General features: G+C 40.3%; 1 protein-coding gene across 12 annotated transcripts; it reads right to left on the bottom strand.

Moving 5' to 3' along the window:
* Positions 1–117928: 117928 nt before the first annotated feature.
* ERCC6L2 (ERCC excision repair 6 like 2) lies at positions 117929–226374 on the bottom strand. 12 transcript variants are annotated; one of them, XM_030565669.1, is made up of 22 exons: positions 226290–226324; positions 224326–224353; positions 223501–223615; positions 220097–220183; positions 218273–218697; positions 210479–210598; positions 207226–207419; positions 202946–203107; positions 201471–201678; positions 199789–199929; positions 196474–196587; positions 192210–192329; positions 180378–180449; positions 178630–178775; positions 171109–171204; positions 169769–169868; positions 165149–165301; positions 163208–163288; positions 157375–158605; positions 155614–155768; positions 128116–128300; positions 117929–119333 (listed from the first exon to the last, which is right to left on the bottom strand). In XM_030565669.1, exons 3-22 carry the CDS (start codon positions 223517–223519, stop codon positions 118367–118369), a joined length of 4776 nt encoding a protein of 1591 aa, XP_030421529.1. In that variant the 5' UTR covers positions 223520–223615; positions 224326–224353; positions 226290–226324; the 3' UTR covers positions 117929–118366. The 12 variants fall into 12 exon arrangements, with proteins under 12 accessions (XP_030421529.1, XP_030421530.1, XP_030421532.1 ...); XM_030565670.1 differs by lacking the exon at positions 224326–224353 and having other exon boundaries at positions 226290–226357; XM_030565675.1 differs by lacking the exons at positions 117929–119333; positions 226290–226324 and adding an exon at positions 138684–138903 and having other exon boundaries at positions 128220–128300; positions 224326–224409.
* Between the last annotated feature and the right edge of the window lie 31723 nt (positions 226375–258097).

Genomic DNA, 258097 nt, shown 5'->3' with positions numbered 1-258097 from the left:
TGTGCGCGCACGCACGCACGCACACACGCAGAGAATTGCTTAGAAATAATAAAAGTGTCATACAACTTTATAAAATTCTTCACCTGCCAGAGGGTTTTTAGTGTTTGCCAGACACCTGGCAACGCTTCAGTTCTGTCAGTTTGTTGATGTTTGGCCTCAGTGACTGAGCAGTTGAAACCTTCAGGATTGCAGCAAGGTGTGCATCAGATAGTTGTGTTCTGTATTTTGGCTTGTTTAAATTAATTGTGAAAAAAAGTGACGCTGCCTCAATGGATGACTCTGCCCAGCAACTAATGATGCTGCCTTCATGGCTGACTCTGCCCAGCAACTAATGATGCTGCCTTCATGGCTGACTGTGCCCAGTGATTAGTGATGGTATCTCTGTCGCTCTCACCCAGCCAGTGGGAGCTGTGAAGGGGTGACGCCTGCAGCAGACACTGGGCAGCATGTCTGCATGCGTCTCTTCTGCACGGGCCACGGTGGGGAGGTTCTCGGGCTGCAGATGGCCTGTGTGCATAGGCACCAACTTCCTTTCTTTGTGGTAGGTGCTCGACCCTGGCCACGCCCCTGTACCACCCTCACCCTGCCCCCATTCCACCCCTTCCCAAAGTCTCCACTCCCTGCACACCCTCATTCCACCTCCTTCTCTGCCCTGGCCCCGCCTCTTCTCCGCCTCCTACCCTGAGCATGCCGCGTCCCCGCTCCTCCCCCCTCCCTCTTGGAAAATCTTAAATGCTGCCAAACAATTGTTTGGCATCAGGAAGCACTGGGAGAGAGGGTGAGGAGCGGGGACGTGGTGCATGGGGGAAGGGGAGAAGGAGGTGAGGAGGGGGGAGCTTGGTTGCTGGTGGGTGCAGAGCATTCACTAATTTTTCCCCGTGGGTGCTCCAGCCCTGTATTTGATTTACCCAGTGGATTACATCCTGGAGCACCCACAGAGTCGGCGCCTATGCCTGTGGGCTGGGACTTTGAGATCCCTGGTCTACACGCACTGCAAATAAAACCCTGCAGTAAGTCTTGCAGCCCAGGTCAACTGACTTGTGCTTATACTACAGGGCTAAAAGTAGGCATGTAGACCTTTGGGCCTGGGCTGGAGCCCAGGCTCTGAGACCCTGGGAAAGTCAACACTCCATTATCACTCAGGCCTTCAGTTTTCTCTAGTGATGATGGTGTTTTTTGCTTGCTGGGTAAATCAAATACTACCTTATTAAGCAACACAAGGACCACCTCCCCCACACTCTGCTGGAAAAGGTGGGACAATGGATATTTTGGGAAATTGAGTGACCTGTTCAGGAAGTGACTAGAGCATCAATAAAATTAAACATACCAAGTTCTCCAGGCATGTATAATGCAAGAGAAAATATTTGCTTCTAGAAGACAGGATTTAAATTAGAAAAATGTGCATATTTGGCAAATTCCCTATTGCGTTTCAAAAGTGAAAATGATCAATCTAGTTTTGTTATCAAAGCAGAGTGAAAATACAAAGCTAGATAAGATGAGTATATGACAAGGAGAAAATAAGGTTTAAAAAACATGATAGTTTTAAGAAACATAGGTAAACAAGAATGTGTATTTGTATGCACAGACAGGAAGTCCTTAGTGATCTTGGGTGCCATAAAATTCTGGCTGTCCAAATTGAGGCATTTTAAAGGACCCTGACTTTCACAGGGTGGGTGCTCAGCACTTGCTGAGAATCAGACCCATTAAAGTGTCTCAATTTGGACAAAAGCAGTCATTTTTGAAAGGCTAGGCCATAATATTTTATCTGGACAGACTTTCCTTGCTGTTAAGATTGTGGTCTTTGATAGCTCCTGCTCTCAGTTAATGAGTGAAATGTTGACTGTCTCTACTGAGTCTGCTCTACTGACCTAAAAATGTTCTGCACAGTCTTGAAAATGTGAACAATCCTTACTTACAGAACATTTCAATTATTGCACTAGCCTCATGCATGTTTGTACAGGCAAAGGGGACATTGTTTCAGTAAAAAAAACAAAAAAAAAAAAACAGTGCAGCCAGTCACCAAGAGTACTACATTAAGGGAAAAAGAAGCAGTTCAGGGAAAGATTGCTTTTAGCAATAACGATGTAATCCACTGATTGAGTATACAAGTGGCATAGCACTAAGTCAAAGTCTTACTTTTAAAGAGATTGAAACTGCAAATCTGTCTAGACAAGCAATTTAGAGCATAGTAAAAAAAAATCTAAACCATTGAATCCCAATGTTGTAAACACTATTATCAAGCCTGGTAATACTGACAGGACCCTACTGTTCTCGAGGACCACCCACAACAGAAAGAATTGGATGTGGCAGCTTGCCCAAAATATTTATTTGAGATATATTGCTATGTGGCAACAGCCTAAAGGAGCTGTAGGAATGAGGAGCACTTACTGAGTGAGCAGTCGATGGGTTTGGCCTTGACAATGGCTGCAGTACATATTTCAGAAAGTGTTACAGTCCTCCTAAAAGAGCAACATGGCAAACACACTCTCTCAGGCTATTCTGACACATTAGGTCATCTTCCCATCCCAGCAGAAGGACAAGGGTAACATACTGATGGAGAAAATGCAGGCAAGGGTCAGTTATGCAAATCTTACTGTGAGGAACATCTTTTGTTATAAACACCCTTGCATGTTCTAGTCTTAGGCTTTAAATTCTTGCATCACATACCCTTACACTTTTGGGGTGCTGGGAGGGAGGGCAGGCTAAGAATTCAATATCATGTTCAGGAGTTTCCAAAAATGCAAATGTCAGTGGCAGCTGATGGAGCAGAAGTGAGAAACTGGACTGCAGCATGATGTGTTCATCAATACCCTTCTCCCTTCTCTATGGGGTGTGGAGGGACAATGAGATCTGTCTAAGACCAGTTTTCAATCTTGGATGCCTAAAGATATGTACCTAATTCTGTATTTAGAAACCTACATTCTCATTTTATAAATATAGAGGCAATTTAGGATCAAGTTTTTGGCCTGCTTGCACAGTGGCACAAGGGATTAAGGGGGCTGCAAGGCATCCTTCCACCCCTCCCCCCCCGCCCACATGCACTGCATGGCCAGAGACAACTGGAGGCTTGTGGGGGCTTTAGGATTTAGGGATTGTATTAATAAATAAAGGAAGCACTGAGTTTGGAACAAATACTCATTTATCACACTTTAGTAAAATGGAGATTTAGTTATGGTACCAAACTGCTCATTACAGTGATAGCCAACAGCTTGTGTGTTTATACATAGTTTAAACTTTAGTCTCACAAATGAAAAAAACTGTCAAGGCCCTTGCACTAGCTACTCACGTCCTAGGGCTCAGAAGAGAAAGCAGGTTCTGCAGAGCTGGTACATTCCATCCCTTCCTTCACAGGGTGGGGAGCAGGAGAAGAGGTGGAACCTGGATTTAAACATCCATGTGCCCAGCAGCGTAGCTGTGCCAATGTGCTGAGGAGCATCTGGTGTACTGGATATAGCCCCAATGTAGTTTACTCCTTCTCCAGAGCAGGAGGCAGATGGTTATTTGCCACAAACCTGTTGATTTCATCCACATTAAAATTAGGCAATTATCTAAGACGATAATATGAAAACTGTTTCAGTGCAAGCAGATACTCTAGTGTAAGGCTCTCTCCTTGAAGAAGACACTTCTGATGCAAAACACCTTTGCTACATTGCCAGCACTCATTAGAGTTTTATTGGCCATTCATTGCAAACCAAATAAACTAACATCAGAATACCTTTCACTGCCAATAAGCAGATGGATGCCACAGGAGATGTTATACAAAGTAAGTTGTAGCAATGGCTAATGGTAAGAGGATATTAATGCAGTAATAGTTAGCAAGGAAAGGGAGAAGTCAAAAGGAAGAATTATGTTGGAACAGAATAAATACTTGAGGTAGAGAGAGAGAGAGACTCTGCTGTCTTAGAGGCCTGGAAGTCAGGCGGCCTGGGCTATATTTAACTCTAGCAATGATTGATGGTCTTACCTTTGGTGCGTCCCTTCAGCCTCTTTGGACCTGGGTTTCCCCAGTTTCTCTGTATTACATCTACCTCATAGGTAAGCGATAACCCCTTCTTCTCCCCAGTTGGGAGGCTTTTATTAATGTGTGTCAAGAATTATGATCCTTGTATAAAAGGTGCTATGTCATAATGAAGCCATATTATTATTATTGCTATTTGATTAAGGGTACATCTACAGCACAAAATTATTTCAAAATTATTCTATTCGAATTTTCGGAAGCAATTTTATACATTAGGTCTTGTGTGTCCCCACTGAAGTGCATGAATTCGGTGGGGTGCATCCACAGTACCCAGGCTAGCATCAAATGCCAGAGTGGTGCACTGTAGATAGCTATCCCACAGTTCCTGCAGTCCCCGCCACCCACTGGAATTCTGGGTTTAGCTCCCAGTGCATAATGGGGCAAAAACATTCTCGCTGGTGTTTCTGGGTGTGTGTAGTCAGTCGCTCCTCTCTCTGTGAAAGCTACGGCAGACAATCGTTTCGTACCTTTTTGGCATGCAGACGCCATACTGCTTTCAGCAGATGGTGCAGTATGGTGCACCACTTGTCCCCTGGTACTATGAATCCAACTCACATTTCCTCTCATCTTTCTATGTAATTTCTGTAAGAATCTACTCTTTCTCATCGACCGCTTCCATTGCCAGCTCTGCTCAGCCATCGTGAACCAAGCAGCACAGCTTCCACCACCAACTCTGCTCTCCCACTCTTGCTGCACTACCAATCTTCTCCATGTTGTCTGTCCTGGGATCCCGCCTCTGTGAAAGCTACAGAAGACAACCATTTCCCGCCTTTTTTCAGCTAGTGTGAACCAAACAGCACCTCTTCCACTGCCACTCTGCTCTCCTACGTTTCACGCCCTTTTTCCAGAATTACCCATGCAGGCACCAGCGCGGCAAGCATGGAGCCTGCTCAGATCTCAGCTGCAGTTTTGGTCATTGTAAATACCTCACACATTATCCAACAGTATGTGCAATACCTGCAAAACCGGGCGAGGAAGTGACGACAGTGCCATTACTATACTGATGGACCCAGATGTTCCTAGAAGCACAGCATGTGGCGATTAGGAAATCATGGTGGCATTGGGCCAGGTTCATGCCGTGGAATGCCGATTCTGGGCCTGGGAAACAAGCACAGACTGGTGGGACCGTGTAGTGTTGCAGGTATGGGATGATTTCCAGTGGCTGCGAAACTTTCGTATGCGTAGGGCCACTTTCATGGAATTTTGTGACTTGGTATCCCCTGCCCTGAAGTGCAAAGACACCAAAATGAGAGCAGCCCTCACAGTTGAGACGTGAGTGGCCATAGTACTGTGGAAATTTGCAACGCTGGACAACTACTGGTCAGTCAGGAATCAGTTTGGAGTGGGCAGATCTACTGTGGGGGCTGCTGTGCTGCAAGTAGCCAAGGCAATCTTTGACAAGCTGCTATCAAGGGTAGTGACTTTGGGAAAAGTGCACACCATTGTGGATGGCTTTAATGCACTGGGGTTCCCTGACTGCGGCAGGGAAACAGAAGGAACGCATATACCTATCTTGGCCCCAGCACACCAGGGCGACCAGTACATAAACCTCAAGGAGTACTTTTCCATGGTGCTGCAAGCACTGGTGGATCACAAGGAACATTTCACGGACACCAACGTGGGATGGCCAGGAAAGGTGCATGACGCTCACATCTTCAGGAACTCTGGTCTGTTTGAACAGCTGCAGAAAGGGACTTACTTCCCAGACCAGAAAATTACTGTTGGGAATGTTGAAATGCCTATAGTTATCCTCGGGGACCCAGCCTACCCCTTAATGCCCTGGCTCATGAAGCCATACACAGGCACCCTGGACAGTAGTAAGGATCAGTTCAACTATGGGCTAAGCAAGTGCAGAATGGTGGTAGAATGTGCTTTTGGACGTTTGAAAGCACACTGGCACAGTTTACTAACTCAGTGAGAACTCAGCACAACCAGTATTCCAATTGTTATTGCTGCTTGTTGTGTGCTCCACAATCTCTGTGAGAGTAAGGGGAGACATTTATGGTGGGGTGGGAGGTTGAGGCAACTCGCCTGGCAGCCAATTTCGCATAGCCAGACAACAGGGTGATTAGAAGAGTGCAGAAAGGTGTGCTGCGCATCAGAGAAGCTTTGAAAGCCAGTTTCATGACTGGCCAGGGTACGGTGTGACAAAGTTGTGTTTGTTTCTCTTGAAGTTACCAGCCCCCCCCCCCCCGAAGGAAATAAAGTCACAGTTGTTTAAAAACCGTTCTTAATTATTTTTTGCCCAACACATTGAGAGAAATCTGAAGGTAGAGTGGGGGAGGGTATTGGGTTAGGGGGCTGGAGGAGGAGGGAAGGACAAGTCCAAAAACCGAATCAAAAATTTCAGAAATGCCAACTTTCTGCTGCTTGTGCGATCCTCTGGAGTTGAATGTGTGCGTCCCGTAGCCTCCCCCATGTTCCTTGGTGTCTGGGTGAGGAGGCTATGGAACTTGGAGGAGGGAGGGCGGTTATACAGGGGCTGCAGCAGCAGTCTGTGGTTTGCTGCCTTGCCCGCATTAGATCCACCATACTGTGGAGCGTGTCAGTTTGCTCCCCCATGAGCTTGACCATAGCATCCTGCCTGCTCTCATTGCACGGGTCCCTTCTCTCTTCGTGTTCATTTAACGCTTTACAGGACTCCGCAATTGTTTGCCTCCATGCATTCAGCTGGGCCCTATCAGTGTGGGAGGACTGCATGAGCTCGGCAAACATGTCGTCCCGCTTTCGTTTTTTCTGCCTTCTAATCTGGATCAGCCTCTGGGACGGAGTAGATAGGGGCCGCGTTGAAACATTTGCATCTATGGGAGGAGAAAAGGGGTGGGTAGAATTTTAAGAGATACATTTTAGAGAACAAAGAGGACACTCTTTCTCAGTTAAACAGGCAATTCATAGTACACAGCACACGTTTTTTCTGTATAAGGTCACATTTTGCCTCATACTGAAGTGCCTGCCACTTTGGTGTGAGTAAGCCATCACACGTGGCCGGGCACACAGAGTTCTGCTTCTTCCGCTTTCATTTCAATGCTTTCAAACTGCCAGGCCCCCTTTCCCATAGCAAGCAATGCCTGGTGGGTTTTCCATATAAAAGGAGGGCCTGCGGGCAGTCTGGGATGATTGCTTCACACAAACCCCCCCCCCGCCCACTGCCCACACTGCGTGGCTCCAATGAGGCTCTGAGCAGGGATGAGCCCTTTAAACTAAACGTGAATAGCCCAGCATGGCTGGGTTCCCCCCCCCCCCCGCCCACCCCAGACTGCGTGGCTCCAATCAGGCTTTCACTCACCAGAAGTGCCTTCTCCAGGGTCATGGTCCGCGAGCCCACCTTGGGAGTAGGCGGAGGCTATTGGCACCAGCATTAAGAATAGTTCCTGACTGGGAGAAAAACAGATTCCCCACTTGCCACCTGTGCACTGTCCTCCTCCGCTTCATCCTCCAATAACTCATCCTCCTCACTCTGTGCCACTCCCCCCTTGCAGGTGTCCATGGACAGTGATGGGGTAGTGGTGCTGTCACCCTCCATAATTGCATGCAGCTCACGGTAGAAGCAGTATATATGGGGCTATGACCCAGAGCACCCGTTCGTCTCTCTGGCTATTTAGTACACTTGCCTGAGCACCTTGATTTTTGTATGGCACTGCTCTGTGTCCCTGGAGTACCCTCTTTCCATCATGGCCCTGGAGACTTTAGCGTATGTATTTGCTTTTCTTTTTTTGGAACGTAGTTCTGCCATAACAGATTCGTCTCCCCAACATGTGATGAGATCCAGTACCTCCTGTTTGGACCATGCTGGAGCTCGTCTGCAAATCCGGGACTGCGTGGTCTCTTGTGATGGTGGACTCTGCATGGCCGCCTGTCATGGTGGACTGTGCTGATGATGACCAAACAGGAAATGAAATTCAAAAGTTCTCGGAGCTTTTACTGCCTACCTGGCTAGTGCATCAGAATTGAGAGTGTTGTCCAGAGTGGTCACAAGGGAGCATACTGGGATAGCTCCTGGAGGCCAATAACGTCAAATTGCGTCCACAGTACCTGTAACCCGCATCTGCATTCTCGATTTTAGTGCTACTCCACTTGCCGAGGTGGAGTACAGAAATTGGATTAAAGAGCCCATTAAATTAAAAAAAAAAATGGTTTGGTTGCATGGATGGAATCAGTTTTATTTTGAATTAACTCGGCTAATTCCGAAATAACCACGTACTGTAGACCAGGCCTTAGATTGCAGTAGCACCAGGAGCGGCGCCAGGGTTTCTGGTGCCCTAGGCAGAATTCAGGGGGGCGGCATTTTGTGCGCTCCCCACGGGGTGCGCGGAAGCTTCCGGTTCCGCTCCCGTCATGCCGCCAAAGAAGGACCCTCCACCGAAATGCCACAGGCAACAGCGGCAGTCATTGAGCTGCTCAATTGCCTGCTGCTGTTTTCCGCGGCATGTCGGTGGAGGTCCTTCTTTGGTGGCACGACGGGAGTGGAACCGGAAGCTCCCGCGCACCCTGTGGGGACCGCACAAAATGCCACCCCCTGAATCCTGGCACCCTAGGCGACCGCCTAGGGTTGCCTAATGGAAGCGCCGGCCCTGAGTAGTACCCCAAAGGCGTGGCACTTTCTAAACAGAAAAGCATACCTGAAGAATGCACAATCTAAAAAATAGTACCTACCAATATTCTAACTTGCTTCCATTCAAGTTAGCAGGCCCTACTGAGAGACCCAACAGTGCTACAGGAATTAGTATCAAAACCATTGGCAACTATTTCTGAGGGTATGGCTACACTTGAAACTTCAAAGCGCTGCCGTGGTGCAAGTGTGGTCGCAGCGCCAGTGCTGGGAGAGAGCTCTCCCAGCGCTGCACGTACTCCACATCCTCTACGGGTGTAGCTTGCAGCGCTGGGAGCCGCGCTCCTAGCGCTACGGCACTGTTTACACTGAGACTTTACAGCGCTGTATCTTACAGCACTCGGGTGTTTTTTTTCCACACCCCTGAGCGTGAAAGTTGCAGAGCTGTAAAGCGCCAGTGTAGCCATGGCCTAAGACCTCAGAACAAGTGAGGTCCTAAAGAGCAAACTATGTTACCTGTATTTAGAAAGGAACTAGAGCCTGATCCAAAGCCCGCTGAAGTCAGTGGAAAGATTTCCATTGACTGCAGTGTGCTTTGCACTGGTCCCATAGTGACCAAGGGACTACATGTAGAAGAAGGTACTACTCAAGGGGAATATAGCTGGCAGAATCTGACCCTTGATTTCTATTTATAACAGATTGCAAAGCCTATTCAGTGGTTCTCAGTGTTAACAGTGTATTTGAGATGGTTCCACATAACTTGCTCAGAGGGAGCAGGTAAAGGTAGATTCAATGGAACTGCTCTATGATTCAGACCTGTAAAGGTGGTCAAAAGGCAACTGCTTAAAGACAAACAAAACAATGCCTCAGTTTCAAGAGAAAGTCAGGGCCACTGGACCATTTCTCTCACACACAGTTTGGATATTATCCCTGCCGCCTTCTGTTGACCTACAAATAGCTACAATAATTAAATTTCCTAGATCGGGGGATCTCAACCTTTCTTTTTGACCCTCCCGCCATGCTATAAAAACTCCATGGTTCAGCTGAGCCACAATAATTGTTTTTCTGCATATAAAAGCCAGAGCCGGCATTACGGGATAGCAGCAATTGAGAATCATGTTTAGGAGATTGTATAAATATGTCCATTGTGTTTAGACTCTTGAGTAGCTCCTACACTGCAAATAAAGAGTTTTCTTCTGTTTGATCGTGGGATTATTTCTCAGGTGCCAAAGCACAGCAATTCCAATGAGACCGAAGTTTTATGTTCAGGAAGTCAGGATTTTCTTATTTTAGCATATTTATTATTTACATGCTGCATAGGCAGCTATGTAGGTTAACTCTCTCCCCTAAAAGAAAAAGTTATTCTATTCGTTTCAAAGAACATGTCAGACTTACTCTTACAGCTATCCCAATGAAGGAAAAGCAGTATAGATACTGTTTTATCTTAAAGTGCTGTTCGGGATGTTACAGCAGCATTAGTGTGCTTAGATATACTGCAGCCAAGGTTGTTGTAAGAACCTGAAACTACAGTCGTATAGTCTTGTAGAATAGGCACAGGATTAGCAGTCATGAACTGAGTTCTGCTCTAAGGCCTTAGGCTAATAACCTAAACTCTGTAAAATAGGGATAATACTTACCTACTTGGATGGATGCATTGCTTAATAGCTATATAGTGCTTTGAAGGTGTCAACTACTATTTAAAGGTAAGTATGTTATAGTGTGTCCAGTAAGACCATTGCCTGAACTAAAGTGAATGTTAGGTTCCTATTTTTGAAAATCTTGGCCCTTTTTTTTTTCCATTTGTGGTTTATTAGTTAAACATTTGCCCAGTGGAATGGACGCTGCAGACATATAATGTTTTAAGGTTTCCTTTGCCTGACATTATGAATATAGGTAGATACACTCCATTCATTCTATACCAGTATGCCTAAATTGGCATGCAGTTACTGCAAGTGGTGTACAAATGGAAGTTTGCATGCACAATCACAGTAAATCCATATAATTCTGTATATATTTTCCATACAGACATTGGGCCTCTGAGAATTTTACCCTAGGAGTGCAAATATCAGCTTCTAATGGCAAGGTTTTTAATATTTATCCCTATTAGCTTTAAAACCCAGGGGGGAAACCATGCTTCAATAAACAACAACTGTGTATAATTCCTTTAACAGATATTTTTATATTTCTCCAAACATTACCAGAAGAGGGCACTATTGCTTCATTCTAACAAATTCCACATGCCACCACCAGCCATCCCTTCCAGTATGCCATGCTAACTTTTGTAACTTCATCTAGCTTATCTTTCTGAGACAAAATACAGTGTCCAATAGTAGATAAAGTCAAATCTTGACTTCAGTAAGTGTTTTGCTTGTATAAGGACAGAGTAGAGACATGGGGATTTGAAATCCAGATTCTAGGTCCCACCCTGTGCAGAACTCAGACATCAGCACTTTCTGGTACTTTTCAACTCAATGCTACAGCAGAGCATTAAGTCCTAGCATTAATATACCTATCAATAGAATTTAGTCCACCCTAATTTACTCAGAATGAGCCAACTGAGCATCCTCAGACAGAAAGACCACTGAGAGCAACACAATATTGAGGAACGACCAACACTGCAGGAACTCCATCTGTAGAGAAACACATGGTTCTGGTTTATGTCTGTTCTGCTAGCAGGATCTGGGTTAACCCCCTTGTCAGACTTGCTCCTATCTGTGGACTACCATGGCTGACTATGCACTTATCTTTCACTATGTTTCACACAAGCTGAAGTACTTAAAGATCTGGGAAAACAAACAAAGGTGTAAATGGCATTAGATAAATACTGTATCTCTGTCTTTGAACAACATGAAGAAATGCTAAAGACCTGGGTGGTGATCAAATACAGTTATGTTGCCCCTTCTACTGTAGATGTTTTATTATTTACAGTATGTAGTGCTGCTTAAATCCATCTTTTTTCTGGCTATGGTTAAGGCAGAGGCTGCTTTGATGTGTGGCTAGTAACATATCATGTGAATGCTTAGCTGAATGTTCACCACCCTGATATAGTCTAGTCAAAGGCTGATATGTTCTCATATGCAACTCCTTTCTCTATATTATGAATGCATTACTAGTGACTTCCATAGTTAAGGTTAATTAAACTTTGTGGGATTTCCTTCTCACTTTAAAGACATATGAGCAGAGTGGTGTTCCTGTGGTGAACGTGGCCAGGTGCATGGCAGTGTAGGTGAGGGGCCAGCTGCTGATTGACAGGAGCATCCAGAAGACAGTGCCCAAGCAGCCCATCAGTTGCGGAGCACTATGACAGCTCAGCTAGGCAAGGATAAGGAGGCAGGATGTCAAAGGCTTGGGAGCATGGCTTCATGCTGCCCTCTCACCCCGCCTCACACCAGCATAGCTTTGAAGGCATGGACAGACCTCAGGGCTCATTTTAAAAATGCCTGGTCCTAAATATTCATAATTAAAACTACTGGGCTGACCATCTACGAATGAGACTAGAGTTCCGAGTTTCCGTGAGATCTATAAAACAGGCAAAGTTTGAAGCTTATCACTTAAGCCAATTCTGACTCATTTAATGGCAAGGTTTCTATTCTGAACATTATGGGGGCTGATTCCCCAGTATGCTGGTGCAAAGAAGCCCTGAGGTCAGCTTCACCAGACACAGGAGCATTCCTCCAGTGTAAGGACACAGTAGATATTGGGATTGTGTGACCCTAGAAACATCCCAGTATAAGCAGGCAAGGGGCTCACTGCTACCTGGGAGTAAGTTTCATCTGGCCTGACCAGTTCACTGTACCCCAACTTATTGATGTTCCATATGTAAAAGGTGAGGTAAGATATTATTGGAAAACTAGTAACTCACTGATCATGTATAACTATGCATGATCATGCATAGACTGTGTACAAGAAAGAAAAAAAAAGTGGTGCTATAAAAGTGTTTGACAAGCAATGCATAAGCCCAGTATGCCCTAGCCAAAAGGGCCATGTATTGAGTTTGTTTATCCAGCCTGGTTGTCAGGCAGAAACAATGAAGGTCTATTTACTTATAAAGTAAACAAAGCCATCAAGTAGAGAGGAAGATAGAATGGTGTCCTCACCTCAGCAAGAGAAACGTTATCTGAACTATAAAGGCAGCAGGTCTGAACCTCAAGTAATTGATTCAACTGATTGTATACGATATTACTGTATTAGAAATGTTTATCAAGTGAGGTCTTTTCTGAAAGTTAATGGCACACTGCTGATTAATATCATTGTGAATGTTTTTATTAACACTATATGAGGAAATATGAATACTTAATGATATAATGCTTTAAAGGCTGTGACCAAACGCAGGGAGAAATGGGTCCCCCCCAAACAAGAGGAAATGCAGCTACCTATGTGTCTCCAATGAAATTAAGTCAAGTGTGACCAAAAAATAAACAATGGAAACTCAATTTACATACAAATCAGGAGGGGGATTGGAAGGAAGAAAAGTATGAGGTCATCCTCAGAAAGTTTGTGAAGATATAAGGAGAAAGGTGAAGCCATCTTGTTATCCATCACTGGGCAGACAAAAGGTCAGAGAGGTGAAAGTGGGCTGCTACGGTGTACTGGTAAGAAGTAGCCCATATACAACCGACGTTAAAGCGCTTTAACGTCGCTGCCCCTTGCCCTTCCTTATCATGGGGCTTTTTTGCCTTTTTTCCTTCACGTTCAAATAACTTAAGTGGTTCAAGCTTGCTCTGAAGAGACCACTCTAGGGACGACAGTGTAGTTCAGATCATACATAGTTCATCCTTGGTCTTGTGGCTTTGCCAACCAGATTTCCACTTAGTGCCAGTTGCAACACTGGCATGTGTGATGTAGACAATGGTCTACTATTTACCCATTCTAGAAAGACCACCAAACGGTAATGGTCAATACTGACCTGGGCTGTATTTGAAGTAAAGATCTGTAAGTGTAAGATTTCTGAACCATCCATTCTCCCTCCATTAGCATTGTCAGTGTGTGACCTCACAATGCATGTCTATTACATAACATGAATGGCTAGAACTTATCAGTTCTAAAGACAATGGCATTTTTAACTTCTCCATCCACAGAAGCAGAAAACAGAGCACAATGGTTATGTATTATTAACATTAGAGCTGGTTGAAAGTGGTAAGTATTTTCTGCTAAAGATTTCAAGAAAAGAAATTAAAGTATTCTCCTTCCCCCAGATTTTTACAAAAATGTTTCAGCTTTTGGTTTTCATGTTCTATAAACCTTTAAAAAGTTTTGTATTTTGAAAAACTTGTTTCATTAAAAACAAAAATTTGAAAAGAGTTTGCATGAAGATTTTTTACTTTAAAAAAAAGGCCATTTTTCGTCCAAGATGTTGTTTTGAATGAAAAATTATAACCAACCTTGTTCAAGATGGTTTAATGAACAGTCTGGATAGTCTGTGGCAAATCAAAGTCAGGGCTAAGCTTAGGATCATGATAGCCATCGTGCATCCTATCTGGGAGTGCGTCTGTGCCACCTTTTCCTGTGTTCAAACAGGAGCTACTCCCACCAGAAAAACCCAGCCCTCTAAAGTGACAGACTGTCACACAGAATGTGCTGAATGGAGATTGCAAGGGCAGGGATTCCTCTTGAACTCTCCATCTCCTGACTTGTAATGGTTTATGCTAAACCCTTCTCACTATGAAATGTACCTTTTCATGTGATTCCAGTGCTGGTGCCATTTTTAACTATGATTAGAACACATCCACAGGTTTTAATTAAAAACTGTCATTTTTTGGTAAGGAAGTTATTCAGACTCTGGTGATTGAAACATAAAAACCTTCAGAAGTTATCACTGTTAATCACTTGCAGCCAAATCCAATATGTGATCTGTTCTGAAGGGGTAAGCAAGGCATTCCACTTAATTTCCAAAGGAAGTGACAAAAGTTTTGAAAGGGATGTTTAATGACATTCTGTATAAAGAAATATCAGAAACCAAGGACTGCTGCTCTAAGTGTTCACAGAGCAGCCTCTAACTATCATCATATGTTGATTATATACATATAGGCTTTAGAAGACAGTTTTCTTCCAAAAAGCCCACCCACTTCATAAATCAATACATAGATCAATAATGTGACAAAATGTCTCTGCTGCTGCTGCACAGTAGATGCCAATTCTGCTTCATGTTCCATTTGGCAGATCCAAATGAATGGCACTGTGTGGGTGGCCTGTATGATAACACCTTGATTTCCAGAGCTGCCTGCCTTACTAAACCATGTCACCCATCCCATCTGGATCACAGAAACCAAAGTGTACTGATGAAATCACAGAGGATGTCAGTAAGAGTTGAATAATATTCTTTTAATACTGAATAACCATGTAGACCTGGCAGGACTTACAACATATCCATATGGCAAGCACATGATCAACATATTGTACTCTGAATCAATTGCTTTAGTTTGTTTTCAGCACAATTTCAGTCTGAGCAAATCCACTGCCAGTAAGTGATTTATGACGGTTTGTTGGAAGAAAGATATCACAGTAGAAAGAAGAGCTGTATCAAGTCAATATTAAATAGAGGCTGTGCTTTTACATAAACAGTTTATAATTAAAAGAGGGCATTTGCATGACAAAACTGAAAATGCATAATGAATTCAAGTGCCTGTAGGACAGTTTGTTAGAGCTGGTTGAAAAAATTAGCAGCGATTCTCTTTTGGACAGGGACACATTTTCACTGACAATTTTTTTTGTCAGAAAAGTGTCCCTTTTTTCAAGCTAGCCCATACCTTTTACACTGCTCACAACAGAGGTAGGAGTTTTACAATAAAAATTAAATAATGTTCATACCCTGGAGTGGTTACATTCTGCCATGGTAGATAAATTGCACATGCACACATCAGGAGAGCTGTGCTAAGACTCTGGTCATTCACTACCAAAACCATTAGCTGCCTCTTGAGAAACTGGTCTCTCCCATAATGGAGCAGACCCCTTATCCTCTCTCTGGAGCAGTCATTAGACTACATCACACACCCCACCCCCCAAAATGTTTTTGATTATACAGAGCTATTGCCTGGTTGTATGAAATTGGACCCCAGCACAGCTAGATGCTGAGGTTTACCCATCCTACTTTTTCACTTTGGTATTGTGAGGCTTAACAGCCCCACCTCTTTTACCACCACTCACCAGAAAACCTGCCAGTGGGAAATTAAAAAAGCAGGTCATAAGACATCCTGTCTTCTACATAATTTCCAAACCTTTGGGGAGGTTTGGGAGGGGAGATTGTTGAGGCATCCTCAGACACAATACACACAAGCAGTTAAGTTGGTTAAAGAAAAATATGTACTTATGTTTTATGCTTCTCTCTCTCCATTTCCATCAAATTAATTACACACTAATGCATCAGTCCCATGACACACCTCTCTCCTCCCACCAACTCTTCACTAGGACGGCCATGAGTACAGAAAGCTAGAAATGATTGACCTGGTATCTGAACAGGCACCTTCATTGGCTTCTGCTTTCTCTCCATGAAAATAGCAGTGGGATTACGGGAGACAATAGGGAAACTGTACAGTATGGGCTCAAGTTCTTTAGGCTGCTACCGCAGGTCAGTCTGGGGGATTCTTGGCTTTCCTCTCTCAGGTATAGCCCTGTGTCAGCAGTCAGTGCTGACTCCTTTGTCTAGAGAAGAACATTCCGGGGGTTGCAGCAAATTATCTAATTGGGGCTTAAGATGGTTTAAGGAGGCTAAGGGCTTGGCTACACTCGAAACTCCAAAGCGCTGCCGTGGGAGTGCTGCCGCGGCAGCGCTTTGAAGTGTGAGTGTAGTCGCGGCACCAGTGCTGGGAGAGAGCTCTCCCAGCGCTGCAGGTACTCCACCTCCCTGTGGGGATTAGCTTGCAGCGCTGGGAGCCGTGCTCCCAGTGCTGGGGCACTGTTTACACTGGCGTTTTGCAGCTGTAACTTGCTGCTCTCAGGGGGGTGTTTTTTCACACCCCTGAGCGAGAAAGTTGTAGCACTGTAAAGCACCAGTGTAGCCAAGGCCTAAATCTTGTTTAGTTCAATTTGTACATTCTTTGCTTCACTTAAGAGTTTAGGGACACAAACTGCTGAATCTAGGCTAATCTAGACAAGGCCTCTTTCTATTTCAGAGTCCTCTAAATACCTCTGAAGCCATCACTTCCAGCACAAAATGGTCCCTCCATCCCCAGTCAAGCAATCCCAATAGGGCTTTCCATTCCCAGCCTGGCTACAGTGATTTTTAGCATGGTTCAGTCATCCAGCATGGACCCAGCCACAAAGACTGGCTAAACAGTGTCAGTCATGTCCACTTCAAGACATACTTGCCTTACAAATAAGAGAAAGGCCTTTAGAAGCTCCGTCTATCTGCATCTTAGCTAGTGGTCTGCCTCTCCAGAGGAAGGCCCATTTCAGCTACCTGCTTGGGAGATTAGGCTAGAGTTAACTTGGAAGAGAGCAAATATGTGCCTATGTTTTACCTGGGATGAAAAAGTCTCATAAAAGCATTTTTAAAGAGGGCCTCAGGCACACGTACCTAAGGAGTGAGCTAAGGATTAGAGATGCAGTCCAGATAAGCTCTCACAAGTCTAGATCTGAGCCAAAGCTTTCTACGTGCTACAAACCTCATCATGGGTCCATAAAACCCCGGATAACATTCACAACACCTGCACTAAGCCCTTGCAACCAGTATGTTGATAAAGCATAGGATGCTGGGAATCGAAATTCACCTCCCCAACCCAGATCCAGGCTGTGGAGATCCAACTCATTCCTTTGGAGCCACTACTGCCAACTACGGGCTGGAGAAGTGGTTACTGCCCCTTCATACATTTGCACACTGTGCAAGGGCCACTAGAGCTATGTAAACATGGAGCCCATAGCCCATCTCCTGGCTATGGAGGAAGGCCATTCTCCATGCTGGTACAGAGGCCCACTCTGCCATGAGCACATACCTGTGTGCAACTGCTTCACCTATGACTCCTTCCTTCCCTACAGCCCCAATATGGTGCCTAAGTAGAGGGTATAGAGGGTCTTGTTCTGGCTCTGCATGCACCTAAGTGAATTTCACCCACTCTCAAAACAGATTCTCTTGTAGTACAGCACTCTATCCCTTCTACTTCAGGGGTGAACCTGGATGTGCAGACACATGTAGACATGACACATTGAAGGGCATAGAATCATAGACTATCAGGGTTGGAAGGGAGCTCAGGAGGTCATCTAGTCCAACCCCCTGCTCACAGCAGGACCAATCCCCAGACAGATTTTTGCCCCAGATCCCTAAAGGGCCCCCCTCAAGGATTAGGCTCACAACCCTGGGTTTAGCAGGCCAATGCTCAAACTACTGAGCATTCCCCCCCCCCCCCCGAGAAACATATCAGACTCACTGTCCTCCCGCTAGCTACAAACAGAACAAGCAACTGTGACTGAACCAACTGTGTTAGTGAAAGAGTAATTCAGCCTCCATGCCCCTTCAGACACTGCTATCTGCTGAGGTTGCTAATTGTGGTAGTGTATTGTAATGCTCAATTACAGGATCAGTGATTTATTGGAACACTGCAAGGACCAATTCCAGCATGCATAGGAAGTATTCAACTTCCTGCTAAAACCCCAGATCAGACAACATATAAGATACCACTAAGGGCTTCTCTGCATGAACATTTTAGCTTATAGCAAGCTGGGGGTGAATCTACCTCATACTGGTGTGGAAGTGGAGAAAGAGATGAAGGGAATTTGAACATAGAGATCTTAGTTGGTCTCTAGGAATAGAGCAAGAGTCAGGCTAACAAAGTCAGGCTGACACTGACTCTAATAATGTGAGACTTGAAGGCAGGGCCTAGGTGGGTAGAAAGTGAGAAAGCAAATGGGAACAGACAGTAAGAGATACTGTTTTGACCTTGTTTTAGATAAGAATGGAATGTAGACTGTGGCAGAAATTAATGAAAAAAGTGAGATATCAGGAAGAAAGACATGACAAAATGAAGCTGTTGCTCATTATTATATGTAACAAAGAGGTATAAAAGCTTGCTCTAATTGTTTATGTATCAGAGACCTGCCTGGACAGGGTGAATCCCTGCCGGTGTGCTCTCTCTCCTCTTCGCAATTGCTTGAGAGGAAAGACTGTCTCTGACTTGCTGCATCCAACCCAAGCATGAAGGCCTGTTTTCTTCTTCACTAGCCTACCAGGGACTAACTGTCTGTGTGGACTCTGCTGACGAGCATTAACAATTTAATTTGCTTAGAGCTAGTCCTCTTTGCTTTGATCTAGTTCTTTCAAACTAATGAACAGTTAATTCATGGCAAGCTAGTGAAGGGCAGATTCATACCTCAGCTGGCCATGCATTAAATGTTCATGTAGACAAGCCCTAAGATAAAGGCACAGCATCATATAGTGGTGCAGGTGTCATCTGCACTATTGATTACATATTTTGTGATGTAGAGACATATCCACCAGACAGCTGATCTGTCTAATTTGAGACAGCTAAGTCATTTAATGTATTGAACAGTCATCATCTGGTAATGATGGTTGGTTACTACATGTGGCAGACCTGCATTCACAGGAATGAGCCAAAGATAGTCTTATGCCACCTTTCTTTCTTCAGTTCTGGCATAAGTTAGAGCAGTCCCCTGGCTGTGTTACTCTTTCCTCTTCTGAAAGTACACACACACGTGTTGTTGGGGGAGTAAATCTCTTAGCGTTCACAGGAATAAAGGTGTGAATACGTATTGTCCTCCCCACTTCCCCCTTCCACCTCCCTTACTCCATCCACACACATTCAGGATACAATATCCAGAATAAAAGTGCATACTCTGAGGCAGTTTTCTCATGGTGTCAAGTCATTTACAATGTCTTTCGGTATTTATTACTAAACATACACAAAATAATTCTGTACATATTTTGCATGCTCATAAATGACTTTCATCTGCTTTAAGGAAATAAAATAGTTCCATGCACCTGGTCACAATTACAGTGCAGTTCATACTCCATTCGCCTTCCTCCTATCATTTTCTTTAAAAATACAGTGTTGTAAACTTCTAAACATTGGAAACCAATATCTAAACAAGCAAGTCCCCCGCCCCCACCCAGAAAATAAAGACTTAGCTGGAGAAAACTATAAACTCACTTAACACATCCCACAAACAGCTATCACTTATTAAAGAATGCTTTAGACTGCTAAGCTATGGGACTCAACTTTTTTCTCTCCTGTCAGAACTGTCTTATCTCCTTGATTTGATTGTTAGCTACATGAGCCATCCACACTTATGGCACACCATAATCAATACAATAATACCTATTGCTAGTAATGCTATCAGAAATAAAGACTATAATGCTATAGAATATTTGGAGAAAAAAGTCTTTTGAAAGAAGAGACATTGTCTGATGAAATAAAGGAAGCGCTATCAAAAGAGTTTAAAAAGATGAGTGACAAACCCTGATGATCTTACAGGAGTAAGATTGTGACATAACAAAACAAATCTGTAGTCTTGAAATTTTTGTTTAAAGTATCATGCTTGCACAAGAAAAATTTCAGTATAAACATCCTTTCTTTAGGACCACACATACTGTAGCATTTTATCAAATCCAGAATTCAAAATTGCATTGGAATCTGACTTGCAGCTGCAGTACCTGGAGTGATTATGTACTGCCACTGTTTATCATTTAGTAGCCCAATGGATGCTTCTCTGCAAAGTAGTGTCAGTGAAATACAGGTACCTTTGTTTGAAGCTTCATTTCTACTAGTACGCACGTGATTTTTAATGCTTTTCATTAGCTCTTCCTGGAAAGAAAACTCCTCATGTTATTCTAACTAAATGTTTTCCATTGTGGCTACTCCAAGAGATGCATGAAGTTTTCAGACAAAAATGAAGTGGCCCTACTGTAGTACCAATACAAGGTAACATATTGTATTCATGACTGTTCAATACTGTACAGTAATTTACAAATGCAGTGCATGTTAAAACTGCCATTTCTCACAGGGGTTTGTTCCTAACCTCTCATCCACTGTGGATTGCATCCTGCATTGTGCACTGAAGTTACCTGGGAATTGTGGGTATTCAGCGCTGCACAGGAGGCATTCATCACCTTGCGGGATTGAGCCACGCATGTCAGACATGTAGCCTTTTCCAGTGTCTGGAAAATTCTGATGTCAAAAAAAAAAAATGGAGAGAAAACATCTTACACAGATACAATTACTAGAGAGTGAAGTATTATGATCTACTGAAAAAGTTCAAGACATTTCATCTCCCCCATGTCCTTTGCTTTGACTTTAATTACTCTTATTGGTGTGAACTTTCTTCCTTTTTGGATGAAACAGTGAGTCTGAAACTTAATGCACACATGACCTGCATAACAGTTATCCGCAAACAGGAAAGCAGGACAATGCTGTGGAGAGTATGAATTGTACTCTGAGCTATCAATAGCAAACATTTACTCTGGCAGGAAAGGGAAATTTACTTAGCCTTCAACACAGTTAGTCAAAGATATATTAAAACTGTCAAACTGATTGATATCAAACCTTGTCCCATGTGGGTTAGTCAAGGAGAACAATATTTTAGAAGTGGTATTTGTAAGCTAATATGAAGTGAAGACACAAATCCCTCAATTTATGAGCCTGGCTATGAAGGCCAAGAATGACCTTTTGGCAGTAACCTAATAGCAAGGAGGATTATGGTGGATTAGAATAAGAGCTACAATACCAGTAAGGGTACTTTTGTCACCTGCTTTCCTGTCAAGGCCACATCATCCCATTTGCCAGGATGGATGTTGTAGCATTAGAAACACTGAACGGCTGTTACTGTTCCACCATTGCCATAGTAGGATATTCTAGAAATGGTTCTTGTAGAAGCCATGGGCCATCCCCTCATAGGCAGGTGTAGTACTGTCTGTATACCTCACCCCAATTTATTCCAACTATGTGGCAACAGCTGGTCTTGCTCAGATCAGGGCAATAAGAAACCAAACACACTAATTAACATAAGTACATTTCCCTTTAACAAAGCCCCATAAAAGGAGCACTTGGAAAACCATTCAAAAGGCCTCACCTCAGGATCCAGGTTCAGAACTCCCACAACTTAAAAGTCCAAAACAAAAGTCTTTGCATCTGGGCAGAACAGCCATCAGAGAGCTGAAGAGCATTCACCATCCCTTGACAGCTTCCTCTTCCTGTTTAAATAGGTCAGTCCCAGGGTGAAGCAGGGAGCCTCCTTGATTCTATGCAGGTGGTTCTGATTGTGGCTTTTGGCTGGCTCCTAAAGTGGTAATACACTCCATCACAGTCCTTCTGGAAAGTAACAGCACAGTGTGACTATCCTATTTGTTTGAAAATATGATGATACCTTGGAGTGCTCATGCAGCAAGTTATGATGCATCTCTAGTAAAATTATTATGGACAGAAGTTGATGGCATGAGGCCCAAATATAAAAGATACCCAGTGTATTGAACACAAGAAATGAGATGAAGAAAATCCATATGAAAAGACCTAGCTGGAAAAATAAGAATGATCAAGAGACTACAAAAGCTGGTAAATGAGAGGAGGTGATGTTACTGACAGGTCAATAGATGTCAATGGTAAATTTACTTAAAACCCCAACTGACTGATCACCATGATATACAGAAAGGAAAATGCAGAGATTTGATGAGTTCTGCCATAGTGCTTTGCAACACAAATTTACCAAGGGAATGATAAAGTCTTAAGGAGGATGAAGACCAAGGACTGAATGGGAATGGATACTGAACTACCTTCTCTCCATTAGAAATGGTCTCTACAGAACAGTTCTGAAGCATGTTGTGGAGAAGCTGAACTACAGCTGCTGTTACTGTCCTTGTCATGTGGATGGAGGATCTCAGGCTCTGTTACTCTCTGTAATCTCACACCTTTTTGCCAATACGAATTTGAAAACTGTTGTAAAGAACAGCAACAAAAGCCAAAGTAAAATGACTAAGGCCTTCTAGTTTGCACTGTTAGCTTTCCACATGCTGTGCTCCCAATAATGGCTGTGCTGTTCAATCAGTGAATTTCTGGATTACTCACAACTTTTGAATATGAACTAACAACCAGTGATCTGGTTAGGAGGATTATTTATCACCCATGGTGATACTCAGGAGATGACCAGTGGTGTCTCTGCTCTTACAAAACTCAACTGCAAGAGTTTGTGTCCTCCTGCCACAAAGCCACTAATGGAAACCCAATCCTGAATGGAATGTAGCCTTCTGGCAAGTGATGGCATGAGTGGAGCAACCTAGGAAGGACAGCAAAAGGCAGGAGAAAAGGAATAAAAACTGAAAGCACATTAAGAGAAAAAAAAATCAGATAAGGGGGAAAGGAATGGAGATAGGAAAGAGACATGATGGTAAGAGAGAATGAAGAGAGACAAGTAGAGAGATGGCAACTATGCAGGAACAAGGTGTAAGATGAGTATGTGTGAGGGGGACCCATTTACCAACATATTGCAGGAAGGGCTTCATAAAAAAAATTAGCAACCACATCTCTTGCACTGCCCAATTCCTCTATGTCTCTCATAGCCACCTAGAAAACCATACTTCCTGGAATGTCATCTTGGGGCAATGGCAAGACTCAGTGGTAATGCATACGTAATTTATGCTTACTCAGCATGGTTCCATCCCCCTTTAGTATTGAATGGACCACTTAGAAGTTTATGAGTCTGCTACAGCCTTTGAGCTAACAGAATGGGATATTACCACAGCAAGAATCATTAGCAAATACTTTATGACATTATATTATTTCCAGAGGACATGTCTTCTAGAATCTATGAGCTGCACATCTATAATCCAGCAAAATGACTCACTGTGGCTTTTGTGGGAGTCTACTGTTTCAGAAGAGTCACATGCAAAACTCTTCAGTCTTTGCATTACACAGCAGTACGTGGTTAACTGCATGTAAGTATTCAGAGTATATTCACCTGCATTTCACAGCTGTGTATGCTCCAAATACTGGGGACTGATGTTTATGCAAGATATTCTAACCACCACGTGTGCTACAAATGCCTTTTAAATAGCTTCTTCAAATACATTCCCAGCTTCATCTCAGAAGAAAGAAACAAATAAAAAACCCCCTGTATCAGCTGTAGATAGGAGATGAAGATCTTAAAAATACTCTTTCATTCCAGTCTCACTTTTCTGTAAACACAAGAGGATTTCTAGCTGTTGTATGGACATGCTCTCAGATACTACGGTGATGAGGGTGATGAAAGAACCCGTGTAGACTGGGCTAGAGTAGAATGCCAGGACGAGATTAGTGTGATGTCATTCAAATAAATTCTTGCTGGTTGACTTTAGGAGGGGATGAGACAAATTCTACTGTTACATCAGCTTAATCTGGACCAATTCCTCCTAGACTGATGGAGTTGGTCCAGCTTTGCACGTGTGTAACTAGGAGCAGATTTTGGACCCCTGGAGCAACTGCCAACCACCCAAGGCCAGGCTGTGGTTGTCCTTTGTGTGACAAGTCTTCCCCATATAGATGCTGATCATAATACTTAGTCCTGCCTTGAGTGCAGGGGACTAGACTAGAAGACCTGGACTGTCTAGTCCTATGATTGTTACAGCAGCAGCAGGAGAGAGTCCTAACATCTTACTCTGGGGAGAGCCCCACCTGCAGAAGTGAGCAGGCACTGACTTATGTATATGTGGGAGCAAATTCAGCCATGGTGTAACTTAACTGGAGCTCAATGGAGTACACATGAATTGAGAAGTTCCCTGGTTTCCCAAAATTAGATTATGACCATGGGACATGGGTCATGTCTCTCCATCACTCGAGAGCATGGCACTACATACGCAAACAGTATGCACACTCCTAAATTTGCCAATACATTACTGTCCTTGTATTAACAAATTTATATATTTCCTTCTGTGGCTAAATACTTGGTGTTGAAATGTTTAAATAATCCTGACTGCTCCTTGTTGAAAGAGTCTGATGATTTGGAAGACTGGCTAATATTAATAGTCTTTTAAAACGTCTCTTTACTAAGTTTTTCAAATTAATTAAAACAAAATCAACTGCAAGAAAGCTCAGTGTCTGTATCAACTGTTTTACTTCTAAAAGACCTTTACAATGGGCCAAATCCTATGGGCTGCGCAGGCCTCTTAACCCTATGGTTATGAGCTCTGGGGCAGGCCACACCAATCCTGAGGAGGTCAGGCTGGCCCAGCTGGGTGCAGAGAAGCCGCTCCATGTTCAAGCTCCATGAAGGCTTAACATGAGTTTCCTATGTTCACCATTCTGTCCCCTCTCTCTCTCTTCTGCTCAGGATACATCAGTCCATGGCAACCTTACTGCGATACACAGAGGCAGCAGGTCACATACTTCATCTGTGGGAGAAGGATCAGTGCTGTACAGCTGCCAGCACCTCCGAAGCAGTTGCTGAGAGTGGAGGTGACCCTTTTCCATCAAAATTCCATTGGTTCAGTGCCATTCCAGGCTGCAGAACTCTGGCTGGTCTACATGCTTCTCATCAGGAGAGTCAGGATTTGGTCAAATAGTAGTATAAAATATGTTAACATGGAACCTAACCTTGTTTATCCAAACAAACTCTCAGTTGCACCTGGGGCTTGATTTCAGCACATGACATTTCCAGTGCTCTGATGACCACTTAATACTGCACAGTATATTACACACAAAATACCTTTTCCTGAAAACTTTTATAAACTCTGGATCCTTTTCTTCTGAAGAGCTTATGATTCATCAGGCTGTTATGGTATAATTCCCCAATCTGAACCTTAGAGTCCAAAAAATGGGTTACCAGCATGAATTCCTCTAAGCTTAATTACCAGCTTAGATCTGATAAGCTGCCACTACCCAAAAATACATAGTGTTTTGAGGCACTCTGGTCCTCCCAAAAAACCTTCCCTGGGAAACCTGAGACCCAAATTCCTTGAGTCTTACAACAAAGGGGAATAAACCATTTCCCCCCCTTCTCTCCTCCTCCCAGGCATTCCCTTCCTGGGCTATCCTGGAGAGAGAGACAGATTCAAGCTCCGTGAATCTAAACAAAGGGATTCCTCCTTTCCCCCCTCCCTTCTCTTTCCCTGTCTACCACCAATTCCCTGGTAAGTACAAACTCAATTCCCTTGAGCCTCAACAAGGGGAAAAAATCAGACAGGTCTTAAAAGCAAAACTTTTAATAAAAAGAAAGAAAAAAAGTAAAAGTTGTCTCTGTAATTTAGCTGGTAAAAGTTACAGGGTCTTTCAGCTTATAGACACTAGAGAGAAGCCTCCCCCCAGCAAAATACAATTTAAAATACTCCCAGCAAACTACACATTTGCAAATACAGAAAACAATCAAAAGACTAAACTCGCCTTTTTCTGGTACTTACTAAAATTAGACCAGAAGAGATGTTTTCAGAAATATTGGAGGAATCTGCTTACATGTCTGGTCCCTCTCAGAATCCAGAGAGAACAAAGCAAAACCCAAAAAACACAAACAAAGGCTTCCCTCCACCGAGATTTTAAAGTATCTTGTTTCCTGATTGGTCCTCTGGTCAGGTATTTTTTGGTTTACTGTTTGTTAACCCTTTACAGGTAAAAGAGACATTAACCCTTAACTATCTGTTTATGACACAGGCTCCTGATGCCAAAAAGATCATTGTTATATTAACGTGATTATCTACAGTAATTTCATCATCAAGTTTGTTCTGTATTCTCACAAGTCAAAGGAGTCAGTTTAGAATATGTAGTCTGAGAAGCAGAGGAAAAAGAGGATAAATCTTTAAGTCCTATTTCCATGGAAGGAGTCTCATTGATCAAAATTTCATTTCCGCTTTAAGTCGTATCTGTGTCTTGGTAGAAGCAATAGCAGGAGCTCCAGTGCAGACAAGGTACTGGCATTTATATCACTGTATTATCTAACCCTGCTCAAAACAAGACTCGATGATATCGTGGTGAAAACATGGATGGTCACTGTTGCCATGTCTACACTAGCGCTTCCACGGCTGTTGCTACCTTTAGCGGAATTGCAGCTGTAATAGTGCAATGGTAGGAAATTTTAAGTAAAAGTTCATCGTAGACAGGGCTACTGTTTCTGGAGAATGTCCAGACCTACTGAGATGAAATTCTTGATAATGCAACTACTGACAAAGTAGAAGACATCCTCTCACCGCCAGCAGCTTCTATAAAGTACATACAAAAGTTAATCAAACTGAGAATTTCTTCCTTTATTTTTTTCCCCTTTTTAGAACAGCTAAATCCCTGCCACGCCTTTTGTTTTTCCAGTACCTGAGAAAGACGAGAAAGCTTCTCAGAGCACAGCTTAATCTGCGGAGAAATGGGAAACTCAGCTCACCCACTTCATAAAGAAACCTCGAAGGAAACGTTCCTTGTTAAAATTCCTCTTGTTAAAAAGCTGTGAAGTCATAAAATTTTACCGAACAATGGCTTCCCATACAAAAGGGCTCTTCAGTCAATAGTTTCCCTCTAAGCTGTTCCAAATCACCCTGGCTTCAATAAACTCAGCTCCTTGAACAATCAATGCAGGAAACAGTGTGGCTTCTATAGGTTTAGCAGCTGTTCAACATGCTCTGTTGTGGGTCCGTCTGTCTCTGTGCAATTTTGCCATGTTTTTCCACAGCCTTTTATTATCTTGCTTATTAGAAAGACAGGAAAAATGAATTTTAAAAATAGTTTTTTGGGACCATCTTAGATTCTCTTTCCTTCTCTATGTATGTAGTATGTTACTTAAGTTGGAAGTGGTTGATCAGGAGTATGGTGATTTTAAAAAAAGTTTAAGCACTGAACTGAAGCAGAGAAGTGATTTGCAATCCAATAGCACTATTTAGATCAGTGTTATTTGTTTGTTTCTTGAACACCCCTGTGAATTCCAAAAATGCAGCACAGGATGTTCTATAGAACCTGCCTGTGCCTGATATCTTTCAACAGGAAAAAAAATCCAGTGGCTACATTCTTTATCGTGTGTGTGTGTGTGTCAGTGAAGTAGAAATATAGTGAGGTTGATATGTATTTCCACTGCAAAACGCAAGTGCAGTAGATCTGACTAGCATTCTGGCAATCTTTGAAATAGATTATTATTTTTTGCTTTGAGTGTAGTCTGACATACTACTTCATTTGCAGTTTTATTTCCTAGGGCAACATCCCTTCTATTACACAGGTAGGATTTTTGTTGTTGCAGTTCAGATGTTTTATTAACATGCAGCATATGTCATTGCACTCCCATTTTAGATCCCTACAGACTCACATGTTTTTAAGGCCAGAAGGGACCATTCTGTGTAACACAGGCAACATAATTCTTCACAGTAATTCCAGCATCAGTTCCAATATGTTCCCCGGGCTTGAGAATCTTCACTTATATGGAAAAAAATCTGTAAATTACAGCTTAACTATAAGAAGATTCTAGTATAGTGAGTTAATGATTCTCCACTATTGCTTAAAGATTCACACCACAGAATAACGAAGTAGCTATGGTGAAATGGCTGTCTGAGCCTACACCAGTTGCATATAAATAGTAGAGGTAGGTGGGCTTTATCTCTGACTGTAGGGGCTTGGAAAAAATGTAATACATTTTGCAGCAATTTTTCATGTACTGTGGGTCCTTAATATATATGCTGTCCATGTGGTAATGTTGTACCGGTATACCTGGGTTATCCAAATGCTGATTAACCAAATTTCAGGGTATCCAAATTCAGATATGTCCTATGACTCTAAAATTCACGTGGAGATCAGTTTCATTTAGCTGAAATTTGACCATTGAATTGTTTTGAAAATTTCCTGAGCTATTTGGATAGTTGGGATTTACTTGCATTCTAACTATTCCCATTGCTGGTTCCTATAAACATTTTTTTCTCATGACTAGGTGAGAAATTACATATTAACTTTTGTAGCTGTTTTGCTCTAAACATGTTAGGATTTAAGCACTTTCTCCTACTTTTCATTGCACAGGGAAGGATATGGCTCTTTTTCATGGGTCTGTATCTGTGATAGTATTTTTCTTCAGATTTCCCACTGTTGTACAGGTGCATCTCCAGTCTGTTATCTAACTCAGTTCAGAGCAAATGTAGAAAACATGGGGTTAAAACATCAGAAGATTGTCTACACTGGTTCTCCCACAATTTTTTCTACCAATGGAGCTGTACCAATAGTAATTTACACTGTAAATAAAATCTGTAATTTACAGATACAATGATGAGAAATTTGAAGGAAAATGCTAAGGTAGACAAGGCTACGCTGCCTTTAGTGGTCTATCCATCTTGGAAGATGTGGGCATATAGAAATCAATAGTCAAGCTTTTGTGTATACAGATTTCCAAGTGCTACTGACCTCACCATTCCTTGATAACAGGTATTCACAACACCACTGCAGTGTCTCATGCACTAGGCCTTGAAATTAGCTATGCTAATTTGGAGGCTCATTTTTCACTTGAAGTTTGTGAACAGGATTTCAATTGTTTCTCATATGATCACTCTGCGATTGGCCAAAGTTCATCGAGTAAAACATGAGACAATTGGTAATTGTTTGGACTCAGTCATTATTTGTCTAATATGAGCTTCTTCCCACTGATGCAACGTGCAGGAGAAATGTCTATTTAAAAACGTGAACTAGTTTCCTCTTTCCCCAGGGATAATCTGATACTCTGATTATAATCCTACCAGGGGAATGATTGTGCTAAAATTTATTAATGAATCCTAGAAGAGCTTATTTGGCACAGTTCAAATATCTGACCACTTTAAGGTGCCTGCATGGTAAGTGCTCAGAGCAAATGTTTTAGGGGGGGACAAAGCAAGGTAATGAGGGTTTATAAATGCCTTTTACTCATGCATTTTGAAGTGAGCATTTAGCAGTTTCCTGATGCATCATTGATGCTGTGTAGGAGAGGGTAACCATTGCACAACAAACAGTAGCAGTTATGAGAGAAGCTGTAGCAGCAGCATAACCAAAATGCTGTCTGCCTGCTGCAGGTGGGAGTTAGGATTACATCTCTCAGGCAGACATCTTGGTAATGTATATAAAGTTCTCTGCATGGAGAGAGCAGGAGAGATTTATTAACACAACTGATATTGTAGAAGGAGGGGAAGACAGCGGCTGCAATGCCAGCTATCATCCCATTTACTGGCTTCAGTAAGCAAACCAATGAAAATTGGCTGGCATTAAAAATCATGCACCATTCTTAAAAAACAACCAGCTCTAGGGTGGAAGCAAACCATGAGTGTTCAGTACACTGTGAAACATTGTAGCCTGCAGATATTTTGTCCAGGGTTTTGAAGCAAACTTCTGTGCTTACAAAAAGAACAAAGGGATCTTTGATATCCATGAATAGAGGGGACCTTGTTGTTCAAGGTCTCATTTGAAAGTCCCATATATACTAAACTGTAGGGTACCGCATTCTGTCCAGCATCATCGGACAAGAATAATCTTGTGAATAAACATATATGTGTCTGTATGAATATTATTATTATTTTATTTAACATATATATTACAATAGCAACTAAAGCCCTCTACCCATTTGGGCTCCCATTATGCTAGGCACTGTAGATTGATATTGACAAGGGGTTCCTCATACACACGAAGGACTCCCTTTTTACATCATACTCTAAAGTCTTTGAAAATGGTTTATCCTCAGCTGAACAGTAATATTTAGTACTTGGCCACTGTAGTACCACTCCGCTTTGAATGGCCCCTCTTAGAATATGTGCTAACTACCTATGCTAAACAATCTGTTCTACCTTAAATTTAGCTGTGCTGCTCAGAGTAACTTTCTCAGACCTGAAGAAGAGCTCTGTGTAGCTTGAAGGCTTGTCTTCACATCAACAGAAATTGATCCAATAAAAGATATTACCTCACCCACCTTGTCCCTCTAATATCCTGGGACCAACACACCTATAACAACACTGTATACACATAGATAAATACACGGATGGCCTACTGACCTAACCACAGTGCTGAAAGTCAGCTCCTATGGGTCTGTTCCAAGTTCTGCCACTCACTGTCACTTTTCTCTTTGCAGGTATATTTATGTGCACAATCGACCAATTTGCACACACAGTTGTGGTAATGACACATACACACATAAGTACAGAAGAGTGTTTATGTATGTGTGCACAGATATTAGATCTTCCTTCCTAAAAATGTGCTGTCTGTAACTCAGATTCACTATCGGTAAAATTATGTAGAAATATTTACCTACATTTACAAGGGTCTTGTGAGAATAAGATGGTTAATCTCTGAAGGTATAAAGCACTACAGAAGTGCTAATTATTTGGGCTGGTCTCCACTTACCGTGCATCTACACTGCAGCAATTGATCCACCGGGGGTCAATTTAGCGGGTCTAGTGAAGACCTGCTATCTCAGGGTTTCTCAAACAGGGGTGGCTGCTTGTATAGGGAAAGCCCCTGGTGGGCCGGGCCGGTGTGTTTACCTGCCCCGTCTGCAGGTGCGGCCGATCGGGCTCCCACTGTCTGCGGATCGCTGCTCTGGGCCAATGGGGGCTGCAGGAAGGGCGGCCAGTAAGTCCCTCAGCCCGCACCGCTTCCAGCAGCTCAGTGCTCTTCTGAAGGCCCAGTAGCCAGCCAGGAGCTCTTCCTTGCTCCCTCAGTCCCTACTAGCACTAGGCTGTCCATTGTGCTGTGGTTCCCTGAGCCATCCACACTCCTCCAGCACTAGCAAGGCGCTGAACTGTCACTGACACTGTAGCTCCTTTTTATAAGGCCCTCCTCAGCCCTGATTGGCTGCTTCCCCTGCAGTGACTTTAGCCTGCTTAGAGGACCTTTCCACTGCTCCTTACCTGGGATGAGTGTGGCAGCACACTGAGGCCTCCGGGCCTAGTCCACTCTATCATACAACTCTATCCCAATGTCACATACAAGGGGTTACTTTCATGGCTCACCCACAAAAATTAAGCATAAATGTGGGCCAGAGCTGGTCTAACAGCTTTCTCAAGAATTGCCTCTGTGGGGGGAAGGGGAAGTAATACTAATTTATCAGCACCTCAGCCCCCTGAGAATCTATTATCACACCAATGAAGAATGGATTGCGTCTTTGCTTGTGTTCAAATTGCCTGGGCCTATCACTAGCTGTCAGGTGGGTCAGAAGGTTTGTGTCTTGGAGAGTTTTAGGGCAGAAAAAGAATGAAAGAGAGCATTAGAGAACTATCAAAAATGTCCTGGAAAAGGAGCAGCATGGTGGAAAGTTGTTCTGTTTAAAAGGGTGAGGGAAAAATAAAGTCACTGTGATGCTTGTTAAGTATACATAGTTCCCTTTGGTTAAAACTCCAGAGGGAAAAGGTGTTATGCTCTCTACTCTTTGTCTGTCTTGTTTATTTAGATAAGTTCTTCAGAGTAATGACTGTTTCTTGCTATATACTTCTACAGTGCCTAGCATAGTCAGGCCCTGATCTCAGTTGATGCCTCTACATGCTACAGTTATGCAAAAGTCACAGAAATAACCCTTCCACCCTCACTGCCTGCTAGTGGCACAGATTTATCATATACTGCATTTTTTTAGATGAAGCTCTCCAAAAATATAGGCTTGATTTTTCAAAGGAATCTAAGGAAGTGAGGCGCCAAAATCCTATTGAAATTCACAAGGAGCTGAGTGCCTCATTCCTATAGATGTTTTAGAAAATCCAAGGCATAGAAGTGAAAGAAAGGTCCCTTCTGCCAGAGACACTAGTGGAATTGAGAAATGGTGGGAACTTAGCCATCCCAGCTAAGATGAAGTTTAAAAGACACAGGGCATGATTCAGTCCTGTTGGTGCAGAGACAAGGAGTCTGCACTTCCTGTCCTCTCGCACTGTTAGGGACAGTTTCACCAGAGCGGGAAATCACTGCTGGTAATGGGCAGGTAGTGGATCTGCCTGCACCATCCCAACATGTTTCTGACAGGAGTGCACGGCTTTAACTTATGGCTGCTTTTCTATAGGAGGCCCACTGGTGGAGGTGGCCTAGGGGATCCTCCCTGACAGCACATCTACTGATGCCCTCTCTGGTCCACTCCCTTAGTTGGTCCTATTCCTTTTCTGGGTGATGTCAGGCAGCTCCAAGACCCAGGCAGAATGGAAGCTTGCATTACTGTGTCACCTCCAGGCAGACACAGCATGCCCCAGAGGTCAAGAGACCAGAGGTATTTTAAACTGGGAAGCGGGAAGCAGATTATTCCACAGACCAGGCCTTTCACAGAAAAAGCTCTTCCACCAGCCACCTTTCTTTTAAACTGAGACAGACCTGTCTGGAGCACCTTTGCTGGTATGAGGAGAAAGTCTTTCAAGTAGGAAAGTCGCAAGTCATTTAGGCTTTGTAGGTCAAAACCAACACCTTAAATTCAATGTGGAAAGCCAGCAGGCAGCCAGTGCTGATCCTGGAGCACTGGTGTCATGCTTTGCCACTCTGAGGAGCTGTCAGTAGAAATCCAAAATCCAGAGCTCACTAGAAAAACAGTGGAAAATTACCGTTATTTTGCTTCAACTAAAGCTGAGTTTGGAGGTTACCAGCTTTTGCACAGTGAGAATGATGACAGTTGTATACATTTTTATAGTCCAGCAGAGTTCACAGCCCTGGTAAAAATCAAGGCCCCGCATGGTCAGCTCACACAGACACAATAGTTCAAAGGTTACTGTTTATCCCCCTCTCATTTCATTTAGTTTCCCAAAAGCCTTTGTTAATTTTTGTCATTAAGACAAAAGGTCAGTTTTGATGTTGCTCCTAGAAATGTTCTTGCTGCTTTGTTTGTTTTGTTTATATACTCCCCCCCACCTTCTTTCAAGGAGGAATGCTAGACTCCCCTCTGCTGCTTAGTGCCAGCTGCAAGCAGGATGGTGAGAAGAATGAGAGCTCTAAAGAAGTGGGTGGGAGGAAAGAGGGAGGAGGAAGAGAAATAAAGGAAAATAAGGAGCAGTGTTTTGCCTCTGGCCATTTGCAAACAGCTTGTGGGATCCTCACATCACATACATTGTTGGGCAGCCTGTGACGTTTCTGAACACACAAGCTGTCATTTCCTTGCAAGAAGTCAGCTCTGTTAAACCCTTCAGTCTACGTGGGTGGGCGCCTGCGAAGACACACTGTCTCATCCCATTCAGGAACTGCCCTCTGTCACTGCACTCATGGCAGGCTAGATGTTTGTTGTTTAAGTAAATAAACTGGTCAGTGTCTCAGGCTAGCTGTGAATGTGCTGTCCTCCCACCCACCACCGCTTCCCGGCCACTCTGGGGGAAAAAAGCAATAACAAGATGAAAAAGTTCACAGAGAGATCCAATGCCACCCACTAAGCCCTAACCTTCAAATAATCACTGACCAAATGGTGTCAGTGTAGGCCCCTGCATCCTGTCAGCACTCAGCTTTCCATTGAGGAGTATATCATAGAGGTGACTTTTAAAGCATCTTTCCTCAAAAGAGAGATTGGGAAAGTGCAGTCCCAGGACACTTTGATTTCCCTTGTTCCTGTAAAGCCTCCAGGTTTGGATCTGGAGCTGAACTTCCCAAAGTTCAGAGGTTTAGTTCAGGCCTCTTTCTACGCTTGGCCCATGGTCAGTCTGTCTCTCTTCTAAACTAGAGGCCAAATTCAGTCCTGGTGTAAGATGGTGCAAAACCATGAATCTGCACTTGTTAACACAAGCCTGTACTTGACCATCAGTGCATATGTGAGATTTTAAGCCAATTTATTTTCCATTTATTCTGTTGCATCCAACAAGCCTTTGTTTCCCAACCATGTGCCATTCCACAACAGGGAGAAGAGATTTGTACCACAGGAAAGACTACCAAAAACTGCTAAGAGGATCACTTTCAAAAGCATCCAGAATGGCTCAGGTCTACATATCGTCAAGTATCTCTTACTGAAGTGGGGAATCAAAATGAAATTTTTGTCTCGCTGGTGCCTGTGACCAGAGTTTCTCAATTAAAACATTATTTTGGGGGAAATGCCTGACAATTCATGGTTAAAGCCAAAGTTAATAAGGGTGAGAAACTAAGCATAAGGACACAAGTACCACAAGATTCAGCCCTATGTACATCCAGATCCTGTCACTTTGCCTACCAATAAAATGCAGTCACCTGTTTTACTGAGAACACGCTACAGGCACTGTGAGCTTCAGCTCCAAAGGAGGTAGAGGCAGAGGTGAACTGTACCACCAGAAACAATGAGGAGTCCTTGTGGCACCTTAGAAACTAACACATTTATTTGGGCATAAGCTTTCGTGGGCTATAACCCACTTCATCAGATGTGTGGAGCGAAAAATTCAGGAAGCAATATAAATATACAGCACATGAAAAGACAGGAGTTGCCTTACCAAGTAGGGGGTCAGTGCTACCAAGGCCAATTCAGTTAGGATGGATGTGGCCCATTCCCAACAGTTGACAAGAAGGGGTGAGTATCAGAGGGGAAATTGTTTTTTGTAGTGGCCCAGCCACTCCCAGTCTTTATTCAGGCCTAATTTGATGGTATCCAGTATCAGAGGGGAAATTGTTTTTTGTAGTGGCCCAGCCACTCCCAGTCTTTATTCAGGCCTAATTTGATGGTATCCAGTTCGCAAATTAATTCCAGTTCTGCAATTTCTTGTTGAAGTCTGTTTTTGACACTTTTTTGTTGAAGAATGGCCACTTTACAGACTAACACGGTTATCCCTCTGAAACCTGTACTACCAGAGGCATTATACATGTCGGGGAACACAATCACCCAGACTACCCCACACTCCACACTTGGGAAAGTACAGTGTTAACGCCCCCATGTTGACCGCTGTCCTCTGCCATGGGGGGGCGGAATCTATGATTTAATACAATTGTTTACAAGTAATCTGATCTAGAACACAGACTTTTCTACAGCCCCCCACACAAACCAATTACCATTTGAGTAATCTTTCCAATCTTTCTTTACCAAGAATTACCTCGTGTTCAATGCGACCATCAGTCCGTGCCTGGATGTCTGGGAGATTAACCTGAAAAATACGTCATGTCTTTTCAAAGCTCAGATATCCATTCCTGTTAGTAATGACACAGCAGCTGGCTTTAGGATAATAACAAGTGGTGTGAATTAAGACATTCCATAAAGTGCACATTCTATTTAGAGGCAGGCCTGCTGTCCGAATGATTTATTTCCCCACATTCCTTAGTTGCGGCTTTCCTGCCCATTTAGGTATATTTCTGTGTCCCATCTTCAGAGAAGCAACATAAAAAAATATCAGTTTATCCCCAGATTTAGGACACAGTGTAGGAAAGCACACATAGTGACAACAGAGATTTGGCTGCTCGGTAGCAGTCTCTCTGATGGTTTCACTAAGGCTGCGCAAATCGTCCATGATGAGATTAGTTTAGTTTCATTATGATATCAAAATTTGACCTGTGTTCACCAAAAGGTTCACAAGAGACCCGTAGCTAAATTCCAGGCAAGTTTTGGGTAATGGGGCAAGACGGGAAGAGGAAGTTTTCAGGGCAGAAATGGTACATTTTTATATGGGATTTTGACTTGCGCAAAACAGGCAAAGCTTAATATTTCAGTTGAGATCACCTTAACTGAACCAAATTACAAAGCAAAAATGGATCCACACCAAAAGGTGTTTCGCCAAATGTCCTGTGAACCAAAACTTCCAAGGTACCTGAACAACTATAGTAGGGCCCAAAGCAAAACTCAGCTCTAGGATTCCCTTTCTCTAAGCCACCATTACAGCCCCTATGCACTAATGGAGCAGTAAAAATAAGCAACAGCAGACCAAAGACTCTGGACCAATATAGTTTAAAGTGCTTAGAAATAGCACGGGCTGTAGGAATCAGGATTCTACAGTTGTGGTTATGAATAGCTGAAATAGGCTGCCCCTTCCTTTGAAACAGGAGTCCACTTTGTTTGGTTTTAAGACAGTTTTTATCCTTTATTTTAAGAAATCTATGTGAAATGAACTGAAATTGACTGTTCAAATGTTTTCTGTTATTTTAGACTGAGCAGCCTACATTACATAGTGTTGTACTGAAGTATTCTTGCCTAGTGGTTCACTGATTGGAGTCTCCTGAGGATCCCCACAAAAAGAAGATGCATAGCTCATGACGCTCTTCCAGACAGCAACATTTTAAATCAACCAAGGGAAACCTTCCATAGGACAATTCAGGCTTGCCCGAAGAGAGGAGTTTATGGAAAGATGGGTGGCAGATCACTCATATCTCAAATTCAGGGGTTTGTTTCAAGCCATGGCTGAATCCTGACAAGAGAGAGAACATAAAAGGAATATTAGGTTCCTGTCTGAGCACCTCAGGATGATTGCCAGCATAGGAAGGGCCTGGAAGAAATGAAGAGGTCCCAGTCAATGGGTACATAACCTGGAGTGGTGGGAACATTATGAACAAGCTGAGATATCTGGTGCTTCTCTGATAACACTACTAATCCCACAAGAAGAGACTGAAGCTAAAGCTGCTTGAAAATCTCAAAAATTTTAGGAGGTAGCTGCCAGATCCAAATCCAATGCATTTGTTTACCAGATACTGAATGCACAACTGGTTGCAAGTGGCTGGTGATTCTGCTCACAACAGGACAGATGATTCATTCTGTGATGGCTTGTTGAGAGCAATCTAAGGGTATGACTACACTGTACAGCCCAGTCTTGGATGCAGATTTGCACCCAGACTCCCTTCTGTCCACATACAAATCAGGCTGACTCGGGTCAGCAAGCACGTAGGACCTGGGTCCAAGATCCTCTGGCGGTGCATCAGAGCCCAAGTCCTGCTCTGACTCAGATCCAAGCCCTGTTACTTTGCAGTTTGGAAGCAGCTCAAGCCACAGACCTGAGTCAGAAGTTCTGTGTAGTGCAGTATGGATGTGTTAACACAGCTGTGAGACCCAGGTCCAGCAACTGTAAACCCAGGTTTACAGTACAGTGTGGATGCTCAAGCACAGGTTTGGACACACGGAGTCCACAAGACCTGGGTTTACAAAGCAGTGTAGACATACCCTTAAAGTTCCCTGCTCTAATCACTCAGTAACAGACTCTACAGAGTAGAAGGATGTTTTAATAAATATAACGCTGCTAGTCATGGCACAGTTATTCAGATTCTCTTTTTTCTCCTTAGTTTAGTTAAGAAACAACATGCTTCTTTCTATATGTGTTACAAGGGAGGTGGTTTTCACTTGAGGTACATCTCTGCTTTGAGAAATGACTGTGAAAATGGCATGGTGGATGTGCATGTCCAGATCAAATTTGCATCATCTTTATTGGTGCTAGGGTGACCAGATGTCCCGATTTTATAGGGACAGTTCCAATTTTGGGGTCTTTTCTTATATAGGCTCCTATTACCCCCCATTCCCATCCCAATTTTTCACATTTGCTGTCTGGTCACCCTAATTGGTGCTGTCCTGATGTCCTGTGAGAAGATCCCTCTGCCCCCAAAGATTGGGTTGGCCAAGCAGGCATTTAGGAAAATGATTCTATTTATGTGTAAATTGAATAAACTTGATCTGGAATAGTTTCAAAACATGGAGTCCCCACAATGCCATGTTCACAGACTCCCTTTTCAGACTAGAACTTCTTTGAAGGCAGCGGTAGTGATGTTGAACACTGATGAGACAATGTTTGGTCCATCCCAGATCGGTGTTTGGGCTATTCGTCATCTAAACCATAATATTTCAATAATAAAATGTCAGGTTACACTCTAACCCATGGTTCACAGACAATTGGACTATTTTACTTGTGGTAAATTTCTAATGAAAAAGCAAAATTGCACATAGGACTATTACAAAATATTTTACCGGGTGTGTTATCTTTTTGTGATGTGCTCCAAGCACAATGGTGGTGTTCATCTAATAAGGAATAGCATTTAAATTGTGACATGAAAAATAAAATGAAATGATCCCCTCCAAAACTCAGCTTTATAGAAAAACCAAACCAGGGCAGAAAGTATGTCTGCGAAATTATTTCAATGTAATTAACATTACACTAGTTACAAATGCAAACAGGTTCCCAAGCATGCTGTTTGGCTACCCTCCACTCTGTGGACTCAAGTTTGACTCCTTGTTTTCTTCTAAGGGAACAAAGACGGCAAAGAACAATGTGACCCTGACCCTTCTTTACCCCCTCACAGACAAATGAGCCGTTTTAATATGCAGACAAGCTGTGACATGAAGAGAGCCCATGAGAACAAACACCTGTCATTTCTCTGGATAGCACTTTGATCAGACGTTGCCTATATAGTTTTTAAACAACTTTTATATTCCTGTGGCTGTGTTGAAAAGAAGATGCCAATATTTTCTTTCTCAGGACATGGTCTGTAACTCAACACAGACATGCACAAATGCACGTTCCCTTCCCAGCACACCACACACAAATATCCTACACCCGCAAAATCAATAGCATTGTTTTTCTGCTTGATGAACTCAATGTCAAACATGAATATAGATGGCCTCAACACTGATGCCCCCAAATCCTAACACATGTATCCACATACATTTTGGGGGTGTTTGCATGTAGGTTAACATAGCCAGTCTGTGCTCTGCAGTTTTGAATTCCACCCAGATCCAAAAACTCACTGCTGCTTCCCTTTCCCTCTGCTTATGGGGTTCAGGCTATAGTAGGGCTGTGGCAGAGGGAACATGGCTTTCAGCTTCGGAGGCTAAGAGGGTGTCTCAGAGGCATGGATCTGAATGGGAGAGAGGGTCCTGAGGGAATTTATCACAGGTGCAGGGCAGGGTAGGAGGGAGGGTGCGGGGAGATAGAGGCTTCATTGATAGAAAGTCACTTGTTACCTTCTTTCATGCTCCTGGAGAAAACACAATAGAGACTTTGCCAAAGCCAAAACTCTGTTGCCTAATTCCATCTCTGCTCTGATGTGGTTTCCTCAAGGTTCACAAGGAGCGTTTTCTGCAGCTCTTCAATCTAGTGTAAGCATTTGTTTTCCTTCAAGGTTTTTCTCCCAAAAAAGTATCTTTGTTGCCACATTTTACTGGCTGGAGGAGCTGGGAACAGAAGGCCCAAGATGAATCCTGACAAAATACTGTAGGGTTAGAATTCATTTCCTGCCTGTCAACAGGAGACGAAGTCTTGGGGATTTTGAGTATGAAGCCCTGAGTGGAATGGATTTCTTCTGAGTCCATTAGTTGAGCAGAGCGCAGTTGTCCATGTTCAACAATAACCAAACCAAATATTTTATATGATGGTTAATTTTTGCTGAGCGCAGCAAGTTTCAGCGCTGTAAAGCATCAGTGTAGACAGTGGACCAGCGCTGGGAGCCGTGCCGATAGCTGTGCCCCTTGTGGAGGTGTGTTTTTAAGAGCACTCTCCCAGTGCTCTGCCACAACTACACAAGCCACATTAAAGTGCTGCCATGGCAGCACTCTAATGTTGCCAGTATAGACTAGCCCCTGAATCCGATATATTTTTAGCTGGGTAGGAATGTAGCGAGGACCTGTATTCAGGTGTTCAGTATAAGTGAGGGGGCCAGATAGGCACAAGTAATCAGAATGCTGCACACAGACTCAACTGCTTGCTATCTCCTGTTGCTATTAACAATTGCTGCTTCTTCAGGCATGGTTCTCAGCAGGTGATGCAGAAGTCTCCAGGCCAGGTGGCAGGACCAGCAAACACTTATGAGTTGCAAAAGCAATAATCAGACTGCCTGCATTGCCATGAGAACAAGGTTCTCACTTAAGGGTGGAATGTCTGGAGTCTTGTTTAAAGGGGCAGCTCATCCACTGCCCTAAAGTGAATGAGCAGATTAACTGTTCACCCCAAAAAAGACTGCAGCCATGTCTTCTTGTGAGCTGCCCAGCTAATCAGTTCCAAAGTCCCTCAATCCTGGATGCAGAGCAGCTGTCAGACATTCCATCCAAGAAGACCTGCCACCAGGTAAGACATGTGCATGGGATGAAGGCGGGAATAGGGACGGTGAACATGCTAAGAAATTATATGGACCAATTCCTTCTTCTTAGTGGGGAAGCTCAACCAAACATTTCATAATGTTTGAGAAATAGCGTCTGTGGCCTGACTTTGGTTCTTTTGTATCACTCCAGTGGCCAAAAGGGAGAAGTAAGTCTCACATCTGCCCAGCTGGGACGGGTGTCACTCTTGCAATCTGCTTCTAGCGTGAATACTTATGCTTACAAAATCAGAATGTGGTCACCATGAATAGTTGGGGAATTTTTTTAATAAAAATTGTTGCTTCCACGAAAATTCCCACCAATAAACTCATTCTCCAGAATATTTATAGCAAGTTGCTATACAAGGGCTGCAAACACATTTGAAACAAATTTATTTAAAAATTCAAAGGACTAGAAGTGGAATTTTTTTGTCACTATTCATCCGGGTCTGTTTTTGCCTGGTATTTTCTGCTCCCATGTCTGGCTGAAATTAGCAACTGTGTCAGAGCGCTTAATACATTTTACTGACTTTTTAAAACCACAACATTAATGACATTAAGAGTTTTAAATCACTTTATATATTCAAAATACTGTATTATCGTTACCTAATTTGTTCTCCTACTTCTCATAGCACCCGTGGATGGTAGGTCTGTACTATTGTCTTCATTTTACAGATCAGGAAGCTGTGGTGAAGTGAAGTAACTGGCTGAAAAAAAATCTACATTGGAGACAGGATTAAGACTAAGGAGTTCTTGCCTCTCATTCCTCTAGACAATGCTGTCTCTCAACAAAGGTTCAGGGTCAGCTTCATTCTGAGATTTAGATAGAGTTTTGGGCTGGTATCATAAATGATTTACTTTTCTGTAGTGGGAGTGTCCTGCTGAGCATCTGAAGATGTGCATCAGTGGGGCATCAAGGAGTTTTGAACTCAGTATATGTCTCAGATGCTTAAATCCTGGTCTGTGTTCTCAAATGTCCACTAAAGTTTGGTTGGGCTACACTCATTCTTTGTGGGGATAATCTGCACCAGACCCTGGGTGATGTTACAGGCAGTATATACATTCCTTCAGAAATCTAAAACATGTAAACACACTGACAGAAATCGTCAAAGGGATGTGAGAAACTTGTAAATTAACAACAAATGCAGGGAGAGAAAGGCCAGAACAAACACACTGATGTTTTCCACAATGATGGAGGAGTTTAATCCACTGTCTTCAAAAACATGTGGTGCACTAAACACTAGATGGGTAAAAGGTTGAGAGATACTTGGCAGTGAACCATGGAAATATAAACGCATCACATTTTGTTTCATTATGTTTTTTTCTTTAAATATTTATGTTTTGTTTTTTGCCAGGATACAGTTTTCCATCGCATATGCATGACAGGCAATCTTTTTAAACGGGATTTGGGAGCAGGACTGGATGCTCAGGGGTTTGGCAATGGGACCTGGAACCTTCACCTCTATGTTGCCAGTTTGACTCCAGCCTGGTTTGCGGATGATACTGGCTGAAGGCTCTTTGGTGACCTATCTGAATTAACTTGAAGGTTCCCAGTAGAGAGGTATCTACACCCTAATAACCACCACCACAATTGACAGCTTTGTTGGCAAGTCAGAAAGAGGCCACAGACTGGACAGGCATGGAGTCTAACAGCTGCATGTTCCCCTCTTTTTTTCTTTTTTCTTTTTCACAAGGCATGGTGGGAAACTGAAAGGCCTAAATCCTGTGGCGGAGTGCTGAGGAGAGCGCTGTATGGAGTGGAAAGGTAATACTTGTTATGTCCTCTCTCTACCATAGAGAGCTGCTTCTCTGATCTCTGCAGCTGCTACGATGGAGCTCAGTTTCATAGCTGGAATGTTACAGGGGACAGGAGGTGTCAAAGGTACTGGCACTTTAAGACAGCATGTTCTTCAATCCCATGATGTATAACGCATTATAAATTATAAGTTAACAGTGGTAAGTCCAGATCCCTGCGTTTTTAATACTTTAGAAGAGGCCTGGGTGTGCTATGTGGCAATGCTATTGGAGTCAGGTGGGGATGTCAGGACAGTCGTGGAAGCATGTTACTGTTACAAAGAAAGCCAGCAAGCCATAGAGTTTTCTTCTATAATTCCAGGCCTCCACAATTTTTGATTGCCATTCCCCTTCCTAGACATGCTCTATGCCAGTGGTTCTCAAACTTTTGTACTGGTGACCTCTTTCACATAGCAAGCCTCTGAGTGTAAACCCCCTCCCCACCTTCTAAATTAATACACTTTATTATATATTTAACACCTTTATAAATGCTGGATGCAAACCGGAGTTTGGGGTGGAGGCTGACAGCTCATGACCCCCCAAGTAATAACCTTGTGACCCCCTGGGGCATCCCAACCCCCAGTTTGAGAACCCTTGCTCTATGCAGACCTGGGGCTGAATTCACTTTCAGTGTATGAGTACAGTTTCAACTGAGTCAACTGAGTTGTACCTGCCTACGGTAGTAGTGAATTTGGCATCACATCTCCAAAAGGAAATGGTGCAATGGAGCAGCAGCAGCTGCTCGGGAGCTCCAGATCTCCCCTCTCTATGTACACCTTCAAAGCTGTGAATTGGAGGACTTAACACTTTATGAATATCTCACTTCTAGGTTGGTCTCTTCAGGCCACAGATGAGACAATTTTTTTTTTGTTGCGGGGCAGGGAGCATTCCACTGCTGCCTTTGCCCTACTTTTTCCTGTGAAAAGTAAAGGACTTCAATCTCCAGGGCTTTCAGCCATCCACATTAAGGAAATACCATATAACTACACTGATGTAATTATACTAGGGTAGCAGTGCTCAACCAGGGGTCCAAGGCCCCTTTTGGGGGCCAAAGCAGGTATCGGGGGTCTGCCAAGCAGAGCCAGCATTAGACTTACTGGGGCCCATGGCAGAAAGCCAAAGGGCTGAAGCCAAAGCCTAAGCCTGAGAAACTGCTGTAGGGTCACAGGCAACTGCCCTGCCTGCTACTCCCTAATGCCAGCCCTGGCTTTTATATGCAGGAAAACAGTTGTTGCGGCACAGGAGGTCTGTGGAGTTTTTATAGCATGTTGTGGGGAAGGGGCTCAGAAAGAAAAAGGTTGGAAGCCACTGTACTAGGGCAAACTCCCAAAGCAGATACACTGTTCTGACCCAAAGTGGGGCTTACACCAGTGCAGTGGTGGGGGGACAGGAAGTGAGACTACTGACAGGCCAATTATATGTGGGTGGGTGGGTGGGTGGGTGGGCGGTTATAATAGAATTAATTTAAAAAAAATCCTCAGGAACTGGCAATGCGTTGTGCTTGACCCAAAGTATAAACACACCAATCTACTTTCTCTTATTAACGTACAGTTCCAAACACTTTTCCAAGCAGAAAATTAAGTGTTTACAATAATTGGATATGACCAAGGCACAGTGCACTTCACTTACAGTAAACACACTGTTACAATGGACAATCAGTTTTAGCAGAGAAATGCAGATGTCCCAAATCAAGGGCCAGCTCCCCAGTGTGCAATCAGCATAGCTCCATAGACTTCAATGGAATTATATCAGTTTACATCAGCTGAGGATCTGGCCTTTGTTGGAAAAGTGTAAAATTCAAGACATTTGAGGCTGATTATAATGGAGAGCAATTGTGAATATAACAGACAGTCCGAAGACATTTCTGCAGTTTCCCTATTGCTCTGTGTGAGCAAGTGTTGCAGTTAGATGGAGGAACTTCATTCATTTTCTCCACCAAATGATTCTGTAAGTATTGTGCAAACCTTCATTAGTTAACTACATTCTTTTAAAGGACTAGTTGACATTTTTCAGTGCAACATAGTTTCCTTTGTTTTGTACTATCCAGGAGGCTCAAACAATTAATATTTACATGTTACCTCTTGTTTCTGCAATAAAATACAACCTGTGCTGTGACTGGGAAGTAAACGGAAGATAAACAAACACAGAAGAAACTGATTTATTAACACTTGCTCCAGCCCTCCTTTAGTCCCCCATCTCATCTATTGCAAGGGTGGGTGAGAAAGTTAATCTAAAAAACTTGTAGAAAATGTTTGCTCTGCTGGGGAGGATTTATTCACTCTTATTCCACATTTCAGCTCTATCTCATTAAAAAAAGCGCAAGATACTCTAGGCTCTCTTTTAATTAAATTTAGGGACTATTGCAGGGAGAAAAGCAAGAGCAGCTATGCTGGTGGAGGGTCAAAAACTGTATTGTTCAGAAGTTGGAGGGAGGAGCTGGAAGAAACCTACATCCAAGTGACATGCATGAGCACTTACGTATGGGGACATTAAGAGCTCCCTCCTTATTATTCTTGACTCATCTTCATCCCAGTTCTTCTCCTCACTCACAAAGCATGCCTGCATTCATCATGAATATTTGTGGTAGGATGAACTAACTGATGCACTGATACATTGCATCATTCTGCCTTTAAAATCTCATATGAACTAATAAAACAAACTGACATTTAATAAAACTTTTTAATTCAAACATTTGAAGGGGCCTCTTTCCAAGGATTTGCATCTGTCTTTTGTTAAGAAAAGGAAAATAACTTGGAAACAGGTATATTTAGTTATATAAATAACAGTAACTGTGGTATTGGACCACAACTTGCACATCTACTGTTCTCTGGTGTGAAGATGGAGTGGGCTTTTACATCCTCACTTCTGTCTAATAGGGCCCCAAATCATGGGCAGAAACATAGCAGGAAAAACCCCACACACTTGGCTATTATGAAAAAAATAATTTAACCTCTCTAGGAGCCTGCTCTTTCACAATTCACTATATATATATATATGTATAGAGGACAAAACTCTCATTGATATATATAAAGTAGATATACCTTCCATGAAAACCATGTAAAGGGAATGGTTGGTTGAAGAGATATGTACAGGGATTAGAGCCTTCCATTGGTAAATTGCCTATTGGTATGACTTTGCAGCAGGCAGTAGTTGTCATCTGAAGGCTGCTTGGCTGTGTAAGTGAAATAAGTTGATTGTCTCAGTCTAATACATACAGGGACTGAAGTGCATATCACCACAACTGACAGCATTTTGACACCCCTACTGCTCACAGTCTCAGCAGAAGCCAGTGACTTAGTATGCGTGGAACTAAATTACCCTCTCATCTCTTGAGGTGATCTTTACAAGTCAGGGTTGAGACATTCTGGTGGGGTGGGGTGGATAAACTCTCTTATAGGCTCACTTGGGTTACCACCCATCTTGAAATTCACAGGTTCATCATTTGCACAATTGGTATGATTGCACTGGGGAAACCCTATGTCCTATAAGCACTGCTTGAGGAATACTAACGAGTCTAAAATTCACTTTCCATGCCCATGGAACATCCTCGTGCTACAACATAATACCATTTTGTCTCAGCATCATTACACTATCTCAGTAGAAAGATGTTGGATCATAATCTCGCAACATGGACAATATGAAAGCACAGTGGAGGTGTCTGTCCCACTGGGATAAACTCAAAACATGGCAGCTGTTTGTGAAAGACAAGGTGGGTGAGGTAATAGCTTTTATTGGACCAACTGCTATTGCTCTGCTGTTAGTGACAGTCCAGCTGCTTTAAAAAAATACTAAATTCACTTTGAAAGTGTAAACTCTTTAAACAAAGCTACATTCTTAGTATCTTTAAAAACAATTCCACATGGCTTAATTGAATCATTATTTGCTCTTACATAAATGACGGAGGTGTAAATTCAAACCATAAAAAGTTGTACTTAATATGCAAATAATGCAACTTTTAGCACAAATTAAATGCCATTTTTTTCTTTGATCAGCTTCATTGCTGGAGCTCATTGGGATCATATACAGAAAGCCTAAATATAAACCCCTCAGAGAGATTAACACAATATAAATTGTCAAACGGGGGAAAATTGAAGAATGTGCCAATAAGGATGAGATGACTAACCACTGTCATAAGGGCAAGGAATGACTGAAGCATTTACAGAACCAGGCTCATACAGTTTTTTCCCATAATAAATTGATTCTGTCCCCCAGACTGCCATCAACTTCCATCTTTCTTCATGAGAAACGGTCTCTGGGAAGGGGCCTTTCTTAAAGAAACGTATAAAAGACAGCAAAAAATAATTCCACTCCTAGACATCATTGACTGGCAGACGCATTCTGTGGGGAACTCATGCAGTACTTATAGAAGCTCTTCGCAAGCTGCTATTGCCAATCCATCTGCATTCTGATAAGGGCAGCTTGTGAATGTCAGCCTAATTAGCCAAGGGTAATGTCTGGTTTCCTGTAGAGAGCTTTTGTGGAGTAATTACCTTCCTCGAGGTCAAACTGCTGTAATTATAGGTCTTTAACTAATCGAGATAAACAGCCTTTGAATTCTTGTAATAATTAAGCCAATCACAGTGAGGCACTTTCATCTAGACCTACAACACTACAGGATATTATGACAGGTGATAGCAATGGCATGCATTTCTATACATTTTTGGCTGTGGTCTAGATGTTAACATCTCTTGCTAAAACCTTACAAATTATTAACATATATTAAACTCAGTGCCCAGGCTAATAGAGTCATTTTTATGCATTTGTCACAGGGGATATTATTTTTGATAAACAAAAAGTATATGTTTGAATAGAATTATACAATATGGAGACCTTAAAGATAGAAGAGACCTATTAGGAAGGCTAGCTGCTTACTCCCCATCAACCCCCTATTTCCCTCCTCTCCACAAAAGTTGGATTGATCCTGGCAGTATAATATCCTGTTCAGTTTAATTAATGAGGCTTCCCTTTGAAGGCTGTTTCTCATTCTAATAGATCTCTCTTCAAATATTTTTTTCCCTGTATTTTACGTATTTGGTGGGCTACCAAGCCGACTTCTAACATTCATGTTCAATAATCTACAGGAATCCTGGAATGTGGTCAAGTGTTGAGTCACCGTCACACCTATTACCAGGCTTGTTGAGTCTACAAGATGTTATTTCCCCTTCTACAGTGGCTCAGGCTAAAGGGAGCTCCACTATAAAATCCTTGTTTTATAGTAGTTGTTCTTTGGGATAAGTAAATTTTCATTCATATCAGAAGACCACAAGGAAACAGAAAACATATATGGAAAAAAATGCCTTGTACACAGTACATGCACACATATTGTATATAGTGTGTGAAATGTATTGTAGGAAACATGCTAACAGCTCATTTAGAGGAAAGGAAGTGAGTGGACACTTGATATTCATTGACTTCAATGGACTTTAGATCAGGGCTGTAGAATGTGAATCATGTTCGGGTGACTTAACTCTTCTAGTCTATATTCTACTAAACAATAGCAAAATCATGTAGATCAAGCATGGATTTGCCTATTACAGATCAAAACTGACATTTAGACCTAACCATTATCATACTGTAATCTATCAGATAATGCCATTGCAGGACAAAGAACAATCCAGAGCTTCCAGGATCTCATACAGCTATTGAGATCTGATTTTTGAGAAACGATCAATAGAAGTTTGCACTAACTCAGAATTGGCATTTGGCTTTTACTGTGAATGTCTGGAATTGTGAGCTGAAAATGGCTTGCTTGATAATCATTCATTTCTTTCAAAGTTATTCCATTACGAAGTGAGTTTGACTTACTTAGCTTTCAAATTCCTCATTTAGGTAGGAAGCTTCTTGGGGAAGGAACCAGATCCTCCTCTCCGACTTGCTTTTAACATTGTCAGATCTTTTCTCAGATTTTAAACTCTTCAGAGCAGGGACTGTGTCATTATATGTGCTTGTAAAGCACTGAGCACAATGCGGTCTGCGGTCTGATTGGGGCCTCAGGATGTTGTAATATAAATCTGAAATAATAATATAACAACCATAGTAAGAGCATTTGAAGAGCTCTGAATGAAAGACTTTTGAATGCAAAGTTCTTAAATAAATAATAATCATATGGGTTATTTGTATTATCATAGTAGTTCATAGCCCTACTCATGGACCAGAACCTCATTGCACTAGGTGCTTTGTATGTTCTTATAAGCTGCACTGTCTAGCCCTAGTGGGTAAATTCTCCTCTCTGTTACATACGGCAGATCTCGTGCATATTCTGAACCACTAACAACTCAATCTAAATACACTATGTTTTTTATGTCAAATGGATTTCCATGTTAGGAATTATAATATTTAGCAGCAAAGAATCCTGTGGCACCTTATAGACTAACAGATGTTTTGGAGTATGAGCTTTTGTGGCTGAATACTCACTTTGTCAGATGCATGTAGTGGAAATTTCCAGGGGCAGGTATATATATCCAGGCAAGCTAGAGATAATGAGGTTAGTTCAATCAGGGAGGATGAGGCCTTGTTCTAGCAGTTGAGGTGTGAAAACCAAGGGAGGAGAAACTGGTTTTGTAGTTGGCAAGCCATTCACAGTCTTTGTTTAATCCTGAGCTTATGGTGTCAAATTTGCAGATGAACTGAAGCTCAGCAGTTTCTCTTTGAAGTCTGGTCCTGAAGTTTTTTTGCTGCAGGATGGCCACCTTAAGGTTTGCTATAGTGTGGCCAGGGAGGTTGAAGTGTTCTCCTACAGGTTTTTGTATATTGCCATTCCTAATATCTGATTTGTGTCCGTTTCTCCTTTTCCGTAGCGACTGTCCAGTTTGGCCGATGTATATAGCAGAGGGGCATTGCTGGCATATATTACATTGATGGACATGCAGGTGAATGAACCTGTGACGGTATGGCTGATCTGGTTAGGTCCTGTGATGGTGTCGCTGGTGTAGATATGTGGGCAGAGTTGGCATCGAGGTTTGTTGCATGGTTTGGTTCCTGAGCTAGAGTTACTATGGTGCGGTGTGCAGTTACTGGTGAGAATATATAATATGTGAGAAGAGCCTGAAAACTTTGTCAGCCTGTTTCGATGAGATTTACAGAGTGATGTTTTAGACACAAATATTAATTTAATAAGATCTGGATAAACAACTGAACCATTGGGTACTTATCTGAGCAGAACCTGGGGAGCTTTTGCAGATCTCCCATTTTGACTTAGTGTGTTTTGTTATATATAAAGTTCTGGTTCAATTTTGATTAGACAAAATCCCGGGAAACTAGGTGAACTGAGACTAGTAGGTAGTACCTTCCATATTTAGGCCCTATTTTTAATGTTGCTGTTTTGGGGAGGGGAGAGTGGCATCAATTTATCTAATAGAGAATTAGGATGGCAGAATCAGGCAGAGTCTGCAAGATCAGTTGCATCGACGGGAACATCATTTCAAGATGCTCCTCAGTTGTCTGCCAGCTGGAGTCCCTCTTGCATTTGAAGAGGGGCAAGAAGTTCCAGTAGAACCATTTTCCTTCAACCAAGAAAAGATCCAGGTCATAATCCATAAACTGAAGTGTGGGAAGGCAGGAGGGGTTTCTAACATGACATCTGAGTTGCTGAAGACAGGTAACAGCACTCTTGTACTGCATCTGCATAGGCTTTTCCAGACCATCTGGTGCACTAATATCATCCACGATGACTGGAAGACGGGAGTTATTCTGTTCAAAACAGGTGAGAAGACCAAAATGTAGCAATTATAGAGGTATTATGATGTTGTCAGTCCAAGGGCAAACCTTTGTCTCCATATCAATATCTCAAATCAACTATATACTTCATAGCAAAGGTCAGGATATTGACTGTGGCATTAGACCTGGTTGTTCTACTGTTGACCAGATCTTTACATTGGGACAGCTTTTTTGACAAGGTAGCTAAATTTAATAAGCCATGCACACCACTTTTTGTAGACTTCCCTCAGGCCTTTCATTCAGTGCAATGAGGAAGCTTGTGAGGTCTGATGAGATGACTCAGCATCTCTAGGAAGAGAGTGTCATTGACAAAAGAGCTCTATTCAAGTCATGATAGATTCACAGCGTGGTTGCTCCACGGGAGTTCAGCAAAGCTGTCTTCTGTCACCATTGTCGTTCAATATAGTCATCGATTGGTTGATGGATAAGATAGAAGAGGCAGCTGCTGGTGGTGTTAAGCTGCTTTGAGTTCTCAGATCCACTGATTATATTGTCTTGTTGGTTCAGTTTGGTGAATCACTGCAGCTGATGGCAGACATGGTCAGGCAAGAAGCAGTGTGTATTAGTCTGCTTATTAATCTGGATAAAACTAAGCTCTTCACCATCACCATCAAGCAGCCTTCAGCTCCATACAATCAGATCAGTATTAACCTGTCCACACAGGGCCATCAAGCAGGTGGCAATGGTACAGTATTTTGGTAGTGTAAAAGACAGTTCTGAAGGGGACTCAAAAGATGGGGACACTTGTACAGCAGCAACTATTGTCATGTTTTGGTCTCTTCAGTGGCCTCCATAAGGAAGTTGTGCCATCAAGCTTGATAGGAAGCTGCAGATCTATTGAACAAGAGTTATACCAAGTATTGTACAGAAGTGAAATGTGGCTGCTGAAGCAGGCTGAAGAATACCAGATGGATGTTTTTGATTTTCATAATTTTCAGCAGCTGCTCCACATCAAGTAGCAGAGTTAAACCAGAAATGAGGATATTCGAAGCTGAACCCAGAAACCACCTCAATCAGCATTAGTTTGGTTTTGATGTTTCTTGGTTTGGACACATTATTAGACTGAACAACCCATGAATTCTGAAACATGTTTACCAAGGTATGCAGCTACACAGCCAGTGATCACATGGTTGCCAAAAACTTTGGTGGTGCTATAAAATAGCCATTGACGGACGTAAACTGAATATCTAGCCAGAGCATCTTAAGGACCTAGCCAGAGTTTGACCCAGGAGGCGCTTGATCTATAAGAAGGCCACATCCCTTTGGGGTTTGCCATGATGATGATGATGAACAAGTGTTGCAATCATTCAGTCCTCTGGGTCATTTAGTGTTTTTTTTTCTTCTTTTGTCTGCCTTTTATACATTTTATACTCCTTCAGGCAGAGACTGTGAGCTTTATTTTCATTTATACTAAGCCCCCTTAACACTATTCTGGCAGAGTAAAGGAGCTTTAAAGTGGAAGCAAATTATATTTACACTCTCTTTAAAGACCTTTTATGCCTCCAGAGCAGTGTAAACAAGAATCAGTTGTGTCCATATTTTGTGTTTATGCCTCACGTCGTGATGCTCACACATTCCTGCTGCCCATGCTGTACCTGCTGTGTTCTTAAATAAAGTTCAGTCCTCAGCACTATCAGTCATTAGAGCAACTATCCATACAAAAATGTTAAATTAAATCCTCAAGGCCAAAAGCCCAACATAAACCAAACCTTAAATTGCCTTTATATAACTGCAGGTTTTAATTTACAGGATGATATCATATGAGAGATAGTAGACTTAGGCGTATGTACAATGTTCCAATTTGCTTAGTTTATAAAGTGCTTAATGTAACAGCCTATGGCACAGGCAGGAGCTGGGCACTTATAACAGTTGACAAGTTCTCTTAAAGAGACAGGAAATCCACAAGAGACAGCTACATAGGGCACCAATGAAATACAGAAGATCAAAGATTACATTTCCCAACTGCGTATATGAACAGTAGTAATTGGAAATGGGTTTGATTACCAAGTGCCAAACACAAGATTTTTGTGCATGACAAATACGACTCGTCCACATAACAAATGTGCTCCTGTTCTTTGTAGATTATGAGTGACAGAGGATGAAGTACTGACCATAGTCAGTGTGACTGCAAGAGCAGAAATTGTTCTAGCATTTTCCAGAGCCTGGAAATGCGGGAAATTATTTCACCAGGATGACACCAAAAAGCTCTAAATGGTGATGCAGTGCATTCCCTGAATTTACCAATTTGAGCAGATGGGAAGGCAATATCTCACAGTATTTTGGGATTCCAGGTCCCCCCCCATCTGACTGTGCTAGGTCTAAAAAATTCTGTAAATCTGTTCTCCTTCAGAGAGCTCTGGGAACTATAGTAAAAACATATTCAACAAATAGATCCATTAGATGTGCAGATAGCATTAATGCACCCAAGACTCTGATCAGAGGGAGCACTTTTAACATGGGAAAGAATGAAAATTAGTGGTTTCAGCAGCAAACTGGAAGTGAGGTGAACTAGGTTTTATTCTTCATGTCTCCAACTGTCTGTCCTTGGGAATGTAACAGCCTACTTGTGTCTCAGTTTACCATGTATAACACTTACTTACCTCCCCTAGGGGTGTTGAGAGACTTCATTCTCCAGTGACTACTAAGTGCTTTGAGCTTCTCAGATGAAAGGTGGCATATATGCAAAATATTATAATTGGAAGAAACAAAATTGGTGACTCACTTGCTTTTAGCAGCAAGAAGTGCTACTGTTTAACACTGAAACAGTGTCTGTGCCACATTGTGATAGAGAAGAAAGCTTGGAGAAACTTGCCCTCCTAATTAAACAGAAGTCAAGGGCTGCAATACAATTTAAAAAATACATATAGTTGCCTTATCCTATTCATACACAGTACTTGGACTTGTTAATTTGAAACTTTTTGCATCTGGCTTTAGTGTTCCCCCAAAATATTTACCTTTTACAACCATGTTTGTTTATGTAAAGAGGGTGGATTTGATGATTTTTTTTTAAAGCCATCAACACTAAGTTTTTTTCCCTTCTCATTGGCAAGACTTATCTGTATCATCCGCTTCTTTCTAGCAAGAAATCAATGTCTGATGACATTTTGCAGTTAAGAGGATATTTTGCTACCCATAATGTTAAAGTATTGATTGTACATTTCTTTTCTTTTAAAATTACAAAGTAAAAATGTATACCCACAATGTTATCTGTGGAACACATATCATACATACAAGTGCTAAATAAACAACACTAACATGCATGGTGCTAGTATTTTGAGATGATGTAGCAGCCCAAGATGGAATGTGTGGGGAATGCTTCTGTTACCTCTAACTGATTCCACAGACCAGCCTCCTCTGAGCCACTTCCTACCTGTCCTTCCCCTGTGTTCTCTTCCATTTGGGGTATGGTGGCAGCCCTCTGCTTCGTTTGCAGAGGGGTTGTTCATGCAGTTTCAGTGATTCAGATAGTCCACTGGGGCTTCCCAGCTCCCTTCACAGTGATTTCTTCCTTGTCAGGGAGAAGGAAAGAGAAACAGAGTTCAGGCCTTTGGCTGCCTGTTGAGCCTTACCCACAGTCTAGGCCCTTTCCTCATGGATTCCTCTGTCCCAGAAGATACTAACTGGCTTCCTTCCTGTAGACGGCCTCTCCTTCACTCTCCTCCCACTTGATTGCCAGACTGCTATTTTAAGCAGGTCCTCCCTTTGGAGCATGCTTTGCAGCTGCTGAGGGATGGACCTTCTTGGCTCAGCACTGCTCCCTCACTCCTTTAGTCTTGGTGAGGTATGAACCCTATCATAGATGAGCAAACCAATCTGGGTGAAGTCAGGACCTCCCAGAACCACCTTGTGAATTCAAATTGAATCTGTCTGAAAGCCTGATAATATTTGGTTAAGTGACAATACTCTTGGACAGAATAATTGATTATCCTGCCTCGTCCATCTGGTGGCAAAACCTGGTCCCAGATTAACATAGTATCAGAGGGGTAGCCCTGTTAGTCTGGATCTGTAAAAGAGCAAAGACGTCTGTTAGTCTATAAGGTGCCACAGGACTCTTTGCTGCTTTTAGAGATTAAGATATCATACCATAGTGAACAATCCTGCACTGATCCCTGGGAATAGTCCAGTTGACCTAACCGGTCTTTTTCATCTCTAATTTCTGTGATAAGGTAGCAATTAAAGTAATGGTCAGTGAATCAACCACCAGAAGCATGGAATCATTTTTCAATAATTACAACTCAAACACAGCATACAGTTAGAAGTGTATTTATATATGACATATCAGACTATGATGTTCCTAGTCCACCTTCAATGGGTAGTTGGGAGTGGGAGTGGGTTGGGAAGAAAACGGTATTGACACAAAGATGGCTATTACCATCACATTTTAACAGTGGCTTATCATGGAGAAGTGCAGGATAGTGCCCAAGAAGTATCCAGCTCTCTGGGTGGGCTGCCCAGCAATGCACACAGCTTTACTGTGTAGGACGGCAAAGTTCAAAGAAAGCTCTGGGTTCAGAGAACTGTGAATCTCAGTGTTGTGCCCAATATGCTGCACCACACATGGCTAAAGTACACACTATCAGTAGAAGGACCTCCCTGGAAGCACAAATGGTGCTGGAGTTACCTTTCTATAAATATCCTTGGAAACAGCAACGTTTCTCTTTCAGTTGTAGGAGTGATTCCACCTCCTATGATAGCTTGCAAGTGTTCCCTTAGTTTTAATAGTCCCCATCATCATGTGCATTATATAGCAAAAAGGATTAATGTAAAAAGAGTAAAACACATGCGGGCAGATCCTCAGCTATGATTGAACTGCTCATAGCCCTCACTGCAGCTGTATGCAGAGCCAGTTCTCCTACTGCTGCTAACAATCCCAAGGGGTTAAAATTACAGCTAGAGATTCACATGGTATGGGGGAATCCTGACATAGCCCCCTTTCTTCTGGCTCTGCAACCTTTTCCATCTATGCAGACATCAGGGAAAAGAAATAATGGAAGAGCCTGTAGGATTTCCCAGAGGATTTTCATTGCACTGGAATGATCTTTGGGCTGGATGTGGCCCTTTTGGTTGATGATGTAGCATAAAATGATCATGCTACATAGAATAATCTGGCCCAATATCTCACCAGTAATTTGTAGAATGAGCTCAGTAAAACTATATCAGAACTCAATAGCAACCTGTGATCTGAAACTAATTTTAAACAATGCAAAGCACCAACAGAGCATGAAATATGAAACAGGTTTGCCTACAGATATACATGGTTTCTCTCAAATAGAGAGGAAGCCCAGCATCTTTGTTTTTCAATTTCCTTAAAGAGAGGAAAATTCAGTATCCATTTTGCATCTGCAGGAACAAATATAAATCAGATGGTTAACATGTTAGGACACCCTGAAACAAAGAACAACAAATACTTTGTGGTCTATAAACACACCAATTTATGATCTGTTTCTTGAATCAGCGACAAGTTAGGAGACCCACCACTACACATTTTCATTTGTAATTTCTACCTGTGTATGACTCAGATGTGTTCTTTACCAGTGAATCAACTTTAGCTAACTCCTGAGCTGCACCATGGATAAGGCTTCAGAGAATGAAGAGATCCAAGTTCTGTTCCTGGTTCAGTCACTAACATGCTGTGTGACTTGTGGCAGGTCACTTAACCTCTCCATGAGTCAGTTTCCACATCTGTAAAATGAGGATATTGATACTTACAGAACGTTTTATAGTGCTTTGAGATCTATGGAGAAACTCTGATATGTAAGGGCACTCACTACTAACCAGGATCAGATATAAACAAAAGCTCTATATTCTGCATACATGTATGCAGAGCATCTGACCCATCCTCTCTATTTATGAAATGTTAGGTTATTATTAGATGTGGGCTAAAACTACAAGCCTGAATATGCACCCTATTGAATGTCATCTTGGGAAGGGAGTGGAAAAAACATGCCCTAGTGGAAAAGGTGTCTAGAAAGTAATAGAATATTTTAAAATCATCCTATAAAACTTAATATTGAATGGTATCCCTGCCACAGAATAGAATGGTTCAAAACACTATAGAAGGAGATCAAACTTTCCCATTGTACTATATCAAATTGACACAGAACCCTAGTGCTTTCATTCCTACTGAAATCTATAGGACTTTTCCATAAGAGTTGGATTGGTCTGAGGGGTAGAGAGAGTGGGATAAATCCCTAGATCTGAATCTGACTCATGGTTCTGGGTCACATCCAAAATCTGAAGGGGCCTATTTTTTTTCTTTGGGGTTAGGATATAGAGAACATTCCCTGATGATGGCTATACTTGTGATAGTCTGGCCCAAGGCAATGGAAATCTCACAAGAACAACTATCTTGCATGAGATTTCCACCATTAGAAGTTGCAGAAATCTTGCAAGATCAGCAATCTCAAGCATTCTACACTGCTGTGCAGTGAGAGAGATTTCACTGTGACCTTGAATCTGAACATGAATCCAGACTCTGATTTTGCCTTGAACACAATCCTAACCCTAATCAAAAATCTGTACACTATCTCTTCAGTCCACCCTACCTCTTTAGGCTCCAATTCACGTGCTTAATTTTACGCAACAGGAATAATCCTGTTGAACTCAATGGAACTAGTTACAATGTGTAAAGTTAAGCATGTGTGTAAGTCTTTGTAGGATTGCGGGCTTATACATTAAAGATATGCCCCTTGCATAGGCTTTGGGTGCATTTACCCTTTTAAAACACCGTGGGCCAAAGTCATGTATGATATACCACCTTTTGACCCACAGCCTTGTAAATAACACTGTAATGCACTGAAACTCTGTAATCATTTCCCCCTGCTTTTATAACAGTTTAGTACTTTAAAAAGATAGAGTTGATAAAGACATCGAGGCCCTCTAAGATTTCCGGCAGACATACTTTACAGGTTTGATCATGATGTATTTTTCAGGTATGATTACCCTTTTCCTCCATGACCCTGATGTTATCTTCACCCTGCTATGGACTCCTATTGTTGCAAGATGAAATATCAGTTTAGCTTCCTGCAAGAATTACATGCTCTGTCTTCTCTCAAAGAAGGAACCTGGCTATGACTTATTCTTTATGAATAACTTTCTAACATGGAAACAGCATGTGGTGAGCAAATAGAATTAAATGGGTTACCTTCAGTTCATGCTGATAAAAGAAAATAAAGGTAGCATTAGCTATATCCATCAATGTGTTTTGGATTTTTCTTTTAGAATTCCACTATGCTGGACAAGAAAGAGAATTTTAACCCTAGCTTTACCATTTATTACAGTTTTCCTGAAGAAGGCCTCATAATTCTGAATTCACTTTGGAATAAAAGTCTGAATTTCTAGGGACAATTAGCCTCAAAATTGAGGTTAATCTTAAAACAAATTGAATAAAATCAAATCAGATCATTGAAACATTTCTCATTTTGGGTTTGGATTTAAATATTCTTTTGTAATATTACAGTTCAATCACAGAATAACATTCGCTAGTAAAAACTAAAGCTGACTGGACTATTTTCATTTACCAGATGTAGTGAAATGAATAAATACATGAACAGAGTGAACAGTAAATTTGATTTTTAAAATTCCTTTCATTTTTACTATCTTTGGTATATTAGTCATTCAGTAAAGAAAATATTTTTCTTTTAACTTGCATATAGGTTTTTAAACTGACATTTTCCCTTCAATGCAAATTCTCTTGTTCCATTTGCAATGTCACTTGATAGGTAAAGTACCAAGCAGCTGTAGTTCTAACAACAATAATAAGCATCCAGCTCAAAATGCACTATTATGTGAGTTCTTCCTCGAACTGGATGCATGTGAGGACACTGATCTGATTTAGGGCTTAGGCCCCCTTAAACTATTAGCTAGTTGTGTAATAGACAGCCACCCTGGACTGACTTGTGCATATACTATATGCTTCATTTTGCTCACTTAGCACTGGACTCACGATCCACTAAAGTCAATGAGAGTCTTTTCATTGATTTAAATGGGCTTTACAGCAGGCCCAGATCCTCAAAGATTTTTAGGTCCTTAACTATTAACCTTTGCGGGTCTGGTCTTTAGTGCCTCCTTTTCGTGCAGAGATTTCATTGGATGGCTGTGTTTTAATGCTATCTTGTTTTAGGGAAAAAAGAACATAAGAACAGCCATACTGGGTCAGACCAAAGATCCATCAAGCCCAGTATCCTGTCCTCTGACAGTGGCCAATGGCAGGTGCCCCAAAGTGAATGAACAGATAGGTTATCATCAACTGATCCATGCCGTCACCCAATCCCAGCTTCTGGCAAACAGAGGATAGGGACACCATTCCTGCCCATCCTGGCTAATAGCCATTGATGGACCTATTTTCCATGAATCAGTCTAGCTCCTTTTTGAATCCCGTTATAGTACTGGCCTTCACAATATCCTCTGACAAGGATTTCCAGAGGTTGACAGTGCGTTGCATAAAAAAAAATACTTTGTGTTTGTTTTAAACCTGCTACCTATTAATTGCATTTGGTGGCCCCTTGTTCCTGTATTATGAGAAGGAGTAAATAACACTTCCTTATTTACTTTCTCGATACCACTCATGATTTTATAGACCACTATCACATCCCCCCTTAGGCGCCTCTTTTCCAAGCTGAAAAGTCCCAGTCTTATTAATTGCTCCTCATACGGAAGCTGTTCATACCCCTAATCATTTTTGTTGCTCTTTTCTGAACCTTTTCCAATTCCAAATATAAAAGAAATTTACCAAGGGAAGCAGTGGATTCTCCATTTCTTGAAGTCTTCATACCAAGATGGGATGCCTTGCAGGAAGAAGTGTTAGTCAAGCCCTCCAGCAGCAATACTACCTACTTGGTCCTGCATCAGGGAGCTATTTTCAGCTTAAACATTTCTTGACGGACATATTTGGTCTTGAGGTACTGGGAGCACCAGAGACTCCAGGATTGTTGTAGATGTGGAAGGAGCTCTACAGGGCACCCAACTAACTGTAGGCTGTTACAACTTCCTGGCCCAAATCCCTAATTAGATTGCCTGCCTCTGGCTTGGAACAAAGATTTGTCTAGATCCTTTAACCCAAGCCAATGAGAAAATGCCTTGCGAAATATTAAAAAAACTCTACTGTTGACCTATGATTAAGGCTAATCCATCAGAAAAATCTCTTTTATCCAGAATGGTCCTCACGTAGATTACAGTCCATAGGCCTTGCCAAAGACTTGAGGCTGCAGATAAGGGTCACCCACATGTTTTGGGACTGTCCCAGGAAACAAACCTTTTGGCTAAAACAGGGGTAGGCACCCTATGGCATGTGTGAGGAACGCGGCACATGAGCTGCTTTTCAGTGGCACTCACACTGCCAAGGTCCTGGCCACCAGTCCGGAGGGATCTGCATTTTAATTTAATTTTAAATGAAACTTCTTAAACATTTTAAAAACCCTTATTTATTTTACATACAACAATAGTTTAGTTGTATATTATAGACTTATAGAAAAAGACCATCTAAAACATTAAAATGTATTACTGGCACACGAAACCTTTAATTAGAGTGAATAAATGAAGACTCAGCACACGACTTCTGAAAGGTTGCCAACCCCCCGGCTAAAACTAGGTAGGAGAGATAATATATGAATGGATACAGCCTTAAAAATGACTTCCCAGAACTGTGTTTGGAAACTCATGGAAAGCTGGGTTCTAGAGCAATGCTTGTAACCAAATGACTCACGTTGCATCAAAGGGAGAGCAGTTTGCCTCCAGGGACAGAAATTTGCACAGCATCTTATATCAGAAGGGTCGCCGTGTTAGGCTGTATCCACAAAAACAACAAGGAGTCCAGAGGCACCTTAAAGACTAACAGATTTATTTAGGCATAAGCTTTTGTGAGTAAAAAACCCACTTCTTCAGAAGCGTGGAGTGAAAAATTACAGATACAAGCATAAATATATATTGGCACATGAAGCATCTTGGCTGATCTGGCAGCTAAGGAGTGGGTAACAATTTGGAGAAGAGGGAACTCAGACAAATTTGAAGAGATTTGGTTTGACTTTTTAGAAATCTTAGTTTCCATCCCCAAGGAATTAATCAAAAATGTCTCTCTCCTTTCCCCTCTCTGCCCCCTCTTTCCTTTCCTTCCCATTCTTCTGTTTAGTTTTCTGTTCTCCCCTTATTTTGGGGGAGGAAAATTTCAACAAAAGAAAAAAAAAGGAAAAGGAGAAAAGAAAAGCATGCTTTAGTCAAACACACATTATTAGGCTCAATACTGGATTAACTGGATGAAATTCTCTGGTTTGTGTTAATCAGGTCATACTATGACCAAAAGGCCCATCCTGGCTTTAAAAATCTATGTATTAAATGGTGGTTAGCACTTCATTATAATTTTAGTTTAAGCAAGCACTGTCTCTGTAACTCAGTTCCCCCTTCAGTGACATAGGGGTACTTAAAAATGGTACTTTCTTCAGAAAATGCTTTGTGATCCTTAGAGGAAATATTCTATATAAGCACCAATTACTGTTACTATCATGGACACAAAAGCTGTGGCTGCAGTGGATATTATCCTCTTCTGGGGTTTGCACCTCAGATATTCCAGTAAAGTCATTACTTTCAAATCTTCACATTGCCAGTGCATTTTAAAATATCTTAAGCATATAGGCCCTGATTCAAGAAGCATCTCCATTCAGGAAGGGCACACCAGCGTGTGCTTAATGCTAAGCATGAGCTTAGTTTGCTGTAGGTACTTTTAAAGTTTGCCAAGTATACAACTTGTCATAACAGAGCTTATTATTCGTAGTGAGTCATCAGAAAGAAATCTGTTTGAAAACAAACAAAAACATCCCCCAGTGTGTTCACGCAAGCTTAGTTTTACTTCCATCATCACCAACAATTATTATTTTTCTTTTATTATGAAGAACATGATTTCTGTGAGTACAATCAAGAGATTTGCTGCAGCTGTACCACCTTGGGCTATAATTTTCTCAAATCTCACAAACAAAGCAGAGTGAGACCTGCTCAGCACTTAGAGGAGAGACTTTTAAGAAAGATACAGAGTGTAACTTGGAAGTAGATTATTCATTTGATTCCTCCCTTCCCTTCTGCACAGAATCAGGGGCCACCATGCTGGAGGTTTGGTTTTTCTGAAGAAGTCATAAAATTGATGTCTTGACAGCATGCTAAAATTAAAGGGCCCTTTGGCACTTTTTGCAAGAGTTGGGGTGTTGCCCAGGTCAGATTACTATTTGAATAATTACATTCTGCCTAATTAAAGTCCCTCTGTAGTTTCAATTGGATACAGTGTTCTTCACTTTCCACTTTAAAATGCAATGTTGTATGCTTTTAAACAGCTGCTGTGCTCCACTCCACAGGTGGCTGCACTTCTCTGATGGGTAAAGGCATTTCTGTATGCAGAAAAGGCAGCTTTTATAGACTGCAAATGGGTTTAGGATCCTTTGGGAGGAAAGGCATGGCATAAAAATGTAAGCTATTTTAATTATTGTTATAGAGATGGACAAAAAAGCCATTGGAACAAAATCAAAACTGAAATCCTATAAACATATCCAGGTGTAAAATCTCTAAGTGTAAATACAGAGCACTAATAAATTAGCAGTTGTGATTTTTAAGTTAGTTTTGTAGCTTTAAAATGCTAAAAGGTGGCAGCAAATGAACTCAAATGAGATTTTTGGTAACCAGAAAGGCTCACCTTCAAGTATTTACATGAAAGCAAGAAACTCTCTGAAGTGTTGACAACTTGGCTGGGAATGTTCCTGTGTTACAATCTCGGGTCATTTCTCCTCAAGACCATTTGGACAGAACTATATACACAACATGTCCTCGAGGACTGAAGTGGTATTCATCAAATTGTGATCCACTGGGATTTGTTGCCCTGAAGATGATAATTGAGGTCTCATTTACCATGCAAGGCAAACACAGACAGCCCCGTTGGCTGTTGGTGTTGGGCCTTACTCTTAGACTAGCACCCTTGGCAAGCTCTGAATTCTGTCAGCAGAGCTGTGAAGAGGTCTGTCTGAGAGACAGCCTGAAGGCAAGCAGAGCATGCTACCAAGTGGGAACTAGACTGTCTTTTTAGTACAGAATGCTTTTTTTTTCCAATTAAAAAAGCAATCTGGTATTTGAATAAACTTGTTAGATTTTGATTTGTGGGCTTACATCATTTTTTCCATACTTTCCCTTGGAGCAACTGATTCCACAATTTAAATAACAAAGTTCCAGATACTTGTAAAAACATTTACATTGAGACCATATCCCAGAATCCTCTCATTTACCCTTAAGTGCTTTGTGTGTCACAACAACCACTCTGATAGTGGGCTAGGTATGGCTCCCTCTGTCATCTGCCAACACCATTCTCAGTGTTGGTCACAGTAACTGATCTTGGGTCTTTCAGTGGGGGAGTTGGATGGGTGGACTCACATACAATTCAGTACGCAAGCCAGTTATATATTTATGAAGGGCAGTGAATTGCATGATGTTTAATGTTTCTGGAAACAATATGCTTTGCAAACCTGGCTCCTCTCCGCCCCCCTTCTTAAAAATTATGTTGTTCATGTCTTATGTAAGTTCTAAATGAATAAACATTTGGATAATCAGGGTTCACCTGTGCTCCATGTAATTGTTCCAGGAAAGCTTACTGGTGAAGTCTGTAAAGAATGTAAGCTTCTGTTGTGTAGCAACCAGGATATTTATGAATGAATTATTATTTTTAATATGACTTTTACCCATACACTGATTTCTGTCTGGCTGAAATGCACCAGCACTCTGTTCTCTAAAGCTATGTCTTCACTGCAGTGTTAGCTCAAGTTATCCACACTTGCATTAACTCTTCTTGTGTCAGCCTCGTTTGAGTGAGAGCAGTCACACTGCAAAATAACACTGAGGCCTGGTATACACTAGAAAATTATATTGATTTACCTATGTCAGTCAAGGGTGTGAAAAATCCACACTCCTGAACTGTGTAAGTAACCAAGTGCTCATGTAGAAGAATTCTTCCATCAACCTAGCTACCATCTCTTGGGGAGATGGCTTACTTACAGTGATGGGAGAACCCCTCCCATTGGCAGAGCTAGTGTCTACAGTGAAGCTGTGCCACTGTAGTGTTTTAAATGTAGACATACCCCGAGCTGATTGGATTACTGCACAGGGTGATTGTGGTAGTCACTGATCACTTGTGCTAACTGGAGCTGGAACTTTAACCCCCCCCCCCCCCCGATAGCTCAGCCAACTTGAGTTAAAAGCACCACCACTCTCAAGTTAAGGGGTTTTATGTATTGGTGGGACTTGAGTTATAACTCCACTCTGCAGAGAAGACAAGCCTTAACCTGGAAGCAGCTTTCTGGTATTGTTCAGAGTGAATTTGAATAAAAATGTGATACAGATGAAATTTGGCAATTTTGGATTCAGGCAGACAATTATGTATTTGAAAAGAAAAAATATTGCTCATCTAGTTGGATAATTAGCAGTAGTGTATTTATCAAAGGCACAAAGCCAGATCCTGGGTGCAGCAAAGAGGGAAAAGCTGGCTCCCTGATTCCCTTCTTTAGATCTGGCACAGAATAGAACAGCCTGGGGGTTACTCTATTTTATCCAGCTGGCAATGGTCCTTTGCTTTGCTCTAGCAGCAGTAAACATTCTTCTGAGGACTTTTATCCACTACTCTTTCTCTCCACCCTCCCCTTGTGAATGTGTGAAAAAATTGGGAGGTTGTTCTAAATTCCTGTTTTGTCCACCTTCGAAAGTTTCTGCAAACCCACCTAAATTGTGGAAACGCTGCAGCTACAGTGACAACATAATGATCTCTGTTTATCTACATGATACCAGGCCATACTGTTGTGTGCACTGGTCCCACTTGTGCCTTTAAAGTGTAATCTCTTTGGGCAGGCATTGTATCCTTTACTTCTCACAGGAACGGGAGAATGATTTTGTGGTTAAGGCTATTGGCTTGGGACTTAGGAGATATGGGTTCCATCCTGACTTTTGCTGTGACCCAGGGCAAGTCCCATAGGGCTAAATTATGCACCCCTTCTTCATGTTGATGACTTCATTAAGACACTGTATGTAAGTGCTCACCAATTTGAGCACTTGATGCACAATCTAATCCTTAATCTTTCCAAGCCTTTCCAAGCCTGATGTGTAAAATGAGGATAATATTTCCCTACTGCACAGAAGTTTTGGGAGGGTAAATTAATAATATTTGTGAAGGAGCCATATGCATACTTAGACATTTTACTTATTGTGACATGCCTCGTACATTTAGAGTGCTATATAAATAATGAAAACTACTATCAGCAAGTTGGTAATAAATTAAGCAAACTATATAAAATAGACTTCATATTGCAGGGAAAAATAGTAAATTATTAGGTGTTAGAGTTGCAAACATTTTGTTTTATATGCTATTTCCAAGAACAAAAATATTATGGCCAAAAGAAAAAAAGGTGTCAGCCAGTTGGGTGTCTGGATGGCTGTCCCTTCTTTTAGTAGTAATAGTACTGTCATGCTGTTTTACAAGGCAGTAATCCAGTCACCAAATGGAGAAACTATGAGACCAAAGCCCTCATGGGTTATGCCAGCCAGGGGACTGAATTATGGCCTTGTAAAACAGTGTGTCAATGTTATTGTTTTTCTTCTGCTACAATTGTTTAAAAAATAGAATTTTAAATAATTAAAAATATATATTCACAGTAATTTGTCAAGTGAAAGAGCCATCTAAACCTGTGATATGGAGCAAAGTACGGCAGCATTTCTCCAGAACAACAGTACAACCAGGAACAGATTCCAATAAAATGGCTCTCCACTGATCTGACTCCTGTGACCTGAGACAAACTCTAGCCTGTTAGCCTTTTTCATTATATTTTCAGCTTTACTCATATCTGTAACTCATGGTTGCAGGCAAAACAGGAAAAAGAAGAGCCACTAGGCTACTTTCATAATGTTTCAACCCCTGTTCTAAGGGATAAAATGGTTTGGATAGATCAGGGAAGGCTTAAATAAGCATCTTCAAGTCCTGCTTCAAACTAAAAAGTGTAGTACCCAGCTTTCTGTAGTCTGCCCATCATCTTTCAGTACAGCAAATATGAAGAGGAGTCATTTTGTTTGAATTTGAAATACATTAAGATAATAACAAGGGCTTGAGTTGCAGAGCTCAGATCTGAACTTACCCTAAATTCATGGTTTCTCAGATCAAATGTTAGTCATGACTCTGATGCTTATTAGGAGAAAGAGACACAATGTTTTTGGGTAGGACTGACTGAAAATTTTCTGTTGAAATTCAAGTATCAGAGGGGTAGCCGTGTTAGTCTGGATCTGTAAAAGCAGCAAAGAATCCTGTGGCACCTTATAGACTAACAGACGTTTTGGAGCATGAGCTTTCGTGGGTGCATCTGAGGAAGTGGGTATTCACGCACGAAAGCTCATGCTCCAAAACGTCTGTTAGTCTATAAGGTGCCACAGTATTCTTTGCTGCTTCTGTTGAAATTGTTTTTGGATAAAAAATTGGGTTTTTGACTAAACAATCTTTTCCCACAGAAAGTGTCTGCTTTCCATGGAAAACTTTGACCTTTCACTAAAAAGCTGAACACCTACAAAACCAAAACATTTAAGTCAAAAACTAAAATATTTCAAATTGGAAATGCTGCTCTGGTGCTACATGGGAGTTGTTGTTTGGCTGCCTCATGCCTCCATTCTCCTCTATGCGCTGGGTTCCCCAGCCAGACTATATCTCCCACAATGCTGCAGCCAGGGATTCTCATGAAGCACTGTTCAATGCTCAGCAAGAGGAGAAACTCTAATGCATCAGGGAAGCTATAGTTCATCCAGGGAGCCTGGCTCATAGAGGAGAATGGGAGCATGAGGCACCTGAACTACAACTTCAGTGAGGGTCAGTGAAGTATTTCCAAATTGAAAATTTCAGTTTTAACCTAAAGATTGTGGCCAAATTCCCACCCCACTCCCATCATATTTTTTTTAAAACAGAAAAGTAAAAATATTCTGCAGGAAGAAAAGTATTTTCCACTCAACTCAGTTTTGGGGCACTGTTAATATATCATAATCATTTCATTTGTAAGGACAGATCATGTTCAGCAACATGTCATCTAACCAGAATTGAGCCTTCCTGGGACCAGGTCTTAAACTGAATAGCAGATAGATTTAATCTCTCAGTGGTGGCACTGCACCATTGAGAGCTGCTGAAGTCAGTGTGTTTATCCATCCATCTACCCAAGCATTTATATCACACCCATCACAGTGGTACCTGACTGCATCAAACAGTGCAATGCTCTAGGAGTACCAAGCAGAGTGGCCCTGTCACATCTTTGAAAAGTGGTGCATGCACTTCCTTCTTTGCTGGCCCTCTTCTATTGACTTGATAGAGTTGTAGGATTGGACCCTTAACTTGAAAACCATTTAAAGTTCAACCACCACTAACCTGTGGATTTACTTCTGTCCATCACTAGACACTATGGATTCTTTTCAATAAGGGGTACTGATTACCAGTGCATCAGTTTACAATATGAAGACTGCTTCAGACATTCAAAAGAACTAAGAAACTAACAAACTGTATAGGGTATAAGTCAGCACAGAATTTATTCATTAACCATTTAAAAAAAACCGAATGCTTCAGTTCTGAAAAAAGCAACAGTAATTGCAAAATCCACATTTAAGTCACACCCTGATTTTCTGCTCTTCTAAGCAATAAGGAACAAATTGGCAACAGGCTGGCATTGAAGGGGATTGGAAGGCAGATTTAACATCTAATATTTGTAAATATTCAGGAGAGGAAATCTAATCACATTTAATTCTGGGTTCATCTTGTTTGCTGCATCCACTAAATTGAATTTCCAAATAAAATTGCCAATGTGCTTATGTGAGATCTTTTAAATACATCATTAGGTAAGGAACTTGGCAGAGTGTCAACTAAAATAAACAATATGCAGTGAATTGTGTTCATTTTAATAGCTTGAACATATCCATAGATGATGATAGGGAAAGCAAAGTCCAGATGTACAGGCCCAGCAATTCTCTTTAAAAACAAGGCATAATTAAGGTTTACTCACACTGTCCAAAAAGGGTAAGAGTGAACTAAGAATCATGATTTTGTTCAAGGCCTCAGAGTAATTATATATTTTACATCTCTTTCAACGCAATGCTTTCCTTAAGCATGGGAATGCTCTAGCAGACTTGTAACAATATTTCCATACTGTACATTTATTGCAGCTACTCATTAAGTCAAATTGCTAGCACATGAGGTCATGTGGAAAAAAGTAGTATTTAAGACATAACATTTGCAGGATGCAAACATGAGAAGTGAAGATTTTTTCATCAACTTTTGGTTCCCAGTCAAAGCAAAATTCCAGTGAACACGCAAAAGGGAGTGAGAGGGGGAAGATTAATATTAATTTGAAAATGATTTTGAATTCAATTTCTCAGCAAATTACAGTTCTCCACTATGCCATTGTTCATCCAGGGACAGATACAGTTGCTTCAAAGCATATGAAATGAAAATGATAAAGACCCATTAGTAACTGAAGCTGTGTTTAAAAAAAAATACTCCTACAATCAATCTTTTAACACTCACTATTATTCGTTACCTCAATAACGATGCTTTTAGAGACTCAATATCATAATTTGACATAGTTTGCTACAAACTTGTATTTTATAAGTTTTTAAAGATAATTTATTTTATCTGATGTGTAAAGAAAAAAACCTTACAAATGCTTTTTCCGTTCTAAGCCAGGCTTGCTTTTACAACAGCAAATGATTAAACTTTCCACACTGTTACACCTTTTTTACAGTAGCATAGGTCCACTGATACCAATGGAGTTACACTGATATATAACCAGAGCAATACCGTGGTGAATAAGACCCTATATCTGGAAAGAGTCATATACAAGAAATGTCACAAAAATAATTTACAACCTGTAGAGAAAACATCAGATAAAGTGCTATTAAAATTACTGGTGCCTTAAATGACAAAAATAATGGAACCATCCAAACACACACACATATATATGCATCCATATTGAGTAACTGTTTTGGCATAAGCTGGTCCCTTTATTACTTTAATTAATTTGGAAGAGAAGTGAGATGACTGGGGAAATATTAGGAGACAGAGTACAGAAGAGAAGAAAATTAAAGAAATGATCAGGGTGGGGAAGTTTGGGGAGGTTGCTAGTGTGACCATGAGGTATTTGTTAATTGAACCAGTCCCTGGGCCCTGTAAATGAGAATCACAGCTTTTTTGGGGTATTTTTTAATAAAGTACCTCTCCAGACCATTTTCTTGAGGAGATAGCCTTGAACATGCAAACTGATTGCCAAAACTGAAAGGAATATGCATCTGAGCTCCTGTTCTGGTCTTCAGCAGGAAGGCCCTTAAATTTCCTACCTGCCTCTGTACAAACGTACTCACACAATCCTTAAGTAAAATGAATATGTTAAATTCTGGGTGTATCCCAAAGTATCATGGTGTTAGCGATCCTTGAATCTTTAGGCTAAGCCTATTCATGGTGGTGTGACCATGGCAGTCTAGAATCCCTTACATTCAGGACGGAGATGGCAAAAACTGTTTGGCAACCTACTCCAAAATGACTGTGGCCAGCTCTGCCTATTAAAAATATTAACCCTCTCTTCTTGCATTTTTCACCAGTGCCTCCTGGTGTGCCTGGGGAAGCAACCAAGTAGTTCCAGCGGCCCCCATCCTTCTCCAGTACTATCTGAGGAAAGAAGGGGCCAAGCTACAGCTGAGAAAACAGATGGACCTTGCAGCATGTCCTGAAAGTTAACAGATTCAAGACATTTTGGACCATCTTTGTTATTCACTGACTGCAATCCCAATGAATTGGGATATCAGCCCATTCACTATCCAAAATACTTGCACTCTCTGTTTGCCTGCCTTCCTCCCCCACCCCCTTTAATTTATCTGCTTTTCTTCCCAATGGCTTTTTTCATGTTAGCACCAACTTCCCTTATGCTGCTTTTGAGCCTTATTGTTTGCCTATCCACAACTTTCATGGCATCTCGGTGACTTTTCTCTGTGCTAAGACATATAAAAGCTTGAGATGTCTATTAGTCACATCTTCGTTCTTGGTTTCTTTCATCCCCCACTTCCAGACAGATAAGCATGATGCAGCCTGGCTGTCTTTCAGACAGTGCCTCTCTGTCTAGCCTCAGCTTGGAATATGAAGAAACAGTACTAAGAGGGAGCTTAAGGTCCAGTTGCCTCACTAACCACCAGCTAGTGGAGAACTACCTAACCAATTTGGTGTGCTGTGCTCCCTCTTTCCTTTCCAGAGCAGTTGAGGGAGACCTTAAACAGTCAGGGAAGACTTGCCTTTTTCAGGAACCAAACGAGACCCCTTCCTCAACTGACTGCATAAGCCCATCGCCAGAGGTGACCTGCTTCACAACCAACCAAGCAGCCAGCCAGAAAACTGCCTGCCACCACCGCTGCTGCTGCTGTGAGGAACGCCTGACACCTAAAAGAGCCTTAATGAGATAATGAAGACAGTGGAAATAGGTGGGTGAAGAGGTAAGGTTTAGGTGTGAGAGTGGTAGCTGGATTGATGGAATTGGGGGGATGGAGGGAAGAAGGGAAGAGTATGGAAACAATGGATTTTTTGCAGAGGAGCAGAGAAGCATGGAACTGATGGAGTTAAAATGTTGGCAGTATAATACCAGTGAGGAACAACAGCTATAGCAGGACCAAAAGGAACAACCATCACCCATATGACCGGCACCTGACGTGGGCATTCAAATGTCTCCCTGTTCATCACATAGCAATCTGACTAAAACAGAGACCTGAAAGAAGGAGCCCTTCCGCTTCCTAATGGATATTATTTAGTGCATAGTACTACCACAGGAGAAGGGGGTGGGGAAGGGCAACAGCAGCTGCAGTAGCACCTGAAGTAACAGTAATGTGGGAGGGTGAACCACAGACCCTGGGACAATAAGTGCCCCTCTTCTGTATTTTATGAAGTGCCTTCTGCAGGGGCAAAGAAGAGACCACACACAGAAAAGAAATCATCATACTGTGATGACAGAAGTTAACACACAAAAAAACAGCCATTGCCCTAAGAGTCAGGACAGGATCCAGTGCATTGAATCAGTGACAACAGCTGGAAAACTAAGTACATTACAACAAAGAAGAAACAGCAATGTACAGAAAAATAAGGTTGTTCTCTACATCCATCTGAACCAAACGGCAGCAAAATAAACTGGCACCTGACATTTTAGGCAGCTCAGAGCTTTCAAATGGAAATGGGAGGAGACACAAAATTAATCTACATTTTCAGAAATTCCTATAATACAGGGAAAGGCAGAGCAATATTCTGCTCCCTCATCACGCAGAGCTCAACAGCCACTTCAGTAAAGTCACACACTAAAAGATTTATGACTCAAAAAAGTTAAGATATTATTTTCCACACACATGCAGTTCCCCCCATTTTGAAAATCAAATGTCTAATTTTATTTAATTTAGTGTGGGAGTCAATGTGACCTAGTGGACTGGGACTCAGGAGACCTGAGTTATGGTCCCAGGTGTGTCCCTGGCAGCTGGGTGACCATAAGCAAGTCACTTCACAACCCTGTGTCTCAGTTTCCACACCTGTAAATTGGGGATAATGACACTGACCCTCCTTTGTAAAGCACTTAGATAACTACTGACAAAAAGCTCTATATAAAAGCTAGATATTATCACGGCTACTTTTTTTTCAGGAGTAAATACTCCATGTTAGACAGCATTGCTTCACAGCAGCTATGTAGCTATTATCCCTGTAATTCACAAGCACTGTGGATTTCAAATAAAAAATATTCTACAGTACTTTTTACTAGCTATTGAAGTGCATTAGTGTTCCTGCATCTTTGAACTATGTATAAGATTACAACTGTTCCTGTGAATTACTGGATGTCTTTATCTAAAGTGAGTTTTAATAACCGTTGCATATTTTTAGCTTTAGGATTTAGTGATGGCCCAGAATAGCTCTTTCAGAGTCCCTGTCCCACTGCATTATTTGTGGAAAGGACAATACATGTGTCCCACTTTCTGATCTGAGCACCTTCATAAATCAGATTCCATATTAGACAGTGATGGTGAGCCAGATGGCAGCTGTTGTTAGAGGCGCTCAACAAGAATGAAAGCCTGTGATCTTTCCCGTCACTTAACAAGCCTAATTTTTATGGCTGTCATCATACTTGGAATGTCTGAGAGGAGACACTAAGAGACACTAGAAGTGAGGGATGCAACAAGGAGAGGGAGCACAAGTGACTTTGTGAGCTTTTCTTACTTCTGCAAAGATACCATTTCTCCATAAGGACACTCACTCTCTCACAAGCACACACACATACACGCACTCTTCTTCCCCCACCACTCCCCACAAGGAAATTAGGTCTAGTGTTCTAAATATGACATTTATGAAGAGCAAATTGATTTCCAAGAGCTTCATGTATAAACCACTCTAGAATCGATCTTATAAGATGATGAATGGCCTCAACTTCTATGTACTTCACTGTGAATTGAAGGCATTCTGTGCCTCTGAGGAGTAAGTTTCTCATCAGGCAAACACCACAGAATTATGTATAAACTCTCATTCTTCAGGGAAAAAGCCACCCATTAAATGCCTAGGGCTAGGAAGAAACACCTGATATAGGCAAGAAGTTCAATAAATGCCCCCTGTGACCCTGGTAGATAAGGTGCCAGCTCATGCCAAGGCCCAGGGCCTCACTGAACACCAACAAATGCACAACTGGAAACCATTCTGTCTTGTCTGCGTGTTGGCACAGTTAAAATAGACATTGTTATAAGAATATATTTAGACTTTATGGAATGCTTTTAGGATGCTGCGTGTAGTAATCCTACTTATAATATCTGTATCCCATGGTATAAAGTTAAATTGAGTGTTTGCATTGTAAACTGCTGTGATTATATAACTCACCAAACAGGAAAAGAAACAATAATTAAGGTAAAGTGCTCGTTCTGCACACAAGATGGCCCACTGAAGGTAAATGAGGCATTGTGTAGCATCAAAAGGACAGAGATCTTATTGACTATGTTCCTCACTCCCCCCCAGGAAGGGGAGGCCTTCTTATGAACTCATCGCTTCATCTTGGGTTCTGGGGTGAAGGGGATAAAAATGCCTGACCAAAAGGAATTGAGATCTCTTTATGCTGTCTGGATTCTGAGGGGCAAAGATTGTGCAGTATTCCCAGAGACCCAAAGAAGGCAATCACAGTATCTAAGCTACTACACCGTAAATGATACTTTATAGGAAGATACCAGAAGCAGCAAAATATTTAAAAATAAATAAATCAAGAGCTAACGTAAAGCTTGAAATAAGAATCAAGTTTGCTTGTAATGAATGAAAAGATGAAGGTCTTGGAACTGGCCAATAATTATATTCTCTGTTATAATTTCTCAGCCAGTAATCAATAAGAATGATAATGAGCATCAGATTAACTTTTGCCTTCTGGGTGTGACTGAAGAATTAATGTGAAAAATAACTTCTACAGGGAAACAGGGAACAATTCTCTCTCTAGTTTTAGCTAATGAGCAAAAAACAAAATAAAAACAAAAACCAGGCCTCATACCACTTTACATTACATTATTTGAGTACCAGATGTGGTTTCGTCTCTACTGGTGTGGTAGAAACAAAGACTGCAGAGGCACATTTCTCCAAATAGAATATCATCATCTGAAAAGCAGAACACAAAATATTGCAGTTATCCCATCTCATCCCATATCTTGATCTGACAGTCTTGCAATAGAATTCTGATGGTATATGAAATAGTCAGATTTCTTTGACTCCAAAACAACCTGGTTCCAAAGTCTTGATGTGGTGCTGGTAGTAGTGGTGGGCTGATCTCCTGGTTGGGGAAGAAGGGGAATGCTTTATTCTTTTAGAGTTATCAGGTGCCTCTTTATATCTTTTCTCTCAAGTGGCTCCTCTCCTTTCTCTGTGAGAAGTCCCAGCAAGTGCTCTTCTACCCCCAAAGGCTTGTAGGATACCCCGGGGTTCTCTGTTTCAGTCCTTCAGGTGCAAGTCAGACCAGTGAGAGGTTGTGTCACTGCCTGTCCTGTAATCCTGCGTGCATTAAATGCTGTGCAGTTATGGCTCACAGCGCGGCCACCAACACCCAGCAGCCAAGCATGCAGTTCCTGGAGTATATGTGCGCTGTGCAGCCTGGGTTCAGCACTCTCTCCTCAGAAGCCTGCCAACTATACAACAACCCCACGTTGGTCTCCACAAGCCTGGGTTACTACTCGAATGGTGACTAACACACTCCCAACCCCAAATGTCACCACAAGCATCTACTGTGAGGTGTCCAGCCCTCTACCAGAACATGCAGAGAAGTAAATAAGGTTTCTTGCTCCTTTGAAGAGAGAAAAGCACACCGTATTAATTTTACTAGTGTTCATCACTTCAATACAAACAAAGCACTGGGTTGGTTTAGATTAAATGTAAAACAAATTTATTTATTCAAAAAGAGGTAGGATAAAAACAGAAGTGGTTACAAGCAAATGAAAGTAAAATATGCCTTCTAGTGGCTAAGACTTAACAAGCTACTGTCTGTGTTCATGGAAGATTTCTTGCCAATCTTTCTTCTTTATAGCCATGGCTGACATTCTTTCAGTCAAGAAGTCAGAAGGTCAAAGTACTGACTTCCCTTGTCTTCCTAGGTGAAATATCTTTGTCTAAGCAGGTTTCTCACTATATTCAGTTCCCAGAGACTTCAACCCCCTTGATTGGAGAACCCATCTTTCTCAGCTTGCAAGAGCTCTGGCCCCTTTTGTCTGTTCAGTGATGGATGCCATGACAGCTTCTTCTCTCTCCTTATATCTTCCCAAACTCACTATTTTGTCCCCAGACTCAGATGACTTCATGCTATTCTTCCCTGCCTGTGGGTGTCTGATCCCTCTGCTGATATGTATGTAAATGGGGTTTCCATTGTTTTGAGCCAAATTTTGCTTAATTTCATCGGTGGCATTTGCTAGTGATAGTTGAGTCATTACCTCCTTCCATTGTTAGCTTGATGGCTCTGTTTACCTCTCATGTAAATACACCTTCATTGTTTCTGCCTGATGACCAAGTACACATTCCATTGTCTAGGGCCAGCAGGGCTTATACATTGCTTGCTTTTAAGAGCATAATTCTAGCATGTCTTTAATTCTTTGCACTCACATTGTATATGCGTCACACAGGAATATTAATGATTAGTGAGTTATTAGTTTTCCAATGATATTTTACATACCAGCTTTGAGTATATATCATATCATATAACAACGTCGTGTTGGGTATGGTGAATTCATCAGGCCTCCCAAGAGCTGCTGACAGAGTAGAAGACCACCCATGGAACTCTGTGTTGCACAAATGCAAAGCTGTTAGGATAGTTAGTGAGGAGACACGGGTTATGGTACCTTCAGTAGTCAGATCATACTCCGTCTTCTTCTCACATGACTGGCTGCTGGAGTGTGAGAGCCTGAATGCGACTGGGTCTTCAATGTTGACTAACTGATTGAGGCCCATCCCAGACAAGACTGAAGTGATAATGTTTGTTTGGGGAAGCACCTGTCAGAGCTGGTGATTCTATCCCTTTCTGAAGGAGTGTGTCTGCCACCTGTTAAACCTGTCTGCAATATGAGGATGCTTTTACAAGATCCCTCAGGTTGTAGCTGTGGCATACAATGCTTTAGTGCTTTTCCAAGGGGAATACACAGTGTAACTGAGAATTCAAATATAAAATTCGTAATTCATGCTGTATTGGTTAATATGAATTTTGAAATGCAAATTTTACAAACTGCATTTTTTTCAGTGAATATTCAAACACTGAATAAAAGTTTTTCCTAAGTATTTACTGTAGCTAAGCTTGAGCATTCAATGTTTGCAGAAAGCAAAATGCAAAAGGATTACAAGACACTCAGACAGAAACTCAATTGGAATCTGAATAGATAGTAATGGGGAAAAAATCTACCCCCTATTCTATCAGTTCTAATTAGTGTGTATTTTAAAAAAATAAATGTTCAAATCTTAAAATAAGGAAGTCCAGACATTAAAATATATACACACACACATAACCACATTTATGCATGCAGTTACCACTCTTGAAAGTGAAAATTGGTCTCTATCTAGCACCTAAATATCATTGTTACATGCAGCTGCCTAATTTGCTAGGTAATTAGTGTAATTGTACATGCAAAAAATGCAGAAAGAAAGGAGAGAGTCATACAAAAGATGCAAGAATATAAGATTTTATTAATATCCATTAGTACTGACTGTTGAAATCAGCTAGGACAGGTGTGAGGAAAGTGTGATCAATAGCTGCAAGTTAGATCACAAGTAGGGTGACCAGACAGCAAATCTGAAAAATGGGGATAGGGGTGGGGGGTAACAGGAGCCTATATAAGAAAAAGACCTCAAAATCAGGACTGTCCCTATGATCACTCTAATCACTAGCCAGAGTTCACAGGACACGCTGAAAAATAAATTCTCTTTGAGATCTGTTCAGCACAACTAGCGTACCTAGAAAGTTGACAGAACTGGTTATAGACACTAAAACCATGGTTAACTGAACCTCTCTGTAATTCAAAGGTTGATTATATCCTCAGTGGTTTACTGAGATTTGGGTTCGTGGAATTCAGAATGCACTCAAAATAAAGACAAACTGCTTTGCAAACCCAGCCAGCTAGAGAGGACCTGCCCAGAGCTGCCCATTAGTTTGGCTTCCCCAAGGCCGTGTGGCGAAAAAAAAGAGCACATTTAAGTGAGGTTGTAGGCGTCTGGTTTCCCTGGGCTAGAAACTGCTAGTGTGCCTAACTGTGTTTTAGTATTTGTGATGTACACCAAAATATTAGCATGTGGTGTAAGATCAACCTCTTTTTACTTGAACTCAGGAATCCAGAATTGTAAGGCCTCATGTGCCTTCACCCTACCTTTTTTTTTTTTTAAATAATCCAGGATATATATTACTGAGTTCTCTCTGTAAATCCTCATTCAAGGCCTGATCTGAAGCCACTGCAGTCATTCCATTGTTTTTCCACAGGCTTTGGAACATGCCTAAAGTGGCAGGATCAGAGGCCACAGAACTGACCAGTTCATATCAATGGAGATTTTGAAGCATTTTTAGGTATTTTAAGAGGCTGCTTTGTAATTTCAGTGTTGCCATTCTCATGATTTTATTGGGAGCTTCATGATATTTGGTGTCTTTCTTGAGGCCGCAGTTCCTGGAATCATGACATTTCATGAGGATCTCAATTTTCGTTGAAAAGCTCCACATGATTGTGGAGAAAAGTTTAAAAATGTGACCTGAAAGGCTCACACAGTGACACCAGAAGTCAAATAGAAAGAACCCAACATTTATGATGTGTTTTTGAACCCCACCCCTTGCTTTTAAGCTAGTCCCATGGTTTTTTTGAAGCATGACCCATGATTTCTTAATGCCTATGGTTGGTAGTACTATAATTTCCTCATTTAATTTACATTCTTTATAGCCACTTATAGTAATAATTACAGCAGTTTTTCATTAAATACTGAGGGTATTGGGCCTAAACTTGGATGACGCTTATTGCTTCTGTGATGTAGTGTGCACCTTCAGCTCTTGTTGATGTCTTCTCAGATCTGCTCAGCATCTCTCAGGAAGCACTTGTTACTCTAGGGCTCATTACTGTGACCCGTATTTGCTGTATAGGTGACACGAAATATAGGAATCAAAAAGCTGTGAAAAATGGTATCTCAAAGTGCATCTGTTTTAGTAACGGATTTCAAACTGATATAGTGCAAAAAGAAAAGAAAACTAGAAAATGGTTTGGAAATGTAATAAACTCCAGTAGCTGCCTTGCAGCTGTAAATTTTTTTTTTATATACTTTAGATTTGTAAAAGACAAAAGTTATTTTAAGTGTCTTTGTGTGTTGTCAGAATCTCAATGCAGTATGGGGTATCTAAAGATTAGGATCAGAGGGGTAGCTGTGCTAGTCTGGATCTGTAAAAGCAGCAGAGAGTCCTGGGGCACCTTATAGACTAACAGATGTATTGGAGCAGGAGCTTTCATGGGTGAATACCCACCTTGTCGGATGCATGTGATTAAAGATTAGGAGGAGCTGATAGGGGAGTGTTACTGTTGTTACCGGGGTGTATTATATTGTCACAGAAAATCTATCAAAGATACACAGGAAAAAGCAAAGTCTATTCTCTAGTTCAATGGATAGATCACATTTTCAAGGGGGATAAAGAATTCAGGTCTTGTGCCTATTTCAAAATTGTGTGTCAGTATATGTTCAGAGTTCCTTATTCCCCAGTAACATAATGGGTCCAGTTCTGATCTTAGTTACACTGATATAAAGTAAGAGTAGCTCCTCTTAAAGTCCCCAAGTGTAAATCAAATCAAAATTAAGCCCTTTCTCTCAGACAATAATAGGGCCAAAGTGGAAAAACAAGCTTACATTTATTCATAGAAACATCATCAAAATACATAGGATTGCTCTGTGGGTCATTTAATAAATGACATTTGATTTTGGTGCATTGCTGGGGTGCACTAATCTTCTTAAGAAGGCACACGCGATTTTCACTTCTACCTGAGCAGTTGTTGGAAAGGACATCTGTTTCATGTTCCACCCTAGGATGTCACCTTCAAAGGAAAAATACTGTATGCAACTGTGCTTCAATATCAGTATAGGTAGATCTCAAGTCCTAATGTGGAATTTGAACCCAATAACCAGGTGTCCCAGAAATGAGAATGTTACCACCTGAACACACACACATGTTTAATGGGATGTTTTCTTTTTTTTGCTGCATAAGTGATACATTAACTAATTATCTGGCCATTTTGATCTATGAGTTTAGAACAGCCTCGCAGGGACAAACATAGCAGGAAGCTCTTTCAGTGAGTACCTTAAAAATATGGGGATATGTCTGAGTATGTAATGAAGAGACAGCACATCTGGCATGTGACATGTTACGCACTGTCATAATAATGTAAGTTAAGATTCTCTGGAATAAAACAAGGTAACCTAACCTTTCCACACTCTTGCACCAGTTAAGAGGATTTCAGAGCTGTGGAGCATAAAATGTGCATACAATGGAGCAAGGAGACAAGGGAACTATGTTTCAAGATATTAACTAATTAGAAAAATATCAGAAGCAAAGACACACATGAATATAATTATTGAAAAGAGGATTTTGCTAAAGAATTTTTATAAATGGAAACTGCTTCAAGTTTAAGCCATGCTTAAAAACAACCATATGGGACAAGAGAGCAACAGCTGTGCTCAAATATTTTCTTGAGATGAACATTCATACTCATTCATTGCTGTATCAAAATAATATCTACGTACATCAGTTCACAATTGCTTTTGAAGGGTCATTGTTAGCACTTTCTGAAGCCATTGTTAGTTGCAATTGTCATTGTTCGCTCTTCCATGGTGGCACAGTATACCCCACTGAGTATGGGAAAATATACCTTTTCTGCCAGAAGAGAGGTCATTGGTCCCTCAATACTGCCTAACGAAGCAAAAAGAGGATCTGGGGTTTCCAAAAACTGTTCCAATATTTCAACATCTTGGAAATAAACATTTGAGAAAAAACATGTTAAAATGAAATGTACAAGCACATGGTCATAAGTACTGTATTTATGACTTGGAAAGCCAATTTGAAACATGTCCTTGTAATGGGGTTCCACTTACCATGCTAGCACCTCCTGCTGGTCATCTTGGGGATCAACTCTGCAGGTCGGTATGTCATCTCCAGGTGATGTCTTGGCTGCTGTCACTTCTTCTCCCAGACCCACGTCTACAGCATCCTCTTTGTGACACAGCCTTCCATCCGTGCCACAACCTGTGCTCCCTCCTTCCGGGTACCAGTACTGCAGATCAACTGTCCATCCACTTCCTCAGGGGCGAGTGGCTGGAGGGAACCTGGGTCTGGCCTATTTTGCGTCCTGGCCCAGGGACCCTGTAGATGAAAGCCACATGCTATGTCCCCTCTAACTTCTCAGTACATTTTCCTGGGCTACTTCCCCACAGCCCCAGCACCGTCTTTCATCCTTACCTCAGGGTTTCAGCAAGCCAGTCTTGGCAGCCAGCCAGGAGCTCTCTCTCTCACTCCCCTGTTCCTGCCCAGGGGACAGGACTCTGTCCAGGATGCTCTGTCCAGGATGCTAGCTTTCTACCATCTGCAAGGCAACCAGTGCTCCCTCCTCGAGCTGCAGGGACCAACTGACCCTGCTCGACCCTACAGCTCTTATATGGGGCTGCCAGGCCAATTGGCTGCTCCTCACAGCCCCCCACCTATTCACACAGCCTCCCTAGGGCTTCATTAACCCCTTTTAGGCCAATGTGGGGTGGGTGCCCCCTCACAGTCCTGCACTTACATTCATAAAATCATACAGCACTATACATTGACATGCCATTTATAAACAAAGATATTTTACCTGTCTTGAAGTCTAAATAAGACATACTAAACAGAAGATATGATGCAGGACCACAGTTCAGGAGAGGAATGGTGTTAAGAGGAATGATTATTAATGATAAGAAGGGAGTGGGCATTGCTTGAAGTGATGGATTTTAAGGAGGGATATAAAAGTGTCTCCCTGTAGATGAAGACAGGGAGATCATTCCAAATATAAGCTCCAAGCAAGGCCAGGAGACTTAGAGCTGGAATTCTTTGCTCAAATTGTAGAGAAAAAGGGGAAAATCCAGCTTTGGCCAGCTTCATTTACATGAATTATGTTGTTGCTTATCCATAATTCCACCTACTGAGCTTTGTTGCTTTTGCTGGAACTTGTTTATGTTTTGATTGTTAATAGACTATAATTAAGGCTCCCATGTTTGTCATGGAAGTCACGGAACTCACATATTCCATGACTTTTCATGAGAATGACTGAGAATATATTATTACCATTACATAAATCGATGGTATGCCCACATCTCGAATACCACGTACAGATGTCTCTGTCATAAACAGATAGCTAAGGGTTAATGTCTCTTTCACCTGAAGCACCTGACCAGAGGACCAATCAGGAAACCGGATTTTTTCAACTTTGGGTGGAGGGAATTTTGTGTCTGGGGTCTTTGTTTTCTGGCTGCCTGCTGTCTCTGAGCTTTGGAGAAGTAGTTCTGTTTTCTAATCTTCTGTTTCTAAGTGTAAGGACAAAGAGATCAGATAGTAAGTTATATGGTTTCTTTTTTTTTGGTATTTGCATGAATATAAGTGCTGGAGTGCTTTGATTCTTTTTGAATAAGGCTGTTTATTCAATATTCTTTTAAGCAATTGACCCTGTATTGTATCATCTTAATACAGAGAGACCATTTGTATTTTTTCTTTCTTTTTTATATAAAGCTTTCTTTTAAGACCTGTTGGAGTTTTTCTTTACTTCAGGGAAATTGAGTCTGTACTCACCAGGGAATTGGTGGGAGGAAGAAATCAGGGGAGATCTGTGTGTGTTGAAGTGGCTAGCCTGATTTTGCATTCCCTCTGGGTGAAGAGGAAAGTACTTTTTGTTCCAGGACTGGGAACAGAGAGGGGGAGTCACTCTGTTTGGATTCACAGAGCTTGTGTCTGTGTATCTCTCCAGGAGCACCTGGAGGGGGGAAGGGAAAAAGGATTATTTCCCTTTGTTGTGAGACTCAAGGGATTTGGGTCTTGGGGTCCCCAGGGAAGGTTTTTCAGGGCGACCAGAGTGCCCCAAAACACTCTAATTTTTTGGGTGGTGGCAGCAAGTACCAGGTCCAAGCTGGTAGCTAAGCTTGGAGGTTTTCATGCTAATCCCCATATTTTGGACGCTAAGGTCCAGATCTGGGACTAAGGTTATGATATGGTGTAGCAGTGGTGGGATATAGACAGAATCCAGAAGCCAGTAGGAATATTATATTTTTCTTTTCTCTGCTAAGGGCTTTTTAGCAGAGAGAAACAGTTGGTTTTAAAAGAGAACCAGAGAGAATTTTTTTTTCTGCTCTCTCTGGCAGTTTGTGGCTTGCATGTTAAGCAAGAAGCCATTACCAGACTATTAACAGTCTTTTGTCACACAATAGCACTCCCATTGAGAGTCATACCAGCACTATATAAATGCAAATAAAGTGGTTTTTCAGGTTTACTTAACATTGAAAATTAGCTAAAGGCACTGTTGCTAGGCAGACTTCAGGAGGCAACAGAGAGCCTGCAGTTCAGAAGAGAAACACCGGAGGGCACCCCAACACAAGAAAACAGGAACCATGTCTACCAAGACAAAAATGGAGGCTGAAGAGCACTTCAAAGAAGCTGAACACAGGCGAGAGATGGAAAAACACAAACAGGAACTAGAAATAAAACAAAAAGAGATGGAGCTGAAAGAAAAGGAAGAAAGCATCAAACTGGCAGCCTTCCAAAGAGAACAGGCGGCCAAAGAGGCAGCACACAAAAGAAAACTAGAAGAAGAAGAGGTGGCCTACCGAAGGAAACAAGCAGAAGAAGAGTTGGCCCACCGCCGAGAAATGGAAAAACAACAAAAAGAAATGGAAAAACAACAAAAAGAGAATGAAGAGAAGGAAAAACAGAGAAAACATGAACTGGACTTGGCAAAAGCTGGGCTGCATGTGCCAGCCAACCCTAACAACCCGGCGCCAATTATTGCTCCACAGCACAGGAAATTTCCCACCTACAAGGCAGGTGATGACACCGAGGCCTTCTTGGAAAATTTTGAAAGAGCCTGTCTTGGGTACAGCATCCCCGAAGACCAGTACATGGTAGAATGAAGGCCACAACTCAGTGGACCTTTAGCAGAGGTGGCAGCCGAAATGCTTAAGCAGCAAATGAAAGACTATAAACTTTTTCAAACCAAGGCCAGATACAGGATGGGGATAACCCCAGATCATGCCCGTCGGCGCTTTAGAACCCAAAAGTGGAAACCAGAGGTGTCATTTCCCAAACACGCCTACTACATTGCAAAAAACTATGAGGCCTGGATAACAGGAAACAACATTCAAACCTTGGAAGAACTGAACCTCCTCATACAAATGGAGCAGTTCTTGGATGGTGTTCCTGAAGACATCATACGGTACATACAAGATGGAAAACCCAAAGATATCGCTGAGGTGGGGGAGATTGGAGCCAAATGGATGGAACTGGCAGAAAGCAAGAAAGCTACTGTCAAGGGGAACGATTACCCCAGGGGGCACACAGACCATAAACCCTACAACCGAGGACAGCCAAAGACCCCACATACCACCCAAGTAAAGCCACAGACACCCTACCCTTCCACCTCACCAGTCTCCAGTAACTCACCTCGGCCCAGTGACCCATCAGATGGAAGATGCTTTAAGTGTAATGAACTGGGACATATCAAGGCCAACTGTCCCAAGAACACCATGCAAGTGCAATTCATTACACCACCATCACCCCAAAGATCCCCAGGCCCGGATGCCTCTCAAATACCCTTGGAGCGAAGGGAAAATTTGAGAGTGGGCGGAAAGAAGGTTACTGCGTGGAGAGACACAGGGGCACAAGTGTCAGCTATCCACCAATCCTTCGTTGACCCCAAATTCATCAACCTAAAGGCCAAAGTTACAATTTACCCCTTCATGTCACAAGCTGTAGACTTGCCTACAGCTCAACTGCCTGTCCAGTACAAAGGCTGGTCAGGAATGTGGACTTTTGCAGTCTATGACAATTATCCTATCCCCATGCTACTGGGGGAAGACTTGGCCAACCAGGTGAGGCGGGCCAAGAGAGTGGGAATGGTTACACGTAGCCAAACCAGGCAAGCTTCCAGACCCATTCCTGTTCCTGAGCCGTCCACAGAGGCCCCGTCTGTGTTACCAGAGACCCAGACAGAGGTAGTGGACCCGGATTCCATGCCAACCACTGAAACAGCCACAACACCTCCAGTCCCAGGCCCGGAACTGGAACAGCAACCAGCACCAGCAAGTGCAACCACATCTTCAAACTCAACGCCAGAGGGCGCCAGCGAGCCAGAACTGGCAGAAGCACAAGACAGCCATACCCAAAAGGCTCAGCCAGAGCCTGAAATACCCTCAGGTGCACCAGCGGAGAGCGGTTCACCAGCAACGGAAACAACCCCATCACCTACATCGCTTCCAGAGGGACCAAGCCCAAGTCCACAGTCTGAGGAAGAACTGGTGACCCCAGCCTCAAGGGAACAGTTCCAGACTAAGCAGGAAGCAGATGACAGCCTTCAGAAAGCGTGGGCGGCGGCACGGAGCGCCCCACCGCCTCTCAGCTCTTCTAATCGATCCCGGTTTGTTATAGACCAAGGACTTTTATACAAGGAAATTCTTTCTGGTGGACACCGGGAAGAATGGCAGCCACAAAAACAGTTGGTGGTTCCAACTAAGTACCGGGGGAAGCTCTTAAGCTTAGCCCATGATCATCCCAGTGGCCATGCTGGGGTGAACAGAACCAAGGACCGGTTGGGGAAGTCCTTCCACTGGGAGGAGATGGGCAAGGATGTTGCCAAGTATGTCCGGTCTTGTGAGGTATGCCAAAGAGTGGGAAAGCCTCAAGACCAGGTCAAGGCCCCTCTCCAGCCACTCCCCATAATTGAGGTCCCATTTCAGCGAGTAGCTGTGGATATTCTGGGCCCTTTCCCAAAAAAGACGCCCAGAGGAAAGCAGTACGTACTGACTTTAGTGGACTTTGCTACCTGATGGCCAGAAGCAGTCGCTCTAGGCAACACCAGGGCTAACACTGTGTGCCTGGCCCTAACAGACATCTTTGCCAGGGTAGGTTGGCCCTCTGACATCCTTACAGATTCAGGATCTAATTTCCTGGCAGGGACCATGGAAAAACTGTGGGAAACTCATGGGGTGAATCACTTGGTTGCCACCCCGTACCACCATCAAACCAATGGCCTGGTGGAAAGGTTCAATGGAACTTTGGGGGCCATGATACGAAAATTCATCAACGAATTCTCCAATAATTGGGACCTAGTGTTGCAGCAGTTGCTGTTTGCCTACAGGGCTGTACCACATCCCAGTTTAGGGTTTTCACCGTTTGAACTTGTGTATGGTCACGAGGTTAAGGGGCCATTACAGTTGGTGAAGCAGCAATGGGAGGGGTTTACGCCTTCTCCAGGAACTAACATTCTGGACTTTATAAGCAACCTACAAAGCACCCTCCAACACTCTTTAGCCCTTGCTAGAGAGAACCTAAAGGATGCTCAAGAAGAGCAAAAGGCCTGGTATGACAGACATGCCAAAGAACGTTCTTTCAGGGTAGGAGACCAGGTTATGGTCTTGAAGGCGCAACAGGCCCATAAGATGGAAGCATCATGGGAAGGGCCATTCACGGTCCAAGAGCGCCTGGGAACTGTAAACTACCTCATAGCATTTCCCAATTCCTCACTAAAGCCTAAAGTGTACCATGTTAATTCTCTCAAGCCTTTCGATTCAAGAGATTTACAGGTTTGTCAGTTTACAGTCCAGAGAGATGATGCAGAGTGGCCTGACGGTGTCTACTACGACGGGAAAAAAGACGGTGGCGTGGAAGAGGTGAACCTCTCAACCACCCTGGAACGTCTGCAGCGGCAACAAATCAAGGAGCTGTGCACTAGCTTCGCCCCATTGTTCTCAGCCACCCCAGGACGGACTGAACGGGCATATCACTCTATTGATACAGGTAATGCTCACCCAATCAGAACCCCACCCTACCGGGTGTCTCCTCATGCCCAAGCTGCTATAGAACGGGAGATCCAGAACATGCTACAGATGGGTATAATCCGCTCATCTACCAGTGCATGGGCATCTCCAGTGGTTCTGGTACCCAAACCGGATGGGGAAATATGCTTTTGCGTGGACTACCGTAAGCTAAATGCTGTAACTCGTCCGGACAACTATCCAATGCCACGCACCGATGAGCTATTGGAGAAGTTGGGACGTGCCCAGTTCATCTCTACAATAGACTTAACCAAGGGGTACTGGCAAGTACCGCTAGATGAACCTGCCAAGGAGAGGTCAGCATTCGTCACCCATGCGGGGGTGTATGAATTCAATGTCCTTCCTTTCGGCCTTCGAAATGCACTCGCCACCTTCCAGAGGTTGGTAGATGGTCTACTAGCTGGACTGGGAGAATTTGCAGTTGCCTACCTCGATGATGTAGCCATTTTTTCAGACTCCTGGCCCGAACACCTACTACACCTGGAAAAGGTCTTTGAGCGCATCAGGCAGGCAGGACTAACTGTTAAGGCCAAAAAGTGTCAAATAGGCCAAAACAGAGTGACTTACCTGGGGCACCAGGTGGGTCGAGGAACCATCAACCCCCTACAGGCCAAAGTGGATGCTATCCAAAAGTGGCCTGTCCCAAGGTCAAAGAAACAGGTCCAATCCTTCTTAGGCTTGGCCGGATACTACAGGCGATTTGTACCACACTACAGCCAAATCGCTGCCCCATTGACTGACCTGACAAAAAAAACCCAGCCAAATGCAGTTAAGTGGACTGATGAGTGTCAAAAGGCCTTTACCCAACTTAAGGCAACGCTCATGTCTGACCCTGTGCTCAGGGCCCCGGACTTTGACAAGCCATTCCTAGTAACCACGGATGCATCTGAGCCTGGTATAGGAGCAGTGCTCATGCAGGAAGCAACAGATCACAACTTCCATCCTGTCGTGTTCCTCAGCAAGAACCTATCTGAGAGGGAAAGTCACTGATCAGTCAGTGAAAAGGAATGCTATGCCATTGTGTACGCCCTGGAAAAGCTACGCCCATATGTTTGGGGATGGCGGTTCCAACTACAAACTGACCATGCTGCGCTAAAGTGGCTTCATACTGCCAAGGGGAACAACAAGAAACTTCTTCGTTGGAGTTTAGCTCTCTAAGATTTTGATTTTGAAATTCAACACATCACAGGAGCTTCTAACAAAGTAGCTGATGCACTCTCCCGTGAGAGTTTCCCAGAATCCAGTAGTTAAAAAGTGTTCTTAAAATGTAAAAGTCTGTTGGTTATATACTTAGTAGTATATGTAAAGGTGCATGTGTTGTATTAATCTGTTTATTTTCAAGTTCTAGAAGGAAATCGCCGCCAGTGAGCTTCCCCACTGTCTGCAATTTGGGGGGCGTGTCATAAACAGATAGCTAAGGGTTAATGTCTCTTTCACCTGAAGCACCTGACCAGAGGACCAATCAGGAAACCGGATTTTTTCAACTTTGGGTGGAGGGAATTTTGTGTCTGGGGTCTTTGTTTTCTGGCTGCCTGCTGTCTCTGAGCTTTGGAGAAGTAGTTCTGTTTTCTAATCTTCTGTTTCTAAGTGTAAGGACAAAGAGATCAGATAGTAAGTTATATGGTTTCTTTTTTTTTGGTATTTGCATGAATATAAGTGCTGGAGTGCTTTGATTTGTATTCTTTTTGAATAAGGCTGTTTATTCAATATTCTTTTAAGCAATTGACCCTGTATTGTATCATCTTAATACAGAGAGACCATTTGTATTTTTTCTTTCTTTTTTATATAAAGCTTTCTTTTAAGACCTGTTGGAGTTTTTCTTTACTTCAGGGAAATTGAGTCTGTACTCACCAGGGAATTGGTGGGAGGAAGAAATCAGGGGAGATCTGTGTGTGTTGAAGTGGCTAGCCTGATTTTGCATTCCCTCTGGGTGAAGAGGAAAGTACTTTTTGTTCCAGGACTGGGAACAGAGAGGGGGAGTCACTCTGTTTTGATTCACAGAGCTTGTGTCTGTGTATCTCTCCAGGAGCACCTGGAGGGGGGAAGGGAAAAAGGATTATTTCCCTTTGTTGTGAGACTCAAGGGATTTGGGTCTTGGGGTCCCCAGGGAAGGTTTTTCAGGGGGACCAGAGTGCCCCAAAACACTCTAATTTTTTGGGTGGTGGCAGCAAGTACCAGGTCCAAGCTGGTAGCTAAGCTTGGAGGTTTTCATGCTAACCCCCATATTTTGGACGCTAAGGTCCAGATCTGGGACTAAGGTTATGATACTCCTCATCTCAAAAAAGATATACTGGCACTAGAAAAGGTTCAGAAAAGGGCAACCAAAATGTTTAGGGGTTTGGAGAGGGTCCCATATGAGGAAAGATTAAAGAGGCTAGGACTCTTCAGCTTGGAAAAGAGGAGACTAAGGGGGGATATGATAGAGGTATATAAAAGCATGAGTGATGTGGAGAAAGTAAATAAGGAAGAGTTATTTACTTGTTCCCATAATACAAGAACTAGGGGTCACCAAATGAAATTAATAGGCAGCAGGTTTAAAACAAATAAAAGGAAGTTCTTCACGCAGCGCACAGTCAACTTGTGGAACTCCTTACCTGAAGAGTCTGTGAAGGCTAGGACTATAACAGCGTTTAAAAGGGAACTGGATAAATTCATGGTGGTTAAGTCCATAAATGGCTATTAGCCAGGATGGGTAAGGAATGGTGTCCCTATCTTCTGTTTGTCAGAGGATGGAGATGGATGGCAGGAGAGAGATCACTTGATCATTGCCTGTTAGGTTCACTCCCTCTGGGGACCTGGCATTGGCCACTGTCGGTAGACAGGATACTGGGCTAGATGGACCTTTGGTCTGAGCCGGTATGGCCGTTCTTATGTTCTTATACATTCTTATGACCTCCGTGACTTCTGCAGCAACCCATGTGGCTGGCCCGGTAAGTTGCCTGAGCAGCTTGGGCAGACCCTGGGCCAGTCACATGGGCTGCTGCTGGAGCAGTTTCGGGTTCCCCTGCCCCACAGCAGCAGGAGATTGGGTGTGAGAGGGGCTCAGGTCTGGGGATTAGGATGCAGGATGGTGCTTACGTGCGGGGGAGGGGAGGCTCCCTGGAAGGGCAACAGGAACTCTTCCCTCTCTCAGCTCGTAGCTCCACGTGCTGCCTCCACCCACAGGCACCGCCCCCACAACTCCTTGCCTGCAGTTCCCAGCTAATGGGAGCTGCAGAACTGGGGCTTGGGGTGAAGTGGAGGCAGCATATGGAACTAGGAGCTGGAGGTCGCCACTTCCCAGGAACCGGGTAGGTATAGGGAACCTGCCACCGCCCTGCCAACCCTCTCTGACCAGCACCTGCAGCATCTACTGGGCCACTATCCCCCCCGAGCACCCACAGTGCCCCCAGGATCACCCCACTGAGCTGCCTCCACAAGTTTTAGTCACAGGTATTTTTAGTAAAAGTCATGGACAGGTCATGGGCCATGAATTTTTTTTTTTTTACTGCCCATGGCCTGTCCATGACTTTTACTAAAAATATCTGTGACTAAAACATAGCCTTAATTATTATACTTGTACTCATGAAAAGACACAGGAATTGTGTCCTCATGCCCTAGAGTAAATAGGTCATCCTGAGCATACGAGTTCATGAAAATGTAATTTAATTGAAAACCCATTTTTTTGCTGAAAAACATTTCAGTAGAAGCCTTTCCACCAGTCCTACTGGGAGGACTGTAGGGAGCATATCAAATTTGGGGCTGTGACTGACACTGGAATTGATGAAGAATTGCCAATATCTCTTCAAACGTCTATTCAGTTTTGATTGCGTAGTAAATGTTTCTGTTCATATCTATATGTCTGGGTTCCTTTCTCCAGCCTATCACCATAGTATCCAGCCACCTACCAAAACTAAACAGACCAAGAACCTTGCTAAATTTTCCCCTTGTACCAAGAAAATTACTGGAATGTGTGTGAGAGAGCTTCTCTTCCTCCATTTATCTTCTTTTCCTTACTTGAAATTCCAGTTGCTGTAGCAAGGCTAAAGAACTGAGTTTTGCACTTTGTTCTGAAGGTGATGAGGTCTGTGGTCATACTCACCTCTTACAAGATCCACAATATTGGCTAGCTACCAAGAAAGTTCTGTCCCCAACTCTCACAAGCTTGATCCTTGAGTTTGACGATACTATTGCTCCTGTGGAATGTAACCATTGAGAGAGGTCCAAGGGAAAGAGTCTTAATCCAGAGCCACGGATGGCTTTAAAGATGAAGATGAGTACCTTGAAAACTTGCTCAGTGTTTGTTTGGTTTTTTTGCAGGGAACCAGCATAGCATGTGGAGCACTGGGATGGTAAGGCTATCAAGCAGCTGATGTTGCTCTGGACGAAGGCTGCTGCACGCTGGATCAGCTAGAAATTTTTGGAACAGTCTTTGTTAAGTACTTTGATTCACAGCAATCCAGCCTAAAAGTCAATAAGACATGGATCATTCTGGCTAGTACATCAACCGGAAGTAAAAGGGGGTAGGCAAAGATTTCTTTCCCAGTCACAAGGTGGAAAGCAGTAATTTTTTCCTCTCAGTTATTGCTATTTGGCTATCAAGAAATAGTGACAATTCCAACAGAATTCCAAGGCTATGAAATGAGTTAACTATTTGCCGCTGAACGCCTTCAGTAGCTGTTCAAAATGCCTCCCTCTTCCCACCAACTTTGCTTCTGGCCTTTCTCAAGAATTATTTTCAGCCATCTGCCTTATATCCAACTTACTGATCTCAGAACTCTGCACGCTCATTGGAGGCTTACCTCAAACCTCCAAAATTGTGAGTATGCAGACATGAGATGGAAATTTTATGAGACTAGCTCACTCATTAGAATTCAATTAAGCCAGAAATGTCATGAAAACAGCATTTCTTGTGGTGTTTCAGCATTTCCACTACCAAAACTGGAACTGTGATTGTAATGTAGAGATATGCTAAATCCTGACCCCAACCTCAGTAAGTGAGCTTGATGCAGCAGTGTTTTGTGGGGTGGTGGAAAAGGAATACTCCTCTCAGACCATGCCACAGTGGCAGCATTGATGCTCTGGGGCCACGCCTGTAACAAGAAGATTGCTATAGTTCCCATTCAGAACTGGTCAACAAATACAGTTTTGCTGAAATTAAAACCTTTATGGGAATGTGTTAATTTTGATAACGTTTTCTTTGGCATAAAGTAAAAAACTTACTTTGACTATCATTTTGAGTAATTTGCTTTTGACCTTTATATTACATACAATTTTTATTACATTAATATATATTATATTTTATGTATATATAATACAATATATTTACTATTTCAATATAATATAAAACAAAATTAATCAATACAAAAATTGAAACTTAACATTTCAGCACTATCAAAGCAATGGCTCCAATTCAAAGTTTTTATGAACTGTTTCCTGGGAAATTTTGAGATTGTCTTTTTTGTTCCAATTCAAAATGAAATGTTGGAAATTCCTGTGGAATGGAAATTCTGATTCCTGACCAGCCCTATCCTCTTTGTTTCTGTACACTAGCTCCAGGGATCCTAAGTACGTAGCTCCATGGGCCAACCAAGCTCCTGTCCCACTGCATGTCTCTGTTCCACCTCTATGAGCCCTTCTGTGAAGGTCTGCCTAGGAAGCTGTTGTAGAGCAGCAGGCCATGTGCTCAGACAATACAAAGCCTGACTTCCATGCATAGCAGAACTGCACTGCACTGGATTCACTGTGCCTGGAGCTCACTACAGCAGGATCTGCCCTAGAACATTATAAATGCCATTTAGTACTATTTCTGATGAAGTTAGTGGAGATTATATATGCATATGGCAAAGAATAGGGTCAAAAGTGGAATGTGGACAAGACAAAAACTATGGTGTGATGCAAGGATCCTGGGAAAACATGCAAGATTCCACTGAATGGACATAGTTGTACAGCATGTGAGAAATTATTGCTACTTAGGAAGCATCATTACAGAAGATAGAAGATCAGATACTGAAGTCAGCACCAGAATAGCAAGACTGAAAGACAATCTGGAAGAATAAATATCTGATGAGAAGGGACATAAAGCTGAAGACTGAATTCTGACTCTTAAAAACTTACATTTGGTCTGCGTGAAATTACATCTGTGAAACACAGACATTCAAACAATTGAAACTACAGTCCTTTGAATGATGCTATTATAGAAGACATGGCTAGAACAGGTAACCAATAACAAAGTATTGGACATGATTGGAACTCAGCTAACACTAGTCAAGATCTTATGAAAAGGAAGAATCAATTTCCAGGGCACATTTTCAGAGTTTCAGCAAGCAATGGATGTTTATGAGCATTGGAAGGGAAAGTTGACGGCAGAAGAACTCAAGGCCGAAAAAGAAGATCTTAGATGGATAATGTGGTATTCTGGGTGGATCAAAAGGACTATTCATCCACAGAGAAGTTAGCCAAAGATCACACAGAATGGGATGCCATGTTTGTAAACCTTCATAAATGGAGATGCCAGATAAGGAGGAGGTGATCTGTTGGACTACACTAACCAGAATCTTTAACAGGAAATTAGGTGTGAGTCTGGTGAGTGAAAAATAAAGCATACCTGATCATTATCAACACACTCTGAAGCCTATGTCTTTCCTTATAAAAAAGCTAGAGGCCCATGTGAACAAAGTATATTGCAATAGGGGTATGCAAAAATGAAAACAATAAAAATAGATTGGGTTCAGATTTATCTGACTTCTGAATGAAAATTCAGTTGGTTCTTCTTTGTTCAGACTGGCTTGCCCAGTAATTACTGAGAAACACTTTTCTTTTGCTGCCTTTATTTTTTTTTTTAAATCCATACTTGGTGTAAAAAATTAAACAAATATAAATAAAATACATAAAAAAGATGAAATGGAAGATTGTAAAAAAGATAGAGGGATACAGTGGTTAAACACAGACTGTATCCCACAGACTGTTAAACACCCTTAGTTATTTCATAACAGCGCAGCTAGAGAAGCGCCAAACTATGTAACTATAACTGAAGCAGGTGACAGTGAACCACTGCTTCTTCATTACAGTACCCACACCTCAGACAGTTTGGCATTTGTGCCCTCTGCTCTGGGTCCTTAAGATCAGAGAGCTGCTGCTATCAACACTGACAGCAGGCATCCAGTTTCAGAGATGGATAGCTACGTTAAAAAAAGGGTTCTTTAAAGTTTACGATGGTGAGTATGTCACATAACATTTGGCTTTTGATGTGATCCAACGTAAATGCAGTAATCATATTTACAAGATGTAATGGATAACATATTGCCTGTCATGAACTTCTCCTTTAAACTTTTCCATAAAATGTATTCTTCCCCCCTTTCCCGATACCAGGCTGAAATGAATCCATGTCAACAATCTTCAATAGGTCCGACTTAGGCAGGGATTTAAAAAAAATGCTGTTTAGTAAACTTCAGCTCTAAATTAGAGCTGATTGAAACTCAACACTTTTGCTTGGCTAGAGTTTATGCAAATAATTTGTTTCCATTTCAGTTAAAGGTTCATACCATATGACTCACCTCTTAAATTTAACATTTGAGTGTACTCAAAAATCAAATTATGGACCACATACCCATCACATTTACCCCCGCTTTTCATTGATATAATTCCAATAACTTCAATTGAGATAATCCTGATTTACACCAATTTGAGATCAAAGTCAAGTCCCATGTCAAAAGTGAGGAGTTTAAATTTAGGTCCTGAATACACAGACAAAAGAGGTAGATTTTGCAATCGATTTAGCACTAACAAGTTAAATTGACTGAAAACCACCTTTAACTTCAGTGTAGATACAATTTAGCACCTGTTAGATGAGTATGGGTAAGACTACAACACAACTAGTTCAAATGCTCAGAAAGCATTGGCTGTGATTAAATTATTAAACTACTTATACTACATGATGTGCAAGTAAATCACAATGAAAAGCAGAGCGTGATGTTTCTGAGACTCTCAGGTTATGGAGGAAGGAAAATAAATTAGGCTGATTGGGATGGAAGACCCTTATCGATACATGCCCTATATACCACTTTTAAATGGTTCTGGGCCTTATAGTGCTGAGGTGCCCACTGACTTCAGTTACATCTCTGAAGGCTCAGTACTTCTGCAAATCAGATTCCAGGGTCTTTAGTCAGACACAGACACACAATCAGTGACCACCTGTGAAAAGTTTGGTTTAAGTGACTTGCATTTGTAACTTTTTAAATATCCTTTTCATAGATTCAGAGATTTTTAAGGCCAGAAAGGACGATTATACCAGATTGTCTGATCTCTTGTATAACAAAGGCCAGAAACTTTTACCATTTAACCCATATTGCATTTTACATTAGAGGGGTGGGAATATCAAGGCTGGCGCTTCCATTTAGGTGACCTAGGCGGTCGCCTAGGGCACTAGGATTTGGGGGGGCGGCATTTTGCCACCCTCTGCAGCAATTCGGCAGTGGGCGGTCCTTCTGCACTCCGGGTCTTTGGCGGCAATTCTGCGGCGGGTTCTTCACTCGCTCCGGGACCCGCCACCAACGTGCCCCGAAGACCGGGAGCCACGGAAGGACTCCCCCACTGCAGAATTGCCACCAACGACCAGGAGCGCGGAAGGACGCCCGCCTAGGGCGCCAAAAACCCTGGCACCGCTCCTGGGGAATATGCGGCATATAGGAATTGGATAGCATCTCTTTAAACAGTTTCAGAGACCTTTTAGTGTTTTTGACTGTGTACTGTGTTTTAGAAACCAGCCACAGCAATATGTATATAGTTAAACCTTAAATGTTTGTTTATCATTAGTAAACATAATTATTTGATAACCTACTGTGCCAGTGTAATTTCTCCGTATTTTGTGGCATAGCAAGCACACCACATTACAGGTGAAACTTGGCCTATTACTAGTCAAGCCACCCCCATGGTTAGTCAAAAATGGTCTCTAATAGATCAACAGCAAAACTGTTGATTGGGAGCAGGCATATGTATAATCATTTTGCCTAATTTTGTGCCCTCTCTAACACTGTAGGTTTGAAATCTGGGGTGAAACCCTGCCTCACTGAAGTCAGTGAAGCCAGGATTTCACCCTTTCACATGACTGGGCTCAGATTACACTTTGATAATTTATTTTTTAGAAAGAATTCAAAAAAAGAAAGAAATCCACTGAAATGGTCAGGTGAAGAAGTGTTCAAAGAGCAGAAGAGCATTGCCTCATTCAGTGCACATAATGAAGGAGGCTGTTGTCTGTACGACCCTTGCCTCATTTGCTGCAATAGTTGGAAGGTGTGTAATGAATGAGGCAGGGGGATTGCAGGTAAGAAAAGGATGGTCTCGTGGTTAGAGCAACTGGATGCTGCCTGTAAGAACTGGATTCTAACCCTTCTGGAGTGGGGAGCAAGGTCCAGGGAGTTCCAGCACTTCCAAAATGTGGGTGTAAATTGGTTAAAAAACAAATAATGGATTTTGTAAAACCCTGGAATTTTTCTGTTTAAAAAAAATTGGTAAAAACTGAAAACACAGGGCCTTAGAGATCTAAAGGGCAAAGGTCATAGGCCTTTCAAAATGATCTTCCATCACATGTGAAATTATTGCTCCTATTCTATATGGGGGAATGTCACAAGCTAACTTTTCAGGCAGAGATGCACTGTAGTGTGTGAGAACCTGTTCAGATGCTAGAAGCTTCTTGGGCTCACCAAATGTCTTGATCCAATGTGGGGACCAATACCCTGTCTGTCCATTATGTATCGTTTTCTTTAGATGATGTTACACTGCCATGTCCAAAAGTGCAGCATATTTTTAAATTTAGGCCAGAGTTGATAATTTTTTAAAATCTGCAGCCAGTCCTGCTGAGTCTCTCTTAGCCACTCTCTATCAAACAATACCCTCTTACTTCACAACATAGAGTTTTAACATATGCAGTTTATAGTAATATATGTTACCTCCATTGTAACACCACCAACGGGAATGAGGATTTCCCCTGTATATATATATATCTTTAGTAGCACTGAGGTTTTCCGCAACTTCACTTCTTTAAGTGGTCTTTGATAATCCTGCTGTGAAAGTGCAGAAACAGCAGCATCTATAGCAAGCTTCATTTAAGTTCTACATCTTCCACTTGTAAAGAAATCTAAACAACACTGCAGTCATTGTTTTCTAAATTAAACTGTTGTAGAGATGCTCTAACATTCTCAGTGGACACTATGTCACCTGCATGCTGATGAATTGGAAATTCTCTGGTTTTGCCCTCAATAAGTAGTTCTACTCACCTAGATATTTTTTGTGTGCCCCAGTTTCTTGCTGTTTCTACAGGGTTTGTCCTTGAACCAATAATCATTTGCATTGTGAGATTGTTTCCCACAAGGAGAGCACACAGCCTTTGAGCATTGCTCTCGCTGTACTTTCTATTTGGCCCCAGTTTATTTATTGCACAGATTAAATGATGCAGTTGCAGCTCCCTGGCATCTTTTGCTGCTGCCTCCATTAACAGAGCAATTTATAGGGCACATTTTAGGACCAAATCAGCCTCAGTCAATAGATGATTTTGAATTGCTTCATTTTGCATACCACACATAACCAATCCCTTAATGTACAATTTAAACTCCCCAATGCTCTGTAAATTTTTTTTTAATTCAGCCACATAATTCAGAAATTCCTCTATTTTCTTTTAAATTGGGATTATAAAAGCAGAAATACTCTGCAGTCACTGGTGACTTTGAGGATAGGCAATTTTGCAGGATTTCCACAATCTGCACAATGTTTTGTCTGCTGGTTTAATAGGAGCTATTAGACTATGCAGAAGGTTATAAATTTTAGCTCCCACTACACATAGTAAAACCATCAACCTTTTCTCATCAGTTATACTAGGAGCAGTTATATACCTGTTATATAGGCTGTTGATATAGGCAGGCCAGTCCTCACTGAGCTATCAACTAGTTAGCTCTACTGAGCTATCATTTCCCCCAGATATTTGTAACCCTTTTCCCCTTAAATGAGTTTAGTCACAGTACAAGCTAGACCTGGAGTCATTCTCCATCTCATCCTTGTCACCAACTGCTGTCTTTTCCTCTCAAAACAACAAAATAATGTGTTTACTAAATATACACAAACATACAAAGCTTAGCTACCTCTATATATGCTGCTCTGAGTGGTTTCTAAAACAGAAAACACACTGAGCACAACTAGAGGGCTCACAAACTATTTAAAGGGATACTACCCAATTCCTTTATACTGTAGTTTATGTTGCACCTCTCCCTCACTCCCTTCCCCCCCCCCCGGAATTTCTTCTACGTACTGTGGAGTACCAGTAAGTTTTCTCACTCTAAGTATATCATTACATTAAGATTCAGTATTCATTTGTTTTTAATATTTTGATAAAATATTTGCAGACAATACCTCTCAACATTTCAGTTGGCTAAAGTGGGATGCAGCATCTCTCAGGTTTGGCCCATCCACCTCCCCATAGATGGAGATGGAGGGTTGGATGGGTCTGTAGACAGAGACTTGAGTGATGCTGTGACCCTGTGTGCCAAGTTAAAACACAATTTAGTTTGGAAGTCTTCTCAAATTGGGGGCCAGAGCAAACTGCTTTTCCTCCAGAGTAAGGGATTATTAGGGCCAAAGCAGGACAGTCCCATGAAACCTGGGACAGTTGGGAGGAATGGCAGAATAATGGTACAGAAGTGTAATGCGAGGAAAATCCTTCCCTAAGAGACAGGGCAAGGGAACAGTGCTGGCTTGTCTGGTTTTCCATGCAAGATTGGGATCTTAATCCTGATCCTGTTGTAGTCAATGTGAGTTGTGACATTAACTTCAAATAGAACCTTAGCTTATCATAGTGATTGACTTAAATTGGAGTTCTGCTTGAGGAAGGATTGCAGGATTGGGTTCAGAGGCCTACCCCAAGCTTTCTGGCACCATGTAATTTTTGCCATAAGAGCTTAAGTAGTGCATAGGGCCTTGCTTGAGTCTTTTGCACACTGGTGACGATTGCCCTACGAGATGGGAGAGGTATTAGCAGGGATTCTCGCTAACATAATGAAAGCTTTTGACAATTGCTTCACTTCAAAGGAAGAAAGAGAGGCCAATACAAGCATACCCTGTGTTTATCATATCAGTAGGCAGAGGAATTACTAATTAGTTTGGTTTGGGGCCAAACAATTGGGAACAGAGGACCTCACTTGAAGTGGAAGGGAACTGGCAAGTAGGAACAGAGTGGGAATGGAGATATCATCAGGAGACATGAACATTTCATTTGGGAGGGAATTGGCAGGCGGGAGTGGAGACAAGGGGGAAGGAAAGGAGCTGGGGAACTGGAGGATGTGTGCTGTTGGTTTTGGAAGAACAACAACTAGGGCCTTAAAAAATGTGCCAAGACACATGGCTATGTCATGAAATTTCAGAAAGGTACATTGACATTTTAGGAGTATGTACATTTAATATTAAACAAACCCATGAAGTTCCCAAGGCCCACTACTCAGGGCATTATTCTCTGCTACGGGCAGCAAATTTAAAACATGTAAAAAAGGTTTTTCTGGAGAAAAGGAGAAAGTGGGAGCCAAGGAGTGGGGTGACGGAATGTAGCAAACTAGTTCAGCAAGCAGTGAAGCAGACAGTAGGAAGAGAAAGGGGAGGCATACTGCTTGCTGAGAGATTTAAAACCACTGCTCCTTTTCAGTGTAGTAATGCTTTTCACTGAGAATAAGAGTATTCAGTAGTGGTGTTCTAAGCTTTAAAAGTTAAAAATGATCTGAATAAACATTATACATAAAATACATTGTTCTCTTTTCTGCACTTCTATTCAAAGGCGTTCCCCTGTCTCCCAGTAGGAGCCTAGAGAATCTCTCTCTGTCTCTCACACTCTTCCTTTCCACTACTCTGTCAGCAGAACTTCTTCCATTTTCTGACTAAGGGGTGGCACTGATGGGATCCCAAGGAACTCCTATCCAGTCTTCTTCAACCAGAAGGATGGTGTCCTCAACATAAGGCCAATAAAGAAAGGGATATATACAAATAAAGAAAATTATTCTCAAGGATCTACAAAGCATCCCTCTTTCACAGAATTCACTAGCATTATAGGTAGAAAAGAGATGCCTGGGGAGAGGGATGTAAGAACAGAATGTGGTACTTAAAGTTTATTTCCAGTTTGTACTCCAGAGTATATACAGCTTGTCCCTCTAGAGGCCAGCAAAGCATCAGAAAACAGCTACAGTGAAATAGGACTTGATGCAGCCATAGGACCAACTCTTACAGTACTATTATGATTAAAGTTTTCTTCCAGCTTTCCAGCGGCTGCCATACTATTATATTCAGGCTGACTTGTATTGCAATTAGAGTGGAAAAAAACAACAACAAAAAAAAACCACCCCATGCCACAACATTACCTTTATCATAGGTTTACATTCCTTGAGTAGGTAGGCTCAGATGTTAGAAGTAGACAGGACTAATTAAATCAGATATACTACTTCTTTCCTGTAGGAGGGATCTGCTGGTTTATGGTTAAGATTAGTATATATTTACGAGAGACAGTGTTGTCTAATGGTTACAGCAGGAGACTACATTTCTGGGTTGTATTCCTGTGGCATTAATAAGTTGTCACTAAACTTCTCTGTGCCTCAGTTTCCCCATTTGTAAAATAGACATACTTACTTGCCTGACAAAAGGGATGGGAAGCTTAGCTAATAGAATTAATAGGTTGAGAACCTTAAATAAAGGATGTTATAAAAGTACAAAGTAATTAGTGATTTGGCACACAGTATATATATATATATATATATTCATTTAACTGATCAATTAATTTTTAGGGAGCTATATTTTCTTTTCCTTTCTATCTTGTAATGCGCTGGACTTAAGTTTTTAATAGGTTTTACTCTATGGGTCATATCCTCAGAAGTTTGCCTGAATAAAGATCTCAGGATTTGCCCCTGTGTGTTTTGGTTTAGTACCAGAAAATATTATCCTTTTAATTAGCAGGTTATTTCACTGATAGTATCCAAGTGCCTCCATTATAGTTTCATTTATTCAATTTTAGTACAGTGCCACAGAATCAAGGATAAAGTGAACAAACAAATGGAAGTAGAATTTTCCACAGTTTCTAAGGAGGAATATTTCTGAGACACTGTGATTGTGTGGGTGGGCAGAGAGATGGATAGAAAGACAGACAGACGGAAAAGGGAGTTTACTTCATAGGATTCCAATAATTGGTATGTGGTTTACATTCCATTCATCTGAAGGACTCTGATGTTAATCAGAAACATGCTTGGGTTACTAAACTACCACCAATGTTCAAAAACATGCTCTACCTTCAGCCAATGCATTTTTCTCACATGCATCTTTCCTCTGACACCCAGAGCCCCCAAGGAATACTGTGGTCATTTACCACTCTTAGCTCAGCTGCAGCCTTTATAATAGGAATTGCTTACTGGGAAAGGTTTTGTAATTGCTGGTTTCAGAAGGTGAACCATTTTATATTGTGGTATTTGAAACTGGCTTTGATTTTATTAAGAGACTTTATTTGGGGCCATCCAACTCTGGAAAAGCCTTGTCTGGATAGAGTCATGGTGGTCTGGCAGTTGAGTCTGGCTCCTAGTAGCCAGACATTAAAGTGGACACCCATGAGTGAAGTTCCATATTCGGCCTCTGGACTTGCTGTGTGTTGAGTATGTGCACAATTGAACCTGGAGAAAAAAACACCTCATACAGAGCCTGTGACAGTGACAAATAACCCTTCAATCTCACCCCTCGTGAGAGTGTGGACCACTCGGCAATCAACTCCGATAGTCCATGGGATGGGAAAACAGATAATGAGGAATGCATAGCATGGATATTGTGCTAATTGGAATTCTGTTCTAGAACATCAATGTCAGATATATTTGGGTTCCGATTATTTTGCCTACCTCTGTAAATCCTACATGCCCCTCTTAGTTCCCCAGCTCTGCAATTCACTTCCCATTTCCAGAGTCTTTTACACTTAAAATGACTGAATTGCACAACCCAGTATGACTTATCTTTTCTGGGCCTGAGCTGACTGATCTGTCCAAGCTCCACTTTTTGTGCTTCCCCACTGCAACCAAAGTGCAAAACATTCCTGATTACAGAGGCCCACAAGTACTCACCATTTGAACTCCTCCACCAACCAGGCCCAACAGAGAGGAGGAGAGTTGCTAGGATCCATACCAGAATTCCAGAGGCTCCCCAGAAAGGAAGTCTGGTCTTGTGGTTAAAGTAAAAGGCAAGGACTCAGGAGAGCCGAGTTCAAGTTGAGGCTGGGCCAAGGACTTCCTGTGTGATCTGAAACACACCATTTAATCTCTCTGAATCTCAGTCTATGTCTTTAACAGAGGAAAATAATATCTCCCTTCTCTCAGTGTTTGTCTGACTATCTGGTCTATTTAGAGGGTAAGATCTTTGGGGGAGGAATTATTTCCTTGTATAGATTGGCTCAGCATCTAGAACAACAGAGCTCTGATTGTGGAGGTGTCGCTTAGCAGCTACTGTAGTACAAAGAATAAACGTAAGAATATAGCAGTGTGGGAGCTGGGCAGGGTCCAAGTTCATTGTAAAGGGTTTGGGTAGAGGTTGAACTTACCCCTCCCCTGAAATGCAATTTTTTTGTCCTATGTACCTCTATAGGACAACATCCAATACTCAAACAAAAGCTTTTGTGGTCTAGAGCCATCAGGTCTAAATGGAGTCTTCCCTCTGGTCAAGTCCATCAGAACTGTACTAAGGCAAAACATAACATTCTCCAAGATTACCTATTTTATACAGTCCAGCTCAAGGAGAGACTGACCAGGTACCCAGGCACTCTCTTGTTCATGTGTATATTAATAAACTTTGTACTGGACTATCTTGCACAGGGAAATTCAGTTCTGATCCATCAAACTCTGATTCATCTTGAATGAGCTTTTTGCAAGTCTGTTCATCTCAGGGAGATAAAGGAGATAGTCTGCTTCACTTATGTGTATTTTCAGCTCATACCATATGGACTAAATTCTGTTCAGTTAAACCACCTCAAACCCTACTTTATTGAGTTCAGTGACATTATGTTGGATTTACACCCATGCTATTGAAAGCAGAATTTCATCTACATGACTTTATTCTGGCCTAAACCCATTTCCAGCTGTTTTCATGCAAATTTTGTTCAAAGCTTTCTTGTGCCATCCTGTCCATTGAGGTTTCTACCCCCACACAGCAGCTGGTTTGGTCTATTAGCATCCTGACTGAATTCTGGTTTTTGCTTCTATTAAGTATGTTATGATTTATTTTCAGTGCTGGGATTTAGCACACAGTCAGTATTTACTATACCTGCTCTTTGCCATTAAACACCCACAGTTTTTCAGGACAGCACCATTTAATTATATTGAACATCAAAACATTTTTGATATAAGGAGTGCTTGGATATATCTTTTTTTGGACTGTAATTGCTTTCCACCACATCTGATTAAAGGAAGGTGAATTCCTGAATAAACTACAGCTAGAGCACCACAGGGGCTCACAGTACAGTCAGTTCATTTAATCATTCTCCCTGCTTTTTCCCCCTGAGCTATGATCAGACAGCACCTTTATACGGCAAGAACTATAATGTGGCCTTTAAAGTTTAAGCAGTCATACCTTAATTAACATTAGGGTTTTCCCCCCTCTTCTTTCTCAGCCAGCCAAAACTGTTCTAGTGTCAGTGAAGGTTATTATGTTTAAGTATTAAAAAATGCCTAGCTAAATAAGTTGGCTTATTTGGTTTTGCTGATAGTAGCAGTCCACCCACAGAGCCCTTTCAAATCTCTTCAGTGTTTTGGAAAGTGGATAAGGGACTTATTCACTGACGCACAAGTTTTGCTTGAGCCAGGAATGAAGCGTGCATTTCATGAAATGAGAAATAACCTCAGACCACACACAGTGTAATAGCTGAACTCCAGCTCTCTCTGTCAGAGACAGACAGACAGACACACACACACACACACACACACCCTCCTCCTAAAAAACAAGATGAAGACTGACATCTTTAAATCCTTTAAGCATTCTTCTATAACTAACAGCAGAGGGAGGTTTTCAGAGCTTAGGTGGCTCATTGTTAGCAACAAGCCGATGAAAAAATGGATTACTACAGTATGTACATACCATGCTGAAGAGAAATCACAAAAGGCCTTCACCATCTAAACACATCTTTTAAGAGGAGAAACTGCTAGTCCAAATGCAATTGTTAAAGCTTCCTTTAGTGTAGGGGTAATGAGGGGAGACAATTTTTTTCCCCTCTGACAATAATGTTGGTTCTGTTGCAATTTGTTTAGTTAAAATAAAATCAAATGAATACTTCAAAATTTATTTTCCAGAGTAATACAATGAAATAAAACAGAATGATCATAAGTATATTACACACAAAACTCACATCCCTTTCTCTCCAAAGCAAGTGGTGTGATTGGTGAAGATAGATTACACCCCCCCCCCAACCTTTTCTATAGCTGCTATTCCACATCTATAATTCCAGCTCCAGGATTTAACACCTGTGATTCCTTACTTAGGGGTCTGTGGCCAATGTATGCCACTTCTTTGTTGAGCAGGTCAAGTCCTTGCTCCTGTCTTAGCTCACCCCCAACATATTCTTTGTGCTGGCCTATGCAAAGTGCTAACGTCATAGTGTTCAGCAGGGGAGGAAGGCTCATGCATCAGAATTGTCTGTCATGGATCAGTAATAAGACCATCCCAAACTCAGCAAATGATATGTACGCTACCACATGGCACCATATATAATTATGCATACATATAGAAGTGTATATAAAAATATACACACACAAACCTAGATAATGAGTGCCAGGACCTCCAGCTATAGTTAAGGTTGCTTAACACTTTCCATGATAAGACCCTGCCTTCTGTTGCTTATAACTTTGATAAACTCCAATCGTCAACACTGAAATTTTCCATGCTTGGTTGAATTTTTCTGGGAACTTTCAGTGAAAACAGGCCAGCTGTTGCCAAATATGAAGTTAAAGTAGAGCTACCTTGTTCTTGCCTCGATAAAATTTCATTCAACCATTTCACTGAGGACCTATAGTGCCTCTATGTTCAGAGCAGGATTTGAAAATTGGCAAGTGGGTACCCTCCTCTCAAGGAATGTGCCTTTTGCTATCCTGGTGAAAAGTTGCCCAAATTTGGCCAAGTTATAAACCTCTAATAATTTCAGGCTGCACATGCTTAGCAGAGGGTTGTTAGAGGCTGGCAGCTAAATTCTCTGAAAATTCCATCTGCACTGATTGTGCTCTATCTCCACACAACTCTGCCGAGCTAACCAAACTGCACATAAACCATTCCCGCAGAGCAAATGAGCATACTCCTCCAATCCAGGGGCTGTGAAGGACTTTTCCAGAAATTTTTCCTCTTGGCAGTCAAGAGTTGCTGAGACACCAGAATTGAAAGCAGGGAAACTCTCTGTTCTACATCCCCAGTGCTCAGAGATCTTTGGGCAACACAGAAAGAAGGCAGAAGAAATGGAGAAAGCCACCTGACTAGCTTGAATACAAAAGGGTGAGACAGAGGCAGGATAGAGACTACAGTTTGAGGCCAAGAGAAGCAAAGGAAGAGTGGGACAGACTGGGGGTTAAGAGCAGAGGGGGACAAACACAGGCTGGCAGAAACAAGGCAGAATGGTCGGTAGCCACTGGAGCACATGCTTCTAGGACTTGGACTAGAACTCAGGATTCCTGTATCTTAGGATCCTAGGTCTTCATCCAACTGTGATTTAAAAATATCCAGTGATGGAGAATCCACAACAGTCCATGGGTAAATTGGTCCAATGGGTAATTACCCTTACAGTAAAAAATGTGCTTATTTCTAGCCTGACTTCTGCTTCCAGCCATTGGATCTTGTTATACCGCTCTCTGCCAGACTGACAAACATTCTATTATCAGTTTTCTCTAGGGATTCAGTGTGTATTATAAACATAAGTCATCCATTAACTTTCTCTTTGATAAGCTAAATAGAGCTCCTTGAATCTTTGACTATACAACATGTTTTCCAGTCCTTCAATCATTTTCATGGCCCTTCTCTGAAACCTCTTAAATTTCTGAACATCCTTCTTGAATTGTGTACATCAGTACATCACAACTGGTTACAGTTTTCCACAGTAGCAGTCACACCAGTACCTATACAGAGGAAATATAGCCTCTACTAGTACTTGATATTCCTTTGTTTATACATCCAAAGGTACAGTCCCCCACTGTGTAAGTATGGACCACATTCTTGGCTCCTCGATTAATGACTCTACATTTGGCCTTATTGAAACACATGTTGTTTGCATACATCCAGCTTACCAAGTAATCTACATTGCTCAGGAGCAGTGATCTGTCCTTTTCATTATTTACCATTCCCCAGTCTCCTAGATAGTTGCAAACTTTGTCAATAATGATTTTGTTTTCTCTTCCAAGTCATTGATAAAAATGTTAAATGGTGTAGGACCAAGAACCGATTCCTGTGGTTCCCCCACTAGAAATACACCTCTCTTGATGATTCTCTGTTTATAATTAAACTTTGAAACTTATCATTAGAAAGTTTTTAATCTATTTAATTTATGCTGCAAAGATTTGTATCATTGTAGTTTCTGAATCAGGATATCATGTGGCATCAAGTCAAATGCCTTACAGAAGTTTATTACATAAACACTAATACCTTTACCAATCAAATTTGTAAACTCATCAAAAACACATTAAGTTAGTTTTACAGGACCTACTTTTCATAAACCCATGCTGATTGGCATCAGTCAGATTATCCTCCTTTAATTCTTTGAGTCCTACATCAGCTCTTCTAGAACGTGGGATCAGTATCAGGTCAAGCCTATAACTACCCAAAGTCATCTCATTTACCCTTTTAAAATATTAACACAACATTCACTTTCCTGCAGTCCTCGCGAACTTGCCCAGCATTCCAAGATTTATCAGCACTAACAGTACAAAGAGTGCATCAGCCTGTTCTTTTAAAACTCTTGGCTACAAGTTATCCAGATCTACTGGTTTAAAAATGTCTGTAGCTCCTATTTAACATCCTCCTGAGTGACTGTTGGAATGGAAAATACTTCATCGTCACTTGGCTTTTACCTACAGACAGAACAGAAGTATTTATTGAACACTTCTGCCCTTTCTGCATTACTAATGACAATTCTATCATTTCCAACCATCAGGAGTGACAGAAAGCACAAGTCCTATCTGCAGTAAAGCTTCCCTACTGGTTTTCCCCTTTCCCTTTCTTTTAACCACATATAAGAATACTCAAAGAATCTGCTTACAACATGGTTGCTCCCAAATCTGTTTACAAGAATGGGTTCAGTTTGCAAAACATGGTTAAGATCCAGTCTACACTACAAATCAAGCTTAGAGCATCATCAGATTTACACACATTATATTTGTTAGGTAATAAAGCAAGTCCTCACTCACCTCTCCAGCACCCGAGTTCGTGCGGAGTTGGTATGGGCACACAATTCTGTCAGAGACCAGACACCAATGCGTTGATCAACGGGCTCACACTATCCTTAGCTCTCAAAGCTTTAGATTAAGTGTGGCCCCTTTATTAGGGGTGAGCATCAATATTTATACACAGAAGTAAACAAAGTGATTAACAAAAGATAATGGTCATGCATAATCAATCAAGATTTTACAGGAAAAGCAAGTTTAACAAGTAAATGCATAGAGATAAAGGCTAATGGCTACTTGAGAAAGGGGGTGTCATGAGTAGTTTGCAGGTCAGTGCTTTGTTCAATAAAGGGTTCAGAAAGGATTATGCAGAGACGGCCAGTCTGGGTGTGTTTTGGCTCCCCAAAGTTCACCAAAAGTTTAGACCCAACATATTCATAAGAGAGGTCAGTGACAACATGGCTGTAAACAGGTTCCCTGCACAGCTGTATTTGTAGTGTAGGCAGGGTCAGATTTTTTATTAGTTCACCAGAGTCCTATTCTTCCCAATCAGGATACAACTATATATCGATGGGGATTATTGGTATCTTCTGAAGGGGGGAGGGGAGAGAACTTGCACACCCCTGCTGACCAAATTAGTTGAGAAATAAGTAACTGTGAAAACTTTTCACCTGAAAGCAATGATGAAAAGAGCCATCCTCCTCCTCGCAGTTGATCTGCATTAAGGAGATGAGGTGATAGCCACCACGAAACCATTTCCTTTTACAGTGATGTTATTACAGATTCCACATAACCAATACCTCAATTGCAATCATGCAGGAACGTACCAGTGGAAGCTGCCCACATTCCACTCTGCCATAATCCTGTAAACACTAAATCCCCAAATTGCTCTTTACTTCACAGATTTCCAAGACGACAAAGGGTACCTATTTGTAATATTTGAAGGTTATAAATAGTAGTAGTTTCTGTGACAATCAAGCTCTTTCTTTTCAGCCAGTTTAGATTCCAGCTTTTATATATACACAAATCTTATTCATGACAAAAAATATGTATATACATATCCTCAGTGCACTGGAACTAATATTATTTACAGCTTTATATAATACCCCTTGTTATAATATGTCATACTCTAAAAGGAAAATACATACAGGGATAATCCTACTTTAAGACATTTTCTTGTGGTGTAAGTTAACAGACAACTAATGCGCTTCTACAAATAAATGCTAATCAGTGTATCAGTGAATAAATTATTTACATACACCTATGGAAGTTTGGATTCATTTATGTATATGACCACCTACAAAAACAAATGGCTCTGCACCCTCATTCTGATTGCTTCAGACAGCTCTGCTCATTAAAACAAGATCTGGTTTGTGCCAATGAAGTCTCCCTATTTGGGCCCTGATCATGTAATTGACTGCATGCAGATACACCCTTGCACCCACATGGAGTAATAAGAACAATCTAAAAGGAATAAGGTGAGCTACCATGTACCAAGTCCATCTGCTCCTATCAGCAAGTACCTTATGTTTAACGGTATCTGTCTCTGTCAAATCTAATGGTGTTTCTGTGGACGTCGATCTCAATTGCCCTGATGCTATCAGAAACCAACGAGACCAACACCATCTCCACACCACATCCTGGTCTGATGTCCAATTGATTTATGTCTGAGCAATGAAGAATGCCAAATGCTACTTGAGTTGGCTTGCTATCATTTGATCAAAAAAACTCCCTACCTCCAGAAAGGGCTGTAAGTAACAAGGTTGTTAAAGTCAAACACTTTTTTGAGTAAGGACCACATCATTTTTAAGATTTGCCAGTAGCTTGCTTGCCATTAGGGAAATGATGACAAATCCTATCAATAAAGGACCCAGGCACTATGAAGGGGGGGGGTGGAAGAAAAAAATAATCACTGATGAGACATAAACTGAGGGAGTGGTAAATAATGAAGAGGACAGTATTGGAGTATTGTGTCCAGTTTTGGCCTCCCCTCCCCACTACAGAAAGGATGTGGACAAACTGGAGAGAGTTCAGCTGAGGACAACAAAAATGATTAGGGGATTGGGGCATATGATTTAAGAGGAGAGGCTGAGGGAACTGGGCTTATTTAATCTGCAGAAGAGTGAGTGTGGATTTGATAGCAGCCTTCAACTACCTGAAGGGGAGTTCCAAAGAGAATGGAGCTAGGCTGTTCTCAGTGGTGGCAGATTACACAACACGGAGCAGTGGTCTCAAGTTGCAGCGGGGGAGGTCTAGGTTGGATATTAGGAAACACTATTTGCTAGGAGGGTGGTGAAGCACTGGAATGGGTTACCTAGGGAGGTTGTGAAATCGCCATCCTTCGAGGTTTTTAAGGCCCAGCTTGACTAAGCCCTGGCTGGGATGATTTAGTTGGGGCTGGTCCTGCTTAGAGCAGTGGATTGGACTAGATGAGCTCCTGAGGTCTCTTCCAACTCTAATTTTCTGTGATTCTATGATAGGTCACTGATTCAGAGTGATCTGGATCGTCTGGTAAGCGAGGTGCAAGCGAACAATATGTGTTTTAGTACGGCTAAAAGTAAATGTATTCATCTAGAAGCAAAGAATGCAGACCACACTTACAGGATGCAGACTCTACCCAAGGAAGCAGTGACTGAAAAAGATTCAGGGATCATAGTGGATAATCAGCTGAACACAAACTCCCAGTGTGATGCTGTACGCCAGGAGTCAGCAACCTACGGCACGCATGCCAAAGGCAGTATGTGAGCCGATTTTTACTGACACACTGCTGCCAACTGGGGTCCTGGCTGCCTGCCTGCCTGAGTGAATGGAAACCTAGACCAGAAGTGGGCTGAGGGGTCCGACGGCCAGGACCCCCGCTGCAGTTCTGGGGTTCCGTCCACCGGCCCCTTGCCAGCTGGGGTCCTGGCCCCGCTCAGCCCGCTGCCAGCCTGAATGGACGGAACCCCCAGCCGGCAGCGGGCTAGGCGAGGCCAGCAGCCAGGACCCCAGCTGGCAGGGGCTGGGGGATCGAACCCCAGACTGGCAGTGGGCTGTGGCTTGGTGAGCTACTGGTCTGGGGATCCTGGATGCCAGCGCTGCTCATCCCGCTGCCGGCCTGGGTGAATGGAACTCCAGGCCGACAGCGGGCTGAGCAGGGCCAATGGCCAGGACCCCAGCTGGCAGAAGCCGGTGGACAGAACCCCAGACTGGCGGCCCAGCTCAGCTCGCTGCTGGTCTGGGGTTCTGGATGCCGGCCCCTTGCCAGCCGGGGTCTCGGCTCCGCTCATCCCGCTGCCGGCCTGGATGGACAGAACCCGGGCTGGCAGAGGGCTGAGCGAGGTCGGCGGATGGAACCCCAGACTGGCGGCAGAGTGAGTGGCTTAGTGCGCTACCAATCTGGGATTGGGTCCTGGCCGCTGGCTTCGCTCCCCCCGCTGCCAGCCTGGATGGACGGAACCCTGGGCCAGCTGCAGGCTGAGCGAGGCTGGCGGCTGGGACCCCAGCTGGCAGGGGCCGGCCGACAGAAGAACCCCAGACTGGCAGCGCGGGTGGCAGACAGAACCCGACTGGCAGCGCGCTGAGCCACTCAGCGCACTGCGGGTCTGGGGTTCTGTCCGCCGGCCCATGCCAGCCAGGGTCCATGCTACTGGCCCCACTCAGCCAGATGCCAGTTTGGGGTTCTGTCGGGGCGGGGGGGTCTCTGTAAATGTAAAATTTATCACCAGCATGCGAAATCTTAAATTACTGAAGACTTGGCATGCCACTTCTCAAAGGTTGCTGCCCCTTGTTATAGCCAAAAGAGCCAATGTGATCCTAGGATGCATAAATAGGTGACTCTATTCTTACTTGAGAGAGAGGTTATTTTACGTCTGTATTTGGCACTGCCGTCAGTGCTGTTGGCCTGCTGTGCCTGGTTCTGGTGCCCACAATTCAAGAAAGATGTTGATAAATTGTTAAGAGAAGAGCCACGAGAATGATTAAAGGATTAGAAAACCTGCCTCACATTGATAAGCTAAATAGAGTGAGCTCCTAATCTAACAAAGAGAAAGAAAAGGGCTGACTTGATTACAGTGTATAAATATCTACATGGGGAACAAATATTTAATAATAGGCTCTTCAATTTAAGTAGAGGAAGGTTAACACGATTGAATGGCTGGCAGCTGAATCTAGGCATATTCAGACTGCAAATAAGGTATAATTTTTTAATGCTGACAAAAATTAAACTTGGGAGCAATTTATCAAGAGTCGTAGAGGATTTTCCATCACTGACAATTTTTAAATCAATATTAGATATTTTCTTAAAAAATATGCTCTAGGAATTATTTTGGGGAAGCTCTATGGCTTGTGTTATGCAGGATGTCAGACTAGATGATCACAATGATCCCTTCTGGGCTTGGAATTTATGACTATGAAAGGAGAAATAGGGGGCCTGGGTCCCTCTCACAGATGAATATTGCTTCCCATAAACCTGCATAAGTCAAAATCACAGGATATTCAAGTTTTCTTATATCCCTCTGTTGAGGCTACTTTTGTTTTCCTGTGTAAGGGAATCCTCCTTCTTCAAGTGTCCCAATTGGCTATCATAATTCTAAGCAACTCAAAGCCTTCAAGATTGCATCTAAAACACCAGGGGATAGAATAAAAATGGTAACAGCATGCAGTTTCAGAAAGGTGATAGAAATACATCAGACACTTATGCCTATTTCTTGTAAAGCCTAAACATGTTACTATTTCATCATATTTGTTAAGTACAGCAGCTTCCTTGCTCCAGGTACTTAAGTCAGATTTCCCATTTTAGTTTTCAGATGGCATCCAGTAACAGTAAGTGCATAATGGCTAACACAGAGACAAAGTGAAGCCTATAACAGCTTCCCATGACCTAAAGTGGAATCTGCTCCAGATCAAATTTAAGCTTATTTTCCAGTGGGCACTCATCCAGACCACAAAAACCACCACAGTTCACAGACTGCTGCTGTGTAGCTTCAGTGTCCAAGGTTTTACAATTTCATAACATTTACTCTTCACATAAAACAATTTATACACTATATTCAAAGCAAAAGCCTGGTATTATTAAAACAGTGTTAATTTTGAGATTTCAAAGCCTACAAGTGTCAGAAAATTCAGGGTTAAGGTTCCCTTGACAGCCTTATACCTTGGCCTCCTGTAGCTACATGTTATGATAAAGTCTTCCATTACATGACCCCATAGCACTGGGTTCTGAGACACATGCTTATCATACAGCAATTTTTCTACTCTCGGAGAAATAATTTTTCACTAGATTTAATTCCAGTCAATATGTTTCCGAGTGTAAGATGATTACTTGTGGGAAAGAAAGAATTCCCCCACCCCATATGTAGTGTATTGAAATCTTTTCTGCAACATGGGCAGGGGACTACGCATGGACCAATGGTCAGATCCAGTACTTATTTATTTACATTCATTACACACAAAGATATGCATTGCATACAGTCATAAGCATACATGCATATTTGTTTTACATGCAAAAAACCCAGCAAGGAATCTTATATCATGTTTTCCATCTCCAATGTATTTGGTTCTATTAGGTAATATTAGCTTAGGTGCAGAGGCTCTAGTACAGAATAGTAAGGCAGGGTACTTAGAATATGTATTTCAGATATGACTAAATAAGAAATTACAGTTTATATGACCTCCCATGGTATTTAACAATATAAGTGATCTAAAACATAGCCTGTGTGTGTGATACATGCACAAAGGTGCAGAGTTATGGTTAAACACTATCTTAATTATACATTCCTTGATTTTGACAGCTTGATTTTGCAGCCTTAGTATGGCATTAATGTAGAAGGCCATAGCTACCTGTTGTGGGACATTTGTATTCAGATCCTGTATTTGCTACTTCTTTTGGCTGAAACACCTGTGGGGCAGATTCTCACAAGCATACAGCCATCCTTTCTAGCATAAAGGTAGGGGGAGCGCACAAGGACCCTCCGCCCCAGCACAGGGACCTGTCAGAATGCAGGTTGGGGACTGCAGGGACTTGTCTCAATGCACTCCAGGCAGTTCACATGGCCCCAAACTCCTTTCTCACTGGCCCACATAGTGGGACAAACATGCAATAGGGCTTACACTGTACTAGGAGTATGATGTCCTCACGTGCATTAGAGAGCTCCCGAAGGTATTCTACATCCATAGACTAGTAGCTATTCATCATCGTGAAGGCAAAATGCTTGCCAGAGTCCCTCCAGGGCTGGTCCTGTTGTACCCTGCTCCCCTCAATGGAGGCCAGTGTGCAATAAGCATCATAGATACCTTTATGTGTTACCTAGAATCTAATGAATGTGCCTCCCTGGGTAATGGAGCCATTAGTGCAAAGATTCACATATCTTCTTTGGGAACTAACAGGAATATAAATGAAAGAATAATTTTTCATTTTCTGTTTCTCATGATTTTAAGTGTACACCTGGAATACATGTATATTAGTAACATCTCAAAATGTTCTTACATTAGAACTACTGGCCAATCAAAAAGTTCATCTACAATCATGTCAATACTTTAGATCTAATTTATTTCAAGAACTATGTTACTAACATTCAGAAGATATTTAAAACATACATTTTGAGTTTTTCTTTAAATGAAAACAAAATTTGGGGTACCACTATGTCCCTAGTGTGGTATAATATATATATGAAAGATGGTCATACACATTTTTCTTTAGATTGTGAAGCATCACATTCTGACATTTAATCATAATTCCCTGCAGTCATCTGCTCTGAATCATTTAAGCATGGATTATTAAGAAGGTAATTTGAGTATTAGGGATTTGAAGCTATTTTGCATGTAAAGTGATAATCACTGAAGTCACAGAAACTGGATGTAATGATTTTATAAAAAGTTGCCAGGAAATTTATAAGGCTTTGTTCTGACTAGATCTATTTAAATTCACAGCCCTCTAAGATGGATCTGAACTGTGTATAATATTCGGCCTGTGGCATATCAGAAAGGCATATGGGTATATACTGCCATAAATGAGAATCTGGACAGGCTCAGATTGCAAGAGACAAACTGCATATCCTACTCCAATGCAGGCACCTGCCCCAGATAGAGAGGATTTATTCTTAGGCAGCAGGTGGCAGTACCACATTACTCTCCCCCCAACTATTGCACTTTATCCAGAGCTCCAGAGAAACCCTGCTGATGGAGACTGAATGTTGTATGTATTGAATAAGTTTGTTTCACAACTGTCTTGACCAACCTACTTCCTCGGCAGTGCCAGCTGGCTACAGCTCAGCTAGCTGAGCTGAAGTTGTAGGTGGCTTGTGCACTGTACTTTCCCACCAAACAGATTTTCCACTGCCACAGCTTGATCTTGCTGGTTTATGCCATACTTAACATTCGTAGCATATTATAACAGCTCACAATGTGTTATGGGACTCACCAGTTGAGAAGTTCCTGAGGTGAAGGACAAAACCCCTTACTGCTAACATTTAATAAACTTCTGAAGTAAAACAGAACCCTGCAGTAGTTATGACACAGCTAAGTGTGAGGAAACTAGAACAGCAATATCCAAACCCAAAACCCTATGACAGTACAAAACAGTTAAACCCATTGCAAGGGGAAGAGAATATTAAATTCCAAACAGAAAAGAGCTGGGAATATGCCACAGCAACAGCTATACCATTCTCACCAAGGTCACGTGCCATAACTGTCACAGTTCGGGGCAACTGCACTTGTATTCCCCCTCTATGGTCCCTCAAGGACAGACCTCTTGGTTCCTGGCTCTTAAGCCATCACCTCTTTTGGGTGGAGAGCCGTCTTTCCCTCTCCCTTCTGGGGATTTTCCACACTGTACAGTTCCTTGCCTACACTTATCTCCAGCAAACCAGGCTGCCTAAATAAGCCAGTATGTGCTTTGTTTTCTCTGTAAAGGCTATGAACAACATAATTGCCAGCAGTTATGAGCTACCTCATAGCTCTTTATAAGCAAGAACATTTATTCTGAAGATGAAAGCATTACAGAGAAAACATATAAAACTAAAGTTTCCTATACACATGCTAAAAGATGACCAGAGGTCACTCATCAGTCTTATGGAGGGCCAAAGTCCTTCCAACCCTTCCCAGGAAGGATTGGGGACTCCCTTGGACAGACGGTCCTGTCCACTTACTGGATCAGACAGAGGGCCCTGAGTCTTTAAACATAGGTGATCTATCCAAAAGTCCTTCATCTGTTGGTCTCTGGAGAACCCAGTTTGAACCAGCACATGTGAGCCTCTCCAGGTGGCAGCCCTTCTTTGAACGTGTTACAGCCAGAGTGAATTTTCCCAATCATCCCACACTGTTCTTAGTTCCTGGAGTAGCTGTCGTCATCCTCTCCCATGGAATTACACATTATCCCTGGCCTACAATGATACATACACTTAATATAGGAAGATCTCCCAAAGATATTGCAGGAAATTACTATATCTATCCATATCTGGGGGTCAGTCCAACAGAAGGAACAGAGACAGCCAAACAAAATAATACCACTGTCTAGCTCTTACATAGCACTTTTCATAAGTAGATTGCAAAGGAGAACACTGGCTCAGTTTCTTGATAACATCCAAAATACTGTTGACAGTGCTTGTGCACAGAAGAAACACAAGTCTGCTTTGTGAGCAATAATGACAACTATGAGGAGCAGCAAACACGCCACCATATAAGTAACTGTTTTCAGAAGTAGCAGCTTTACAATCAGAAAGCTACAGTCATTCAGAAATAATAGCTATCAATAGATACTAGTGTTGTTGATTAATTGCAGCTAACTCACGCGATTAACTCAAAAATTAATTGCAATTAGATTAATCGCACTGTTAAACAATAGAATACCAACTGAAGTTTATTAAATATTTTGGATGTTTTCTACATTTTCAAATGTATCTATTTCAATTACAACACAGAATATGAAGTGTACAGTGCTCACATTATTTTTTTTACAAATACTTGCACCATAAAAATGATAAACAAAAGAAATAGTATTTTTCAACTCACTTCATACAAGTACTGAAGTGCAATCTCTATCATGAAAGCAGAACTTATAAATGTAGGCTTTTTATGAAGTAACTGCACTCAAAAACAAAACAATGTAAAACTTTAGAGCCTACAAGTCCACTCAGTCTATTATTTCTTGTTCAGCCAATCGCTAAGAGAAATAAGTTTGTTTACTTTTACTGGAGATAATGCTTCCCACTTCTTCATTACAATGTCACCTGAAAGTGAGAACAGGCATTCACATGGCACTGTTGTACTTGATGTTGCAAGATATTTATGTGCCAGATGCGCTAAAGATTCATACAGCTCTTCATGCTTTAGCCATCGTTCCAGAGGACATGCTGCTATGCTGATGACGCTTGTTAAAAAAATAATGTGTTAATCAAATTTGTGACTGAACTCCTTGGGAGAGACTTGTATGTCTCCTGCTGTTTCATTCGCATTCTGGCCATATATTTCATGCTATAGCAGTCTCAGATGATGACCCAGCACATGCTGTTTATTTTAAGAACACTTCCACTGCAAATTTGACAAAATGCAAAGAAGATAACAATGTGAAACTTCTAATGATAGCTACAGCACTCAACTCAAGATTTAAGAATCTAAAGTGCCTTCCAAAATTTGAGGGGAATGAGGTGTGGAGCATGCTTTCAGAAGTCTTAAAAGAGCAACACTCTGATGCGAAAACTACAGAACCCAAACCACCAAAAAGTAAATCAACTTTCTGCTGCTGGCATCTAACTCATGATGATGAAAACGAACATGCGTCGGTCTACACTGCTTTAGATGGTTATCAAGCAGAACCTGTCACCAGCATGGACGCACGTCCCCTGAAATGGTGGTTGAAGTATGAAGGGACATATGAATCTTTAGTGCATCTGGCATGTAAATATCTTGCAACCCCATGCACAACAGTGCCATGCAAATGCTTGTTTTCACTTTCAGATGACGCTGTAAACAAGAAGCAAGCAGCATTTTCTTCTGCAAATGTAAACAAACTTGTTTGTCTGAGTGACAGGCTGAACAAGAAATAGGACTGATTGAACTAGTTGGCTTTAAAGATTTACATTGTTTTATTTTTGAATGCAGGGTTTTTTGGTACATAATTCTATATTTGTAAGTTCAACTTTCATGATAAAGAGATCACACTACAGTATCTGTATGAGGTGAATTGAAAAATACTATTTCTTTTGTTTATCATTTTTACAGTGCAAATATTTGTAATAAATAATAAAGTGAGCACCGTACATTTTGTATTCTGTGTTGTAATTGAAATCAATATATTTGAAAATGTAGAAAACATCCAAAATACTTTAAAAAATGAATCGCACAATTTAAAAAATGAACTGTGCTTGATCACAGTGTTAAACAATACTAGAATACCATTTATTTAATTGCTTGACAGCCCCAATAGATACCACTAAAAGGCAAAATAATTCCAACTTTTGTCATCTACCTTGATCTCCATACAAGACATTGTTTTGTTTTTCTTATAATTGGTTGTATTAGTTGATAGGTTTTTTTCTAGTTGGTATCATGTTTTATTAGCATTAGATTTTCAAAATAAGAGAAGGTGTAACAACAGCGACTCCGATCCATATTACTGACCCGTGTGACGGACTTAGTAAGCTTTTGTAATTCTTATCCACATGAGGTGGTTGAGTGAGGAAACAAAGACCTGCATGCCCACGTAACACAATTTATTACACAGGTAGATCTCTGTTTTAGAGATGTGAAAAGTGAAGTGCAGAGATTCAGTGACTTGCTCAAGTTGTCACAGAATGTGTGGCAGACATGAAAACAGAAATCACATCTGAATCCCACTCCGGTGTCTCTACTACAATACCATAATTCTTTCCAGGAGCCTCTAGACTAGGTAATTATCCAGCTCACTTATTTAGGCTTGAGTGCAATTAAACAGCTTTGTTAACAGCCATTTTGGATCAAGCTATTGTACTATAGGCAGTGACTTCATTTCAATAACCGAACTACTTCAACAGAAATGTAAGTTCTACAGTAAAAGTAAACACAACTGTGTTTTAAGTGTGAATATTGATATCAGTTTTTAGGGCCACATTTTTATAAACAGGTACAGGCAATTGCACATGCTGCAATACGCATACACTCATTACGAGTGCAATCACAGTAACTGCACATGCAAGTAACAAAGTACACCTCTAACAAGCCAGCTGCACATATAATTGCATGTCCCCTTTTCTAAATATCTTATTCATGTTATACATGTTATAAATGTGTACAACTTAGTATTGTATATAAAACACTTATTCTTTTCAGAGCACAATTCTTACAAAAATGTAAACCAAATTATTTTCTGGATGGAAAGAACTATCTTCCCCCCACCCCCCACATTATAAAATACTCACATTTGATCTAAGTTATTTTTCTGTCAATTTATTTTCATATTAGACACTCAAATGTTAGAATAAACTAAGAGACAACACTAAACCTGGGATATTGAAAATAACTGGATTTGTCTTGAACTTCATTATGAAATGGGCTGAAAAAGACTTGAGTGAATAAAAAAAAAGAAGCATCCCTGCCTGTGATATTAGCTGACTATCTTAACTACCTGGAGACCATGGTGATGAAGAAAATTTGTGTGATATGGGTACTTGCCCATTAGAGAAATATGAGGAATCATAAGCAAGGCCTCCAACTTATTTTGCACAGGTGAGTGACTAGTTTCAATAAATGACATGCAAGAGTGAAAGGCTCCAAATTCCATTATGAGTTATTCAGTCCTCAAAAATTCTCTAATTATAATTTAATACATATATGTGAAGCTCTGATTAAAAAGATACATATTCTCCGATTAAAAACAACTTTGTTTAATAGCAGTCTTATTGGAGATTGCTGGGATCCACCCACGCAGCATTAGAGGGACTGCTGGTGAAGTGACAGCCTGAGCCTCCCATATTTCAACAAGACGGAAAAATACCCAGAGCTACATTTAACTTTAGGCACATCTGAATCCAAAAGAAAACAACTTAAGTGATTAAAAAAGGTGTAATTTAAAATTAGCATGAGTTAAATCACAGTAGGATGTGACAGAGCTAATGTGTACCTATAATCATGGATTGCAGTAGCTGTGAAGACAGCATTTGACTTAAAGACATGGATTAGTAAACCGTAAGTGTCATGGTATAAACCCCCAATTTGAACCTTAGCGTCCAAAAGATGGGGTACCAGCATGAATTCCTCTAAGCTCAATTACCAGCTTAGTACTTGTAGCATTGCCACCAACCAGGAATTCCAGTGCCTGGTACACTCTGGTCCCCCCAAAACCTTGCCCAGGGACCCCCAAGACCCAGTCCCTCTGGATCTTAACACAAGGAAAGTAAACCCTTTCCCTCACCGTTGCCTCTCCCAGGCTTCCCCTCCCTGGGTTACCCTGGAAGATTACTGTGATTCAAACTCCTTGAATCTTAAAACAGAGAGGAAAATTCACCTTCCCCTCTCCTTCTCTCTCCCCCTCCCAGACTCTCCCTGAGAGAGGAAGTAATCCTAACACAGAGAGAAAATTAACCTCTCTCTCCCTCTTCCCTCCTTTTCTCCCCACCAATTCCCTGGTGGATCCAGACCCAGTCCCCTGGGGTCTCACCAGAATAAAAAAACAATCAGGTTCTTAAACAAGAAAAGCTTTTAATTAAAGAAAGAAAAACAGTAAAAATTATCTTTGTAAATTTAAGATGGAATATGTTACAGGGTCTTTCAGCTATAGACACTGGGAATACCCTCCCCTCCCAGCCTAAGTATACAAGTACAAATTAAAATCCTTTCAGCAAAATGCAAATTTGAACTCCTTCCAGCCAAATACACATTTGAACTCCTCCCAGCCAAATACACATTTGCAAATAAAGAAAACAAACATAAGCTTAACTCACCTTATCTACCTAGTACTCACTATTCTGAACTTATAAGAACCTGTATCAGGCAGATTGGAGAGAAACCTGGTTGCACGTCTGGCCCCTCTCAGAACCCAGAGAGAACAACCACCAAAATCTAACAGCACACACAAAAACTTCCCTCCCTCAAGATTTGAAAGTATCCTGTCCCCTGATTGGTCCTCTGGTCAGCTGACAGCCAGGCTCACTGATCTTGTTAACCCTTTACAGGAAAAAGAGATATGAAGTACTTCTGTTCTATTAACTCTTACTTATCTGTTTATGACAGTAAGTCATACCCTGCAGTGTTGTACTATTGAAGTAACACATATCTTATTTGGTTTTATGCCTCTATGATCACAGCAGAATCCCTAGTATGAGTCCACTGAAGTCACAACAAATATGGGCCCCCTTATGATTACAAACAAGGCCAGGGTTTAAATTACACTAAGATCCTACATTTACGTCACCACTATACAGAAACGTAGGTTAGAATATCTTACAGTATGCCCCAAGGCCAATGGTCACAATAAGATATAATGGAATGCTGTCCCATAATGTATACTACTAACACCAGTAAATTTTCCTAAGCTGTATTTGTGCAACTGATAAATTTATTACCTGATCTTTAAGATCAGTCTTTCATATCTAGACATCAAAAGGTGTGTGCGCCAGATGAAGACTCATCTGAATCACTTAGATTATATTTTTTCCACAAAAAATCATCATTTTGTTTCCAAAGAGAACTTTCATGAACTTCTCTCTTTTTTGTCAAAGCAACAGGCGGTGCTCTTTCACACAGCTCCTCTATGACTGCCACGTCTGTGAGCTTTCTGAGACTCTCATCATTCTGCTCATTCAGCACATCCCAGAAGTCTTTTGGTCGTTCTTTTGCTTTTTCTGCAGGCCCTGAAAGAGATCTTCTTGGCAGCTCTGTAGGCCTGTTTCCATTACTTTTGAAGAGGTCATTGAGAACAGAGGTGTCTCCTAGTAAGTCTACAAAAGAGTTTTTCTTGTAAGTCTGAGTTTCTCTCTCTCTCTTTTCTGACCGAGACAGGGATCTTTTTCTTGGAGATTCTGTCCCCTCTGAGTCCTGCTGTCCTTTAGTGATATTTACAGAGCACACTTCAATTATTTCTGATTTACTGCTTATTGAGTCAGTTGCCATAAAATCTTTGAATGGTTGACTGTTTCTCCCACTGATGCTATTTTGGGTATTGACAGTGGACAATTGTTTATCTTTTGAATTAAGGCACACAGCATCTTGTATGCAGAAATCATTGTGAAACTGTTTTGCTTCTCCTTTGTGTCTTTTTTGGCTACATATTTCTGCAGTCATGAAGAGAGGATCTTTAGCTGAAGGACCAGACCTTGATTGACCACATTTTATCATGACTCTTCTCTTTCTACAACGACTTGTATACACCCCTTCTTCCTCACACCCACCTGAAACATGTACTGGAACTTTGACTGGAAATAGGTCCTCTAATTCTGGATACTTTCCAGCATAAAAATCTCTCAACATTTTCTGTCGTGCTTCTGAAGTGGCTTTTGCAATATATTCTGCAAGTTCTTCAACTGAAGCCATGTTAAAGTGGGATACCATTTCTTCAAACTGTTTCCTATAGCCAACAATAAAGAAAAACAATTATCTTGTCTTAAATTTTTTTAAAAAGGCACAGAGTATAAAATAAAGATACAATCAATTCATTCAGTTTAATTGGCTTATATAACACAAACCTAGAAGAGAACTGAAAGTCATACCCTTATTGGTAACAGTACTAGTTCTGATTTCAATTGCAAGGAAAAGATCAAGAGCAAAATATTCAAAGCTGCCAAAGTGACACAGGTCTTGTCTACATCATGGTGGGGTAATAAGCTCTTCCAAAGTGCACTAACGTGTTGCTGATTAATAGGTCCCTGTAGACCCTGCTGGTGTGCCTTAACTCAGCACTGTTTGAAACAGCTCTAGGTGAAACTGCACTATAGAAACTTTAGCATGCACCAGCACGCTACAGGGTCTACAGGGACCACTTAATGCACAATACATTAGGGCACTTTAGAAATCACAACGCTGGAGAGAACATTTCCCCCACGTGCAGACAAGCCCTTAGCAGTCCAATTTTCAAAAGTGACTTAGGCACTCAGGAGCCTAAACTTTATTGAAAGGCAATGGGACTGAGGCCCGGTCCTATATCTAAAATGTAGGTAGACCTAACTAAATAATTCAGGGGTATGAAAAATGCACACCCTTGAGAGATGTTGTTAAGCCAGCCTAAGACCCAGTGTACACATCATGAGGTCGCCAGAAGAATCCTTCTGTCAACCTAGCTACTGCCTCTCAAGGGGGTGAATTTATTACACAGCTGGAAAAACTCCTTCTGCCACTGTAGCAAGTGTCCACACCACACTGCTGCAGCTACGTCACTGTAGTGCTTGTAGCATAGACTTACTTTTAGGCACGTAAGGGCCAGTTTTTTAAAGGTATTTAGACACTGAAGATTCAAAAAGGCACCTAGTGGGATTTTCAAAAGTGCCTAACACCCAGTGAATCAAAATCATTTAAAAAAATAATCTCACTTGAAAAGCTGAAGGCATAATTTATGGCATACCACCACGTGTCACATTAAACTTGGGAGTAAAATGTTCCTGGCAGGCTCTTAACATGTACAGATGAGAGTTCTAATACCACACGGCCACTGGCTCAGATATCAAGTGCTACGGTCTTCCGCCCAATTCCAGAACAGAGAGTAACTTAAAATCTCGAATATTAAAAAGGTCTCTGACTTAACTGGACACATGCAATACATTTTCTATAGATATGATCCTTGGAACTAAAGCTTGAAATTAGCTCAACTCCTTTGGGTGCAGATGGTAAGCATCCATTTTTGCAGGCTTCTGAGAGAGTTCAGCTCTGGGAACAGAGAGCAAACTCAGATACAGAGGCCCATTAGTAACTTCTCACAACTCTTAAAATATTGGGCTGCAGCTCATGGAGAATCATTGGGCTACCCAGAAATTATTGAAATGTTCGTTTAGCAATGAGTTCCTTGCAATGCTTGGATTTTAACATTCACAGTCAATTTGGGAGAGGAAGTGGTATAAAATTTTGCTGCATACTGGTAAAGGTATAAATAGCTTATGGTTTGATATCTACCTTAAATTCCTCCCCTCATGAGAGGGAAAAAGAGAGAACTAAACTAGATTATAATTTGATAAAATATACTGTATGGTGATAAGGTAGGAGACATACATATAGTTCTAAAAACAAAACACTAAGTCCAATGTCTGGGCAATTCATTAACAGAGCTCTAAAAGTGAAAAGTATCCTAAAGTGGATATTTATTTTTACTCATTTAAAGAACAATAGAAAGAGATAAACCCATTTGTGCACTCAGTAATTCATACTGAAATGCTATCTGATCTGATGGAGGGGAGCTTGGGTGAAAGATCTTACCAAATTAGAACAAAAAACATCCATGCTATTAAAAGTATGTTTTGAGAATAAGACTAAATCTTTATACTGAATTTTCAGACATAAAAATTGATGTTATAAACAAAATCTTTTTTAAAAATTAAGTTATCTTAGAACATTGTGAACCTTTAAGGCCAGCCTGTTTGTTTTGGATACAATACTTTAAACAATTTGACTTATATGAACCCATAAGTATCAAAGGCCATGGAAATCCTAAATCATGGTAATAATGAACACATTGCAAAGAATTAATCTAGTATTTATGGACTGCTGAACTCTGAGCTTACCTGGCTACAGTAACAACTTGGCTATTAATGTCTTGTAGAAAAAAGAAAAAAAAAAGTACTTTTTGTTTGGTAAGGAACTTCCTATTCTCATCAACACTTTATACTTTCCAATAGTTTTTACCACCTTAGACAGTGGAGGAATACAGAAACTTTAAAATCTTGTATTTACAGAAACCATAAGGAAAACCATGGGATTCAATCTCTTCTGCAATCTAAGCGGCTGCTGATGACCAAGTTGTGTGCAACAGGAACATTAATTAAAAAATATAACACTTTTCAAGACAACAAGCTATTTTGGAAGGCAAGCTACATATAAAATATTTTAAGCTAAATATCCTGCAGTAAAGTTAAAAGATGTTATGAATTCAACAGAAAACTTCAGGCGAGCAGGTACTGACATGCTTTACATAATTTGTGAGGCACAACAAAAAGCTGGGTGTATTCTATCTAGAAAGTTATATCTGCCATGACTTATTGTTCTTACATGCTTTTTTATTTTATTGCTAAAACTACAGTAGGGATTCTGAGGTAAGAAACACTTACTGATAAAATAGTTCTCCCGATGTACTATAGTGCAAAGTAGCAACAAGGATTTTTCTAGGCTTATCTAGTAATCTTGTTTGCTGATGCCTATGAAAAATTCTCAGGCATAATTGATGTCATACTCATTTTCTTCCTTCTATCCCTCTATTGTTAGACAATAGACAGCTCAGGCTTGAGGTAGGAATAGTGAAAATGGTTTGACTGGTAGCATACACACAAAGTATAGAGGTGTTTACATGTACTTTCTAAGGTTTATACTTAGCCTGGTTGAACACGTAATATTTTCCACAGACAGCAACATTGTGTGCTTTCCACAGGCTGCTCAAACAATGTGTATCAACCTTAAACTGGAGGGACCATCTTTACGAATGACAAATAGTACAGTACCCATACCCACCATTCAATCTTCGACCTATCCACTGAGACTGCCCACAAGGGTGCCAATCAGAGTATTTCTGGGACATGAATACTTGTCTTTTTTAGCACTGCAAGGAGATCATTAGTTCATTTTGTGTAGATAGTATAATAGAAAGTAACTTTCTGTCAATACCGCTCTGCACTGAACTTGAAGCAAAAGGATGAGGTGAAAAACTCCATTATTCTACTTCCAATCCCCTATCCATTCAGTCCCCTAAGTATAATTTAGAAATCCAAAGCATCAGACATCTTGAATATTTTTATTCACTAATATAGCCATATTTTAGTCAATTCAGCTTTAAATTCTGATATCCACTCTTCCAATGTACTTTAAAGCCCATGGGACTCAACCTTTTTTTTCCTCCTGAAAAACATTCCTTCTTCCCCCCCGCCCCTGCCCCCACCTAAACTATTTTGCCTTGGGGACTTCCTAAGATTCTCCATGCCATTAAATCTTCCTCATCTTCATTTTCTAAAATGAGGCTCAGAAAAGGGAGGGTTAAACCTTAAACTAGCATACTTAATACTGTAGCTGCAGTGTGGTCAGGCCTGCTGACGGCAATTCCAGGCTGCAGAGCAGAACAGTCAATGGGCCCTCACCCATGCACAAGCCGCACCCGCATGCATGGATACGGTCCATCTGACATTTAGGCAGTGCTGCACCTGTGCTGGCTGGTGCCCAGCAATCTGCAGGCTGTGCTGCTGTTGCATTCTTCTGGCATGGCCAGGGCTTCCACATGCCCGCCCAGTAGGATTGGGTGAGTTTGTGTGTAGTGGTGGTGGGGGGGAGGGTTTGAGGGTTTGGGCTCTGGGAGGGAGTGTGGGTGAGGGAGGGGGTGCAGAGTGCAGGCTCTGGGAAGGAGTTTAGGTGAGGGAGGGAGTGCAGGCTCTGGGAAGTAGTTTGGGTGCAGAAGGGGGTGTGGGGTGCAGGCTCTAGGCTGGGGCAGGGGTGCATGAAGGAGTCAAGGGGTCAGTGCTTACCTTGGGTAGCTCCTGAAAGCGGCCGGCACACCTCTCTAGCAGCGGTTCCTAGGCAGGAAGCCCAGGAGGTCTCCGTGTGCAGCTGCCTGCAAGCACCGCCCCCACAGCTCCCATTGGCTGCAGTTCCCGGCCAATGGGAGCTGTGGAGTCAGCTCTCAGGCCGGGGACAGTGCACGGAGACCCTCCTCCCAAGGCGCTGCATGGACGTGCCACTGGCCACTTCCAGGAGCAGTGCGGAGCAAGGGCGGGCAGGAAGCCTGCCTTAGCTTTTTTGCGCTGGCAGGGCGGTGCCTGGGGGCCCCAGGGCCTTTTAAACCACCCGGGCCCCTGGGCAATTGCCCTCTCTTCTCTCCCCCTCCCCATCCGTCAGCTGGTCAGAGCATGCTTCTAGCAAAGTGCAGAACTATCAAGATCGCCATCCTTCAGAATACATATTAAGCTCCCTTTGCCCTGTCTTTGATGGCTATTCATGTTGAAGTCAGGGGTCCTGTGGGCCATTTTAAAAGAAAGATAGCACTTAACCCTGACTTCTTATGGCCTAGATTGTGAGGGAGTCATAAATGAGCATATGTCCACTGCATTACCTATATCTAACTCATTGGCAAGTCAGTCACTTTGGTGTATACCTTTAGAAAGTTGAAAGTTCCCGACATTTAAAACTGAAAACCATCTTCAAGAATATGATTGTACCAGACTAGACCTTGAGTCTCAAATATATTGCTGTTGGTTCTTTTAGACTAGACACTTTCTATAAAATGCAGCAGGTTTGTAAAGAGGTCATCTTTTCTCCTAGCTGAGTACTAAATGCAGCCAACACTCCTGTTTTCCCTTCCCCATCCCCACAGTTTGGGCCTCTTTTCAATAAAAGCTTGAGAGTATCCAGCATGTAGCTGCAGCATCTCACACAAAAGTCTGTTTGCAACCAGCTACTGTTTTCCCTAAGATTATTTCCAGCCATTCTCAGCTTTGGTTGAATATCTGGCTGCAAAATTTCATATTCTCAGATTTCTGTCCACAGATATTGGCACCATTCTAAATGGAAGGTTAAAACACAGGAACTAACAAGCCATAAGAGGTCCTGGCTCTAATTTTACATGAAATAAGGCTGTTTTGCTTACTAAATCATTTCTAAATCCATTTTCAAGGCTTTTAAATATCTGAAGATGTAGTATCACTATCAAACGAGACTATATAAGTGATACTCTCTGACACTTCACTTTAACTCTCTAAAAAAAGATAGAGCTTTCCCAATCTAAATAGTTTATCCAAATATTCAGCTGCTCCACTTTTTCCTCTCCCCTCTCACATCCATAAAAACAATCAATTTTTAGAAGTACAAAACTAATACGAAGAGATTTAGTGAAAAAAAGTCTGCATTAAAATATTCTTAAGAGTTACATACACTGCACATTTTGCATATAACTGCAAAGAATCCCATGGGTAGGGTGTATTTAAAAATTCACTATTACATTTATCAAATATATTTTAAAAATGTTAATCCACGTAGGCTCATTTTCAAATTATTGGGAAAGACCTTTAAATAATTCAGAACAAGCTTCCAATTTCAGGTCAGCAGGGTGTTTTTGTTTTGTTTTAACCACTATGTAGATAATCTACTATTCAGTGTGGACAGTGAACCAGTCTGTTTCTGTTAAAAACAGAATTCAGAAGTTAACATATTTTGAACATCTACAACAGCATCTCTGTTTTAATATCATTAGGTATATGCCATGGGCCTCTCCCAGTAGCAGCTATCCAGACTCCAACGTTTACAGAAGGATGCTGCATCTCTTCTTCCATGGAGAAAGCAGTTTGATTACAAGTACATCCTCAAACAATTTTACTGGTTCCCAACTTATTTCAGTATCCAATCTGATATTGACCTTCTTGTTTCTAAAATGCACTTGCTTCAGTTGATTTCATTAAATCTCTCTCTCAGCGTCTTGCTTAGTTAGCAGTGGCCTATTCCTTTCGATTCCTGAATGCTCTTTGACCATTGTTACTATGAGAACTTTCTCCTCTGCAGTTCTTGCCATCTGCTACAATGTTCCTCTTTCTCTGCACTATTATAATTTAAATGTTGCTAATTAGTATTAAATAGTGAGGAGGGACAGGGTGGAGTGGAGTGGGGGATGGAAGGGGAGGGGAAGAGAGAGACAGAATGAACAAGAATGAGTCTTTTTCCAAACTGGGGGTTTGCGGGGGAGCAAGATATGAGAGGATGGAGAAGAAGCAGTAAACAAAAATATCCTGTTTTGAAAACTTGAATCTGTGTTTTAAAAAAAACAAAAAACCAAACTTTTTAGTCCCTGTACAATCCCTCAGGTGAAAGAGAGTAAATCTGGATAATACCAGTAGCGAGTCTTCAATCCACGCTATAAAATATCATTGTATACAATTTAATAAAATAAGCTGCAGTACTGTACAGTGCACATACCATGAATCCTGCTAGGATGACATCTGCAGAGATATGTAATGCATGACATGTTGATTCAACATGTTGAAATGGTTTGTGGGTGGTTCCATCTGAGCTCAGCCTCAAGACTGATGGCTGTAAACTCCCATTTAAGTTGCAACAAGAATTGGAATATCAGATTTGTTTAAGAGTCCAAAATTCTGATTTTCAGCAAGTCATTTATTTTATACATCCTGATTGGCAGCGAAATAGACTACTATCTGGGTACATTCTCAAATTAGCAGGAAAAGAGAAATCTTTCAAAGCCTAACCCCCTCAAGGAGAAGACTACACCTTCCTTCCCTCCCACACACTGGCACCTGCTGTTAAACACATTATAGATTCATCACTTGCCAAAATTCCATTTGTAAAATAAACACTATTCAGATTTAAATAAAAAATTTAAAAAGAACTTCCTGTATCTGATTAAAAAAACGGAATTAATTTTTCCTTAAGTACATTTTCACAGACAAGTCATCAACTACACCTGACAGACAGCAAATCACAACACTTTGCACATTTTTGAATGGTTTTAAATATTCACTTCCCTAAAATAGGTAACACTGCATTTTCCAAAAATTAGAACTTCAATCTCTTGTCAACACGACTGTTTGTTCCATAATGAATTTTTAAAAAATAAGTGTTTACTTATTTAAAGAGTTATAGTCCTAGCTAGGGCACTGTAATAAGTAAAATCTTTAAACATTTCATTTCTATTTTGGAATAAGTGTAATTCAGGCTTTTCAAAGTTAAAGGACTGCTAAAACAATCATTTCAATACAATTTTTGCTAGTAAAGACCAACTTTTCACATGTCAACAAGTTACTACCCTCTTTGTCGATTTAAAAGCAGAGACAAACTGTGTGTTTTTTAAGTAAACAACTTGTATAAAACCTACTGTCTAAGATTTCAAACTACTTCACAAATTCTGGATGCACTAGGAGTGTTTCCATAGTTAAGGAAAAGATGAGCTTCACACTTTACGCAGGGATTTAACTTTTTTGTAACTTAAGAAGAATATATCGCATCCTCTTGAAGCACTTAGTCTGAGTTAAAAAGTTCAGAGAATCTAAATGAGTAGAAGTACCCAAACAATCTTAACTCTATCTAGTAGTGACAGCATTAAAAATATGAAAAAAAAATCAAATACATTTTAAAAGTCAGTTTCTTCTAATCTGAGACACCAGGCACAAAATATGTATCAATCTTAATTGCATAGATATTGCTTTCCCATTCTTTAACAATGTTTGGATTTCTTTTAAATCTAACCTTAACTCTTAATTTCATGGGTTTATAATGTTTGTTTTGAGATTAATTAAATGCAGGAATTTTTAAAATGTTAAATTTACTAATAAGCACTTTCATTCTCAACTCCACATTAATAGTTTTTATCTGAGAATATTCACTGAATCTTAACACCCTTGTGAGGAAGGTAGGAGGGTATTGATCTGCTTTTTTCAGATTAAGGAAAATAATACAGTTGTGTATCGCCACATGACTTGAGGGGCCACATCTGTAGTCCTTAATCAGGCAAAACTCCCATTTAAATTGCTGAGAATTGTAACAACTGCACAATTGGACCCATAAAAAACAAGATTCTAATTGCACATACTGCAATGTGTCTAAACTGTGGTTCTCAACCTATTTACCACGGTAGGCCGCATATGCTGCTCACTATATGTTACGTGGGCCACATCCACATAATATATGTAATATCTGTATGGCCCTGAGGATGTCACATGGGCTGCAACTGTGTGCTGATTGGGCCACAAGCAGCCTGCTGGCTTCAGATTGAGAACCACTGCTCTAAACCAATGCAAAATGGACCAAAATTCTTTCCTGATGTAAAGCTATTGACTTTACACAAGTTACACTGGAATTATTTTGGCCCTATAAATCCAGTTGGAGGTCTTCAAACTACCTCAATTTGAAATTTATCAAAATTGCCAACTTCCACAAAATTAACTGAAACACAAAAACATCATGTGTGCTGTTTTATGTAATTCACGTCTATATTTTAATTCAGCAAGTATGGCAAAAGTGTTGTGCTGTATAAGCTACAGTATAAAGGCAAAGTTTCCAATTACTTCTGCTCTTGTCACAGAAATCACCAATAACCCAGCCCTGCCTTTTGCCCACCTGTCTGACAAGTTTACTTGATAAAACAAAAAAATTACACAACTTCCTAAAGTAAAGTTCTCTGTAATCTCTACTTCTTCCTCATCCTCCCACCTTACGAGTCTCACCTGCGAATGCTTTTGGGGGTCTCTCCAATCAAGAAGGTGGTTGCACCTATTGTGTGTACCTTTTTTTTCTTCTGAATTGCAGGATGTACAATACAAAGGTGAGACTGCTTACTGTTGTCACTTATTTGCTGTTCTCTCTTAATGTTATCTTTTGCTGATATGGCTTCTTGGGTTTTCGTCTCTCTCTTAACAAAAAGAGAAATAGAAAACATTATTTGTCCATATTTCACAGGGCTTTTTTTCAATATGTAGTAATTCTGTTCTGATCACTCTAATTTCACAATTAGCCATGGTGCAGCAGTTAGTCTGCTAGCCTGGGACTCAGGAGATCCAACATCAATTCCCTGACATGTCACAAACTTCCTGTGTGACTTTGAGCAAGTCACCGTGTCTCAGTTCACCACCCGTAAAACTGGGATAATAGCACCTCCCTACCTCACAAGGGTGTAGTGAGGATAACTACATTGAATCTTTCACTAAATGCTAGTACAATGCCTGGCAAAACGGGGCTCCAATCTTAGTTGGAACCTGCATCATAATACAAACAACCTATTCACATATTAAAATTATTGCAGTGACTCAAATACATTCTCATTTCTTCCTTGCTTCATTTAGCAAGATTACATGGGCCATCTAAATTTCCATTTAGTTTCTGTTTATTAATGGTTTTGTTACATGTATACTTGCCCTGTGCAGAATTTTCAGTTACTTAATATCCAAGTTTGATTTTCTATCTATGATATTTTCCTCAATCAATTTTTATTTGATGCATGCCCATTTCCTAACTTCCATGGGACTGTTTGCAATGTTCTCAGACCCTAGGACCTCACATCTGTTCTCATTACATTACTCTGGCAAAATACAGACCCAACTTGCATGGATGGGGAGGCTCTGACAATGAAAACAAACAAATTAAGAGACCAAAGATTTAAACTTTTACTTTGGCAAGGTAAGTGCACAACTCCAATCATCAATGCTGCAGTGAACTCTTACATAGACTACCAAAACTGAAGTCAAGGCTCTAACTAAGTTAAAAAAAACGAAGTCTTCAGTTCTCCAAAGGAATTTTATAATGATATTACTCAGCAAACAGTCAAGCTATAAATAACACCTCATATATTCTAAATATTTTAAAAATATTACTGTGTATATTTTTAAATATTTACATATTGTATAATTATTGTTTGAATACAAATGGATATAGAATTTTAATTTAAAATGTGTAATACATTTTAAGAGAAAGCCTAAAAGTTGGCTTCAAAATAATTTATTTTGATGGGTCAGATATTTAAATGCAAAATATTTGCAGTAGAAAGAATGCTTTCAGAAAATGTCTAGTATTCATCTTTCTTCCTCAGCGAATCAGGAGTTATATTAAAATTATATAATTTAATTAAAGCAAACAAACATAACCGGTGTACAGTACTAGTCTAGTCATGTCAATGTCTTCCTTAAAAGTACTTTATAACTCTCTAATTTTTCATCCATTTATTTCCTTTCATTAGAGAACATGGAATAGATGAGGCAGCAAAGCTTTGGTTTACACATCTGTTCAAACACAGAAGATTAAAAATCTCTCTCTTTGGGAAAAAGCCAAATCTTGTAAACACACTAAAAGTCATAAACTTGCTAGTCTTTGCAAAGAACCAGAATTACTGTAAAAACATACTGCTTACTGTAAATAAACTCTCACAAATGCATCTGTAATTCTAAAAGGACAAAAACTTTTAATTATGTTTACAAAAGTCTGTGAAACTCGTATCCTTCCCAAATTAACTGGTCATGGTTTCTGCCTGGAGGTAGAAAAAATTACTGTAAACACCATTTCCCAAGCGCTAATGCTAGTGGAAGCCTAAAGCAACTATGAATTACCTTTGAATGTCTTAATTCAGTCTTCTGGACAAAAGCCAACTGGTAAAATGGACCCACCACCAACTTATGTTGATATAGAACTACAGGCATTATTTGAATTTGTGAAAATGTTCATAATTTTATCAAATTCCAATCCAAGTCTAAGCCCAAATAACACTTTTCAAAAATGACAAACACGAACTTTTAGGCAAGAATAGAGGGTTATAGCGTAGCTTCTCTTAAGAAATCTTCAAACTCTCTCAGGGCCTTATCCAAAGACCATTGACTTCAATTATAGCTGGGATAAAGGCCTAAATGCAGCAATATGTTTTACATGTAGGTAAATGAAAATATTCCATGAATCATTTGACACAATATGAAAAAAAAAATTTGTTGTTTACTTTCAAATATCAATTTTTCAGATTATAATTACTGTTAAAATAACCAAAAACTTCACGGGAATATTTTGGCTGCTCCTTTCCTTTCTTGTTTTGTGTGTGCTTTGAATTGGATTTCTATGTATTACTCTCAACAAGCCTACTCTCATTTCTTCCTTTTCACTCTCACATTGCTGATGTTCTTTCCAGTCCCCTCTCTTCATGGCTGCTTGGCTTCTTCTCTTACCCTCTGCTTCAAGCCTATTTCATGCCAGCAACTTCCTTTCAACAGCTACCCTTTTCTTGTTCCTCAAGGGCCTTTCCGCTCCACCTTCAAACCCACATCATTTGTTATAAGCCCTCCTGCACCAAATTCCATGCTGACATTACATCATTGGCCTCTTTCATTTGTATTATCTCATATATTGTATACATCTGAATTAGGCACCATTTTTGCAAAGACCGATTGAACTGCATGGGACTTGATACAATCATATCCTTTTATAGGATTGGACCTTAAGATTGCAAACTCCTTGTTACAGAGACCATCATGTTTGTAAAATGCCATGCTCACTTACAAGCATTTCATAGAATACTCTGACTTTGGAATAAGATTTAAGTTTAAAAAAAAATCAGTAAGAGGATCAAAAAATGCTGCCATGGCTAAACAGAGTAAAAGGCAGCTAGAGACAAAAAGACATACTTTAAAATTTGAAGTCAAATCGTAGTGAGGAAGATAGAAAGGAGCATTAACTCTGGCAAGTCAGATGTCAAAGTATAACATCTGAAGAGCAAGTAGCAAAATAAAAAAGTAAGTAATTTTTTCAAAAAATACATCAAAGCAGGAAGCCTGACAAATAGTCTGTGGAGCCACTGGATGATGGAGGTGCTAAAGGAGCACTCAAGGAAGACAAGGCTGTTGCGGAGAAGGTATATGAATCTGTTGCATCTGTCTTCACTGCAGGGGATGAGAAGGAGATTCCCACACCTAAACCATTCTTTTTCAGACACATATCTGAGGAACTGTCTCAGATTGAGGGGTCAATAGAAGAGATTTTGGAACAAATTTATAAATTAAACAGTAATAAGTCACCATGACCAGATGTTCCGAAGGAACTCAAATATGAAATTACAGCCCTACTAACTGTGCCATGTAATCTATCACTTAAATCAGCATCGGCACCAGCTGACTGGAAGATAGCTAATGCAATGATCATTTTAAAAAAAGGCTCCAGAGGTGAGCCTGACAATTATAGGCCAGTAAGTCTAACTTCAGTATCAGGGAAATTGGTTGAAACTATAACAACAAAAAGAATTAATCAGATACCTAGATGAATACAAGATGTTGGGGAAGAGTCAACATGGCTTTTGTAAAGGGAAATCACACCTCACAAAATCTATTAGAATTCTTTAAGAGGGTCAACAAGCCTGTGGACCAAGATGATATGGAGTACTTGGACTTTCAGAAAACCTTTGACACGATCCCTCACCAAAGGCTCTTATAAGCAAAGTAAGCAGTCATGGGATAAAGAGGTTACATAATAAGAGGGAAGGTCCTCTCATGGATCAGTAACTGGTTAAAAGATAGGAAACAGAAGGTAGAAATAAAGGGTCCGTTTCCACATTGGAGAGAAAGGTAAATAGTGTCATCCCCCAAGGATCTGTACTGGGACTAGTGCAGTTCAACATAGTCATAAATCATTTGGAAAAGGGGGTGGCAACGTTTGCAGATGATACATTATTCAAGACAGTTAAGCCCAAAGCTGACTGAGAAGAATTACAAAGGGATCTCACAAAAAATCAGCCACAAAATGGCAGATGAAATTCAATGATATGATAAATGCAAAATAACGCACAATGGAAAACATCATCCCAATCATACATACAAAATGACAGGGTCTAAATTAGCTGTCACCACTCAAGAATGAGATCTTGGAGTCATCGTGGACAGTTCTCTGAAGATAACTGCTCAATGTGCAGAAGTAAAAAAAAAACAACAAAAAAAACCTAACAATGTTAGGAACCATTAGGAAAGTGACAGATGCTAAGACAGAAAATACAGTGCCACATACAAGATCTTATCTCAGAAGCAGAGAGATTAGAATTGAAAAAGTACAGAGAAAGGCAACAAAAATGATTAGGGGTATGTAAGTTTCCATATGAGGAGAGATTAAAAAGACAGACTGTTCAGCTTGGAAAAGAGACAAAAAAGGAGGGATATTATAAAGGTCTATAAAATCATGAATGGTGTGGAGAACGTGAACAGGGAAGGGTTATTTATTTCACATTACACAAGAAGCATGGGTCACTCAGTGAAATTAATAGGCAGCAGCTTTAAAACAAACATGAGGAGGTACTTCTTCATACAATGCACAGTCAACCGGTGAAACTTATTGCCAGAGGATGTTGTGAAGTCCAAAAGTATAAGTGGGTTAAAAAAAGAATTACATACATTCCTATTAGCTAAGATAGTCAGGGACGCAATTCCATGCTCTGGGTGTCCCTAAAACCTCTGACTGCTAGAAGCTAGGAGTGGATGACAAGGGATGGATCACTTGATAAATTGCCTTGTTCTGTTGACTCCCTCTGAAGCATATGGCACTGGCCACTGTCAGATGACAGGATATTGGTCTAGATGGACCATTGGTTTGTTCCAGTACAGCCATTCTTATGGAAGCCCACAAGAGAAAAGTCTTTTAAATGGGCTAGCAGATTCTTATATAAGAAAGCATAATTTATAACACTATATTAAAAGCTTATAAAAACCAGTAAAACTGTACCAATTCACATTAGTGAATGGGAGACCCATTATGCATTACTGAATTCTGTGACCAAGTGAAGAAATGAACAAAACAGTAAAAAAGCCAGAATCCTGTATCACAAGTCATATTTTGTGCATGTAGTTTAGTTCTGATTTTTAAAATACTACTGTATAATAAAACTAGTAAATATACTGCTGGATATTTTGAAAGAGTAACAAAATTTTAGTGATAAAATCCTCACTTCCCAATCTTTTAGATCTTTGCTGAAAAGTGGGAAGAGTACTGCTGACTTGTGCATGTGAATTTTGCGTAGTGTTGCATAATGAAATGTGAAGTGGCATTCTATTGCATTAAACCAGAAGCAAGAGTTAATATAAATCTACACATTTTCAAATGTGTTGCCAAACACAGCCTGAGTTCTTTTCCCCAGGATTAAGATTCCAGACAACACCTGGATATGAAGTAATGTATTCAACCATTTTCTCCCAATTTAATTGAAAGAAAATGCATATGCTTAAAAATTCCAAATATATGATGATGTGCAAAATATTTTGAAACACATCTGAAGACAGAATGAGGAAACCCATGAGGACTCTGGTCAATCAATACACTATCATTCAGAGATATGATACTTCCATGGTAAAAAGTTTCCCCATGTAGTTTACCACATTTTCTAATTAGACTGCTTAAATGTATTTACTTTGTCTTTGGCTCTCAATCTAATACATATTTTTGAAAAAGAAAGCAACCAGTAGAGTGGCAAATTGACACTATTCTGATGAGGTCAATAAGTTTGGGGTTGCTGCAACATGTATTTGCAGGGCATTTAACTACATTACCATCCAAGAAGTTAAAGCCTCCCCTAAATAACTGACCACAGGCTTATTCGTCCTCCAACAAATTCATTGCACTCGTGCTAAATGATTTGAAACTCTCTCTTTTTATTACATTTCTCACAGCTTCCTTCCTCTCAAACCAATATATAAGGGGAAAGGTCCAGTGCCATAGCAAAGTAACGTTCCCTGTGTAGCACTGAAAGCAAGAAATTATTTACATGCAATTGATTAGATTCAATCTAGTCCATCACAATTGTCCACATTCTGTCAGAGGAAAATCTGCCAAATGTAGTCTAAACTGAATCACTAAAGATTGACAATATATTTTCAAACAAAACCCTACAGGGTAAAGTCAGTGTCAGAGATGAAAGCCCTTCATCTACCAATTCAAGTATCACTCAATATTTTTGCATCCTATAAAGTTAACTTAATGAAATAAATCTTAAGGAACTGGACAGTATCAGCCATGTGTGGAAAAATGTGAGGGTTAAGGATAAGAAACTGAGTTTAGACAGACACCTCAAACTGAGAGCTGCTGTATGCCCAATTAAATGAGATTGCGAGGCCCCAGTTAAATGTGGGGAAAGGTGCATGTGACAACTCAGTCATTCTCCCCTCCTCACCTTCATCTTGTTTCACTATCTCTTCCATGACTGTGCAACAGTACCTGCTGTAAAGAGACTTCCCTGTGTTGCAACAGCAAAGACAGACTGGGGAAGGTCAGGGAGAATTATGTTAAGTGCTTTACAACCTTTAGACTACGTCATTGATTAAAAATACTTCCTGAGAAAGCAGTTATTTTGACCTCTTCATATTCCACTTCTTCGGCACAGAGTATTCAAAACATACATCAGTTTTCCAAAGACCAAATCCCTGCTTATAAGTTTGAGAAGAAGAGACATACATAGTAAATGAAGAATGAATAGAGAAAACTGTCTTCTGTGATAGGAAGATATAAGTAGATGTGTGTGTGTATATGTATGTTTTGAAAACTCTCAAAAGGTCCAGTAAAAATGGCAGCATCTGCATATTTCAAGTCCCACAGCCTTCACTCAATCCTTACGTTCACATGTACTTTCAGAACTGAAGGTAAGAATGAGTGAAACTGGGGCATGTCCAAAGGGGGTGACTTGACAGTCATTGCTTCCAGCTTGACATTCTATCTTCAATTCTCAATGAAACTCAGACATCTTTTAGCAATGTGTGATAATCTAAATACCCTCTCACTCCAAAGTGAGAGGGATCTTTTAAAATGTATAACAGGCCTATGTAAATACAATTATTTTCTGTGACCATATCCATGTCCACTTTTGATGGTATACAACTTTCATACACTTGCTTCCTACAAGGGGCATGCTACTGTACACCAAGGAGGGGTGGCATTACATGTTATGGAACCTCAGGCAAATAAGTGTGGGGGCCCATTCAGCTCCCTCCTCACCTACGACTGAGTCAATCTGGCTGCAAAATGAATTGCTGCTATGGATTTTTGCTAGCGCTGGAGTCAGAACAGACTACAAATGGGGGCATCAGGGATGGTACTCTACATGAGCATGTGTCGCATTCAGCTACATGGGTGATTGTGCAATGGGAATTTTTTCCTAGATAGTTCCGAACCCTGTGGCAATTCCTCATTTCTCCAGGCTGCTTCAATGACAATGAATTTCCTTCAAAAAACTGTGGGACTTCACATGTTAAAATATTTCAGCATAAATATACTGTCTGGGACTGACTCTCTCTCTTATTGCCTGTTCACCCACTCAAACTATCACCCTGCAGCAGTTTTCTTGCAACATACAGGCTTCCAGCCATCATTTCCCCTGTGCATCCTTTCGCCCATCATGGCCAGAGCAGTATTAACTAGCTTCTCCCTTCAAGGATACATGAAATCACCGCCAGATATGTAGGATAGACTCATAGACTTTAAGGTCAGAAGGGACCATTATGATCATCCAGTCTGACCTCCTGCACAATGCAGGCCACACAATCTCACCCATCCACTTCTATAACAAACCCCTAACCTATGTCTGAGTTATTGAAGTCCTCAGATTGAGGTTTGAAGACCTCAAGTTGCAGAGAATCCTCCAGCAAGTGACCCGTGCCCCATGCTGCAGAGGAAGGCGAAAAACCTCCAGGGCCTCTGCCAATCTGCCCTGGAGGAAAATTCCTTCCCGACCCCAAATATGACTATCAGTTAAACCCTGAGCATGTGGGCAAGACTCACCAGCCAGCACCTAGGAAAGAATTCTCTGTAGTAACTCAGATCCCATCCCATCTAACATCCCATCACAGACCACTGGGCATACTTACCTGCTGATATTAAAAGGGATGCCTTTCCTTGTGCAGTTTCATTATCTAATTTTCATTTCTAAAAACAAACAAATCTAACAATTCAAATTTCTAGATGCCCTGCCATCAGTCATACAAATTACAAAATGGGGGGAGGGATAGCTCAGTGGTTTGAGCATTAGCCTGCTAAACCCAGGGTTGTGAGTTCAATCCTTGAGGGGGCCATTTGGGGATTGGTCCTGTTTTGAGCAGAGGGTTGGACTAGATCTCCTGAGGTCCCTTCCAATCCTAATAATCTATGATTCTATAGTAGAGAAATCCAGTTGGACTGTCTCCTTAACATCTACTCACAATAAAACAACAAGCAAATACCCATTCTGCCTCATGCCTAACCCCAATCCCTTCAAAAGCTGAGAGAACAGATGGAGTCTGCACCATGTCCTGAAGGTCCACAGACTTTGGACGACTGAATTTCCCATTGGGGCTCATTCACAGTCCCAAATAGTCTGTTTACTTCCTTTCCCTCCCCCCCCCTCCTTAAAATCTTCCTCTGCTTTTCTTTCCAATGGCTTTTCTCATATTACATATGAGTTGTTGCCACCGTTCATTATACTTCTTTAGAAACTTTCTTATCCAGTTTTCATTGTATCTGGGTATGTTTTCTGTATTTGCTAGAGCATATAAAATCTGCAGCTTGAGATTACTCTTGTTCACTTCATTTTTGGTCTCTTCTACCATCCACTTCCAGACAGATAAGCATGGAGCAAGGCTCTCTCTCTCTACTACTCTGCAAGCAAGAATAATGTAGTCAGCATCACTCTTCCTTAGGGATCATATACATTATCTAGTCCCTCTTCAATATGATTCATACATCCAAGATCACAAAATAGCTAGCTTCATCAATAAACATGGGACAGCTACTGTTATACCATAATACATAATTGCCTCATCTGTCTGAAAGCAGAATTGTTCTTTTATCTATAGCTCATCAAATAATGAAGATAATTACAAGTGTTACTGTCTATCTAATCTAAGGTGTCTGTCACCACAATATTTAAGATACAAACTGTAAGGATTATGTTTTAAAATGGCTCCTGAAGTTAACATTGCCTTTAAGCAAGGGGGACTAAAATTACAAGCAAAAATAAAGCTGCTAAAATTGTTCTGATCTGTTGTACTTGTAATACAGAATATTAGGAAGGTTCTTAATGTAATTACAAACCCCAATATTCAATTCCTCAACTTAACTTCTTCCAAAAGGAAATCAGCTCCCTGCAATTTCACATCTATTATCAGTCCTAATTCTGTGGTACACTTTTTGAAGTCAATTAGAGTACCTGCTCACTAGTATGAGCAAGGGGTTCTGAGTCTGTCCCTATATAATTAATATTTCATAACACTATACAGTTCAATCATTGGAATTCTTTTAATAGAAGTATATTCTGCACACAGTGAAGAAACCAACAGAACTCTAAATTACAATGAACTGGGGGACTAAATTACTTCCATGACTTCCTTAAAGATTTAATGATAAAAAAAAAAAATAATATAACAGTAAGGACCTGACCCTGGCATTATTTCAACCCTTCTGGGGTGCAAAGCAGTCAGAAAGCTGCCCTTACTGAGCCGATAAGGATTCCTCAGATGTCAAAGAGCTAGTATAGCTAGCTTTACGTCCCTACCACTTGCCCCACACTGTAGAAGACATTTCAGGAAAATGGTTGAGGGTGTGGATGGGGCTGGAATGCTTTGTTGCTCAAGTGATCCCCCAGCTAGTGTAACAGCCCCTTGGGAGCAATTCTCAAATGGCGCATATTACAGCATCGCTGAGGCTACTCTAACTTGCGCTGGAACTTGAGCCAGCCTCTGGTTGCTTCAGGGACCAGTGGGGCACAATGGTGATAAATAGTCACCTTTGCAGCCTTCTAACTGATTGGGGAGATAGTGAGCGATGCAGAAATTTTGGTTGTAAACCGAAGTCCTCTGAAACGTTCATATTTAACTCTCTGTTTGGGAACACCTCTGGAAAACCCAATGAAAGCAAGTAGCTCTCCGTGAAGGGACTGGGTTTGATTCCATTTAAAATATTAGTCGCAGTTCCTTTTTATATGGCTACAGTCAAGATATCAACAGATTCTGCCAACATCAAAGGCAGACATCATGATACCAGTCTGTATTCAGCTATACGTTTCATTTTCACCAGACCAGTTTATACAGGGGCCAGCATTCAACTACTTTGCATTTTCATCTGTTAAAAAAAGAATCACTACTCCTTAATTAGACTTACCTGTAACTGTCCAACAAGAATGTTCCCATTAACTACAGAGATGAAACATTCTTTAGTCCGGACAGGAAACAGCCCAAACTAGTCCAGATGAGGCAGAAATCCTCAGAGCACAGCTTTTCTATTTCCTCCCCTTCCATGCAACACCTCAACAGTCTGCCTTTCTTACCTGCTCAACTTCAGATCAGCCACAGATTGAGACACCATTCCCGAAATTGTGATCTCGAGCTTGGAATGGGAAAGTGCTGATAATAGGCTACCAGGTCAACCACGGACAGATGTCTCTTTGCTCTGCACAATCTTCTACTTCTCACTGCCTCTTCTCCAGTTAGATGGAGAGAAGATATTTCCAGGGGCAGCAGCAGCAGCAATTTCTTTTCCGTTTTTAGCTAGTTAACAGGATTAATTCATTCAAGTGACATATAGCCTTAGTGCATCAAGAAACCTAACCACAAATCAATCATCATCATTATTGTTGCTGAAAAGGGGAAAGAACCACTAGCTTGTCTCACAACTTAAGACCAGTTGGTAACTGCTTATTCTATTAGAAATCAGAAGACCTCAACAACTCCCATCTCCCGATTACTGCAGATAGCTCAGAACAACATATGACCAACAGCTATAAGCTTTATAAAGTTTTGTGCATAGTACATTAAAAATTACATTGAAAGGGTTAATTCCATAATATGCTGAAATAGTAACCTTAATGAAACAACATTACAGGCCAATCATTTGGGAACAATTATTTTAAAGCAGAATAACCTTCTCTATTCTGAAAGAGCAGGACAATGGAATGTTATCTCCCCAAAGTCTACTCACTGTAAACAACTTATCTTTCCTGGCTGGATAAAAAAGCTGTATAAACACACTGCAATCAAATCTACTATAACTGCTGGAAATCCTTTGTTTAAGTAATCTAAAAAATGCCAATATAATACAAATACGATAAAGAGGAGTTCTTAATAACACAGCTTTTGTATTTACAGTATTCTGAGCAGCACGTAAACCTGCACTGGGTATACAAAGGGCACATTTTTTTCTAGACTGACAGCATGTTTAGTTCTCTCATTTACACCACACTGCAATAACATAAAGAGGGGTTTACCATTAATCCAGGTTTTACTACAAAGCATCCAGTTATTTCTCTGTCAAACACAGGCAAGAGTGCCAAGTGTCTGTCATCCAATTCAGGGGATTAAGTCTTCTTTTATAGTGTGATACTTGTACCAATTTATAAAAATACAGATATAGTTTCTTAGGGCTGGTCACACTCTATATTTTGGCCAGGATTCATGCCGCAGAGGTTGAATATGACAGCTGGCAGGAAGCTGAGGGGAGAATACATCCTCCCCCTTTTCAGTCACCACATTTCAGTTACCATAGTAATTAATCCTCAATTGAATGGCTGTCTTTGTACATTTCTTTTCAGTAAAACTTTAAGTAAACTTAAGTTGAAAACATGCAGTTGCCTGGAAAAAAAAAATACACACAACCCGAAGGCTCCATATAACTCACAGGTACAGTACAAGTTTTGTGACTAAAGCATTTCCATTTATTGAGAGTAAATTAGCTCCAATGCAGGATAGTATCAGTTTTTCAAAATACTTAAATGTACCCTGTCCCTGTTTTTATAATTGTTTTGTGAAGTACATTTTCCCCCTTCTTCAAATTCTTCCCCCCTGCTTTAAAAAAAACCCCTTCAGAAAAAATAATACAAAATCAGCTTTAAAAGAGCTAAAGAAAGGCCATCCCAGACCCCTGTACTTTTGAATTTTCATGTAGACTGTTTTTGCCAATTAACACAGAAATTAATTAGGGAATTAATTATGGAATCCAGACATTCAGTTCAGAATAAACTGGAAACAGTAGAAGAGGATATTTCATCTTGGCTCTGGGAGGCTTTTATGTTTAACTAAAAAAAAAAAAAAAAAAAAAGTTTACTAATAAGAGTGCAAGTTACCGAAAAAAGCAAAAGAATATTAAGGGAAATAAATCATGAACATCCACCACTGAAAATCCACCAGGTTGCTACAGTCTTTAGTCACCCTGTGCATAAGAGGAATGGAAATGCAAACTGTGCAAATATTTAGTGGGAATGTCAGCTCTGAAGAAAAATGTGAACACCTATATTTTCTTCCTACTATTTACCTCACTCCAGGAGGAATGTGTAAAAGCTTGGTTTCGTTATTTGCATAGCTGTCATGACTTTTGGTCCTTGTCTTTAGTAAGGCTGAAATCAGCAAGGGTAAATGATGGTCTAACTTGGGTTCTTCATCTTTACTAAAATGATGGCTACAGAAGACTACATCATTCAATCTACTGCTTCTTTGCACTGAATATTCTTCCCCCTTCGGAAACTTTTTCCATTTGAATATACTTCCTTTCCATCTGATTTCACCCCCTGGCAGAGAATATGAACATAGGTTTTCTTTGTAATGTATGGCGACACATTGTTAATGGAGATAAATTCCCCTTGTAATAATCTCAGTATTTTAAGCAAGTTTGTGGTTGTTTGTGCACTGACAATAGAAGTAGGAATCATTTTTATGTAAACAAATGCTGAAGACGATGGGCCCTCTGGATCTCATTAAATTAGTTGAGGATGGGCAAAGCACAGTAAGGTGTGGAAAAATTAACAAGGACTATTTACTTCAAGAGCACCCTTCTTCAGTCAGGCTGGTTCTATGGACAGGGAAACCCTCCTACCTTAAATTGCATCTATTGTTAAATGACAGCTTATTTTGCGAAGATGTGAACACTGGGGCAAGGGGCAGCTCATAGACTCATAGACTCCAGGATTGGAAGGGACCTCGAGAGGTCATCGAGTCCAGTCCCCTGCCCTCATGGCAGGACCAAATACTGTCTAGACCATCCCTGATAGACATTTATCTAACCTACTCCTAAATATCTCCAGAGATGGAGATTCCACAACTTCCCTAGGCAATCTATTCCAGTGTTTAACTACCCTGACAGTTAGGAACTTTTCCTAATGTCCAACCTAAATCTCCCTTGCTGCAGTTTAAGCCCATTGCTTCTTGTTCTATAACTGGAGGCTAAGGTGAACAAGTTTTCTCCCTCCTCCTGATGACACCCTTTTAGATACCTGAAAACTGCTATCATGTCCCCTCTCAGTCTTCTCTTTTCCAAACTAAACAAACCCAATTCCTTCAGCCTTCCTTGATAGGTCATGTTCTCAAGACCTTTATTCATTCTTGTTGCTCTTCTCTGGACCCTCTCCAATTTCTCCACATCTTTCTTGAAATGTGGTGCCAGAACTGGACACAATACTCCAGCTGAGGCCTGACCAGCGCAGAGTAAAGCGGAAGAATGACTTCTCGTGTCTTGTTTACAACACACCTGTTAATGCATCCCAGAATCACATTTGCTTTTTTTGCAACAGTATCACACTGTTGACTCATATTAAGCTTGTGGTCTACTATGACCCCTAGATCTCTTTCTGCCATACTCCTTCCTAGACAGTCTCTTCCCATTCTGTATGTGTGAAACTGATTGTTCCTTCCTAAGTGGAGCACTTTGCATTTATCTTTATTGAACTTCATCCTGTTTACCTCAGACCATTTCTCCAATTTGTCCAGATCATTTTGAATTTTGACCCTGTCCTCCAAAGCAGTTGCAATCCCTCCCAGTTTGGTATCGTCCGCAAACTTAATAAGAGCAGCAGAGAATCCTGTGGCACCTTATAGACTAACAGACGTTTTGGAGCATGAGCTTTCGTGGGTGAATACCCACTTCCTCAGATGCATGTAATGGAAATATCCAGGGGCAGGTATATATATGTGTGCTAGCAAGCAAGCTAGAGATAACGAGGTCAGTTCAATCAGGGAGGATGAGGCCCTGTTCTAGCAGTTGAGGTGTGAAAACCAAGAGAGGAGAAACTGGTTCTGTAATTGGCAAGCCATTCACAGTCTTTGTTCAATCCTGAACTGATGGTGTCAAATTTGCAGATGAACTGAAGCTCAGCAGTTTCTCTTTGAAGTCTGGTCCTGAAGTTTTTTTGCTGCAGGATGGCCACCTTAAGGTCTGCTATAGTGTGGCCAGGGAGGTTGAAGTGCTCTCCTACAGGTTTTTATATATTGCCATTCCTAATGTCTGATTTGTGTCCATTTATCCTTTTCCGTAGAGACTGTCCAGTTTGGCCGATGTACATAGCAGAGGGGCATTGCTGGCATATGATGGCGTATATTACATTGGTGGATGTGCAGGTGAATGAACCAGTGATGGTGTGGCTGATCTGGTTAGGTCCTGTGATGGTGTCGCTGGTGTAGATATGTGGGCAGAGTTGGCATCGAGGTTTGTTGCATGGATTGGTTCCTGAGCTAGAGTTATTATGGTGTGGTGTGCAGTTACTGGTGAGAATATGTTTCAGGTTGGCGGGTTGTCTGTGGGCAAGGATTGGCCTGCCACCCAAGGCCTGTGAAAGCGTGGGATCGTTGTCCAGGATGGGTTGTAGATCCTTGATGATGCGTTGGAGGGGTTTTAGCTGGGGGCTGTATGTGATGGCCAGTGGAGTCCTGTTGGTTTCTTTCTTGGGTTTGTCTTGCAGTAGGAGGCTTCTGGGTACACGTCTGGCTCTGTTGATCTGTTTCCTTATTTCCTCGTGCGGGTATTGTAGTTTTGAGAATGCTTGGTGGAGATTTTGTAGGTGTTGGTCTCTGTCTGAGGGGTTAGAGCAGATGCGGTTGTACCTCAGTGCTTGGCTGTAGACAATGGATCGTGTGATGTGCCCGGGATGGAAGCTGGAGGCATGAAGGTAGGCATAGCGGTCGGTGGGTTTTCGATATAGGGTGGTGTTAATGTGACCATCACTTATTTTACACGGTGCAAATAAGTGATGGTCACATTAACACCACCCTATATCGAAAACCCACCGACCGCTATGCCTACCTTCATGCCTCCAGCTTCCATCCCGGGCACATCACACGATCCATTGTCTACAGCCAAGCACTGAGGTACAACCGCATCTGCTCTAACCCCTCAGACAGAGACCAACACCTACAAAATCTCCACCAAGCATTCTCAAAACTACAATACCCGCACGAGGAAATAAGGAAACAGATCAACAGAGCCAGACGTGTACCCAGAAGCCTCCTACTGCAAGACAAACCCAAGAAAGAAACCAACAGGACTCCACTGGCCATCACATACAGCCCCCAGCTAAAACCCCTCCAACGCATCATCAAGGATCTACAACCCATCCTGGACAACGATCCCACGCTTTCACAGGCCTTGGGTGGCAGGCCAATCCTTGCCCACAGACAACCCGCCAACCTGAAACATATTCTCACCAGTAACTGCACACCACACCATAATAACTCTAGCTCAGGAACCAATCCATGCAACAAACCTCGATGCCAACTCTGCCCACATATCTACACCAGCGACACCATCACAAGACCTAACCAGATCAGCCACACCATCACTGGTTCATTCACCTGCACATCCACCAATGTAATATACGCCATCATATGCCAGCAATGCCCCTCTGCTATGTACATCGGCCAAACTGGACAGTCTCTACGGAAAAGGATAAATGGACACAAATCAGACATTAGGAATGGCAATATATAAAAACCTGTAGGAGAGCACTTCAACCTCCCTGGCCACACTATAGCAGACCTTAAGGTGGCCATCCTGCAGCAAAAAAACTTCAGGACCAGACTTCAAAGAGAAACTGCTGAGCTTCAGTTCATCTGCAAATTTGACACCATCAGTTCAGGATTGAACAAAGACTGTGAATGGCTTGCCAATTACAGAACCAGTTTCTCCTCTCTTGGTTTTCACACCTCAACTGCTAGAACAGGGCCTCATCCTCCCTGATTGAACTGACCTCGTTATCTCTAGCTTGCTTGCTAGCACACATATATATACCTGCCCCTGGATATTTCCATTACATGCATCTGAGGAAGTGGGTATTCACCCACGAAAGCTCATGCTCCAAAACGTCTGTTAGTCTATAAGGTGCCACAGGATTCTTTGCTGCTTTTACAGATCCAGACTAACACGGCTACCCTCTGAAACTTAATAAGCGTACTTTCTATGTCAACATCTAAATCGTTGATGAAGATATTGAACAGAACCGGTCCCAAAACAGACCCCTGCGGAACCCCACTTGTTATACCTTTCCAGCAGGATTGGGAGCCATTAACAACTACTCTCTGAGTATGGTTATCCAGCCAGTTATGCACCCACCTTATAGTAGCCCCATCTAAATTGTACTTTCCTAGTTTATCTATAAGAATATCATGCGAGACCGTATCAAATGCCTTACATCCACCGCTTCTCCCTTATCCACAAGGCTCGTTATCCTATCAAAGAACGCTATGAGATTAGTTTGACACGATTTGTTCTTTACAAATCCATGCTGGCTATTCCCTATCACCTTACCACCTTCCAAGTGTTTGCAGATGATTTCTTTAATTACCTGCTCCATTATCTTCCCTGGCACAGAAGTCAAACTAAACTGGTCTGTAGTTTCCTGGGTTGTTTTTATTTCCCTTTTTATAGATGGGCACTATATTTGCCCCCTTCCAGTCTTCTGGAATCTCCCCCGTCTCCCATGATTTCCCAAAGATAATAGCTAGAGGCTCAGATACCTCTTCTATTAACTCCTTGAGTATTCTAGGATGCATTTCATCAGGCCCTGGTGACTTGCAGGCATCTAACTTTTCTAAGTGCTTTTTTACTTGCTCTTTTTTTATTTTATCTTTTAAACCTACCCTCTTCCCGTAAGCATTCACTATATTAGACATTCCTTCAGACTTCTCAGTGAAGACCGAAACAAAGAAGTCATTAAGCATCTCTGCCATTTCCAAGTCTCCCGTTACTGTTTCTCCCTCCTCACTGAGCAGTGGGCCTACCCTGTCCTTGGTCTTCCTCTTGCTTCTAATGTATTGATATAAAGTCTTCTTGTTTCCCTTTATTCCCATAGCTAGTTTGAGCTCATTTTGTGCCTTTGCCTTTCTAATCTTGCCTTTGCATTCCTGTGTTATTTGCCTATATTCATCCTTTGTAATCTGACCTAGTTTCCATTTTTTATATGACGCCTTTTTATTTTGTAGGTCACGCAAGATCTCGTGGTTAAGCCAAGGTGGTCTTTTGCCACATTTTCTATCTTTCCTAACCATCGGAATAACTTGCTTTTGGGCCCTTAATAGCGTCCCTTTGAAAAACTGCCAACTCTCCTCAGTTGTTTTTCCCCTCAGTCTTGATTCCCATGGGACCTTACCTATCAGCTCTCTGAGCTTACCAAAATCTGCCTTCCTGAAATCCATTGTCTCTATTCTGCTGTACTCCCTTCTACCCTTCCTTAGAATTGCAAATTCTATGATTTCATGATCACTTTCACCCAAGCTTCCTTCTACTTTCAAATTCTCAACTAGTTCCTCCCTATTTGTTAAAATCAAGTCTAGAACAGCTTCCCCCCTAGTAGCTTTTTCAACTTTCTGAAATAAAAAATTGTCTGCAATGCAGTTCAGGAACTTATTGGATAGTCTGTGCCCCGCGGTGTTATTTTCCCAACATATATCTGGATAGTTGAAGTCCCCCATCACCACCAAATCTTGGGCTTTGGATGATTTTGTTAGTTGTTTGAAAAAAGCCTCATCCACCTCTTCCACCTGATTAGGTGGCCTGTAGTAGACTCCCAGCACAACATCACCCATGTTTTTTACCCCTTTTAGCCTAACCCAGAGACTCTCAACACTTCCGTCTCCTATGTTCATCTCCACCTCAGTCCAAGTGTGTACATTTTTAATATATAAGGCAACACCTCCTCCCTTTTTCCCCTGTCTATCCTTCCTGAGCAAACTATACCCATCCACACCAACATTCCAGTCGTGTGTATTATCCCACCAAGTTTCAGTAATGCCAACAATGTCATAGTTGTATTTATTTATTAGCACTTCCAGTTCTTCCTGCTTATTACACATACTTCTTGCATTTGTATATAGGCATCTAAGATACTGGTTTGATCTTGCCTCCCAGCTTTGCCCTGACCCTCCTTCCTCCCTGCCATTATAGCCCGTGCTCCCTCCTGTTTCCAACCCATCTCCCAGGTCTTGTTCCCCACTTACCACTTATCTGTGGGGTTTGCTCACATTTTTCTTTTGCCAGATGACTTTTGAACCCAGGAGACTGTGGATCAAGTGATTAGAATCCTGAAGCCTGGTGAGATTTTCCCATCTATGCCTTAATCGCTGTCCTATCAGAGTGCTGGGAACATTTTTGTCTCCACTACTGGGGAGGAAGGAAGGGGGCAAAGCCAAAGCCTTTCCATAAACCTTAGTGATCTCTATATTTTTAAAGCGCTTTGCTCAGGGGCATGGAACACTGAAGTTTTGGGAAGTACACAGCATAACAAGCTGTTGACATTTGTGGAAGTGGTTTTTAACATAAAGTTATCTTTTTGAAAGATGCAAGGGGTAACGTTTTCTATTGACAGAGCATCAAATTCTACTGTTTGTTAATATGGACAATCAAAAGACAACCTGGTTGGACATGAAAAAGAACCTCCTAAGTTGAGTTTCTATATGAACAACTTCAGATATAAGGTGTTTTTATCAGTATGTGTGGGACAGAAAATGATTTGTTTGTCCAGTGAGTCCAATATGCTGGCTACAAACAATGAGATTTCAGGATATTTAACCACTGCCCCTGAAGAGCAGTTTATAGCACATCCCAATCACAAGTTACCTTAACCTTCAGGACACCCAGGCTTGCCTGTAATATGGGGAAGCTTGATTCATCTCTTCAAGTAAGCTAGTGTGGTGGAAGGTGTCTAAAGGAAAGGATCATTGAGGTGACTGTCAGAGTAATACTTTTTCCTTCAACTTCATCCTTCAAATACTTACGCTTTTAAGTTTAACAGGCTGCGCTTGACATGCATCACTAGTTCATATTATACCATCAACAGTATCTTTTGATCTCCAGCATGATCCCCTGCACTACTGCCATCTCCACGTAGGAGAATCATGCCCTCCTTTGCTAATTTGGAGTTATTAATGCCTAAACTGAAATTTCCCCTTGATCAAGGTCATCCAGATTAGCTGAATCCATAGGAACAGTTAATATTTGTTTTGCCCACTTTATGAGAAGGCACCTCTGCTGTCCGTAAGTCTTTTCTCTTTGAGATGTACATCCTTCTTTTGACATTCTGGTTTGCTGTTAATAGATACACTGTAGATTATCTCAGGCTGCTGAGTTTCCTCTGTTATACAGAGAGACGCATTTTAATTGCCAACAAATCTTAAGTAAATACTTTTATTTCCGTATGTATTTTATACTAGATACTACTTGTAGCAGATATAAAGCAGTTTAAGCAAAACTATAAATATTCGTGTAACCATATTATTTAAAGCAAAACTGCAGTTTTTAAGGGAGACCACTGTACCTCCTTGATTACATTTCAAGGGTGAGCTGCTATATGCTTAAGTAGTTTATTTATGATGGTTCCCTGGTGTACAAAAGTCATAAACAACAAAAAAACAACAACAACAAAACAGTCTCTATCTATTGGAAACACCACACAACCTCCTATATAGCTGCAGATTTCTGGTCCAATCTTATTTGTTTCTGTAGGCTACTGTTACTTCAACTGAGATTACTGGAAGATATTTTCAGATGGTAGCATGTGCTAATACAGATCCTCATCACCTTGAGCTTCAATGTCTGTTTACACTAAACTCCTTTTCCTACCTTGACAGGTCCCCATAACTACTGTGAGATGATGTGTACTTCTCCCAATCTTCTCAGACTTGCATCAGAGTGTGAGGGATGGTAAAAGCTGGCTAACAGAATCTTTAGTAATGCCTAGGGTGTAATCCACCTACTTACTGTTGTTTTCTTGCAGTAATCAAAAAATTAACATAATTTTGTACCACATCAGGGAGCACTGAGGGCATCTAGTTCATTTCCAAGGGTTGCAGGACTGATTACCATCATCTTGCCTCCTGCTTCTTCTACCTATTTTGACTCATGCTCCGATTCCGGAGTACCTGCTCTCTTCTAGGCTTTCAATTTTGGAATGGTCAACAAGAGATCCACTCTGTGTTACATAGTCCAAAGTCCTTCTTGCCTGTATCTGATTACTAGAATTTTGTTGGACTCTACTATTACTCTGTCCAAAAGACCTTCAAAATAGTATGCCTTCTCTGACCTTAGTTTCCAAGAGACAGGATTTAGTTTGGCTTTAAAGATTTATATTTATACAAAGAAACGTTGGATAAAGTATATTCATTGCAAATCTGCATAGAGTTTATTCTCTATTTCTTGTTTAGGATAGTTAGAACTAATACAATAAAATATACACTATTACTTTACAGCTTCCACCCCACCATCAACCTCAACCAATCTACATGAAAGGTCCACTTCCTAGACACCACGGTGCAAATAAGTGATGGTCACATTAACACCACCCTATACCGAAAACCTACCGACCACTATGCCTACCTTCATGCCTCCAGCTTCCATCCCGGGCACATCACACGATCCATTGTCTACAGCCAAGCACTAAGGTACAACCGCATCTGCTCTAACCCCACAGACAGAGATCAACACCTACAAAATCTCCACCAAGCATTCTCAAAACCACAATACCCGCACGAGGAAATAAGGAAATAGATCAACAGAGCCAGAGGTGTACCCAGAAGCCTCCTACTGCAAGACAAACCCAAGAAAGAAACCAACAGGACTCCACTGGCCATCACATACAGTCCCCAGCTAAAACCCCTCCAACACATCATCAGGGATCTACAACCCATCCTGGACAATGACCCCACACTTTCACAGGCCTTGGGTGGCAGGCCAGTCCCCGCCCACAGACAACCTGCCAACCTGAAACACATTCTCTCCAGTAACTGCACACCGCACCATAGTAACTCTAGCTCAGGAACCAATCCATGCAACAAACCGTGATGCCAACTCTGCCCACATATCTACACCAGCGATACCATCACAGGACCTAACCAGATCAGCCACACCATCACCGGTTCATTCACCTGCACCTCCACCAATGTAATATATGCCATCATATGCCAGCAATGCCCCTCTGCTATGTACATCGGCCAAACTGGACAGTCACTATGGAAAAGGATAAATGGACATAAATCAGATATTAGGAATGGCAATATACAAAAATCTGTAGGAGAACACTTCAACCTCCCTGGCCACACTATAGCAGACCTTAAGGTGGCCATCCTGCAGCAAAAAAACTTCAGGACCAGACTTCAAAGAGAAACTGCTGAGCTTCAGTTCATCTGCAAATTTGACACCATCCGCTCAGGATTAAACAAAGACTGTGAATAGCTTGCCAACTACAGAACCAGTTTCTCCTCCCTTGGTTTTCACACCTCAACTGCTAGAACAGGGCCTCATCCTCCCCGATTGAACTAACCTCATTATCTCTAGCTTGCTTGCATATATATACCTGCCCCTGGAAATTTCCACTACATGCATCTGACGAAGTGGGTATTCACCCACAAAAGCTCATGCTCCAAAACGTCTGTTAGTCTATAAGGTGCCACAGGATTCTTTGCTGCTTTTACAGATCCAGACTAACACAGCTACCCTTCTGATGCTTGACATGTGTTTGCCATTCATTATTCTAAATGCTGAGTACAGTTGCTCACTGTAAAAGGCTAAATCAAGCCCTTTCAGATTAAATGTTGGTTTAAAAAAAACAAGACAAAACAAAGAACAGCTTGGTGTATCACAAACAAATAATAAGACTCAAGCTTGCTACAACCAAGCCCTTTCAAATCTATTTACTATTCAGGAACTCATCTTCCTGAGCAGGTGAGATAGCCCATAAGCCCATCCAGCTGCTCATGGCACAGCTCCTTCTCCCAAGCTAAGGGAACAGCCTTCATGGTTGCTGTAATCCACTCCAGTTGAGACACTTGCTGCTTTTTAGTGTATGCATTAATCCCTTCTTCACTTCTCAGGTACATAGGACTGATAAACCCATTCACATTCAGTACATGAATGAAAACTGTCTGTGTATACTTTTCTTATTTCCTCTGTTGATTGATTTTTGCTGCAGTAGTGTTAATCCAGCTATCATATTAGCTATCATTTTTTTGGTTTGCATTTGGCTGAATTCTTGCTATAGAGCATTCATATAATAATTCATGCACTGGTTTAATCAAAGAATGATATAATATAATCTGAAGAAAACTCAGACTGTAAATATTCTTACAGCATATTGTCTTGACTCATGATGACGGCTGTTGATTAATCACAGTTAAATCAAACAATTAACTCAAAAAAATTAATTACAATTAATTGCAGTTTTAATCGCATTGTTAAACAGAATACCAATTGAAATTTATTAAATATTTTTGGATTTATTCTACATTTTCAAATATATTGATTTCGGTTACACCACAGAATACAAAGTGTACAGTGCTAACTTTATATTATTTTGATTATAAATATTTGCACTGCAAAAATGATCAACAAAATAAACAGTATTTTTCAATTCACCTAATACAAGTACCGTAGTGCAATCTCTTTATCGTGAAAGTATAACTTACAAGTGTAAATTTTTTTTTGTTACATAACTGCACTCAAAAACAAAACAAAGCAAAACTTTAGAACCTACAAGTCCAGTCAGTCCTACTTCTCGTTCAGTCAATCGCTAAGACAAACAAGTTTACATTTATGGGAGATAATGCTTCAGCTTCTTATTTACAATGTCACCTGAAAGTGAGAACAGGCATTCACATGGCACTTTCGTAGCCAGCATTGCAAATTATTTACGTGCCAGAGATGTTAAACATTCATATGCCCCTTCATGTTTCGGCCACCATTCCAGAGGACATGCTTCCATGTTGATAACGCTCATCAGAAAAATAATCTGTTAAATTTGTGACTGAACTCCTTGGGGGAGAATTGTATGCACTCTGCTCTGTTTTACTCGCATTCTGCCATATATTTCATGTTACAGTAGTCTCAGAAAATGACTCAGCACGTTATTCATTTTAAGAACACTTTCGCTGCAGATTTGACAAAATGCAAAGAAGGTACCAATGTGAGATTTCTAAAGATAACTACAGCACTCGACCCAAGGTTTAAGAATCTGAAATGCCTTCTAAAATCTGAGAAGAATGAGGTGAGGAGTATGTTTTCAGGAGTCTTAAAGGAGCAAGCAGCAAGAGTTCTGTGGCACCTTATGGACTAACAAACATATTGGAGCATGAACTTTCGTGGGTGAAGTGGGTATTCACCCATGAAAGCTCATGTTCCAATATGTTTGTTAGTCTACAAGGTGCCACAGAACTCTTTGTCACTTTCACAGATCCAGACTAACACAGCTACCCCTCTGATACTTAAAAGAGCAACACTCCGATGCAGAAACTACAGAACCCGAACCACCAAAAAAGAAAAATCAACTTTCTGCTGGTGGTATCTGACTCAAGATGGTGAAAATGAACATGCTTTGGTCCTCACTGCTTTGGATTGCTATTGAGCAGAAATCATCATCAGCGTGGATGCCTGTCCCCTTGAATGGTGGTTGAAGCATGAATCTTTAGTGCATCTAGCATGTAAATATCTTGTAATGCCGGCTATAACAGTGCAACAAGAACATCTGTTCTCACTTTCAGGTGACATTGTGAACAAGAAGCGGGCAGCATTATCTCCTGCAAATGTAAACAAACTTGTTTGTCTGAGGGATTAGATGAACAAGAAGTAGGACTGATCGAACCTGTAGGCTCTAAAGTTTTACATTGTTTTATTTCTGAATGCAGGTTTTTTTGTACATAATTCTACATTTGTAAGTTCAACTTTCATGATAAAGAGATTGCACTACAGTACATGTATGAGGTGATTAAAAATTACTATTTCTTTTGTTTTTACAGTGCAAATATTTGTAATCAAAAATATATATAAAGTGAGCACTGTACACTTTGTATTCTGTGTTATAATTGAAATCAATATATTTGAAAAATGTAGAAAACCTCCAAAAATATTTAAATAAATGGCATTCTATTATTGTTCAACAGTGCGAATAATCACGCAATTAACTGCGATTAATTTTTTTAATCGCTTGACAACCCTATTCATAATATATACTGTTTCCCCATCTTCAATCTAATTTTCTCAAGGGTGACAGAAATGAAGAAACATCTCCAATCAAGCCTAGTTTTCCCCAACCATTTTATTTCTTGCTCTAAAATTCACCTACTGCAGTTGGCCATTTTCTGGGTGTGTCTTAAGACATCTTTTAATATTTCCGTATGCCTTTCTTTCACAGATATAACTCTGTTTTCTATCAGCTCTAATAATGTGTTTATAAATTTCAGCTTTATAAAGTTGAAAGTGTAACATTACACTCATATTATAAAAAACACTAATTTAACATCATGAAGTTGGCATGGAAAAGGGAATAGGGAGGGATATTTTGTTAATGCCTAGGGGAAGAGACTGATCTGCTACAGGAAAGAAAATCAGATTATTCTGATGGTCAATCCTTCTCCAGAGATGCTTAGGGAAAAAAAAAAGCTGGAACTGTAAAAAAAACAAAACCAAAAAACCCTACTCCACCAAAAAACAAAGCCAGAACAGATATTTAAGAGGCCAGAGGTAAAATGTAACACACTACAGATTTTTTCATGTTATGCTGTACACGAGTTGAGGCATCAACTGAGAGGACTAAGACCTACAGGAGATACCAAAAAGAAATTCACAAAAAATCCTCTTATTAAAAAAAATCAGATTAAGGAGTGTGAACATAGAAATCGAAGAGAACATTAACTCATATGGAAACTTCTGGTAAACAGATGGCAAGGCAGTGCTTCTGAAGAGCAGAGTAAAATCTTTCAGGAGGACATTCAGTTGTTCTAGCAAAATCTTCTAACCTTGTTTTGAGAACTATGAGAATAAAATGAGCATACCAAAAAATTCTGCCAGGATTATACTTGAAACTCCCCATGACACAAGATGTTTTCATTAAGAATTTTATTTGGCTGATAGTACTTCAACCTGTTTTTAAGAACACTAGAGTAATTTGCATGTTTCTTTTCTTGACTATTCCTCATTTGATTCCTCACAATTTTCTTTGCAGTACTTGTCACAGCACCTAACTGTAATATTACAATGTCCTCAACTGACTAAGTGAAAAATAAATAGCAACACCAGATGAACACCAGAGCAACCATAATTTGTTTTTCATACAAAGCCCTTGAAATAAAAATGAAGAAACAAGGAAAGGAGAAAATAGAAAAAGTAGCAGCAGAGTTGTTTCTAAAAGTAAATCATTTTTCAAAGTTTTCTACGAGGATTTAAGAAGAGCACGTGAAACTCCGAGCTCTACATTTTAGGAGACATCCATCTAGCAATTACTGCTAAATTAATGCCTTTACATCAGAGTAAAAACAGGAAATGAAGTCAACTGGCAGTTTTTCCCACCATTATTGATGTTTTCCTTCCTATTTAAATCTCCAAGTTAATTGATGTTACTGTTGCTTCTGGTTTAAGAAACCAGATACCCTTGAAACATATCGATTGACATGCTAATCAGAGAGAAATTAATTTGTAACACCTGTGGGCATAAAAATTCTCAACTTGGATGTAATGAGAAACAAATCATATGAACAACAGGAAAGCCTCTAAATGTCTATAGCCTAATATCAGAAATACTGCTGGCATTAAAGTCATTAAGCCCCAGTACTCTCCTCAATTTTTTCTTTCCTTTATTCTGCATTCTAGTCATGTTGTCAATCCTAGCTATTAGGGGCTGGGGTCTTTCTGTGGTATTCTTGAGTATTTTTACCTGATGGTCTATTTAAGGGAGAGATTCAAATGTAAATACTTCTACTACAGAAAAGATCTCACTTATTGCTGATTGGCTTAGTTGGATCTTCCCAGTATAATATTGCTGCAACACCCCTTGCTAATAGAGCAATTAATTACCATTCATCAGTAGTACTGGAAGCACACCTCTTAATGAGGAAATGCATGGGAATGACCTAACATATGTTGATCCAGACTAGAGTTTTTGCCTTGAGTTAAATGATTGTTAGTTTATTAATGGTAGTTAAACACATCTGTGAAGACTAAACTGAATGTACCCCAAAGCATTTGCTCTAGGCTATAAACGTTTGTGGTTCATCCTGGGGATTCTAGGAGAATTACGGATATTTGTAGTATGGAATAAAATGACTGAGGAATGGTCAGATTAATATTTACAAATAGATAAATTGATGGTGTCCATCTAAATCCAAATTAAACATGAACCCCCCCAACCAAAAAGTGGCAATGTTCACATCCAGGTTAAGTGTCTGAAATCTGGATCCAAATCAGAATGCCCCTAGCATTTAGGAATGCAGATTAAAACCAGTAAAGAATAGGTCTGAAATACAAACTTGAAGCTTTATCCGAGTTTAGGCTCAGGCTTACCTCTATTCCAAATGTAATTTAACATGAACGTAACGGCTGTAAAGCATAAAAACATGGTAATCGCTACAAAATTAAGCAGATGTTAGAAATGCTCCCAATAAGCTTGCGTTCAATTTTCAACTTCAAACTTACATTAACGAAGACTACACTGACCCATGAAGTTGAATTAATAACAGTAGACATTTTGACATAAAAAGCTCTTTCTGAAAACTCGTATTTTAGTTAGAATCACTTATAAAGTCAAACGCTTTTCAGCCCCAGTGAAGGATATTATGAAGGTTAACCTTCTCTTCTGGCAACCTGCTACTTATTAATTAGACCAAAGACAAACTGAAGATTCCAGGCCCCAAATCAAGTCCTATTACCAGAGAAAATGTGGCATAGGATTAGATTTCAGGTACCCAATCTCTGTTATAAAACAGATAAGCATATTACTTCTGAGATAGTCTTACAGAATCCAGCAGAGGGTGCTGTTCAGCTCAGTTCCCAACACTTTCAAGGCTGACCAACACAGAAATAGCCACAGTATGTTATTTTATTAGGCCTCCTTGTGAAACTCCTCCTCCTCCCACCATCAGTGGCTTTGATCATTCATGGTGGCCAGTAACAGAAAACCAAGTTTGAAGAAAGAGAATAAGGAGGATAAAAATAGAACAAAACATTTCCCAAATCCTCCTCTTTACCTTGGCCCTGTAGACTGCTATATTAGCAGGGAGCTGGGAAAACTGCTTCAACTCAAACACATCTCTCACTGCCCAGTTACTCATCTGATTCTCAGCCTTGCTTGATCCAACCACATTCTGGTTTGAATGAATATAAGCCACTTCTTGAACACCACCTAATACATGAGAAGAAAGGTATAATCAAACGCTTTTGGCCATTCCAAAATACTGCACGGATATATCAGCTCTATTATAGATATGTATTGCAATTTTAAAAGAAAAGAAAAGTTAAAATAAAGTTAACATGGAAATCCTAAATTTTAATAGGCTGTAACTTAGGCTCAGATTTTTAAAGGTATTTAGGCATTGCTGCACTCAGCATTGCAATGGCTAACTGATTTAGGAGCTTAAGTCTCATTTTCAAAAGGGATTTAGGAGCCTAAATACCTTCAAAAATCTAGGGATTTGTCCTTAAATCCTTCCATTGTGCTAAAATCCATTTAAATGCTGCAACCATTTTAGTAAATTTCCTTTTGCATACCGAGAAACGACAAAATTTTGCTCCAAGGCACCCAAAGTTTTTAAAAGATGAATGCTCAAAGTTAATGATTAGTTGCCCCAACTCCTCCATATTATACATACTACCAATACAACAGTACATATTTCAAATAATATTCTGTGATAATATTGCCAGTTACTGATAACAGGAAAAAGTTAACATGGTGAGAAGTGATTTATTCATTCTCAAATTAGAAAATGTAATTGTACCATACATTAATGCACCTTTTTGTAGTGATTGCAAATGATTAGCAAAACAGAAATATATACATACAGTAGATTCTGCTTATTAGCAACCCCTGGATTGACAATAAAAGGTTGCCATTATCTAGCAGTTGCCAATAAGCAGAAAGGCAAGTTTGTGGGGCTGCAGCCAGAGAAGGAAGTGCTGGGATGAGCTTTCTCTGGCTGTACCCCCCAAATCTGCACGGGGTGGGCAGCAATGGAGATGGTGGCTGCAGCTTGGATGCTGGGGCTTTCCGAGGGGAGGGGAAGCTGCGGGTAGGACAGTGTCAGGAGAACAGGGGTGCTGGGAGCTTGCAGAGCTACGCAGTACCTCTCCTTGTGGGCTGGTATAGGAGGCTGCGGAGAGGAAAGCAGTGGTGAGAAGTACCTTGCTGCTCTGCAGGACCTTAGCATCCCCTACTCCCTGTGGAAAGCCTTGCCATCGAGGCTGCAACCCCCAACTCCACAGTGCTGCCCCACCCACAGCCTCCCCTCTCACCTTGCAGTGCCAGGACTCCAGTAGAAGTCCCCCATTGGGCAGGGCTGCAGGAGCAAGCAGATCTGCAAGGCTGCAGCAAGGGAAGGCACTTCCCTGCATTTTCTTCCCGGGATGCAACCATACAAACCTGCCTGCCTATAACTGGGGTCTTTATGCCAAAAAAACTCAAAGCATCATGCTGTTGCCAATCCCATTAACAATCTGAATCCCATTAACATTAATGTCAATGATATGGGATTGGTTCCCAGAAAATTTTGCTATTAAACAGCATCCACTGTATTGCAGGGTGGTCCACCAAATCAGAAGAGACAAGGATAAAAATAATCAGTAAAATCAACAAGGCCTATAAACAGGGAAGGACAATATTAAAGAACTCTTAATAAATCAGATATAAACAAGGACATAGTGACACCTTTAATATACCTGCAAAAAACTTCTCCATATTAAATGCGTACCACTAAAATTACTGAACAAACAAACTCAATTAATTTTACAATTACCTAAAAAATTGTCCAGTGATCCCACATTTTCTTCTTGACTGACACATGCTCTTTTACTTATAGAGGTCTTGTGCACATAAGAGTGACTGGGTGTCGACACTGTAACTGAGGCACCTCTAACACGGCAGGGTGATTTGGGGTCAAACTGAATTCTGCGTCTCTGTTTTTTGTGCTTATGACTTTGCTTACTTAAGTGAATTTTCTTGACTGGTGAATCATCTTCAGACGATGAAAATTCACCTATATTCTGTGAATCCGTTTCCTTTTCTCTATTGTTTGGCTTGTTCGCCTGCAGCACAGTTTTGGAAGAGTTACAGAACTCCTTATTTCGGTCACATTTTTGTTTCAACCTAAAAGCAGTGAAGGCTTTCTGGTTTCTTGATTTGGACCACAGGGGTATTTCAAGATCATCAGACTCATCACTTATGTCACTAGTGCCTTTCACATATGCTGTGGTTTTTTGGGCATTTTTCCAAGACTTTGTTTTGGTGAAGACTGACCCAGTATTACAGAACAGAGATTGTTTACAGGCCAAAGCGTCTCCCTTAGGTGTACATTTAGTGGTCTTTTCTGTATCTGACCCTTCGAATTTTTCTGATACAGCCTCATATCTTTTAACATTTTTAGCAGGAGCAGTTTCTTGGTGAGCTGGAACTTGAGAAGGAAAGATGATATCATCACTCTCTTCTGAGCTGCCTTCAGTCTCCATGACTACACCAATTTCCTTTGAAATGCACTGATTTTGATTTTTATTTTCAATGTCCTTTTTTATCTCAAAGTCAGATGAAACAGGCCAATCTGGGGCTACAATCACACAATGCATATCTTGTTTTTCAGTTCTATTTGGTGACTCAGTGGTTCTCCGATGTCTCATAATACTATTATGGCTTCTACTTTTCTGAAGATCAATGCACTTGACATCTACATTTGATCTCTGGCCCACAGACAAGGCATCTGTGCTTTCTTGATCAGATACACCATTACTATCAATGACCTCAGTAGCTTTAGTTTCTCTCTCTAACAGTTTAGGAAAACCACACTGCATTAAGGTAAGCTGTTTCTTTGAAATTAGCATGTCATTTGCATTGCAAAATCTGCTTTTTTTTGTTCTTGAGCTTCCCACAAGTTCATCATCATCACTAAAGTCACTATAAAAATCAAATTCCTCTTTCTCCAGTTGTTCCCTAGATTTGAGAGGAGCTTTATCTTCTTTACAACCTGGCTCTGAATGCTTAAAAAAAAAAAATAATAAAAAAAAAAAGATACTGAAAATCACTGTCACAGAAGTTAATATTACAACAAAACAAAAAAGCTATTTAAAACATATACACATTTGGAACAATGTCTAACTTTCACTCTCTAATATAGAAAATGGATTTTTACTAAATTATAAAACCCAAACAATATAAAAATAAGTATATATTCAATACACAGATAGGAAGCTTTGGTATGCAATACAATATTTAACCAAATAATAGCATGTGTATTATGACAATTCCTCCCACCCCCCAGCAATATTGGTAAACTGTGTTAAATGTTTGGGACAATAACAATACTACTATCTATTGTTTGCTTGTTTGGGAAACAACCTGCATTTGGCCAGTAAACATACTGTTACATTTACAGTTTGAACTCATTTTGGTGCAACTTTCAAGTTGTTCAAGTTGAAAAAGCAACTCAACAGTCCAAACCAAAACACTCCATAATCAGATCATTTATAAGGAAAACACATAATAGGGTGGCCAACCTTTTAGGATTTGGGGGCCAATGCTCCCATTTATAATGCTTTAAAGAGCTGTGCGCACATAACTGTCTACTCTGGAATCACTTAAGGACTATTGTCGCCAAGCACACATTATCTAGCCAAGTACAAAACTAAAGTAGTTCAGAAAACAGGAACAAAACTATGTACACTAAGTACATAAATATTTCAAAATATACGTGGCAGGTAACTACAGAAGGGTAAATTATTACCGTCTTATCTGCATAGGAAAGTTTTACTAGCTACACCAATATAGTTATCCTGGTGTAACTCAAGCATGTCGAGACAATATTCTGGTATAAAAGTAGCTTTTTTTATTTAGTTTAAATCCCCTTCCCAAATGACAAACTAAACTGCAAAAGGCCGCTCAACCATCAGAATAAGAGAATCCACATGGAGGTTATACTGGTATACACAATATCAGTGTAAGTTCATCTCTCTGGTTACACAAAAAACCCCAACCAACAAAACAACATTTTCCTATGAAGACCCGGCTTAAGAGATTGTGGCCAATTTACAGTACAAGTCAACTCAGTGAGGCACAAACACACAATAAGATTATATGTGTTTTTTCCTAATTTATAGCTATATTTAATCCCTCTACCCTACTCCCTAACTGCTCACCACAAATATAAAACAAAAATAATCCTTCATAGCCAAATAGATACAAAGTTCATGAATTCAGAGATTAAAATTATGATACAGTTTATTTTGTTGCAATTTAAAATCCAGTATAACTCCAAAATGGACTCCATTATAACTAACAACATGCAATACGTATGTGCACGTTTATTGGCAAAGTTGAAAAAACTATTCAGTGAAAAGGAAGTTATCTTATTTATAAAGAGCAAAATTCACCCAAGTGCAGAAGGCCTGTAAACTCTTCACAGGAAGCGGTGCTGGCCAAAAGACAATGCAGCTGAACTAATGCACCCCTACATGTTGCAAAGTGGGGGTTCCAAACCAGTTCTCCAAAAGCCAGTAAGGAACAAGTTATTAAGATGGCCTGTTGGAGGGGTTACTGGATCTGCAATGATATGGATCAAGCGGCTCAAATCCCTTGCACAGGGGATCTGACCACTGTATCAGGCCTGGTCTACACTACGCGTTTAAACCGATTTTAGCAGCATTAAACCGATTTAACGTTGTACTCATCCACACAACAAAGCCCCTTTTATCGATATAAAGGCATCTTTAAATCAGTTTCTGTACTCCTCCCCAATGAAAGGAGTAGCACTAAAATCGGTATTACCATATTGGATTAGGGTAAGTGTGGCCGCAAATCGACGGTATTGGCCTCCGGGCAGTATCCCACAGTGCACCATTATGACTACTCTGGACAGCAATCCAAACTCGGATGCAGTGGCCAGGTAGATAGGAAAAGCCCCGCGAACTTTTGAATTTCATTTCCTGTTTGCCCAGCGAGGAGCTCTGATCAGCACGGGTGACGATGCAGTTCCAAATCCAAAAAGAGCTCCAGCATGGACCGTATGGGAGATACTGGATCTGAAAGCTGTATGGGGAGACAAATCTGTTCTATCAGAGCTCCGTTACAGTAGACGAAATGCCAAAGCATTTGAAAAAATCTCCAGGCTATGATACAGAGTCCAGAGCACAGTGCTGCATGACAGGCGTAACAGAAAGCCAAAGAATCGAATGGACGCTCATGGAGGGAGGGGGGGTGTGCTCCAGCTATCCCACAGTCCCCAGCAGTCTCCGAAAAGCATTTGCATTCTTGGCTGAGCTCCCAATGCCTGTAGGGTCAAACACATTGTCCGGGGTAGTTCAGGGTATAGCTCGTCAATTTACCCCTTCTCCCTCCCACCGCCCATGAAAGAAAAGGGGAAAAAATTGTTTCTTGACTTCTTTCAATGTCTCCCTATGTCTACTGAATGCTGCTCGTAGACGCGATGCCGCGGCAATGAAGAGCAGTATCCGCTCCCCTCCCCTCCCCGGTGGCAGACGGTACAATATGACTGTTATCCGTCGTCATCATAAGCCCGTGAGTGCTCCTGGCTGGCTTCAGGTGAGGCCGGCCGGGGGCACCTGGGTAAAAATAGGAATGATTCCCAGTCATTCCCAGTAGATGGTACAGAACGGCAGTAGATGGTAACTGTCCTCATCATAGCAACTGGGGGCTGAGCTCCATCAGCCCCCTCCCTTTCATGTCTAAAGAAAAGATTCTGTACTGCCTGGACTATCATAGCAGCGGGATGCTGGGTTCCTCTCCCCCGCACTGCTTAATGTCCTGCCTGGACTAATAGCAGCTGGAGGCTGCCTCCCCCTCATTTTATCTCACTAACAAGTCACTGTTTCTTATTCCTGTATTCTTTATAACTTCATCACACAAATGGGGGGACACTGCCACGGTAGCCCAGGAGGGTTGGGGGAGGGCGGAAGCCATAGGTGGGGTTGTTGCAGGGGCACCTCCTAGAATGGCATGTAGTTCATCATTTCTGCGGGATCTGACAGGGAGCAGCTGTGCTCTCTGGTTCTCTAGTACACTTGCCCCATATTCTATTTTTAGATACAACATAAAGGAGAGAATGACCCGGGGAGTCATTCCCATTTTTGTCTTTGCGCCCCCAGCCAACCTGAGCCAGGAGCACCCATGACAGCAGCAGACGGTATAGAATGACAGATAACCGTCATCTCATTGCCAATTTACAATGGCACAGCAGACGATACAGAACGACTGATAACCATCTCTGCTATCATGCAAAGGCAAATGAATGCTGCTGTCTAGCGCTGCAGTACCGCCTCCGTAAGCGGCATCCAGTACACATATGGCGACAGTGACAAAAGACAAAACAAGCTCCATGGTTGCCATGCTATGGTGTCTGCCAGGGCAATCCAGGGAAAAAGGGCATGAAATGATTGTCTGCTGTTGCTTTCCCGGAGGAAGGAATGAGTGACGACATTTACCCAGAACTACCTCTGACAATGATTTTTGCCCCATCAGCCACTAGGCTCTTAACCCAGAATTCTAAGGGGCGGGGGAGACTGCGGGAACTATGGGATAGCTACGGAATAGCTACCCACAGTGCAACGCTCCGGAAATCGACGCTAGCCTCGGACCATGGACGCACACCGCCGAATTAATGTGCTTAGCGTGGCCGAGTGCACTCGACTTTATACAATCAGTTTTACAAAACCAGTTTATGTAAAATCGGAATAATCCCGTAGTGTAGACGTACCCTCAGTTACTAGGCTACAGCATACTGACTATAGTTAATAGCTATGCCTCTGATTGGCCAAACCACCCAAAGGGTTGGAAAAGTCAGCAGACTGGCTCTTAAGCCCAGTAGCAGCATTCAGGGCCTGCTCTAAGCATTTGCTCACAGCTGTGTTAGCTTCTGTGCCAGCTTGTTCCAGACCTGTTACTGCCTTGGCCCCAGCCATGCCTCTTTCCAGGTAACCCTGTCCTGATTTCAGTTCTAATTACGAGGTCTGACACCCAGACTAATCATACAGCAGAACCCAGTCTCTGACACACACACACACACACACACACACACACACCCTAAGGACCAATTATTTGGGCTTTGTGCAAAGGCGTGAATTTTATTTCAAATTCTCTGTCCAAAGTACAGTAGGTGGCAGCTCCTCAGCTGGTGTGAACAGACACTAAAGTCACTGGGGTTAAGCCGACTTACATCAATTGAGGTTCTGGTCCAACAAATCATTTGCCAAATAAGCCATTCAAAATACAACAATTCAACAATAGCTCAGTGAGCAACTGTCCCTCTACATCACCAGTATCCATTAACAAAATATATACAAGCACAGCAGTATGATGGTATTTATGATGGGACATTACCACAGACTAAACATCTTAACAGGAGTTTGCCTGATATTCATTATCTTGTTGCAGATTCTAACCAAAGGCAGCAAAAGACCATCATGTGGCAGCAATGTTCTCTCTTTCTGATAATATCCCTTACATACTGTATCTTTGACAATAACTAGACACTATATTTTTAAAAGATGTTTGCTCAACACACTAGCTGGAACGAAAGGAAAAAAGAGAACCCACATTCCATGTTGTAGACATGCACAAAGACAACTCACCATTTCTAATCTGCATGATGGTGGCTCCTCTTTTAGCCATGTAGTGGCTGTTTTGACTCCTGATTCCACTTGACCCTCCCTCTAAAAGAGAAAAGATGCAAGCAAGGCAAGCTTTATAATAAAAATTACCAATAAGGCAGCATGTGTGGTCTTCAAGGTAAGATGGGCAGACAGGGCAAAGCTTAATTTTTTTGTCTTTATCTGGAAGTGCACGTTTCAAGAGTAAAAGGGCTACTCACACTTAGGGCCCAAACAAATTGCCACACTTTAGTTGATGGAAAGACTCAATGGCAGTTAGATCACGCCTCTAATGAGTAAGAAAACTGACATATTATACATGTTGAACAGATTCTACACACATTCAAAATTTTACTAATTTTTAAAACTTTTTTTTCAGACACACAGTATTTTCATCACTAAACACTATTTAAAGCACATACCAAGACAGAATTGTTTTTCTCCTAGCAAAACAGATTTGAGTTGAAGTATCCTAAAGTGCAAAACAGGTATCTTTCCCAAAATATGGCTAAGCAGATTTTGTTTATAAACTTTCTAGAAACATTCACCTTTGGCAGAGGGTACGTCTTCACTACCCGCCGTATTGTAGCACGGGGATCGCTTCTCATCTAGACGCAATATATTGATCCCCGAACGCGCTTACATCGATTCTGTAACTCCACCAACCCGAATGGAGTTGCGGAATCGACGAGGGAGCCACGGACATCAATCCTGCGCAGTGAGGACGGTGAGTAATTCGATCTTAGATACTTCGACTTCAGCTACATTATTCACGTAGCTGAAGTTGCATATCTAAGATCGATTTTCCCCTGTAGTGTAGACCAGCCCAGAGACTGTGCCTAAGAAGCTTTATCTTCAAAGTTAAATTACTAAGAATGCTCGTGATGGGGTCCTGGCTTCCGCAGTTTAAAAGAATTCTTAACACAATGGGCCAAGTTCAGAGGCAATGCATCCGATATTATAAAGTTAGACTCCTTTATCCACACGTAAGGGTAAAGAATTTTAAATCAGGGTATCTTATTTATTAAAGAAGCCAAAGCAGGTATAACAAGTTGTGTGAAAGTGCACAGTGGATTACATTACCTTACATAGTCTTGCATCTTCATATTAAAGATTTTGTTTATTTGCTACACTAACTTTTTAGTCCATAGCATGACTTACACCAGCTTACCTCCTAACCTCTTCCACCAGATTGAGGAGCAATATATAAGACTGGAGGTGTCGGATATGAGAAAGAAAAATAGTTTCAGGGAATCTTATTTGGTAAAACATACATAGTGTGGACATAAAGAGGTGCATGTTATGCATACTTTACCTCACTCAACACCATCCTCTGAATTTGGCTCAATACAGTGTTTGAGAACAACCAAAACAGAGATTTAAGAATGGAATGCTCCACTCAACTTTTTCAAGGCTGTATTTTTAAATAATGTATGCATATGACACAAATGCAACAATTCTGTGATATGAAACATGTCTATCCATGAATAATAGCCATTATACAGAAGGTTAACAAGATCAGAAACTTCCTTCATAGTAAAAAAGTATTTTAAATTTGATTTAAAGGACAAATACTGTATCTGATAAATAAAATACATCTGTATACACAGATGAATAAATGCGGAAGTATCACAAAATCAGTTGCGGTATTTTTATTAGGAACAGATATGAATTTCGTTGAGCTCTTGGCAAGTTTTAGTAAGACCACATTTTCCATATTTTTGTTTATTTTAGAGGAATTATTTTGGTGTGCCAGAAAGTGAAAAACTAACAGCCCTAAATTAAACCACCATGTAGGCATTTGTTGTTTCAAGTTTCACCATACTGCTTTGCATGGCACTATGTTCATATCTATGGCAAAATGCTTCATGAGGAAAAAATATGTAAAGCTAATATCCAAAAGTCAGAAGGAAAGCTTCACACCTCCAGGATGTCTTTTGTAAGGCAGGACCCCTGGGTTCGAAGCTTGAAGAGGTTATGGATCCCAAAAAGCTCTCCTTGATGTTCCTTTGATCCTTGCACTGCCTCAAAATACCGCTTGGCATTTTCACTTCCAACTACCGCACAGTGAAGTTGCTAAAACAGAATAATGCAAGAGATTTCAGAAATGTTTACTCCAATCATATGTCAGAATTTCCTGGCATTCACAGTATATATGCACCTTTAGTTAAAGGAGGCAGAATTCCTAAGGAAGGATATTGTGTTTTTATTTATCTGGCAGATGTTGCCATTGTGGTATAATATTAATCTGACTAGTTTTACTGAATAGGAAAGCAAAAAAAAAAAAACAAAAAAAAAAAAACAAAAAAAAAATGTTCTAAGCCTCCTACTTCACTGTTCTATGCCTAACACTGGAAATTTGCTAACTTATTCTTGAGCAGGTGTCTCAAACACATGGCCCACAGGCTGCATATGGCAAATGAGGTTATTTTCTGAGGCCCGCGAGCTCCTCTTGGCCCCCCGCATTGGCTGCAGTTCCCCATTCCCAGCCAATGGGAGATGCTGGGGGCGGTGCCTGAAGCAACAGCAACACACACATCCCTGTGCCTCTGCTCCCCCACGTTCCAGCCGCTTCTCGGAGCAGTGCGGGGGCAGGGAAGGCAGACAGGGAGCCCAACCCCCGCACCCTTCCTGCAGTCGAACCCCCCTGCCTTGAGCCCCTTGCCGCACCCTGACCCCCTGCCACACCGTTCCTGCACCTCAACCCACTGCCCTGAGCCCCCGCTGCACCCCAATCCCATGCCATACCCTGCACCCTGCCCTCATGCCCTAAGCCTCGTGCTGCACCCCACACCCCTCCTGCACCCCAACCTGTTTCCCTAAGCTGCCTGCTGCACCCTGCACTGACCCCCTGCCCTGAACCTCCTGCCGCACCCCACACCCCACCTGCACCCCAACGCACTGCCCTGAGCCCCCTGCCGCACCCCACACCCCTCCTGCACCCCCTGGGGGCAGGGAGGGGGAGTTGGGGCAAGGATTTTGGGGAAGTGGTTGGAATGGCGGCAGGGAAGGAGTGGGAAGAGGTGGGGCACAGGCATGGCCTCATGGAAGGGGCGGAGAGGAGGCAGGGCCAAGGGTGGCGGGGGGAAGGAAGGTGTCAGTAAATGCGGCCCTTGGGCCAATGTACTAGTCCTTACGTGGCCCTTGTGGTTATTTGAGTTTGAGGACCCTGTTCACTGCATTGTGCCTGTTTACAAATAATTTATAAAAAATATCTAAAGGCTGAACAATGATTTAAAGTACACCCAGAATGAAAAAGAATATGGTCACTGAATCACAAATAATCTGGAAAAATTTAAATTCTGATCCACTCTGATTAAACGAAATGTACAAATGACTAATAAGAACCACCACTGTGTTGGAAACAGTTAAGTAAATAGTGCATCAGATAAAATTTAAACTTTCTTGAAATCAGGCAGGTTGAGCTGTGCTTCTAGTGATGTCACGTGTTCAGTACAAATGTAACTGACATCCTTTGCACGAACAGCAGGAAGAAATGATGGCTTTTACTAGACTTATACAATTTTTCTATAGCTCTGTCCCTAGGAAATAGGTAGCCTTTGAGGGCAACTTAATGGTCATTCTAGGACCATTTCAAGGGAGAAGTACCCCTCTGAAAATAGTCATCAGTCACAAAGGCAAACTATAGCTGATTGACCCCTAACTTTGCTAGGTGCAATGTACATTTCTCTAAGAACATAGTAGCAATCATGATCATAGTTAAGGCTGCACCACAGATTTCAGATTAACTAGTTTATATTGTTTACTTAATTTTATATTTTTGTTCTACTTGTTTTAGATTCTGAATTACTATTGGTTGTACATGTTTTCTTCCCCACCACTGTTCCACTAATAAAAAACAATTAAAAATGCCAATGTAATTTCAAAATCAAATGCATCCTTCAATAATTTCCTCTTTAGACAATACAGCACAAAGCATTACAGACTGATTTTTTGAAAAACAGTCTATTACTTACACATATTAAAACATTGATTAAATACAGAGTAAACAACCCAGTTTATAGAGCTATTTGAGGATGCATTTAAACATAGAGAAAGCCACATGTTCAGGTGCTGTCATGTTTGTGTGTTCTCATTAATGGTCACAATAGGTTTTTATACTCTTTAACAATACTTGTTGAAGATCTCTGGAAATCGTGTGCCCAAATAGGCGCTCAACTGTCAACGCAATTCAAATCTAGATGTAAAAACCAGCCTTGGATTTCCAATAATTTTGTCTGTAGACTAATTCTAGGTAAAACATACTTGGCCAATTAGACAAAAAAATTTCAGCAAGTTCTGGATAATCAGGTCAAAATTTTGAGCAGGTTTCTATCAATGCAGACATAAGATTTGTAGGTTACTCACTTCCACATGCAAAAGTCTACACATGGGTGGACAAATCAGGTAACTGCACATGCAATTCACAGTTAGGTACCAGTCTACCTGTTTGTACAGATATACAGGTGTTTGCAGACCAATGTGTCTGTTGATTCTAAGGGTGCATTAGTGGTAGGGTTACCAGATAGCAACTGTGAAAAAACGGGACGGGGGGTGGGGAGTAATAGGCACCTATATAAGAAAAAGTCCCAAAAAACAGGACTGTCCCTTTAAAAATGGGACATCTAGTCACCCTAATTAGTGGAGACCTAATGAAAATCTGAGCCTTAGATTTGAACATCTTAACTGACCATTCTTATAGTTAAGAGACAGGTGTTCAAAGTCATATGCATACAGCTGTATGCATACATATAAGCTCAGCAATGTGAATAGGTACCTGATTGGTCAGAGTTGTGTAAACAGGCTGTCCCTTCCAAATACATCAGTTTTTTGCATTCAGTAGTAACATGCATATGTATGTACACAAATTCATGCACAGACCTGTACAAGTCTGGTCCTAAACATTCCTGCTAAAATTAAAATGTAATGCTTTGTGAGAACTTTACAAAGCTGGTAGAAAGAATGCCTTATACTGTACTAATGTCTCTGTAAAGTCATCTGAAAATTTTGTACATAAACAGCACATAATTTTCTTCATGGTGCTTTCAATTAAGGTTTCTCAAACATGCATTTAATTAGGATATCAGATAATTATTGAAATGGAGAAAGGAATATATAAAGTTTAAAAATATGTTTACTGATGTTTAAAAGGTTGTCAAAGTTGGTAGATCTAAATATTGACTTATTTTGACAGTGTTCTCCACTGAAAGGTCTTAGCTTCCAGATCTTTCCATCTGTTTATTTTTCAGATTGATCACCGTTGCCAGTAAGAAGAAAACCCCTATACACAATAAAACAATGTGACATTGTGAAAGTAACAGTCAAGAAAGTAGCATACACACATACTAATATTAACAAGGAATATAAAAGTTTTTCAGAAAGTTGTGTACATTTGAGAAAAAAAAATAGTAAGACTTTCCAGAAAAGAGCACAAAAAGCAGCAGATGTTAGTCCTTAAATAAATGCTAATTAATTATTGACACTTAAAAAACACAGTGATTTCCTTTTTAATATTAGATTACCAGTATATTGCAGAACTCTGCTAGTTCATTCACAGTACATTTACCAGAACATTTTCAATTAAGTAAAAGTAAACACTGGGGGAAAAATGAAGTGAGCAACTAGTGACTTTCTGCTGCTGTTCTAGGGATGGACACAATCATACATGTGATTTCATTCCTCAGACTTTCTGTTCAGAAAGTGTCACATGATAGGCATAATCCTTACTCCTGCCCAGATGATTTCAATAAACTGTCCCACAACAAAACTGGAACAAGTTGAACTAGGAGAAGGGAAAGCCTTTCTTACGAATTCTCATGACCCTGCCAGTCATCACAATCCATAGGAAGGAAGAGGAAGTCAGTGGGCTTCCTCAGAAGTAGGATGTCATCAAGCAGCCATTACTGTCCAAGTTACTATACTGGCGATGGGGATTGCCCCACTTCAGCCCTACTCCTACTCCTCCCACCCTCAAAATGAGGCACTGGAGGATCATGGAGTTCACAAGAGAGACTGGCTCTCGCAAATAAGGCAGTGTTCAGAGTAATGGACACTTCTTAAGTTCATTTAGCCCAGCATTTCCCAAACTTTTGAAAAGTAAGCCCCACCCTTCCGGAAAATGAAAATCAATTGTGCCCACCTTCAATCCCATCATGTATTTAAATTTCAGTTTAATTTCTCATACAGGCCCATCAATATTTAACTGAAATTTAAAACTTGCTCTTACATTTTTGTTTTAAGGAATGACATTTAATATTGGATGTCTCGGATCTTCATAAAAGGTACTTAATCTCCTTTCTCACATGCTTTGAGTGCTGAAATAAGAAACAACATTGGCCTCTAAAGTACAATCACTGGCCTGAGTTAGCACCCACTGAAAGAAATTGGGTAGTTCTTCCTTACCGAGTGCATAAATTAACATTGCAAGTCATAAATCCAACAGAGAATCAACTTTGCTGTAGGTCAGCTTTCACTCATTCAGCCAGCTGGCTGAAAATAGTTATTGGCATTGTTTTACATGTATCATGACACTGCGAACTTTACCTGTTTGTAAACCTGCCGTAAGTACATCATCTCCTCCACTGTCCCCAAGGATATCAATCTAAACACTTTCACATCTCTGCACTGGCCAATCCTATAGGCTCTGCAAAGACAGTGATTTTGAAGAATACTAGGTTATTAGCTAACATGCATTCCTTTGGAGATAAGTAAAATCCTAATTCCAATAAAAGGGAAATACTGTAAACTTAAATAGAACTTCCCTAAAAGACAAGTTCAGAAATTAAATGTTTTTACCAAGCTCACATTTTCTCTCTTTAGGGCCCTCACTTCTCTTCTCCATAACTCAAACTACCAACAGATTATTTTCAGAAACCACAGAAGAGATTTACTGAATGTCAAGACATCAGAGAAATGTGAATTTCAGAGAGGTGGTACCATGAAGGTCTTGCAAGGACACACATTTCTGCAACATCATAACATTTTTCCAGTTCTGTAGTGGGAAAGGAAGAAAGAGAAGTCTTCCTGGAGGTATCTGAAAATAGAAAAAGTCCTATCTACATTGTTAGATATGACAAAATAACGGAGGATCTGAAAAGCTAAAATATAAAATAGGATGGAACAAAATGTATTTTTACTCATCAAAACTCAATTGCTTTATACGCTTTAAAGGCTCCTTGGAGTGTTTCCTTAGTTATCTAAAAGTATTTTCATCAGCTACATGTGAAATGCTAACCGATGGTTTAGAATGTCTTGGATAAAACACTTATAAAATAAAAATCCTGCATGTGTCACCACAGCAAGCTATCAAACATTAAACTGAATGCTGAAAAGGGACATCTCTACATTATATAGGCTTGAAAATAAGAACACAACTATTTTTCTTAAGAGATTCAACATCAATCTTGAGCTGGATCAGTAACTGTGGGGATTTTTTTGGTTTTTTTTTTTTTTTTTAAAATACTCTCTACTTTTAAACAGGCTAGCAATGATGGTTCCAAGCTTAGGAAAAATGCCATCAGGCTGTATGTCCACTCATTATTTTTTAAAATGAAACACTATCATAATCACAGCTTTGTCCTATACCTCTCTCTCTTTTCCAACGATGTCACAATTTGAAAAGTAGGAAATAAAAAAAAAAAAGTTAAAATTCAGAGGTAAAGTAGCTGGGGAAATTCTCATTCACTTTTTAAACAGTATGCAGAGTACATTAATGCTAAAAATATTATTAAACAGGCATTTCTAAATCTAGTCTGATACAGCCAAAATCAGATTGTGTTTAAGAATATCCTATTCTCTAGGAAAAATTGCATGAGAAAATCAATTTCCAAAACGAACACAAAAAGAGCACTATGTCTGTCTAAGTTTTAATATTGAGACTATACCTGTCAATGGCTTGAAGATCATTTGCTGGATTCCATGTTGGATCAAACAATATAACGACATTGGCTCCAACAAAATTGAGACCCAATCCACCAGCCCTTTAAAAAAATTAGTTAGTTCTTAGACTGCAAGAAAAAGAGTTCGGTAGTACTATTTTTTAAACTCAAAATTAAATGATTTCTAGCTCTGGATCTATTTAACCAAAATTAGGCTTACTAGTAGTAGGCTCACATTTTTTCCTGTTCCAAACATAAACAAACAGCATTATAACAACATTAGTAGTAATGGGCTGGTGCTCTATTTACAAAACACAACAATAGCATAACCACCTAACAGTCATGATTATTATAGCAAATCACAACAATACCTCAAATTGCGGGCAGACTATATAACCTGCCCAAATACAAACAGTTGCTTTCACCTTGATATAACAGAAGTGCTGCCCAACTACGTGCTGCATTCCCTTAACACTTAAAGTTAACAATATAAGCCAAATGCTCAGCTGGTGTAAATCTACATAGCTCCATTGACTTCAACAGATCTATACCAATTTATATCAGCTATGATTCTAGACATTTGAGACAGCTAGAAGAGACTTTACATAAAGAGAGACTTACTATAGAGTTTGCACCAGTTTTGTTTCTTGAATTACAGGGAGATGGATTTTGGCAGGATACTTGCTACATTACTTACACCAAAACATGGTATAGTTTGTAATGCCTCTCCCAGCTATTCTTGGTACAGCAGTCCTGACAGGGTAAATAAGTACTAGAGTGCAGTGGTGCCTGTATTTGAATCAAACTATTAAGTAAAAGCACAGAAAAGTGAATGATAAAAGAAAACATCACTCATTTCTGATGCAGTCCTTTTACGATATGTCATCAGTGGACAGTGATCGATCCAGCGGGGATTGATTTATCGCGATAAATCGATCCCTGAGCGCTCTCCTGTCAACTCCAGTACTCCAGCTCAGCAAGAGGCGCAGGCAGAGTCGACGGGGGAGTGGCAGCAGTCGACTCACTGTAGTGAAGACACCACAGTAAGCAAATCTAAGTACGTCGACTTCAGCTACGTTATTCATGTAGCTGAAGTTGCATAACTTAGATCGATCCCCCTCCTCCCCCCCCAGTGCAGACCAGGCCTAGTGGATAGGGACAATATTTGTGAGGGTCATTATAAGAAAGTCCTATTAAACATGTATATATTGGATTTTTTGGGAACAGTTAGACTCAATGTGTTGGTTGCATCTTCCAAGAACATCTTAACTCAAAATGTTGTTCAGACTACAAAGGCCCCAATATAGCAAACCCATTAAGCATGTGCCTAATTTTAAGCAGTTGAACAATTTCCCTATTGAAGCTAAAGGATTACTCACTTGCTTAAAGTTGGACATATGCTTAAGTGGTTTAATGGAGTGGGGCCAAAGAGAGGAGTGGTCAGGTTGCAGGACTGGCTCTTGGAAATCTCTTTAGTATTGGCTTAGTCACATTCCTTCTAATTCCTCCCAAAAAGAGAGGAAAATTTCTGGAAAGTGTCTGGATATAAGCATTTTGCTTCCAATGTGCTAATATCTGAGAGACTGTTTTAGGTGGACTTTGATTTCAAACATGCCATGTGTTTGATTTGGGTTTTACTTTTTTGTTTTTTTTTCATATCCAGAAAGCACTTCAGCACATCCTGTGTATGATGTGATCAGATGGCTGGTAGTCAATAAGACTGGATGCAGCAGAAATGCTAAGGGGTTTCAAGAATATCTCTCTAACAGTATCCCTTGCTGGGGATGCAGAAGATAGATATAGAGTTTAAACAATTAGAAGCAGCACCAACTAATCAAGTATCAGGCGTACATCTTCGGCTGATATGACAAGCAAGAGTGAGGAAACATAGGTATGTATGGCAGACTGGTCATCACAATTTGAGTGGATATGATTCTTAATTCACAAATGTCTTTTTCTTGACGAGATCTATCCCCTCCATAAGGTTTATAGTGGTATCTTATGGTTTCTCCAAAGATTTTAGAAGAAAGTGGAGGCAAGCCACTGTTCTCAATGAGACACTACCAAAATACGGAAAAAGTTTATCCATTTTTTTTTAAGTGTATATATAAAATAGTTTATTTTAGATTCTATTAAGCTAGTTTAAGATGGTCAGAAAGGGTTGACTTACCGCCATTAATTAATTTCCTTATTTAAAAAAAAAATAAAAGAAATTAATGGGAGCCACCACCTTACGGTCTTAGTGGAATCCTTGTTAATATAAAAAAAGTTGTGGCCTTTTCCCTCCAAATGTGGTGTAGTGCTGGGTTAATTAAATTTAGAAAAGGAGAGGATGTGGGAACTTGCCAATATTAATGGAGGTTTCCGGAAGATGAGCTTTCTCAAAGTCTGAGATACTAAATAAATTTTTTTAATACAATCCTCCACTGTATTTTGGAATATTTCTTATTAGAGAGGATGGAATTCAGCTTCTCTTACCAAACCCTGTAGTTAGACCAAAATATAAGTCAACATGTTTTTCCAATTGGTTTCTAATAAAAAAATCCAAATATTTGAAAGCTGAAATATGAAGTATACTTCAGATTTCATTAATGGACATAACAGACTGAGTATGAGGAGAGACAGGACCAAACAGGATGTTTAAAAAAAAAATTAAAAGGGGCAAAAAAGTTTTATAAAATTATTCGGTATACTACAATGTTTCAGAAGACAAGACCTCTATGACTTCTTCATAAACAGAATGTACCTAGAAATGAGTTGGCACGTTATAAATAATTAAAATGGTTAATATTCTAAGTGTCATTTAAGCATGTAATGTTTAAATCACACTGAATTATAAGAGAACTCAGATGGCTCAGCCTGCTACATTCACTTCTTTAAAGGATCTTGCAATACTGCCTTATAATAAAACCATTATTTTTCCAGAGTTCATGGTATTGTAGGACTGCATATTGGATCAGACTAATGGTCTATTTACTTTTGTTTCCTGTCTCTGTGCTCAGTACCACAGTCTTCAGAAGTTACAAAACAACATGCCAGAGGGAAGTTTCTATGGAAGCAGTTAGTAATTAGTTCTATTCACAGAACTGTCTGATCCTACCCTTTGTGTCTCAAAATCACTTTGTAGCTCAGAGTTCCACAAACAAGATTACGGAGTACATAAAAAATTCTTTTGTAATTTTAAAATTTGTCATCTTAATTGGATGCTCCTTTTTACTTGTATGACAAGAAAGAGCAAATACTGTAAGAGCACCTGACCAACCAAATAATTTTACACACTTCTATCTTGTGCACTCTTATTTGTCTAATATCAAAAGTTTAACAGGAGAGATTTAAATATCAGAACTATTTCCATCTTTACATGATTAGCTATCTCATTGCCCTTCTCTGGATTTTTTTCTTCCCCTCTTGCCACTTCCTTTTTGAGATGAGTGACCAGAATTGTACACAACCAGAATTGTATATACTACTGAAGGTAAGGACAAACCAACAATGTATATTGTAACATTATAATAGTTTCATTATTCTTCACTTTTCTAAATTAAGTGTATATAAACTCAAGAAAATATTGTAGACACTAATAGGTGAGATTAGTTAAAATTCTTTCTAGTGCATATCACGTTGCAATTTCTCTCATCTCCCATCATTGCCTAATTTTCTGGCTTCATATCTGGATTAATACTCTACTTCAATAAAGGGTAGCTCATGGCTCTACTAGCCATTGTTTCAGGTCTGTATGCAGGCTCAGGAAGACATCATTGCACTGGTTCACATTAGAAAAGGCTGTTTGCATTACCAAAAGGATAAGAAAATTGCATTTTAAAAGAAATCTTATTCTGAAAAAAAAATATTAAAAATATGAAAAAATCTACAGAGAAGCCTGAAGTCTGCACTGGAATGCATATATTTGCATGTTGTGCATTTCCAGTTGATCTATTGAAACTTTTAGGCTTTGTAGGGATGCAAAAAGAAGTTACAACCTTCTTGAGACATTCCTTTCATATTTCATAGCACTTGCAAGCAGCACTGCCAAGACCACTGCTATACAAATCCTTCACTTTTATCCCCTTGGAATTTTCAAGCTCTGCAGGGAAATTGATGGAATAAGCCTCATGTATGAAGGACTCAGAAATAAAAAAACCTGAAGATCATGACTGTTATATGATTCATTAGCCACTCATGTGTGAATCTGAGAGTCCTGAAAAGAATGACTCAGGACATTTTAGTTCAACCAGCCTGGCTGCAAAGATTCTAAATTACATGAGGCCTTGCAGAAGTTTAAAGTAATGGGGCATGTCTGTAAGAACATACAGAATACTGGGATATATATTAACTATTTTTGGTATGTTTATGTATCTAGGTATTTTACATGGACCTCATTACTATAGTATCTGCGGGTGTCCCATTACTTAAGAAATGGCATTGTTCTCTCTCTTCCTTAGCTGTCATCAAGGAGCAGAATTAGGATATTTTTTTAAATGAATGGATTTCTGAGCATATGGAGATTAGCGTGGGAAAGACAGGGGAGAGCACTGGATTTAATATTTGGCTCTGGAGGAGGGGATATTAGCAGTTTTTATTTCTTCCAGCATGATATATTGGAACATTAGAACAAGGCTGCCCAATGTCCAAGTGCTGTAGTTCCCTCTCCTTAAATTAAGTTGTGTCACAGACATTACAAGCTCTGACAGCTCTACCAGTTGAATTTGTAACTCCTGTAAATCATAGCACTACTTCTTATGAGATTTACAACTGGAGCTTGTTTGCTGCCAGAACCAGCAATAACTCTAAGCATTATGGACCATATTTATTCTTCTCCCAAGACAGATTCTTCTGCCAGCACAGGCTTAACGAAAGAGATACTTCTGTCATGGAGCTTTAAAAGTGACAACAGATAGGACATGGGCATATGTGCCATAAACCTATTTCTTCCATAGAACATACAAGTGTCTGACCTTGTAATCTTTTAACAATCTATAGCTACTGGTCTCCAGAAATTTAGAAGATTGGTAGGAATCATCCATATTACTTATAACTTGTCCAGTACATTTTTGACAGTTAGACTATCCACAAGATTATGTTCAATACTAGTATCTAAAAAAAATTTGAGGATTTAAGATCAAGATGTTCTGGAAATATGCCTTTACAAATGAAGTGATATTTACTGAAAAGCTGTTTTTGAAAGCTCTTTTTCTCAAAACCATATTATTCTATTAAAGTTTATGTTTCTAAAGATACCGGTACTTTTTGGCTAAAGGCTATGCAGGAGAAACTTCAGGCAGAATGGATTTATTTTCCCAGTACGTAAGGCAGAATAAAAATTTGGAAAAGTCACTGTTTTAACAATTAAGTCATTATTATTACTTCATAATTCAGTAATTGTATAGGCTGGTGCTTCTTTTTGAAGTTGCATAGTGATTGTGCCACTGGAATAAAATGACAAAAAACAAATGCACTGTATTGAGAAGTCACTCTTTTTTAGATGCATTTTTGCAGCCAAAATAAAGCGTAAGTAGATTTGTCAGAAAATAACATTTGGCTCTTTGAAAGATGAGACTTTCAGAACACATACAAGTTGACTGCATAGAGCAGTCAGCCAAAAACTTTGCAAGAAACTATAGACAGAAAAGTATGACCCAATTCTGTCAACTTATTATGTGTTTAGAAATAAATAAGATACTGAAAAGTTCCATCAACCAGATGACTGCACAAAAGATCTTGGTTTGATGTGCCTGAACTCTGATTTAGAGGAGACCAGAAACCCTGTGGAGTGCAACTAGGCTATAGCACCTTCAGATTTCCAGAGAGTTACAAAAGACTCTTGTAATCTCTTTGATTACTTTATCTCAGGAAAGCAGAAACATATTCATTTTTGTTGTTTAGTGTGTGTGTTGAACTACACTTTAAGAATCATAGAGAGTACCATTTTGTTTCTCTTGGAACATACAATATGCTGCATATTATCCTAGGCATGTTTTTCACTAATTTACTCAGTGAAATGTGAAACATTATATACAGTTCTGTATAGACAAGATCATCATAAGTTAAGGTGGCTGTCATGAAGCAACACTCGCGAGCATGGCCTCCCTTACAACCCTTACTACTCAAAAAGGTAAGGGAGAAGAAACCACTAAGGGCAAGATTCCATTTCCATTTACTTGAGTTCTCTATTTCATAACACCAAATGTATGAGATTACGGGGATGAAACTAATCCTAAAGTGTTTAAAACAAATAAGGTGACAGAACATTCACTATAAGTAGAAAGCCTTTTAGAACAGTACAGATACAGTAACTCCCAGAAGAGGTAGCTCCTGTAATAGTATGTTTTCATTTTAATTTTCTGTTCACCTAGAAGGGCCAAAAACTGCTTATCACTTCTTATTCAAGAAGTCTCCGGCCAGATATTCTGATTACTGCGGTTATGCTCAGGAAAGCAAGGGTACCTCTCTAGAGCCTTGACTCTCTGCTTATATGCCAGACCCATGCATGTTAGAGAAGTGTGAAGGCTGTTCTAATGTGTGCCAGCTGACAGTGGTCTTAAAGGAGCTATGATGGCCGAGCACAGCTAGAATGTATCGTGCTCTGGCCTCTCCACCTGTCTGCTCCCAACATGTACTCTGTGCTGGGACTGTGGAAGGAACAGCAAAGGAGACCATTACACTGGCTCTATACCCACTGGAGTCTTCCCACAGCCAGGGATAAACAGGCAGTATCTGCCCCCTTTGCACCACTGCCTGGGAATAGTAATCATCTGAGCTAAAAGTTAAAGGATTATGTAACTAAGCAGAAAGCCAAGAATGGGTTGATGTACATGTTCAGCCAAAAAGTATGAAAATAGTATATCTAATTAGCCTATTCCAGTAGAATTCACTATTCATCATAAACTGATGAAAAGATCCCTTTCAGGCATATAGAATGTGTAAGATTTTATAGCTTGTTAGAAATAAGTGCTTTAAAGGGACAAGTGTCAGGAAACTGAGCTCAAACTGCACACACAAAAATTATTCATAGGTGTAAAGTTTAACTGATAAAAATATGGCTTTCTATATGGGTCCACTATGCACACACAAAATAACTCACATGCTATTGCTGGTTTTGCACACACAACTTAAGAACCTAGTTTTTGAAAGTTTGTTTCTTAATGGGCACAGCAGAACAGAAATAAAGAATGCAGTGGTGCACTAGACTATTAAGAACAATTGGTGATTCCCCACTGTCTTTAGCTAGCCTGGGATTTAAAACTATCACTCACCAGTTTCAAATCTCAACAATCCCAGAAACGACAGAAATGAAGGAACGTGAAGAACAAAAATTAAGTGTTATGACACATTTCTAGTGTAGTAATCTTAACCCATAATGGATGTAGCTGACACCATAGTCTTGTAACAGCTGACAGTAATGCTATTGCTCCTCCTCAAGGAAGTAACACCATGCAAGATCAATCAAGTGAATGCACAGTAACTTTTCTACAAGCCTCTAAATATGTAGCTGAAGGCAGACACACAGTACAAATTAAATTCCCTTACATTGTAGAAACAAGGCAAATGTTAACATCTTGCATGCTATTGAACTCTCTCACTATCCTGACCCGGTCCTCTGACTTTGTATTTCCATCAAGTCTTCGGTAATCTAGCCCAGATGCCATACAGTATTGTTCCAGCACATCTAGCAACTGATAAAAAGAGATGGGGAGATAAAGCATTATTAGTATCTTTAAAAATAAGTACCATAACAACCACAAAGATTAGATATCCTGAATATCATTTCTAATAGCCCACAGACCATTTGAGAGTATAAATGTTTCTCTCTATTGGTATTGAACATTCTTATCCGCTTATTCTCTATGACACAATTGGTTTTCTACTTAAATCTTTTACAGTTTCTTTTATTGAAAGCAACAAAAGATATAAAATTAAAGCAGAGATCTTGAACTGTCATTGACAGTAATCTTCTATGCTGGCATGCCAGGTATTTAGTTAGATAATTCTGAGTTATAGTTTGCATCATTTCAGAAAGCACATTAGTCATTAACAAGAATACCACATTTAGGGCTTTGGCTTCACTGAATTGTTAGCTTGATGTATAACTTGAGTGTTGTTGCTAACACATCCCCTCCCCTCCACCCCCACACAAAGTGTTTAGCTCAGTTTAAGTTGTGTGTTATTTTCAAGCTAGCTGTTCCATTGGAGGCTGTGGGTTGATGCTTCAATGGTGCTAATGCGTGATGCCAGCGCAGTGGGGACTCCACTACTCTGTGCTGCTAATACAAATATTCTGTGTAGCTCACATGTTTTGCACTCGAGCTAGGCTAATGAGTAGGGCCCTACCAAATTCACAGCCATAAAAATGCATCATAGACCATTAAATCTTGTCTTTCGTGTGCTTTTATGCTACACTATACAGATTTCATGGGGGAGACCAGTGTTTCTCAAATTGGGGGTCCTGACCCAAAAGGGAGTTGCAGGGGGATCATAAGGTTATTTTAGGGGAGGTTGTGGTATTGCCACCCTTACTTCTGCTCTGCCTTCAAAGCTGGGTGGCCGGAGAACAGCAGCTGGTGACCGAATGCCCAGCTTTGAAGGCAGCGCCCTGTCAGCCGCAGCACAGAAGTAAGGGTGGCAAAACCATACCATGCCACCTTTACTTATGCGCTGCTGCCTTCAGAGCTGGGCTGCCAGAGAGTGGGAGCTGCTGACTCTGGGCCCAGCTTTGCCTTCAGAATTGGGCTCCCGGCTAGCAGCTGCCGCTCTCCAGCTGCCTAGCTCTGAAGGCAGTGCCGCCACAAGCAACAGCGCATAAGTAAGGGTAGCAGTACTGCAACCCCCCCATAATAACTGTGCAACCCCCTTCCCCACCACACACACACTTTTTTGGGTCAGGACCCCTACAATTACAACAGTGTGAAATTTCAGATTTAAATAGCTGAAATCATGACATTTACTATTTTAAAAATCCTCTGACCGTGAAACTGACCAAAATGGACCGTGAATTTGGTAGGGCCCTATTAATGACTGGAGACAACTCCAGCTAACACTCCAGTGAAGACAAGTCCAAAGAAGAAAGATGATTACTACATTTGTCCTTGCCACTGTCCTTGAGATAACATAAGTTTTCAAGATGTTTTCTTTAGTACTGCACATTGTCCATATCAACACTATTTCCCATAGTGCATGTGAGAAAGAAAATGTGGTTGACAGCTGCTGCTGTCCCCTGTGCTTTATGCCTCAGGACTTATTGCTGAGGTCAGTCATGATGTAAGTCATATAGAGCTCACCTTGGTAGAAAAGGAGAAGAGAAGAACTTTATCTTTGTTTTTTCTGAAGTGATTTAAAAGCTGTTGAAGGACCTGGAAATGAACCACAGAGCAGTAATTAACTGACTTCATCCCAAGTACACCATATACACACACACACACACACTCTTACATTTGCTAACTTTAGAGTAAGCTGCAGTTTTGGTCTGTATTTCATATTATTTTCTAAGGAAAACGGGAGGCTTTGCAAGCCTAATACAATTTCCTAGTATCATAAATGTCACTACAATAATAAAGGAGATTCTAAATAAACACACACATTTTAATAAACTCCTTCTCTGAACACATTCTGAAAGGGCAGTTTTAAAGTATTACACTAACAAACGTTAAGTTCTAAAGGATTCTAAAGGAGCTATTTGTATCTTTCAAGTTGTCCATTAACGGAAGTTAGTCTACAAAGCTGTAACAAACACTACTTATCTACTGTACTGCCCTGGGTTTGGGGTTTTTGTTTTTAATTAATTAATCCACACATCCACTCTGAACAGAGCTAACCATATTTAGTTTGCTGCACTACCTCGGAGTTCAAAATTTCCTGGAACTTGTCTTCTTAAAATAATCAGTCAGATGTATGCCCCTCCCTGCTCTCCCTCTTTTCTGTTGCTTTGTTTACTGTAGGCCTCAGCTTCCCAGACTCTGCACAGACCTTGAAATGCCAATAATCCGCCCACACACAATGTTCTTCTGGTAGGGAAGCAAATAATCCAGAGCCTTGCGTATAATAGCGATACAGTTATTTTCAAAAGAAGCATGTCCACATCTGGCAATGGCAGTTCAAGTACCATGCAGAAGCAATACATAAAGGGGAAAAGGAATTTTCTGTACCATGTCTGGAGCCTTCTCCTACTGGGCAATAAATATTTAAATTATTTTATTTATTCGGTGATAACTACTTAAACTGTTACATCTATACAAATTTCACTAAAAGTGTAACCACTCAAATAATAGAGGAATGCCTGTATTAATTTTACAGTTCTGGATAAAAATCTTGAACATAAAATACTAATATCACAGTCATAACATTTTCTGTGTTGTTGTGTCATTCAATTACTGGGTAAATAAGAGGCACAAATCAGATAAGGTTGCATGTTTTCCATGCGTAGCTATAATTTGTAAGTTACACAATGGACAAAATGGGCTTTATTTTACTGGAAAAACAAAATGTACTGTGTTAAACGTTCTACGTTTGCATTTCATGTAATTGCATTAAGAAAAATTAGCAGCATGTTTACACTGTAAAAGGAGTTTGTCTCCTGTAATATTATGATTAGAGTAATAAATATGATCACATAGCTCTCTATAGGAGACAGTGCAAACAAATACACTCAGTTTGTTTAAATAAAGTGAATCAATGTCATGTCTGTTCGGATTTTAGGTATTCTGAAATATGATAACAGTGACTTTGACAAACCAATAAAAGTAAATGGTTTTGTGCTGAAGAGAAACAAAGTATATGTTCTCACACTGGAATGCTATTCTAAAAGGTAGGTGTTTTGAAAAACAAACTGGGTGAGCATACTGAAACAAAAACATAACGTTACAATTAAAATATGGTTTTTCATTATGGTGTGCATGGATTTAACTCTCATTAGGATTATTAGAAGTCCTGCAGTGAAATCACTTTACACCATATAGATATTTACTGCTTAGATTTCCATTACAAATTATATAGTGTACAGCTGTCAGTCCCGCTTTTGATGTTTTAAAGATAGAATCACAAGATCATAAGACTGGAAGGGACCCCAAGAAGTCATTTAGTCCAGTCCCCTGCATTCATGGCAGGACTAAGTAAAATACCGGCTTTTATAGTTCATCTCTCACCCTAAACTAGACAAGTTATTTTGTTTATATTTACACGGTACTCCCACAGAGATACTTGCATTTTCCTACTTATTTTCTTCATTATTTATGAAGCCAGTAAAATCAATGTCTTAATCAGACATGTATATTCCCAGGAGATATATCCTTACTAAACAGAAGCTTTCAAAAAGGTGCAACCAATGGATTTTTATGGAAGTTTTATAAAAGAAGTTCTAAAACTACATTTTATTTTTAATAGCCAGGTATTTAATAGAAATTTTTATTTAAAAGTCAAATACACAGTGAACATTGGTAGACTAATGTTACCCAACATTTGAGGAAAACTGAAGGAGTAATCACACAAGTGAAGTTTTTGGCCCATGTGATTATGGGGCAACTAGTACGTGACTCAGCAAGCTATGTAACCATTCTGTTTCATCACTCCTACTCCCCCCTCCAAAAAGTCAATGATATTTTTGTGTAGAATAATGCCCGAGGGCATGCAATCTACAAGCACTGAATTTCAAAAGTGATGAGTTATTTGTCTTTTCATTACACAATTCTCACTTCACAACCAAGGTGTACTGGATTCTCACAACAATGCATATTGTCAGGCATTAGTTCTTGCATGTTCAACTACACCACATCTAACCAAATGCTTTTGTATTACATTTATGGACAAAACAGTCTGAACTGAAAACAGAATGCTCTTAAAAGGGGGAGGGGAGCTATTAAACAACCACACATGCAAGCAAATACCTTCCACCTCTTGTTATTTACAACAAGAAAATCTTTAATAGCTACATTTCTGCAAGTTTTATAACATTTGGTCATTTATTTCCCCACTTATGTATTATTTTTTGTTTCATTATTGATTTTAAAAAAGTGTTTATAAAATATCTTCTGAGTCTTAATTTATGGTGACATTGCTGTGCATTTTTAAGGCTTTCCACGAGAACCAGAGATCGTCTGGATACCTTTTCTATCGTAATAAAAGCCCATCAGTATACTAGATTTATAGTTCTTTTGAGAATGCAACACATACAGGGACATAATCAGAGAGAATAATCTGATCACAAAGAATGTTCACAATATTATTTGAAGCAGCCTTGTCAAAACAATTTATTTGAAAATACTGTACATTTGAGATCTAGAAGAACAGGACGTACAGGTTTAATTTATTGTGATTATTCAGTTCACAGATAAAAGCTATCATCCAAGATCACACATTCAGAAAATTTCTTGAACCTATTCAGAATAGAAAACAGGTTAGCTAATCTGTTCTCAAAAAGGTTAACATCCATTGAAGTGTCCACTATTTTAAATACATACCATATATACTCGTTCATTAGTCTGTTCTTTTATAAGCCGACCCCCCAAGATGGTTAGGTAAAAATCGCAAAAACTGTATGACTCTTTCATAAGCCGACCCTATATTTCAGGGGTTGGCAAACTTTGGCTCCCAGCCTATTAAGGTAAGCCGCTGGCGAGTCAAGACATTTTGTTCATCTGGAAGGTCTGCAGGCATGGTGCCCCTCAGCAACCTGTGGCCACAGTTCACTGTTCCTAGCCAATGGGAGCTGCAGGAGCTCCCACTGGCTGGGAACGGCAAACCGCAGCCACAGGGAGCTGAGGGGCTCCATGCCTGCAGACGCTCCAGGTAAACAAAATGACAATGTATTAGATATTCAATTCAAGGATTCCATAGAGTTTAAAATCATCAAATGTAGGTGTGACCTGTTTATAAGCCTACTCCCGCTCTTTGATGCTTTTTACCAAAAATATTCGGCTTAGGAATGTGTATATACAGTAGTACACTATACATTAAAAAAGGCATAGTGGCATTTAAAAATGACTGTCAAACATTTTTAACTTAATGAACTTAACACAAATGTTATTTTCCAGTTATGCCAATTTGACCCACTATAGCAATGAAGTCAGATACAGTATTGATGCATTTGAAAGTATTTTTATTTTTAGAACTGAAATAGCAACATTTAAAATATTAAACTTGCAAGGATAATCAAGTGAATTTCTATAATCCAGGTCAATTAAATTTTGGAAATTCTGCTATAGAAGACGACAAGTTTGAAAACTGAACCCTCACTACTTATAAATAAAACCAATCGCACAAGACCAACATATGTTATTAAAGACCCACCCATCTTCATTTTTTATCTTTTATATATAGTCCCATCTCCCTCTTCCATGGGGATAGGGATGGAATTACACACTTCTGGAAATGTTGTTGTACAGTGAGATGCATTTCCTGAAGTGATACAAAATCTGAGGTCCTTTAAGAAAGGAAGTAATTATTTTCCATTTAATCAGGTATTTGATTCCACTGACACTTAGATATACTTTAAGATTAGATATTGCAACCATGCGTTTAAGTGGGTTAAAATGAAAACAGTCATTAAGCAGGTTTCTCCAGTGATGTCAGATTATTAGCATCAGAAACAGCTAGGCATGATGGAGGACTTCATAACAGTAATCTACTGGGATCTCTTCAAAACATGTTTTAGCAAAACTGCCTAATACGGTAGCAGTAAAACAAAACAAAGGAAAAATTCTATGAAGCAGTCAACCAAAGCAAAAACTAAGACAATGTTTCTCAAACTGGGGTCACCGCTTGTGTAGGGAAAGCCCCTGGCAGGCTGGGCCGGTGTGTTTACCTGCCCCGTCCACAGGTCCGGCCGATCGTGGCTCCCACTGCAGCGGCAAACCACAGCCAGTGGGAGCCGCGATCGGCCGGACCTGTGGACGGGGCTGGTAAACACACTGGCCCCGCCCTCCAGGGGCTTTCCCTACACAAGCGGAGATCCCAGTTTGAGAAACACTGAACTAATACAAAATCACTCTTTTTCATACTTTCCCTCTAATGGGCAGAGGGGAAGAAAACCACCAGGTTTCAAGTGACTACTGACAAAATGTGCTTGTACCATATAGACTCAACTCCCCCCCAGCTTGCCTTATGATACACTTTAACAAAAGAGCATATTAATTATGCTTTATTTTACTAAGAAAAATTGAAGCCAAAAATGTAAGTTAAAACAGCCAAAAATCACTCAAACTTTCTGACAGAGATCCAGTCAAATTGAAGGGCAGATTTCCCACTTTGCAAAGGAATTATTTTCCATGGGTAACCATTTAAAAAAAAAATCTTTAAGTTTAAGGATCCAAAGGAGCTTTTCAAACTGATTATATCTTAAAGTAATGAATTCATGACTTTTTATCTGTGAAAGTAATCTTAAAATTAGGATTTCTTCAGTCAGCTTTTAAAGAAGGAATATTTAACCCACATCTCTCAGAGAAGTGTTATTTTTTTCAACATAAATGGAAGTTTCACCAGGTGCCAGATAGAGAAGTGGTATCATTCTTGTTATTAGTCATAAAATATATTCCGCTCTTCTCCTTTAATGAGGTTCTTCACATTAAAGTGAGTTTACAAGAATATCTGCTTGTTTTGGAAGTCTGATTTCTGTAGTTACCTACTTTCTGAATAGAAAGATTTCTTATCTCAAATTTCTTTTAAATTTTCACAATAAATGTTCTGGTTATTTGTTTTCCTTTGATGATATTGGCAACACCAGCTGGCCATCCCCAACTCAAACCCAACACCACTATCTCGTCTCTGCAATAAATGATAAGCTCAAAAACTCCTGTGTACTAGTGTTGTCTTTTGAGATTCTAATTATGTGCATATTAGATCCTCTATTAATCTTTGAAATCTTCAGTTTTGTTTACTCAAAAAGAAACTTAATGGCTTTTCAAACTAGCTGCTTCTCTTTCAAATCAGTGTTGTGGTCCTTGTTTTCACAAATTCCTCATGCAACATTATACATTTTATCAAATGTATTTTATTTCATATTCATTACAATATTAGTAATTTAAGATCTTTAATGTAAAAGAATACTATGAGAACTTTTAATATGCGTAAGAATCATAGATTTAATGGCAGTGCCCTGCTCCTTAGTTTGAAGGGGATTAGAAAGCAAATCTAATTTTCATCAAAGGCTTGAAGTTTCTTAGTAACCAAAATAAAAACCTTTCAAGTCCTTTCCCACCTATAAATCTTTAATTAGACATCTTGTCCTGATCTCATTCTTGTGTGTTATGCAGTGTTCTTGGTACTTTGAAAAAATAAGTAGTTTTCCTGCTGAAATGAAAGAGGGGCAGAGCATGTCATGATTCCAATATATTTTTAAAAATTAATTCTCCTTTCTTTACATTTTTACATACATTAATGAAATCAAGTGTACACACAATATTGCAGACTACATTAATATAAACCTACATTTCTCATACCATATGGACTCCAAACTGAAGACTAAACATCGGATGTGCTACAAGTTCATTTATTATTTGATCTTCACTTTTTTAACTAAGTTTCTAAATATAAAAATGCCTTATGGTCCAACCAAGACACAATTCACAAGCAAATAAGCAATAAGACTCAATGAAATGGGTTTTCTATTGTTATGATGCATTAGTGAAGAAAAACAGGAATGAGAAAGTCAAGTAAACTAAGGATCATTCCATAAACAGTATTTTCAATAAATAATCTTTCCCTCCTACTATGTGTGCAAGTGGATTTGTTACTCATGAAAGTAAGGGATTTACAGGAATGGACCACCTAGAAAGATAGCTTATGTAAGCTTACTCACACACACTTATGACAACACAACTCAATTCCACCTGGTATGATAAATGGCAGGTTTCACAATGTTGCAATATGGTCAGACTGAAATATCAGAGATTAGAATGGGAACAGAATATTTTTTTATTTGCATTCTAAGGGAGTGTGAATTAAATTCCACACTCAAATCCACTGCATAATCTAACCACCTATATTTAACTGGCTATTATATTACTACTTTCTTTTCAACTATTGCCCAAAATGTATAGTGACAAAATATTCATCCACAATATAAAGCTATTTCAGGGAAAAGGTTAGCAAGCATTTGAGATGCTCAGATTATCATATTAAAAATGGGGAATTCGGGAGCTTGAAAAACACAATGAGGTTATGCTTCAGCCTCTTCCTTCTGCAAAACTGGCTTCAAATCCTGAATTTGTTCATAAGTGAAAATAAATTCCGCGGCCTCACCCATGTCCACAGATAATGGAACAAGTAGGAGTCTCTGCTAAAAAGAGGTTCAGGATTAAGAAAAGTTACAAATCAGGTGTGCAGAACTGTGAGGGTAATATTGTACACCATCTACTTGTAGCATGTTCAGTTCCCTGCTATTAGTCATTATCTTCCAGAATTAGCATTCCAGACTATTGTCATTGCACTGTTTTATCATTAGTATTGCTAGCTTCCAGGAGCACTAGAGTGTGACCTACTTCCCTCATTCCCTCTAATATACAGTACTATCCTATCTTAAAAGCATTGACACTAGGCACTTCTCTCCTGCCATGCCAAACTAATATTCTAGAAAAATTAAAGGAGGAGAAAAAACTGCTTTGAAAAAAGTAAAAAAGATTTAGACAGCTCAGCAAATATTTATAGTAGATCACATTGGTTCACAGCCATACTTGAGAAAAACAGCTACACCCACTACACATCTACTTCCACATATAACAGAAAAGCCCAATATTTATTAGAACCACAGCTCATGACTCTCAGGATTCTGAATGCTACCTAATCCGCAAGGATCTATTCTTCCATTAACACTCACAAGAAGACACGACCTCCTTAATATTTATGCCAAGGAGTGAATTAGTTTTTGCCCAGCACCTCAAACAAATCTACATAAATCCTATGTATAGTATTCAAAATATAGTAATGAACTCTTTCAAGCTACTTTCCATTTCATCGGAACATTTAAACCTAAAGTTTTAGAATTAATGTTGTTCAGGGCATACTGTTCTACTATGCTACTGCATATCTATGCAGGTTCAACCAATGTGAATTGAAAATTAGCTAAAAGGCTGTAAAAGGAGAGGTTACTCATCCTGTGAAGTAACTAGTTTTTCAGGATGTGTGTCGCTATGGATGCCCCACTTGAGGTACACATGCACCCCATGTGCCTTTGATTGGACATCTTAGTTAATAGTGCCCATTCAGCTGCATACGCACTCTACTCCACCTCATGCTCTGCTCTGGCTATACAGAACTACACGGGCAAACCACCCTCAGTTTTTTCTCTATCACAGAGCTTCATAGCAGAGAACTCTTGTCAAACAGATAGTTAAGGATTAATGCCTCTTTTACCTGTAAAGGGTTAAGAAGCCCAGTAAACCTGGCTGACACCTGACCAGAGGACCAGTAAGGGGAAAAGATACTTTCAAATCTTGGTCGAGGGAAGTCTTTGTTTGTGCTCTTTGTTTTGGGGGTTGTTCACTCTTGGGACTAAGAGGGACCAGACGTCAATCCAGGCTCTCCAAAGCTTTCTAAACCAGTCTCTCATGTTTCAAAATTGTAAGTAACAGCCAGGCAAGGCAGATTAGTTTTATTTTTGTTTTCTCAACTTCTAAATGTCCTTATTTTGCTGAGAGGACTTTACCTCTGTTTGCTGTAACTTCGAACCTAAGGCCAGAGGGGGTTCCTCTGGGCTATATGAATTTAATTACCCTGTAAAGTATTTTCCATCCTGATTTTACAGAGATGATTTTTACCTTTCTTCTTTAATTAAAAGCTTCCTTTTTAAGAACCTGATTGATTTTTCCTTGTTTTAAGATCCAAGACGTTTGAATCTGTGTTCACCAGGAAATTGGTGAAGTCCCTCACGGCCACCCAGGGAGGGGAGAGTTTTGGGGGGACAGAAAGTACTCCAGACACTGACTTCTGGACGATGGCAGTGTACCAGATCTATGCTAGTAATTAAGCTTAGACGTGTCCATGCAGGTCCCCACATTTGTACCCTAAAGTTCAGAGTGGGGAAGGAACCTTGACAGCTCTGAAGCAAAGGGGAAGGTGATTGGGTACCGGAGCATCCATAGGGACACACATCTTGAAGAACCACAGTTACTGCACAGGCAAAATAACCTTTACTTTGAGTACTATTCCTATGGGTGCTCCACTTCACATAGGACTGAGCTGCACACTCTAAGGAGGTTGGGGGGGAAGGGGTTTCTGAGTTGGATAAAAGATCGAAGATAGTACAGAAGAGCCAGATACAGCATCAGAAGCTGAGTCATGAATTACTGCATAACGTTCAGAAAAGGGGTGCATGGAGGCCCCAAGTTGAAGCTCCACAGATCTCAGCAATGGAAACATTCTTAAGAAAGGCTACTGAAGCAAAAAGAGATCCACTGAATGGTTTAGTACTCTAGGAGGAGGCTTGAGACCATTAGACTGATAACAAAAAGATAATGCAACCTGAAATCCACCTAGAAAATCTTTGTTTGGAAACTGAATATCCATTAGATCTGTCCACAGAAGACACAAACAACCTGGAAGATTTTCTAAATGTCTTAGTCCTGTCCAAGTAAACAGCTAATGCCCACCAGAGTGTATGTATTACCATATCCTTATTATTCAGGTGTGGTTTGGGGGGAAAAACTACAAGAGGAATAGATTGGCTAATGTGGAAGTCAGACAACACCTTCAGTAAGAATTTAGGATGTGGTCACAATGTAACCTTGTCCCTGAAGAATAATGTGAAGGGGGGATTTGCCATCACAGTCCCTATCTCCCCCGGTCTTCAAAACATAAGTAATGGCTACCACGAAGCCATTTTCATAGATGTGTCAAGTAGAGAAGACGTCACCGTTGGCTCACAGGATCTCTCATAAGGCAGCTTTGTAGAAGTGGAGCATCAGTAGAAAAAGATGGTGATGCCATCAGTACTAGATGAATATCTAGAGAAGAAGCAGTCTCTGTCAAAGGGGTGTCAGGCATCTCTCACTGTGACATCTCATGAAAATTTAACTCCTGTGATACCGACCAAGGTGGCAGCCATGACTGTGGCAGAGGAAGTGGACAGTACTGCAAGGTTTATGTGCTCCAAGGTGTGTCTACTAGATGACACTCTGATCTTCCGCAGTGTTGCGAAGGTAGGTACTGAGAGCCTGGTTGACTCTATTGGTACTGACTTAGAAGAGGTAGTTGTCTTCTCCTTGTTGCCTCGATCCCCTGACAATGTTAATGAACTTCTGGAGCTAGAACCCTTACATTCTTTGGGGTTAGTGCTGCTTATGGTACCTGAGGACCTACAGCTTTGTGGGTACTGAGTCAGGAACTGGGGGGGAGGCGAGGGTAGAGGGGAGATATCAAAGTAATAGTCTCAATTTGCGACCAGGGTTTCTTTGAGGTAGATTCCCTGCCTGGGGAACCTGAGCTCTGCTCCCTAATGACTTTTTGAACGTATCTGAGTTTTCCTCTTAGACGCTCTATGGGAGAGTTGTGTGGAAATGGTTTAGGAGTTCTATTTACTCAGAGACGGATGTATGGCAGAGTGGGGGATGTCTCTATGGCTTGGGTGAGAAGACAAATGGAGGGAGCTCTTCATCATGAGGAAGTGAAATTTAATCTCCCAGTTCTTTCTGGTTCTTGATTTTAACGTTAGACAAAAATTACACTTTCCCCAAAAGTGAGACTCCCCAAAGCATGCAAATGGATGCACTGGGAGTGGTCCTGTAGATCACTGGGATAGACTCCTGGCATGAAAGGCAACATTTAAAATCGTGAGAGATGCACATACGCTTCCAGAAATCTGTCCTCACATGAGAAAAAACCTGAAAGGACAACGGTCCTTACTCCTTTTAACTACCACTACTACAACTAACTAAGCTAAGTGAAACTATATGGGGAGAGAAAATACAGTGAAGAAAAGCTCAACTCTGACACTGCTGAGGCTCCATCTCCAGCAAAATGGTTGAGAAGGAACTGAGGGCAGTTTGCTCACACAGCTGTATATACCTACAGTAAAGAGCAGACAGCTGAGCAGAGCATATGCGCAAGTTGAACAGGCACTGCTACCTAAAATCTCCAAATGCACAGGGCACACACACACACAAAATGGAGCACCCATAGTGACACTACCAGAAGAAAAACAAAAAGTAACAAATTAAAATTATCAGGCCAGGAAGATATAAACCCAGAGGGGTACCCTCAGGATCAGAGTTAGAACTGATTTAATCATCTGAAAGAGATATTAATCAGCATTCTAATGAACGCCGGAGTTGATATTAAAATGAAAGGAGATGGGAACCCCAACAAGGCCAGAGAAATTAGAAACATATAGAAAACAAAATGAGATTCAACTTAGAAAAATGTAAGCAATCTGGAAAAAAAATCTGAAAACAATGATGCACAAACAAAAGGAGAACTCTGGGAAGCAGTAATGCTGAAGAGAATTAAGGATGATAGTTAAAACAAAGTCAATATGACTTTGCAGTACAAATAGCTGCAAAAAGGCCAATGCATTTCTGGATTGCACAGGTAAGTGCATCAAGGGGAGGGTGATAGTGGTCCTTTTCTATGCAACTCTAGTTTGATAAGACATCAGTTCACTTCTGGGCAATACATTTTCAGAAAGATTCCAAAAAAAAGAGTAACTCAGGCAATCAGAACGCTAGAAAAATTGACTGATGAGGAAAGGTCTTAAGAGCTAAATATGTATACCTAGGAGACAAAAAATGGATATATTTAAAGACTGAATGCTAGTAAGTGGTGACATTATTTATGAAGATATAACTAGCAACTATAGTTATGAGTAATGGAATGAAAAGTAAAAATTTAGACTTCTATTGAGATGGAGGGAAGCTTCCTGACTACAGGGTCTTCTAAGAGAAGTACTGAATGCACCATTGCAAAGAAGTAGAATGGACAAAGCACTAGAAAACGTTTTAATCAGGAATAATCCTTCATTGCCAGGGAATGGTATGGGTGAGCTAAGTCTTTTATATCTCTAACTTTCATGATCCAGAAAAGGTAAAAGGATTAGTTATAAAGTGGTTAGATAAATGGTAGATATGGATTTTCTAACACATCTATATTACAATCTCCAAAATTATGTAACAGTTTTTTCCAAATATGTTTACCTTCATTTTCCCACTGTACTTCGGATCAGAAATTGTTTCAAAGGCTGCATCTTTGCTCAGCTGGACAAAATCTGGAAACTTAGAAAATACCTGGTTGCATACCCTTTTGATATGTTCTTCCTATAAAAAAAGGCAGAAAAATCTGATCATCACAAACAAGAAAAACGGAGTTCAATATGAGAGATAGTTTGGTCCAGCATTAATCTGTGACAGAGTGAAGCAGGCTAAAAGGACACATTCTTGATGACACTGGAATTTATAAAAGTGCTCAGTACAAAAGCACCTGAGAAGAATAAAAAAAAAATTGAGGTTTTAGCTTAAAGGATAAGAGGCTACATAGTTAAATATGGGAATTCTAGTAACTAGAGTCTGCCCAAAACACAAGATAGTCCTTTCTCCCATATTAAAGAAAATAAAAGTGCATTGCCTCACTTGGAAAAATACCAATGGTGGACTTTGGCATATATTAAAGAGACATTGCAAAATTTTCATTCCCTAAGGGAAAAGTTCCCACCCTCTCAAAATTATGAGGATCATTAATTTTCTGATCTCAAGTGCCACAACAGAAGATATGGCAGCAGACTGCCTCGCAAACCCTCCCTCCCCCTCCCACCCTTATTATTTGTTTCGTACAAACAAAGCTGGAGCTGGTCAAAACACAAATATCCTGTCCCAAAGAATTTACAGTCTAAAATACAGAGGGAAGATTAAGAAAGGTTTTTAAAATCAGTATTTATACTATAACCTCACTTCTTGCTGGCTTCAAAGAAGAGTTGATTCTTAAGGAACAATATCAGCAAGGAGAGGGTAAACAGACTGGGAGGTCAATTTCACTGGGCGGGGTGGGGGAAGCAATGGGCAGGAATGGGAGGAGATGACAATAAGGCATTAAGACTGATCCTGAGGCCTGGTATACACAATGTATTTAAACCGAATTTAGCAGCGTTAAACCGATTTAACCGTGCACCCGTCCACACAACGAGGCCCTTTATATCAATATAAAGGGCTGTTTAAATCGGTTTCTGTACTCCTCCCTGACGAAGGGTGTAGCGCTGAAATCGGTATTGCCATGTCATATTAGGGTTAGTGTGGCTACAAATCGACAGTATTGGCCTCCAGGTGGTATCCCACAGTGCACCATTGTGACCACTATGGAAAGCAATCTGAACTCAGATGCCCTGGCAAGGTAGACAGGAAAAGCCCCGTGAACTTTTGAATTTCATTTCCTGTTTGCCCAGCGTGGAGCTCCGATCAGCACGGGTGGCCACGCAGTCCCAATTCCAAAGAGAGCTCCAGCACGGACCGTACGGGAGATACTGGATCTGATCGCTGTATGGGGAGACAAATCTGTTCTATCAGAGCTCCGTTACAGAAGATGAAATGACTAAGCATTTGAAAAAATCTCCAGGCTATGATAGACAGAGGCCACAGCAGGGACTCAGCACAGTGCTGCGTGACAAGCGTAATGGAAAGCTAAAGAATCAAATGGACGCTCATGGAGGGAGGGAGGGGGGACTGAGAACTCCAGCTATCCCACAGTCCCCGCAGTCTCTGAAAAGCATTTGCATTCCTGGTTGAGCTCCCAATGCCTGAAGGGTCAAAAACATTGTCCGTGGTGGTTCAGGGTATATCTCGTCAATTTGCTCCCCCTCCCCCTCATGAAAGAAAAGGGCAAAAAATCATTTCTTGACATTTTTCAATGTCACTATATGCCTACTGCATCCTGCTGGTAGACGAGGTGCTGCAGCGCTGAACAGCAGCATCCACTCCCCTCCCCTTCCCGATGGCAGACAGTACAAAATGGTGGAAAACTGTCATCAGCCCGTGAGTGCTCCTGGCTGGCCTCGGTGAGGTTGGCTGGGGGCGCCTGGGTAAAAATGGAAATGACTCCCTGTCATTCCTGGCAGACAGTACAAAATGCTGGTTAACCGTCCTCATCATAGCAGCTGGAGCCTGAGCTCCATCAGCCCTCCCCCCGCTCCTTTCATGTCTAAAGAAAAGATTCTGTACTCCCTGGACTATCACAGCAGCTGGAGGCTGCCTCCCCCTCATTTTACCTAGCTAAAAAGTCACTGTTTCTTATTCCTGAATTCTTTATTATTTCATCACACAAATAAGGGGACACTGCCACGGTAGCCCAGGAGGGGTGTGGGAGGAGGGAAGCAACGGGTGGGGTTGCTGCAGAGGCACCTCTTTCTGCAGGATCTCTGGAGCTCTGACCTGGAGCAGCTGTGCTCTCTGGCTCTCTAGTAGACTTGCCCCATATTCTAGGCAGGACTGACTATTTTTAGACAAAACATAAAGAAGGGAACGACCCAGGGAGTCATTTCCATTTTTGTCCATGCGCCCCAGGCCGACCTCAGCGAGGCCAGCCAGGAGCATCCATGACAGCAGCAGACAGTACAAAATGATTGATAACTATCATCTCATCGCCAATTTACAATGGCAGACAGTGCAATAGGGATGGTAACCATCTCTGCTACCCTGCAAAGGCGAATGAATGCTGCTGTATAGCACTGAGGTACCGCCTCTGTCAGCAGCATCCAGTACACATACGGTGACAGTGATAATAGGCAAAACAAGCTCCATGGTTGCCATGCTATGGCATCTGCCAGGGCAATCCAGGGAAAAAGGGTGCAAAATGATTGTCTGCCGTTGCTTTCACGGAGGAAGGATTGAGTGACGACGTTTACTCAGAATCACCTGCGACACTGTTTTTGCACCACCATGCATTGGGATCTCAATCCAGAATTCCAATGGGCGGGGGAGACTGTGGGAACTATGGGATAGCTACGGGATAGCTACCCACGGTGCAACGCTCCAGAAATCGACGATAGCCTCGGTACATGGAAGCACACCACCGAATTAATGTGCTTAGTGTGACTGCGTGCACTCGACTTTATACAATCTGTTTTACAAAACCGGTTTATGTAAAATAGGAATCATCCTGTAGTGTAGACATACCCTGAGATACTGAGTTCAATGGGAGTGTGGGTGCTAGGTACCTTGCAGGTCCAGGCTCAAAAACAGTGACTGATGGAACTAGAGCCCACGTTTCCTACTATCTTAGATTTTCCGGTTTGCTTACTGGCTCTCATTGTCAATATTTTAAATTAATCTTTTGTGTACAGATGTAATCAGACAGGTATAGACTTGCACACATACAGTAAATAATCATGGGAAATGAATTCACCATTAAATAATACTGCAATTCTAGCCTACTATATACCAGTAACTATTTCAAGCACTGCAGCATACAGTAATTTCCAAATCATTTGAACCCTTAATTTTTTGTCATAACAAAAGGAACACTATTCTTCCAAAGCATGTCCAACAGAAACGATATTTAAAGTGACATTTAAGCACTTACTATGGTGATAAGTATAAGTATAAAGTCCTGGACTGCAAGGTGTAACTCTTTTCAAAGAGGGATTGCCTTTTTGAGGAAGCAAATTGCCAGATTAAGCCAGGAATTCTGCACTTTTATCCCCGAGGCCTCTAAATGAAGGTGATAACATCCCTTTCTCTTCTACTCATTTGCAAGCTTAGAGGTAAATTGCAACACTTCAAAAAAAAATTTCTATGCTGCCTCTGTCTTCACTTGAGGAAAGAAGTGAATTCCAAGAAAATTGCTCTATGCCAAAATCAGTTTAGATTCACAAATTCCCCCTTGCCATTCTAACAATTCAAGCTGACACTGTCTTCTCCTTGCCCTTACCTTTACCAAACTATTTCTTCTTGTGCTGTTTAAAGCAATTCAGCTCTCTCAAAAGAACATAATTCTTTTGGAAAGCAAATGCCCTAAAATATTTTCTATTTTTACAAAGAAGCCCACCCAGGAGAAATTCTTTTGATAAACAAAAAAGTTACAAGTAGTTGCTTCTGACATTATTTGAACACTAAAATGTCTACTTATCTCAATAATTACTGTTCCCCCATCACCACCAGAATTCAATGTTTTTTTTAAATTACTCATGATTAAACGAAAAATACTGCTACTGTTGAAAACTATTGAATAAGGGTTGATCCGGCACTATAAAAGTCAATGGCAGTTATGCCATCCAATTTTATGGGAACAGGATCAGACACCAAGCACTAACCAAAATACTTCAGTTTCAGCTAGCTAGACAAAGAGATGAGGGTAAATAAAGTTGAAAAGAAGTGGCCATTCACAATTATAGCTAGTTGCTACAATAAGACTTTTTCATTAAAAAGTTTCACCCTTTGTTTCAAGACTTTGCTCTTCAGGGAGACCCAAACCAACCTGATGTTTGCTGGTGTTCTCAGTCTGTAGTAGAGCAGTATGATTAGCAACCTTCCGAAGGATTGTCAGGTAACTGAAATACAGTGCCCTCATTGTTTCACCATGGGCATTTGTCTGTAGAAACAAAGAAAACAAAAAAAGCAATAATGCTTCCTAAAAGTACAAACAACCTAGAAAAATGTAAATATCCAAAAATTATAGATATTCTAACCATATTTATTGGCAACTGGCAGAATCAAGGTTCCAGAACTCTAAGAGAACTACCATTTTCAGCAGAGAGAGTATTTGCGATTTCTATGTATTTTTTAAAACCTCTTCTACACAGAAGGAACCTTATTCATTTTATTAAAAATGCAGCACGACAGAGAATACCTACAATTTTCCTGCATTTTGTAACAAAAAGTACTAACGGAAAGATTTCTTTGGAGCTGACGCCAGGCATAGGCAAGCTAAGCAATTGCTTAGGGCCCTGAGCAGCTCAAGGGGGCCCCCTATTAATTATTGGTATGGGTTGTGGGGGAGGAGGGGACGGGGTTCCAAAAATATTCCTGCTAGCACCGCCTCTGCTTCAAAACAACAATGTTGTTTATATTTGTTCTTACATATTACAGAACATGTAATTTACAGAAAGCTAGGGTGACCAAGAGGCCATGTAATATGTCATATGAAAAACAGAAATGTTACAATCAATTTAAATTCAAATTTAAACCACAGCTGTTTTAATGGCATCTTACTCAACAACAGCTAATTATTTTCTTTCTGAAAAGAAACTCAGCAATATTTTACCAACATAAAAATAAAAATAATTAAAATGACTTGAAATATTTATGCAAGGTTTTCTACTGCATCAGCAATGACATCAGATAATTGTATTTTCTGGTTATGGCTGATCGACTTTAAAAATGTAAACATGCCAAAAATAACAGTCCGTGCATATCATTGAAGTCATTAGCTGACAAATATTAAAAATGATAGCTTTAGCAATTGCACTCCATTTCCAATATTATTCTTAAATGCATACCATAACATTTTAACTAGTGCCCAATCATGTTTCCCCCTTCTCTCTCTCAAATTGCTAGATTTCATGGGTAACTTCAGGAATTTACTCGATAGCAATCTACTGTACACTTAAGCATCCAGGATGTGGCCAAGGGCTTCCAGTAATTTCAGGTGTCATTAGCGAACTGAATGAAATGGAGTGTCACTTTTCTCTACAAAACATCATGAGACATAGAAACATAGAAAGACCTAATGTTAAAATTAATGAAAAACCAGCAGCATACCTTCATGATGTGAAATGTATTAACAAATCAATCCAAAAGCTGCCTTACTGTAAAAAGCATTTCAACAAGAGATAAAATAGATAGGGTCATCACACTGAAGCAAAGCTGAAAAACATTTATAATGTACATGAGGAATAAATACACTACATAAAAGTGTGTCATTCGCCAGTATTATATGTTCATTTGACTATTATTGTAAAGTGTGTATTTGAATAATGATTTTCCATTACAGGACAACTTCCACAGAGTAATTACAAATGTGTGCTTATAATTTGAATCTATTGCTATAAGTCAGAGCTGGAAAAGCGCTAATAGGTCATTCAGTCCTTCTCCCTGACCCATGCAGGTTGTTCTCTACTGTAATCTTTTCTAATGTTTTACCACAGCTCTAAGAAGGCTATTCCACAACCTAATACAGCTCAAGTAAGGAAGTTATTCTTGATATCCAATCTAAATTTTTCCATTCTTAAAATTTGATTGGTTGAGAGAAGCTGTCCATAATGCTCTCAACCCAGACTGTAATAGCTCTTAAAATATGGGTGTCAAGAGCAGAGTAAACTGAGTGACTTGGAGACAAAGATATGCCTAGACAATAAAGGGTGAGGGGGAACATGGAAGAAAACGTGAGAGACTTCAGTAAGTTAAAAGTAACAGGGAAGTTGACAAAACAACAGAGTATTTAATGTAATGATATAATACATGGTAATTTAGAGAAAATGCATTGCTTAAATTGGAGAAGTAAAGACTGGTAAGAATACCAACCAGCCAAAAAGAGTGTAGTTTATTATTTTGAGAATCATAAAAAAGAATACATTCAAAAGCAGAGAAAAGACTACAAGAAGTCTTCAGTAACTGCTACTTCAGGGAACAGCAAGACCAGTGGAGCTTGAGGCAACTTCCATCACAGCACTTCCATCAATAGTTTACAGATGACCTGTGTCTCAATCAGTTTGGTTTATTTTGTCTAGGTTTTTAAGTTAACAAGCAGCCTGAAGTTATATGATTTTATTTCAAATGTAACCACAGAATAAGCAGCATCACCACTCCCAGGACGTTTTAAGGGGCAAGGTTATGGGTTTGCTGAAGTAACCATCCAGGATGCAGTTCTTGAGTTTAAACTGACAGAACAAATTCTTATCAAAGCCTCCTTCTGAATATCTTCTCCTTGCACGCGAAGTGCAATGGATGTACTGAGTGGAAGATCACAAGAGGTCCGTGGGTACAGTTAAGTGTGAGTTAATTTGAAATTATGCAGTTAAGTTAAACTATAACTAACTTTATAAGTTTCTTCCCCATGACCTCCAACTAACTGACACTATATTTATATTTATAACTGGAGCTTAATGGCATTTTTTCCTGAAGTTCAGTATTTTAATAGTTTTCCTGTATGTAATGTATATTTTCCTTGGTTTGTTCTTTAAATTGATTTCCCTATTTTTCAAAACAAATTTTTATTGTTTAATAAATTTTGTGGCCAGTGTATTTATATACATTTATCTTTTGTTCCACTTCCCCTTGCGAACTGTTACATACAGATTACGACAGCCCCTTCTTAGCAGAAATAATCATTTGTGAATAGTGACTACCGCTATCGCTTATCCTAATTAGAGACGGAGAATGTGAGAATCTCAGCCACTAACGTGTCATAACTATCAGCAAATATTGGCTATTTAATGGCAATGACCAAGTAACGTACCAACCTTTCATCCCTCACCTTGGATTATTAATCCAATATAAAAAGAGATCAAAGAATTTCTATTCTGCCCTCAACTGCTACAAAAGTTGTGTGAGCAAAGGAGAGAGACAGCCTATGCATCTAGGGGAATAGTGGTTTTGGGGACAGAGAGTAATAGTGGTTTTGGGGAATGCTCCACTCTGCAACTCCTCTTTTGGTGATCTATTAGGAACAAGACCTGCAAAATAGATAGGGACATTCATTCTCTGAAGCATGCTTCTTCACATTGTCCAAATCAGCAGGTAGAGCGATGCAAGGTTACTGCACTCTCGAAATCTAAACGGTGAAAATACTTACTTTGTAACAACAATTCTTCCTTTTACGGCCACTGCTGCAACTACAGGGCTGCCGTGCTCGCAGTACTAAGGTCACATCTTCTGTTGCCAAAACAGCCTGATATACTTGTTTCTGGAACTCTGTCAGGGAACAGTATACCATCTGCCAAGATAGAACCCCAAAATACAATCGTATGCAGCATACAGGAAAAACCAATAAAGACCACAATAAAAATATAAAACAAAAATGTTAAAATACTAAAATTACAGAAAATGGAAAATAAACTAGTAGAAGTAGTAAAAGGGCATTTTTCTGCTCCCAGTAAAGAACTGGAGGCTCATGTGCTGGAGAAAAAAAGTGTGAAAATATGGTCAACAGGTAATTGTGGTAATTTTAATACTTTTTTTTAAAAAAAACAATTCTATTAGCAGTATTGAAGTCAAACTATATCAATCATTCTGCAGCTTTACTTCCACTACATTTTCTTTAGATTTGGGGGGGGGGGGGGGGAGGGGAGTGAAAGTTTAAAAGACCTAGCCCTAAAGGTTCTCACCCACTTAGTCAGAATGGTTTATTTGCCTTTTCCTTTCGCTCCCCTTTGGCACTAACTATTGTAGAACACTTCTACAGTCAGGGAAGATAAAACACAGTCAAATCTAAGTGAGCCATTGATACTGAGAGTCACAGGAATGGGGAGGGGCGGATCTGTACAGTGGTGTGTCCAAAACTCTTATCCCTCCTCCCAAAGACCATGGGTGGCATCTCCATGACATCTTTGGTCTTAACCAGCAGGAGACACAAAATCCCAAGATCACTTCTGAACCTAGGCCACCCACATAGCAACAGCACCATGCTGTGCTATAATAATACAACAGTAACTTGAACATATACTCACATTAACAAGAGAATGAAAAGAAATAAAACCTGCTAGATTTAGAAAAGCATCTGACTGACATTTGTGTTAATCTTTCCTTTAGAAGACACGGTTTGGATGACATTATTACAAGCACTGTATGAAGGGCAAAACAAAAACCTAGAAAAACAGCTGCATGCTAATGTGTTTAATGTATTAAACGTATTTGTGCTTGCCGGCTGGATAAATTCTCATATTCATCATAACATCCTAGTCATTATGATTTTAAAAAGTACGAATTCTTAAATTATGTTTATACCAGCACTAAAGAAACAGCCACAATTAGTCACAATTAACTTTAAAAAAAAAACAAAAAACCATTTTCAAGTATTCTATTAAAATGAATACCAAAAAAGGGGAGAACTGAGAGTTATTGGCTTTTAACAAGTCTTTATTTATTTATTTATCAGACTTCACATCCTGTACAGGCTTTCAAGAGATCAAGGCTGCACACAGAAATGTGTAGCTGATATTGGACACATAATTACAACTGTGCATATAAATTAAGCATCTGGACGCGTTAATGGCCAATCAAATGCCCTGCTGGGCATTTCCATGCTCAAATAGCTCAATCTGAACATGCAGTCACAGTAATTATGTGAACAAATTAAGTATGCTATTGCATGTGCATTTTTGCTCACTGCCCTCGACCTCTGAACTCTTGAAAAATCTGATCACAGAACCATGAACTACTAGATACACTATACAAAACAACACTATGATATATATGATAGCAACCAAAATATGATATATTTATTAGTATTTTGTAAAAATAGTCAGTCACTCTTACTCTGTCTTCCTTCTTTGGCAACTGATCATTAATAAAAGCTTTAGTACGTCTCAGGAACCAGCCAGACATTTTTCTTGCTAGCTTCTGCATGGCCTTTCGACCTGTTGCTAGTTCTCTCTTAGTTGCGGTGTGCCTCTGGCCATGCTCCACTGGATCAGAAAATTCCTTCTTGAAATGTGTTCTGCTACCCAAAAGTCCAGGTATAGCCCTAAAAGAAATAACAGAACAGCAGTCATTTGCTGAACACCAATGCAGAATATCCTGCATATGAAATATTCCTAACACTGACAGATCTTAAATCGATCATCAGCAGTAAAATGAATAAATACGATTCCTATATATAATAGAAATGTATCATTCTACTTCCAGACTTTCAGCCTTTCCAAGTACTCACTGTCAGCCTAAGTTTAGGCACCTAAATCCCTATACAGGCTCTTCAGTAATAATGACTCAGTCTTCAAAGGAGCTCAGCATCTGCAGGTCCCATGGATGCTGACAGGCATTATCAATCAGGTCACTATTATTTAGGAGCTTATTTAAGGATTTAGGTGCCTAAAGTTTAGGCACCCAGATTTGAAAATGTTGACTTTGATTCTTTCTTATTTAATTCCATCCGGTCATACAGATATCAAATAGTTTAATGAATCTGAATCTAAAGAAAACAACAGGAATTCTTAAACTCATTAGGCATTTGCTAAGCAATACTCCCTGTTGGGTAATCCATTCTAACACCATCTCAATGTTCTAGTTGCTTGGATTTTAGATTAAGCTTTGGTACTAACTCATCCCCTTCCTGACATTTCACCTCAGCCAACAATTGCTCAATATTTGAGATTTTTAATATTGTAACTAATAAAAGATTACTTTGTTTGCACTTTCCATTCCCTCAGCTGGGGTCTTTTTTCCTCTTTTGGGCAGGGACTGTCCCTTCCTATATATTTGCACAACACCTAGCACATTGTGGGCACTACTGAAATGAATATATAATTAATCATCATGAGGACACACAACATTCTTAGGTACATGAATGTGAATTGTACACTTTAAACAAAGCAGGAATAGAATGCTTGAGACTAGGAGCTAAATAATTATTCTTATCCTGTTATGTGTGGGGTGGATTGCGGGCACCATAGGCCGGGGAGGGAGGGAGAGAGAGAGAGAGAGAGAGAGAAGGAAGTTAGGAGGGGTAACAGTAAGAGAAAAGAACTCCTCCCCTGCTTACCAGTACCCAAGAGTGTGAGGGGATAAGGAGGACCAGATACAAGCTATCTAAGATTAATGTAAAAGATGGGTTATTCCAATAGTTTGGGGCAGTGCTCTGGTGGGAAACCACATGTACTTCCAGCAGACACAAGGCAAAAGTGTGATGGGATTCCCACTATGGCCCTGTTTCTGGACATTGCTGAGCCCCATACCCTCACCACCCTGTCACTTCTCTGGATAAGTCTCAATTAAAAAATTAACTTCTTACTTACCAGTCCATGACACACCATAGTTCTTTCATGTTGTTCTGAAGAATGGTTCCAGTAAGACCTATACGAACACTGCATTTTAAAGCCTTCATAGTTTGGGTTATTTGAGCCTTTGGATTCTTGATTCTGTGTGCTTCATCTACAATGACAGCTGACCATTCTAGGCTGTGGATCAAGAGAAAATATAGTTTCATGTAGGTGTCACTTGCATTATCTCACAAACATGTACATAGAATTGGCTGTGCTTCCTCACAATTGTTGACTAAAAACAAGTGACTTAAAAGAAATGCCATCAACTTAAAAAAAAAATTCAAAGACAAGTCCAAATGTAACAAGTAACATGTAATATTACTGTAACTGAAAAAACATATTACCTATTTTTTCAGTTAACTTTATGCATTTTACATCCTGTCATGTGTACTCAGTTTCACTATAGTCAATTTGTTCAGATCCTTCACAGATAAATGCAAGATAAATGTTTCAGGAGACAGAAAAATTTGATTTTACCATCACATACAATGGGACTTAGGTGTAGAGATTTTTAAATTTCTCTTGAAAAAAAATCCTCAGTTTTCAAGATGGCAGTGTCCCTTAAACTGTAGTTTAAGAGGCATCTGGCTCCCTTTCTTGAGCATTAAATCAACTGTGCAATGAAAAAGAAGCATAAGAGAATTATACCAATCAAGTTTTTTAAGCTTGCACGAGGAGAATTTGATTACGTTCATCTATCTGTTATTCACATTTAGTTTATTTTTACTTTCCTACAACTAGAAATTAGGCTGGTTCCAACCCGGCAGCTAGCTGAGCCACCCACTATAGCTAGGGCTGAACCAAACTCATGGTTATGAAAATCACGTGTTCGACTGTGAAATCCAGTCTCCCCCTGTGAAATCTGGTCTTTTGTTTGTTTTTATCTTATACTGTACAGATTTCACGGGAGAGACCAGCATTTCTTAAACTGAGGGTCCTGCACCAAAAGGGTATTGCAGGGGGGTCAAGGTTATTTTAGAGGGGGTTGTGGTATTGCCACCCTTTTTTCTGTGCTGCCTTCAGAGCTGCGCAGTCAGAGAGTAGCAGCTGTTGGCCGGGCGCCTAGCTGCAGCAGTGCAGAAGTAAGGGTGGCAATACCATACCAATGCCCCCTTACTTCTGTGCTGCTGCTGGCGGCAGCTCTGCCTTCAGACATGAGCTCCTGGCCGGCAGCCTCTGCTTTCCAGCCCTGAAGGCAGCAGCACAGCCAGCGGTAGCGAAGAAGTAAAAGGTAGCAGTAACTCTCCTCCCCTTTAACACACACAATTCCTTTTTGGGTCAGGACCCCTACAATTATAATGAAGTTTCAGATTTAAATAGCTAAAATCAAGATTTTAAAAACAACATCATATGTCCGTGAAATTGACCAAAATGGACCATGAATTTGGTAAGGCTCTAACTATAGCATTGCTTTCATAGGCTACTGCCTTTCCTATGATTAGACTTATCTTTTCAAAAATTAAATTTAGCACATTGACAAGGCTTTGTGGCCAAAAATATGAACTATTGCCAGTCATGCTATACTAATTCTGTGAAAGAGAAAGACTGTCTGTCTCCAGGGTTATGCATCCAGCAGCTTTTAATACCACTAATTCCACTTTTTAAAGATTTTTTTAAAAGTTAAATTAACAATTATAAAAAGGTAGCAGACTGAGAATCCTGTTTACTGAAATCTTCCATTTTCCCCACGTAACAGGTACAGCATGGGTAGCAGCAGTACGGAGAACATCCTTATCAGTGAGTTTGAAATATGACTTGAAGGGATCAACTTCTAGGGATGACAGGATTGTTCATTCTCTTACGTTAGATAAATGTGTATCAGGGATGGTCTAGACAGTATCTGGTCCTGCCATGAGGGCAGGGGACTGGACTCGATGACCTCTCAAGGTCCCTTCCAGCCCTAGAATCCTAGAAGCAGACATATTTTAAACTATCACGTTTCTCCCCCCACACACACTCAGTTTTAAAAATGCCCTATTTTAGATTAATTTATTTTTAAGATTGAACCTTCATTCAGTACTACTGAAATACTCTGAATCAAGTAGCCCATGTCAGGCTCCTGCATTTCAAAAATCTACTGTAAGAAAAGTCAGATCCTCTCAAGAGAACACAAGAGATAAAACAATGGCTAGATGCAAAGTAGGAACAGGAACAGGCATATTTGAAAGTAACCAAGTAATTTCAACTAATCATTCCTTATGCTCATGCACAAAGAGATTTGAGTATAGGGATTACTTCTCCCTCTCACACAGATTCTCACATCTCTACTGCAAACCACAGTATTTTTAAACAAGACTAGATTAACAGAGATAGTTATAGGAATCTCTTCAGCTATGATTCAATCTAAATTGTTATCAAGTCCTGAAGGTGAACCCAGCTGTTTAAACTACAAGATCATGTCAAGCTGTCAGCAAGTTTGTAGTGTGAGTTCTCTAGTATTTAAACAGTCATTGCTGACTTGCTCGAATGATTGTATTCAAGGTCATGAACTATAGCAGAGACAAATTGGAAAGCAGGAAGACCTCAAACTCTATAAAGTCTTTTGGGGTATTAAGAAACAAATATTACAATATCTCTCTTACTTAAAAGTTTCCTGAATTGAAGGACCAACACAACCTGGCAAAAAGCACTGCACTGTGTCAACTATTTGCACACCAGAAGTCCATCTACTGTGAGGACTTGTTGGGGGGTGAGGGCGCTATGGAGAGTTCTATGCTAAACTGCATTGAAAGACAGCTAAATAAATAAATACTGAATCATTTTCTATCATTACTTTTCCATGTTGCCATAAAAATATTATATTATCATGAATGGGCGTGAAGCTGTCTGTGGGGCCACAGATGAGAGTAGGTTGTCTATGAGATGATTAAGCATGGTCCACTAACAGTGGATACTCTGTCATGCAACAGGGATATGTAACCTAGATGCATATTGAACTACCAGTGATGACCCAAAGCTTTGCCATTCAAGTTTATAGCAAGTATGGGGGTGGGAGAGTATGTGCACTGCGCTGGGAAATCTTGTGTTGATTTGTGCAAGTGGTGAATGCTGCGGTGAGGAGCTATCTGCGTTTGGGGTTATTGCGTGTTCTGAGAGATTTGTGCTGAGTTGTGTCTAGAGTGTGCATACTGGGAGACTGTGTTGAGCTGTATGGGTGGTGAATGACAGCTAGTTGAGTTCATTTGTGTGAGGATATTATGTTTGGATTTTTTCCGTTGTGCAATTTGTAAAGTCAAAAGGTCTGAGAACTTAAAAATACATGTTCCCCAAAGTTTGTGGCCACCACCTCTTTGTTACTCCACACAGCTGTCACTCCCACCTCCTCTGATTAACTGTCACATTCCAACCACCACAGAACCTTTGGATTCCAACATTCCATCTGGTTCTCACAGGGAATGAGTGAGATTGGAGGAAATGTGTGTGTAGTACTGGGAGATTTGTGTGATGATGGGAGCTTTGTGCAGGTGACAAGTGAGGGATGTGTGCTACGGTGGGGGCTACATGTGTTTGGGGTTACTGTGTGGGCAGGGTTATGTTAGTGGTTTTGAAGAACTGTGGCAGTTGGACCCAGTAATTAACTATCTGGACAGTCTCCCTCATACAACCAATAAAATTGTTCCAAGCTAATTAGGTGTAGATATTAACTCTTGTATGACAATGGCCTAGGACTCTTTGCCTGACTTTGGCTGTACACCACATGGGCGTAATTCGCAAAGTCAAAATGGCTGAAAACTTAAAAACTGGACTGCAAATCATGCTGATGATTCAACCTTGTGATATTCTGAACAAAAAAGAGCTCACAACCATGCTTGAAGCTGTTTCCATCACTTCACATTGATTCTATACAAATCTTATGCTTCAAAGTGACAATCCTGGAATCTTATTATATAAATGAAAAAAATGTGTCTAGGGCAGGGATTCTCAGGGTATCAAGCCTCTGCCATCTCATATATTTTAGTGGTCATTGTGAGGGGCACAATAGGAGAAAGAGAGACTAGTATGCCTGACATTTCAACTTTTAATACAGCTATCATTCCAATAGCTACCTGCTTGGGGGTTACCCTTTAGAAAGAGAGATTCTGTTTGGCAAGTTCACAGGATATAGATATACTGTATCTCCTCATTCCACCTCCCAGTAAGGAGTTAGATTCACAGGATTTAAATAGTTGTTGAAAGAAATTTAAAACCAAAACACAATAGACTGTTACAAAAATAATGTTTGCACAAATGAAAGTTAGAAAATGTTACATTACCTGTTAAGTTCATCCAAACATAGGCGAAGCGTCTCATATGTTGTTAGAGCAACCTCACACTTTCCCTGCTTGATGCGAATCAGTTCATTGTCCTTTCTACTGCCATGTAAAATAGCAACCCTGAAATAGCCCCAAGTGTCCAACTCATCCTTCCAGTTATAAAGCACAGAAAGAGGGGCCACTATTAGGAAAGTCTAAAAACAAACAGCTGTCATTATACTGCTGCAGAACCCATGTCAAAAACATTGTATCAAGAGCTGTCATGCAAAAGTTAAAATAATTAGCATTGTTTCAGTATTTAAAAGTTTGAATTTTATTTAATCATTTTCCATGAATGATATCTATTATTTACTTAAGAGTTATATGAACTGAACAAAGAGAAGAAAAGAATATGGAAAGAAGAAGATTAGAGGACAAACTCATAAAAGTAAAGCAATCTGAGTTTATTTACAGTGTGTTATCATCAGAGGAAACATACAGTAAAATGGTCTCCAGAAGGAGTACTCTTTCAAAGCAATAATGGTAGTTACTCAAGTTATACTGTAAAGCTTTACCAAAAAATCTACTTCATATATACAGTGAAAGTAAAACTGATGAAATGCAAGAAATGTGGAAAAATTATGACTTTAGACTGATAGAGAAAACACAAACCATCACTTTCTATTTCTATAGAATTTGCATCCACGGATCACAAAATGTTTTACAGATGGGAAAACAGGCACAGAGTGATTCAGTAACTTTTTCGATGTTGGGAAGCTAGTTAATGACAGAGCAAAGAATAGAATATAGATTTTTTTGTCTTCCAAAAGACACCTTCAACTGAATTATATAATTAGTCCATTAACTATATTTGCTACAACTAGCCTCAAAAGGCCAATATTGATTCACATTTTGTTTGTTTTATAAAATGTATTTTAGGTATTAGTGATATTAATTCTGGCCAGAAAAATGCAGAACACTAACACTGTTCATGGTAGATACAGTTAGCTGATTTCAACTTTTTTACAACATGTATTTTAGTTCTATGTATATATTCCAATACAGTAGATATTCTCTGGATTCAACTGTGAATTTTTGTTTAATAAAGTATTTCAAATTTACCTTTAAGGCACTCGACTGTTTTGCATTTAGTAAGCGTTTGTATTAGGATGTTTACCCAGCTTTCCTAAAAAGAAACATATGACTGCTAATTGGTATATGCCATTGAAAAGGACACAGGACTGGGAAACAGGAGATTAGGTTCTATTCCTGGCTGTGACACCTTGGAAAGTCACTTAACTTCTGTGCCTCAGTTCTCTCTCATCTGTATAATGGGAACAATACTAAATTAACCACATTTGAGAACTCGTTTAAAATACACAGATAAAAAGCACTATGTAAATATTAAGTATTATTAATAATACCAAAATCTTTTATAATCCTGGTCCCATTACAAATGCTCATTCAAAGGATTGTGGGACCAACTCATGGGCAAGATACTGAAAAGCTTCCATTTAGCACATTACTTTGGGTAAAGGAACTAATCAGAACTTTATGAATAAAAGTATGTATCTCAGAATCCTATTTCAAGCAGCAATACTTACTACTTGTTTATACCACCCAAAAGAGAAATAAGGGTTACTTGCGTATTGTACACCATTGACACTTCTGTCATCATTTTTTCTCTCTCTTTTCAGGGAATTGAACCACAAAGGAAAGTTTCTTGAAATCCACCTTGTCTAAACTACTGCATACAATAGGTTTACAAAACACTGATTTTTAAGCAATATACAAATTCTTTGTGGCAAAAATCAAGTAAGACTCAAAGAGGCAATTTAAAAGTAATTTTACTTAGTTGAACATCTCTTCAGCTATATCATGGACAGGTGTAACTTATAACATTAGTTATGTGTCTTAAAAGTTTTCTTTCTATAGAGATATTTTACTCCCTCAACTCATGAACTGTGAAACTGAAAATATTATCCAAATTCTACTCATTACGTTGGTTCCATACACATTGATACAAATAAAATATCAAAAGACACCTGCTACAGAATAATATATAAATTATCATTATAAGAGCCATTAGTTTAAAACAGTAGCAAACTTGCTGGTGCAGTCTTAAAACATGGGGCCCATTAAATCAACAATATTAAGCTGCAGCTGATTTAGTCCTGAAAGGAAGATAGATCCACAAAACCAACCATTAAAAATATGTAAGTGGTAAGAATTTAAATAAAAGGTTTAAAGGTTTAAGATGGTTCCTGCAACTCAGTCAAATGAAAATCATCTGGGTCTTTCACTGTAGGCATATGAAGGTCTTACATTTAAAATAAGCTATTAGATAGTTTATCTATTTGCTAACATTATAACAGATTATACAGGAAATCATATAACCTCACTTCTAAAATCATCATCTGTCTACCATTCAACATTTTATAGCTTATGGACACTTCACTGATACAATAATGTCATTTTGAGCCACCAAAAGACCTATCAACTTGTAACAGTCATCATAAAGGGAGCCAATAGCTATCCCTACATTTAAGTTGCCTAGCACTTTCTACTATAAAAGATCCTTCCCATCTTTTTTGAGACACACTAAAATCTTCATCGTTTGTAGCAGGATTTTGAAATCCACCAAAGGGAAAGCCCTTAGGCTGGAGAAATATTTTTTCTTTGTCTCATGAAATTACACTCAGGTTCTCCCGATATGAACCATTTTCTTTTTCTTGCTTCCATTGCTTATAGATCTTAATTACATGATCACATGCAGTTTTCCATAGGACTCCTGCCTCATTCAGTGTACAGAAAAGGACACACATGGAAGAGTTAAGGTTCCACTAGCATTTCCTAACTTTCGAGTGCTTGACTTTGCAACTTAAATAATGTTTTTTAACAGTTTCAGTATGCAATATACTATGTATTAAAGCATAATCAAATAACATTTAATACTCCTTTCAAGGACAATGGCTTCACTACCTACTTAGACCATTAGCTTCATCCGGATGAATTTTCCTATTGAATTTTCACATTTTGGTATAGTTAAATAAATGCTAGACCTACATACTGCATTGTCTCTGTATTAAGAAAACCAGGAGGTTGACTTGCATTATCTAAAATCCATGAACATCTCTATTTCCACATGCAAACTATATAACACTCTAAAACCTGGTGTACGCAAACATTTTTCGCATTGCAAGTAAGCTATTAGTAATAAAACAGCATCAGCTTTTATGTTATCAAAAAAAAGTCTATCAATTAAAATCTGTACCTTTTTGGGGATACATGGTGGTTCTTTTTTCACAGTCCTCAATAAAAACTCTGGCATATTGTTTTCAATATCTTCACGTGTTCCCTTTTTGCATAGTACTGCAGCCAGAAATGAAATGACCTAGAGAAAGAATGCAATTTACAGTGACTATGCAGAAAATGCAACAAAATATGAATATGTCCTTCAGACAGCAGACATTCAGGGCACGATCTTGGAAGTGCTAAGCATCCTCAGCTTTTGCAGACTTCATCCTTGAGATATGAGCTCAACTCTCCTACAGGGCTAGAATGTTTGCTAATCCATGAAGAAAAAAACAGAGCCCTGAAAAATACCGATGATGTAGTGCAGGAGGATAGGGAGAAATGATGGAAAGGGCATGCCTAGAAGGGAGAAAATAGGTCCTTGAAGGGAAAACAGAAGCAGCACCGATGTGGTTAGTCCACCTGAAACTTTAGCCCAAATTTCCTCTGGGGAAGGGTTTTAAAGTGATGGTTGCCCAATCCTATTAATATGTATTTCTTATATATTTCACAGATAAGGCCAGAAGAGACCACTATTACTTCTAGTCTGACCTCCTGTATACACAGGCCAAAGGACTTTCCTGAATTAAACTAGAGCATGTCTTTCAGAAAAAATTCAATCTTGATTAAAAAATTGCCAGTGACAAAGAATCCATCACAACTTGATAAATTGTTCCAGTGGTTAATTACTCTCAATGTTAAAAATGTGCACCTTATTTCCAACCTATCTTTATCTAGCTTCAACTTACAGCCACTAGATCTTGTTATGTCTTTCTTTGCTAGATTGAAGAGCCTAATATCAAATGTTTGGGCCCCTTGTACGTACTTATAGACTAAAATCAAGTCACCTCTTAACCTTCTCTTTGTTAAACTGGATAGACTGAAGCAAGGAGCTCAATCACTACAAAAGGCATATTTTCAAATCTTTTAATCTAGCAGTTCTCAATTTTTTCATTTGCAAATTCCCTAAAAATGGAATGGAAGTGTGGACCCCTTTGGAAATCTTAGACATAGTCTGCGGTCCCCCAGGGGGCCATGGACCACAAGTTGAAAAACACTGTTTATGCTAACAACCACCTTTCGCGGACCTCTTAGACATAGACCACTGACCCCCAGAGGGCCACAGACCACAGATTAAGGACCACTTTGAGCCCTCTCCAATTTAGTGACATCATCCTTCTTGAATTTTGATCATCTGAATTGGACATAGTATTCCAGCAGCAGTTGTACTAGCGCCAAATACAACACTAATATAACCTCCCTACTCCTACTTGATATTTCCTTGTTCATGCATCCAAGTATCATATTAGCCCTTTGGGCCAGCATTGCACTGGCAGCTCACATTCAATTGATTATCCAAAATAGACCTAAAGACTTGTTCAGTCACTGCTTCCCAGGATACAGTCCTTGTTCCTCCAATTCTCTGAGGCTAGCACCAGGATTAGCTTTCTCCATTGGATTCAGGGGCAGAACTACAGCAAGGTCACCTTGTTAAGCCCCAATTGCAACGCATTCGCTGCTGACTCCAGCTTATCTGTCAGCTTGGAATGTGGGTGGCGTGGGGTAATATGGGTACATATATACTGCAACATTCTATAGCAGGTTAGAGGCACACAGTCTGAGCTATTTTGGGCTACACTTCAGCTGTCATCCAGAAGAAACAGAAGGCAAAAAGCAAAGCTATTGGCAGACACAATTTGGCCACAACAGTCACATTTTTAAAAATCACCCAGGTACGGTGTCCCAGGAACTGTGCAGCAGCAAGAAGCAGCAGTTCTGCCACTGCAGTGCTCATATTTTAGAAGTTCGGCAGTTCTTCTATCGCTCACAGCAGCAGCCAGCTCCCGTCCCTTTCCTCTGCAGCTGTCTCACAGCTGTTCATAGCAGGACAGAGCTAAAGCTGTCAGCACCACAGAGAAGGAGGTAGCCAACAGGGAATGGTGGAGGGAGAGACAGCAAGGAATGCTGAGCGGCCAGGAAAAAAACCTGCAAAGGATAGAGGTGGGTGGGGCAGAAGAGGGGGAAGCCACCATGTGGGGAAGGAGAGTGGAAAGCTTCCATAGGGGCCAGAGGAGGCAACAAAATTTTAGGCACAATTCTTCATATAAACTGATGGGGCAAGGTGGTTCTGGAAGTTTGTACGCGTATCAGTGAATTTTAATAATAGGTGGCAATAGTGGTGGAAATTTAATTTTTTTTAAAACCCTTTCAAGCAAACTGAAATTCCCCAGAAAATAGTAACAACCTCTAGTGGCTTCCAGACTCTTCATTTATTTAAAGAATTATCCCCATCAAGCTTGCCATAGTTACCAAAATGTGAAAAGGCCTGAAAAAAGCACAATCTGCCAGAGAAATCTGCTGCTCCTTCAACTGAAGCAGGAAGCAAACTGTAGAATAGGCAGCATAAGGAGGGGGAACTGACGGCAAAAACATTTCACTTTTCTCTGAGACACCTCATAACAGATAGATAGGGGAGACAGAACCTCCAGAAACAATATCGTTTGAACTCTGTAAAATAAACATACATAAATTATTTTGTAAATCCATCCTGCTACAACAGACACAGCCATTTCTCAGAATGTTCTCTAATAACTATTTTACAGCACAACTACTTAGGTGGTCACAAGCTTAAGAAAATAATTAGAAAAAAATAAAGATTTCAAATTTTATTCAGTCTTCAGGCCTTTAACTTTGTTTTTAGCCTCTTTTCAAAGTGTGCTGGAAAAGGAATAGAGATTTTGCTACTACTCGCCATTATCCACCAGTACCACCCCGGCTTCCATAAAGTAAAATTATTTCTTCATACCTGGGGATGCCACTAAAGATAAGTTAAAACTAGAGATGTTGATTAATCACAATTAAACCACACGATTAACTAAAAAAAAAAATATTAAATCACTATTAATTGCAGTTTTAATCACATTGCTAAACAATAGAATACCAATTGCAATTTATTAAATATTTTCAATGTTTTTCTACATTTTCAAATATATGGATTTCAATTACAACACAGAATACAAAGTGTACAGTGCTTACATTATTATTTTTGTTTACAAATATTTGCACTGTAAAATGATGAAATAGTATTTTTCAATTCACTTCATACAAGTACTGTAGTACAATCTCTATCGTGAAAGTGCAATTTACAAATGTATATTTTTGTTACATAACTGCACTTAAAAACAAAACAATGTAACTTTAGAGCCTACAAGTCCACTCAGTCCTACTTGTTCAGCCAATCGCTAAGACAAACAAGTTTGTTTACATTTATAGGAGATAATGCTGCAAGCTTCTTATTTACAATGTCACCTGAAAGTGAGAATATGCGTTCACATGGCACTTTTGTAGCCAGCATTGCAAGGTATTTAAGTGCCAGATATGCTAAATATTCATATGCCCCTTCATGCTTCGGCCACCATTCCAGAGGACATGCTTCCATGCTGATGATGTTCGTTAAAAAATAATGTGCTAATTAAATTTGTGACTGAACTCCTTGGGGGAAAACTATGTCTCCTGCTCTGTTTTACCCATATTCTGCGATATATTTCATGTTCTAGCAGTATCGCATGATGACCCAGCACATGTCCGTTTTAAGAACTCTTTCAGTGCAGATATGACAAAACGCAAAGAAGGTACTGATGTGAGATTTCTAAAGATAGCTACACACTCAACCCTACACACTCAACCCAACGTTTAAGAATCTGAAGTGCCTTCCAAAATTTGAGAGGGACAAGGTGTGAAGTATGCTTTCAGAAGTCTTAAAAGAGCAACACACTGATCCAGAAGCTACAGAACCTGAATCAGCAAAAAAAGAAAATTAACATTCTGCTGGCAGCATCTAACTCAGATGATGAAAATGAACGTGCATCAGGCCACACTGGTTTGGATTGTTATCAAGCAGAACCGGTCATCAGCATGGACACATGTCCTCTGGAATGGTGGTTGAAGTATAAAGGGACACATGAATGTTTAGCGCATCTGGCACGTAAATATCTTGCAATGCCAGCTACAACAGTGCCATGTGAACGCCTGTTCTCACTTTCAGATGACACTGTAAACAAGAAGCAGGCAGCATTATCACCTGCAAATGTAAACAAACTTGTTTGTCTGAGCGATTGGTTGAACAAGTAGGAGGACTGAGTAGACTTCTAGGCTCAAGTTTTACATTGTTTTATTTTTAAGTGCAGTTATTTTTGTACATAATTGTACATCTGTAAGCTCAACTTTCATGATAAAGAGATTGCACTACAGTACTTATATGAGGTGAATTGAAAAATACTATTTTTACTTTTTTACAGTGCAAATATTTGTAGTATAAAATAAATATAAAAATGAGCACAGTACACTTGTATTCTGTGTTGTAACTGAAATCAATATATTTGAAAATGTAGAAAACAATCAAAAATATTTAAATAATGGTATTCTATTATTGTTTAACAGCACGATTAATCACGATTGATTTTTTTAATCCCTTGACAGCCCTAGTTAAAACAATCTTATTTTAACATTAAATGGACAAATGTAAGGAAATTTAAAATTAAGCCTGCACTTTGCCCATAACCCACCCCACTGTGACTATGGTGTAACAGAAGGTAATTCTGCATGCCATATGGATTAAGTAAGTGGCTGCCTGAAATATGAATTTCTTTAATTTACATCAGACACACCAGCCTCCATGTAGGATAATATGTTTGGGGAGGGGGAAGGAGGAGCAGTTTAAACAGTAGTTCAGAAATTCAGGACTTCATCAGGTTTAAACATTACACTCCTAAAACCAAATCCTGCAAACTGCTGCACACGGGCAGACCTCTATACCCACAGCGTCCTATTGACTTCAACAGGGGTCTGTCCAGAGCCCCATTGATTTCTGTGAAGATCTACATAAGAGCAGAGATTCACCTATTCAGAATAGTTTGCAGGGCTGGAGCTATAATATACTAATTTAACCTCATACAGTGCCTCCTTCATGTTCTTGTGATATTAGAAACCAAAGTATTTTCCTAGGGTTAATAAAATACTCCATATCCCAACTCTGACTTTGAAAATAAAACTGAGCCTAACTGATTTAAACAAATTTTAGCTGAGAAATGAATTGTCATCTTGAGAATTTGTATGCAACGTTACACTGAAAGTGAGATTTTAGGCTGAATTACACACTTTCTGAAAAGCGAAGTTTAGAAAATGTTAGGAGTTTCTAAGCTATAGCAGCACTGAGGGGGGTTGCTAAAATAAACTGTATTGAACAGAAGTTTAAGAAATCATTTACAGAAACCAAGTTATCCATTACGGAACAAAGTTTAAATTAAGCCTCAAAGAAATCCCAAAAGAACAAAATCTGCAATCTAATCTCTGAATCAATCATAGGATAGAATGGTATTTCATCCCCGAAATGACAGACCAAATTATCATTCTGGGAAAGGCATATTTCCCCATGCTTACAAGAAAACATGTACAGGTTCTTTCCTTACACACTGTCAATTAGCAATATACACTATATACCAGGGTCTGGGAAATGGTGCAGTAACATTTCCCACTGACCAATGTGAAAGGGCAAGGGGAAATCAGACTTGGATATAAAATTTGCACTAGTGTTCTTGAACATTTCCTCATTATAATAAAAAAAAAAAATCTTCAGAAGTGGGGAAAAAAACCTCACTCACTGTGTGCTTTAGTATATCCTAAAGGCATCCCAGCCATCTTCCAGAATCACATTGTAATTTGAGCCAAGGATGGGAAGTTCAGCATGTAAACAAGCAGGAGGAGGAGGAGGAGATTTTTACAGCACTGTAAATTAGGTTTTCTGATATGTGCTAAGTGGTTAATTAAAGTGACTGAATATATACAATACTTGTTTCAACACAGTAATAATGTTTTCTACACAAATAAGTGAGACTCCTGCCCCTTTTGTATTTTCATATGCACCTCACTGCCCCTCTTGCAACTCAAAGTGCAGAGTATAAAGACTGACTTTTTTGGAGGGGGTGGAGGGGAGGGGAAAATATATAAGGTACTCTTTTAATGATGCATTCTTCTTCAAAGTTCGTGTAGCAATTAGAAGGTTTATCACATTGCAATTCCAAACAACTACATAAAATCAGTGTTGCAACAAGCTGAACTTGCTTATCTCCCATCTATCCCTTCATAATAATTAATAATTCCATACAGTTATATGGCACAGCAAGCACGCCATTCACTATCACCCAGCATCATCTATGTGCGGCATCCTTGCGGGCAAACTGCTTGATATTCAAACTTCTAAGAATCCTGCTCTCTAAAATAGTCTGTGCCTTGTATATCTGAAGGGACAGTCTCGCAATTTACATGTGGAGGTAAAATTTTAAATTCGGCTTGATGAAAGTACTTTTCATTATAATTATCAATGACATTGCACTTTTAGAATTAGATTTTCATAGTTTAGATGGCATTATAGAGCATTAGCTAAACAGGTTGATCAAGATTAAGAAAAAAGTTTAAGAACTTTTTAATTTATATTTTAAAAGTAAACACAAATATAGTGAACATGTGTTATTACTTGTATTCCTTCTCCTCTGAGAGGGATTTTTAGAGTGAGCAGAATGTCAAAGAATGTTACCAACATTGACACAAGTCTACTGAAATATGATACATTGCAGAAACTCAAAATGGTTATTTAAATATTAGTGGTATTGAAATTGACTGCCAAATATCTTTGGATACATGTTTTTTATTAGATTGCATGAGATACTTGCAGTTTAGAATACAAAAATACTTCTACATCTACTGTATTTGAGTGCATCTGATTAGTGTCCTTTGCTCTCAACCGCACGCTAACAAGAAACCTAAGCATGATCAGGTGCAGCATTATGCAAACAGAAGCAGTTCAGTTTTATTCAAACTGAGAATGTTACAGCACCACGAGGAAGACACACATTGTGTGGTACACCTATAAATACTCCCCCAAGAGACACACTTTGCCAAATGTACGCTTAGTTTATTCTCTCTTTTTAAAGAGAAAAGGTTCATTATGTTACTCACTTCAGCATTGTCTCACACTGTAAGGAAAATTCTCAGTTAATATTTCCAGAAGTTGGGGTGGGGAGAATTTTACACAGGAGTAGATGGATCAGTGGGGCTCCAGCAGGAATTAGACAAGGGGGGAAGTCAGAGGGGGGTGGGTGGAGAGAAGAGGGCATCATATATTAGATACTTTAGGATTCAACCCACTAACTAAATAAAAGAAGAAGTGGAGGGGTAAGAACCTTCTTCCAGATTAAAAATGTCTTGATTTTGACTGAATCATTCAACCCTGACAATTCAAAACAGATCAGAAAAAATGCTACTATACTGTGTATCTTTTGCATTAACATTAGCTGTCATCTTTACTTATAAGAATAGTAGCCTAAATCACTTACATTTCTGACTGGGAGACAACAATGGAATGCAACATTTTGGATCTTACAAAATTAATCTGGCTAGGGTCTCCAAAGTTTGGAGTATACTTGAAGTACTTTTCAAGAGCAGCACAAAACTGTTACTGTCTAGACAATGAATGAAAAACAACTTTAGTGACTCTGTGCCTGTTAAAAGCATAAAGCCCCATTTATAACCATTCTTATGATGCACAGAGAGTAACTCTCAAGATTCCTAAAATATAAAGACAAACATTGGGACTCTAGCTAGATATACAATTATAACTTCTTAAATAGGTGTCTTTTAAAAATCATTAACCCTTATATGTAATCTATTTCATAAAGCATAGTCATAGCTGAACCAATAGTTTAAGATGACAAAATACCTGTATTGTTTTTCCAAGTCCCATGTCATCTCCAAGAATACATCCTCTTTTACGAGCATAGTGTCCATAGAGAAACTGAACCCCATCCCTTTGATAATCACGCAAATACCTATTAATTGTATAAGGGATACAATCCCCATTTACAGATAACTCAAAAGCAACTGCAGGAGACGGAAGCCTTCGGTCAGGGAAATAAGGCTTTTCCAAATCTTCATCATCAAATATTAAGCTATTCCGGGGATCTTTACCAGCTCTGGCTTTACAGAGTTTTGTTATTAATATGTTCTTTTCTTCAGATCCCCAAAATGATACAATTGCAAATGATTTCCCATTCTTGTCTGTTTCAACTGACTTTATTGTGGCTTCACAAAGTTTCCCATTTTCAGGAGATGGGGCAAAACACTTCTCTCCAGCATGCCACCTGTCTAAAAACAAAAACACACACAAAAAGATGATGTTGCAAACTATGTGAAAAAAGTGCTACACTTGTTATGCTTTGTTAATATTGTTCAAAGTATTGTATTAACACTGTTCTGAGAAAAATATAAATAAGGCCCTTCATTTTTGGTTTTTATTTATATAAGTTTCCTGGGAATTTATCTGATTTTCTCTTAACATTTTACAAATGGGAGAAAATCTGGAAAAACCAAAAACAAAGGGCAGCAAGTGCTGGGGAGGGCTGGCCAGTACTCATAGGGATGGAACTCACCATGTAGCACTTGAAGAAACTTTCCATCCCTACAGTGGTCAGGAGGTCTTGGCTGCCAGGACCTTGCTCTCTACCCTCTCTTTCTGTGCCCCTGACACAGAGGCAGCCAACAGGGGTGCTGAAGATGTGATCAGCAGAGGAGCAAAAGGCTGCCATCCGTGAATACTGGCCTCCCTGCCAAACAGAGTGTCCTCCTGATCCCACCAGCCCTTCAGCACAGCCCCCTCTGCTTCCCCTGCACAGACTCTGTTTGGCAGAGGAAGTGGATGGGGCTCTGTGCCCTGGGGCAAGCTGCTACAGCTGCATGGTGGGGGAGCAAGAAGGGAAGGAAGCCTGGCCCGAACAGCCAAGACTTCCAGCACAGAATCTCCCCTGCTTCTGATAGTGGACACTGTCCCCTCCTGATCCGAGCCCATCAACGTGGCCCCATCCACTCTCACACTGAAGGAGAGGGCTCTGTCTGGCAGGGGCCACTACTCACAGGGTGCAGCGTCACTCCCTGCGGGCCTGTCACTGCAGTGGTCGGGTAGTCTCAGTTGCTTGGAGCCAGCTCCCTGCCCATTTCACTCCCCCACAGCACAGAGGAAGCAGAATGGTGCTATGCTGGAGAACCAGATCAGTCGAACAGAAAGCCGCACCACATGAGTACTGACACCCTTGCCAAAGAAAGCACCCTCCTGCCCCCGCCAGCTGTTCGGAGCAGCCCCAGCCATGTGCTCTGTGAAAAATTCCCAAGTCTCAAAAAAGCCAAAATTCAGGTGAGTCCCCCCCACACCCCTGTAAAATCCTGTATACTGGCTTTATTTAAAAACCTGGGAATTTTTCAGGGAAAAAAAAAATCGGTAAATACCAATAATGAAGGGCCTTACACATAACATGAGGTAGGTGGTTAGGATGAAAGTCACACTAGAATTACCGTATATACTTGTTCATTAGCCCGTTCGTTTATAAGACAACCTCCCCTCCCCACAACCTCCCCACCCCAAAGATGGATAAGTAAAAATAGCAAAAACTGTATGACCCTTTCATAAACTGACCCTATATTTCAGAGGCTGGAAAACTTTGGCTCCCAGCCCATCAGAGTAAGCGCTAGCGGGTTGAGATGTTTTGTTTACCTGGAGCATTCACAGGGACGAAGTCTGTCAGCTCTCGTTGGCTGGGAACGGCGAACCGTGGCCACAGGGAGCTGAGGGGCTCCGTGCCTGCAGATGCACCAGGCAAACAAAATGACAATGCATTAGATATTCAATTCAGTGATTCCACAGAGTTTAAAATCATCAAATTTTGGTGCACACCCATTTATACATCGATCTCCACTCTTTGATACGTCACTTTTTTACCAAAAATATTCAGCTTATGAACACGCATAAACAGTATGTTTTTACTGGCTATTTAGCACTGAACAATGAAACATATATGAAAAAATATAAAGACTAAAGCCTTAATCCTACAACTTGTTCCATTACGACTTCAGTGGAACTCCATGCAGGTACAGGGGACCACTGATATGTAACAACCAACAGGTCTAGGATCAAACAGGATGGCATGGTTAGAAAGACATTCTGCTAAATATAATTTAGTCTGATCTACTGATAACATGAATCTATCTACTCTTTACATTTACCACTGTAGATATAATTAATGATTTATTTCATAAATGAAAGTGCATAAATCATCTTACCTCTCAACATGAACTGTAACTGTAACCATGTTAGTCCCAGGATTTGAGACACAAGGTGGGTGAGAGACTATCTTTTACTGGACCAACTTCTGTTGGCGAGAGAGAAATCTCATCTCTCTCGCCAACAGAAGTTGGTCCAATTAGTGGTATTACCTTACCCATCTTGTATCTCAACATGAAGTCAAAAGGAAAAGAAGCTCTTGTTTAGGACCAACACAAATAAATTCAGTGCATGAATTTAAAAATGTACAGCAGTGTGGTGTTGCCAACACCTTTCTTTTCTTAAAGAAGTTCTCAATGAATTTACACAAGGCCCATTTACACAACTGCATGTGTCCCACTTTCTATATTCAACATACAACCTCAATGTCAACAGAGCTGTTCAATTTAACTAATTTTCAGCTATCAGCCCCGCACTAGTGCAGCAGGGTTAATCCTTCTCTCTGGGCTGAGGAGGTCACGCTCCCTTGGCTCTGCTGGGCATGCTCTAGCTGGAGACATGATATAAAAGGCAGCAGAGCAGCTCAGTCTGGGCTGACTGCCAGCGAGGAAGGAGGTGTGCTGCTGATTTCTGGGGGAGAACTGCCTGCACTTCAGGATGTGGAGGCCAGCCAGACGGAGATGGACCCCAAAACACAGGCAGAAACCCGGAGAAATCAAACTGCAGAGAATTGCGTAGGAAGAAACCCAGGAAAACTTTGCGGGAAAGAGGTTGTAGAACTGTAGACAGGCTCGGCATATTTCAGTAGGATCTCTGCCAAGATCTCTTTCTTGAGTGGTAACAGCTAATTTAGACCCCATCATTCTGTATGTACAGTTGGGATTATTTTTTCCAATGTGCATAACTTTGCACTTATCAACACTGAATTTCTTGGTTCAAAGCAAAAACATGTTTTGTTGTAAAAATAATTTTCCCTAAATGGCTGTGATGCCAAAGAAAATCCATTATGTACAAGATGTGTTGAAACGTGGTACAAATTTTGATCATCATCCAAACAAAAAGGCTCTTCTCCCATCTCCAACTCCTTGCTGCTGCTCTGAATCCAAAATGCATGTAAGCTTATATGTGCCTAACGTGATGGGTTTCCACATGTCACAAGTCCCTACACATAATAGTGCCCAGCAGCCATACATGACTTTTTTTAAAGCACGAATCTGCACAGTATTACGAAACTGCAGCAGAAGCCATGGGTAACACTATCATGCTCAAGAGCATAAGCAAATTACTGAGTCCTGCACAACATTGTGCCTCTGGTGCTCACCGTTCTCCAAAACAGTAGCAGTGAAATTAAGACTGATTAGTTTCATTGGTACTATGCAGATGTAGACGACAACGTTAAATGTCACTCTACTACTTCTATGAGCAGCAACAGAGACAGGCACCTGAACTATTTATGGGGAAGGAGCACCCAAAAAGTAGAGAGACTAGCAGTGAGATACAGCAATGAGGAGTAGGAAGGCATCTTCCTGGGCACCTGTCCTCATCCTGATTCCAATGCAAAGGTTCCAGAGAAATGAAAACACCCATCCATTTGCTTCTGCGCTCTCTTAAATGGCTTCATGAAGGGGTCCTGAGGGAGGGGAGAAACTTGTCCACTGGTCCCCTCTTAGGGCTCAACGCAAGAATCCATGGGAGAGGTAATACTCTCCTACTCACACTCCCTTGCTCTCTTCCCTGGCTCCTATGTGATCTATATAGTTTCAGGACAATTCTTTTAAACGTATTAATTAGAAATAGATGACAAGTTTATTTAATTAAATGAAAAATATTAACATAGAAGAATACATTTAATCTCTGAAAGATTAGAATCTTTGTCTCATCACTACTGTTGCATACATGTGCTTGGAATATCTAAGGAAGAGCACGCAGGTAAATTCCCCTACAAAAAATATATCAATCTTCATGCTAGTGTGCAAAATTAGAAGCGAATCTAACCAATAAAGAAGTGAAACTCACTATATACAACATGCTGTTAAAAAGCCACAAAAACTAAAGAAAGGAGGGTGTGAAATCCTGTAATCTTTCAGTTACAGTAATCTTAGTTGTACCATGTAACAAAAATAAATCTAAAAATTTGCAGTTAATGTGATTTGCTTTTAAGCCAGCAAATCAACTTTTTCCAATTACAGGAAAAGAATGGAAAGCCAGAAGATTGTCAGTAGTCAAGAGTGAATGAAGAAATTCTGCCTACAGAATAGAATTACTTTTTATTAATAGTAATATTAATTATATATACTGTGGTAGCACTCCAATTTCTAGTCCGGATCAACACTCTACTGTGAAAAGCCATGTTCTGGAAGATATAGTCCTTCCCACAACGAACTTCAAATCTAACATGAAACAAGTGAACATAATCATTATGAAGAAAGGAGATAGGAAACCAAGAGTAACAGCAATGAGACTATCATCCTCACAAAATCCAAGGTGGCAGTGTTGTAAAAAATGCAATAATCATTGCAGATTCACTCAAATCTGGTCCGCACACAGTTTATGTACCAGTATAACTATTTCTATCAGGAGGAGTGTGATTTTTTTTTTTTAAAGCCACAAAAAAAAGTTATACTGGTACTTTCCCCAGTGGGCACAGTTATATCAATATCAAAGTACTTATATCCCTTTCCCGTATGAGAATAAGCTATGCCATTATAAGCACTTATACCTATTTAACAGCATCCATACTTGGGGAGTTGTACTACTTTACTATATGAGTAGAGCATTTATGCAACCCCTTACAGTACCTGTCACTTAACACAGTATTACATTTTACATCTTCAAAGCATTGTACAGATATTTATTAATCCAAACTACCCTTGAAAGGTAAATAAATAATAACTTACCTCTGATATCGTCGCACATTTCAATTTATAACCACATATGCACTTGCAACATCCATGAATTAATACATCCAGATAACCACGACAACAAGAGAAGTCAGTGAGCCCATTCCTTATGCTAACAGAGATGGAAGGAAAAGGAGCCAATCACTCAACTTTGAAGGTTAACAGCATTCAAGATGGGACTCAGAGAGCCTGTTGTGATGTTCTTACTCCCTACACATTCAATGGCCTATGCTTTGGATCCTAATAAGCTGCCGCTGGTGAGCAAAATGGATGGGCTGAAATGGATTTATGACATCCACTGACCAGGCAAGCATTTTTACCCTGCTAGAACATACTGAGTAACTGGCTAGATTTTTAGAGAGCTTAACATTGGTAAGAAGATTTAACTTATTAATGATCAACAATGTTCATGCCAATCATCTCTTATCACCTTTTCCTATATGATACCAAATACCAGGGCACATAATTTACCAAAAAACCTCTACTCTTGTACTTCACAGATTTTTTTCTTACACAATATAACGTTTCAATCATCTTTTAATATATACTTAAGCGCCAACTTTTTAATAAATACCAGAGGAAATAAACTCATGTTATCCAGATTACACACACCTCTTCTGGATAGACTATCAGACAAATAGGCGACTCAAACTATGAATTAAACATATACAAACTTTCCAATTCACCTCTAATTGTTCTTACAAACCATATACCAGGTTTTAACTAGACTAGAGAGAACAAACAGGGCAAATAGAGACATTGAAGAAAACCATATAAATAAAAAGCTGGACAAGGAATCTCTTCATATTAACCAATACTCACCTTGTCTTTGCCTTCCATTAAAATTTAACTGAGGTAGCATGATCAGTTTCAAAATAAAAAACCGTTGATAGTATTAAAATCTGGTGAAAATAAAACAACTTGTGTCACAATTGTATTTAAAATTTGAAGGGAAATCAATATAATAGACCTGGGAATATCTCCCTTAACCTATACACACATTGGGGGGTCAAGTCTTGCACTCCTTGTGCACACACAACTCCAGTTACACAAATAATGCAGGACTGGGATCTTTCATTACATTATATAGATAAATCTATTCTATTAAATTATTTCAGTATTTCCCCTAGTTAAGAACCCTAGTTAAGATCCCATGCTTCTTCCCACTCCTCCCCATGACCCTTTATCACGAAATCAGACGTGTTTAGGAAGTAACAAAATGTTCATTGACAGCATAACACCTCCTCAGTCCTCACCCCAATCCTCTAAAATACATCGGGATTTCATTTACAGCTAAGTAGAGACGTTCTGCTTAAGCCCCAAAGCTCTCTAAGGGTATGTCTACATCTACAATTTTGCAGCGCTGGTTGTTACAGCTATATTAGTACAGCTGTATAAGGCCAGCGCTGCAGAGTGGCCACACTTACAGCAACCAGCGCTGCAAGTGGTGTTAGATGTGGCCACGCTGCAGCGCTGTTGCACACCGCGGGGAAGGAGACCTGCTTGGAGGGGGAGTCGGGGAACGCCAGAGCACACCGCGGGGCTGGATACCTGCTTGGAGGGGGGGTCGGGGAACGCCAGAGCACACCGCGGGGAAGGAGACCTGCTTGGAGGGGGGGTCGGGGAACGCCAGAGCACACCACGGGGCTGGATACCTGCTTGGAGGGGGGATCGGGAAACACCAGAGCACACCGCGGGGAAGGAGACCTGCTTGGAGGGGGGGTCGGGGAATGCCAGAGCACACCGCGGGGAAGGAGACCTGCTTGGAGGGGGGGTCGGGGAACGCCAGAGCACACCGCGGGGCTGGATACCTGCTTGGAGGGGGGGTCGCGGAACGCCAGAGCACACCGCGGCGAAGGAGACCTGCTTGGAGGGGGGGTCGGGGAACGCCAGAGCACACCGCGGGGCTGGGTACCTGCTTGGAGGGGGGGTCGGGGAACGCCAGAGCACACCGCGGGGAAGGAGACCTGCTTGGAGGGGGGGTCGGGGAACGCCAGAGCACACCGCGGGGAAGGAGACCTGCTTGGAGGGGGGGTCGGGGAACGCCAGAGCACACCACGGGGCTGGATACCTGCTTGGAGGGGGGGTCGGGGAACGCCAGAGCACACCGCGGCGAAGGAGACCTGCTTGGAGGGCAGTGGAGTTTGCTTAATTACCAGAGAGGCTTCCTCAGGTATGCTAGGATACCTGCTTATTCCACGGAGGTCAACAAAAACACTGGTGAGTGTCTACACCTGATGCAGCGCTGGATCCTCTACACCCCAGGCACAACCGGGTGTACGGCCAGCGCTGCAAACAGGGAGTTGCAGCGCTGGTAATGCCCTGCAGGTGTGTACACATCCTAAGTTGCAGCGCTGTAACCCCCTCACCAGCGCTGCAACTTTGTAGTGTAGACAAGGCCTAACTTTCTTGGAAAAGAGCGTGCGGAAAAGATCACATATTCGCTGCCATGAATGTGTTTCAGAGACTATTAAAACCCCCCTGGCACTGGAGATTGGTTGGAATATGTTGATAAGGAGGGAATAGTTCAAGGGGCAGCGTTTGCAAACCCCCCGGTGCGGGGTGTGGCTGGCGCTGGTCAGTTGCAATCCCCCCATTCCCTTATCCCCGCAGCGGGACTCCCGGGGGCGGCGGACGGGCGGGGGCTGCACGAGAACAGGCCGGGGAGGGAGACTACTCTGGGGGGAGCTGGACTCCAGGCAGCTCCCCTCTCCCAGCTCGGGGGGACAGACACACGCCTCGCGCCTCCCTGCTCCTTGCCTGGGCTGCACCCGCCTCGCACCGACCCCAACTGCGCAGCCTCCCCCGGGTGCTGCGGCTGCTCCACTCCAGCCTGTGCCTCCGCGAGACAGGCACTACAGCCAAATATCGCGAGATGTGGAAGAGGCGCTACGGGATTTTCTCTTAAAGGCGCCGCAACGCCGGTAGAAGAGCTGTTGGGGTCAGGAGCAAATAACGTGATGTTTTCAACTCTCGCGCAATGCGCCCGGCTCTCTCTGGAAGGGCCGTGGAGCGTTGTTGTGCCGACGCAGGGCTCGGCTCTCTCCAGTCAGTCCCGCTCCCGTTGCAGGGATGCAGCCGGCCCAGTGAAGCCCCTCCATCCTGGGGCTGTTACTTACCTGCAGGGCCTAACTCTAAAGCACGTTGCTCCTGCCCTGAGCAGCCAGGTGGACTGTGTCAGCGAGTAGCCACGTGCACTGTCCCAGACACTACTTTGCAGGAGGGGGCCTGTTTAAATTTTAGGGTAGAGGCTAAAAGGATAGTGCTATAAGAATGTATTAACTCTGGTATTCCCATTTGCTCACAGCACTCACAGTTAAAGTAACACTGAAAGTACAGAATAAAAATACATTGATAGCTGGAGATTTCACAGCCACACAGGTAGTGTGTTATAGTAGCACTGCACATATGACAGTTCTACTACACGATTTAAGACACGCAGTGAAGACAGAATCTGGAATACAGGAGCAATGTACCCAGGCAGAGTAGGACTACTCAAATTGGAATTTAGCTAGGCTCCGGCATTAACAACCTTCATATAACTATTGCTACCAGGATAGCAAGCCTCCTCAAATAATTTTAAACTAGGGCTGTCAGTCGCAGTTAATACATGCGATTAATGCAAAACAAACTACATTTTAAAAGTCACCATTAAATAAGTTTTAATCACACATAATGTTTTTCTGCATTTTCAAATATCTTGATTTCAATTACAGCACAGAATACAAAGTACCGTACTGATATTTTTGATTGCAAATATCTGCACTGTAAAGATAAACAAAAATATAATATTTTTAAATCCACCTCATAGAAATCCACTCAGGCCTACTTCTTGTTCAGCCAATCTCTAAGACAAACAAGTTTTACATTTACAGGAGATAATGATGCCCATTTCCTCTTTACAATGTCACATGAACAGGAGTTCCCATGACACATTTGTAGCTGGCATTGTAAGGTATTTATGTGCCAGATGTAATAAACATTTGTATGCTCCTTCATGCTTTGACTTGTATGCATGCAGTTTTACATTGTTTTGGTTTTGAGTGCAGTTATATTAAAAAAAAATTTCTATATTTGTAAGTTGCACTTTCATGATAGAGTGAACTACAGTACTTGTATGAGGTGAATTGAAAAATACTCTCTCTTTTCTTTATCTTTACAGTGCAAATATTTGTAATACAAATAATATAAAGTGAGCACCATACACTTTGTATGCTGTGTTATAATTGAAATCAAGATATTTGAAAATGCAGAAAAACATCCAAAATATTTGTAATTAATTTAAATTGGTATTCTATTAGCATAATTTAAACTGTGATTAATAGTGAGTTTTAAATCTTGTGACTAATTGCTATTTTTTAAGATCATTTGACAGGTCTATTTTAAACATATTAAGTTGTGCAATAGTTTCCTAAGTGCCAAGTTGGTAAAGTCAATGACAAAATTTCCATTGACTGTGAAACCCTAAATCACCAGCACTTTGAGGTCAGTGTATTTTTATGAACTGTGGTCTTCCTAAACCCACCAAATAAGCAAAAGGTCAGTCAAGAAGGATGCCATCTTTGAATGAACACAGAATTAGATTACATGACAAGTTACATGTAAGGTGTGTAATGCTGTTCTCTAAAACTGGAGGTTAGAAGAGCTGTTTGTTAATATAGCAAATTCCAAATTAGCAAGAGAGAAACAATCATGTCTCATCTCATGACTTCCAGAATCATCTTAAATATATATTACTTTTCCCAGCAGTTGCACCTAGTAGTGGACTGTAAGATCTTCCGGGGCAAGGAAAGTCTTTTGTTCTGCTTTTATTCAGCACCTGGTACGATGAGGTCCTGATCCATGACTTGGACTCCTAGGCACTATGGTAATACAAATTAATAATAAGTGACTTGCCTAATGACACAAAGCAGGTAAGCAGCAGAGGCAGAAATAGAGCACAGAGTTGAAATCCTAGCTGCACTGAAGTCAGTGGCAAAATTCTCATTGACTTCAATGGGATCAGGATTTCACCCCAGGTCTTCTAACTCCTATTCCAGTGGATGATTCTTACTTTAATCTCCTTGATGTGGAAATTACACCGTTTTAGACTCTCGTGCTGTTGCTACAATATGTAAAAGAGTCTGCGTCTAGTGAGGGCTGATTTATACCATTTACACATACCTCTGAATTTGGTCCTAAAAATCTTCAATAAAATCCTAAAAGATAACTCCGGAAAAAAAAACAACCCTCTTCCTCCAATTTTTACAGTGAGAAATGAAAGTGACATAATGTGGAGTTCTTCCCACCCAAAAATCTCCAAACCCTCAAAAAACAAATTTCAAACTCATATCCAAAGAATAGAGAATTAAACAAAAAACCATCTTTTTTCCATCCACAAAACAACGCTGAGTTCATTAACTAAAATAATCAGTAGTTTCTTTCAAGAAAACTTTATCATTACAAGATAATACAGTAGATAGAATGTCCTTTACCTGCTTAAATTACTAAACTACATATATTAGACTGTCTACATTTCCTCCTGCCATATCCTGACCTGGTTATTGACTAATGTGATCCTGCTGGCTTCAGGTTCTGAAAAATAGAGAATGTTGTTATACACTGCTTTCTATGGACTGCAGCTCTTTCATTGACATCTCTATGTGTCATTTCTGTAACTTCGAATCAGTTTGAGAAATAACACTGTCAACCTACTTGATGTCATTTTTCTCCTGCACATGAATAACTGAAACCATCTAAGTATATACCAGGGGTAGGCAACCTCTGGCACACATGCCAAAGGCAGCACATGAGCTGATTTTCAGTGGCACTCACAATGCCTGGGTCCTGGCCACTGGTCCGGGAGGGCTCTGCATTTTAATTTAATTTTAAATGAAGCTTCTTATACATTTTAAAAACCATATTTACTTTACATAGAATAATAGTTTAGTTATATATTATAGACTAATAGAAAGAGACCTTCTAAAAATGTTGAAATGTATTACTGGCATGTGAAACCTTAAATTATAGTGAATTAATGAAGACTCGGCACACCACTTCTGAAAGGTTGCCAACCACTGGTATATACAATATTATTCCCTTGAAATAATGTCTGTGTGCCCAAAATAAATTAACCTTGGTTCTGTATTTAGCAACAAGATCAGACTTCTTCCTTTTCCCCCACATATTTTTTAAGGATACTAGTGATAAGTATCCACTTAAATATTAGAGTTGACTCAGAAAACATGTCTTCTTTTTTAATTTATTGGGTAGTGTTGCTTGCCAGTTTTTTTGGCCCATATTCTTTGTCAAGCTTCCAATTTACCCAATTATTTTTTATTTTTTTTCTTCTTCTATACCAATCTGTACTCTAGCCTGAAATAGAGACGGCTGTTTGCGAATGGAGCAAAAGATAGCTGGTATGGTAGCTGGATGTATAGTAATTGCACTTCCTCCCAATGCAGCTGCCATTTGTAGAAGAATCAATAGTGAAAAGGGGATTTAAAAGCATATTTTTTTAGAAAACATTATGGAACTAAACAAGCAATTCAACTAATTACTTCATGGAATTTGAAATGCAGGTCTACTCTACTGAGCTAACAAGAGTGGCCTCTGTGACGTTATTGACATGAACTGTGACCATGGAGATCATTGTTGCAACCTAGGTCCTATAGTTGCACCAAATCTTGTACAAAGAGAAAGAGCACTATGCTAAAACTGTTGCTTAAACACACTAACTTTGTTAGTGAGTGAACAGGGGACCCAATCCTGTAAGTACTCCAAAGGCCTGAGCCTGCTTCCATTTAAGTCAATGAAAAAACTGTCATTGTCTTAAAGAGGAGCAGAATTAGGGCCCAAATACAGAACTCTCCTTTACATCCAGGCCACCTGTCTCTTCCAGTACCCCCTTGCACTATGGTGGATGGCACAGGAGCTGACTCTGCCAAATTTATTCCATGCAAGAGTTCATCTGTGCCAGAGAAATTCTCTGTTGGCCATTTACAACCATGACCTGTCCCCTGTACCACCTGAATGATGCAAAAGGACTGGAGCACAATAGAGACTCTAGCCCACTGAGAATAGGAATTTGCTGTGCAAACCCCTTTTAGGATCAAGCCCATAATGAACATTTTTTTAAAAGCCAATGGATGGATTTCCATTTGTTTGTACCTTTAAAAGTTTTCCAGAAATCTGCTCTTTCCAGCTCAAGCTAGAAATTATTTGCTATGCTTCCTAAAATATCTCATATAACATTCGCTTTCTGGAAAATATTGTAAAAGGACTTCCAGTTTTCAGTTAATAGTTCTTCAGTACTCAAATATTTATACTCAAATTCTGTACCTAAATATGAACTCTATTCATATTTAATTTTATTTTGGTTTAGGTTTCTTAAGACAACAGTACAAGTGTTACAGCCAAAGGGAGGAGAAGGGTAGGATAAGTGCTCTTTTACAGATGCATTCTACCAACAGAAATCATTTCACATGTAACATGATTGCACTTCATGTCAACTCTTCTGAGTCAGAGAAAGGAGATCAACAGGAGAGAAAATCATTGCCATAAGGCTGGGTCCAGGGTCAAGAGGCACCTTGGAACAATGGGATAGCTGCAGCATAGGGGAAAATCAGTTCTACCCAGAGTGTCTGTAGGAGCAGGGATTGGTGCAGTTGAAAATGCCCAGCAGAAAAGAAGGAACAAAGAAACAAGGTGTTAGAATTGGCTTTTTAAAAAACAGACTCTGGGAGGTTCTGGGAGGTTCAGGGAACAACAAAATATTCACATACCCCTCAGCTCCCCAATAGTCGTAACTAAATCAATCTAATTCCTGATGTAGACACAAAATAATTATTTCATCAACCTAGCCATCAGCCTAGCTACCATTGCTTCAGGAAGTGAATTACCTACGTTGACAAAAAACAACAACAACAACAAAACCCTTCTGTTGCTGTAGGAAGCATCTCTGCTACGACACTACAGCAGCACAGCTGCGGTGCTGTAGCTGTGTTGCTGTAGTGCTCATAGTGTAGACATGGCCTCAGCCAGGAGTCCAGGAGAAGGGATCTCAGACCCCTGAAGGCACAGACCAAAACCCAAAGAACACTTTCCAGTGGTGAAGAAATTATGTACAAGTGTTTTTATTTTGCTTATATCTAAGTATCTCCTGTGCTTTGTCTATAAACAAAAGAAATTCCTCTGCAAAGTCTGTGTCTTCCTTGTTTCAGCTGTCAAGTGTCTCAGCAGGGTTACACTATGAACTGGAGCATCAATGAGGGTGGAGTGTTGGGAAGGCTGTGCTTGAGTGGTTGGAATGTCGGTACTGGTCCTAGGGGCCGAGGGCATCTAGACTATAAGCCCCATTCCCTCAGAGTGGAATCAGACAGAGTCTGCCTGGGGAAGAGAGCCTGAGAGGCCAGAGCCTGTGAATGGAGCCTTCCCAGAGTCAGAGGAGCTTAAAAATCACACAGATCCAGTGTGTAGGTCCAAATACAGCTGTCTGCTAAGTATCTACAAAGGGGAGCTAGCTAGGATTGTGACAACCTCTATTTCAGTTTGAAATAGAAGCAAATGACTGTTTTTCAGAAGTGCTGACCATCCACAAGTCCCACTCCCGTCACTGGGAACTACAATGAAAATTAGGCATGGGTTGGCGCTATGAAAAATGTCACTAACTTGGGCTCAGAATTTAGTTGTCGATCTGAATTAAACAAAATGAACACCTCATATATCAGAAAGTCCTTCTGTATCTCAAGTATATAGTTTATCACATGAGCATATTGTCATACATTCCCCACTTACGAAAGTGTATGTCTCAACTCTCAGGAAGCCTGTGGTAGAAACTCAGTCCTGGTATAAACACACAACTATATTATCTATTCTGAAAAAATTCAGAGGTCTGGCTACCCCAGTTAAATCATCTTCTAAAGCCAAATTGGGTCTGATTCACCCTTTGGCCCAGCACAAAAAAGATATGCGCAATAAGTAATATCTTTATCAAATATACACTTCCAACCTAACATGCATAGTAAATAGCCCTGACAATCCACCTATAAAATCTTACTCTATACAATTCCACGATTCACAGAATTGAAAATACAATTCTGTACACACTAGCTAGGCACCCCATGAGAGCTGTTTGGACAAGATTTCCATACAGAAAATATAACATTTCAGAAGCTTAGATTAATATTAATAAATCAGATATAGCTATCCATCATATTGCATCAACTCATGCTCTCTTAACAAGGGACTAACCCACTCCTGGAGACCAAATATTCCTAACCACTCAGAAGCCAGGATGGTATTATTATAATTACCGGTTGCTAAACTGTCCTTTAAAGTTAGTCTTCCAGATGATATGTTGCCTAGCCTGACTAATCTTGAGAGACTGATTCCACAGGTGTTATGAAGTAGATTCATTTCCCCAATGTGTCTGGTTAAAGGATTTGAGGAAAATCTGAAGTTTCATCTTTAAATAAATATTGTTCATAAATGGATCATGTCAGCAACACTCTGCTTTCATGGTTGCTCAGAGTGGGGACTGGGTAATGAGGCTTGTTGCTTCTATTACATTTGTAACAGATACTTGTGTGGAATGGTACTATATGTTTCAAAAAGGCAAATGAATACTCGGAAGACTGGTTGACCAGTCACAGTCGTACTCTGGGCCTCGTTAAACTGAATCAACATAATTATTCTTCATTGAATCTTTTATTATGTGTTACTCACTTTACCTTACAAAAACAAAATGTTTCAGAAATGGTACAGAGCTTTCCATCAGGAATAGTAGTCTTAAAAATGGTTTATGGAGATTACAGCCGAGTTTGTTTTTTTAAGGACAAAAAAGGATTCCAGGCAACCAAAGACAAAAAGTTTTTTCTCCCTCTATTCTCAGATATCCAGTTATTTGAATTTTACTGACACCAACACACATAAAAGGAAACAAAAAATAAAGTCGATTCAAAAAGAAGAAAAAAGAGTACTATCTGAAGAATTTGTGATTTATATTCATAGACTCTAGGACTGGAAGGGACGTCGAGAGGTCATCGAGTCCAGTCCCCTGCCCTCATGGCAGGACCAAATACTGTCTCGACCATCCCTGATAGACATTTATCTAACCTACTCTTAAATATCTCCAGAGATGGAGATTCCACAACCTCCCTAAGCAATTTATTCCAGTGTTTAACTACCCTGACAGTTAGGAACTTTTTCCTAATGTCCAACCTAAATCTCCCTTGCTGCAGTTTAAGCCCATTGCTTCTTGTTGTTCTATCATTAGAGGCTAAGGTGAACAAGTTTTCTCCCTCCTCCTGATGACACCCTTTTAGGTACCTGAAAACTGCTATCATGTCCCCTCTCAGTCTTCTTTTTTCCAAACTAAATAAACCCAGTTCTTTCAGCCTTCCTTGATAGGTCATGTTCTCAAGACCTTTATTCATTCTTGTTGCTCTTCTCTGGACCCTCTCCAATTTCTCCACATCTTTCTTGAAATGCAGTGCCCAAAACTGGACACAATACTCCAGCTGAGGCCTAACCAGCGCAGAGTAGAGCAGAAGAATGACTTCTCGTGTCTTGTTTACAACACACCTGTTAATGCATCCCAGAATCACATTTGCTTTTTTTGCAACAGTATCACACTGTTGACTCATATTTAGCTTGTGGTCCACTATGACCCCTAGATCTCTTTCTGCCATACTCCTTCCTAGACAGTCTCTTCCCATTCTGTATGTGTGAAACTGATTGTTCCTTTCTAAGTGGAGCACTTTGCATTTGTCTTTACTGAACTTCATCCGGTTTACCTCAGACCATTTCTCCAATTTGTCCAGATCATTTTGAATTTTGACCCTGTCCTCCAAAGCAGTTACAATCCCTCCCAGTTTGGTATTGTGTGCAAACTTAATAAGCATACTTTCTATGCCAACATCTAAATCGTTGATGAAGATATTGAACAGAGCCGGTCCCAAAACAGACCCCTGCAGAACCCCACTTGTTATACCTTTCCAGCAGGATTGGGAGCCATTAATAACTACTCTCTGAGTACAGTTATCCAGCCAGTTATGCACCCACCTTATAGTAGCCCCATCTAAATTGTATTTGCCTAGTTTATCGATAAGGATATCATGCGAGACCGTATCAAATGCCTTGCTAAAGTCTAGGTATACCACATCCACCGCTTCTCCCTTATCCACAAGACTCGTTATCCTATCAAAGAAAGCTATCAGATTGGTTTGACACGATTTGTTCTTTACACATCCATGCTGGCTATTCCCTATCACCTTACCACCTTCCAAGTGTTTGCAGATGATTTCTTTAATTACTTGCTCCATTATCTTCCCTGGCACAGAAGTTAAACTAATTGGTCTGTAGTTTCCTGGGTTGTTTTTATTTCCCTTTTTATATTAATTCTTCCCTTTTAATTGATGTCAAGTTGCCCATATTAGCTTGTAGAAAACACTGTTCAAAAGCCACCCCAAGATCAGATGAGATTTAAACGTGATCTGAAACGGGAGGAGACGTTTTGATTTTCCTGCATACCTTCCTCACTCAAAATCACCCAATCTTGAACAGACAACTCATTTGGTAGTTGTACTAGATTTTAATTTATTTATTTATTATGGCTAGCCATCTAAATAGATGGTAAATGAGAATTTCAGCCAGAGAGACATCACTTTAATTGGATAACCCCACCAAAAGCTGCATTGTTTCTGTGTGGGTCTGTTGCTATTTGACTTTTGCTGCAGTGAACACATATGCCACCAAAAAGAGGGATTCATCAACCTCAAGATGTATATTTTTCATTTCATTTTTATTTCTTTTCGAAAGTTTACCTTGTTAGCTGTGCCAGCCATAATGTGCATATCAAGATGTGAATGCTTTTCTCTCTCCCTCTCCCACACACACACTAATATATAGCCTCCTCTGATTTTAGTTAAAAGTTCCTTGGTTGTTTAAATGCAAAGTCTGACTCAAACATTCCGAATAAAAATGTTTTATACAATTTATATCTCCACTATATTTCTTTTGAGCCACTATGCACACAATGCATGTAACAAAACACATGTAGCTTGGTTAAGCGTCTGCTCAGGAGACACATGCTATCTAAAATATATTAAGGGTGTAAACACTAGAACTAGTCAAACAGTGGCTAGTCAAATAAATAATTCATCAACTGGGACCTGCAAAACACCCAGGATGACTATGTATTTATGGAGGAAAGGGGATAATTTTGTTCTTGTAGGGTTTATTTTGTTTTGTTTTTAGCAGGCTGAGCTTTATTACTAGAATGATAAGACTTCCATGGAATCAGAAGCCACAGACTTCTGGGACCAGGTCAGAGATTATTTCTGATGAATCAGGGTAATTAATGTATTAAAGCAGTAACACAAACACTACACACAGGGATATTTTCCAGAAAAATGTAAAATGCATTTGAAAATACAACTTTTGATTAAAACTTGAACTTCTAAGCCTAATGCCAATTTATGAAATGTAAGACCAGATGTAGGTAGGTCCAATATAATACTAAACTTGCCAATTGTTTTGCTTTTAAAGTCCTCAGTATAGGATCAAAATGAAGAAAAAAGGAAAATAAGAGAAATAATAGGACATCATACAGGCTGATCTTCCAAATAATCAAAGGAATTATTAAACCAATTACGGTAAAGGGAAATTTAGTTCAGAAACATATCAGAGTGACATTCTATTAGTTTTAATAAAAAATAAGTTGTGGGTTCCTTTTATTAGATTAAAGTTGATATTCTATACACATTCTCTTCATCAATACATGAAAAAAGAACAGGATTATGAGAAATACAACTATTTTAGTTTTCATTCCAAAAAAAGGTGCAATTTATATACCGTCACTCAAACAACAAACACCCTTTGCTAGTTGACATTAAGGTTGTTCAGATGCAAATACCATCACGCAATCACTAAAAGTTAAGAAAATCATCAGGTAATACCATCTTCATTCATATGCCTCAATTCCCGAGTATACTATCCAAGCCAAATACACTCTCTGATTCCTCAAGGCCACAAACTACTTTGTACTTCCAGCATATAACCAACCACAATGCACCCTACGCCCTTACTCTATATCAGATGTGCGTCTACACATATGTAAAATATCAATTTAAAACATTTTCTATGTCAAAATAATTCAGTATTTATTAATTATATTTTCTACAATTATATAGGTTCATAGATTTTAAGACCTGAAGGGCCATTATGATCACTTAATCTGACCAGTATAACACGGGGCAGAGAATTTACTCTGCATTCGATCCATACCTTCTTCTTGAGCTACTGAATAAAATTTAGAAGACATCTAGTCTTGATTTAAATACTTCAGTGATGAAGAACTCCTTACATCCATAGGTAGTTTATTCCAATGGTTCATTGCCCTCAATGTAAAAAATGTTCACCTTATTTCTAGTCTGAATTTGCTTATAAGTAAAGTAGTTAGAGGGCATGCATAAAAGAGATGAGCATAAAACAAAACCAAGATTTAATAATTCCAAAATTCAGATCTGAATCTGAGTGTATATTTTTCAATTTTAAACTATTGCAACTTACTATATTTATTTCTGCACATTATATACCAAGAAAATATGATCAAGTGTACACATTTCATTTAAACGCTATACTCCTCTTTCAAATGTATGAAAAGAACTACCAAATATGTATTTTCCAGTGTATGTAGGTAATTATGTGTGAATATACATTGTATATATTTACACAGAGAGAACAAAGATATTGTATATATCCTCAATGTTTATAAGTTTTGGTGGAGGTCTATAACTTATTTTCTAGCAATAATCCCATCTCTCCCAAATCTATTCTCTCAAAAATGGCAATTCAATTTCAGTGCTCTAGTGCAGTAGTTTTGGAGCTTCCAGCAAAAAATCACAGCTTACAACTTTTCTCCATTACAATATGTGCTAAGTACTTACAATAAACAACCTGTTCCACCTTGCATTTTGCTGTTGCACCGAGAGTACCATTACACTGCATACAGCATTTCACCATGTCATAAACTATAGTTTTATGAATTTCTGTGTAGAAATAGCACATGCGGAGTTTGCTAAGTGATCTATATTCCTCTAAAAGTTCATCCAAGTCCACCACAGTCATTTCACAAATACTCCACTTCAGACAATAATTTAATCAATGTCCTAAGTCTGTTAAGCCACCAAGCATTCCAGGATTATGATCTTGAATATATTTGCTGTGATAATGTCTTTTTACTGTTGGATGCAATCTGTGAACTTCAGTGTAATAAGAGCAGCATTAACCTTGTGAGGGGATGGTTTTAATTTTAAGGAACTGAACAAAAGTCATCAGTGGAAAGAAAATGATTTAAGTTAGATGACATTGTTTCCAGCTGCAGTATTCCTGCCTGCAGCTCTGGTAAGTCACTGCAATCACTTTACAGAATGTAAAGCCCTATAAAATTCCAAGAATCATCCATAGTTGATTGGTATCAAAAGGACAAAAGTCCAAAATATATGCAGAGTGTGTTAAAAAGGAAATGAATGGAGGCAAGACTGATTTTAAACTAAAAAGACAAGGTGGGTGAGGTAGTATCTTTTATTGAACTAACTTTTGTTGGTGAGAAAGACAAGCTTTTGAGCCACACAGAGCTCTTCTTCAGATCTGAGAAAGATACCCTGAGCATCACAAGATCCACTAACTACTTGTGCTAAATAATCTGTTCCATCTTGCACCTTTCCCAGACGTCTGGGGCTTGAAAGCTTGTCTCTCTCACCAACAGAAGTAGATCCAATAACAGCTATCACTTCACTCAACTTGTCTTTCTAATATCCTGGAACAGACACTGCTATAACTAGTTCAAAATTATGCAGCGTAGCCAGACTGTTTCCAGTAATAGCCATTATAAAAGATGTTATACTCTTGAAATAGAGTTGATGGGCTTAGTTCTGCCCTCCTTTACACTGAAGAAACTCCACTGATGAACAGAATGTAATGCTGTTTATAGTAAACTATTACTATTATTTATTACTTCATAGAGTCCACAAACATGCTAATTGCTTTAAAGAAAGCACAGAAGAGACCAGTCCTTACTCCAAAGAGTTTACAATCTAACTGATGGACTTGACAGACAAGTGAGGATGTAACATACACCAGGAAGGGGACAGGCAAATAGTGAAATCAGTAATGGGTATGATTAAGTGACTGTTCAGTTCAGGGAAACAAACTTCAAGGCTTATTTCCATTATTTTTAAGTGTAAAAACACCTGTGTTTTTGTGGCAATGGTGCAGAAATGGGTTTTAAGTTGAAGGCTTGACAAACAAATTTGGAAGAGTGCTTAAAGCACTATGGGGCAGCAAGGAGAAAGGAAGAGAGATCTTTGTGACAGGAGATGACAGAATTTGAGACTACCATGATTGCTGGAGTGGAAAGGGCAAAGGAAACTAAAAAATAGGCTGGTTCAGAGAGGTACAGTGGGCAGTAGCTGTGTGATATAGGGCTTTGAACGTGAGGAGGAGAAAAAATAAACTTTATGGGAAGCCAGTGAAGCGACTCATATTTGGGATAGATTGGAAAGTATGGGTAGGAGGCAGGGTAGTATATATATTAAAAAAAAAAGACATGAGAAGAGGAGATGAGGAAATGGATGAGCAATTTGGCTTTCAAAAATGGGTACATTTTTGAAATTTGGAGAAAGAAACAACCAGACTTCATTAAAGCCTGAATTGAGGGAGGAGAGAGAGAAATCAAAGAGGATCCTCAGGTTATAAACCAGGAATACTGATGTTAAAGTACTGGAAGTGGGACTCTGCCAGAGAATTCCTGTTTGATCATAGGCAAGTCACTTAGAGCTTGATTTTTCAGAGGTACTGAGCACCCACTATACCAGCTGAAGTCAGTAGGAGCAATGAGTGCTCAACATCTCTGATAAATTAGGCCAGGGGTTGGCAACCTCTGGCAAACAGCTCACCAGGGTGAGCACCCTGGCAGGCCGGGCCAGTTTGTTTATCTGCTGCATCGGCAGGTTCGGCCAATCGTGGCTCCCACTGGCCGCAGTTCGCCATCTTAGGTCAATGAGGGCGGCGGGAAGCAGCACAGGCCAAGGGATGTGCTGGCCGCAGCTTCTTGCCTCCCCCATTGGGCTGGGATGGCAAACTGTGGCCAGTGGGAGCCGCGATCGGCCGAACCTGCCGATGCGGCAGATAAACAAACTGGCCCGGCCCGCCAGGGTGCTTACCCTGGCAAGCTGCATGCCAGAGGTTGCCAACCCCTGTTCCATACCTTTACAAAGTTATTGTGAGGATAACTTCATTTGTGTATGAGGCATTTCAATTCCAGTACAACAGCAATGGAAGCCATATAAATAAATGAATGTTATCAACCTTAATGGAAAATGGAGGTACTAGAGAGGGCTTAGGAAGGAAAAGTATAAGCTTGGGCTTTAATGTCTTCTATATAGTATGAATTAGTATTTACAGTTTAATTTCGTGTGATATATAATTAAATACCCTTTAATTAAGGTACAAAACTCTAAGAAGTCTTAGCTGGGTGACTACAATATGGTAGTATAATGAGGTGGAGTGGCCTCCCTCCAAACTGAGAGCAAGGGACCACTAAACTCTCCCTGTGGGCAGACTAGCCCCCGAGTGGAGCTGTGCCCTGCGGTCAGAGGATACGAGCGAGTATCCTGAGGACCTGCCAGGATCACCATCAGAAGAATGCCACAAGGAGCTGTATGGACTGCCAGCAGACAAGTATCCTGAGGAGATAGAGGACATTTGGACTATGGAGCCCTATACCCGGACTGTAGTAACATGTAGCCCAGGGGAACCAGAGTTTAGTCCGGTTCTGCTGCTGGAGAATGAGTCATCTTGTTTTGGGAGGATCCCCACTGACCCAGAGGCAGACCCATCCACCACTGTTGAGGCCTGGGCTGGGACCAGTCCCCTACCACTGACCATCCCGCTGCCCCCGTTTTTGGCCAGAAGGCCTGGGCTATGTTGTGGGCTCACCCCCAGTCAGAAGGCTGTGGAGCCATACACTGTGTTCTGCCCCACCCAGAGCCAGAGTGTCCCCTATAGACTGTAACTTGCTGTCTGCCTGTAGTGAGGCAGAATGACTTCCCTCTCTACTTGAGAGTGAGGGACCACTACAGGTGGCCTGATGGTATTCCCAAAAATGTCCGTTTTCTACTGAATCTGGGGAGTTCGTTGTGAAGTGCTTTAGTATACAAATATGTCACTTCAAAACTAATGCCTTAGTTTTGCAAAACACTTAAAGCTAAGCAGAATCTTAAGTACATGAGTAATCCCATCCTTATAGAGCAAGTCACTTAAACACAGGCTTACGTTCTATTGGCTTCAATAGGGTGTAAGCACTGCTTTGCTGAATTAGGGCCTGAATTATTAAATCATACCAGAAAACCCAAAGGAAGGCAGAAAGATTTCCACCTTCTCCTTCCTAAAATACCTTTATGTTATATAGTCTTAATTCTTTGTATTAAAATAATGGAAAGGAGGCCAGTACTGGATCTTATTCAATAATGGCTTGTTCTTATCATGTTATTATCCTGGTTTATGAATGTACTTATCATTTTCAATCAGATCTAATTCTCCTCAATCACTGAGAAAGTTTGGAATCCCCCCATGGATTACCCCTCATCCTCAAAGACACAAGAGCAATTCCAAATTAACTTCCAAATACATTCATGTAAACAGTGTATCCTCTCTCAGAAAGAATAATCCACTACATTCACATATAAACAGAACCTTTAAATATGCAACAGATGTTCCTTTTTTTGAAAGGCTCTTGAATTCATTGACAGACCTTTGGCTAAACTGATGAATTAATTTGTTCAGGGCAGATTTCATAAATCCTCTAATAATTCTTACCCTCACACATCTTGACTTGATTTTTGAGATCTACAGCATGTGTTTTAAATGTTTTAACCTTTACTACTTTAATCAGGTAACATTTATTTCAAGGTTGGATGATGATCGGTCTTTGAAAGATATAGTTAACTAGGAAATAAAATCCAATTTGTCAGTTAAATAAACCCCCAAATCTGAATAATAATAAGAAGAAATCAATCTGTATTATTGAATCCTTGAAATAGTTTGCAGCTTTGATGTTGCTCTCCCTCAAGAATTTACACTGAAGATGGATTGCTCAGTATTACTGAACCCCATATGGATATGCAGATACCATAGCTGCCACACTTATGTCTGACTGATTTAACCTAGTGGTTCAAATCTAAGCTTTTAACTGTACAAATAGATTTATTTATGGGGTGTTAGACTTTTTTCATTTATGTTCACAGGCTTACAAGCAATTTAATATGGTTGAAATCAAGCTGTAAAACAAGTTATATCTAATCCGCCTGCTTTTTTCTCAAGCATTTATTTTAACTCTATTAATGCACCTAATGTGAGTAGAAGACTACATTCACTAATATTGGCTCTTGATGATTTGCACTGAGGCAGGACCAAATAAACCTAGGTCATGCCTAACAGGAGTTTGTCCAACTGGTTCCTAAAAACCTCCAGTGATGGGGATTCTATAAATTCCCTTGGAAGGCTGCTCCAGAATTTAACTAGTCTTTATTTCTCAAGACTAAACATGCCCAGTTGTTTCAATCTTTCCTCAAGGATCAGGTTTTCTGCACCTTTCACCCTTTTTGTTACTCTCCTCTGGACTCTCTCCAATTTATCCACATCTTTCCCAAAGTATGGCTCCAGAATTGAATGTAGTAGTCCAGCTGAGTCCTCACCAGTGCCAAATAGAGTGGGACAATTACCTCCCATGTCTTGAATACAAAATTCCCATTAATACACCCCAGAATATTATTGGCCCTTTTTTGCAACTGCGAGTTGACTCATTGAATTTGTGATCTGCTATAATCCCCAGATCATTTTCAGCAATACCATCATCCAGTCCCATTTTGTTGTTGTGCATTTGATTTTTCCTTCCTAAGCAAAGTACTTCGGCATGATTTGTTCTTGACAAATCCATGCTGGCTATTCCATGCAACCCTATTATCCTTTAGGTGCTTACAAATTGAATAATAATTTGTTCCAGTATCTTTCCAGGTATCAAAGTTAAGCTAACTGATCTATAATTCCCCAGATCCTCATTATTCCCCTTTTAAAAAATAGGTATTATGTTTTCCCTTCTCCAGTCCTCTGGGACCTTACTCATTCTCCGTGAGTTCTTGAGATAATAGCTAACAGTTCTGAGATTGCTTCAGCTACTTCCTTAAGTATCCCTAGGATGAATTGCATCAGGCCCTGCCAACTTGAATAGATTTAACTTATCTAAATATTCTTTAACCTGTTCTTTCTCTATTTTGGCTTGTGTTCCTTGCCTCTTGTTAATATTAACTGTGTTGGGTATCTGGTTACCGTTAGCATTTTTAGTGAAGGCTGAAGCAAAATAGGTATTAAACACCTTAGCCTTCTTGATGTAATCAGTTATTAGTTTACCTTTCCCTATTAATATATGCACATTAAACAGTTTCAAAATTGTTTTTGTTTTCCTGTACTAAACAACTTGCTTCCAACTCATTAAAGCTTTATATATTTTCTTGCCATAATGGGACACTCAGAGAGGTCTACAAGTTTACAGTCTTTAAACTGTAATAAGAATGGATTATATTTATACCATTTTTTTATTCACACTAAAATCATTGACTTGAGGAGAGATTGATTTTCTGCCTTTTTAAAAATGTTTGTCAGTTGAAGGCAGGGTTAAATTCAAAATTAGCTATGTAAATTTCAGTATCAAAATTAACTAGTTCCCTGCTACTCATTTTAATATCCACCAAAACGTGTTTATCCCACATCTTCTCAGGTGCCAAAAGCCCCAACTGTAGCCCTAGCTGTCAATAGTTCTAACTTCTCCCTTGCAACGCTATGTAATACAATATGCATTTCCATATAAAATTATGCAGTATATGAACAACTCAAGGTATAAATATAATACAGCATTAAATTAAATAAGAAAAGATACTGTTCTCATATTCAGTTCAAAGAAATTTAAAAAAATAAAATATTTTTATTTAAGCTGTCATAGCTTGTGTGCTATGGAATACAGGGTCTTACTACAGAATTTATATCAGCTTGTCATGGAGTACATGCAGCCCTGAGTAGAAGAGTGTCCTCAGGCCACATTGTAGCTCTCCATGGACTGAATCCGATTTGTGTTACCACTGAAAAGAGCCAGTGTAAGCCACTGGTTAGCAGTGGCTCTGGAACAATTTTTATAATGGAGATGCTGAACACTGTGGAACAGAACTGTAAACACTGTATATGATGGAAGCCATGTATTTGTTTGCCATTATTACTTCAAGCTGGGAAGCACTGCTGCACTCCCAGCCTCCCTAGTTCCAGTGTCCCTGCGGGTGAGTAAATGCTACAGGTCCTCTTTGTGCCAGTTCCCCACAGAATATGAATGTTACAGCCCCAGTTAGGCAGCTTTAGCTGTAATAGTTCATACCTTATCTCTGAAGGTCCGCAGTTCATTCTATGGTATGTCACCCAAGATGGTGGCCATCATGTAAGGACTATTCATGTGAGTTAGGATTGAGGAGCAGGTCCCAAATTCATGGAAAATGCATGCATGAAAATCTGAGGTAAAAATTGGCCTTTAGAAATAAACTGAAGTTTAGTCTAAGTAAAATTTGACATTTTACAGGTTATTAATATATAGTTTTTTATATTGATATAGTTATGCTATTAAAGCTCTTTAGTATGAGCTAGCTGTGTGCATGTTTCTTGGATTATATCTGTCTGTTGAAGCTGTTCTTTATTAAATAAAACTCCACTCCTGGAATGAGAAAAATAAAATTGCAAATTGAAGCCTGATTTAACTTTCTGAGTTTCTGAAGTTTATCACTAAAGCAAAATATACTTGACTCTGGTCAATTTGCAAGATTACATGGAAAACTAATTTGGGTTAAATGAAAGGATATCCAATCCATAATACAACATAATGCAATATAAAAATAAAGGAAAGATCAGCACAGTTCAATGAATGTCACTAATCTTTCAGCCATGAACCATCATTTAGCTCTCACCACAACAAATACAGTTAATTGTGATCACACGTCTTTTAAAGGTTCTAAGCAAAATAAATCAGGCAAGTCCCTCTAGGACTATAATCTGTATCATCTATCATATTTGGCATATCGGTCCTACTTTTTAAAAGACCAAGAATTAAGGTTCCTAAGAAATGAAATGCTTTCACCTTACTAACCAGAAGGCTATTCCTGCACGTTATGTCTAAAATTATAGTATACTGAAGGATCAGAGAGCATGACAATGTGCTGCCAAATTGCACTGGCAAAAGCAAAAGATCTTACTACTTTGAAATCCTTCCCAATAGCTAAAATAAAAAAAAGCTGCTCTAACATTAATGACAAAGGAATTCTAAAGAGAAAAATAAACTTATGTGGGTTTTGTGACATTTTATCAACAATAGCTGTAAAAAGTTAAAAAAAAAGGGGGGGGATTTTTTGGTTTTTAACTTCTTAGAGGTTGGGAGACTAAACAGACAGCTTATGTTGCACTACCTCTAGAAGGGATTGCCAGTATAGTTATACCTGCACACTTTCCAGACTAGTCTTTATATTAAGTGATCTTGCTGGGCATGTTAATATGTCCTGCCCATCACTGACATGGCTCCACTCAGTCAGTCAGAGCAGGGGCATTCGGGCTGTTACAAAGAAATGTGGCAGTGTGAGAGGCCTCCAGAACACCTCATTTTAATAATTTTCTTTCTCAAATGTGACAATTTCTGGGAAAATGTGCATATTCCGACTGAGCTGAGTCCCAGCCTGGTTTCAGTTGGCTATTATTTGAATACATTTCCTCCAAAATCAGGAGAAAATTAACTGAGGGGGGAAAGAGGTGGGAGTAAGGGTTCAGTCCCTAAAACTGAGAGGTTCTTAGCTCCCTTACAGTCTTACTGATACAAATGGAACACAGATCAAATTCATTTCTGCGGAGGCCGATTTAGATCAGAATTTATTGTTGCTTATTTATTTTAATAATATATAACAACCTGGTTGAATACAGTGAAGAAGTTCATTGTTATCTTCCTTCTTACAGCTCTCTCTTTTCCTTTCTTCTAACTTGAGGAAGAAGATTTAGAGCTAGAGAGGAACTGGAGAGCTCAGGCATGGACTCCAAGCTTCCAAAAAAGAGGAGGCAAAATAGATTGAAGCTGGAAGTGTAGCCTTGTGTTCATCTGCTGACTTGCAAAATAGTATGTGTCCTTGCTTCCTATAGATGGAGCTAGAATGCAGTTTGTACGGATTGGCTTTCTTTCACAGCAAAGGAGGAGAAGCCCTCCAACAAAGGGGTTTCTTGTTAAAATACCTCACCTTTTGTTCTTAAATCTAGCTCAGTTTTATTTTAATAAATATTTTCTAGGGAAGTTTTATAATAAAAAAGGTACAACTGCTGCCAGGTCACACTTTATTTTATACAGAAAAATGGCTTTGGGGCTTTGAGTTGCATTTTCTTCCCATTTAGCATTAATTCCTTTAGCCTAATCCTTCCTTCAAATATGTGATAACTAATCTACAAAGATGGGAAAACAGAGAATAAAGATCTATCAGACTCATAGGCTGAACAAGAAGTGTTCTGTTTCACCATTTAGTCATTTTGTTTTTGTTGCATCCCTTCCCCCATCTTTGCTCTGCAGATTGTGTTTAGATTATATGGTTTTGGGGCCAAGGCCCTTCTCTGCATGTGGCATTAGACAAATGGTGAGTAAATAATTTTAAGATGTATTTGTTTCACTGGAGAAACAGCTATCTGTAATCTGATTAACGTCAGATTATTCACTTTTATTTTCTAAGAAAAATCAGTTAACTGTAACTGTTGAATTGTTCAAATGCCTTACCTAAAAGTATTCAACATTTCCAGTCCTGTGCTCTGTCACCTACCCAACATGCAGAGAGTGGATAAGAGAGTTCTGTACATCAGTTGGCACCATGGACAGAGGCCACACAAAGACAACAGAAATAAAGAACCCAATCCCGCAAAACTTTATTCTGGTGAGCAACACCAGTGGCCTAAATTACTTAACTAGCTTAATTGAACTAGTTCAGTGTGGTTACTTCTCCTCTAGAAAGTGACCCAAAGTCACCATCTCATTTCCACAGGATATTTATCAGCTCTTAAATGGTAATAACTTTTGTCACTACCAACTTGTGCCAGACTCAGATTGACCACTGAGCAGTGAAATGCTCCTAATCATGTTCCCAAAATCATGAATGATCCAGCACCTCTGGACTGAGTCTACAACAGAGCACTGAAACAACAGCTAGCAGAAAAAGGACACCATTGTCCGAGAGCTTGCAGCCTTACATGGCCCAATTTTACTTTTTGTTCAAACTCCCCCAACGCTCTAAAAAGTGCTTTTCTCTCCCTAAAGTGTCATGCCATGACCCCACCTGAATAAACACCTACAGCTTCCTCTCTCTGGATCCCTAGCAAAACAAAATCCAAACATACTTTATGTGGACTTTGTGTAGAATTTGGGGGCTTGAATTTCCAGAAATGGAATGGACCAGGAATACATTTGTTGTCCCAAGAGCACAGCATAATTCAAATGCATTTTCTGTGATTTCTGCTCTGCACTTAATTATTTTCTACTGACCTTCTCTTGGTTTCTTTTCAAATCTTTATCTAATCTATCTATCTATATATAAATTGTAAAATGTGTAACAGATATTCTCTTCTCTTTTTCACCAAAGCAACATTATCGATTTCAATGGGTTTGCAACCATCGTAACTGAAGGGCAGAATTTGGCCCATTCTTTCTGATGTCTAACTAGTGGATTATGAGGCAAGTTTTTATTTTAATGCAGACCAAATTACAAACTGTCACCTTTGGCAGCTAAGCAATTTGCTTTACAGATTGCCACATAACAATCATTTACACCAGAACATCTCTCTTTCTGGGTGCATTTCTTAGAGAGGCCAATGAAAAGGGAGAGGTGATGGGCTGCAGGCCCTGAAGTGCTGAACCTACAGTCCTCCACCCTGAGAGTAGGCAGCTATGCAGAAGGTTCGTATCATCTCAAGAACCCTTTCCTGAGCATGCAGACTACAGTGGGGAAAGCGGCAGCAGCCAAGTGAAGAACCTGCATTGGAGGTTCCGTCCAATCCCAGAACATGGGGTTCAGAAGGAGATGACTGATGGCAATTTAGTTTAGCAGCATCTCTTTCCATCAGTGGAATATCCCATCTATTAGGTTTTATTATTTAGTTAGTTTTATTAGGTTATCCCAGTAGTGGCATAGCCAGGTTTTCAGTGTAGGGGGAGCAAAAAACATAAAAAAGGCACGCCCCTTTGGCTCCCCCTCTGGCCACGCCCTCAGACCGGACCTCCCCCTCCACTGATGTTCCACACCGGCCTCCAGCCCCGTGGCTCCTCCGGCCATGCGGTGGGCAACGCCGGCTGGCAGGCGCAGCTTCCACACTGGCCTGCAGCCCTGCGGCTCCTCCGGCTGTGTGGCTGGCAGCGCCAGCCTGAGGGGAAGCGGCTGCTTCTGCTGAATCCTGCCAGCTACACTACTGGATCCCAGTGAGAGAATGTCCCTAGCCTCTGTTTGCCAGAAGCTGGGAATGGGCAACAGGGGATGGATCACTTGATGATTATCTTGTCTATTCATTCCCTCTGAAGCACCTGGCATTGGCCACTGTTGGAAGACAGGATACTGGACTAGATGGACCTTTGGTCTGACCCAGTATGGCCATTCTTACTTTCCTTAACATTTACAGGAACATCAGCTACTCACACCATAAAACAGAGCTATTAACAAAAGGCAAAAGCAAAAGGCAGGAAGGATAAAGTCTAGCAACATGTATTGTATTTGTAATGTACATATTTGAATCCTCTCTTGCTATGGGTTGAATGGAAAATAACACCATGAGAGAGGATAATAAAATGGATGCAAATGCAGTAACTATGAAATGCAGTCTTCTACATTTTGCAGTGTCACTCAGTTTATTAAGGACATGCTAGAAAGTAATGAGGAAGTATACATGATAATTGGAACATGCCCTCAACAGTCACTCATCTTTTGCAATTTCAAGGTCAGTCTTCATGAAGACACTCTGCAATCATCCACAGCACTGATAAGCACCAATGCACCCTCTTCCATGTCACTCTTACACATGGAAGACATGTCTTACAAATATCTGCAATGCCACCATATTGCCCTCTTTCAAATCCCTCCATAAAGCTCATCTTTTCTGTGATGCCTACTAAATACTCGAGGGTTTTGTGCTACTTGACTGGACAGCTGGTGTACTGTGAGTTTTACTTAGTCAGCTTATGATAACAGTCTCGTTGTTACTTTGGGCTCGCCCTGTCTGTTTGTTGTATCCTCTTGTCTCTCATCTCAGACTCAGACTTCAGGCTGTTTGGAGGGCAGTCTTTTTTGTTATGTGTGTGTAGAGCACCTAGCATAATAGGGCTGAAGATGCCAAGTGCTACTGGAGTACAAAAACTATTAACAGTAATAGCAGCTAGCCTGAGAAGTGCAGCTAATCGTTGGAAACCATCTGATCCAATGCCAAGTTAGTATCAGATGGGCTCCATCCGCCTTTAGCTTCTGCAATAGCCAAAAAGAGTAGATTCTAGGGGTCTGATGCAAAGGCCATTGAAATCATTGGGCAGATTCCCATTGACTTCAAAGGACTTTGGATCAAGCCTTAGGATCTCTTGGCACATCATCAAGAATCTCATCAGGATCTAGAACTGAGCTTCCCAGGGATACCCTACATGTCAGGTCAGAATCAAGATGGCTGCATAAACTTATAATTATGAAAAAAAACTGGAGTATTTCAGGTAATTATTGCTATGTTTTTGGATCTGGAACTTTACAGCCAGACAGTTTTATTTCTACAAAGAAAGATTCTTGTAGATCCCAAGCTACACAACCTCCATAAGAACCCCAGTCAGCAGCCAAAAGAAATCACTCAGCACTTGCCAGACATATAACACCAATAACTGGGCTGACAACTTAGGTGCCGAGTGAGAGGGAACAGCAGCTCCCCATTTAGCTAGAACCACTGGAGAGAATGTGCACATCTGATCCTGTGTCCCTTTCTGTTTTTTGTCAAGCAACTGCTTAATTTCAGTTTGAGATGTCTGCTCCTTCTAGTCAGTCAATTTTCCTCCACTCCTTTGGAAGAACAGTCATCTCAAGCACAATCTTTGAATCAAAAAGGAAGCATCCTAGTCCCAATGAATTAGCATGGAAATATAAATTAATTATCAAGAGAATTAAGTCTTGTAAATCTCCAATAGAACTTTAGTCAATCTGCTCTATTCCATGCCCCTTTGAAACTTATGAAAGGTACCATATAAATAATAAAATTATCAGAAAAGCAAAGTGCCAGAAAAGATAGATGAAAACAGGGATAAATCAGAAGCTGAAATGGAAGCTGTGTACAATAGCAGAGGAAGAAGATGTTGAGATCCTTCAGTCACAACTATATTCTCATGGGTTTACCTTTGTTTGACCACATGAAAAAAATCAGAGAGGGAAATCCCACATTAACCATATTTTAAAATATAAACAATCACAGTATGAAGGGGAAATACAAGTAGAAAATTCAACCACTTATCATTCAGATTCTATTTTCCTTTTTGGCTCTCTCTGGAAATCAGAGAAAAATTCTACCTATTCTATTGTACAGAATTTCCATTTCAGCCACTGCTTCTGACTGTTTCCTTACATCTACTTTTTCAAGAAGAGTTTGCTCTAATAATGTTATTAATCTGTATATTGCCTTTCCTGAGTTTCAAAGAGCTTTACAGAATTAAGACAATACAAGAATTAATTTGCCCACCACTGAAATCCAGCCACTACTGGAGTTGGATGTGGCAAATATTATAATTTCACCATTAACCCCATTCAATAGCTTAGAGAAAGGGGTCCAGATTGCTTGGTACAGTGCAGTTGCTTTGTGAGACACTGCTGGCAGATTTTGGCTATAAATCCAGCATAGCTGGCCACAGAAAGATTGCCACAAAGTACATGGGGTACTTAAGTCACTCCTTTCCTTATTTCCAGGATGGGTGCATGGCTGGAGAAAGGAGACACAGACAGACTTCCTTATTCTCTGCTGATTCCCAGTTGCTGTACTGGCCCCCTGAGGCCATTGGCAGGTGACATAACACAGCCGTTTTCAGGGAACCAGCCCAGGATCAGCAGAGAACCAAGGCCACATTTACACATCCTCCTCTTAAGCTGTATATGTTATACTTCCTGAATATCTAGGACAAGTAGTAAAGAATACTTTTTTCATTGTAAGAACTATAAAATGTAAGTAGATGCAACATAATTAAATACCTTTTATTGGATTTTGGCCAGAAGACAAGGGCAGTCACCCCAACTCTTGCAAAAAGTGCAATGGGATCTTTAATTACCATAAGTGGTCATTTTGCAGGTTTTTGTCTCACATGAAAAATGGAATCTCCAACAACTTACTGTTTTACAATATACATGTGTCAGATTTTGTACAAATGACTTGTAGCAGGGCTTCCCTGAGGAGAGCTGGAGTGCACCTCCTGAGCTCTGCAGGAATGAACTCTTATTTTGAGGATTCCAAAGACCTTTTATTCAATGAACATTTTTGTCCATAATTTTAAATGTATCTTCTTCTGCTGTATTTTGTAGCTTAATCAAATTATTGAAAAAAATGTTGTTAATATAAATAAACCATTATAAATTAATCCCATAATTACATCATATGTAGCAAGTGGCCAATCAGAATTGGAAGGCCATGACTTAAACATCTGATTGTGTGCTGATAACCAGGCAAAAACTTCAGTAACAATGTTCCTGGCTTCTCAGAACTTTTTCATACAGTAGCAGTGCTTCCTGCTCCAGAACATCTCAGTGTTGGTGGATAACTCAATGGGAACAAGCAGGTACAATAGTCAGTTACTCCCAGGTTATTTAACAATCAGCTGTGACATAATCCTATGATGTGTAATGCATCTTGCAAAGCCAATCTATAGTAACTCTGCTAGTAACCAGCAGTAAAGGAGTACACGCAACAAGAGATTGGTGAGATTTCTTGTTGTGATATAAGAAGCTGGAGTTCCAGTGACTTGAGATATGGAAAGCACTGAAAGCTTGAAGCAATGTTTTATACAGTTAAAAACATTGGATTCAATCTTTGGCTGAACTCTTAGCATTTTGTGCCACACCACAGGCACAATGTGGCTATAAAAGAGTGTTAACCAGCTATGGAACAAGTATTCCAGAGTAAGTGAAACTTATGGTAAAACAGAGCTCATCTAGAGAGTCCTATGCTACCACAACCCCACGATAGGATTGTAGTCAGGGTTTCCCCACACTCCTGTAATCCACTGGCTCTAGTTTACACTGGGGAAACAGGATTGGCACTGAGCTAGCCCAGTATCTGAAACCACAAAAAGAACAGGAAATCACGTTGGTGCATGCATATCTGTCTTAGGTACTTATCTGACCTCTTCCCCCATCAATGTAGTATCTGAGCTGCTCAAAGTCTTTAATGTATTTGGTCTCACAACATTCCTGTCATGTAGAGAACTCCTATTATCACCATTTTAGAAATGGGGAACTGAGACGCAAAGAAGCTAAGTGACTTGACCAAGGTCACATAGGAAGTCTGTGATGGATCAGGGTATTAAACACAGGTCTTCCAAATCTTACGTAAGTGCCCTATCAACAAAATCCTTCCCCCCTTCACACACCGTTACCCTCTTCCCCCATTTGGGCTGTACATTCCTCGACTACAATCAAGACTCAGGACCATTCATTTTAGTAGTGCTTCTTGTCTGTCATTGGACTTTCCCAGCATAATGAAGTATCTGACACACTTATCTCCCCCCTACACACACCCATACAATTAGACTCATGGTACAACAACAGCTTAGCTTTACACCAGGGAGATATCAAAATGAGTACCAATAAAATCTGTAAGCTCTCTAAAACATTTCTAAAATAGATTTTTACAGATCCAGACTAACACGGCTACCCCTCTGATTTCTGAAATAGTTTAACATTAAAATCTGTGATGTAAACGAAATGCATGATGGTGGTATAAAGTTTTCATTCTTTTGTTGTGTTTTTTATAAAACACTCCACTTTTATTACTCATACATCCCAAATTCATACCACTAAAAGCTTTGCACCATACCTTACTGTTATCTGTGTGTGTTATAGTCATATGCATTCCAAATGAATGCACAACACGACTGTTAGGTTAAATGTGGACTTCCATTTTCAGTGTCACTTCTTTTCTCTTCTTTAATGGCCCAATTTGGCAAATATTAAGGCTTCTGGACATCTGGGTGCAGGACAACTGCAGGATGAATTAAAATGTTTGTCTACTGTACATGTTTGTATACATGTGTATATGGAATATCCAATTTTTGAATTCTTTGCAAAATATAATTAAAAGCCCTGTCTCTATATGGTCATCTAGAAAGACCAGAATAGCTACTTTTCTATGGCTCATATATTGCACTATAAATTGTTCTGTCTATTGCAAACCACTATAACAATTAAAAAAAAAGTATCATGATCAATAAACAGTAGATCTGTTTATTCTTTGCACTGAACAAACATCATAGTTTTTCTCCAGAACTTGCAAGTTTAAAATAAAGATATTCTTAAATGAATAACAATAGTATGTTCTAGAATCAACAGTATACTATTCTGTTCTCATTCTGTGTTCTGATCCCCCATGGAAGTCAATGGTAGACTGGCACAAAAGAATCTATAGGATTGAAAACATACATAAAATCTGCTTTCGGTTACACTAGAGTAATTCTCATTAAGTTCACCGAGCATTGCACTAGTGTAACAGAGGACTGAATTCGGCCCAATATGCGTAAGATAACAGGGTGATAATTCTTAATACAAGAACTGAAGTTGAAAGGAAGATTATAATGCATTACAAACAAAAATCATGATGCACTGTGGGTGGCAATTTTGAATCCCATCATCATGTGTTATGGTTGTATTAACTTGTTTAATTTTATGCACAACTACAGCCAGTCATTCTGAGCATGTCTCAACATTGCCAACAGTATAACGTTGTAAACAAGACTAATCTAAGAAAATATAAAATTATATATTTTATACATATGTTCCAGAAAACTGCTAAGGAATAAAGCCTCTTATGAAGATATATAGATATACACACACACACACACACACACTATGATAAATATACAAGGTAAAAATACTTGCGTACATGCAAATTATGCTGGCACATTATTCTACTAAATCTAGGATTACACTGCCTTTTGTATGACAAGTATCTACTCTTGAAGTGAGTGAATTTGAAGTGTAAAGGCAGAAGAGAAAAAAGAAGAAATTCCCACTAGGATTAGGCTATGAATATAGTCTAAAGAAGTAGCAGACTGACTGTACATTCAAAATGTGCAGATGAAATAAATACGCACCTGCTCTCTATGGACTTGATTCTGCATCATTCAAGTGAAAGGGAGTTTTTCCATTGGATCAAGTCCCCCTTTTACATTTCATTTCTCTATACAACAGCAAGAAGAGTTACTATATTGGCCATCTTCTCAGGCTATCAAAAGACAGTGGTAAAATAATGACCTCATGGTTGGTATCGTTTCCAGTGGAATTATTGTAATGTTATGTGGTTTGTAAATATGATGGGAAAAGTAACATCTCTCTGCATTCCCATGTCACAAAAAGCAAATATATTGTAATCTATTTAAGGCAAAATTACAATTTTTATAAAAAAGCATAGCTCAGCCCTATAAGGGAGGAAAGATGGTCTTATGCCTAAGGCACAAGAGTGGGAGTCAAGAGATTGTTGTTTCTGGCTCCGTCACAGACTCGTTGTGTGACAAGTCATTTAGATGAACATTTCCCAAAGTGACTACTGATTTTGGGCATCTTATTTTAAGGGTTGCCAATTTAAGATACCTTGAATTTCTTTTTCGGAAGAGTTGAGCACTCACAGCTCCAAATTAAGTAAAAAAAAACAGAGGCATCTAATCCTAGTGGGCACTTTGGAAAATAAGGATCATAACCTCCCTCTGAATAAATTTCTCCATCTCAGAGGCAGATAAGAATATTTCTCTACCTAATACAGTGTTGTGAAGCTTCACGCATTACATTTTTCTAAAGTGCTTTGCAACCCTTGACATAAAACACAGTAGAACTATAAGGTATTGTTATATTAGAATCCTATTTACAGCCATTTACAAGACCAAAATTCCATGGAGTAGAAGTCAATTTTTGACTTGTTGCTTCCATTAAATGCAGGGTTTTCATATTGGAAAGAACTCCTCTCTCTCCCACCCCCCAGTGTTTGCAGCTAGGAAGAACCTACTATATCAACCCAACATTTATGGGTTTAAATTAATCTTAACATCATACTTTGTACATTACACAACTTATCAAAGCATAGTTTTTCCATTTCCATTTTCATTAACAAATTCAGTCCAGGAGTTACAGGCTGTGGCCAAAATATTAAAAAAAGGAGCCTTAACTCCATATTTATGTGCTTTGACATCAATTGGGCTTGTGTTCCTAAATCATTTATGTTCTTTTGGAAATCTGATTGTTGAACATCTACCTATTTTTGAAAAACATTTCCCTTTGTTACTGAGGTTGACTTACCTCCAGTACAACTGTTCCTCATGTGCTAAAAGTATTGTGAATTGTGACACACAGCATCAATAGTGTTCCCATGTATTTAAGTGAGAGAGATGAATAAGTCAATGAGAGTTTTGCCTGATTAAATATTGCAGGATAGGGCCTTTAATCAGATCACTTGCTTGAAATAATAAATAAAACAAGCAATGAATTTTATCAAGAGGATTATGTATGAGGACTGGCAACAGGGAAGTGGGAACAAGTTAAAATGTGGTGGACATAATGGAAAGAACGGAAATATGTTCAAAAATAGGTTAAAAGGCCAAAATGGGCATTAACAACAGTGTTACTTTTAACCTTAAAATAAATGCATATAACCATATACACGTATCCTTCAATCTTATTTCTAATTCTTATTTCTCTCTTCAGACTGCCCCCCTAATTAATTCTTGCAATTTCTTTTTGGGGTGCTGTGCACATTTCTTGTGCTATATAAATAATAATAAGCAGCTCCTAGTCATGCCAGAGCCTATGCCACTTTATGCTGTGGGAAGGCTGTAAAGGAGCAGAGCATCATCAAGAGTAGATAGCATCATCCAGAAAGGGTCACAGCTACAGAGGATTGATTTTCTGATTCAGCTCTTATGCAACAGTTTTCCCACTCAGAAGTCAGCAAGTTAATATCATACATAACACAGATTTCTAGTTCAGCACATAGTTCAAATAAGTGACAAAGGATCAAATCTTTTACGACCAACCATTTCTGCTAAATATATATTTTGTTTTATCTGCTCACATCTCCTTTTTACGTAAGTTTGTTTTTATTGGACTATGGGCAGTGAATTCCTACAATTTTATAGCCATGTGACATTGTTGCCATTGCTTTTAGCACAGGAAATGGTACATCTGTTAATAAAGAGACTAAAGGAACTCTCCCATGAGTCACTAAAAAGCATTTGCCAAAACTAATTAAACTAATGCCAAATATGACAAGTTAGTTTAAAGCCCATAGCAATTTACAGTACATTGGGATTTTGGGGTGGGGGGTTGGGGTGGCGGGGTTAGTGGAAGATTGGGATAAGGATAGGAGAGATGCATGTATAAAGTGGCATATCACTTAAAGCTTCTCTGTTTCTCTAAATCTACTTTCATTTAGGAACCAGCCTTATAATCAGTTTTTAAGAAGATGTTGTTCTTTAATTTTAGTCATTAATAGCTCTTAAGTAATTTATCAGGAAACTGCAATTAAATTGGAAAAAGCATTATATTGCACAAACTAGTGATTGTGCTAGAGTTTACATTTTAATCTTTCCTTTACAAGCATAAACATTTTTTATATTAATCTAACAACAAAACTATTTTTAAAGGCAAAACTGAGATCATGGTTGACTTGTGGATGCTGTTATGCTTGAATAAAACCTGTAGCAAAATGGACTGCCAGAATTACACTTCTAAGGAGATTTTCAGACTTTGATTTCCCTAAAGGAATACATGAGAATACAAAGATTACATTTGCAGTACTGAACTGTTCAAATGACACTAGAAATCTCCATATGCCAATTTTCCAGATCTGTCCTATGTCTACTAGCGTAGTGTGTGATTGACAACCAGTTCAGCAATATTTGTTCTTCCCTAAACTATCAAAATACTCCAAGGGAGTAAGCCAAGAAAAACAGCATAGGTTTTGATAATACAACTGTTAAAGTAATTCTTCCCTTTTTTCTATCACATTGACACAGCCAAAGTATTACATTAGAAGACAGCGATCTGATTAAGCCCAATTTGACTAGATTTAACATCAGCAAAGAGTTAACTAAAGACAAGCTGAATGTCAAAAATATTGATTGCAATAAAGCTGAAATAAAACTACCAGTTAACCTGTTTCTGACATGCAAAGAGATATATACAGAACTCGTGATGATGACAAATGTTGAACTAAGTACTCCATTTACTGCCGTAGGGACAACTTTCTGAAACAGGAATCTTGTTCCTGGGGCACTAATACTTTATATTGTAATATTTTACAGCAATGAAAATAAACTAATGATAGTGGATAAAATCCTTAAAGGCAAATTCAGATTATTGCACATATGTACATACTAGAAAAATTGGGCAGCAGCAGCAGCAGAAAAGTGCGGAAACTGGCTGCCTGGATTTTACCTCCTACAAAAAGTTCAGGAACAACCACTGTGCATATCTTCTGTGCTGTGTTTTGCTGAGGGGAATGGCATACAACACATATATGGCTTTCCTGGGCAGCAAGTGGCCCCTCAATGCAGACTTTTTACTCTGTTGTACTGTAATTAGTATTGGACTACTCATCTTGAGTAGTACCTTACTATGCGAGTAGTTGCACTGACGTCAGTCTGAGAGTCAGGGAAGCAAAATCTTTTAGGATTCCCCAACCTTCTTCCACACTGGTGCTTTTAATACTTCTGCCCTTTAACAAGTAAATACACCCATAGTTACTAGATATACTGCAGTATCACTATTGCAAGATATGTTGCACAGGACAATTATTACAGAAAAGTGTTGTACTGTTTTACAAGGATTATTCACTAGAGATTTTTGATTCTGAAATCTGACTTACTGTACTTGTACTGACTGCTACAATCTATGGACCATCAGCTATTTTCACTGGTTCCAAGTGTGTCTCTTGTTCTCACTCAGTTCCTCTCTGTTGATAAGAATGGGAACAATAGCTTTTCCTCTAGTGGGAGTTTCTAGTTTTTGGATAATAAATGTAACTGGGACTCTCTTTTGTGATTCTTGTTTTCCTGTACACTGCTACCTCGATATAACACCACCTGATATAATACGAATTTGGATATAATGCAGTAAAGCAGTACTCTGGGGAGGCAGGGCTGCACACTCCGGCGGATCAAAGCAAGTTCAATATAACACGGTTTCACCTATAACGTGGTAAGATTTTTTGGCTCCCAAGGACAGCGTTATATCGAAGTAGAGGTGTA

This window comes from Gopherus evgoodei, chromosome 6 (assembly GCF_007399415.2).
Source record: "Gopherus evgoodei ecotype Sinaloan lineage chromosome 6, rGopEvg1_v1.p, whole genome shotgun sequence".
NCBI classification, from domain to species: domain Eukaryota; kingdom Metazoa; phylum Chordata; order Testudines; family Testudinidae; genus Gopherus; species Gopherus evgoodei.
This window is presented reverse-complemented; position numbering and strand designations above follow the sequence as displayed.

Excerpts from the sequence above, each read along its gene's own strand:
- ERCC6L2 (XM_030565670.1), bottom strand. Across the intron at positions 192,330-196,473 it reads AGAACACCAGCAAACATCAG|GAAGAACATATCAAAAGGGT; the intron begins GTTGGTTTGGGT and ends CTTTTTTTATAG. Across the intron at positions 158,606-163,207 it reads CATCATGCAGATTAGAAATG|CATTCAGAGCCAGGTTGTAA; the intron begins GTGAGTTGTCTT and ends TTTTTTTTTAAG.